At 41.6% G+C, this 252,127-nt stretch overlaps 5 protein-coding genes and 1 non-coding gene across 22 annotated transcripts; 4 read left to right on the plus strand and 2 right to left on the minus strand.

The window, feature by feature from the left end:
• Positions 1-20,206: 20,206 nt before the first annotated feature.
• Positions 20,207-61,903, plus strand: Slc35d1 (solute carrier family 35 member D1). Its single transcript, XM_085686335.2, has 12 exons — positions 20,207-20,901; positions 21,493-21,526; positions 21,628-21,714; positions 22,375-22,442; positions 24,279-24,350; positions 25,176-25,244; positions 27,679-27,781; positions 31,949-32,041; positions 44,477-44,544; positions 45,781-45,859; positions 48,287-48,369; positions 59,537-61,903. The coding sequence occupies exons 1-12, from the start codon at positions 20,699-20,701 to the stop codon at positions 59,643-59,645; spliced, it is 1,068 nt and encodes a 355-aa protein (XP_085542461.2). The 5' UTR covers positions 20,207-20,698; the 3' UTR covers positions 59,646-61,903.
• An 8,580-nt stretch (positions 61,904-70,483) lies between these two features.
• Mier1 (MIER1 transcriptional regulator) lies at positions 70,484-123,356 on the minus strand. Of its 10 annotated transcripts, XM_048453217.3 has the most exons (16): positions 123,231-123,306; positions 122,102-122,202; positions 119,520-119,593; positions 109,696-109,720; positions 109,530-109,566; positions 105,283-105,428; positions 93,511-93,672; positions 92,774-92,906; positions 91,391-91,455; positions 88,870-88,942; positions 84,768-84,919; positions 84,010-84,091; positions 82,492-82,586; positions 79,123-79,250; positions 74,774-74,913; positions 70,484-73,898 (listed from the first exon to the last, which is right to left on the minus strand). In XM_048453217.3, exons 1-16 carry the CDS (start codon positions 123,289-123,291, stop codon positions 73,570-73,572), a joined length of 1,803 nt encoding a protein of 600 aa, XP_048309174.1. In that variant the 5' UTR covers positions 123,292-123,306; the 3' UTR covers positions 70,484-73,569. The 10 variants fall into 10 exon arrangements, with proteins under 10 accessions (XP_048309174.1, XP_048309170.1, XP_048309168.1 ...); XM_048453213.3 differs by lacking the exons at positions 109,530-109,566; positions 123,231-123,306 and adding an exon at positions 122,669-122,685 and having other exon boundaries at positions 119,520-119,596; XM_048453211.3 differs by lacking the exons at positions 109,530-109,566; positions 119,520-119,593 and having other exon boundaries at positions 123,231-123,356.
• Positions 123,357-123,401: 45 nt separating this feature from the next.
• On the plus strand, positions 123,402-198,213 carry Dnai4 (dynein axonemal intermediate chain 4). 5 transcript variants are annotated; one of them, XM_048453206.3, is made up of 17 exons: positions 123,402-123,637; positions 146,239-146,416; positions 153,755-153,939; positions 155,393-155,505; positions 156,839-156,995; positions 159,192-159,331; positions 165,357-165,485; positions 172,439-172,633; positions 177,616-177,839; positions 180,152-180,238; positions 181,797-181,948; positions 183,675-183,832; positions 184,150-184,271; positions 189,934-190,032; positions 190,505-190,731; positions 192,245-192,401; positions 196,952-198,213. In XM_048453206.3, exons 1-17 carry the CDS (start codon positions 123,591-123,593, stop codon positions 197,000-197,002), a joined length of 2,421 nt encoding a protein of 806 aa, XP_048309163.3. In that variant the 5' UTR covers positions 123,402-123,590; the 3' UTR covers positions 197,003-198,213. The 5 variants fall into 5 exon arrangements, with proteins under 5 accessions (XP_048309163.3, XP_048309166.3, XP_048309165.3 ...); XM_048453209.3 differs by having other exon boundaries at positions 192,315-192,401; XM_048453208.3 differs by lacking the exon at positions 189,934-190,032.
• Positions 198,214-211,475: 13,262 nt separating this feature from the next.
• Positions 211,476-214,831, plus strand: Insl5 (insulin like 5). The gene is made up of 2 exons (XM_048453491.3): positions 211,476-211,720; positions 214,337-214,831. Exons 1-2 carry the CDS (start codon positions 211,531-211,533, stop codon positions 214,567-214,569), a joined length of 423 nt encoding a protein of 140 aa, XP_048309448.2. The 5' UTR covers positions 211,476-211,530; the 3' UTR covers positions 214,570-214,831.
• A 2,147-nt stretch (positions 214,832-216,978) lies between these two features.
• On the plus strand, positions 216,979-217,086 carry LOC148122739 (U6 spliceosomal RNA). Its single transcript, XR_015737607.1, has one exon. It is a non-coding gene; the product is annotated as a U6 spliceosomal RNA (small nuclear RNA).
• A 10,583-nt stretch (positions 217,087-227,669) lies between these two features.
• Dynlt5 (dynein light chain Tctex-type family member 5) lies at positions 227,670-251,766 on the minus strand. 4 transcript variants are annotated; one of them, XM_048453205.3, is made up of 5 exons: positions 251,523-251,766; positions 249,579-249,716; positions 237,393-237,484; positions 229,942-230,066; positions 227,670-228,112 (listed from the first exon to the last, which is right to left on the minus strand). In XM_048453205.3, the coding sequence occupies exons 1-5, from the start codon at positions 251,720-251,722 to the stop codon at positions 227,909-227,911; spliced, it is 759 nt and encodes a 252-aa protein (XP_048309162.2). In that variant the 5' UTR covers positions 251,723-251,766; the 3' UTR covers positions 227,670-227,908. The 4 variants fall into 4 exon arrangements, with proteins under 4 accessions (XP_048309162.2, XP_048309160.3, XP_048309159.3 ...); XM_048453203.3 differs by lacking the exons at positions 249,579-249,716; positions 251,523-251,766 and adding exons at positions 241,727-241,844; positions 243,860-244,089; XM_048453202.3 differs by lacking the exons at positions 249,579-249,716; positions 251,523-251,766 and adding exons at positions 241,727-242,002; positions 243,860-244,088.
• Between the last annotated feature and the right edge of the window lie 361 nt (positions 251,767-252,127).

A 252,127-nucleotide genomic window follows, 5' to 3' on the forward strand; every position in this document is an offset into this window, starting at 1 on the left:
TCTTTCTTACCCAACCCAGGACCACCTGCCCAGGGTTGTCACAATTCACCATGGGCTGGGCCCTCCCATGTCACTCATCAATCAAGAAAACTGGCCCCATAGACTTGCCTAGAGGGCAACTTAAGGGAGGCATTTTCTCAGTTGAAGTTCCTCTTGCCTAGTGACCTTGGCTTGTGTATGGTTTGCAAACTTAGCTAAACAGGACAATGACTAAGAACAAGTTATGGAAAAGTTTATTTGGGCTTATTGGCTCCAGAGGGCTAAGAGTCCATCGCAGCATGAAGCCATGACAGCAAGTGGCAGGCATGGAGGTAGGAACAGGAAGCTGAGAACTCAGACCTTTAACCACTACAAGCAGGAAGCTGAGAGAGCAAACTAGAAACAGGCAAGGCCTTTTACTGTTCAAACCTATCCCCATTGACATATTTCCCCCAATAAGGGGGAACAAGGTCACAACGCCTAAGCCTCCTCAATCAAAGGCACTGACTGTGGAGCGAATGTTCAAATGCCCAAGACTAAGGGAGGCACCTCCTAGTCAAACACCTACGCAAGTAGTGAGTAGAAGGCCAGTCCAGAATACACCAGAAGAGACCCTCTAACATCCCTGCCCTCTAAAAGAAAAATCCTTAAACACAAGTGATGGAGGAGGGTCATCGGTCTATGTGTTACTCTCATTGGTTAATTAATAAAGAAAACTGCTTGGCCTGATAGGTCAGAATATAGGTAGGCAGGGAAGACAGAACAGGATGCTGGGAGGAAGAAGGCAATGAGGCAGACGCTATAGCTCTCCTCTCCAAGATGGACGCAGGTTAAAATCCTTCCTGGTAAGTCATCACCTCGTGGTGCTACACACATTAATAGAAATGGATTAATCAAGATGTGAGAGTTAGCCAATAAGAGGCTACAGATAATGGACCAGGCAGTGTTTAAATTAATACAGTTTCTGTGTAATTATTTCGGGTAAAGCTAGCCGGGCAGGCGGTGGGAAGCGGCTCGCCATTCCTTCTACACATAAGAATGACATTTTTGCATGTACGTGGATGTACTCCTTTAATCCTAGCCCTTGGTAGGCTAAGGCAGGATCATCATGAGTTCAAACCCCGTCTGGGCTACAGAGTAAGATCAGAACTCAAAAACTGTTGCAGGTTGTTTACACTGTAAAGATGTCTCTCTGCCTAAGGCGCCTTCTGATTGGTTTAATAAAGAGCTAAATGACCAATAGCTTGGCAGAAAAAATAGGCTGGACTTCCAGGCAGAGAGGGGAAAAACTGGGAGGGGAAATCTAGGCATATGACCTTGTCAGAAGACTCAGAGCAAGTTGGGTGTGCTGTACTAAGAAGAGGTAACTGAGTCATGTGGCAGAACATAGATTAAAAAAATATGAGTTAATTAAGAGCTAGTTGGAAAAAAGTCTTGATCTTAGGGTCAACCTTTCATAATAATAAGTCTCAGAGACATTATTTGCTGACTGGTGGTTCAAAGATAGTTCAACAAGAAAACTTGATACAAAAACACAAAACAAAAAAACAAAAAAAATGCAAACATATATTTACTCGAGGACTCAGTTAAAGCAGCTTCCTATCTGGGAGCACTGGGTACTGAGAAGGTGGAACTTAAATCCTACACCATTCTCTTCTGTGTTCATTTGAAATCTGTCATCTTTTAAGTCAAGAGCTGCAGGGGATGTCAGGCAACATGGTCAAAGTCAGACTTGGCTTTCTGTTCTCATGCTAAGATCTGAACATGGCCTGCAAGGGCAGCCTGCAGTGAAGGTGATAGTATGGGCTGCCTGGTGTTGGGCTGCCTGGTGCTGTGAGTCACTCTCATGGAAGCTGCATTCATTTCCATAGAAAAAAAATCCTGATCTCATTGAGTCCTAGTAGAACTTAAAGGGAATACTAAACCTATAACAAAAATTTCCTTCAGAAACCTCATCAGTGGACTTATTTGCTTATTTCTTTTCTTTATTTTAAATGTATTATTATGGCTATTATTACTATTACGTGTGTGTGTGTGTGTGTGTGTGTGTGTGTGTGTGTGTTTTCTTGAGTGCCTGTGTGGTACGTACATGCTGTGGAGTATGTGTAGAGAACAGAGGACAAATTTCTGAGGTCTGTTATCTCTTCCCACTTTAACTTGCCTTCTGGGGATCAGACTCAGGTAAGTAGGGTAGTGTGACTAGATTTTACCTGCTCAACCATCTCGCCAGTCCCAGCTTACTTCTTTTAATTAAACAAGCAAGAGACTGTTAGCCTCAGGCTTTCTTCATAGTTTTAGTTCCTACCTAATAAATGATAGGTTGGCTTAGTATATAAATAAACCACAGCCTACTTGAGAAATAAAATGTGTCCGAGTTTTAGTCAATCATAAACAGCCAAATTTAAACAATCACAAATATACAACTTACAGTAACATACCCAAATCAGGCAAAGACCCCATAACACCATGGCCCCCAAAGTCAGATGCCTACTTATAGCCAATCATGTGGACTCTCTACCTCATGTCTTCATCCTATAATAATCCACTGCTCACAGTGCCAAGTAAAACTACCTGAGCCTTTTCTGGCTCTGAGAGCTGCCAAATTCATGAGTTACCATATGGTCAAAGAAGCTAAGTTAAATCCAATTTGTCTACACTTTTTCTAACATTTCTGCACCTCCAGCTAGCAGTAGGTAAGACCTTCATCTTATTCACCTACATACCTGTGGTCACTAAGGACTATGACAAGGAGACCTAGGTTCCCCTAAATCACCTAAGAAAATAACGTTCCATCTAGACACATCATGGTCTTGGCTTAGGTTAAGTAAAATAATGATCAGATTATGTTTTCAGTTTTCTGGATGTAAAATTTATACAATTGCCCAACACAGCCTAAGAAAAACAAAAAAAGACACAGAATTGAAACAACCTTTTAAAAGTGGAAGGGAACTTTCCTGCGGACACAAATCCCTTGGGTAGGAGGCAGTGATGAGGATAGTCCTGACTATCCATGTATTAATTATGTTGTCACAGCTGTGACGAAAATATCTGAGATGATGTGTGATTCCCCTCTGTATGCTGTGATTACCATTGATTAATAAACAGCTTTGGACCTATAGCAGGGCAGAACACAGGTAGGTAGGGAAAACTAAACTGAATGCTGGGAGAAAGGAGATGGAGTAAGAGAAGCCGTGGAACCACCAGAGGGGAAAAACAGGAGCTGCCAGCTAGAACCTTGCTGGTAGGCCACGAGCCTCGTGGATGAATATAAAATAATGGAAATGGGTTAAATTAAGAAATAAGAGCTAGCAAATAAGAAATTAGAGCTAAGAGGCCAAGCAGTGATTTAATTAGTACAGTTTCTGTATGGTTATTTTGGGAGTTTGGGTGGCCAGGAAACAAACAAACAGCCTCATACAACAAACAAATTGGTGTCCAATGTGGATAATAGTCTTGAAAAAAGGCTAAACAAAGGAGATTAGATTCAGAGTTCTTGTTTTGAAAAAAAATGGGGGGCTTACTGTGGGACAATGATCTTGTATTGTTTTAATAAAATGCTGATTGGTCAGTAACCAGGCAGGAAATATAGGTGGGGCTACCAGGCAGAAAGTAGAGGCAGGGCACAAGAACAGGAGAATTCTGAGAAGAGGAAAGGGTCAGTTTGAAGTTGTCACCCAGACACAGAGGAAGCAAGATGAGAATACCTCACTGATAAAAGGTACCAAGCCACATGGCTAACACAGACAAAAATTATGGGTTAAGATGTAAGATATAAAAGTGAATAAGAAGCCTGAGCTAATAGGCCAACCAGTTTATAATTAATGTAGCCCTCTGTGTGTTTCTTTGGGACTGAACAGTTCTGGGACCAGGCGGGACAGAAATCTCAGTCAACAATGAGAGAACAGTTTGAAGGGGGGGAAATTTATTTTAACGTGTGGTTTCAGAGGACTCTTCAAGGTCACTTGGCCTCATGCTGTTGAGCAGGAGTGTATGGCAAAGAAACCAAAAGTAGAAGTTTGGGATAAGATAAGGTCCCAAGGACCCATCTCTCTGACCTAATTTTTCCAAATAGGCTTCATCTCATAAAGTTTTTACAACCTCTTTCACTAGTTAGGGGGCAAGTCTTTAAAACATTAACCTGTTGAGGACATTTAATATGCAAACTGTAAGATATCATAAACAATGATTGCACAAAAAGGTGAAGAAATTTTCTTCTTTATTTTGTTACAGAGACACTCTGTTGTAGCATCCATGGTCTCCTGCCTGACCCAGATTTCTCTCCACTGGAGTCTAAAAGCTTGAAGAGTACAGAAATTAACTCTTTCCTTCCTTCCTTCCTACCTTCCTTCCTTCCTTCCTTCCTTCCTTCCTTCCTTCCTTCCTTCCTTCCTTCCTCCTTCATTTTCCTTTTTTCCTCCTTCCTTCTCTTCTGGCTCCTCTCCCTCCCTTTCTTCATTCCTTTCTTACTCCCCAACCCCCATCCTTTTCTTTTACCACAGTCTCATGAAGCTCAGGTAAGCCTGGAACTTACAGTGCAGCTGAGGATGACTCTATTCTCCTGCATCCCACTTCTTAAATGCTGGGATTACAGGCATGTACCGCCATGTCTTGCTTTAGCTTACATTGCTTGATTGGGCAAAACTAATTTCATAGAAAAAAGCAGAATCAGTTCGTGGTGGCACATATACCTGTAATCCCAGCACTTAGAGGCAGAGACAAGGAGGATCAGGAGACTGAGGCAGCCTAGCCTATAAAACAAGTGCAAATCCAACTTGGGATATATGAGACCTGTCTCAGAAACAGACAAGCAAATCAAATTAAGCAAATATAAAAATTTAGAAAACTATAAGCATTAGAGAGCATATTCTTTTTCTTTGTCCCAATTCAAAGGAAGCAGAAGGCCTTGGTAAACCTGTACATTCTATAGATTTAACTGTTCTGCAGATGTATAATCCAATTTGAAAACATGGTAGCAGAGCAGACCCCATTTCTCTCCCAAACCTATCTACACCATACTACCCAAACAGCTCAATCTATTATGACTGTCGCCAATCTACTTCCTATCTTATTTTCTAGCCCTTCCAAGCCTCAAACTAGGGTCCTTAGGAAACAGAACCAGTAGAATGTCCATAGTTATAAGGGGATTTATTAGCCAGTTAACAAAATCAAAAACTGAAGATGACCACAGTGACCACCCCCAGCCTAGAGAAGTAGAAAATTTGGTGACTGCTCACTCCAAGAAGCTGGAAGCCTCAAAAGAAAGATCAATAATACAGTGCCAGTTTAAGAACAAAGGCCTTATAGCAGAGGCCCATTGGTACAGTTTTGTGTTGAAGGTTGAAGAATCTGGTATGTGATGTCCACACTTACCAGCAGCATAAAGTATTTCTGCTCAAATAAGGCCTCTAATGTATGTACTAACGAACGTCTCTCTTCTACATATTCATCCTGAGTTCCCAGAATGTTGGATGCTGCTACCCATGGTCAGGAGGGGTTTCTCCACTCAACCTATTGATCCATATGTCTATCATCTTTGCAGACAACCTAACGGACACATCAGGAGGATGTTTCACCAACTTTCCCATCATCACTGCATTCGGTCAGCAACCGATATTAAATATCATCACAAGCTGTAGCACATAGCTTCCAAAACGTTTTCTTCAAAGGCTTCTTATCAAAGGTTCTGACTCTACCATATGACATTTCAGATTTAAATAGTCATTCTGGGGGCTCTGGGTTTAAGGCCCACTCAATAACCTCACTCAATTACCCTGTTGGTAATATCCTATAGCATAATGCCAATGCGTTTGGGGTATCAGGCAGTGTTAAGTGAAACCCCCTATGACTGTATAGCTGCAGGAAATGCTCCCTGCCTAAATGTGGAAGTCCCATGAGAGCAGACATGTCATCTGTCTTCTCTGACCTTTTGAGCCCCACTCACATGCAACTCAGATCCCATGCCTTTCTTGAGAATATCACATAGCTACATCTTAAGTGACATTTCACCATCTTTATTATGCAGCAAATAAGAGACCTAGAAAATTTCTTCCAGTTGCATTGAGACCTTTAGCATATGCAAGTTAAGTCTCCACCTGGGCCTAATTTGCTCTTTTTCTTGGAGCCTATAACCATGGAGTACATTTAATTTTTATTATTATTTTATGTACATTTTGCTTGCATACACACACACACACACACACACACACACACACACACACACACACACGTACATCACATACAGAGATCAAAAGAGAACACTGTTTGCCTAGAACTGGAGTTAGGGATGTATGTGAACCACCATGTAGGTGCTGGGAATTGAACCTGGGTCCTCTGTAAGAGCAACAGTGCTCCTCTCCACTAAACCATCTCTCCAGACCAAGCAGGTACATTTTTTTTAAAAGGTAACTTTATTGATTCTGACACATTTCATCCCAGAACACTATGTTAAGATGGAAATTCTTTCCAGTGAGCATTAACCACCTCCCTTCACTAAAGGTAAGGTGATGCATTTCCCTTTCCTGAGTTAATCTTCTTTTTTCTCACCTCTGTCACTCCTATATAAACAAGAGCCCATACACTCATGGAGAGTGTAGTTTTTTGTGGAACTACATAGCCTCTGTATTTGGAAAGAATGGTCAATCTGGCCTTTTCACAGAGTGGAGAAGTGTGCAGCACGACTCATCCAGCAGAGACTGGAGCACATCTGGAATAGTGCAGCGACTGTGCCCAAAGATCCCGTCTCACGTCCAGGCCTTTGCATCAGTGAAACACTTGTCAGGAAATGGATAGGACAATCAAGTGTCATCTGAGGCTACTGTACAGAGAAACTACATGGCATAATATGCCCCAGAGCTAGCAACCAGGCCACCATAACAGACATTCAGGACTGAAAGGAAGGGGAAATTTGGGAAAAAACATATATAGATGAGTTTATATTGACATAGAGACATGTCAAGGAGGAAGCTAGGCTAGCAAGTACCCGAGCCTCAGTTTCCTCTTGCCTCTTCGATCCTATAGTGCTCTCTTCCTGGTGGCTAATGTCAACCATCAATAGCAAGGTCTGAAGCAGCACTGGGACTGTAGCTTGGCTAGAGCACCTCTGCCCATGCAATTTGAGGAGGGAGTTATTGTCTGGTCTGTGCATCTGTAGGACCAACCCTGGGAAAGGGAGACAAGCTAAAAAGGGAGACAGAGTCTTTCTCTTAAAAAAGGTTTATTTTTATTATGTGTATACATATATCTCGTGTGTGTGTGAGAGTGTGTGTGTGTGTGTGTGTGTGTGTCCTCAGAGGTCTAAAAGGGAGTTATAGCCTCTGAAGCTGGAGTTACAGGTAGTTGTGAGCTGCCAGATGTAGGTGCTGGGAATTGAACTTAGGTCTTCAACAAGAGCTAGAAATGTTCTAAAACTCTGGGCTATCTCTTCAGGAAAGGAGTAGAGTAAGGGAGGGGACAAGAGAGGGAGAGAGAAGAAAAGGAGAAGAAGAAGAAGGAGGAGGAAGAGGAGGAGGAGAAGGAGGAGTAGGAACAGGAGGAACAGGAGAAGGAGGAGGAGGAGGAAGAGAAGGAGAAGGAGGAGCGAGAGAGAGGTCTTGAATTTTGTTTTCTAGGTGTCTGCCTTCAAAGAAATCCCAATCCTGGGTTAAGAGAGCTCATTTGTGTGATCAAGCTCCCAGGGCACAGAACAGGCTGCTGGGTAGCATCTAGGATCAAAGAGAAGACGGTCTGCACAAACTCGGGAATTCCTCATTATCACATGGTATAAACACCTCTCTCCCACTAATCCCACTTGTTCCTCTGTAGTTGCTCCAGAAAGCAAAACTTGACCAAGTTAGAATTCTTCTGAGTACAATGTACAAAGAGTTAAAACAAACAAATAAGCAAATAAACAACAACAAAAATCCCACAGTTCTCCAGGGAAACTGGTAGCTCTTCCTCCTCTCCTCCAAATCTAATTCCAGTCTCCCCCAGCACTGTAGCTGAACCACCTGCTTCTTCTCCATTCTCTGGGTCTCCAGTCAAACTGCCCCAGCCTTTGTCTCAGGCACCAATTCCACAGTCATTCCCTGGGAACTCCCTGGCCAAACCAGCCAAGGAAGTAGGTAGGTGATCTTCAGATCTTAACTCTCCCTCCTCTCCTCCTAATCCAATCCTCCTCCATGCACACACCTTCCCCTCCTTCTCATCCCCAGCTCTGTAGCAGGACACCTGCTGTGGCCTCTCTTCCCTCTCTGCCCCCATTTTCAGGCCACTAAGCAGACTCTGGAGGTGGCACATCCTGCTTTCCCCACTCCTGGGGATCCTTTCAGTCTTCTAACCCCTTCCAGTTCATCCCCATTCCTAAGTGTCAGCCCCCAATACCTAGAAACACATTCTAACCATGCCTGCCAGGATCTCAGAAGCATTCTATACTAGGCAACACACAGCCACCACATTCTCCTAAGAAACAGAGAGAGCAACAGAAAGCACCTAGAATTACAATCATTCCAAATCCAGATATCTAGATGTCAGCATAAAAACACAAACAATAGGACAATATGTCTCCACTAGCGCTCAGCAACCCTGCTTCAGCTGGCCCTGAGAAATGAAGATAAGGACTTCAAAATAGCCTTTATGGATATAATAGAGGTCCTTATACAGGAAATTAATACACACATTAAAGAAACCGATGAAAGAGAAAAAGGAGAAGAAACTTAGGTAAAAGGCAAAGAAAATATTTTCAACAACAAAATCATTGAAGAAAATGTTTTTATCCTAAAGAATGAGGTAACTTTCATGGTTACAAAAAGCATACAAAACACCAAATAGACTTGACCAGAAAAGAAACACCTCATGGCACATAATAATAATAAAAAAAACCTCAATGTTTAGAACAAAAAATATTAAAAGCTGCAAGGGGAAAAGACCAAGGAACATACAAAGACAGACCTATTAAAATAACATCTGACTTTTCAATGGAGACTCTAAAAACCATAAGGGCCTGCACAGATGTGCTGCAGACTCTAAGAGACCACAAATGCCAGCCTAGACTACTATATCCAGCAAAACTTTCAATCACCATAAATAGAGAAAACAAAATATTCCATTATAAAACCAGATTTAAGCAGCATCTATCTACAAATCCTGCCCTACAAAAGGTGCTAGAAAGAAAATTTAAATGGAAAAGATTAACCACACCCAAGAAAACACAAGGAATAAATGATATCCAACCAATAAATCAAAAGAGGGGGAAAAAGCCTTACTTCACAACAAGAAGATAATGGGACTCAACAAACTCTGCTCACAGATGCCTCTCAACATCAAAGTTTTCTTTTCTAAGTACATTTTAAAAATTTTTTAAATATTTATTTATTTATTATGTATACAATATTTTGTCTGTGTGTCTGCCTGCAGGCCAGAAGAGGGCATCCGATCACATTTCAGATGGTTGTAAGCCACCATGTGGTTGCTGGGAATTGAACTCAGGACCTTTGGAAGAGCAGCCAGTGCTCTTAACCACTGAGCCATCTCTCCAGCCCCCTTAAAATTGTTTTTATTGAGCTTTATATTTTTCTCTGTTCCCCCTCCTCTTCCTCTCTCCTCATCTTCTACCCTCTCCCATGGTTCCTATGCTCACAATTTATTCAAAAGATCTTGTTTTTCTCTACTTCCCATGTAGATTAGATCTATGTATGTCTCTCTTAGGGTCCTCATTGTTGTCTAGGTTCTCTGGGATTATGAATTGTAGGCTGATTTTTCTTTGCTTTATGCATAAAAGCCACTTATGAGTGAGTACATATGATAATTGTCCTTCTGGGTCTGGGTTATCTCACTCAATATGATGTTTTCTAGCTCCATCCATTTGCCTGCAAATTTCAAGATGTCATTTTTTTTTTTCTGCTGTGTAGTACTCTACTGTGTAAATGTATCACATTTTCCTTATCCATTCTTTGGTCGAGGGGCATTTAGGTTGTTTCCAGGTTCTGGCTATGACAAACAATGCTGCTTTGAACATAGTTGAGCACATGTCCTTGTGGTATGATTGAGCATCTTTTGGGTATATACCCAAAAGTGGTATTATTGCTGGGTCTTCAGGAAGGTTGTTTCCTTATTTTTTTGAGACATTGCCTCGCTGATTTCCAAAGCAGCTGTACTAGTTTGCACTCCCACCAGCAATGCAGGAGTGTTCCCTTTAGCCCACATCCTCTCCAGCATAAGTTGTCATCAGTGTTTTTGATCTTGGCCATTCTTACAGGTGTTAAGATGGAATCTCAGAGTTGTTTTGATTTGCATTTCTCTGATGGCTAAGGATGGTGAGCATTTCCTTAAGTGTCTTACAGCCATTTTAGATTCCTCTGTTGAGAGTTTAGAGGGAGATTTGAATACACAGACTGAGTAACCAATAGGTATCCAGATCAAAAATAAAGTCAGAAGACACAAAAAAGATATGAATTAAATCATTTGAAAATTTATGTGGAACTTGCTAATCAATAATTACAAAACACATATATTTTTAAATTGCATTTTAAATGTTTCCTGTGAGTGTTGTTTTGATTTGCATTTCTCTGATGGCTAACGATGTTGAACATTTCCTTAGGTGTCTTTCAGCCATTTTAGATTCACCTGTTGAGAATTTTTTAGGTACCTCATTTTTTAAAATGGACTATTTGTTCTTTTGATGACCAATTTCTTGAGTTCTTTGTATATTTGGAGATCAGTCCTCTGTTCAATATGGGGTTGGTAAAGATCTTTTCCCATTCTGTAGGCTGCCATTTTGTCTTGTTGACCATGTCCTTTGCTTTACAGAAGCTTCTCAGTTTCAGGAGGTCTCATTTATTAATTGTTTCTCTCAGTGTCTGTGCTGCTAGGGTTATATTTAGGAAGTAGTCTCCACTGCCAAGGCAATCAAGTGTGTTTTCCTCTTTTTCGTCTTTGAGGTTCAATGTGGTTGACTTTATGTTGAGGTCTTTGATTCATTTAGACTTGAGCTTTGTGCATGGTAATAGATATGGATTTACTTTCATTCGTTTACAGGTTGATATCCAGGTATGCCAGCACCATTTGTTGAATATTTTTTCTTTCTTTCATTTTATATTTTTTGCTTCTTTGTCAAAAATCAGGTGTTCGTGGGTGTGTGGATTGATATCTGAGTCTTTGATGCGGTTCCATTAGTCCTCCTGTCTGTTTTTATGACTTCAAACTCTACTACAGAGCTACCGTACTGAAACATCAATGTTTTCAATTACCCAATAAAATGACTAACAGAATGGATTAGAAAATAGGTTCTATCCTTCTGCTTTGTCTAAGAAGCACACCTTAGCATCAAGAATATTCATCACCTTAGGGAAAAGGATGGAAAAAGATATGCCAAGGAAATAGATCAGAGAATCAAGATGGTGTGGCCATTTTAATATCTGACAAAATAGATGTCATAGGACACGACATGTTCATCCATGGAGTGATCCACCAAGAAGACACTGCAATTCCTAACATCCGTGCCCCAAACACAGTGGCACCCTAGCTCATAAAGAAACACTACTACAGCTTAAATCACTTATTGACCCTCATACACTGACAGTGGGAGAGTTCAATATCCAACTCTTGCTTTGAAAGAATGGCCTCGAAAGTGAGGGGCACTATTAGGAAGAAGGGCTTTGTTGGCTTTGTTAGAGTAGGTATGGTCTTATTGGAGGAGGTGTGTCACTGTGGAGTCAGGCTTTGAGGTCTCATATATGCTCAAAGGCATCACCCAGTATTTCAGTCTATTTCCTGTTGCCTCCTGATCAAGATGCCTGTCTATACATTGACTTGCTCCTGTCATTAGTGATAATGGACTAAACCTCTGAAACTACAGCTGCTACCTCAACAAAATGTTTTCCTTTCTGAGAGCTGTCATGGTCATGGTGTGTCTTCATAGTAATAGAAACCCTAAACTTAGACACTACCAAAAGCAATCTACAGATTCAATTCAATCCCTATTAAAATTCCAACATAATTCTTCATAGATCTTGAAAGAACAATTGTCAGCTTCATATAGAAACAGGAAAAAAGGACCTTAAAAAACAAACAAACAAGTTAGCTAAAACCATCCTGAATAATATAAAAACTGCTAGAGAAATCACCATCCCCCCATCTCAAATTGTACTACAAAACTATAGTATTAAAAAGAGACTTGCTGATCAATGGAATAAAATTGAAGTCTTATTCATTAGTTCACATACATATAGACACCTGATATTTTATGAAGAAGCCAGAAATATACACTAGAAAAAAGCATCTTCAACAAATGGTGCTGGTCAAACTGGATATCTGCATGTTGAAGAATGCAAATACATGTATATTTATCACCCTACACAAAACTCAACTCCAAATATTCACAGAACTCAGCAAGGGTCCAGATACACTGAATCCGATGAAGAGAAGTTGGGGGATAATCTTGATTTCATTGTCATAAAGACTTTCTGAACACAATACCAATAGTATGGGTACTAAGAACATCAATAAATGGAATGTTATAAAACTGAAAAGCTTCCGTAAGGCAAAGACCACCTTCATTTGGACAAAGTGACATCCTACAGAATGGGAAAGAGTTTTTACCAAGTACCCATTTGATAGAGGGCTAATAGCCAAAATATATAAAGAACTACAAAAACAGAACATCAAAAAGAAAGAAAGAAAGAAAGAAAGAAAGAAAGAAAGAAAGAAAGAAAGAAAGAAAGAAAAAAAACCCAAATAACCTAATTGAAACATGGAGTACAGATCTAAACAAAAACCTCAAAGGAGGAAACTCAAATGGCTAAGAAACACTCAAAGAAACGCTCATCATCCTTAGTCATCAGGGAAATGCAAATCAAAACCACTTTCAGCTTTCATCTTACACCAGTCTGAATAGTCAAGATCAGTGAAACAAATGACAGCTCATTCTGAGATATGGAGTAAGAGAAATACCCACCCATGTCTGCGAGGGAGTGCAAACTTATACAGTTGCTATGGAAATCAGTGTAGCAGTTCCTCAGGAAGACAACAATGGATCTATCTCAACATCCAGTTATACCACTCTTAAGCATATATCCAAAGGAAGTTCATCTGACAACAGAGACACTTGCTCAACAATGTTTATTGCTGCTCTATTCATGGTAACCAGAAATTGGAAATAATCTAAATGTCTGTCAACAGATGAATAGATAAAGAAAATGTGGTACATTTACACAATGGAATATTAGACAACTGTTAAAGAATGAAATCATGAATTTTTCAGGTAAATGGATGGAACTAGAAAAAAACATCCTAAGTGAGGTAATCCAGACCCAGAAAAACAAGTATAATATGCATTTGCCTATATGTAGATATTACGTGTTAGTATTATGTCATTACTAAGCAAGCTACAACTCTTGCACAGGATTAGGTTAGGGATCAGAGGCGAGGAATGGAATGCCCTAATATGGGGAAACAGAATAGATATTTACTGATGGATGATGCATGGGAGACAGACTAGAGAACCAAATAGAGAGGGAATAAAGATTGAAAAAGGAAATATTGGAGGGACAGCAAAAAACCAAGGGTCATTTGAGGGAGCATATGGAAACCTAATACAGTAGAAGCTTTTTAGTGTGTGTGTGTGTGTGTGTGTGTGTGTGTGTGTGTGTGTGTATGTGTTAATCCAAATGAAATAGTCAAATAATGGGTGAGGCAGAGCCCCCAACTAGACATCTTTCCTCTCATCACTAAATGAAGCTTCTTCCAGCATCAAGAATGGGAACATCTAATCAAATTATTAGCTAAAGGGGTCCCAAACAACTCAGGCTGATGTCAAGGCTATAGGGTATTCTCCACAACCTTATAGTAAAGCCGTATTGCTGAAGACATCACCTACATAACTCATTGAACACAAAGAAATTAAGCTGGTGCCTAACTTGAGCCTTCAATCCTACTGAATAGTGTTCATGGTACTTAAAAGTACTCTACTGACTACCAAGTGAGAAAAGTAAACACTAACTCAGCTACCAACCCTTCCATCCACAATGGTGACCTGTTTTCAAGATGCACAGTTGCAATAGTGGCACAAAGCTTATGGGAGTAACCAACCAACATCTCATTTGACTTAAGGCCCACTTCATGAGATGGAACCTGTACCTAATTCTGCCCAGGCAGCCAAGAACCTGAGACCAGGTACTCTAGGGACCTAGGAGAAAACCAAAGACTACTGCTCTGCTGAAGGAACGCAGAAATAGAGTGACTCCTAAGGACATTCTGCCATACTCAGAGATCAGTGCCTTGCTTAGCCATCATCAGAGAAACTTCTTCCTGAAGTAAATACAAATACAGAGACCCACAGCCAGAAAATAAGCAGAGAACGAGAGGCCTTGGGATAGTCTGCCCTAAATGCAATGCCTCCATCATATATATCCCCTCAGCTCTCAGGGGAGTCTTCAGAAGAGGAGAATGAAAGAGTGTAAGAGCCAGAAAGGAAGGAAGACACCAAGGAAGCAAGGCCTTCTAGACACTGCATGGCCGAGGCACATCAGAGACTGTGGGAGCACGCACAGGGCCTACAAGGGTCTGCACCAGATAGGGTTCTGGAGTTGAAGGGAGAAGTGGGCATACATCCCCAATCCATAAATTATCTCTGGTTGATTCCCAATTACAAACAAAAAATTAATTTTGCTCCCACGGAGGTCTCTGGCTGGGGCCCAGTCCTGTAGCAGTCTCTGACTCAGACCTGCTCCTTTGGCGGTTGCTCCTTTGTACCTGCTCACCTAGAAAACATCATAGTGAGTGAGATAATCCAGACTCAGAAAGAAAAATATCATATGTACTCACTCATAAGTGGCTTTTATACATAAAGCAAAGAAAAAACAGCCTACAATCCACAATCCCAGAGAACCTAGACAACAAAGAGGACCCTGGATACCTGCCTACTATCTACATGAGAAGTAGAAAAAGACAAGATCTCCTGAGTAAATAGGGAGCATGGGGACCACAGTAGAGTGTTGAAGGGGAGGGGAATGGAAGAGAGGAGAGCAAAGAAAAATTTATTGCTCAATAAAAACAATTTTAGAAAAATTTAAAAAAAGAAAAATTAGTTTTCTCCAATGGAGTTTCACTGGGGAAATAAACCATCCAAGGGCAGGCCATATCCCAGAAGTAGATGGCTGGTGCGGGAGAATTGTCTGTATTCTGTCAATCATGTTTTAAATAAACGTTGATTGGCCAGGCAGGAAGTATAGGCGGGTCAACCAGACAGGAAATAGAGACAGGGCGATGAAAACAGGAGAATTCTGGGAATATGGAAGCCCATTCCTAGCAGTCCTGCCCAGATCACAGAAGAAGCAAGATATGACCTGCCCCACTGTAAAAGGTACCGAGCCATGTTGATAACATAGATAAGAATAATGGGTTAACATAAGCTACAAGAGCTAATAAGAAGCCTGAGCTAATGGGCCAACAGTTTATTATTAATATAGAATCTCTGAGTGACTTTCTTTGGGGCCAAATGGCTGTGGGACCTGGTGGGAGGACAGAAACTCTAACAAGAAGGCCCTCATGTTACAGATGGCCAACAAAACGAACTAAGCAACATATTTAGAGGTTCTTGTTGTCGAATGTTGAATCAGTGCTTTAAACACACACACACATACACAAACCAAGCCAAAACCAAAACCAAAAATCTTATAGTTCATATATATAGTCTCTGGTTTTAGGTTTTTATGAGATTCCTATGTGTGCAAATGTGTGTCTCTGCATCTATATGTGTTTCTTGTGCTTTTTTTTTTTGGCTCTTTTTCTTCTGTTTTGTCCTATTCTGATTTGTTTTGTTTTAGCTTATTATTATTCCTTAGATGCCTGTTTGTTTTCTAAGGCAGAAAGTGTGTGGCTCTGGATGAAAGGGAGGTGCAGAGGAAGTAGGAGGAGTAGGGGGAGGGGTAGCGGTCATCAAAATATATTGTATGAAAAAAATCCATTTTCAATAAAGGAAAAAACGGCTGGAGAGATGGCTCAGCGGTTAAGAGCACTGACTGATCTTCCAGAGGACCTGGGTTCAATTCCCAGCAACCACATGGTGGCTCATGACCATCTATAATGAGATCTGGTGCCCTTTTCTGGCCTGAAGGCATACATGCAGGCAGAACACTATAATAAATAAATAAATAAATAAATAAATAAAAAATAAAGGAAAAAAACAAAATTATTCTATTAGTTTTGTTTAACCCACCTTTGAATAAAGAGAGCTGCTGGAATTAGTTTGAAAGAGAATATGAACACTGACTTATAAAGATAGTCCAAAGAACACTGAACTGAGCATGTTAACAAAAGTCAGGGAAGACCCTGTTATGTTTTCTACCCAGGAAAATCAATATCTCTATAAGTGAATTTCTTTTGTTTTATCACTAGTTTTCTACAAGCTAAACTCCTCTGAACACTCCAAGGTGCTCTTTCCTACTGGTTTCATGTGTCCAGTCTTTATCCGGTAGTCGGTTTACTCCATGGAAAGGACACACACGAATCACCTCTCTTTTCTAAGCCTTGGTCATGTTTTGCTTCTGCTTTGTTCAGTTTTTCACGTCTCTCTCTGCCTGGAGGCCTTTCAGATACCTAAAGACCAGCAACAGCTCATTTTTCTCCTGGAGTCAGGTGTTCAGATCGGCTTCAGGTGTGGTAGGAACAGGAGGCTTTTTATTTCAGTCACAAAGGGGAGAATTAAACTTGGGTATCCTTAAAGCCTGGGGGACAATATTTACCGTAAATCCTATTTACTGCCTAAGTCACTCCGAAGAAAACCTTTATTGTGAATTTTCTCTGCTAAGAAGAAGGGAAGGTGGGGCAATACACATATACATGTACAACTATAGCAATGAGCTGGCAAGAATAAAAACGGGGGTGGGGGGAGGCACTCAGACAAGGAGTATGCAAGGGTAGGTTCTGGTGCAGCCCTGTGTCAACATTACTCTAGACATAAGTTCATCTGACCCAACTAGTACACTTTTGTATGATCCTTACGTTTAGAATCAGAATATGGATAGAGATTTTTTTCAGGCACGAGCTATCTGCGTTTAGTGGCTCTAATTGGTATCTGGTGACTCTGAACCAGCTCTGCTTTATTACCAGTACTGCTCAGCCTATGAGCTCAAAGGATGTGCTGGACAGACCTGGACCAAGCATCCACAGAGTCACAGCAGGCTTGGGAACCCATGGACTTAGTGACATACCCTCCCAGCCAATGATTTCCTGCTGATAGGAGGTTTCACCCTGCCTACTCCAGATCCCCATGGGGAGTCATTAAGCTCACTGCCCCCAGCCTAGCCAGACAAGGGAAATACAGAACATGCCACACTTTTCCTGTGCTTGTCGACACTCTCAATTTTAAAAGCATTGTTCAAATAGCAAATCTATATGAAGTTTGCTTCCTGACTTTAAGGTAGGCTGTTCCAGCATGTCACTGACGTGAGCTCAGAGCAAAACCAGAAACTGGTAAGACAGATGTGACCATGAAAATCAGGCCTAAAAAGGGACTGGAGAGAGATGGCCCAGGCTTAGCAGCATTTGGTGCTCTTTTAGAGGATTTGAGTTTGATTTCCAGAACCCACATAGTGGCTCACAACCCTCTGCAACTCCAGGCCCAGGGGATCCCTTCTCTGGCCTCCCAGGACACCACGCATGCACATGGTGTGCAGACATACATGCAGCCAAGCACACATAAAGGAATAAATAAAGTTTTAATAAAAGAGGCCTAAATATAGGAAGAGTCAAGGAAAGGAGGAAGTGTGGGGAAAACACATGAATTACACTTAGAAAATATGGAATTGGTTTTCTTTGATGGAGAAACAGCATGGCTGACAGCAATGTTTTCATTTTGACTACAGAGATCTGGGGCTGGGGAGATGGCCCATCTGTTAAGAACACTTGTTGCTTTTGCAGAGAACTGGATTATGGCTTCCAGAACTCACATCAGGGGGTTTGTAACTACTTGTAACTCCAGCACCGTGGGTGTCTGCATACACGTGCTCATACACATAAACACATGCATATGCATGAGTAGAAATAAATTTTAAATAGCAATAATTACAAAGATTTTTCTGGTAGTAATTCAACCCAGAAAGGTCTAAAACTTATCAAACCACAAATTGATCTTTGGAAATAGAGCAGATTCGTGTCTCAATGAACGGACTCAGCGTAGCCTTTACAATCGCGTCGAACTTCTTTACACATCACAGCATTGAGAGATTACTATATCCAATGTACAAATCCCCATATGTGCTTCTGTAATTAATTACTGAAGTGAAGAAACAGGTATGAATACTTAAAATTCCCCAAATCACCCAAATTCTAATTACACATGCTTATAGGAAAGCTTCCCTGACTATGGCCACACTGTACCTCCCTGAGCACCAAGTGAGACTGTCTCACTCCCTGGACACCATGACCTTTGACAGAAGGCCCATTGCAGCTTAGTCATTAGCAGGAGTGAGAAAACCCAGGTCAGACCTTGGACTGCGAGAGGCCTTAATAAATATTTGATTTTTGTAAATATGATTAGGCAGAGGAAGACACTGCTGCCTAGCTCCATACTTTTAGATTTATTTTCATTTTGAGTAATTGCAATATGTGGAAACAACCGCCAATATCACTGAATCAGGAAGTCAGGCCGTTAGAAGATTAGGTCACTGAAGGTTCTGCCCCCAGGAGTGCATAGCTTTCACTCGCCTTTGTTCTTCTGTCTCTGTGCTCAGAGCTTTTCACCTTAGGGGACCGATCTGCGTTGAAGGGACCATCTTAGAACCAGAGAGCGCAGCTTAACAGACACAGCTGGCGGGTCGGTGCTTTGATTTTGGGTTTCTTATCCTCCAAAACCGTCAGGAACGTTTGTTCTCTGTAAAGGGCCGAGGCCCAGGTAATACGTTGTGGTAGATGGGCAGAGTAAGACATCCTCTAAAAGTTGTATATGGCATGGGAAGGGCACAGAGCGAGAGGAAGGACATGTCGGACCTTTGGAGACAGGCTACCCAGAGAACAGGTAACGTTTTGCCCAAATACAGAAGGAAAAGTAAGACTCCAGGAGACAAGCTAGGGGCATTAAAAACGGAAGTGAAGAAAGAGGCGTGAGCCGCAGCTCAGGAAAGGGGGAAAGCGGCGCCTCTGGAGGTGTGGGCAGAATCTGCTGCCAAGAGTTAAGAACACCACGCTGGCTGCCAGCATTTCCAGTGCTGATGGGCATTACAGTGTGGACACACCTTGAACATATTATGTAACTGGCATAAGCCAGTCATGAAAGGAAAAATAGATGAGGTTGCATAAATAGTCAAATCCATAGAGACTGAGAGCAAAATGCAGGTTACTTGGTTTTGACGGGGAGGGTGGAGAATGAGCAATGATTAGTTTACCAGACAAGTTTCCATCTGAGATGGCGACCAGTCTAGGGAGGGTGCCTGGTGACGGTTGCACACCCAAGGATTAAAATGATTAACTGTTGTTTTTAGCCACAGTTTTGTTTTTTTTTAAAAAAAAAAAAAAGAAGAAGAAAGAAAAGAAAAAAGAAAAGAAACTTGAAATGATAAAGAATTTGAGGAGATAATTTAAAAACTTTCTTTCTAATCACTAAATGTAAGGAAGTAATTTCCTTGCTCAAACTGGTATTCTTTGGTTCTGTGATGGCGCCCTGCGAAGAAAACAGTAGGGGTTTAGGGAAGCAGTGAGAGGAAGGAGCAGAGAGATCATCTAATGGCCCAAGAGCACAAGGGATGATTTAAAGAGTCCTTCAACAGGAGCAAACCTTTTAGGCTCCAAGCAACTTTCATTTTTTTCTTTAAACCGGTCCAGGAGTGGCTTATTGCGGCACTTCCCCTTCCACCCACCCACGTCTTTCTTTTTGGCTATATCAACTCACACAAACAACAACAAAAAAAGAATTTACTCCTTTATCTGCAAAGAAGGGTTCTGTGCGAGACGTCTCAGGTTTTGCAGAAAGTGTCAGAAGTGTGAGAAGTCTCAGGAATCAAATCTTTGTTTACTGTTGAACCACATTTGATATTTTTTGTGAACTTCGACCGCCTGCAGGAGAGATCAAAAAGCGCAATCAAAATAGGTGTGGATGCAACCGGGCATCACTTCACATGTTAAGAGAGAGGGGAGCGACCTCTCGGCCTGCATGCAGCCTCGCCTCCCGCGCAGCCGCTGGCTCCCCGCAGGGGGACCCAGCGTTCAGTCGTGCGCAGGCGCAGCACTGTGCTCCGCCGCCCCGGGCTCAGTGGTCCCCCGAGTGGTGTCCCGGCTGCTCCCGGAGCCCCTGCCCGGTCCCCAGCTCCCATCCAGTACCAGCCTGGCGAGCCAGGCGCGGCCCTTCCCTGACCCCGGGAGGTATCATGCCAGGGCAAAGTCCCCAAGGGTGTGAACCCCAGTGTCCCAACCCCTGGGCGGGGACGGGCGGCGGCAGTGCGGGGAGCTGTGGCCAGCACAACCCGTGCAGCCCTGCCGCGAGCCGCCGGCTCCCCCGGGCACCTCCGCCGCCACGCTAGGCCCGCACCGAGGGGTCTCCGCGCTCTCAGGGTTCCCGCCCCGCATCCTGGGCCAGGCCCGCTCCCGAGGCCCGCGCTCCTCCGCGTCCCGCACCGCCAGACCCGCGTTCCTCCGCGCCCCGCGCCGCCAGGCCCGCGCTCCTCCGCACCGCCAGGGCCCAGACCCCCCGCCGCCCAGCCGGCCCGAGAGCTCGCAGGCCCGCGCCGCCGCCGCCTCTGCCGCAGCCGCCGCCATGGCGGAAGTCCACAGACGTCAGCATGCTCCGGTTAAAGGAGAAGCCCCCGCGAAATCCTCCACACACAGAGATGAGGAGGAGCTGGGGATGGCGCCGGCCGAAACGCTGACGGTGTTCCTGAAGCTGCTGGCCGCCGGCTTCTACGGCGTGAGCTCCTTCCTCATCGTGGTGGTCAACAAGAGCGTGCTCACCAACTACAGGTGGCCGGGCTGGCGGGCAGCGACTGAGGCGCGGCGGGCGGGCGGGCGGGCGGGCGGGCGGGGACGGCGGTTCGAGCCCAACCGGGGATGCCCTCGGCCGCGCTCCTCCTCCGCGGCGGCGGGCAGGGTGGGGGACACAGCGAGATCGGTGTCCAAGACCGGCGACCCGCGCGGCTGACAGCCTGGGGACCAGCGCGGCCGCACACCCACGCGCCCGCCGTCGCCACTGTCACTGGGACTCCGGGGCAGAAGTTTGTGTGTGTGTGTGTGTGTGTGTGTGTGTGTGTGTGTGTGTGTGTGTTCCCCTAGATTATACTTAAAAGATTTAAAACCGTTGACGAGATCTCTGCGTTAACTTTCTGGAAGAATCCGTTGCAGGAAGCCAAGGGAAATTGTAAAACGGGACAAGATGAGACAAGTGGCCGCCCTAGGCTACAAAATCTATTTTTTTTTTTAATTTGGATGAAGGGCAGGCATTGGTGTGGGTTGAATCAAAATGCATTTTAAGGTTGTCAGTGTGAAAGTTGAATTCGCTGTGCCTTGAGGGGCTTTCTGGCCGCTTTTAACCCCTTTTCTGTACCCTTTTTGTAGATTTCCGTCCTCGCTATGTGTTGGACTTGGCCAGGTTAGTTGGAATCTTGGGCATTCCGTGGTCTGTGTTGTCAGAACTTCTGTGTGCGTCTTTATATGCAGAACAGTGCATCTGTGTGTGTTCTCTGTTTGCAGATGGTGGCCACGGTAGCCGTTCTCTGGGTGGGAAAGGCACTCAGGGTAGTGAAGTTTCCCGACTTTGACAGAAATGTACCTCGAAAGGTAAAAGGGAGAAAGAAGGAATACTTTATTTTATAAAAAGGAGCCATTCTGTGGCTTAAGGGGAAAAAGAAAAACCAGCGCCTTGCATATTTAAAAAACCGCAGTCTAGCCCCAGCCCTGGTCCACGAGTGCATCTAGCAAAGCTAAAGAATATAGGTAACGGTGCATGCTGGACCAGTGCTACCCTCTCATGAGAACGAAGATGAAAAAGCCTTCTGTTTTGATCTATCCACTTTAGCCACGATGCTCTTATTATTACTTTATTTTCCCCCTTGGAGGAGGGATGTTTTTGTACCCCTCTTTATGCTTCTGCGAGACTCCATGTGAAACCTAAATGCTTTCTCTCGTTCCCTGAACACTGGAGTCTTAGATGCATACACTGTCATATTTTGGAGCAAGTGATGTTTCTGCCTCACGTGGTGATCATGTTTCTGTGTCCTTTCTTCCTGCCATCTCCCTCTCCCTTCTGTGGGCAGTGTTGTGTATCAAAGGGTAGTTGATGCTGTTTGGGTGTTTTGTGGGGGTCAACACTGTGTATGAGACCTAACCATGTTTCGAGTGGAAAGAATTTAACTGTCTAAACAGAACCGGTCTGTTTGAAAGGATTTTTGTTGTCGCTGCCTTTATTATTGAGATTTGTTACCCTTTTCACTTTTCCAGACGTTTCCACTACCTCTACTATATTTTGGGAACCAAATCACCGGACTGTTCAGCACAAAGAAACTGAAGTATGGATAACTTTATTTTTTCTAGCGAGGTTAAAATAATATAATCTTAAAGTTAAACACCAACGTCCTATGAATGTGTCATGATTGTTGCGGGGAGACAGCATAAACACCAGGAAGCCTCTGCCATCAGATAATGAAGTTTGAATCCAAAGTTTTAGTTTCAGAGCTGTTTATTTGAAGTTAAGGAACGAATTTTGTTTTGTTTGCCTTCTCACTTTTATGTTAGAAGTGCTCAAATATTGTCAGTGACGCAGTAGATTTTTTTATTTTTGCAGAACTGCCATGGACAAAGATTTGTGCCAGACTTACAGGATTTTATTATCTATTTATTTCCCAGATAGGATCTTGCTCTGTAGCCATGGATGACCCGGCACACACCATGACACACAAACTGACCTTGAACTTGCGGTCTTCCTCTTGTCTCGGCCTCCAGCATGCTGCCCTCATGTGTGGTTTAGGATTTCACTTCTATAACACAGTTCATAAACACTGTGTATTTTAGATGTATTACACACAGCAACTCAGATGATGGACATAAGAATTTCCACAGGTTTCCTTTTCACACACAGTGGCTAAAGTCAGACGGAATTTTGACATAAACATGATTATTAGGTCAACTGTGACTGTGTAGCCGGAGAGCCGTTCACTTCTAAAAAGAAGCAATAGCTCTGTTCCACAGCAATGCTGCACATCCCCCCCAACCTCCTTGTTCTTGGCTTCTGACTTTGCGGTGGTGGTGGTAGTGGTGGTGGTGGTGGTAGTGGTGGTGGTGTGTGTTAAAATACATGGGGGAAATAGTTTTGCATGAACTGAATGGAGCCCTAACTTAATAAAAGATTATACATAGTATGGAGCGGGGCTGGAGAGATGGCTCAGTGGTTGTGAACATTGACGACTCCTCCAGAGGACCCAGCTTCAGTTCCCAGCATTCACCAGGCAGCCCCCACGAGATCCGCCACTCTCTGCTCACCTCTTCAAACACCTTCATTGGCATGCACATACCCACACATGTGTGTGTAAAATCAGAAATAAAATCTTAGCACAGACACAGTATAGCGATCTAGGAGGATCAGTGCCTAAGAAGTTTTGTAGTCTCCTTTTTGGTTTTTTTTTTAAACCAAGAACCCTGAGACAAAATGACCAGAATATCTCTGGGGGGCGTTCCTAGGAAGTCAGATTTGTCACGGGAAGGGAATCCTTTTCCATCTCATTACCGACTTAGAAGGAAATACAGGCCTACAGCAGGGTGCTGCTTATATAAAATTTGCTTTAAAAAAAAACAAAACAAAACAAAACATTGTCATCCATCCATGCATTCACACTCTGCCTTTGATTGGCAGAGAAGCGAAAAGCGTTTTAGAGTGAGATATGCTCAGAAATGCTTATATTGTAAGAGGCTGCATGTTTGATTAATGCAAGCACACTGCTCTAGGAATTTAGAGGAGTGTCCATAAAAACAGTATGGTTTTCATAGACATTTTCTTAGTGATCTGGAGAGTAAGAAGGGAAGTTAGCTCAGTGAAGAAGAAATAAACAGAAAAAAATATTAAAGATTAATGTGCCTGGAGTCGGGCTATTTGCATAATTATCAGAGTGAAACTTGAAAGCCTGTGTTATTAGCCTGTGATAATAGATGCCTGGTTTTACCATTTTGTAGTTAATGTTTTAAAGGCTTTTAAATAAAAGAATACTTCTCCAGGCAAAAAAGGTCAATCAGCAGGGAGCTTGCGTACAGTCAGAAAGATCAGCGTCACTTAGAACTACTGATTCGTAGAATTGTGGTTTACAGTTGCACTCTTGTAAGCCTTATTTTACCTGCTTGCTTTTCTTCTGCAGCTTGCCCATGTTTACAGTTCTGAGACGGTTCTCCATTCTGTTTACAATGTTTGCTGAGGGAGCTCTGCTCAAGTAAGCTGTATTTGTATTACTTTGTCCTTGTTCCTAAGACTGATACCGTTATTTCCGTGTGTGTGTGTTTGTGTGGATGTACGCCTGTGTGTGTTTGTATGGATGTACGCCTGTGCGTGTTTGTGTGGATGTACGCCTGTGTGTGGTTGTCGGAGGCCAGGTGGAAGTGTTGAGTTCCCCATAGCTGAAGTTATAGGCATTTGTGAGCAGCCTGATGTGGGTGCTAGGAATTTTAACTCCTGAGCCGTATCTCCAGCCATATATATTCCTCAAACTCACAAAGATTTGCCTGACTCTGCCCCCTGAGTGCTGGAATTAAAGTCGTGTACCACCATCTGGCTACTATAAGTATTGAAAACTTAAACAGTCTCATTACCTTGCTATCAAATTAATGTAGTTGGAAAGGTAACAGACCGCAGTTAGAAAACTCCCAAACATGGGATATGCTGTCTAGAATTCTTGTGTCTGTTGCTGCCATTGGGTAAAACCAAGTTTGAATCCTAGGTCTAGGTTTTAAGTAATGTTCCTGTCTTAGCTACTTTTACTGCAAATGTGTGTGACTTCTTTCTACTTAAAGAAACTTTGACATAAAAATCCCAACTCAGTGATAATAAGCAAATGGTAAGAATACGAGAGAACTGGGTATAGTTTTTTTCTATAACAAAAGGAGTTTTCTCCCATCTTTTAAATACCTAGTTTCTTGGAAATATTCAGAATGTGAATGTGATTGTATTTGTCTTTTTGTATTTGTCTGTTTTGTCACTGATGTAAAATGAGTCTACATGGATAAAGTCACATGTCTGTATATTTTAAATTGTTTTGTAGGAAGACTTTCTCTTGGGGTGTTAAGATGACTGTATTTGCAATGATTATCGGAGCCTTTGTAGCTGCCAGGTAAGAGGTGGGCCTTTAGAGCCTATGTTTTAATTATTGATAGTTACTAATATTATATCTTAAGCATCTTTGAAAGCTACTCAAAAGCCTTCCGCTGTTAAATTATTTATTTATTTATTTATTTATTGTGTATGCAATATTCTGTCTGTGTGTATGATGCCTGCAGGCCAGAAGAGGGCATCAAACCCCATTACAGATGGTTGTGAGCCACCATGAGATTGCTGGGAATTGAACTCAGTACCTTTGAAAGAGCAGGCAATGCTGTTAACCTCTGAGCCATCTCTCCAGCCCCACTGTTAAATTTTTTGTGCTGTGTTAGATTAAAGCTAGAGAAATGGTGATTTGGGGGATTTCTAAAGTCAATTTATATAATTTAGGATTGGATGTTGTCTTCTGCTTGCTGAGCACATACACACGCCACACAGTATATTGACACACAGTTATGTATTCTTTTCTGTTCTGAGGGCTCTGATTTTCCTGTTTTGTAGTTGAAGGATCTCTTCTGTAACTCTCAAGGATTATAGCTAGTAAGCAGCAGGGCCAGAAACCATGTCTGTCTAAATCAGTCTGTGATTTTAGACCATGTTAGCCCTTTCCCTTTGAATATCTACCCTTCTGTCAAATGAGGCGAAGGGCAATGAATCTTTTTCCTTTGTGGAAAAGGAATAGAAGCGTTGCTTCATGTGGTCTTTCCAAAGACATATTATACATGTCATGACGTGGACACCGTATCATACTGCTGAAGCTTTCCACAGATTTAAAAAAGTTTTCGTTTTAAAATAAACAAAGGAAGACACAAGGAAAAGATACACTTCTAAGGTGAGAAAAATATGAAAGAGCTCAATTTGATGGTTACATATTATATACATATGCAGGCAGGCAGGAGGGAAGGCATGTAGGCATGGAAAAAAATAGATGTGCACCGAAAGACTGAAAACTGAAGGTGCCTAGGTGTTCAGCTTAGGGGTGTGTAGGGAGATTTGCTAATACTACAAACTTGCTTTCCTTTGGAGCCCTCTGTTCTTCATCTCTTAACTACACGTCCAGCATGTGCCTGGGTCGGGGGGTAAGTGTGTGTAGGGGATGTAGACATCAGGTTCTATGCTGCATTCACTCTCCAAGCAAAATCTCACTCTTTTTTTAAAATAAAAATTGATCGCGTTTTATTTATTTTGTGTGTGTGAACAGATGCCACAGGGTGCACGTGCGGAGGTCAGAGGACAGCTTGTGGCACTTGGTTCTTTCCTTTCACCATGTGGGTTTTGGGGATAGGACTCAGATTATCAGGGTTGGTGACAAGTACCTGTACCAGATGAGCCATCTTGTTGTCCCCTGAAATTCCATTCTTAGGAAAAAAAAAAAAAGATATTGATTACTGGAATTTAGAGCTAGCTCCTTTTCCCTCTGTGTTGCCTTGCCTCCTGTGAGAAAAGTTCAATAATAACCACCTACCTATCTTCTTAGAGGAGCTGTAAGCTCTGTGTACTCAAAAGTATTTCCCCGACGCCAGTGAGAACAAAATTGTACTAAACATTCGGACCTCCTTGCATCGCCCTTTGCCCTGATGTTGCCGTGGCCTTGAGGGCTCCTTTACTAGTTAGGCCACAAGTATGTAGTGTCTTGACAGAGCCATAGAGGGCATTAGAATCCACTGCAGGTATACTGCCAGATTTCCGTTTATGGTTTATATTTACTGAGTTCTTGTGGTAAGCACTCTACTAAGGTGTAGGAGCTTTGTTCCCTTGATCTCACCATTGGCATCCTGTCACTTCACTGAGCAATTATTTAAGCACTTCAGTTCTTAGTACTTGCTTATCCACTCTTGTGGTTTGATATCAGAACTATTATCCATGTTCCAGAAATTCCACCCCGTGACAAGCTAGTCCTGTCTTTTATGGGAATCTATGAGAAAAAAAGAAAAAAACCACGACCCGTTCACAGCCCCGTCCTTTGACGTCCTGTCTTTGAAACCAATGCTTTCTGCTTTTATAGATTAGGTCATGATGTTTGGTTGCTTCTTGTCTGACCTTAGAGCAGTTTACAGTGAACCAAAATGATTAGTACTTGTGCATGTGAAGTTTGTGTTGAGGCAGGGTCTTAAATGTGCCGTTCAGGTTGTCCTGGATCTCGAGTTATAACCCACACTGACCTTAGCTTGTTTTACTTCTGCTTCAGCCTCCTAAGTGCTGTTTTGACAGATGTGTGCCACCACGGCTGGCTCTGTGATTGGCTCTTTGTGGTGACCTGTGTAAGCATGGATGTTTCTCATAAAACTGCCAAATGGGGCCACGTCTTAGGAAATGCTGGTAGCTGATAAAAAGCATAAGGTCTGCCTACACAAGAATGTGTTCCTGCGAGCACTGTAGCCCAGACCTGTTTGAAATGCACTGCATATTTTTAAAGGTGATCTTAAAGTGTTGCTTATGTTCTGCAGCTCTGACTTGGCGTTTGATCTGGAAGGATATGTTTTCATTTTGATCAATGATGTCCTGACAGCAGCAAATGGTGCATATGTGAAACAGAAGTTAGATTCGAAAGTGAGTAGTACTCTACAGCTTCTTCATTGGATGTTCGCTGGTGGTGGGAAAAGTATGGATTAAAGAAACATACTTAGGAGGGCTGGGGAAAGGCACAGGAGCTCTCTGAAGGTAAATGTGTTCATGATAATATAATAAGGTATATGTTCATCCTAATATAATAAATTTGTGTTTGCCAGGCACTGTGGCACATGCCTGGAATCTCAGCATTCAGGAAACTGAGGCAGGTGGATAGCCCCATGTTCAAAGCCTGCCTAGGCTGCAGAATGACACCAGCCTAGGCTACAGAGTGAAACACTATCTCTAAAAGAAAAAAAAAATGATGATGAAATCTCTTTAAATTAAATTAGGTTGTAATGCTGGCTTTTCTAGAAGGAAGTGTATGAGAATATCAACTTAGAATGAGATAGGAGAAATAAGAAATTCCACAGAGAAAAATATATTCATGATTGTGGTTGTATTTTAGAAGACTTGGTGAGGGACCCAAGAGAAATAGAGGGGAGTGTGAGCACCTATGGAGGAAGGGAGTGCTGGGAAAGGTTAGGGAACAAGGATGCCTTTGAACGCTAGGGAGACCTGGGCTTGCTCTCAGAGAGCACTGCATTCCTGGCCCATACCTCAGGTGTGTACTCTCCACTTTCTGTCTTACATTGGTAGTGTGCACACAGGGGCTTTGCACAGTACTGCCTGTTTGGTCACTGTCTACTTTATATACAGACACATCCAGCTGTGGTTCTATATCACCCCCAGAAAGGCAAGTATTAGAACCCTGTTTTGTATGCTACATTGTAGGGTTAAGTTACTGTAAGAAAACAGCTATCTGGATTTCGGCTTTCTTTGTCATAGAGTTGTCCTTCATTTCCTAGTGGGCCTTATGAGGACTCCCATTGATATGCCTCTCAGATGTCACCCTTGTTTTTCCGAGCAGCTGATACGTGTTCATCTCATAACTGAATCTTGCAATCTATGTGTGTTCCTGCTTATATTTTATCTTAGTAAGACAGTCTCATCCACTTGCCTCCTTGTCTGCTCTCTTCTGTGTATAGTATTTCTGAGAATTACTTCAAGTACTTTTTGGAGCTCAGATGGCAAGCAGAAACAAATGTCCCACCTGCTAACTCTGAATACAAAATTCTACATCAGGGCCTGCAAGAGTACCCCTAAGTTCTTCCCAGTGGTAAAGGGTTACCTCGCCTGTTCCATGGTGATCTGCATTCATTAGTCCAGTGCCACCCTTTGCCACACCTTCTGCATATTCTAGACAGCTGGAGCCTTGTGTTTGGATTATCTCTAGAAAAAAAATTGGTTCTAGGAATGCCTTGCCTATAATCCCTTTTCAGATGATCTGGTTTACCACAATTAAAACATCTAACATTTTGACCTTAAAATTTTTAGAAATCATTTCTCCTTTCCAAGTATCATCATAAGTGTGAGATCCAATATCAGTTATATTTTTAATCTATTGGTGCTGATCTTGCCTTTAATGTCCTAATCACCCTTTTGTATTCTGAGTTAGCATTTTCAAAAGGCAAAGATTCAATTACTATTCGTCTAACTTCTGGATCTTATAGTCTACTTATAGCTGAAGTCAACTGTAAAAAAATCAGTGAAGGCTTCTTTGGAGCCTTGTATAATTTTAGTAAATGACTCAGTACTCTTTCCTGATTCTTCAACCCTGTCCTAAGTATTTAAAGCTCTTATATGGCATAGAACCAAGGTGTGATCATCAAATGTAATACGTCTTTGCAAATCAGCATGCTAGCACTCACTGAGAAACTGGTCTTGGGAAAGCTCAATACCTGTAGCCCTACTTCTTTGTACTAGGATTCTAGGTTCATCTCTCCACCATGTTTTCCATTGTAACTGAGGACCAGCTTCCTATATTGCTGTAGCTAAATTTTTCCAGTTTTATGGAATAACTCTGTTCTAAGTTGCCCAGGAATTTAATATCTGCTTCCCAAAAAAGTGAATGTATACCATACGAAACCATTGCTTCCTTAAATCTCTTTAAATCTAACATTTGTACATGATCCCAGTTAACTTCTGAATAGCCTTGGGGTGATGATTATTCTTGAATGGTAACCAGGTAAATTAAACTTATTTTCTGATAACCTTGGGTGGCTACTCTTCAGTTTTATAATGCAGTGGTGAGGTAGGTTCTTCTCTAAATTCCTCTGTCATGTGAATATCTTTCTTAGTTTCATTAGTAGGTCTTTATAGTGATTGCATCTTAATAGTCAATTTTTTAAAGCATAAAACATGAATTACCAGACTGATAATGGTTATAACTGCCATTGTGTCAATCCCAGCTACATTGATTTTTTCCCTCATTTTTCCATTTTTAAACCATTCATTGTGGAACCATACAGAGACCTAACTCCCTGCATCATAATTTTGCTCCCCATATTTATTTATTCATTTATTTTGATTTTTCAAGACAGGGCTTCTCTGTGTAACAGCCCTAACTGTCCTAGAACTCGCTCTGTAAACCAGACTGGACTTGAACTCACAGAGATCTGCCTGCCTTTCTTCCCAAGTGCTGGGATTAAAGGTGTGCCCCTCCCCTGCCCAGCTCTATTCTTAATATGGGTAAAAACTCTTAACAAAAAACAAAAAACAAACAAACAAAAAATCCAAACTCATTTCCCCCTCAAAAGTTCTCAGACGTTTCATTTGCTGACAAGAAGAGGAAAGCGTGAGACTGGTAGTCACTGTACCGCACAGCTGGGCAGAGAACACAGGTGGTGTAATGCCTGACCAAGGGCAGCTTCCGCTGCTTGTGTGTAGGTACTGTGGGCTGAGACTGTGTGGCGGTGGCAGCAGCAGTAAAATCTTGAGTGGGTTTCAAGGCTGTCAACCTGGTGTGGCAGTGATCTAAGGAAGGGGTTCAGGAGAAGCCTGCAACCTACAGGGGGTGGAGGTGAGCTACCTGAAAAGCGGATACAAGGGGACATGCAGAAGAATCCTGAATGACAGAGACTGGCGGCAGTGGGTGACTAACTCCGGTGGTGATTCGGGCCAGGAACGGGTGGCAGCTGGAGGCTACTATAGAGTGGCTACAACAGGTAGACCTCAGACTCGCACACAGGGCCTGAGGGAAAGGGAGGGACAGCCAGCTGTAGTCACTCTGCCAGCAAAACTGGTGGCGAGCTGCTGCCTCATGATCTCATGCCCTGCGTTGGACTCCAGTTGAAGTTTTTATCTAATTATTCTTTATCAATAAAAATTTAGCAGTTAGATATAGGGGTAAGAACCTGAATGTTCCGAGAAGTGGTGAAGCGATCATTGACTTCCTCCCTCTCTCCTTCCACTATCTAAAAGAGTCTAGGATCTTTCTAAGCCCCAACCTACCACTTCCTGTGTCTCTAGGTCCTCTGAGAAACCTCTTTGGCTAATTTTGGTCAGCGAGTAGCTAGTTCCACCTTCTGATTCAAACTAAACTTTAATGGCAGTCTCAGGAATGTGATCAAAATATCCCACAACAGATATATGAGATTTATGAGACTCTGTCTCAAAAAACAAAAAACCCTTATGGAGTCTGACTGTGTTAGCAGCTTTGTAACCCCAGCACTTGGAAGGCTGATCTAAGACAATTGTGAGTTCAAGGCTGTCCTGTACAGTGGAGTGGCATCTGATACACTTGCAGTGTCTTAAGGGAGAATGACATTCAGAATCGTCAGAATGTGAAGGGAGCCATGAGGGAGTGGGTATTTGTATCTTGTCACTTGTCAGGTATATTGTTGGTGCACCTGTATTTGTGCATCCTGGACACCCTCTGATCCAGGCTAGTTCACGTTCTGGGTCATGGGCTCCTGTTGTGGAAGGCTGTATAGTCTCACTGTTGAACTTTTCTTGGTACTACACAAAGAGGCACAGCTTTTCAGTGACTTGTCCGTTATTTGGTTTAACCTAGGGTCAGTATAGTCACATGGGTTTTAGTAAATCAGAACTATAACTTCGAGACTGCTTGTAATCATGGGCCAGCCAGCTTGAGTCCTATGACAGTAAGACCTGGGTCAGGTTTGAATGTGATTATTCAAATTAAGATGCTTTTTAACTTTAAAAACCATCCAACATAATATACATGTGTAACTGGATTAGTAGTCTATGTGTGTAAAGATACCTAACTGCTGGAACCAACTGAATAACTGACTGTTTACTACCTAGGAGCTGGGGAAGTACGGTCTGCTCTATTACAATGCGCTGTTCATGATCCTTCCCACCCTGGCCATTGCCTATTTCACAGGAGATGTACAAAAGGTAGGACTTTGTAATTACGGGCTATTTATTTACGGTTTATGATCAAAAGATAAACTTTTGGGTTGTTAGAAAGAGATGTGCTTATTAAGTGACCACAAACTGAGAATTTACCCTGTAGATCTCTAGTGTACTGATATCATGCTAGCCTGCCTTCTTGGCATAAACATTTTAAATATTAAGATGGCTCAGAATAGGTCTCTGTGCCAGGACAGAGAAAGAAAAGTTTGCATGAAAAACATTGTTGATTAATTGATTTTGTACATGTATAACATGTTTTGATCATATACACCTTTCCATTATCCTCTATTATTCCCTCTCCCATACCTGCCTAACCCCTTCTTTTGAACCCCTGCTTGTGTGTGTGTGTGTGTGTGTGTGTATTTGTTCATGTTCCATTGAGAATAATTAGGTGTTCTTGTAGGAACATGGGTTAGGGGTTATTTATTGGGTAATTACTCTATGGCTACACTTCTGAAGAAAATGCCTTCCTTCCTGTAGCTCTTAACTACGGGTTCTCAGGAAGAGGTGAGACTTTGTCAACTCCTCCCTCATTCATGATGGACTGTTGAAGGGCCTGCTTATGTGCAGATTGGAATAGGTAGCCACAGCTGCTGTGCTGATTGTCACAATGGCCATATGTCTAGAAGAGCTTCACAGCATTCCTCCCCACCCTCTAGCTCTTAGATTTTATCTACCCCTCCTTCATGCTATTTCCTGAGACTTGGAGGGAGGAATGTTTACATTTTCATTAATCTGTAAAATAGGAATGAATGCAAACTGTCCCTGAAAAATAAAATGTTCTGAAGTATTAAATTTCTTTGAGAGTCAAGAGTTCTGTTTCTTTGACAGGAATTTTTCTTGCTTAAATCCTACCTTGGTTTCCCATCGCCATTAGGAGGTACTTGATATTGCATGGTGCCATGACCAGATAAAGAGCAACTCATATAATAGTTTACCAATTTTATGCAAAATGTGCTTAAATAAACCCCAAATAGAATAACAAAATCAATCCTAGAGAGTTTTTCTGTAGAATATGCACATATGTATAGAAAAACTGTTATTATATTGTTAGAAATCACAAAATTTTGCAAACCAAATGGAAATGCAAAATTCTGCCAATAATATCTGTCCCAGAATTCTGTTTCTTGAACCTCGGCTTCAGAATAAATATGTTGGCTATGCTTTCTTCGAGCATCAGACCATGTATCAATGGAAACTTGAACAGAAGATTGTGAAATACTACTCATAAATTCTTGAAGCTGAGACAGAATTTTGGTACCTATGAAACTTTTTTTAAAGAGCAATCTTTTAAAGAGCTGTATATGAATAGATGTTTTAATGAGCTGTGGCCTGGCTACTGGCAAGCCTAAACATGGTGGCAGAGTAGAAATTGCTGTTGCTTTGACTAATGGTGTTAAATAACTATTCTGTGGCTTTGAAAAAAAATGGGATGAGAAACGAACATTTCCTGAATCCTTATTATGTACTGGTCACTTACATGAACTATAGTCCAACTTTCTTAATAGCTGTAGAAAGCTTAGATTATCCCAGTTTTGTTAATGTGAAAAGAAGTTCAGGACATTAAAAAAAAACTTGCCTAAAGTCACACTGTTGACATTTAAGTTCTTTCTGAAGGCCTGGTCTATAAAGGTCTGCTTCCTTCTAGCAGGCTCTGAAGCAGATTTAGAACAAAGATGATGGGTGCTCAGGACAGGACAGATGGTGCCAGTCTCAAGGCCAGTGTGTACTTGAGACAGCTGTAAGGATTAACATGCTTGTGTACTCTAAGGACTTAGCAAAGATGTGATTTCCACGAGGTGTTGACAAACACCTTGTAGCTATTAGGAGCTATTAGTCAAAGGAGGTATATCTTCATTCCAAAATGATGACAATTTGTATAGAGGTCATGACATAATTTCTGTGTGTTCCAAAGTTCAGTAGCACTTTAAGTCCAGGACTCAGGAGGCAGAGGCAGACAAATCTCTGAGTTCGAGATCAGCCTGGTCTATAGAGCCAGTTCCAGGACAGCTGGTCCTATACAGAGAAACTCTGTCTCTATAACAAGGAAAAACCAAACAAACAAACAAACAAAACAAAACAAAACAAAAAAAACAGAAACAAAGAAACACATAAATCAAGGTTCAGTAGTGTGCATGAAATTTGAATGTTCTAATATGGCTAAGCATGTTTACTTGTAAGATGAACAGTCACCTTACCATCTACAGGAGGACTCGATCTGTTTTTCTCTCCTCTCCTGTCTTAGTCAGGGCAGTACATTCTTTTTTCTGTTTTATTTTTCTAATGACTCTGTCAAATACAGATCAGAGCACATATATTAGAACACTGATTTTGATGAGCATCATTTCACCTCAAGATTTTCAAATTGTGATGATAAAGTTGAGTGTAAAGGTGAAACCCACTGCTTTGCAGTTAGACCTTTGTGTTTTGCATTTCGTGTTTGTTTAGTTTCACTTTTACTATTAATTAATACAGCTCTCATGAAACATTTGTTGGAGTATAGACACTGGGCATGCTGTTTTCTGTACAACCCTCTGCTTTCCAGCTATTCTTGTTCCGATATTGTCATATAGTTAAGCGTTACATGTCTCATTGTGTTGGACTCAGATAGCAAGAGAGAAGAGGATGGACTCAGTGATGTCCTTACCTTTGAAGAGCATGTACTCCTTCTGGGGAGCAGACCCACTCACAGCAGAACTATACACTGGTATAGGTTCTCGGGGAGCAGCGTGGGGAGGATTCTTGGGATGGAAGTAGGTTAATCCTGTCTTTTTGTTAGGGTTAAGGGTAGATTGTTCCATGCACAGTCAGCTATAAATAAAAGACGAACATGGATGGTGCAAGTAATGGTGTTGTGGTGTGAATTAAATTTGAAGCTTAGGACATCATCCTAACTTTGAGTTCTTACATTCCCATGTATCTTTGAGACAAGTCACTATATCATTTTTTTTTCTGAGCATCTTTCCTCTGTTAAAAGAGTTCTGTGTCAATGTCTCTTGAAACATGTAAGAAATCTAGCTTAGGATTTACCACACAGGAAAGGTATCTGGTATGAATCTGAGGTGGTATAGGATCTAGAACCAATGTGTGTGGCTGTCAGAAAGTCTCGTTTGTGTTCAGATGTGAGCTGAATAGCAGTATGTACTACTCAGGTAAAGCTAGTTCTTAGCCTTCCTCCCTCAACAGCCACCTCCTCTTATCTTGATATGCAGGCCTAGATGACCTAGAACTCGTGCCTCTGCCTCCTAAGTACTGGGGTTATGGGTGTGTGAAACCACACCTGCCTAGTTCTTGGTTGTCTTACCCACCAAATGCAACAGGAAATGCTCACCTGCTTGGAGACTTATTTTAGAGACATGATCAGAGCAGTAACTTAGAACAGATTGGTAGGCAGAGCCAAGATGATAAGGCATCCTGAGGACCCAAAGTATACTACAAGACATTGACTGTCATGTTGTTCATCACATTTGTCTGAAGCCTTGTTTAAGGGAGTCCACAATAAAGTCTGGGATATATGGCAGATTTTAGGTGTTTAGTAAGTTGGGCTTATTTTTAGCTTGTTTCTTTTGTGGGTGTACTTTCCATATGTGTGTGTGAATAAGTGTGTGTGTGTGTGTGTGTGTGTGTGTGTGTGTGTGTGTATTCATGCTTATGACACTTTATCTTTAAGGCTGTTTGCAAATGAACTGTTGAAGCCTTCTTCTGACTAGAAACCATACTTTACCTGTAGGATATGATGCATTGTACCTGACAGGATGCTTCATAAATAAGTTTCCTTGATCCTTGTTATGTACCCTGAGGAGGGTTGTTATCCAGTTTGCAGAAGTTAGGGGAATTCTCAAGGATGCACAGTGGTGGTGTTTAGAATAGAACCTCTCTGATGCCTGCCGTGCTCTGGCTTCTGTGCCTGACTGCGTGTGACTCTCCCAGCCATCTGCTGCACCTGATGTATTTCTGTTCCGTTTGGAACTTCCACGAGGACCTTCTTACAGGACAGTGCAAGAAGCAGTTCAGTGCTGGTGACAGTAACACTGGAGCAGAGTCCACACCATGTCGTCCCCTTACTTGTTCACAGCCATAGTGTTTCTCTTCCATGACGATTAAGTGCTCATGTGTTGTGAAAAGAAAGACCATGTGCCTGCCTGAGTGGACGCTGATTCCGGTAGGTGAAACATCTGGTACAGAGTCACGTGGGAAGAGCTGTGAAGAGAAACCTATCAAAGAGAGATGAGGGGGCCATGCTATTTTGAAAATGGTGGCTAGGGAAAATAATTTCGTAAGGCTCACCTGAGCAGACTCTTAAATAAATGAACTGAGAAATAGTTTATATGTCTCTAGAGAGTAACCTTGGCAGAAGCAAAAGCAGGTTTAGAGCTGTGAGGACCTTAGCACTGTCTGAAGTAGTAAAAGTCAGGAAAAGTAAGGGAGCCCTTACTGAGGTGGCGGGGCGGGGGGGGGACACCTGAAGGTGCATTCCAGGTAGAACTCACCGTGAACCCGGGCTGGCTGCAGGAGCAGATCCATAGTCAGAAGATGGACAGAGACCTGGGGAAACTCTACTTTTCCTGAACAAGGAAACCAGGGCCAAAGAGAACCCGTCTCTCTGTTCCAAGACCAGTCAGTGCCCTCACAGAGAAATGTGAGGACTGACAGCCTCTGGCCCCATTGTTTTTCATTGCTTGACTTTGAGTCCCCTCTGTGCTCTCCCTCTGCCTTGTCGCAAGGGAAATGAGTTAGGCAGATAAAACACTCTCTAGGTAGGACCCTTTCTGGAGCAAAAGACACACTGATGTGGACACTAGGCTCGTGTTAACTAGTGTGAGCCCAGTGTCTGAGATAGTCAGGACTGTTAACTGCTCTCACCATTAGACTCCAGAGCCACACAGTACAGGGTTGGTCACATTTTCTTCAGCCATTTAAATAAAGAAACGCAGGAAAAATAGAAACCAATAAAGTAACCAAAAACTTGTGATGTGTGTGTGTGTGTGTGTGTGTGTGAGAACAGGGTAAGTATATTTTTTCTATTGTGGAACCATGCAGAAGTACTTTAAAAATATACTTTATAAATTGAACTGTAAAAAAAAAACATGTATTCTGTGATGCATTTTAAATTTAAAAATAATTAGGGCAGGTAGAACAAACCAAATTATTCTTATTACTCAATAATAAGATCAGGAAGCGAAGTCCAATCAGGCAGGGAGACTTGCTTTTCTTACCAGGAATCTAGGGAGAGGGCTCTGGAAGGCCAGTTCCCATAGAGACAGGAGTGGACACAACCCATGATACTGCAGGCATGGAATTTAAGTAAGAATTGTAGGCTCAGACACCCATATAAATTACAAGACAGAATCCAACCAAAAACTCATCCAAGGGAACACATAGTTGTACAAGGCTATGTGTTCCTCCCCTTTCTCCCTCCTTCTCCTTTCTTATTTGCAAAATCTTGGGGTACTAGAAAGGAAAGGATCGATATACTTAGATTTAGAAAAGATGCATCTTACAAAATACTCTTAAAGCACAAAACAACAACAAAAAAACAAAACATAGTCAGTCTTGGTTTTTACCTGTAGTCTCAGAACTTGGGAGGCTGAGACAGGAGGATGGGGCTGAGTTTATGGCCAGCCTTGCCAGCAGTGTGAGACTGTCTCAGAACCAGCCAACTAGTCAATAATCAACCAACCAAATTCCCCAAAGACTAGCCTCTGTGGAAGCAGGAGTACCAGGAGTTCAAGATCATCCTTGGCCACACAGTGAATTTAAGACTAGCCTGGACTATATGAGACCCTTTGTGTTATACAGAAATCACCTTCCTGTTTATTAAAAAATAAATCGCTATCATTTGACTAGCGATTTTATAAAGCATCAGGATAGATGTGTCTACGCTCCGAGTGTCAGGATAGAAGTGGTTATGCTCTGAGCCGCTGCCTCCCAAAGGGAATGCTGCAGCACAAAGCCAGCATTGAGAACGGCAAGTGCTGGGCTTGGCTTGCTGGCAGCACTCTCAGCTGGATGTTCTCAGGTACCTGTGGAAGAACAGACCCCTGCTGTGGCCTCACAAGGCACTTGTAACCATGCATTGCATGGTGTCCACTGCCGTAGCCCGTGTGTTGTATGGTGTCCACTGCCGTAGCCCGTGTGTTGTATGGTGTCCACTGCCGTAGCCCGTGTGTTGTATGGTGTCCACTGCCGTAGCCCGTGTGTTGTATGGTGTCCACTGCCGTAGCCCGTGTGTTGTATGGTGTCCACTGCCGTAGCCTGTGTATTGTATGGTGTCTTCATTGTGTTGTTGCTTGAGTGCTGCTCAGAGGAGTTGAAGGAAAGTTGCTGTCCAGGTCTAAGTAATTACTAACCATTACTTCCATTACTTCATCAATAAGTAATGAAGCCTTCTAGGATCCTCACTTATCCTATTTGAATTACTGAACTTTTCAGGCTCTCTCTGTGGACCAAAGAGGTTGATTTTTGTTTTTTGGTTTTTTTTTTTTTTTTTTTTTTTGAGATCCTGTAGTATTTTCTCTCGTAGAGACAAATCTTTTATTTCTAGGCTTTGATGTTCTCCTTGTAAAACAAATGCGTTGGATCAGAGATTCTTCACATACGTATGGGTGTGTCTTTCTCAGCTTGCATGTTCTCTACCTATTCTTGTCTTGGTGGCTGTGCTTTTTAAAAATAGGAGCCGTGACTCAGTAGGTGAGGTGGGTCGAGTTTTCCTACCACACATAAGTATACAGGTGTTAGAGCCCGAGGGCAGGCTCCATTTCCCATCTAAGGCAGGAGAAGAGGGAGGGAGCTTGTGGCAGATGGTCGAGTGTGGTGTGGAGTAGGTGGGTAGCCAGGACACCACCCTTGGCCTCACTTTCCTAAGACAGGGAGAGAACTGTGGAGATCATTTGCACTGCCATTATCCTTTGTCTTGACAAGGTTCCTGGCAGTTTACTTCTGGGTAAGGACTCAAGCTTTTTTCTTCGTAGTTTTCAAAGGGACATGGTATCATGCTCACAATTCTTGCTTAAATACATGATGCTTATTTATATGTTCTGTTTGCTCTGTGACAGTTTTATACTGCACACAGTGTATGTTGATCGTGTCTATCCTCTGCTCCCCTCCCTCTCCGTGAATGGCTCCTTAGCATGTCCTCTTTCCACTGCCCCTACCCCTTTAAATCAGTGCTCTGCTCTTGTTGGTGTCACCTTGTGCAGACCGTCATATCGCGGTGAGCTCGTCAGTGCAGCCTTCACAGATGCTTGGCTTTTCCCCAACAGTTTAATTAACCTAACAAACCAAAGTTATCAAGTATTTTTATTTAACTAGAAATTATTCAAACCAAGTGTACCTGATTTCCAGAAGTGCCCAGTATGTTTGCCCTTTGCCTTTTGATATATAGGGAAAGGGGCCATAATTAGGTAATAAAGATGGCGAACTTCCAAGATGGCTGGCTTCTTCCTCTCCAAGATGGCTGACCTGGCAGCATAAAACAAAGTCCCGTCTGGCTTTTTTTTTTCTCTACCAGTCTGGCCCTCTGGTGATGGACAGTTGAACCATTTAAGTCTGGATCCGGCCATGTTTCTGCCAAAGCTGTGGGCCTGTCAGTCACCCTGCCTTTGTTCAAACTGACCAACCCTAAACCAATGAAAAAAGACAGCTCAAAGAGCCTTAAAAACTCCAGTCTCAAGATGGATCTCCCTGTTTTGTAGAGGGTCTTTCTCTCTGTGAGCTTTGCTGTGTTCCCTCCACCTCACAAAGCCTTCTTCACCCACTGATGCTGTCTGCTGCAGCTGAGGTTTCTCCCACTGCTACTTGCTACACTTGAAGGTTTTGTTTTGTTTGTTTGTTTTGTTTTTCACCTTTTAATTCTTTAATTGGCAGAGAAAATGAGCCTGATCAAGACCCTAGACTGTAACACATCCCAGTAGAAAAGCTCAATCAGGACTCCAGCTGCCTGCCCCAGCCTCCCCGGTCAGTTTCTGCTGGGTGTTTGTACACCCTCAATGTGATGCTGTCACTTGTGTTTCTGCTGGGTGTTTGTTTCTGCTGGACATTGTACACATCTGATTCAGTGTTTTGCTTTCTTAGCTTCTTCTCTCTGCGACCCACTATTTATCCTTCTCCTTTTGCTTGCTGTACTTTATAAACGCACTCATTCAAAACTAAAAGCACTGCTGTGACAGCTAGTCTCCAGACAGTATGGAGCAAACACTAACTGCACTCCATCCTCATTCAGAAACTCTGTTTTCTTTTCTCTTGTTTATAGGATCTTTATCTAGATGGAGGTCCCTAAGGCTGGAATTTCTCAGGTCACTTGTGCTGACTCTCCCCCACTGTCCTCACATATACCACTAGGAGAGCAGCCTATCCTTTTCTTCCCCTTGCTCTATCTAGCAACTCTTACCAGAACAACAAGCTAAAACTGTTCAGGCTGGAGTGTACCTCAGTGGAGAAGCACTTGTCTAGTAACCATGCGATCCCGGGCTCAATCCCCAGTCCCGCCCCCTTCTTACTCTGCAATTATCTTTGGAAAAGTCATGTGACTTCTGTGTGCCTCCACTGTACTACCAAGGTAGAAAAGGTCCACTCCAGCTGCCTTTTGAGAGGTCGTACGGAGAGAATGAAACAGAAGACTTTAAACCAGCAGGAAATGCAGAGTAGCCCTTTAAGGCTTGCTTCTTCCCTTTCCAGTCTCTTAGCGCTTCCCTGGCGTTCTTTCTTGCTCAGTGTAGGTGGGATGACCAGGCTATAGGGCAGGACACACACCTCTGCAGGATAGCTGTGTGCTTGACCTTGCTGAGTTTGGTGCATAGTTAAGACGTGTAATAAGGAGTAGCTTTTACTGCTTTTCTTATTTTGATGCCCTCTTGTGGCACAGAAGCAGCCGGTGTGTGTTGTAGGCTCTGGTGGGATCATATTTATCCTACAGCTGTGTTTTCAAGTGCCTGCTGCTTGCGTCGTTAGAGCCAAAAATCTATTCCTGTGCTAAAGTCAGAATCCAGTAGGCTGACTTTCTCCAGAGGCGAGCCAAATACGTAGGGAAGGAGGCAGAGATCCCAGAAGAATTGTGTGTCTCCTTTTGAATATTCATTACTGGAATAAAATCTAGTGTTCCATAAAAAGAGAGTCTTAAAGCTTAGACTATGCAACCTCAGGCCTATATATTAGCTCTCTGACCTGCTGTTAGTCAAGTGTTGTCTTCTGGGAATAATAAGACCTTGATTTTCTATCTCACATAATTATTGTGGGATTTAAATAGCATGATTTGTGCTGAAGCACTCCCACCTTCATAAATATCAGCCAGTGGCTGGATTGGTTTGCTTTCATCAATGGCAAACATGGATAAACCACCCTTAGCATACTGCCCCAAGGTGTCAGAAGTGCACAGCCACAGATAGGAAGGGACGGACTCAGGAACATGATGCCAGTTATTTTCTCACTGACAGGTGGCTCCTGTGCTCGTGTGGGACTTGTGTATAATTAAGGGCATTTACTAAGACTGTACCTAAAAGCTTGTAGAACTCAGTCATTGAAAGACAAGATTTTGAAGGGGCGGAGAGATGAATTAGAGGGTAAAAGTACTTGCCAACAAGCCTGATGACCTGAGTTGGATCTTTGGAATCAACATAGTGGAAGTAAAAAACCAACTTTTCTAAAGTTTTCTCTGACCCCCAACACATGGCATGCACATTCTCTTCCCCCAAATAAGTAAATTTAATTTATGGACAAGCTGGGGAGATGGCTCAGTGGGTAAGAATGTGTGTTCTGCAAGCATGAGAACCTGAGTTTGGATCCCCAACATCCAGATTAAAAAAAAAAAAAAGCAAAACAAAACAAAAAGACCAGGGAAGGCTATGTATATGATAGCCCCAGCATTAGCGAATGGAGACAGGTGTAATTCACTGACTAGGCAGCCTAGGCAAAATGGAGCGTCCATGGCTCAGTGAGAGACCCTGTTTCAGAGCAATTAGATAGGGAATGAGAGTGTGGCATCTGAGGACTTGGTCTGGCCTCTGCATGGTTGCATGCACACATACAGCCTTGTACAACTATACACTCAGGTATGTATGTCTCACAAAAATCTGGGCAGATGTTTCATAAAAGAAGTATTAATATTATGTAAGCACATGAAAATACTCACTTGTTAGTCAATAGAGAAATACAGAATGAGATTACAGGAGACCACTTACTGCTTGGTAGATCGACTCAAAATAGTTCTAAGTGGGTCAGAATGCAGAGCAGCGAGAACCTCAAATGGTGCTAGTGAGAACCTAAAATTGTGTAGCTAATGTGGTGTCCCGCGCTACCGTCTCGCCCGCAAGAACGACGCGGGACACTTAGGATTCTTCTGCAGTAAAGCTTTATGCGTCTTGAGAGGGAGAGCATAAGCTTACATGGCGGAGACCCCGAATGAGGGGAACCCAGCCCTTATAAAGGAAACAGTCCTCGCTTCTGACGTGTCACTCTTGGATTGGTCCGCTGCCCATTATCCCAGATGATGCCTCGGGAGTAGGCAGGGACGCAGCGGTAGAGAGTTACCAAGCACGTGCGCTGGGATTAAAGGCCTGTGCTACATCACCTTGAACTCACAGAGATCTGCCTGTCTCTGCTTCCCAGGCATAGGGGCCAAAGGCGTGTACTACCACGCCTTGAGGTCACAGAGGTCAATCTGCCTCTGCCGCCCAGGCATCAGGACTAAAGGCGTGTACCGCCACACCTTGGGGTCAGAGGTCAATCTCTACCTTTGTTCCTAGAAGCAATGGAGAAAGTGGTCCGGCCCTCCACAATATGGAACATAGTTTGGCAGTTTCTTATAAAATAAAGATAAGCTCATTAAAAGAACCATCAATCTCACGTTCCAGGTTTTATATAAGATAAATGAAAATGTGGCCACAAGTGTTGTTCAGAGATTCAACTTTATTTTTAAGAATAAATTATGTGGGAACAATGCCAAAGGAAGTCTGTTGAGTAGTGACTCTGCAGACCGTGTACAGACTCAGAGCAGGATGCTGTCATGGCTGATTGTACAAGTGAGTGCATGACAGTGTTCGCAGGACCCAGATGACAGTGGTATGACAAAGCAAGGAGGAAGACTCAGAAGAGCTTATTCTACGTAATTGCTCTACCTGAAGTTGTTGGACAGCAAGGCTGTCCTAGTAGTATTGAACTCCAGCCAGAAGATGGCATTGGATTGCTGGGGTCTAGAGTTACAGATGGTTATGGGCTGCCTTGGAGATGCTGGGAATCAGAACCGGCATGAGATTATTGGGGGAGATTTCCATTTCTTTGGACCCTTTGTTTCAATCATCTGATAGTCAGGTTGAGAGTGTCGTCATTTCTGCCAGGCATGTTCTGCTAGAGAAACACTTCAGAGGTCTCCAGCCCTGTTCTACTGGAGAAAAACTTCAGGGGTCTCTAGCCCTGTTCTACTGGAGAAGTACTTCCGGGGTCTTCAGGGCTAGAATAAGGGAGGTATTCGACTATGACGAGCAGGGGCGTTTGGGTTGGGTGTAGTGTTGTCCTTATCTTGACTGTAATAATGATTATGCACTTTATATTTGTTGATTATTATTTTTATTATTACTTCAAGTTGGTGTTTTTATTTTTATAAGATATACCTCCAAAAGAAAAATCATGAATCAGCTGAATTACAGCTGAGCTAGGAATATGATTAGGTGAAAAGTGGGCCTTCCGATGGCAACTCATCCCTGAGGACACGGTGCAGAAAGACAGCTGAGGGATAGGACCACGGAGGGGAGGAAGTCCTGAGGCACTACTGAACTGCCTCATCAGCGCTGCCACATGAAGGAGCCTTGAGTTTAGCCTGCTCACTGAACAAGACTCGGTGTGGACGGAGAGGGCATTCCAGGCCCAGACTCACCAAGATGAAACTCCATCTTGTGTTTTGTGAACAGGAAGGGCCTCGTTTTGTGGGAACCAGAAACTGGGGTTTAGTTGGATTCAGGAAGCGTTGAAGCTGAACGGGTTGGCGGAGAGATAAAAGGTGAAATGTTTTTCACCTTGACTTATCCCTCCTCTGGTGGAAGATGATCCTGTCTTCTTTTTTGGGTTCTTTACATTTTGTCTTAAAACAAACAAGCACCAAACCCAACAGTGTTCTTAACCTTTGATTCACCTCTCCAGTCTACCTGGAGAGTTCCGCTTCATATTCCTTGCCATTTTTTAAGAAATAACTGACCAAGTTCCATTTGTCTTACCCATGTACTCATGGGTGTGGGACCATCTACTGAGGACCATTCCCTTTAGAAATAAACGGCCTTTCCTTCCCCTAATATTTGAACCTCCTGGGTACCACTCTGAGTATTTGGAGTGATGTAGCAGGGAGGTGACAGGTGAACAGAAGGACTCCAGCGATGACAGAGCTGTTGGGAAGGCCTCTTCTATAATCCAGTGCTTCATTGTGTGTTGCAGGCGATGGAGTTTGAGGGCTGGACAGACACCTTGTTCCTTCTGCAGTTCACCCTCTCCTGTGTCATGGGGTAAGCCTTTATACATTCCTAGCGGATCATTTCCTCGAGAAGCAGGCTTCAGGAAGTTGTTTAAGTTCTTTTCCCTTGTTTCTGAGTGTCTTGTTCAGTTTCCTGAGTGTGTCACCTTCTAGGTCTGGGAATATGCTGAACTGATCCCAAGTCACACATAGATGGATGGAGAAATGAAATGTATATTTTTCCACCATCCCACTGTCTGATAACAACTATTATATTTCCACCTGCATAGTTTCATTTTCCTCAACATTGACGTCTCATGGAAATCATTGTCCCTCACCTATAGTAAGAAGACTCAGAGTTTAAGTTTGCATGGTTAGTAGTTGACAGTGGTGGCATTTAGATTTAGGGCTACCCGACTTCTGTGTGGAAGGGAAGAGGGTCTCTGCATCTTCCAGGTGTGTTCTCCTTAGCTGGCCGATTTGGTTGTACCTCCTGCCTGGACATCCACACAGTGACAGTGTTCCGAAGTCTCAGTGATCTGGGCGCTACAAATTCTGTCGGGTATTTGTCCACCAGACCTGCCACTCCTCTTAAATTCTTCCACTGTTGAGAAACTATCTTGCCTTCATCCTTGTCCTAGGGTCATTTTATCCTAGTGGCAAGTACCCAGCTGGCAAAGGCCTCTGAGCGTGAGCATCCTGTGTGGCTTGTATGAGTTAGCAGGAAAGATATTCTCTAAGGAATCCTGGTCACTGTAAACGAGATGGGCATGGTATTGGTAGCAGGAAGAACACCATGTCAGAAAATAGACTCGTGTTTATCATGAGTGCAGTTTCAAAGATCTGAAGCTGCGGCGAATGAGGCACAGAGAGGTCTCTATTGCTCAGAGCCCGCATGGCTGGCGCTGGGAGGCTCTCCTGGTGAAGGATTATGGGACAGTAAACTCTAGCCTGGGAGGGATTCTAGCCTGGGAGGGATTCTAGCCTGGGAAGGATTGTGGGACAACAAACTCCAGTCTGGGAAGGATTATGGGAAAACAAACTCTGGCCTGGGAAGGAATGTAGGACAGCATGCTATAGCCTGGGAAGGATTCTAGTCTGGGAAGGATTATGGGACAGCAAACTCTAGCCTGGGAGGGATTATGGGAAAGCAAACTCTAGCCTGTGAAGGATTGTGGGAAAGCAAACTCTAGCCTGTGAGAGATTGTGGGAAAGCAAGCTCTCGCCTGTGAGGGATTGTGGGAAAGCAAGCTCTAGCCTGTAACAGACCTTTTCTTCTCCGCCCTAGGTTTATCTTGATGTATTCTATAGTGCTCTGCACGCAGTATAATTCTGCTCTTACCACAACAATAGTTGGCTGCATTAAGGTGAGATGAAATAACAATACTGTTTCTTTTTGGAATCTGCTTTATTTAAAAATGTTCCTCTAACTTAAAACTCTGGGGGCAGTGGGATGGCTTAGTTGGTAAAGATGTTTGCCACTGAACAGCCTGGGTACAATCTCCAAAACCCACGTGGTGGAAGGTGAAAACTGAGTCTTGTGTTGTCCTCTATCTACATTCTGTGAGATGAATGCTTCCCAAAATAAAGAAGCAAAAACTGTTTTGAATTGTTTTAAATTATAATTTGGCTATGCGGCCAACAAGATGGCTCAGTAGGTAAAAGTGCTTGCTGTGTGAGCCTGATGACCTGAGATGGCTTCTTAGAATTCATGTCAGAGTGGAAGGAGAGAACTGACTCCACGAAACTGGCCTCTAACTGCATGCGTCCGAGCCCTATCATGTATACAATAATAATAAAGTAAAGTTAGAGAGACTCTAGCAGTAACCTTAAGTCTCATAGCTTTATGATTCCTGTGTGCCAACTTACTAGCTTGGCACTTTGTGGTGGTAATTTCTAAACTAGTTCATAAGAACTTAAGAACGGCATAGCCTTTACTTGGAGATGGCTTAGCTCTGGGGAGTGTAGGAAAGGGAGACACATTAGTTATTGCAGAAGAAGAAAGAGCAGTAGACAGCTTCCTGCCAGAGTGGGAGCCCTAGCCCTTCTGTACCAGTGAGAGCTGTGCTTCTAGCCTCGCTTTGGGAGGTGAAGCCTGCCAGAAGCAAATCCAGGGGCGTTTCCTTTGTCTGAGCCAGCCCTCAAATGGCCTGCTTTTAAAAGTTGTGCCTGGCATTTCCAGTGCTGCCTTTCCTCCCGTTCCCTTTTATTAGAGAAGTATCATTCGTCTTCAAGCCGAAAGCCAAACTAACTATAGTATTGAGCTAATGCTCGTCGAAACCTGGGACCTCTTTTATCAGACTTAGTGATTCTAGTTCTTCAGTTTTAGGAACGCTCCAGATGCCTGGATTCCTCCGCCATCAGAATGTGGGCTTGCTTTCTGGAAGAGTATACCAAGGGAGGGGATCTGTGATCATTTTGGAAAAGGAAGGCAATTGCCACTCCGATGCCCTTGTCAGTCAGCAGTGAGGGAAGGGAATGCAGAGGGGGAGGGCTTAGCTATCTTTAGATTTCTCTCTGCGCCCTCAATGGAATGGGCATTGACCTTTAGAGAAACTGCAGTGGTTAAAACTCCTGAACATCTCGAGCTCCCCATCTTGGAATCAGAGTTTGACTTGATTGGTTCTGAATGCCCTCCCAAAGAACATTTCCTTATAAAGACAATTTTAAAGTTGGGTTTAATGTATTTTGTACCCACCCCCATGCTGGGGATCAAACTGGCTCTCCCACCGAGCTTCACCTTCCACTCCTAGCCTTGAACACACAGCCTCCATTTTGTCTCACAGGCTTATCTAAGAGAGTCCAGGCACTAAGAATGTGACATCTATAGCTCGTGGCACTTTACTCACTAAGAAGGGGAGGAGGTGGGGAAATAGGGATTGACTTACTCCATGAAAGGAAGGAGAGATTAGGGAGCATCAAATAATTAATTAAGGACCCAAAGCATATTTGTACTTGGAAGTCAGAGAAGGGAATTAAAAATAATTCTTTGCCTTTTATTTTTAAGTATTTTGAAATTAAAGTATATCATTTTCACATTTTCCTTTCTTCTCTAGACTCCTTCCATCTACCTTGCATCCTATCAAACTAATAGAATAATGACTCTATTATTCTATTATTAATATATTAATATTAATATATATATATATAAATATATATATATAAATACAATCTTATCAGTCTACTTAATATTTTATATATATATATATATATATGTCCCAGGACTGACTACTTGATATTAGTTAACAAATTGGTGGATTCATCCCTGGGGAATATTATTGCCTTTAGTTCTTTGTCTGGGGCGCAGGGGTGGTGAGATTTTCCTTCTCTCAAGTGGACTTTAAATTCAATTAGCAGCGGCCTGACCTTACTTCATGTGTATTTGTGTGTGTGTTTAAGGTATTAAGGAAAAGTCCTCCAAAGACATTCTGTGTTGGTCAAGTCTCCATCTTCCTTTTTATTTTTAAAAGAAGGAAAATCCTTGCAGTTAAGCAACCTTCTTTACTCTCCCCTCACAAGTCAAAATAGTTAGCCTAACGGGAGAAAACAATCATGTTGGTCACACCAGGAGGCAGAGCAAGTTTGATGATGTGTAGTGTTCTCCATGTTGTGAGTGTTGATCCTTTGGAGAAACAGCTGGGGAGAGGCTGGTGTTAGAGACCCCTTACCCCGCTCCTGCTGCACACAGAGGTAGACCTGTGTTGGTGCTGTGTGTTATACATTTTGTGCTTGAATCACATGTAGATTTCAAAAGCTCAGTTAGACTTACACAATATATTACTATTTTCTTTTAGAATATATTAATAACTTATATTGGAATGGTCTTTGGTGGAGATTATATTTTCACGTGGACAAATTTTATTGGCCTAAATATCAGGTAAGTAAAAATACTGAACTAATGTAAGTACAGTGACAATTGGGATTTAGGTCCTCAGTTGGTGTCACAGTATAGAATTGGGTTATTTATTCAATTATAAATATGTCTGCTTATAAAATAAATTTATAGAATGCCTGCAATGTGGTAAATATATTTTAATTTCTCTAGCTAACATTTTAAAGAAACAGAAGGAAATGGTTCCATATTCAATGTGTAAGATTTAGAGTTGAACTTCTTCCCTGCATCCAAAAGTTGTTATTTGCTTATTGAACTTTATCAGGTAATGTTCTCAAGAAATTCATGGCTAAAACCCACCAGTTCTATTACAGTTGTGAGTATTTGATCATAGGTATGTCATTACTTTAAAAAAAATATATTAATTTTGAGGGCCTGGAGAGGTGGCTCAGCAGTGAAGAGCACTGGCTCAATTGGACCCAGGTTCAATTTCCAGCACCCACATGACAGCTCACACCATCTATAACTCTACTTCCTGGAGATCTGATGTCCTCTTCTGGACTCCACAGGCATAAGACAAGCACATGGTGTATGGACACAGGCAAAACAATCACACCCATAAGTAATAAAAGGTGTTTTAAAATATATTTTGTTATTTGACAATTTCATACACATATTCTGATTTCTCTGTCCTCATTCCCTCTCTTATGAACTCCATTTCTTATCAACTGCCCCTCATCACTGCTGTTCCCTTTCCCTGATCTTTTGTTGTTGTTGTTGTTGTTTTGTGACCTAATTTAACCAGTGCCATTTCTGTGGTCATTGGATTGGAGCTGTCCGTAGGAGCCTGGTTGTCTGTCAACAGGCACACAAATGAAGGCAGTGCTTACCCGCTCCCAATAGCAAACAGTTCAGCAGTGAAGGGTGGGGCCCCCTGAACTTCATCCTCGTCTGACTATTGATGGCCCCATTCTTGTCCAGACCCAGTGCAGCATTCATAGCTGGGCGTGAGTTCATGATTGCAGTGGCTGTGCCTTGTCCGGGAGAGATTACATTTTTCAGCCTCTTTACCTTCCTGCTTTCATTCTTTCCTCCCTTTCTTCTGCAGTGTTCCCTGAGCCTTTGAGGGAGTCATATAAATATCTTACTTAGAGTTTGGCCTCGTCAGTCAGCTGTTCTCATCATGTTTTACAGACACGAGTCTCTACTTCACTATTGTTCACTGGTCTCTGATCAAGGCATAATGTTTATAAGTATAAAGGTAAAGATTTAGAAGGCAGCTTGAAGCTACGTTCATTTGTTAAACAACAGTTTTCAGAACCCCCATCCCCCATGACTTTCCTTGCCATGAGTTTTTGACCAGGTTTACAATACCAGCATGGATTCCCTCCTATGGAGTGAGTCTCAGATCCAACCAGAGAGGGCAGTTCTAACGGCAGTGCCACTACCCGTTCTAGCAGTAGTGCCATGATTGCACAAGTGGACGCATCTCTCTGGGCAGGTTGGTCTAGGAGACTGTACGTGTCACAGCTGGGTAAGATCACTGGTGCCTTTTCTCCCCCAACAGCCTTATACACAGTCCCTTCTAGGACTGTGGAAGCTGCCTACCAGAGAGGACTCTTTCTGCTCAGTTTCTGCTAGATTTATGTGTATTCTGCATCCAGGGTATCTAGTATCTTCAGCAATAGATCTTATTGTTTAGTTCTGGTGGACAACTAAGAGAGATAGCAAGGGCTTGTATTATTTTTGGGTCCTCTGGGTCTTCCACATCCAGCTGGTTTAAAGAGACATCCCATACCTGACACTAGAGTTTTTGTTTAATAACTCTTGGCTTCTGGGAACAGCTTTTTCCAGTCATACAGAAAATCTCCCTTCAAAGTCTGTCTTGTAATAAGTACGTTTTTAGATTTGGTTACAAGATAGTAAGTTTCCATATAGGTTTTTCATACACCCTTCATCTTGGTTCTTCACACACCTTCCTTGTGTAAGCTTTTCCAGAACCACTGTTCCCACCCTCTGCTCTTACATTACCCCTTCCCTCACTCAAGGCTCCTCTCTCCGAGTGACCTCTTTCCACAGACACTCCAAGGTGAACACAAAATTAGAGATTCGAAGTTAAAATCCACATGTGAAGAAGAATATGCAGCATTTGGTTTTCTGTGCCTGCTTGCAACACTTAATGTATTTTTTTTTCATTTTCATCTATTTAACTGCACATTTCGTGACATCATTCTTCTTTACAACTGAACAAAACTCCACTATGTGTCTGTATCACATTTTCATCATTCAGTCGTCAGCTGGTAGACATCTGACCCGATTCCAGAACTTAGCCATTGTGAATGAGCAGCAGTGAGGACGGATGAGCAGGTGTCTCTGTAGTAGACATCTGACCCGATTCCAAAACTTAGCCATTGTGAATGAGCAGCAGTGAGCACAGATGAGCAGGTGTCTCTGCAGTAGACATCTGACCCGATTCCAGAACTTAGCCGTTGTGAACAGAGCAGCAGTGAGCACAGATGAGCAGGTGTCTCTGTAGCAGTATGTAGTCCTTCCAGCATCTGCGCAGGGACAGCTGAGTCATGCGACAGATCTGGCTGTAGCTCTTGGAGGCCTGTGCACACTGATTTCCATAGTGTATCGGCCTGCCACCAGCACCGTACCTTCTCATTTTGTTTGCCACCGTCAGTGAAGGCTTGACTGACGCTGTGTCAAAACTTTCTTTTAGTTCTAGGATTTGAATTTTGTGGTCGTAAGTATTATTTATATGCTATAAATTATCCAGCTTATTTCTGGGCCAGACCTCTGTCCTGCTGTTGGTCTTGTCTCCTTAGTGGCCACTTCTACCTGACTTATTCCAGACCCAGGGAGGGAGGAAGGGAGGAGGGGAAAGCTGGGCCTGGCATGGGCTTTGAAACCTCACAGCCCACCTCCAGCATCGTACCTTCTCCAACAAGGACACACCTACTCCAAGGAGAGCACGTCTTCTAGTCCTTCCTAGGATTCTAGCTAGGAACCAAGCATTCAGGTAGCTGAACCCATGTGGCCATTCATTCAAACCAGCACTCCAACGTTTCCTGGAGGTTGCTTCTTAAAGGGGTGTGGAGTTAGAGTGGATGACGGCTTTTGTTTGTCTCTGAGTTGTTAGTACTTCTGAGTTCCAGTGTTCTTGTGTGCTAGAGATAAAACTAACTTACTGTTGAGTTAGAGTGACAGAACCCAATAAGATTCAAATCTGGGCATCTCAACTCCTGTTCCAATGTTACTTTCATTACAGCTTTTAGCAAGGCAAGGAATATGCTTAGGTTTTTCTTTTTTACTTTTTCTTTAAGAATGAAATTGTCTTTATTATTTCTAGGGCTATATTTTGGTTACTGTTCTCTTTGACTTGTTAGTATGCAAAGACAGAAGTTGTGAATATTGACTTTTTAATGTAAAAGCCAAACTACAGGAACTATTGAGTAGATTTCACTTGTTTAGAAGCGATTTCAGTTCCCCTTAACAGACTGCACTTTAAAGAAATCCACTGGCTGAACTGTATTTCTGAAGAATGTATGTTTGATTAAGTCTGAACAAATCTGGCTCCCTGTACTCTGCTTCATTTCTTAGTTGTAGGAAAGGCTTGAGAGTCAGATGGTGTCTCGCAGCCGTGATGTAGGGTTAGTGGGATGAAGGCAGGAGGAACAGGAACTCAGCCTATGCTACACAGCAAGTGGCCACCAGCCTTAGCCACATGAAACCTTATTTCAAATCCCTACTCCAAAAGAAGGTTGAATGTCCCCATCTCTGGCCTGGTTCAAGTGCAGGAAGCATGGGGCATGCTTCGTAGCCTTCCAGGTACCGTTCAGCTTTGATCCTATGACTCAAGGAGGTGTTATGTTTTCAGCAGAGTACAGTTGAGAGGCTGTCTGGATCTTCTCTAAATGCTTTTTTCCAGCATCCCATTCCTCAGTCTTCAGCCAAGGCCTCCTCCCAAAAGAGAAGCACCAGGCAGGGTAGGGAAGGAGTAGTGAACACAGAGCTTGCTCCTGTGCATCCATACATCCATCAGAGTCTGGGCTCTGGCCCCACGGCTCAGGCCTGAAGAAGGTTGCCTTCCCGAGTAATGACACCATAATCTTATAGCCAGGACGGCTAGAATTCCTCAGCTCTCCGGAATGCATCTTTTTCTGTCATTAAAAATTAACGTGATTAAATAATTAAATATAATAATTTATTCTTTCCAGTGTGGAGTGCCATCAGTTTTGACAAATGCATTTAATCTGTTACCCCTTTGTATCTGATTACTTCTATCCGCCCGCAGATTCTGACAGAGATCTTTCTATCCATAGAGCTTCCAGAATGCTGCATGAATGATGTATGTTGTATTTCACTTTCAAGTCTGGCTCTCTCACATGGTTTCCAGCTGTTTTTGCATGCATCAACACCTCATATACTGCTGAGCACACTGTTGGATGGATATATTTCCATCTTTCAACATTTGAAAGCAGTCTGGCCGTTTCCAGTTAAAGCTATTATACGATTATGGATTATCTTCCATATAAATACTTGCTTAGAAGTCTGTGTATGAACATAGGTTTTCATTGCAGTGGGATAAATACTTTGATTCCCTGGGTTGTATTAGTAACACGTTTAACTTTAATAAGAAACTGCAGGCTAGGGTGTGATTCAATGCTAGAGTGTGTGCCTAACATATGGGATTTTCTGGAGAGAGAGAGAGAGAGAATATTACCATCCTTCTTTTCCCTCCTGACGTGACGTCGGGACTACTTTGCATAGCCACCAGCGGTGTGTGCAGTTTTGGTCCTCCTCCTCATGGCCTTGCGAGCTGCCTTCTCACTGTGCTGTCAGCCCCTCATCCAGCTCTATCTTGCAGTTTCTCTGTGATTTGTTTCTCCCAGGGTTAATTATTTGAGCATCTCTTTGGTGCTGACGTGCCATCAGCCTGTTTTCTTTAATGCACTGACAAGCCAGACATTTGCCCATCTGAAACACTAGGGCCCTTTTTTTCTCATGAGTTTAGAGTTCTGGAAATATAGCATATTCTAACTTGGGACTTACCTTTTTATTAATAGTATGTTTTGAAGAACAAAATTTTTAGATTTTGATGCAGAACAAGTTAGTGATGTTTTCTTCTGTGTGTGGTGCTTTCATTGCTGAATCTGAGAAGTCTTTTCCTGACTCAAGTCTAGAAAGGTTTTTTTCTTGTGTTCCAGGTGGCTTTGTTTCAGGCTTCATAATTGCTCAGGAAGCCTTTTTTTCAATTCATTTTTATTTATAATAAAGTCTGGAATAAGGTGCTTTTTAATGTGTACTATAAACATACATATTCAATTGCTTCCATGCTTTTAATTAAAAATAAAGTCCTTTCAATCATTTGCTTACATTCTCATAAAACTATTTTATAGGTGTTTTTTTGTTTGTTTGTTTGGTTGGTTTGTTTGGGATTTTTTTTCTTCATTGTTTCAGCTCTATAAGGGAGGCTGAGAAAGGAACCTGAATGCATTTTGAAGACAGGTACTGAGCCTGTTTCTTTGTACCATGGATTCTACTGTAGCACAGTGAGTCCCCTCATAGAAGAGGGGTCTAGAGTGAGCCCGTGGCGTGCAAGTGAGTCACAGCTCGAGGGCTGGAGTCCAGAGTCTTCAGTTACAAGTTCCGTGAATGAACGAATAAGCTAGTGTAGCCTCATGGGTCACATGTGTATTTTTTTTGCTACTTAGATTACCAGCTTTTGAGGGCAGAAAATTGCTTATCTTAATTTTGTCATCCATTTTGTTCCTAACCCATAAGAGGCATCCAACAACAAAACATCGCCAGTGTTTTCATGCTTGGTTTGTGCAGCTGTGCGAGGCCCTCTCCTTTGTCATGGCTCCTGTGAGGTCCCATTTCATAGAGAAACTAAGGATTTTGCCCCTAGTTGTCTAGATGCTGAGTGCCTGGCTGTAGTTCATCTTCCATTCTGTGTTTTTAACCTCAGTACTGTTTATTTAGTAATAGTCAATAGATAAATATATTAATTCTGTTTTCATAATATGTATCTTGGTAATGTAAACCTGGAACCTTTCGCAGAGGTTTAAAAGCCATTTTCTATGGCCCGTGTAGCCAGACTAGACTCTGCGGACTCTGTGATACAGTGTGGTCAGCTGTGGAACTGCCTCCCAGGACATGGCTCCACTAACTTTGCCCAGCACCTGAATCTGTCATGTTCTCATTTGGACCCTTTGCTTCTTTCCTTAAAATTGCGTGTGGTTTTTTAGAGCCAGGGTGTTTCTCCTGAGTGTTTCCCCTTTGCTTCTTTCCTTAAAATTGTGTGTGGTTTTTTAGTGCCAGGGTGTTTCTCCTGAGTGTTTCCCGTCTTAAAGATCTGTCTGGTCCAGTCTTCTGAAGTACAAGTCTGAGCTTCCCTTTATTTGGTGGCTCTCATTTGGAGAAAGACAAAGACATATTTGTATTCCTTTAGTGACTGCTGAGGTCACACCTGCCAGGCTCTTTATGGATATATACATACATACACACACACACACACACACACACACACACACACACACAGTTTCTCATTAGTGTAGCTAGGACTTTTGAACAAATTGCAGAGAAGCCAGCTAGCTCTGATGATATCTCCGTGGGAAGAGGGAAGAGCAGGACTGAAATGTAGCAAAGTCCTATGTTCTGCTGCTGCTGCTGCTACCAGTTACCTACTGTTCTCTCTTCAGGACCTTAGCGTCTCATTTTTAAAATGTGGACTTTCCCTTTAAGTTGTCTGTACCATTTGCTCTGGCTCCTTGGCGGCTTTAATCAGCCTGGTGTCTCCTGTGACGGAGGTCACTTTGTAGAAGACTTGGAAATTTGAAGAAGTTTCCCACAGGTTTGGAAAACTCATCAACTTGCTCTCCTAGTTTAGTGGGAATCTACTCAGTTTTAAATTTTGTTGAAGAGAGAGGAAAGGAGGGAGTCAGATACGAGAGAGAAAGTGACAGAAATGCTAAGTCCTAAGTGTCAAGGATACTTAAGCAAACAGCAGAAACGAACACTTGCTCTCTTAGAAACCTCTTCCTAGTCGACACCCAGGAGTGGTAGGACGTGCCAAACAGGCGCTCAGGCTGGCCTCCTTTGCGCTTACCTGTTCTCTCAGAACCCAAGGATACACAAGTAGCCTCACCGGAATTCTGATCTGGAAAAAGTGTTTGTCTAGCATGTTAGTAAAGCAAGCGATATCCTTGTCAAGGGTTTGGGGATCTTGTTTTGTTTTGTTTTTTTTTCTTCTAAATTTATTCCTGGGCAGTCTCCCAAATCTCCTAGGCAGATGGGATGGTTCATAGCCTAGCCAGACTCTTCTGTGACTAATACATTTCTATTTTTGAAGTGTGTGCGAAGACCAACACTTATTTTGGTATAGGTAGGACATAAACAGATACCTGGGAGGCAGCAGCTCGCTTTGCGTTCTGCTCTCCTCGCTCACCTTCTGTCTGCTATTGAATTGTCCTTGTTCTTTCAGCTCCGCTGGCAGGTAAGGTAGCCGGGGCTGTTGGATCCGTTTGATCCTTAGAGTAAATAAAGCAGGTGCTCACAAGGCCAAACCAGAGAGGAGTTTCCTCTTCAGGGTGTCTAATCTGGCCAGGAAGATAGATTTATTTATAAACAAACATGTGCTCAGAGCTGGCTGAGGCAGCTGAGCTAGAGCTTCTGGAATGAACCGGAAGCCTTGTCTTTCTGGAATTTTCCTTGTAGTAGAGATGCTTGCTCTGCTAGCTAGAGAGAAAGTCACGGGAAGAACGAGACAGGGAAAAGCTGACTAGGAAGGGTTGTGGCTGCATTTCATGTTCAGACTGGGAATGGAGGGAGTGAGCCCCCAACTTTAGAAAGAAGAGCAAGCAAACTGACCTGAAATTTTCCAGAGCGGGGCCTCCACACACATCAGGGATGAGCAGTGAAGGGGACGGCACTCAGCTAGCGAAAGGAGTGGACTCAGAGGACGGTTTGGTCAGTGCAAAATTATTTTGGGAAAAGGGAAGGATGTTGGTGGAATTTGAGTGTAATATCGTGTGACTTAGTTTTTTGTTCTGTTTCATTTTTGTTTTTGCTCTGGGGGAGCTGAGAGTGGTCTTGCTTCTGTGGGAGGACCACACCTGGAGTCAGCTGTTTGTCAGGGACTGTACTTGTTCGGAAATAGCAGAAATCAAATTCTCGAGTCATAGGTTTTAAGTGGATTGGCATATTTGCCTTACAGAATGCAAAGCTGTCTGCCTAGACTTACACACACTAAATGTCCGTGGTAAACAACATGAAGGCAGCAGTGACTGTAGGATTCTGGTCTCCTGCCATGGGATTGCTGCACTGATGGAGTTTATAGACTGAGTATCTGATTGTTGTAAGATAGTGAACATGGCTGTAACTGTGTGTCTTGGAGGTAACTTTTCTTTTTTTAAAAAAATATGTATTTATTTTATATGTGTGTATGTCTGTGTCTGGGTGTATGCATGTATACCATGTATGTGCAGGAGCCTGTGAGGTCAAAAGAGGCACTGGATCCCCTGGAACTGTTATAGACAGTTATGAGCCACCACGTGGGTAGTGGGAACAGAGCTCAGCTCTTCAAAAAGAGGAGTAAATGCTCTTAACCACTGAACCATCTCTCTAGCCCCTTTTGTTGTTTTATGACAGAATCTAATTTATCCCAGATGGGCCTCCAGCTGATTGAAGTGAACTTGAAGTTCAGACCCTCCCGTTTCTGGCTTTGCAGTGTGGGGAGCTGCAGGCCTGTGTGCTTTTACTCACTACTCAGACTATGCGCATCTACTGTCCCACTGTAGAGGGTTCTGGAGACCAAGCCTCTGATGGGCGAGGCTGGCTGGCTACCTGCTGAGCTCCACTCCCAGCATGCGGTAAATCTAGAAACCGCTGGCTGTGTGATCAGAGGTATTTCAGCCCGGCTGCTACCATTTCAGATTTCCACAGGGTCACACTTGGGAGAGGTGGGTGTGCAGTTTCAGGCCAGACTGCAGTAACCTGACTAGACCCCTCTGTCTGTAGGAAAGTATGGCTGCTGCTTCTCCTGCTGCTCCTCCTCTTCCTCCTCCTCCTGTTCCTCCCTCACACCCATCATCATCCTCCTCCCCCAACTGTGTCTATCACAGCAGGTCTCTGGATTAGTAATACTTGGATCTTTAATATTTATGTTCACATTTTTAGAAAGGCTTGTATAATGACTGGTTCTTAGTTTTAATATGCATATACATGTTTTTGGTAGATATTTAGTTCCATGAATTGGCATTTCTGTAAATAAAGTACTTGGTGATAATCAAATCAGAGTGGAAGACCTGAAGGCTCCCTTGGACAGGCTGCAGCAATTTCCCTTTGTCCCTTGCTGTGGACTGCACACTGTGCCCCCCAATGTTCGTGTTCTAGTTCTGACTCCCAAGGTCAGGGGTTTAGGAATAAAGCTTTGGGAGAGAGGGTGGTAGAGTTTGAAGATGAAGCTTTCTTGAGATTGGTGTCCTAGCAAAGAGGGGGACCCCTCCTGCCTCCTTCATTCAAGGACCCAGTAAGAAGGCTCACATACACCTTCCACCTCTGCTCTGCACTGCCCAGCTCCAGAACTGAGAGAAGCAGATATCTGTTGTGCATATGCTGTCTGGTTTACAGTATTTTGTAGTGTCATGAATAGGCTAAGGTACTTATGACTCTACCTCTCCTCTGTATCAGGATCAGTAGGAAAGTAGGAGAACAGGAGTATCCCCTCTTGACTACTGTGTTATAGTGCTCTTTCTGTGTGTGCGCATGCGTGCGTGCGTGCACAAACATGTGTATTAACATGGATTTTATTTTTATTTTTATTTGTAGTGGGATTAAGCACAAAGCCTTCCTTATGCTGGGCAAGCACTCTGCCACTGAGCTACAGTCCCAGCTCATAATTATATTCTCAGTGATGTAATCTCATTTAATCTTCCAAATAAGCCTGGATGCACAGTGGCTGCCTCCTTTTCCTCCCACTTTTCTTCTTCTTCTTCTTCTTCTTCTTCTTCTTCTTCTTCTTCTTCTTCTTCTTCTTCTTCTTCCTCTTCCTCTTCCTCTTCCTCTTCCTCCTCCTCCTCCTCCTCCTCCTCCTCCTCCTCTTCTTCTCTTCCTGCTCCTTCTCCTCCTCTTCCTCTTCTTCTTCTTCTTTGTGGTTTTTCAAGACAGGGTTTCTCTGTGTAACAACCCTGGCTGTCCTGGAACTTGTTTTGTATACCAGACTGGGCTAGAACTGATGGAGCTCCACCTGCCTCTGCCTCCCGAGCGCATAGGAGGTGGTGGCACACACCATTAATCCCAGCACTCGGGAGGTGGTCCACAGGAATTGTGCTAGGGAGGTTAGACTAAAGGAAGCTGATATAGTGTGGATGGAGGGAGGGCTCACAGTGGGTAGTGATGTATTAGCTCCTAACTTCAGTTCCTTCCTCATGGGAGCCCGAGGCTGGCAGTTTTCACCCTTCACAGCTGGGCTGGGCCTGTGACATCAAAGCCCAGAGGAAAACAGAATGAGTTTTAAGTGAGCAACATGCCAATGAGCCTTGTGGCCAGGATGAAGATGGGGGCCAGATCCAGGGCAGGATAATTTTAAGGGTAGAGTCCAGCCCAGGCTCTCAGCTGACTCTCAGCCAGGCTCTCAGGTGACCCAGTGGAATGAGTACTGGCAGCCTCAAGTGAAGAGTCAGACAGGCGTGCTGTTTGTGACCCCCTCCAGCTTACAGCTTAGTTTTAGAGGCGGGAAGGTGTGAAGTCCCCCTGGAGAAACAACAGAGCTCACTGTCTCCATGGACACACTCTGGTGTGTGGGACATGAGCAGGTGACGCATGCTAGTAACCAGCTGCCATAGGCCACGAGTTCGCTTCTAACTAGAGAGGAGCCACCTAGCATCCTAGCAGCCCGCTGCAGCCACAGGGAATGATCCTGGTCAGTCTCCCAGAGTACAAACTGCAGCACATGTCCATAGTGCTGTATTCATATAGAGTGACCAACATTTAATGTTTTGTGCATTTCTTCTCATTTAAGATGTCATTGCCTGCTTCATTTCATAGCATTTTAATGGGTGTGTAGTATTCCATTGTGTGGATTTATATAGAATTTCTCACGGCAGAGCATTTAACTTTTAATCAGACTTTTCCCCATTACAGGGGACACGACTCAGCCCTCCCATCTCCTTTCCCCATCTCATGATGACTGTCTGTCTTGCAGTATTGCTGGAAGCCTGGTGTACTCTTACATCACTTTCACAGAGGAGCAGATGAGCAAACAGTCAGAGACCAGTAACAAGATGGACACCAAGGGGAAAGGAGCCGTATGACCTGACGGCCCCCGCTCGTGTACTCTGAAGACACTGAGGCGTCCTGACTGGGGAGTAATATTCCTTTGCAATTGTATGACCCTAGGATTGATTGTTGACTTTGAAAATTTATTGACTGTATGTGAACTATGTTTAAATTAATTTATAGCAGACTGGAAAATGTGCTGGGTGGGTTTAATTTATTTTTCTTCTCTCTGACAGTGAAGCATCAAGTGTTTTGATATCTACCCTGTAGCTTGCCATCCAGGTGACCCTGGCAGGATATAAAATGTGTTCCAGCGAGAGCTGCCTTCCAGTGGGCTGTCTCTGGGGGCAGTTTAGCTGGAAATGCAACAGAGGATCTGAACTTCTTTCTTTCTTTTTTAATTGCATTATGTTCATAGTGTCACTACGTTTGCCAAAGGTGACAACTTTGGCACTAGAAATCCCACGAGGCTTTTCTGAACTGTTTTGCTTCCCTGGATTGTGTGGGGTGAGCAGAGTGTGCCTTGGAATGTCTGGTTCCTCTTTGTTCAGTAGAGACAAGCAAGGGGTGGAGGAAGCCAGTTGTTACTCAGTTCTTCACTCAACAGTGATGCATTGCGCATACCTGTTGGGCACTGTACTGAGTGTAGGGATGCAGAGATGATCTGGTGGCAGCGAGAAAAGCTCGCTCCTGCCATAAACTGAATGTAAGATGGAGAACTTGGCTCTCTGTCCAGCTTGAAAACTCCGGGACTGTGCGCTGGTCACTTCAGCCCTCCGGAACTGCAGGCCTGTGACGTTAGAAGTACCGGCCCTGCCTACTCCCCAGAGAACCCGGAGCCCCGGGGAGACGCTGAAGAGCTGTAGTCTGTAATTTTTGTGCCTCATTGGGGAATAAGAGAGTTGTGATTCCCCCCCCCCATTTAAAAATTTTATTTGTAGGCTCCACCTTGAATATACATTATATAAAAAAGCACATTTGCAAGTTTTCTGCAGCCTTGTATCCAGAATCTGTGAGAGGTTTTGGTCAGTAAAGCTGAGGCAGGGTCTCCACAGAGTGCTAGTGGTTCTCTCTCTTGGCCGGTTCACAGGCACACCGAGGGCTGCAGGCTGGCTCTTCTGGGGAGGGAAGGGTTAGTGAGCAGCATGTGGACACGTAAGCAGGATATAGTCTGGGACTCCCAAGTCTTCATCCAGAGGTCTGACCTTAGCTGAAAGGACACAACGAGAGAATGCAGTGATTTGTAGGTGAAGCCTCTGTCTGCAGTTTTGGAGAGATGCTCATTTTAGGTCTACCCTGAAAGAACAGTGTTTCCATTTCAGAGGACTTGGTCCTTGGATCATCTTCTAGCTCAGATGAACCATGCAGCTCCCAGAACTGCCTACCCTGAGCCCCTCCCCTGACCTGGATGCTCTTCTTCCAGCACCTGTGCGATGCTGGTTGTGCCCATGAACAGGCTGTAGTGGAGTTTCCCTTCCCTGGGGAGACATGCTGAGAGTGAGTGCAGGTGCCACTCCACCCATTCCGTACGCACACAGCAGACACAGGTCCGGCATCCCTTCGGGGACGACTGCCTTCATTCAGGGCCAGCAGCTTGCATAGCCTGTGTGCCGCCTTGCCTCCGGATGCCTAGGTGACAGTCTCAGTCCTCTATCCTTTTGAAAACACAAAACAAAAATGCTCTCCATATAATTACAGCCACTGTGATTCTGCTTTTTAAGAAGAAAAGTATTTTCATATTCTGATGGCAAATTTGAAAAACCAAGAACTGTTTTCTATCTCAGTGGGAGGTAGTTGCATTTCAGAATGGAGGTTCAGTGAAGACTCAGCTGTCGCCCTAAGGTAGCTCCCAGGCCTTCCTCCCTCGCCTCAGAACGAAACACACTGGACTGCTTCCTCGACCTCGGGCAGCTGTTGGAGGTCCTTGTTGCCGTCACTCTTCCTGTTGGCGTCTCACCTTGTGGAGTGATGAGAAACTCTGGTGTTGTGTGTTTTAAACTTTATTTTGAAAATATTTTTAAAGAAGAAATCTACTGGTTAGATTTTACTGTCTCACAGAAATGTTTGTAGAGTATTTGTTCACAGAAATTCTTTTCTTGGGCTGATGACTCACTTGCCCCAGATGTCCGCCTTTCACAATGTTTCTTCAATATAGATTTTATTTACCAATTTACTTAGTGTTTTTAAAAGGTACTGAGCATTGAGGTATGTAAATCAGGTGACATAAACATGAAAAAAATCATGTGCCTAAATATTTTTTTAATGATGTCAAATAAATACTTTTTCTGGAAAATATGTATTAGAATTCCTTCCGGCGTCAAGAGCAGTCGAGAGCTAGGTGTCTGCTGACACTTAGGAGGGTGACGTGCGGGTGCTTGCGGTCAGATGTGGGGGTGCTGTTTGGTGTCAACACCTCGCAAAAATAGTGCCTGTGATGATTACATAGTCAGTGCCTTTGACATGCCTGTGATGAGCTGGAAGGAGAAAAGTGCTAACCTGTCTCCAGGATGTTTGACCTGCTTGATGAGTTGGGGTTTTTTTTGTTTTTGTTTGTTTGTTTGTTTTTGGTTGTTTGTGTGTGTGTGTGTGTGTTGAGTACTTTTACTAGGTAATAATCCCTGAGTGAAATGCACTTAGTAGGACAGCCACTTTGGTACAGCAGACTCAACAGAGACAGAAGTACATTAAGGTATGTAGAGGCCGGTGCACACTGAGGTATGTTTTAAGAAGGTACCATCGTAACTTACTGCAGGTCTGCAGAGCCTGTCCACCTTGCTGTGCAGTCGTCCCCAGGTTCTCACTAAACCGAAGCTGTGCGCATTGGCCAGATGCCTCCATTTCCCCTTCTTCTCGTCTCTGATGGCCCCAGTTCTTTGTGTTTATCCAAGTTTGACTAGGCTACTACAAGAGGGATTGCAGTCTTTGTCCTTGGGACCTGGTTTATTTCACACGGTGTGTCCTCTGCACTGCACATCGGGCTCTCCTTGAAGGGTGCTGCTGCTCTGGTGTGCACACAAGCACAGATGATGGGTGGGTCCTGTGGGCGGGGCTCTTCGTGTATCGTCAATATTCTGATTTCAGTCTTTTGAATATTGTCCTAGTCTGCTTGCTACAGCTGAGAGTCACTTGAGAGGGAAACCTTGATTCAGGGATTATCAGCAAGTCTCAAGGGTTCCCAAAGAGGACCCCATCCATCCATCATCCATCCATGAAGCCATATCATCAGGGGTTATCAGCACATGTCAGGGGTTCCCAAAGCCTGCTTTCTTAAAGGACCCAGGCCCATCTGCCAAAAGTTGGCACAACCCACAGTATCTGGACCCTCCCACATCAATCATTAATCAAGAAAAAGTTCCACAGACGGCCTGACAGGCCAGTGTGTTAGAGGTATTTTCTCACTCGAGTTTCCCTCTTTCCAGAAGACTTTAGCTTATGTCAAGTTGGAAAAAAAAATACACAGCACAGTACCCTTAGGATAGTGGTATTTGAAACTAATTCTTAAAATTACATGTATTGGTTTGTGTGTTTGTGCATGTGTATGTGTGCCATGGTCTGGAGGTGAGAGGAAAACTTGCAACAACTGGTCCACTCCTCCCAGCACCGGGCACTGGCGATCACACTAAGTTCTCAGGGTTGACTGTAAGTGCTCTTACCCTCTCAGCCATCTCTCCAGCTTTGACCTGCTTTTTTAAAACTAGAATTTGGGAAAACGCCAGAGGAGATAGCTCTCTAGAATCCCGGGGCTTCTGTATAGGTTTAGAAGAAAGTGGCCCCCAAAGGGAGTGGCACTATTGGAAAGTGTGGCCTTGTTGGAGTAGGTGTGGTCTTGTTGGAGGAAGTGTGTCACTGTGGAGGTGGGCTTTGGCGCTCTCATGTATGCTCAAGATACCACCCATAGTCTCAGACAACTTCCTGTTTGCCTGAAAGATATAGAACTAACTCTCAGCTACTTCTCCAGCACCATGTCTGTCTGCTTGCTGTCATGTCCCACCATGATGATAATGGACTGAACCTCTAAACTGTAAGCGAGCCACCCTAGTTAAATGTTTTTCTTTATAAGAGTTGCCATGGTCATGGTGTCTCTTCACAGCAATAGGAACCCTAACTAAGGCAGTCTCTGTACTTAATATCTTGTCTGGAACATGTCTTCCTTTGGTACTATAGCATGCGATGTCATCCCCGTGCTTTCCTTACCAGCGTGTGTGTGTGTGTGTGTGTGTGTGTGTGCGAGACTGTGTCAGGGGATGACTCAGATAAAGAGAAAGTAACTGAGAACACGTGAGGAGGCTCTTGATACTCAGTTCTATATCACTGTCTTCAATCATATTTAAGTTTTATGAAGGCAGAGATTTTGGTCTGTTTAGTTCCCAGCCTATGCCAGGCACACTCTAAGCACACGATAAATATTCATTGAGCGAATGATTCTAGATAGTGATCACTTCCAATTTTAACTTTTAGTTTTGAAAGAAAAATTAATTGTTAGTGCATGTTTTGGGAAGTCGACATCAGCTGCAGCATTTGCATCAGCTGCAAGACTCAGGTGACAAATCCCAGGGTCTGTGAGAGGTGACGGTGGACACAGTCCACACAGTCATAGCCTGGCGGTGGGACATTGAAATCAAAAGTCATCTGCAGGAAGACGTGGCCTGATGGCTGGCCAAGCTACCCGAGGGTAGCTAGCACTGCAGCTTTCGAGGACCTGGGGAGGGGCAGACGAACTTAAGGGGACAAACTGAGAAAGTCAGTGTTCGTGTGAGAACAGACAGGCTGAAGCCAGTGTGAAGGCACCCGACGAAGAAAAGGTGGATTTTTGTAGAATTCACTGGTGATGATGAAGCCTGCTTCAACAAACTGTGAGGCTATGGTAAAGTAGCCTGGAACAAGGCATGCGTGATGCCCAAGTGTGTGACTGAGGTCTGGAGGATTTCCCTGTGGGAAATCACACCCTTTTCCTACTGCTCAGCTCTTTGACTAACTAGAGTGTTCTGGAAGACACAGCATCCGATTCCCAATTCCAGCCTGGCTAATAGTTTTACTGTTCACGTCCCACTGCAAATGCTGTCCCCCAGTCGTCTTTCACCCCTGGGAGCCATTCTTGATTTGCTAGGTCAAGGTTCACATCCCTGCTCCGTGCAGGCTTCCACTGGCTTCCATCTTGGTTTTCCAGAAATTCCCCTTTTCGAAAACTCACACGTAGAGCTGGCAGGTAGACCGTCTGTACACATCTGTCCTCTGATGAATAGCTTCCCTGAACATAAAATGCGCCTGACGGGGAAGCAAAGATCTGACTTCTCAAGGTGCCTGTTTCCCCATGTGGAAACTGGGCAGAGATGCCAAGCCCGGTTTATTGTGAGTGTGGCACAATGCCCCAGAAGCCACAGCTCAGAGTGATCAGAATTATCTGCAGTGGGCTTCTCTACTGGCGATCCTTACCATGATTTGCACTGTCTCCAAAGGGCTCAAAAGGAAGCCACACCCTATGATTATTAGCCTGTTTACCCAGGAATACAACAGGCCAAAGGGTAGCTAACAGATACCTGAGACTCTGGCCTCCGAGGTTTACTAGGCCTGTCATAAACCCATATAAACTATCAAGTGTTGTGAATGGGAAGGACAGAGGTGATGCTTTTCTCTGTCTCACCTGGTCCCGCTTTCTTTCTGGGACCAGTTTCTTTCCCTCCCGCCGGCCCCCGCAGCTGCTTATAAAATAATTATTTAGAGGCTTAATATTAATATTAATTATAATTGTTTGGCTGATGGCTGCTTATTACTGGCTAGCTCTTACATTTAAATCAACCCATTTCTATTAGTTTATATCTCACCACGAGGCTTGTGGCTTGTTACCTCACCCCTTGCTTCTCCAGCGGCTCCTGGCCATCTCCCAGACTCCACCTTTCTTCCCCTGTATCTCTACTTAGATTTCCCACCTCAATCTATCCTGCCCTGCCATAGGCCAAAGCAGCTTTATTTATCAACCAATGAGAACACATATTCACAGCCTGCAGGGTTCCACAGCACAAAAGGGTCAAACCCTAAGCTGCTTGGTGTAAGGTTGCAGAGCCCTGGACAAGGTCCTATTTTTGCATAGTGGGCCTTAGGTTTTCCTTCCTAAATCCTAAAAAAAGGACAGGGTTGCATATAAGGCTCCAAGACTGTGGTTTTCAACACCTTTGGGGTAGCATATTAGATATACTGATTATCAGATATTTATATTGCTACTCATAACAGTAGGAAAATTGCAGTTATGAAGGAGCAACGAAATAACTTTACGGTTGGAGTCACTGTATTATAGGGTCGCATCAGGAATGTTGGGAACCACCAATCTAGGGGGTCTCTCTGAACCACGACAAGCTCTCCTTGCCCAGCACTTAGATTTTGGCTTCCTGCTGACTACAGAAGGGCCAGAGAGTGCATGACAAAGCCACCAGCTAGGTGTTTTCACATGCTTTTCTTACTTAGAAAATAAGGACAGTTGGGACCAATTACCAGGTGAGTACTAGCAAAAACCTGGAGCTAACTACAAATTCCTAATTCTGAAATCCACAGGGCTCTGAAAATCAAATTTCTAGCTCATTTGGCAACAAAATCTAGCCTGAAACTTAACTATGGGTGCATTTTAATGTGGACCTAAATGTTTTTACCATTGATTCTGTTTTCACAAATGTGCTCCCAATATTTTGAAAAATACCGTCTTCCTCTCTGGTATGCTGGCTGGAGAGTTTTAGGTAAGATCAGAAACCTGACTTTACCCAGTGAGCTCACAGCCTTGTGACATCAGTCCCAGTACAAACCATCCTTACATTACCCGGAGCCAGCTTCGGGGTCTTGCTTATCACAAGCTTACCAAAATATCCAGATCAAGAGACACCTTGAAACGTGGCTGAATTGGGATGGAAAAAGACTGGCGTTATAAATACGGCTGTCTTTGGGATAGGATTCTGAATAAAATCTGACTGTTCTCTGGTATGAACAGAAATAAAGTATGAGGTGTGTTTGAAGATAAGGGAAGGCAAGGCCAGGCTTTGAGTGGTTTTTCTCTGAGGACGGTTGGCTTTCTCTGTCCACTCCATGATCCACTCACTGAGCACATTAGCATGGCCACCAGCTGACACTGCCTCAGAAGCTTCCCCAGGTTCGAGCTACCGAGCCCCTTCTCAGCAAAAAACTGTATCTCAAGAGGAAATGAACATTGTCACAGCGTACAGTTTCTCTGGATTCAAGCCACAGATGGATTCAGGCCCTCTGTGGAGCCCATGTGACTTGGGCTATGGTGACATTCACTTCACTGCTTGTTGAATGTTTCTCCTTGCCACACCTCCCTGCAGGCCTCGGCAGAATCCTTTGTCACAGGCGCACACAAACAACAGTGAAGATGCCACCATCTTCACTGGGAGTCATTGGAGGAAACCATGAAAGCAGTGTCTCCAGCTCTTTCCAGTCATAGGCAATTCTGACAGAATTGAGCTGTTTCATTGCGTTCGGCATCTGCACAATTGTTAAGAAACTTTGCAGACATAGTTTTCTAAAATACTAGCAGCCATCTTTTAACACCCGAAGTAAGTGCAGGCAATGGAATGGATACCATATACCACAAACATCACACTCAAGAGGTTGGAAATCTCAACCACCCCAGTAGATCCCCATCACCTACAATGTATGTGTTGAGAGATTAGTAAGCTATTACAACAAATTTAAGAAGGGCTGGAGAGATGGCCCAGAGGTTAAGAGCACTGACTGCTTTCCCAAAGGTCATGAGTTCCATTCCCAGCAAGCACATGGTAGCTCAGTGCCATCTGTAATGATGCCTCTTCTTGTGTGCAGGATACATGCAGGCAGAACACTGTATACATAATATATAAATTAAAAAAAATAAATTTAAAAGGGCACACTCAGAATGACTGGCTCTTATGTTCATCGTATCAAATCCCAGCTGGACCCACGGGGAAGACAAAGAGATACTGTCAAGTCACTAGAATAAGCCCAGTCCCTGTTTCTTAGAATCTGAAGCTGTTCAAGTCAGGGCCCAGAATCCTCTCCTTCTATATGGTCCTTGTGGTATTTCAAAATCCATCTGCTTTCACAGAGGCATAAAAATCCAGTATCTTGGAATTACCTGGCACTATGGCAGAATATACTGAGTTGATTCATCCAATCAATGTTAGCAGTGATGAGAAAAAGGTTATGTTTAACCACCAAGACAAACCTCCATTAGGCCACGCTTCTCGGCTTAGCCACTGAGTGGTCCTCTGCACACACTGCTCAGCAGACAGTGCCGAACTATGCACAGCTGCTTAATACTGCCTGCTCTGAAGTAGGTATTAAAAATGAATGGTTCTGGGTAGTGATGGTCCACGCCTTTAATTCCAGCACACAGGTATGTCTCTAAATCTAAGGCCAGCCTGATCTACAGAACAAGTTCTAGGCCAGGGCTACACTGAGAAACTGGTCTCAAAATAAAAGTAGGGTAACCAAACATTTATTTCACATTTGCCAGGGTCTAACACATCTTAAATTGAAGAAAATAATTTTAGCTAGTGTTGTACACTGTGAAGGTCTGTCTCTGCTAAGGCACCTTCTGATTGGTTTGATAAAGAGCTGAATTGCCAATAGCTAAGCAGAGAGAGGATAGGTGGGACTTCTGGGCAGAGATAGGAATTCTGGGAATGAATCAGAGTGGTGGGTCTTACCAGCAAGAATTGGAAAAAGTCAAGTGTGCAGTATGTAGCAGAATGTAGAGTAATATAAACAGGTTAATTCAGGTTTTAAGAGCTAGTTGGGAACAAGCCTAAGCTAAGGCCAACCCTTCATAATTATTAAAAAAAAAATCTGTGTCATTATTCAGGACCTGGTGGTCCAAAGTAAAGTCCAGTTACACCAGATTTTTAGGGCAGTGGGTAAACTCATTTTCCCAACATTACCCCTGCTGTTCCGACGGAGTGTTTATTTTTGCCCTTGGCACTTGTCTATTTAAAGACATGCTGAATTCCTGAAACCAGGAGCCTAGTGCCTGACACAAGAGACCCAAACATTTGCAGATTAGATATATGGAAATGTAATAAAAATTAGCCATTTCCTAAATTTTTATTATGTGTACTGGTGTTTCATCTGCATGTATATTTGTGTAACATGTACCTACTGTGGTCAAGTAAGCCAGAAGAGACTGCTGGATCCCTTGAGTTCTAGAGTTACAGAAGTCACTATGTGGGTGCTGAAAACCAAACCTGGGGTCCTTTGATAAAACAGCCAGTGCTCATAATGGCTGAGCCATCTCTGTAGTCGCTACTGACATTTAAAATATGAGGAAGTCCAGTTTAGATGAAGGAAAATGGAAAAAGGTTCTAGTTTACACAGCTTTGGTGTCCCATTTAGCCCGACTTGGTACCAAACCTGCTGTGTCGGCATGCAAAGACCTTGAGCTTTGATCCAATCCCTTGGTCTTCCTAGGAGCTTGAATAACCTTTGAATCTGTTATTTCTTATTAATAAAAAAACAAAAAATTAAATATATCTATACATCCTACACTGGGGGTGTGGTAGAAGTCAATTCAGATTATAAAATGCATGGAATCAGCAGTTGCTTGGGTAGATGATCCTGTATAAGATGGATTTTTATGGTGAATTTTTCCAAGTGACCAGTATTGAGAAATAAAGAGGAAAAGAAAATCATTTCCAGAAAAAAAAAGATTAAAATCTGAAGCCACTCTTCCCATATGCTGTAGATTTTGACAATGCCACTTCAGTAACTATGGATGACATTGGGGAAGCCTGTCTGGTTGCCACTGATGACTGTCAGTCACACACGGGCACGCTGGGCAGTACAAACTGCTGCCTATGAAAGGGGACCAACATTCGGGTATTTCAAAGGACTACCTGATGTGGGATTCTCCTCTGTATGCTGTGAATATCACTGGTTAATAAAGGAAATGCGTTGGGCCTGCGCAGGGAATAGAGGTAGGCAGGGAAAACTAAAATGAATGCTGGGAGAAAGGAGGAGTCAGGGAGACTCCTGTAGCCCCTGCCAGAGACAGATGCCAGAACTTTACCCCATAAGCCACAGCCACGTGGAGATACACAGATTAATAGAGATGGGCTAAATTACGATGTAAGAGATAGCCAATAAGAAGCTAGAGCTAATGGGCCAAGTGGTGATTTAATTAATAGTTTCTGTTTGGTTATTTCTGTTCTGGGTGGCCGGGACGAACAAGCAGCCTCCTACTACAATTACCTGCCCATAAAATAGTAAGTGTTGTGACAAAACAAGTTTTATTTTGCAAAATATATGGTATAACTTCATTGAAAAAGAGAGCAACTAATTATTTTAAATTGCATAGTTCAGAGAAAAAGAAAGGATAATGGAAATCTTGGGAGTAAGGCCTTGCTGGGGAGAATAAAAGACAAAAATATAGCCTTTCCAGGTATAGTGGTACACATTTTAAATTCCATCACGCGAGACAAAAGATCAAAGCCAGTTTGGGCTACATGTCTAAGTGGCCTGGGCACACAGCCTTGATCCCAGTGCTTGGGAGGCAGAGGCAGGCAGATCTCCAAGGACAGCAGCCATGGCTATATAATAGATCGATTCAAAACAAACAAACAAACAAACAAACAAACAAACCAACAAACCCCCCCCCCAAAAAAAAAACCCAAAACTGCCTGTCTATAAAAAAAAAAAAGTTTAAAGAAGAGGCAGAAAATAATCATCCAATTTCGGGTAAGTAAAAGCAGGAACCACTGAAAATCTGTCCAGTGCACTGAGCATGGGCATGGAGGCAACAGGGGTGGTACACATCTGCACTGTGAGCACCTATAGAGACTAAAAGCCAAAATTAAAACACAATGCAACTCAACAAAACATCTACAGCACATCACACAAGTATGCTTACAAAAATACTTTAATGAGCATATCAGAATGGCAGAAGGAAATGGGGGAAGGGACATATTTTACAGTGCAAAATAATTATGCAGAAATTTAAAAACATCTAATTCATAATTTTAAATGCCTACTTAAATATTACTTCAAATGCATTTTAAAGCTCAACAGATTTTGTTGAACTGAGTTACAGATTATGAACCTTATTGAGAATACATCGTAAAATATTATATATTCCAAATAAAAATGACAGTGCTTTGCTAGGACCTAAATAACTACCAACACAGACTTTTCTTTTTGAGACAGTGTCTCAGGCAGGCCTCAAACTCACTAAGTAGTTGAGGATGGCCTTGAACATCTGAATTCTCTTGCCTCCACCTCCCAAGTGCTGGGGTTACAGGCATTCACCACCACACCCAGCTTATATGGTACTGGGGATGGAACCCAAGGCTTCATGCATGCTGGTACAAGCATTCAACCAACTGAGCGACACCCCCTGCCCATAATGAAGGCTTTTCTCATCTCAACTAAGAGTCCAAGAGTTAGGAAATATACTAAATCTTAAGCAAATCAGATTCATGATATTGTCAAGATGTTTACATAGTGCAATGACTTCTCAAGTTACAGTGGCTGCATTGACAAAGGGTGAAATCCCTGTAAAAACACAGAACAATAAAATATTTGGGAAAAGCTGAGCATCACGTATTAGTGGAATGTCTTTCATTATGTATACTTTAAAAAGAAAAGTAAGATTTTTATTAACATTTATATATCTGGCACATTTGCCATCATGCCTGAGAATTTCCTTAAAATGTTCCTGTAACAAGTTTCAACAACTCCACAACCTTGTATACCAGATGATCTTTAAAAACATGGACATGACACCTCCAATACTGCAATGATTGAGAAGCACATCACTGTTCTTTTAAAACATTCCTATAGACCATCTGTGACAAAGAGCTAGGATGGCTTGGACTCAATTAATAAAATCTGCTTTAGAAATAGATTTCTATTTTCTGGGTGTGGTGGGAAACACCTCCAATCTCAATTATTGGGGCTGAGGTAGGAGGATTGTAAGTTCCAGGTCACCCTGAGCTACACACTGAGACTCTGTCTTAAAAAAGGGGAGAAAGGAGAGAAAGAGAAAAAGAGGGAGAGGGAGAAGGAGGGACAGAGGGAGGGGAAGGGAGGGGAAAAGAGAGAGAGAAATGGGTGGGGGTGAGCAGGGAGACAGGGGCCATGGCTGTCTGCTAAAGCTACTTGACCTACTGCCATTCTGGATAAATTAATTTTTTCGGTAAAACAAATAAACGAAATCCTCATGCTTCTCAGCACTTCCACCAGAAACTGATTTATTGGGATATTTATGCAAAAACAGTAAATGCAAATTATATGATGTGTTGTCAAAGTGGCTTCCAATACTGACTGGGGGAAAGAAAAGGTTGTTCCCACTGGTGACGGGAAGCAGTCTGGACAAATATAAGAACACTCTGGGGGCTGAGGCCTGGACGGTCATTCTCAGTGCAAACCTTTACCCAAGCTGCATCAGACAACTGAGTCAGTTAAAGGACCACAGATCTGTCATTAAAAGCCTTGGCTCTTGAACTGATAGTTGGGAACAAATTGAAGCAGCATTTGGAAATGTGTCTGTGTGAGAAAAGGCAGCTAACAATCCTTTACTTAAAAAAAAAAAAAAAAAAAAAAAAAAAAAAAAAAAGACAAAAAACAGTTTAGAGATAGATTTATCAACTGTATAAAACTACATTTTAATAAGAATTTTATACTAAGAATAAAATGGCACCCATCCTTACAAGGTCAGTGCACACAGATAATCCCTTTAAAAGAAAAAAAAAATCACACAGAATAACCATTATTTTGTATCTGTTTCATTTTGGAAAAACAGTATCAAATCTGACTAACTGGTTGTAACTGGAAAGGTCTGAAAATTCTTAAAACCATTATCTTCTCATAAAAATCAATATTGCTACTTGTCAACAGCTGTAACTGGAAGTGACAATCTCATCAGCGAACCTTTCCTTTCTGTTGACGTCATGAAAACAGTGGGCAGTGCTACAGTGCGTGAGGGTAACTGCATTCAGCACGGGACATTTGCGCACTGAAGCTGACAGTCAGTCTTTGTTTTCCTTAAAAATAATCTTAAAAATTATAGTAAATGCAAACAAACTTGCAATCTGAGTATCATGCTGAACTCCAGAAGTCCCAAATTATTTGTCCATAAGTAGAAGTTTGAAAAAAAAATAAGTTCATAATTCTTTATGAATGCTTTTACCACCTGGATAAGAAACATGACTTGTTAACTACACACACTTAAAAATTCATTAGAAAAATCTTAGCAAAATAAAATGAAAGCTGACAGACTCAGAATATCAGTTCCTCTCATAAAAGTTTACCAACTGTACAAGTTAAGAAAATTATACAAGCTTTTTGTATTAAGAAAGGACAGCTCAGTCAAGACATATGTACTGTAAAAATCTTTCAAAGGCTACAAAGAATCTGGAAAAATACAGAATGTATTTCTTAAGCCCAGATAAGAATATGGAAAGACATCATTGATGTCAACAATTTTACAAATACAAACCTGACTTGGTTTATTTTTAAACTTCTACATATAAAAATCATGCTAGCATAACCTTCAGGATTCATGAGGGTTTCCTTAGTTCAATTTGGATGGAGAGAAAAATGTCTGCTGTAAAGACATTTCTAGATAGTCAAAATATTGGTGTTGAGCAGAAACACAAACTTGATTTTTTTCTCCCACTATTCTTCCTCATAAAAAAAAGGAAAAATTACCTTTTAGTCAAATTTATGATTAGTATCTCAAGTGAGAAGGTACAGGTAAGCCTTTGGGTCATTCAAAGTTACCAATGTTTTATATCCTTAAAGGTGAAGTCAAGAACTTGCAAAAAAGGTGGAATTATGAATCCTATTTCTTAAAGTTAGGACTCAATTCAAATGTCAAGATTTAACCAACTGCTTCAAGGAAATCAGCTTTCTAAAGGTCACCCACCAACCCTGAAAATTGTAGTCACACCAGAATTAACTGCAAAGAAAGTATCAAAGACCTAGGACTTAGTCGTTTGTGTTTTCATGTTCCTCAAATTTTCCATGCAAAACTGCTTCTTGGAAAAACTCAGATGAACCCGGACTTTCCTTCCCATTGCTGCTTATCCGTCGCCTTTTGGCAGGTCTCTCATTTTTTTCATCAAAATCATTTTCATTTCTTGCAGTCATATGGGCAAGTTTTGGGTCAGTGGTCAGGTTATCTGCTTCATAACCATTAGTGTCCATATCTGTATGAAGTGGTTTCTTATTTCCACCTGTTGGTCCATTAGCATGCAAGCCTTCAACTTTTACTTCTTCTTTGTTTAGTATTTCACCTGGTCCATTAGATGACACACCTATATCCGGACAAAAAAGATAAACTCATCAACTAGTCTAAAATAGCTGCTACATGAATGATTTCACCAAGGAACAAAGAAAGCATCAAATGTAAATAGACTCACGGTGAAGTGTGGCTTTACTGTTTACCAGCGGACACTAACCAAGTCTTCACAGGCTACACCTTAGTTTCCTTACATATCATGAGATCCAAAGCAAGTCTACGTTATATAGCTGATGGGAAGTTGAACTAAATGGATTTTAGGGACAAAGACCAGAATCTGATGTATATCAAAAGCATAATAGGGCTGGAGAGATGGCTCAGCAGTCAAGAATGCTTGATGTGATTAGAGGAGGACCTGGGTTCAGTTCCCAGAATCCATATGGAGGCTCACAACCACCTATAAATCTCAGGAGACCTAACTCCCTCTTCTCAGCCTCCTCAGGTCTCAAACACAGGGCACACAGACATATATGCATACAAATCACACACACACTTAAGTGAAAAAAATATATTATTACATACTTTTTGTTTTGGAACAGCTCATGTTACAAGTTCCCAAACTATCTGAAAAGTGTTTCTGATGAAAAGTACCTGAGTTTATATAAAAGTTAAAGCAGTACTTACACCTAGGCATTATCCCATTCAGGTAAGGAGATGCTATTGAACATAAATTTACTGAAAGCAATGGTCCCTGTGTAGCTCGTTTCATGAATTTCAGTTTATGACGTCACTAATAACTCTTTCCAATTACTCTACAGTGTATGTTTGATGTATGTGCACCGATGTTTCACACTGTGTATACCTGCAGCCTTTAGAGTTTATAGCAAATTCCCTTGACCATTCCAAAGGTCCTTCACTATGAAGAACTGGATATACTTCTTAGGTGCTTACCATTCTGATTACTATTGCTGATAGTGCCATCTTCTTTCTCCGACTGGCTGTTACTACTATTGGAGGCAGTAGGGGGAGGAGACGGTGCCCGGCTAGAAGCAGCACTTTCACTTTCATCCAAAAGACGATCCATGTAATCCCTTAAGATTAAGTTAAATAACACAACAATTATTTCGTTAAATAAAATGGTGATGATCGAAATTACCTGAAGTTAAATATACATTCCACTATTAACACATATGTTCTGACTGTCACTTACTCTCATGACAATGCCATACTACTGTACCAGGATCCAAACAATGACTGTGGAAGCTTCTTTTGCCATGAATTTGTAGGGAGGTATATTAAGGTGCTAAGCTAAGGAAATGTAAAGTCCATGGCAAGCTTTAAGACTTTCTTTTTTTTGGCTTAAGATTTTCAAATGAGCAGAGACGGGCTCAACACGACCTAACTAAAGCTGGAGTGCATGTAAGCAAAGAGGCGAGGATGATGTCATCAGGGGTACAGGGTGATTTCTGAACTGGTTTCTAGAATGGTTTTCAGATTCTTAAAAGCAACCCCTGAAAATGCAACTGAGACCTAACATAAAGGATGATCCACTGTATAGCTCAGCTTTCTGCCAAATTTGTACCATAAGGAGTTAAGCCCTGGACATATTTGCTGGTATCAGCATCTTGCTATAGACAGACTTATTTACAACTTTATTACTACTTCCTGAACTACAGTTGAGGATCATTGACACTGGGCTGAGGTTAGATGATTTGGGCTAAATATTTGTCTGAGGGTAGTTATTTTACAATGAAATACAGATCCAGATCCCAGGTGTCCTATCTATACACATGGTTATTGTATTAAGCCATGAAATGGGCAGACTGTGTGTGGCCTGTGGGTTGGCTGCTGTTTCTGTAAAGTCCAACTGCAACATGGTCATACACCTGTAACTCCAGGACTGCACAGCAGAGATGCTGGATCCCTGCAGCTCACTACCAAGTCAGATAGTCATGGCAAGTCTTGGGTTCCAAGAAAAGTCCCTGCCTAAAAAAAACTGGGTACTTCCTAAAGAACAAAACCTGAGGTTGTCCTTTGTTGCAAACACAAAACAAATACATATCACAGAAACATACTGTGACCAGAAAATAATCAACATAACATTCTTGGCATTATAAATGTAATGACTTTTAGAATCTTCCTGTTCTATGCTCTACACTGTCATTAGAAAGCAACTGAAAAGCCAATCTGAAGTACACATTAATAGAAACAGGGAAGATGACTACAAAAGGGACTTCAGAGGCTACAGCAAAAGAACAGACACTGCAGAAGGGATTATTAGAAACAGAGTTTAGTGGGAATGAACACTGGAGGATGTTAAAAAGCCATTCAAAAGAAAGCTAGAGGGGGCTGGAGAGATGGCTCTCTCCATTAAGAGCATTGCCTGCTCTTCCAAAGGTCCTGAGTTCAATTCCCAGCAACCACATGGTGGCTCACAACCATCTGTAATGGGGTCTGGTGCCCTCTTCTGGCCTGCAGGCATACACACAGACAGAATATTGTATACATAATAAATAAATAAATATAAAAAAAAAGAAAGCTAGATGAAAAGCCATCAAATTCAAAAATGTTCAATTTTTGAGTATGGCAATGATACTATGAAAAATAATAATCACCATATTTATTTTATATTAATGAAATCCCAAAATCTTAGAAAGGAAGTCAGGTAGACAAATCAGAAAATTACTGGAGTTCAGGTTAACTGGACTTTTAAGTACTATTCAGAACAGCAATATCTCCTATTTGAATGTGGCTCTCAATCCCTCCTGGTGGTAACTAGGGTCCCCTGTAGTGGAGCTCTCAGAGGCTGTGGGCAGGAAGGGGAACAATGGAAAGTAACAAAACAGGAAACATTAGGCCTCTTAAATGATGCACTTAGTCTAATGTGGACCTAAGACAAGGTAGAAAAATATTCAGTGTTTAAGGCAGTGGTTCTCAACCTGTGGGCTACGACCCCTGGGGGAGGGGGGAAGGGTGCTGAACAACCCTTTCATAAATAAGGGTTGTTCTAAGACCATTGGAAAACACGGATATTTACGTAACGATTCCTAACAGTTGCAAAGTTACAGTTATGAAGTAGCAATGAAAATATTTTTTATGGTTGTGATTACCACAACATGAAGAAGTATGTTAAAAGGTCCCAGCATTAGGAAGATTGAGAAACCACTGCTTTAAGGAAATACATATGTTTTATACAACCACTTAAGATAGAACCATTAGTAGAAAATGCAAGCAGGTCAGAAATATTTCTCACAGTTCTTTACTTTTCAATTTTTATCATTCATTTTGAAAGATAGTATCTTGCTATGCAGCTTCAGCTGGCCTGAAACTGTACAGCAGACTAGATTCAAACTCATGGCTAGCCTCCCATCTTTGCTTCCTAAATGCTGAGATTACAGATGTGAGATACTACACCTAGCTGGCCACTGTTTTTTATAGAAGGTATAATACACCTATATAGAAAATGCATTTTTTTAAAGAAAAAAATAATGGAAGATTAGGCAGACAGGCAGACAAAGTTCAAAGAAGCACAAAGGAATAAAAGTAAATCCCACAAAACTATGCTAATGGTCCCAAGGGAAAAACATTTGTGGCTACATTCAATTCTGATATGGGACTGGTATAACTCATACCAAGGCTCCAAAGCTACAGAGAAACCCTGTCTCGAAAAATCAAAAAAACAAACAAACAAACAAAACTGTGGGTTACATTAACTAAGACTTGTCCACCTACAGAAAACTTAACCTCAGGAGAAATTAAGATGTTAAACACCTACCTTCAAAAACTACAAGGGACTATTAGAGAACTGTCACTGCCTACCCTACTGCACTGGACATCTCAGAGCCAATTGAGCCAAGCCCTCATCTTAGGCCTCTGCTAAGGCTTTCTGAAAAAGAAGGCTGGATGAGCTGGAGTCTGCCCTACCACAGCAAGTGCTGTGTATTCTTACGCTAATAACGATATCTCCATCAGACCCAAACATTGTTTCTGAAATGAAATAGTGGTACTATTCAAATGCTTGAACAATACCACTAAATAATCCAGAAAAAAATAATAAATTTAGTAAGGGGTTAAACTTATAAGCAAAGATAATTTGTAATTACAAAGTTTGTAATGCTCCTTTATATGAAATTCCATTCTCATGATCACCATCTCTGAGTAAGTGAGGAACAGGAGGTGTAAGGAGTTTACGGTCTTGAGACAAAGGTGGAGCATCCTCACTGACTCCCTTGCTCAGGAGTAGTGTTGGAGATGAACCCATCTGAGTGAGGGCCTTCATTCAGCATGCACTCTAACACTCAGCTCTAAGCCCAGCCCTCCCTTAAACATTTTTAGCTATTTTGCTTTGGGTTTTAGAATGCCTGGTCTGAGGAAGTACTCAGTAAAGACATCTACCTACAAATGACTGTAACAAAGAAACATGACGGCCTAGGAGTTTAAAAACATAATCAGACATATGCAACAAGTACATCTTTGTAAAGCAGCCTGAAGACATCTTTACTAGCGCACACTGATCTCATCACCTCAGCTTGAATGCAGCTAAGAAGATTTCATGTGTCAGGACTGTATCTAAGCAGGTAAGACACATCATGCAAAGTGTGAGCAGAGCTACCACAATGTTTCAATCAGAGCACTAGAGTTCCGCATTACTTCTGTAATATGTCATATTAAATTCAGGACAGCTAGGAAGTTATGATTAACAAACAAGCAGATACAATTTAACCTGGTGATATTTCAGTGCCCTTCCTCCACTCTTAAGAACATCCACATTCAAATCTTGTTTTAGTTCCAAAGATCAAAACAGATTGCACAAGGGAAAATTTAATTTCCCTTCCTTTTTAATGACCCTCTACTGGTTATATAGCCCAACAGTTTTCACAAGTTTGTCTTGGTCCTACTTTTACTGTTTTCAAAGGTTAAACTAAGTCAGTTGTGGCTGTGGTACACACATAACAATCCAAGCACTTGGAGGCTGACAAAATTGCTAAGAATGAGGCCATCCAGAACCACATAGCAAGATTCTGCCTCAAAGAAAAAGAAAAATGATTAAAATTAAATGTAATATCAACACACTGTCCTTTCCCATTTTCAGACTACCTAATGAAAATCCACAGTCTAAACCTTGGTTTAAAGCTTGCTGTGTTAACATATATAGTGGCTTACATTTTTATAAGCTAACAAAGTCTGCATGTCTTACATGTCAAGAGACAATGTTTTGAAAGGAATAAAAACTATATTCTGAAGAACTAGAAAATTCAAAATTCTTTTAAGAAAAATCCAAGAAAGTTTAGAAAACTCACGTTACACCAGGATGAAGATTATATTTCTTTTTTCCAAACCTTGTTTGCTGAGCAAAGAAATCATAGCGCTCAGACTTTTTCCACATGTAATAGAATGCTACACATTCACCAACTGATCTTGTTCGTACCTGTAAGAAACAAACACTTGTTTCTTAGGATAGTCTCCTTAACAGGGCCTCTTCAAGAAAAACTTCTCAAGTCTGTACTGGATAGTTTTACATCAACTTGACACAAGCTAGTCACTGGGAAGAGAAAACGCCTCCATCAGACTAGCCTACTGACCAGTCTGTGCGATATGTTCTTGACTGATATAAATGGTGTCAACCCTGGGCAGGTGGTTCTGAGTTATCTAAGAAAGCAAACTGGGCAAGCCATGAAGAATAAGACAACAAGCAGTGTTCTTTCACGGGTGCTGCTGTAGTTCCTGCCTTGACTTCTTCAGTGACGATGAGGTACTGTGATGGGAAGGTGTAAGTCAAATAAACCAGTGTTTTACCATAGCAACAGGAACTCTAAGACAGACTGGTAAAAAAAAAAAAGAAGCTACTCCTTAGTTAATATACATGACAAATGAACATGATGTATTATGCATGAAATACGAATATAACTATGTTGAAAACTATTCTTTCTAAATCTACTGAGAAAAATACCACATCAATAACTATATGATAATTATCATTCTGTTTTTTTAGTTGGAGGATACCACCTTTCTAATATTTTACAATAAAACAAGTATTTCTCTACTGCAAATAGGAGTGACAATTAGGTTAAAACGAATCCAAAGAACAAATGCTTTTTACTCATAGACTATCTAGAGAATATAAATTTAAAATTTTTAATAAATAATTTATCACAATGAAGCATGAAATCAGATCTGAATCTGGTAGAAAAATCAATTCAAAATGAATCAAAGGCCTTACTATAAAATCTGAACCTCTGAAACTGCCAGAGGTTAAAAAGAAAAAGCCCATAGGCAGCTTCTGAATGCATAGGTGCAGGTGAAGACCTTCCATAAAGGGCTCTACCAATATAAGAAACAAATCCAAGAATTGAAAAATGGGACTGCTTGAAACTAAAAGCTTCTGCATTGCAAATGAAACTATCAGCAGAGTAAATAAACCACTTGCAAAATGAGAGAAAATTTTTGCCATCTATTTATCTGAAGTGGATTAAATATATAGATTATATAATGAACTCTAAAATGGCCAATAAACACCAAATACTCAGTACTGTACCAGATTTGAAAATATAAGGTCCAGCTCATCACATTCATGAAAAGTAATGTTCATGAGTTTTTATATTTATGCTGAGACTTTATTGTAATCTCCCTACAAAGGTACCTCATTTTTTTCTTATGTAAAATGGTGGGTTACTATTTAAAATCCTATAAGAATTCTGTTGTTAAAAAAAAAAAACCCACCAGGTGTGGTAGCACACACCTCAATTCTAGCACTTGGGAAGCAGAGACAGGCAGATATGGGAGTTTGAAGTCAACCTGGTCTACATAGTAAGTTCCAAGATTGAATTTGGAAAAATTGAAATGAAATTTATGCTCTGGCAATGCTAAAGCATGCATGGGCAGCCTGTATATGGCAGTTCTGTTGAACTTGTCCATATTGGATTTCATGGTCCAACTTGATGATGACAATTGACCAGGTCTCTTCCTCAAGAGAACACCGTATCTAATTACAGATGGCTGTGAGTTGCTAGTGTGGTTGCTAGTAAATTGAACTCAGGACCTTTGGAAAAACAGGCAATGCTCTTAACTGCTGAGCCATCTCTCCAGCCCAAGACAGTCAGAGCTAAATAGTGCGACTCTATGTCAAAACAATCAGAACAAAAACCCAAAGGCTGGCAGTATGTCTCAGGTAAAGGTACTTGCTGAGGACACTAACCACTACACAAAGTTGTCCTCTGACTAGCGCATGTGCACTGTGGCACTCACATGCCCCCTCCCACACTCATGAATAAGTATAATTTAAAAAACACTTGAAAAGAATTAAATGCTCAAGTCTGAAAGTTATTATTTAGTTCTTCAGAATATATACTGTATGACTGATATTTATAGGACAGCAAACCATCACCTAAGGCTATTGTGATAGATACCTCTGAAAAACATCATTTAAGAATATGATTTAAGATCATTTAGGACTTAGGTAACCATAAAAAAAATATTTTAATCAAAGGCAGTAAGATGGTTCAGAAGGCTAAGGTGCTTGCCTGACAGTCAGAGTTCAATTCCAATGCACTATGGGGGAGAGTGACAGGGAAACTGACTCTAAAAGGCGAGACCAGATCCAGAGCTGCCCTTTAACATGCACACTACAGCACACTCATACACATCACACCATTATTTTCACTGTAAATTTGATGTTAAGAATATTTTCAGATTTAAAAAATTTTAAAGAGGTATTTGCAATGGATAGCTGCAGGAAGGCAAAATGTTTCCTTCAATGGAGCAACAGGTTCTATTAACCACACTCAGAGGCAGCCCACAGTCGGTAGCGGTCAGCTAAGACAAACTGAGACTCCATGGGTGCTGTGTTTGCACCACTGGCATGCGTGTGCATGCACTTAAAGAGAGGGAAGAACATAAAATTGGTTGGGTAGGATTTGGGAAGACTTAGAGGAGGGGACAGAATATGATAAAAATATATTGTATAAAATTCTCCAAGAATGAATAAAAACACATTGTTTAAAAAATATATAATCCTTTCCCAGGAGTCCACAAGGCTGACCCCAGCTAAGACTCCTGGCAGCAGTGGAGAGGGAGCCTGCACTGGCCTTCCCTGTAGTCAGAGGGTGACTTCCCTAACTGTCCTCATAGAACCTCCACCCAGTAACTGATGGAAGCACATGCAGAGATCCACATCCAAGCACTGGGCTGAGGTCCTCGAGTGCAGTTGAAGAGAGGAAGGATCACATGAGCAAAGGGAGTTCAGACTCTGGATTGACAGCTAGGAAATCTGCATGGGATCCTCTAAATCTAGGTGAGAGTTACTGTGGTTTGGGCAGTCTGTGGGGTCCCTGGCAGTGGGACGAGGACCGATCCTTAATGGTGGAGATACCATGCTCAGCCTTGATTCAGGAGGAGGGGTACTTGGTTTGCCAGATTTTGCTGACTCCCCAAGGAGGCCTTACCCATTTTGAGGAGTGAATGTGGGGTGGAATGGGGAGAAAGAAAGTGGGAAGAGGTGAAGGAGAGAGAACTGGAGCTGGTATGCAAAACAAAAAAAAAATTTTTTTTTAATTAGAAAAAAAGAAAAATCACCTGGCAAATATGTCAGGCAGTCTATGTATGTTTATTCTAAGTAGTTGTAAACCAAAAGATTACAATTTTACAAAAACTCTAAATAAATTATTACTTACTTTATTAGCCTGGATCAGGTGAAAATCTTTTCCATAGGCCTTAAGTCCTTGTTCAAAATTTCTACATTCTTCCTCTGTCCACACAGATAATTCCTCTGACAAAATGAGGAGATAAAAGCAAACTATTAAATATACAATAAAGAAATTGAAATAAAAAAAAATGTGGGCTGGAGAGATGGCTCAGAGTTTAAAAAGCTCTGGCTATTCTTCCAGAGGTCCTGAGTTCAATTCCCAGCAACCATATGGGTGCCTCCCAAGTACCTATGATGAGATCTTGTGCCCTCTTCTGGCATACAGGCATGCATGCAGACAGAACACTGTATATGTAATAAATGGATAAATCTTTTAAAAAAAATGTAACTTTCTGGAAAAAAAATTTAACTTACCCTTGAGTGCTAATGTTGGTCACTGCAAAAGATAGTGTTAAAAATTCCCGATTGATAAAAATTGGTCCCTAACTCTCTAATCTCAAATTTGGACCACTTACTGCTTCTTTGCTGGGGAGACAAGGTCTTGCTATAGTTCCAGCCAGGCTTCCAACTTGTAATGCTTCTACTATGAGCCACTTCTCAGCTCTGCTCAGTTCTCGGTCCAACTGTCAATAGCCACCTTTGCATGCCTTCAGCTTCTTCTTTCTTACTTTGGATTCTGCCCCCTATCTCATCCTCTTTCCTCGTTTACTCATCAGCAAAAATATTTTGTTCTCCAAAGTTTCCCCTCAAATTCTCACCTTAATTAGATTATATCCAGCTACAATAGGCCTTAACAATATCCTCTAATTCTCCTCTGAAGATCAGCAACTATTTTTCAGCCTCCCCACCAGACTCCCAAGACCATGATGACTGAGACTCACGTGGATAGGTACTCGGAGATAAAGAACCCTCAGACTGACGCCAAGTACACAAATGACCCACCACTGTCCTACCTATAGATACACATAGTACTTTCTGTACTTTCAAATTTAGAGTGTATCAGGAAAAACTCGGGTTTCAACTACAGCTTTATTATTTATGAATTACACCTGCCTCAGCCACATTATAGTGTTTTGTGTATGGGTTATGTGCACTACAGCATGTGTGGGGAGGCCAGGGAACAACTTTATGGAATTGGTTCTTTCCTTCTACCCCTACATGGTTTCCAGCTATCAAACTTAGGTTGTTCAGTTTTAGTGACAACCACTTTGCCCATTGAGCCACCTCACCAGCAGTCTCACAATTTTAAAGTTAGGCAGTTTAAGTGTTATTTTACATAGCTCATAGGATTATTATGAAGCTCAAAGAAGAAAATCTTTAAATATATTTTGAAACTATAAGGCATAAATTTTAGACTTTCACTTAAATGCCCTAATTTTGTATAATACAACAATCTTAATCCCATTCCCTGTAACAACTTGAGTGACATTTATACGCTGCAATATCTACTGAAAGGCTTTAATTATTAAGCTGAAGACATATTTAGGTAAAGCTTAAATTTAAAATTTCAGCCAAGTCATGAAACCAAAGTCTAGCATATGCTTACCTCGAGCTGCTTTGACATTAAATCTCAATCTTCTCAATGCTTCTTCTGTATCAAAACTGCATTTAACCAATTCATATAAAGCCTAGAAAAGAAAAGGTTTCTATGTAAGACTCACAGACTACCAACAGTTCAGCCTGATGCTCATTTAAAAGAGCATATTTTTCTGAATCATCTGTTTATTTCTATGCTTTCTGGTTCAATTTTAGTGAAAGCAACATACAGAGCACCAAGGAAAAAAAGATGAGTTCAATCCTAACCTTCTATGCCTCTCACCATGTACAACATAGGTTATGTAACCTGGTGACCAGAGTATTCCAGCATATGAATAAATCTCATAAAATATCATTTTGTTAAAGCTGTAATTCTTTGTAGCCTTCTGAGAGTCCCAATATAATTTTAAACAAATTGAGAAAGAAAAACAATGACAAGGTTCTATAAAATGCTGTTATAAAAGATTCAAAGTAGGTATTAGCCTGACCATATCACAATGGAATTATCTGTGATGAAGGTGCAAACTTCAACACAAATGTGGAGTCTCATGGAGATAGAATAGAAAACAAAAAGCACTACGAAAAGTACACATAAATTTCTCTTTACTGGGGCAGAAACTACACCAGTGATGTAAGCTGATCAACAGGAGGCCTTGTGCTGATTCCAATTTACAGAAGAGGAGTTCAGGTAGACAGAGCAACTACACTGAGCAATGGAGGACTGTCATTTATGAGGAAAACCCAAGCAGTTGTTCCTGACAACTGTACCTGTTCGTTGTCTTTTATGTGAGATCCTTCAGGAATTGCTTCTACACCTTTCTCATCACCTGTTCTTCTAGATGCATCCTTAAGAAATACAATCACTTTATCTTCTGGTAAATATTCTGGGTCCCACAGAAGCTGATCATCGTTTTCATATACTAAAGCCATAAACAAAACATTAATCAAAACTGCCAAAAAGACATTATTTGTATAGAGACATAATAGTAAACAAGTAATTCAAGTGTTTTTAAACTACATTTGTTTTCTCTTATATGTTGTATATGTGCCACATCACACATGTGGAGGTCAGAGGACCACTTATAGGAGTCAGCTCTTCTTTCTTTCTTTTTTTGAGATAGGGTTTCTCTGTATAGCCTTGGTTATCCTGGAACTGCTCTATACGCCACTGGCTTCAAACTCAAGAGATTCACCTGCCTCCAGAGAACTGGGATGGAGAATGTGTGCAGCTACCACCACCTGTCGGGAGTCAGTTTTTAACATGTAAACACCAGGGATCAAACTAAGGTCCTCAGGCTTGGACCTCTGTTCTCGTGTCTTCTTATGTGCTTTTTCTTATGTGCCTGCACATGTGCTACAATCATTTTCACATAAGTCACAAGCTTTGAAAAGTTTAAGTTTCAACATAATTTCCAATGTAATAAGAATAGTCTAAATCCCACCAAATTTTTTAAAAAAAGGAATATGACCTTAAGACAGTGTCTTATGAGAGTTCAAATGACAATGAAACCCCATAAAACCAAGAAGCAACAGGCTCAAAGTGCCAGAAATGTGATAGTTCAGGAGCCATGACAAGTGCCCGGTTACATCCCAGGGTGACCAGGGTTGAAAAAAAGCCTGTTGGGTCTACTTACAAGGACATGAAGATGTAAGGACTGCAGCTGAGGCTGGGAAGGTTAGTGGGAAGTGAAATAAAGCAAAAGCTCTTGACAAGTTTGGATGGAAGGTGGAGAGGTATGACAGGAGGCAGTGAGGACATCCAGCTGAACAAAGTTAGTAAGGCCTCAAAAGACTTAAACTTTAATAAAAAGGAAATCACTTGATGACTTTCAAAATTCCTTGTATTGAGAAAAGGAGTAGCAGTTACTTAACAATCTCCTGTCTATTAGGTAATGCATAACTGTCTTCACATAAATTACTTTCTTCCTCCATCCATACACATGTACTTTTAAAAACTTCCTACCTTTTCCTGGTTCTCACAATATATACTCTTCTATGAAATATATCTCAAAGGACAATATGTAGAAAAATAGCCTTCTGCCATTCTTTATTCTGTCAGCATAAACACCTGAACTGAAATGCTGATGCCCTTGCTAAGTGAATTTGGACATAGTTCCCTGCTCAGGCTGTTCTGTGAAGGGAACCAATTCCTCACTCCTAAGTTTTAAAGATGTCTCAGAGGAAATGAAGGGGTGTGTCTCTGAATCCCAGCATTCTCCATACCTCATTTAAACCTACGGGATAGCGCAAATTAGCCACAAGACATTTCTGGAATCACTGACAATATTCTGCAAATCCTCAAACTGGGTAGAGGACCATCACCAGGTGGCGCCAAATGACAAAGTCAGTCTCCTTAAGGATGAACAGATAGTTTTAATTCTGTCAGGGACCTCAGAATAACACTGCATTTTAGACAATTACAGTACAGTCAGAACAGGGTGAGAGCAACAGAGGTCTCTCTAATGACACTGCACAGACAACACGCACACAAATGTAAACTAGCAGGAGTTCACTAGTGTATGAGCAAAGGGTGGAGGAGGAAAGCGTATGGCATCTTATCAAAGACAGACTCAGCAGTCATTAAATGAGACCCCAGATTGCTACTTCACCCCAGATGAATCTGATGAGGCTGGTCAGCGGGCCATACTTAACTAGGTACTCATACTGCAATAGACTAAGAAAAATTCAGAGGAACCAAATCGAACGTGTTACATAAACAAGAAAAACCATCAAAACCATCTCACATAATCTATTATATATAGTTGGCAAGGGCTATATACAAGAATTAGGAGAGGGCTAGGTATTGTGATTTGAGGAAAAAACAAATATTTGACACAAGACGCTGAGAGCTACAGTTATAATGCCACAAACCTCTGTAATCTAGAAAAATAGTTTCTAATGAATAAATGTATACTTATATATTGCCAATTTTATTCCATTTTTAATGTCTAAGAAAGAATGTGATTGGCTTAGTATATCTTAGTTATGAAAAGTTATGACATCAGCAGTGTCAAACAACCCTGGAGCTCACCACAGACACTGACATATTTTCAAAACATCACATTCACATAGCCTTCTATCACACAGCTGAGCATTCCTAATCAGAAAAACAAGTATTCTGGATAAAGGCTATTCAACCTGTCCTAAAGGCAGACTACATCTGCGCACTTCCCCATTTTTGTCACATCAGAACTAAAGCCAGGTGCTGTAACAGTATGCCTATAATCTTAGGCATTAGGAAACAAACAGCAGGGTTGCCTGATCCCAGGAGTTTGAGAATACCTAGAAACAGTAAGACTCTGCCTAAAACAAACAAACAACAACAACATCAATAAAACCCAAACCCAAACTTGTGAACACTAGTGAACACTAACCTGGGAGGTGGGGGGCAGGGAGCTCAAACCCTGCAGCACGAATAATAAAATCCCAGAGACAGATATTGGAGTTCAAGCTGAAGAAGTAAAGTAGCCAAGCCACTAGAGAGAGCTTACCTCTACCAAAGGTCAGACAAAAGGGTGATTCTGCAATGTTCTCCACTCCATACTCCACTGTGTTCCTATCTCTTCCCCTTTATATTCTCATTTCCGCCCAGCCACATTGCTCCTGTCTCCAACTCCCTGGTGCTGGGATTAAAGGCCTGTGATTCCAAGTGCTGGGACCAACTTTGTGTGAGCTGTTTCTTTTAGACAGCTTCAATCTTGTATAGCCCAGGGTGTTCTTGAACTCTTCCTCTGTCTCCTCCTGAGTCCTAAGATTAAAGGTGTGTGCTACCATTCTCTGGCTTACTAGTAGGGCTGCTTTGCCCTCTGGTTTTCAGACAAGCTTTATTTATTAAACACAATAATACACCACTATAAAAGCCAAGTTGGGCTATAGAGTGCAAGACCCAACCTCAAAGCAAACTCTAAAAACAAAAAAATAAATGTTCTGTGACCTTTTAACAAAAGGATGCTTTTTATCTGGCCAACACCTGTTCAGAAACAGCCTTTTGCTGGACCCTGGGCTCAGCTGGCAGAGTACTTTCCTAGTATGATGAAGCCCTGGGCTGGATCCTCAATAGTACATAAAACAAGGGAATGGAGGCACAGGCCTATAATTACTTCTATAGAGTATGGTATGCAAATTATATCTCATTAAAGCTGTATATTGATAACCACTTACTGAAAACCAAAGCCAAAATTCTCATATGGTCTGAAGAGGACAGACACTAATGCCACTAACAAATAAATTATGAGCTAAGGCAAAGATAAGTTTCCACCTATATCTCTGAAAAGTGTTATTTTTCTGGCCAGGCACGTGACTCAAGCTGAGTCAATAGGGGCTTAATTCCAAAACTTGCTGGAGCTCCAAAAGACAATGAGGTCTTCATTTCTGCTTGTTCTCTAGTTACAGGACTGTGTGAAGTTTAAGACAAGAGCTTCCAGTAGTCATTTTAGGGAGGACCAATCACTGTGCTTTTTCTACAGTGACCAGCTCTGACGGATGTGCTTCTCTTATTAGGGTTATTTAGTAGGTTGCAGTGTCTTTACCTTATCTTATATGTAAATTAACAGGCCAGAGCTTGTGGATACCTGCTGCACAAGCCTGAGAACACGGGTTTAGACCCCCAGCACCCTGTGTGAAGTCCAGAGTAGCAGTGAGCATCTGTAATCCAGGCACTAGGAAGAATATAAAGATGCCCACTGGCCAGCCAATCTAGCCAGACAGACCCTGTGTCTTAAGGTAAAAAGCTAACAGAGCAAGGAGCTCAAAAATGATCTCTGGCCTCCACATGAAACAGGTGAGTGTACCTAGACACGAACATACACCACCGCTCCAAAATCAGTTCATCACATCAAAAGCTCAGGTATGTAACATTACTATAACTCACCTTTTTCATTTTCTTTGTATCTACAAACGCCAACTGGAATCTCAGCTTGAAACATGGAGCCCACCATGATTTCCTATTTTAAACATAACAAAAAGATCTAGTGATACACATCTTATGTTCATGTCTAGCTTCACTATCTTCTTGGGTAAACTCACTCTGCTCTCTGTCATAAAACCAATTACCTACCTCATGGCAGAATTGTGAGGATGAATGAGTTAATAATAGCTAGGAGCTTACATAGGACTGGATGGGAAATATTAATAATAATGGATGAGATGTAATATAAACAATATATACAAGATTTGGAAAAAATTAGTTAACAATGAGTTTTGATTGGCTAGTTAAAATAATAAAAATAAAATCCTAAAAACCAGAAAATCAACTTTTGATGTTTTTAGAGTATCTACACTTCTGATTCTTTGCAATGGCAGCATTAGCACCACTAGAGAAATTGTTAGAAATTGAACAACTTTAGGTCCCAACTTATACTTACTGAGTGGAAACTCTAGTGACAGAGCTCAGTGCTTAGCAAAGGCAATCCTAACTCACAATGAAGTCTGAGAAACAAAGCCTTAAGAAAAGGGGGGAAAACATACAAGGTCTATAAAAACTGTGTCAGGAACTAAGTGGACTCACTTCTAAACCAAGTCTTTTTTCTTGAGGTTAGTGCCTGACTTTCTTTAATGCAAAATAAAAAAGACCCCTTCCCCCCAAAAGGCATGAAACTGTCTCTTGAGAAAGGCAACTGGAGATCCCCACTGAGATTTCACATGAAATGTGGACCATCACAGATGGATCTGATATCTTCAAGAGAAAACACGGACATTAAAGGTATAAACATGCAGCCAAGCAGTGTGGTAAACGCCTTTAATCCCAGCTCTCAGAAGGCAGAGGCAGGAGGATCCCTCTGAGTTCAAGGCCAGTGTGGTCTAGAACAGTTAGGGCCACAGAGAGAAACCCTATCTCGAAAAAACAAAAACAAACACCCACCCCCTAAAGGTAGGAACACGCTACAGGAAGTTTAGGTGACGTGGGGTTTGAAAGCTTCCTCTCTACTGCTAGTAACTTCTTTGTTCTATGTTATTCTACTTATTATTGCTTCATGGACATGCTCAACCCAATAAAGCCACTGTTCCACCACCGGGAAAAACTAGACTTTCTCATGGTCAATTTTCAAAAAGATCATCACAACTTCTTTAGCATTGTTCAGCATTTTCTTAATAGTGTCCACTACAGAATACCTCTGCTGCCAATCCCTATGCCTCTTTTCACTTTATTCACTCACCTCTCACCTTCATCCCAGAATGGATAATGACTCCCTATAGATTCATACATGACATTCCCCCTTCAGTTAATCATCTACACTACACACTCTGTCCAGATGGGAAAGAATTGCATACAATAGGGAAGAGGGTAAAGAAGGTAATGGCTCAATCTCTGATGACTCATTCCTGTAGTGAAATTTCATTTGTATTTTAAAAAAATAGTACTTATCTAAAGGTCAGAAAAGCAAAAAAGCCAGTCACTGGCTCTTAGCTCTACCTTAGTCCAAAATGGCGATCCTGCTTCCAGGAATCTCAGAATGAGACTGACTGAGAGCTGTCTCCTCCTATTTTATAGTCCTCTCTAGTGCTGGTATTAAAGGCGAGTGCCAACTGGTATTCAAGGCAAACTAGTGAGGCTACAGGGATTAAAGGTGTGTGTCAGCACCGCCTGGCCTGTAAGGCCGACAAAAGCGGCTGTTTTACTTCAGGAAAGCTTTATTTATTTATCAAAATACAAATGAAATATCACTACATATTCCAGTTCCTCCTTCTATAAGGAAACAACAATCTCCTGAAGGTAGTCAAAGTTGATTTTTGTGGCTACTATGTTCCAACAAGAACAAATATACATGCAGACAAAACACCCATACGCATGAAATAATGCAAACAAAACCCAGGAAAAGAAGAAGAAGAAAAAAAACCTCAGAGGGTGTTATTTTTTTAATGAGGAAAGATCAGATAATCATCTCTCACTAAGGAAAACATCCTCCTACAGAAATGATTTGCTTTAACACAGTGTGTACTATGATTTTTTAAGAGGTTCAACTCCTATGCAATAGCATAAAATTAAACCCTATAAAATTTAACTGTGTGGTTAATTAAATAATGCTATGTAACATTTTAAGGAAAAAGAACCTAATGTTGCAAGTTTATCTTAAAACTAATTCTATGTTTGTAGAGCAGCCCAACCTAGACCATCAACATTTATTACTTTAGGACTAGAAGATTAGAAGTTTGGATTTCTAATATTAGTTTGAGTATCAATACACTCAGTAAAGTCCCATTCTACCCACACTATCATTTTATGAAAAGATAAGGTATATTTGCTAGTTGGATATATGAATAGAGAGCACAAACAAATATTTACAAAATGCTTAACCATCACAAAAAAGGCTAATACACTGACTTTTTCAATACAAATGATTGATTACAAAATATTTTTTGCTTTTCAAATACTATAAGTTTTGGAAAAATACCTTTTTCCAGTCTTCTGATGGAATATAATCTTCATCTTCTTCAGATTCTTCTTCTATTTCACTATCTACAATACATAAAAGAATGATACTATAAAAGGGACTATCCTATTCATATCTATACATCGTATTTTTATACATACCATCAAATATTTAGATATGCCAAAAAGTCTGCCGATTTTGCATATTTTTCATATTTAAAATTAAATAATGAACACAATATTTAAAACAAGACACTAACAACAAAAAAAATCCCCAAATAAAAGAAAAACTGAATCTCCTTGTCAACTTTCTTCTCAGAAAATGATTTTGTAAGGACACAACTACTTCAGGATTAGTGTCAACATCATCTTTACTAAGGTCTAGTTACAAAGTAAGTTACACGATTAGCAACTTTTCACATAGAAGACAAAGATTCAGAAAAAGCAATGCTGTTCAAACAGTTTTCCTTATAAAACTGGGAAATTTGGAGCAAAACTGTAGGGGAAGAATAAGCAGGCTGGGTACATTTTGAAAACCTTTACTCGCCCCAATTTTTACTTTACTCACACCAGGCAAGCCGCTGCTTGGTTATGCTCACTGAAACGAGGATGATTTATAGGGCTTGGGAGACTGCTTCCCTAACATGCATTAAGCACTGTGTCCAACCCCCAGCACTGCACGAGGAGAGGAATAGTGGCACAAGCCTATAAACCCAGCATTTGCAGGATAGACATTAAGACTAGAAATTCAAGGTCATCCTCAGCTACATAAGGAGTCTACCAGAGTTTGATTCTCAGAAACCATAATAATTTGGAAGGAGAAAGTTGACCCTTGTTGTTCTCTAACCTGCACATGACATCCCCCCACAGTGGAAACCGGTGAACTATATTAGCATGTGTTCACACCCCAAGAATTGACCACCGTTTTTACACCCAGGAGAAAAAAGATTAGAGAAGACAACACTACAAATATATAGCTATGTACTGCCTGATGTCATCTTTGGTCAACAGACTCAATTCATTTATGATGGTGGCCCTGCCATCTTGAGGTGCTGTGTCCACATTAGTCACATAACCAAAAAACTTGATAACCTATTTCTCAGAACGTATCCCTGTTGCTGAGTGACAACACATGAGTATACATCAACGATGGTTCAGAATCAAACAAAAACTTCAAGACTACACAAAATAAAAGGAACACACCCATGTTCAGGCTGTGTATAAAGCAGTCAATGCTGTGATACGTGCATTATGAACAGGGCCTTCATTTTGATACTCTAGTAACTCCTAACAAAATCCATTTGCCTTTGAAAGCAATTTCAGAATAAGTGAATTCAAGTATCAATAAAACCATATTAGAATTTTAGGTATTGTACTTTTTAACTATACCAATGATAATACATACTTGTATCAAAATATTTACATCGACGTGGGCGAATTATTTCCTGAGCATCTTGGGAAGTAGCAGACTGTGAGGGATCATCATTGGAAGACTGAGTTTCATCCTCCTGACCCGATGAATCCTTTGTATTCTCCTCCTATAAAATCAGAAATGTATTTACGATATGAACAATGTTATTGTAGGCCAATAGTCAAATTGTGTTTTAGAGGTAACTATAAGATCATAATATACCCACCAAACACAATATGACTTCCTGGGTTAGCACTTGGAACTAGGGTAAAACCTTAGAACTGAAGTCCCAGTCACTTAGAGTTTAGCTAAGGGTACTTAGCAGTGCGAGTTTTGGTAAAGGAATTGAGTTACACTGAGTGTAAAATTAAGAAAGCAGTGTGGTCCTCTGGTATCTAAAATAATTTTTAAAAATGAATACAGAACTGCAAAGCAATCTATATTATTTAAAAGTAACAACATTTTTTCAAGTTTGTACAATTTAGAAAAAGGTAAAAGAAATTTAGAATGACATAGATCAGAATTATCTCACTGGAGTGAATTACAAGGGATTTTCAATTTTCATATCACACATCTCTATATTTTTATTTTTGAAATTTAATCTTACCGTACAACTTACATTTAGAGCTTAATACTTACTATCTATGGTTTCACAAATACAACAGGGATTTTGGACCAAAAATGTTTCACAAATAAGATAAAAAAAAAAGAAACAATGAACAAGCACTAACTTTATTTTCCCCACTACAGCCACTGTTGTCATCATTATCAGCATCTTCATCATCTTCACCTTCCTCCTCCTCTTCCTCTTCCTCCTCATCTTCTTCAGGTAAGCGAACAGTGCTGTCATAACCATAGAGGCTGAGAAGCTCGTGGATTGGCATGTCGCCTTCCTGAGTACACCAAAAGAAATCAATTTTTGAAATCAATGATTTCATATTTTTCATGTTTTAATCCACAAATCTGTAAACTGACACTTCCCTTTTCTTTGCAGCATTGTGTGGTTTTGTGTCTAATATGTTTAGCATTTTCAAACTATGAGAACTGACTTTTATTCCTATAAACTGACCAACTTTAACTTGTTCATATATTTAATAGTCTGAAATCAACCACAATTTTTGCAATAATTCAGTCTACATACCACAGTTAGCCTTTATATATGGATTATTACAAACAGTACCCTAAATAATTTGAGGCAAAGAGAATAATTAGAAAAAAAATTAAATAAATGAACAAAAAAGGCGAGAATAATTAGAAAACGGCATGTCATCTAATTAAAAAAACCCAGAAAGGGAGATTAAATTCCCTACTCAGACAATTCACACTGCAGGAACAACAGCAATTACATAAAGAATGATACTAGATTACAAAGTCATCTATATTTTTCTAAAGTAATCTTCAATTTACATATAAAATAACATTTGCATTGATTGTCTACGGGACTATTGCATTAATAATCCCATCACACAGATGAGGAACATGGGCAGACATTAAAGAATTTTCTTTTTTAAAATTATACAAGTTACACTATAATACAGTCAGATTTTCATCATCTGAATCTAAAGGTCAATGATTTTATTAGTGTATAAGGCTTTAGCCAAACCTTCAAGTCCTCCAAAAGGCATATCCACTATGAATAAAATGAAGAAACAGTCTTACTTGGAAAAATAAAATCCATTTTCTGCAGAAGGCAACCACTAATCAAGTGATGTCAAGCATCAGAAATAATGAAATTCTGATATATAAAAAATCAAAGTTTAACCCAATTTATCTCAACATATTATACATACAAACACAAGTTTACATACATGTTCTGAGGAAAAACATGTCAATTCAGAATCTACAAAAATGGTGCTCTTTAAATAGAACAATGTATTTTATTGTTTCCCATCATTATGTGCTATACTGATCAACAGAAGTCTAGCTCACATATCAAACATATTTTTGCAGAGGTGACATATACAATGGAATGTATAATGTAAGTTGATATCACAAAGTTTATCTCCCCTCTCTAAGAATCAATGTGGGTAGCTCACAAATGACTATAACTCCATTTCCAGGGGATGTGACACCTCTGCCCTTCTTGGGCACCTGCACCCATGGGCACACACCCAAAAGACACACATATGCACACACACATAAATACCTCATAGAAAGAAAATAACACTTGATACTTGTACTACACATTGTCAATCAACTTGTGGCCCTACTTTGGAAGAGAGTTCAATTCTGAAGGGTCCAGTAATCTGTAGACTCTATAGTTTGACAAACAATGGCTACATCCAGCAAGGCATCACCATGTTAGCTGAGACACTTAATTGACAGCCATGCTGTGTTATTTTTAAAGTATAACCAAAACCATACTTGAGGTATTAAAAGAACTGGTCATTGGAAATCTGAAGTGTACCAAGGACACTGAAATTTAAGACTAAGAATCAGTACTCAAAAAGAACAGAACTTCAATACCAAGACCCAGAAACAATAAGGACAGAAAATGGGCTATTTCCACACACAGTAGCCTCCCCACAGCATCTCCTGGTGGTCAAGCATCTGAGCTGGGTGCTTTTGATTTCATGTTCTCTAAGAGTGAGAGCATTCAGAAACACACAATCTCCTCACATCTTTAACAATATCAGATGGTGATATCTGCTACTTTTATTTTCATATTACGGAAGCAAAGCAGAGGCACAGCACGTGCTGTTTTAAAAACTCTGACCCCTGGACCTCCTAATTCTAGCTCGTGTAATTTTCCTTAAACCCAATGGGCATACCAAATAAGAAGTAGGTTTAGCAACAGGAGTTAATGAGTAAGGGCTACTAAAGTTATGAGTCAAAATGAAAAAAAAAAAACACAACCCACTAACATGGCAGTTTGCAACTATCGTTCTTATCAGCTGGGAGAACTCAGCTTGCTTCAGTTTTAGTTCATTTCTTGGAATAACAGATGAGTGTTAAGTGGCACTTTAACAGAGTTCATTTAAATGGCTATACTCTATTTTGAAATCATTTTCTGACTAGATCACAGTACTCTGTCCACTCTACAACATATTGAACAACAGTTTAGACTGTTGATCTGTCTTATTTATTAGGTCAGCTTGAAGAATAGGATGCTGGTCTTATCCTAGTCTGTCTCTGGCCTAATGTCTTAGATAAGGGATCTCTAATATGTACTTTTTTTTTTTTTTTTTTTTTTTTTTGAGGTAGGGTTTCTTTGTGTAGCCCTGGCTGTTCTGGAACTCACTCTGTAGACCAGATTGGCCTCAAACTCAGATCTGCCTGCCTCTGTCTCCTGAGTGCTGAGATCAAAGGTGTGCGCCACCACTGCCAGGCTTCTAATCTGCAATTTTAAAAAAATTTCAAAAAATGTTCTTACATTAGTATGAGATAATCTCAAAGGACACTATTTCATGGGTGTATGATAAGATATTAGCAAATCATCCTTTTCAATGGGAGAAAATAAAGCTCGAACACTATTTTAAAAATCTTTCACTACCATGACAAGAAGCTCAGTTAGCTTACAGAAGGTTAGATGACAGCAACTGTATAAAAAGGAATTTCACTTGGAAAAAACAGAGTGGTTAAAACATGGACTGTTTTTCCTCATGTAACACAGATAAGAAGTGCAAGTCACTTCATAAAATATTATTTCTCAAAAATCCAGTAATACTTCCAACACCAGAAAGGGCAGAGACGATATAAAGGGGCTTCCTCAATACCTCACAAACAGACTCCACTAGAAGAACCAGTGATAAAACTAGCACACAGAGAAAGTCAGCCACTGAAGCCAAATGATAAATGGTTAAGAAAAAAAATTGCAGACCCTCCTGATAAAAGCAGACAAACTTTCTACAGTAAGTGAAGACTACTCTCCCCACCAATATTTCAAAAAGATGTAAGCTATGGAAAGATCAGTAACAGATTAACCAGACATAGTGGGCATTCTGTTTTTTGTTTTTACACTTAATTTCTGCTAACTAAATTTCTTAAATGACTATCTCTGATATCTTGTGTGTGTCCATGCACACGTGGGCGCATCAGGGGACATTCCTAACAACAGATTGGTAGACATCATCTGTGTGTGGGGGCGGGGGTGAGAGTGATGTGTGGTGCATGAAGCATCCAGAGGCCAGAGGACTTTGGGTGGTCCTACTCTATCAGGATATTATTATACTAGGGTCTATCAGTCACCCATATCAGTAACACGACATTATCATGGTCTATGTTCTACCAGGTATTAAGGGACCTCCTTCAACCTATTCCTGACACTCCAGCTAAGCAGTGGTTGGTTTTTTACATGGGTGCAGGGATACAAACTAAGATCCTTATGCTTACACAGTAAGTGCACCCCTAACACTGTACTATCCCTCAGGCCAATGACATTTTTAGAAGGACTGAGAAGTTTACAGATTTGCTAGGTTTCTGGGTCTAAGTTAACAGGAAACAGGAGTCTCTGGCCATAGGTAATGCTCTCATCTCCTTACCCCACAAGAACAAAACAGAAAGCTCAAAGTGCTGTCTACAATCTCCTTGGTCTACAACAGAAATACCTCATTAGTACCAGGCAGACATGAATAAAAACACTCAGCTTCCTGTAGCATGAATAATAAAAACCCAGAGTCAGATAAACGGGTTCATCCCGAAAACCAGAAAGCAAAGCAGTGAAGTCACCAGAGAAGTCTCACCTCTACCAAGGCTGCGTGACCACAGACTAAATAAACTAAGCAGACTAAGCCTCTCTCCTCACATTTTATATTCTCTCTAGTGCTGGGATTAAAGGAGTAAACCACCACGACCTGGATTTGTTTCTGCATTGATCTTGTGTGGCCCAGGGTGGCCTTGAACTCACAGAGATTCACCTGCCTCTGTCTCCCAAATCCTGGGATTCAAGGTGTGTGCCACCACTGCCTGGCCCTACTGGCTTAGCTTTGCCCTTCTGATCTTTAGGCAAGCTTTCTTTATTAAAACAAAAATGTAATAAATAAAAGTTTCTCAATTTGTTTCTAGTATTTCGTCAGAATCAGCTAAAAAAAAATGCAGGGAGTATTTCACATAATGTAGGAATAAGCATGATGAGAAGTTGATTTGAAAAAGGAAGCCCTATCATTTTAAAACTCAGAAATTAAAACTGGGCAGTGGTGGAGCACGCCTTTAGTCCCAGCACTCCTGAGGCAGAGGTAGGCGGATTTCTGTGAGCTTGAGGCCAGCATGGATACAAGAGTTAGTTCCAGGAGAGCTTCAGAGTTGTTACACAGAGAAACCCTATCTTGAAAAACCAAAATCAGAAATTAAGGTATCATTTGAGCCTCAAATCATAGATATTTTCCTGCTCTTAATCACATGCTAGGCACAATACTCTGTGAATTCACTGACTATGTTAATTCCAGATACAGTTCTGTCTTTGCACTCTCAGAGATTCTAATGCTTTCAACAATAGTGATTTCAGAGAAAAAGCCTAAAGGATGATTAAAACTTGGCCAGTAGACATAAGTGAACGAGGGTCTATCAGTCACCTAGTCTAGAGAAGAGAACATTTTTCTAGTTTCATTAACAAAGTCTATATTCTACCAGGTATTAAGGGATCATTCAACTAACACTGAAACATCGTAATGAAATAGCTGTATTTTACCCTCCATCTTGGAGTAAGGATATAGAAAAAGTGGCGCCCAGACGTGGATAACTGAATCCACATAAAGCTTGAGAAAGCTTGGGAAAAAATAGAGTAAAGCATGTTTTCTTGGTAGCAGCAATTTCTCGGGTCTGCTCTGCTTGCTAGAGGCAAGCAAATGCTCTCATCTAAGAGAGGCTTCCTGACTCAGCTTTAGCTGCAAAACCTTGCAGCTCTTTTAAGAGGTCCTGCCGCGAAGCACTTAAACGGTGTTGATGAAAAGCTGAATGCATGCTTTTCGGTTTTAAGCTGTAGCAGGAAAAAAGCTGTGCTGTTTTAAAATGCTGGTTTTCTGGGCTGTCCTGCCAGGGCAAACTCTGACTCTTTCAGGCAGACAGTCTGACTGAGAGTGGTCTGTGAGCAAAATGCTGCAGCTTGCTTGCTAGCAAGGACCTTGAAACGCCATAAAGTTGTGGCAGTGAACACAGCTGTGGCTGGTATCTCAGCTATGAGTCTGGAAAGCTAAGGAATAAACTGGATCTAGCTGTCAAAGCCACGGCTTTCCATATTGCTTTGTAAATTAAAGGCTCATGCGGTCAGAAAAAGAGAGATAAACAGTAAAGAGAGATTCAAAGATGAAGAAAACCTCTAAATGGTTTACAGTGTTAAAAATATATGCAGGCTAAAAGGTTAAAGTCATTAAAAATAAAAAAGAAAGGGAGATATAGGGTGTGGTGGTACACACCTTTAATCCCAATGCCTGGGAGGCAGAGGCATGTTGACCTCTGTGACTTTAAGGGACAGAGGTAGTTAACCTCTGTGACTTCAAGGTGTGGTAGCACACACCTTTAATCCCAATACCTGGGAGGCAGAGACAGACAGATCTCTGAGTTCAAGGTTTGGTAGTACACACCTTTAATCCTAGCACTGGGGAAGCAGAGACACGTGGATCTCTGTGAGTTCAAGGTGTGGTAGCAAACACCTTTGAGCCCAGCACTGGGGAGGCAGAGACAGGAGGATCTCTGTGAGTTCAAAGACAGCCTGGTCTACAGTGTTATTCCAGGACAAAGATATACAGAGAACCTGTCTTAAAAAGTAAAAGTAAAAATAAAAGAAATAGAGGTTAAAATAAAGCCACATAAAGATGGAAAATGCACAGAGAATCTTGATACTGTATGTTATTATGCTCTCTTTAAATTGTTTGATTGTTGAGGAAGGAGCAACAGCTGCTAAAAGACTTTTGTTTATAAATGCTGCTGAACTAACCCAAAATAGGTATTTTGAAAATACCTTGGCTTCAAAACTGAAGTCAAAAGGTATGTTACTTTGGAGAAGAGATTTTGCTTTTGTTTCCACAGAAAACGAGAGACTCTGGATTTATTCAGAGTTAAGAATAATCACCTTTGACCAAGGGAGGCCACCTGAGAAATCTCCAACAGGAACAGATGGCCCAGATGACAGAGGTCTACATCCAGAACAGGTTCAAGACTGCTGCCTGAGATGATCGAGACTCACAGGATACTCCAGTCATGACTTGATTATAACTCTAAATTTTCTTTAGGTCCCCTTAAGACTATCAGCGCCCCCAACCAGCAGGAAGTAGCCTGAAATACTACGCCCACATTCCCAACAAATGGATTATGGGTATTTTCCTTTGTTTAAAAAAAAAAAAGAGAGGGAAATGGTGCGGGAGAATTATCTGTATTCTGTCAATCATATTTTAATAAAACGCTGATTGGCCAGGCAGGCAGTATAGGCGGGAAAGCCAGACAGGAAGTAGGGGTGGAGCAAAGAGACTGGGAGTATTCTGGAAGTAGAAGCTCTCTCTCAGCCACTCCTGCACAGACCACCGAAGAGGCAACATGTAACTTGCCCAGCTGAAAAAGGTACGGAGCCATTATGGCTAACATAGATGAGAATAATGGGTTAATATAAGTTATAAGAGTTAGCAAGAAGCCTGACCTAATGAGCCAATCAGTGTATAACCTTAGGGAGTCTTGTGTGTGATTTTCTTTGTTGCTTGCCGGCTGTTGGGGTACTGGGAGGGACAGAAACCCCAACAAGCCAGCCTTCATACTACAAAAAAGGACAGAAGCAAAAGCTATGGGGCATATAGCACATGCTCACAGCTGTGCTTCAGCTTTGAGAACTGCAGGAATGATACAACTAAGATTTATTTAGTAGTTTAACATGTGCCAGACATTGTGCCAAGTGCTTGACATTATTTTTCTAAGGACGGAAGTTTAACAATGTTAATCAAGTTATATGCTTATGGGATAGTGAAGTTACACTAAGAACCCAGGTTACCTAACTCACTGGCTTGCTTATTTAATCACATATACTTTCTTCCTTAAAATCTGACTCAGGTTAAATATTCACCATCCTGATGCAAAATGAGATAAGGGCTGAGAAGATAAGACTAAGAGGGATAAAGACACAAGGTGAATAAAAACAGGCACATTATAATGTGCTTTAGGAAGTAAGATGCATAAACACGATAATAAAAAGTGGGGCAGTCATATCTGTGTAAGCTAACTGGACACTGGCTGAACTTTAAAAGAAGGGGTTATTTAAAAGACAAACAAGAGCTGGAGAGATGGTTCAGTGGTTAAGAATACTTGCTGTTCTTGCAGAAGAGCAGGATTTGGTTCCCAACACCCACACAGAGGCTCACAACTGTCTGTAACTGCAGTTCCACAGGATCTGACACCCTTTTCTGGCCTCCCTCCATAGATACCAGGCACACATGGTATAAAGACACATGTGCAGGCAAAATACCAAGACACAATTAAAGACAAATACTGTCTCTGGATTAAAGTCAAGAGAGGAAGATATAAAGTCATCAAACACTGACACACAATAGTATAAGATCAGAGTAGCACCAACATTCTGGTTGCAGAAGAGATGACTCATCTCTCATGAATGTGGCAGATACAAGCTTTCACAGCAGAGCCATTTGGTGGATGGCTTATTCTTCACATCATCTACTGTACTAAAATGACTTAGCAATACAGGCTCATGAAGAGAGGAGGTTAAGTCCTCAGGGACCACATCTAGATTAAAGACAGTTCCTAAGGTAACAAATCACTTAGGGGCTAGTCATTGACTAGAAGACAAACTACAAAGAAATAAAGTCAGTAAACTTCTTTTACAACTTCCATCTTGGGGTTCATTTTATATTTATAATTCAGCCTATGCATACCATCAGGTCCCAAAGAAATTCAGGACAAATGGCTAACTGTGGTGCCTATTAGCATACAAAGTACTTCTCATTCCCCACCCTACCTTAAAGCCCCTTCAAGCCTGAGGGTTGCTTTCCTTTCCCCCAGCTTGTGATAACCCAGACATCTCAGTCAAGTACTCTCTTGGTCCTCTTCTCTTGGCTCCTGGTCCTTTTTAGCCCTTCTCTCCTTTCCTCTCTCACATCTCCCCTTCTCTCTCCTCTCATGGACAGGTCTCTTCTGCTGGCCATGCTCATGTTCAGCTTGGACTCTTCCAGATGCCTCTGGCTGTTCTCTCTCTCATATTTACAATAAAAACTATCTCCTCAACGATACCTAGAAGTGGTCATGTTGTCATTTTTAATCATGTATACTGCAAAAAAACCCTCAATCCGTCATACATTTTTTTCTAGAAAGAGAATTCAGAGAAGTGACAAAAATAAGAAACTGGGAAACAGCTTTTACAAAAAAGTAAGGATATGACCCAAGAGGTCAGTGTAGGCTTTCTCACGAGCCGCCTGAATCCCTAGACCTAGGTTGTAGTGCTATACTGGGAATGTGTTCAGTACTTTACAGTGTGTATTAAGAATAGATATTACTAATAAGAGTCTTTTTCTTCTACAATGCATTTAAATATATATAGATGTAGTTGATTCTAATGTTTCTTCTGAGTGTAGTGGTACAATTGTGCCCATGGTTGGTCTTGTGAGTTTTAACAGAGCACTGGAAAAGGGTTAGATTTCAGTACTGGTAATTCACAGCAAACACATAACTTCATGAACTGTGTGCATGACTTTAACATTCCTATTAGTATTCCACAGTAAATTCTAATTAATTCATCTAACTGTACCAAAGTATTTAAATGTAAGATTTGTATGGGGTTGGAAAGATAGCTCAGTGGTTAAGAGCACTGATGTTCTCCCAAAAAAACCAGGTTCCAGGTTCAATTCCCAGCATCCACAAGGCTCACAACTGTAAATCCAGTTCTGGGGAGGGGGGGAAGGGGAAGGGAAGGGAGACGGAGAGAAAGAGAGAAAGGAGAAAGGAAGGGAGGGATGGGGAGAGGGGGGAAAGGAGAAGAGGGAGAGAAAAAGAGACAGAGAAAGAGAGAGAGAGAGAGAGAGAGAGAGAGAGAGAATGATAATATGGCAATAGCGGCACATATTAAAGCCCGCAGCAATAAAAAGTTTACAATTCAAGTTGAATAAAATTAAAACTACTTTCAAAGTATTCTAATATTTAAATATTTATCTTTGACCTAATTCAGTTGACTTTGATCTGAAAGAACTCAGAGGTTAGAGTGAAATGCATTTGTTAAATTTATTACTAATTTATGATTGTCCACAATTACATAAAAACAAACAAGACAGATTTCATACAATGAAAAGCTCCAAATGAAAAGCACTACCCCGAACATCACCACTGTCTTGCCTCTTTAAAGCAGATGAGCAATCAGTAAGTTAAACTGGTTTTGGTTTATACCTATAAAGTTTTCAGGTTCCAAAAGTTCTAGATATGGAGATACTGAAGCCCAAGACTTTGATCTATGTGGAAAGTCAGAGGAGATGCTGGGCGGGTATAAGACTGCTTGAGACGAAAACATACAGCATGAGTTCCACTCTTTTCTTCCTTTCTCGAACCTCTGTAACTTTCAATTACCAATCCCTAATGAAAAATAAGCAATGACTGACTAATGACTGACTAGCTTCTTACTTCCAAAGACTGTTTCTGACCCCAAGTACAACAAGGGCTTTTTCTTTTTTTGAAAGGCTGTTAAAACCAAAATACAATATCACTGCCTAAATAAATTCTCAAAAAGAAAAAAAAATATCAGTTCTCTGGTCAAAGTTAAAAAAAAAATTGCTAAGGCACTGTGGATAATGCTAGTTTTAGTAGTTAAGCGATCCCAAACAGGACCCAAGCAATACTGAACTAAATAGTATAAGGACTCCTTTCAAATCCCCAACTAAATTCTGAAACACAGATAATTACTATAAAAGAATAATAACATTTATTTTCTCTATGAACACCAGCACTGTGTCTGTTTTATATTTCGTTTATCATGGAGCTAATTAGGTCATAGACATAAATTTTATTAGAGAATACCAGATCCCTTTAAGAAATTAATGAGTGTTATAGGTATTATTACATATACATACATACAAATGCACATGCACTGTGATAGGGAAATAAAACTAAACCATACCGAATTGGATATAGCATTTTTATTTTTTAAAAACGAATTAGCATATATAAATGGCAACACTAAATCCAAAGAAGGCAGCAGCAAATCCCAGATTGTCAAATACACCTCAAAACAGGAACAAACTAGCTAATCCAAGAACAAAGGCAGTTGGTAAGGCACAGTGTCTAACAGGGTTTTTGTGGTAAATGGAAAAGGTCCTATCAAGCAGTTAGCCTTGCAGCAAGATTAAAGAGTCTAGATTTCTTTAGGAGTTATATAGGAGGTTGAAATAAAAGGGTTTGGACTTTAGAATGGTCATTATAGATGCTGCATGGAAATATATCAGAAGAAATATAGTAAAACATGAAGCGGGGGAAACCAATTAGGAAGTGGTCATAGTAGTCTAGAATAGAAAAGACGACTTACTGAGGTAGATATGGAACAAGAACTGGTTAGAGATATTTCAGTGGAGAGCAATAGCAGGCTTATGTAGAAACTCAATGTTTGTAACACAGTAACACTCTCCCTGGTTCAGACTTAGGTAACAATGTAAGTAACTTAAAGTGACAATTTTTATAAACAGAGAAGAAACATGTAAGGAAGGAATGTTAAGTATTGTATTGTATTGAATCTATGAGTGTTCACAATTTTAGAGATAGTTGCCAAAATGTTTAAGGAAAACATCAAGTTGGAGAATGAGATGGAAGAGATCAATCAGAAATATGAACTAAAAAAAACTGAACAGAGACCCTGAACAGATTAGAACACACAGCTTGGCAGTTTTCAGAGTTGGTAGGCAGATGGTTCAGCCCTGCGTAGTGAAGATACAGACTGGGAGCCCCCTCTGGGAAACTGGCTTCACTCATTATGTCTAGAGCACATTCTGATGTAGCTGACCTTTATAGTAAGCAAGAACGGAACAGGAGGTCTGGCAGCAATAACCAAAAAGTACAAACACTTAAAAGTTTAGGTAAACAAGAATGTGCAGAGGACACTGAAGATAAAAGGAATACAGAGAAAAGTAGATTGTGGATAGAGAATGGTAAGCTCTGTTTAATACCAATGAAAAAAGTTCCCAAGAACAAGAAGGTACACTGAGTCTAGAAAGGTCAAAGGTAACCCTGATAGCAAGATGCACACACAATCTAGAACTTTAATCACAAAGAAGAAAACAATGATATTTAAGACAATCGGGCTTTGAAGAGGGTAAATAAAGATGCAGTAACTAGGGGGGGTGGAGGTGGGGGGTTTCCCCAAGAGAAAATTTAGAATCTTTTCATGTCCCATTTCTGAAAGATAAGATGTTTTTACCAAAAATTACTACTGAATTCCATTATTTTACACAATAATCTGTTTAGCCTCAATTTCAAATGTTATATATCCCACCTATGGTTTGGGTAATTAAATTTTCCAGCAATAACAGAGCACCAAAGTCTCCAGTGTCCCCCTCTCCACATGCTACACCACTTCACCTCTAGTATAGGTCAATTACCCTTGTAAGATCCTCTATTTCAGAACTGAAGTTTGTCTCTCCTTCCATCATTTCTTCTTCTTCTAATGTGCGCTCATCATCAAAATCATGAACCAGCATGTCAGCTGATGGATCAAACTCATGGTCCTCTGATGTTGCTGAGCCTCCTATAAAGAACATTTCCAGACGTATGGTAAACCAAATTAAGTGCATCTTACCAATATTATTTTAGTACATATGCATTTTTTATTTGAGGCTGAATGTATGTTAAAAAGGACCAGGAAAAAGATAGACACAATAAATGTTTTGCTTTAAAAAATTACTATCTTTACTCAACCCCACTCCCAAAGCTCTTGCAAGGAACTACTGTTTGCCAAGGCTCACTCCTATATGATCAGTTATACTGTGAAATGGGGGCAGAATATCTGTAACTTAAAAATTTTGCTGTAATCTTCTGAACAGGAAACTCAAGTTATAAAGAAAAAAGAGCTCTGTCAAGTAAAAGTGGTCTCTTTTTTTGTGGAGGGGGGAAAAACAACTTTTAAGCACCCAATTAATGCTTGAGAGTCTCTCTGGTACCTGATAGTCTGAACAGTCACATACCAGAGTGATTTTTTTAGGTCAATGACAGGCTGTATATATTACAGAGGCTAAACCATACAGGCATGTGGTCAGAGGTATGCTTTATGATACTTGCTCAGCCACCTGAATTTATCAGAATGTATGCTTGCTGTTAAACAACACTCGCCCATCTAGTAAAAATATATGTGTACTATCGGCACTACTTTGAAAACATATTCTAATACCCAAGCAATTATCTTCAACTTATGTAGCTAATCTGAAATAGCTCAGGGGTAATAGGAGTAAAATTTATTAAGAAGATATATAAATTTTTTTATCAAAGGCAATACAAGAAACTCAAAGGAATTGATGTATCCTAATCAATATTTAGCCTTGGTTGGGGGGATATCACTAGATTCAATAGGGTTACCAATAAACAAACTGCAAAAGCTAGGAATGTGGGTGTTCTGTAGATATTTCTCACGTTTTGATTACTGCTAAACCAACAACATTTCAGTTTGTAAAAGCACTGCTTACTTATAGACAAGTATGTCATTTAACATTGAAAAAACTACTTTTTTAATCAGTTTATTGTTAAGGGTTGCATTAACAATCCCCTTATTTCAAACTATGTAAGAGAATCAATAAGTAAAATTAAGAAACCAGGGCATACCGATGGTTCAGATTCTTTAGTCAATTCCCACAATATTCAGAAGAACCCCCCCTTAAATATGTGCAAACTAATAAGCTCGATCATTTGTCAAACATTATTTCAATCCTCAAGCAGTAGTATGAAGTATTAGCACTCCATTAAAAGGGGGGGGGGGAGAGAAAGAATCAAGGCTTAGGAACGTAAGTAGCACTTCTAAATACAGCAAAGATGGAACGGAGTCCTAGCTGTAATTTCAAGTCTTGTGTTCCAAACTTCTTAAAAGTCCTCTAGTATCTTGTCTCAAAGAACACTTATGGAGAGCCTGAGTTTACTAAAATATGTGACCTGCAAGCCCTGATAGGTGGCAAAAACACCTGAAAGACAAAATTCTTTTTGAGAAGTATTTGAAAATGATTTTAAATAAATATAAACACCAAATCTAATTTTATTTTATACTAGATTTTAGTGAAAATGAGTAATAATAATTATGCAAGTTTCAAAATGATTTATATAAAAAATAGAAAAGCATCCTCTCTTAATTTCTTACAACAGACTATCGTAATTTACTGCTGTTACAGTAGCAGTTGAACTACTGGGCAGGAGGGTTTCCATGAGGACACAGAAAAGGACCATTAACTTGGATTTTTAGTTTTATCATCCCTTCAGTTTCCTGAAACTTTTCTTATGAGACACTTAACAGTCAACAATGAAGTAGTCTCACAGACTATGCTACACTTTTACTGATGTTTGCAGACAGAAAGACTCAAAGCAAAAATAGAAACAAAAATCCTGTATTACTGGCGTTAGAGAAAGGACTCAGGGTTAAGAGGACGAGTTACTCCTGCAGACGAGGTGGGTTCGGTTTCTAACACTCACCTGGTAGCGCCCAACCACCTTTAACTTAAGTTCTAGGGGATTCTTCTTCTGAGCTCCACAAGCTGCAAGCATGGGCACAGTATATACATACACACAAGCAAAACATCCATCCATACAAAAAGATTTTATCACCATCCCTCTCTTTGGACATTATTAAACCTAACATAGTTCTTATTGAGTATAGGCACCGCCAAAAATAATTCTGCTAAATTGTAACTACTCATCGTTATACTCCTATCCACTTACTTACACACTTCCAAAGTCACTGTACACAGTGCCAAATCATGAACGTCATATTACTTACCCGAGATCTTTTCGTTTTTGGCTATCATTTGCAGACAGTTCTACCTTAAGATCTGTCATCTCATTCCCCCACTACATTAAATGCCAAAGTGTAAATGAGTTGCTCTTCTAATTCCAACTCCTTTTCCACATATAAACTTGCAATTTCAACTATTTTCTTGCCTTAAACTGGTGTTTGTTTTGTATGGGTTCTTACTACCTTATTTGCAAAAGGAGCAAAAACCATCACATTACTGTCCGCCAGATTGCAGACCCATTATTAGGATCCTTTCCTGGAGGGGAAGCTCAATAACAAGTACATCTTTTTGTTTTGTAAAAGTTAAGTATCATGCTAGGGAGTTAAGATAATCACTACTCTGTCATCTACTTTTGGATTATCTTTTTAAAGGAACAAACATAACTTTAGGCTACAATGTATCATGTATACCTAGTTAATCACTTAAAAAACCTCCCTCTCTTACAATTCTCACATGTAACGGTTTTGTACTGTGCCTGCACATTGGATGATGCTGATTGAGTCTATAGATGAGTCATTTAGCAAAGTTATGTGACTATGACTGCTAGCACTAACTCCCAAGTACAGATGCTATGAAGAGCAGCCTTTGACAGTTAAACAGTATTTTTTACATGAGTCCTCTATCCATAATTCTATCAACTTTAGTAACTCTCTATAACTCTGTGTAGCAACAAATGCTCCTTCTGCCAAAGGCCCTGAGATTTACATACTTATTGATGAATGGCTTGAAAGAAACTCTAAAGTAGAGTGAATCTGCAACCTTACATGCATAAACACAAGGAATCCATTTTCTTTTTTCTGAAAACTTATTTCTGAAGTTTTGAAAGAAAAAAATACTGAAAATATTTCTATACCCTATAAACAATACAGTGATTACACTTTTCTGATCTCATGTTACTTCTAACTCCTACCATCCCGAACTCATTTATAAGCCACAAAGTTAAAAGAAAAAAGTTACAAAGATCAATATACTTATGCATACTGGAAAAAGAAGACAAACTCTCTTTAATTGCTAAAAACAACTGTAAAGTCAATACTCAAGTTATTCAGTACTTTAATCCAACCTCCAGAACATAACAAGTTATGTCCATGGAAAGCTTCCTGGATTTTTAAAAAAGACTATTCATGTTAATCACACACAAAAAAAATTTACAATACAAGCTAGGTGGTGGTGGCACACACATTTAACCAGCACTCGGGAAGCAGAGGCAGGTGGATCCCTGGCCAGTGTGGTCTACAAAGCAAGTTCCAAGACAAGTAGGGCTGCACAGAGAAACCCTTTCCAAGAGGGTGTGTATGTGGGGGAGAGAACCATCCCACAAAAGAACGAAACCCCCCCAAAATAAAATTACAATATAAATGCCAATAGTTTCAATAAGCAAAATTCAGCAATGCGATGCTAAACTTTGCTAAATATTCAATGTGTGAGATATTTTTCAAACAAAACAAAGCGTAGAGGACTCCCAAGGAACAAAAAATTATGTGCAATATTGAAGATAGAATATAAAAATCCAGGATGAACAGTTAAGAGTATATACAACCTATCCTACTCAAATCTACAAATAAATTCCTTTTGTTTCTGATGCCTACTCCCCTGCTGAATGGTTGGCTTATTTTACTATGTCCTTCACTGGTAAATACATTAAAATTTTTTTGTCAAATAAAATGTTCTGAGTATCTGTAAGCTGACTCGTTTTCAAAAGCATTACTTCATATTCATTTTTAATTAAACAATAATTTTAAGCTATAAGAAATACGTAAAGCAATTGAAAAGAGTGGAAGAGAAAGAAGAGGAGAGAGGGACAAAGAGAAGAGGAGAGAAGAAAGCCTAGACAGAAGAGGGACTTGCAGCAGCCTCACCTGGACTTTCAAGGGCAGTCAAACATTTCATCCATTTCTTTTTCCCCAGAAAATAGAAGCATTCAGAAGAAAAGCAAGTCAGATGCCAGTCTAGCTCCTCTAGCATTTATGCCGACTAATAGGACAAATAGTCAGACAGGATTATAAAAACACAAAAAATACTTACCTGGACTTGAAGACTCAACAGATGGCTAAAGGGAAAAGAAAATAAATTAACATTTTGTGTAATGTACCTTCATAAGCATTTTAAGAAGCATTCAATGACTAGTGACACCAAAAACTTACAATAAGTTTTAATGTCTAACACAAACCAAAATTTTCATATAATCTTTCCCTTCCATTATGCTAAAGCCCAAAGAAAAACCTAAAACACTCTTGGATTTAGAAGCAAAACTAGTAATATAAAATTAATTCTGATTTTAAAAATAAATACAGTCCTTAAAAACATAGACAAGTTAAGAGGTATGGTTTTAGATCTTAAAATCTTCAGAAATAGTTTTTATCCTACTTATATTGAAAGTACCATACACAAAATTTGTTATCAGTGGTTTCTAAAGCCCCAAAACAAAACAAAAACCAAACTGTGAAACAAGGGATAGAAACAATTACATTCCCCCAACCACAATACTAGGGACTGAACCCAGAGCTTCAAACAAGCACACGCTAGGCAAGTAGTCTACCAACAGCTATATCCCCCACCTTACCCTCTAGAAAAACAAGACCTTTCTAAAATTCAGGATGGCTTTGATTCATCATCTCCTGCCTCAGCATCCCAACCAAGTGCAGAACTTACAGGTATCACGGTACCACTCATTAACAACCATAAATGGAAAAATATAAAGATAAAATTGGTAGCAACTACTTTTACTAATATTGCCACTTGACAGTGTGGTTGTTTTATCTCAATTCAGCTAATTTACAATTATAACAAGTCATCTTCAAACATAAATTCCTTCTAGACAAATTCAACAACTTGGGAGAACTTAAATGCCAGTTCAGCCAGAGCTACCCACGGATGTTCTGAGAAGGAAAAAAAAAAATCACTGGCAAAAGAGCATACTCTAAGATTATTTCTTCTGCTAAACACAACAGGGCCAAGAGGTAAGGCAAAAAAAAAAAAAACCCAAAAAACCAAAACAAAACAAAAAACAAAACATGGGGAAATGTGGTTGATTTTCAAAGCCATGGGCTCTAAGACAGAGCTCTCCACCACTCTGAAACCTGCCTACGCCGTGGTAGTACTGTTCTCAGTGCCGCATTCCAGACTCTAGTAATGGCCTATGTTGGCTTCTTCTGAAGCACATTTTTTCAGTGGTCCAACTTCTACCTCTAAACTTGAGTAAGAGAGCAGTTCATCCCTTCACCACCAAAAAAAAAAAAAAAAAAGGCCGAGTCAGGAGATGCCATGTAGCCACTGGAGGAGGAAGAAGCCCTAGCACCAGTACCAAGGTAAACTACGAGCCTTGCGGTAAAATACAAAAAGACAGAAATGGGTTCACTTATATGAGAGCTAGCTAGCAACTAGCCTAAGTGATTAGCCAAGCAGTGTTTTAATTAATACAATTTCTGTGTGATTATTTCAGGTCTGGGTAGCCAGGAATGAACAAGCAGCCTCCGATTACACATAGTATTATGTATTTTCTATACCATACCACCATTATTTTAAAGTTACCATGCCAGAACAGTTAATAGAATTGTTTAGTTGGTTTCTCTGATGAGAAGTGGGACAGCAGGATGCCATGGAAATAGAATCATAAAAAGGGCAGAACACACAGTTCTGACGTGAAATGGGTGTAGGTAGACACTAAAGCTATTATCCAGCAAATCACATTTTAAAATCGTAATCCCAACTGTAAGTCTAACCTTTGGACTTGAATTACATCATTCAATGACTTCATTTGTTACCAAGTTGATAAGTACTACAGACAAGCTTCACCATACTCCTTTTCCTTTTTAAGTAAATGTCTAAAGCAAACATACATGGCATAAACAACAACCACAATTTCTTATGGATTAGGACTCAAAGAAAAACAGCTCCTGAACATAATATATTTTTTTTTAACATTACAATGTTTCAGTCTTCTGAGTAAAAAAGAAAATGTTTTCTCAAAGTATGTTGGCACACTTTTAATCCTAGTACTCGGGAGGCAGGCAGAGCTTAGTGAGTCTAAGGCTGGTCTGGTCTACAGAGTGAGTGTTAGACCAGCCAGAAATACATAGTTAAGACCCTGCGTTTAAAAAAAAAGGGGAGGGGGTAATCTTTTGACTGAAAATAACTACTACTGGACATGAACAAGTTTAAAGGCATTAGCTATTATCAATAATAGGATACTGAATATGGAAGCTGTGTACTTCAGTTTATGACAGGCCTTTCACCAGCAGTAAATAACAATATCACACTGATGAGTATTAGTAGCAAATAGTTGCCAGCTTGAAGTTCTAAAAAGGCCCCAAATACTTTCTATTCCTTAAGAAGCCTGTGTTTAGAGGACTGGCAGCATTGTTAAACAGAGAGTACTCCCCTGAACACATTGCTTAATGTTCAAAGAGAGCTAATATTCTGTTAGACATGTTGGACTAGATGGAAGGTAACATTCACAAGCTGGAGAGGGACAGGACATGCTAAGTGTCTATATTTTTAGTGGTTTATGTCACAAATAAAATTTTATCAGTTTAGGAGGAAAGGATGAGATTAGTTTATTGTAACTTAATTGCATCTAATCAAATCAAGATTAACCATTGAAAACAAGCATTTTAAAAGTTCTTACTATGACCACTACTTTTATTCAAATGACAAAAACAATTCAAGATCAAGTTGTGTTTAATATCACAATACAGGAGTATCAATATAGAATTAAAGCATTTTTATAAACATACAAGAACACAATTTATATTTACAGTGCTACAATTCTCAAATGAAGTTACTTTATTTTAATCATATATGTAGTATCAACACCTAGTCTTTCCACTTGTTTCACACAATAGCAAACTCTGGAAAGATGAAGGTTTCATGGTGTGATGAAGGCAGCTGAGGCTCTCAGTCAAGGTTCCACTACACCTCACACCGCTAAGACAAAGTCAAACCTCTCTTCCTTTCTTCCTTGCTACTCTCTATTCCTAAAATCTTTCTTACCAACTCAGAGCAAGCTTCAAATATAAAAACAAACTGATTATTTATCTTGTTGAACAGTTATGCTTCTTTAGGAACTAGTCTTGACTTAACAATCTATTCCAAAGGAGCTTGGATGTTTTACCTTTTAATATTACAGCCAGTTAGAAAAAAAGGAGAAAGGTAAAACAAAACTACAAGTAAATTAGGTATTTATTTTTGAACAATATCTATTTTTTATGAACATAATCAGAAAAAAATTAAAGGAATAAAATACTCTTAAAATACTCACAGTATTGTTAAAAATATGAATGACTTCAACCATTCAGATCTTTAAGCAACATCAACATAGCCTACTATTACACATATAGGTATATATCAATATGTGTGTGTATTATTTATTATTATAGCTTGTTTAAAGAGAAGAGTTGGGTGGAAATTTTAGAAATAATACATGCTTCTTCCAAGAAACATAACACCACAAGTCTATAACATAATGATGGTTTTCTGTATTGCTGGAATTTTCAATTGTTCTCACATATTACTAATTTTTTTAAGAGAGAAAAATGAGGATCATAAATCTCTTAATTTCTTTAAAAAATAAAGCCAAAACAAAACACTAGTGCTGTTTAAAACTAGCACTAGGAAGATAGAGGAAGGCAGATCTATGGACCTGAGTTCAAGGCCAGCTGGTCTGCAGACCGAATTCCAGGACAGCCAGGGCTACAAAAAAAAAAAGGAAAAAGAAAAGAAAACAAAAAGCAAAACAAAAAGCCTACTGTGTGTTTTTGGTTTTTTTTTTTTTTACTATTTAATTATAATCTTTAAAGTTAGTTTGATTTTTGGTATATACATGTTATGTGGGAAAGAAAACTAACTAGGCAGGGGATAAAGGAAAAAACAGGCTGAAGTGAAAGCAGCTGTTAAACTGCTCCTGTACGCCACCCCACTCAGAGCTGCTAAGTTGCTGTTCTAACCTCAGTGCCTCAACTGTCTTCAATTCTTGTTAGCACTTCTCTAAAACAGAAAACCCTAATTTGTGAGAGTCAAAGACAAACTCTAGGGAAAAAAACAAACTAGAATACTACTATTTTTTTTTACAAAAATTAATGTGTTCAACGTATTTACTAGATCTTCAGTTAAAAAGAAATGACTTTCTCACTCAAACCAATTCTATCACCATTTCTTATGTGTTGCCATTACTTTCTTAGGAGGACTGAAGATAAAACAGATTCATGAAGGAATAGATGCACAGGCTGAGCTGGAGTTGGGGAAGTCTTTTCCAGGATGCATATGCACACTGCGGGCACACCATGTCTAAGGCTACCCATTCCACCCTCTCCCATACACATGTGCATCAGTTAAAACCCGTCTTTACTCTCAGAAACGCTGTTAGTCTCCAGACTGCCTGGAGTTGAAATTAGGAAATTTACTACAGCAGCACTATTTCCCAAGGTAGAATGGCATTATGGAAGACAAGCACCAGGAACGCACAAGTCTGGGTTTGGGACCTGACTGAGCTACACAGGCTAATTATGTTACGTAGGACAAAGTGCATAAATGGTGATCAGTTTCATTTTCTCTATAGTGAAAAGCCTTAAATTTCTTTAAGTTCCTTTAAAACCTAGGCTTACTTTCATTACAAATTATCCAAAATGCCGTTAAAAGATGGGCAAGCTTAATATTGTCTTCTGATTTAATTTTTTTTAAAACTATGACTATAGGAAAAGGCAAGCTCAATGACATAAAGCTGTTTTAGAAACACACACACACACACACACACACACACACACACACACACACTTTAATAACTACATAGCCATAGAAAAATCCAAGCAGCGGTTTAGTCTCTGGTATGAATTCTGAGGTCATTTGTTAATCCTTTAAAAACATGAGATTTGTTCTGAACATCAAGCAAGAAATTTTTACATGGCTGTTTATTTCTATGAAGGCAGACTATGGCAGTGTCTGCATCTAAATGATAAGGGAAATAGATCAGTTTCACCAACATTAGTTTAAATGAACTCACATCTATTATTCCCCCACCTAGGTTATCAAGTGTGTTGACTTAGTCCACACAAATGAAATATTTCAAGACTTTCATGCAGCACTGGAGTTCCCGACTATTCTGGACAGCTTTGAGAAATAAATAATAAGCAAAGAAAATAAAACTCATCACCACTATAGAGAACTGTTTACAGTTTTAATTCACTGCTGTTAGGAGAAACTAACACTGAAGAGAAACAACACAATCCAAATTCTTTAAAAACAAACCACAAATCAAATCCAAGCAATCACAAATAATGCTAACCAAGGACTACGTTTTTAAAAAGAGAAATGGATGGATATAATAGTAAATAAATGTATTATTATTGAAAATATTTAAACTAATACATTAAGCAAGTCTATTTAAATATTTTGTTATAGAAGAAAGGCTCTGGTGAAAAAAAATAGATCTTAAATTGTACTGTGGCTGTTTTTCCCTCTTAAGAATCCCTGTATGGTCAGGCAGTGATGACCTTTAATCTCAACACTTGGGAGGCAGAGACAGACGGATCTCTGTGAGTTTGAGGCCAGTCTGGTCTACAGAGGGAATTTCAGGACAGGCTCCAAAGCTATAGAGAAACCCTGCATGGAAAAATGGGGGGGGGGGGGTCTGCATGTTTACATGCTCTGAAATAAATGACAAAATTCTTTGTTCACAAAGGTCCCTGAACCACATTCCTTATAAAGCCCTAAGGATCAACTAACTATTCCTTCCTCTTATTTTTTTTTTCTCTCACTGACTTTATAGACCTGTGACTACTCTGTAATTTCCTTCCTTTTAGTGTAAGAGGAGAGCCTCCTTTAGTAAGCCCATGTAAGGAATCACAAGAAATGATAGACACTGGGAGATATTACTGAAAAGAACTAAGAAGGAGAAGATATACTAATCCTTCTGTGTGCACGAAATACATTTTAACATGACCACAACGGAAGAACCACTAAACATATACTTCCTATTATAAACTCAGAGATGGCCAGATCAGTATATAAAAAAACCAATTATTACATATTACAATCATGTTTAATGCCACTTACAGTTACAAATCAAGTATTTTTCTAGAAAAAATGTCAAGATCATTCTCTGATGTAGAAAAGAACAACGTAAATCTACAAGCAGAATGCTTAAATTTTTGTGTGGAGCTATGCTTCTTCAATAAGCTTCAATTCCCCCATAATTACCAAGTCAATGCATACTGTCCTCAGTTTTTCTTATTCAAAACCACTGCAGTTCAGAATGTAATTTATTTACTGCATATATCCCAAAAAAAACCCTATTAAGTCTATACAGAAGTAAGTAAAAAACATTTTAAACCAAATTTCTTTTCCAAAATTAACTGTTCTTAACAAAAACCCAATTATTAAAAAATTAAGACAAGGAAAATTATAAATGTGTCACTTCACCTATTTTAGGGTATTTTCAGTGACACATAAAGTTCCTACATTCCTTTAAGTTCATGAGACCCTTGGGTTCTAGCCTACACAACAAAGAGAACCTATAAACACTCAAAGCCTATAAAAAGATATTCCAGTTCACTAAACAAATACATCGAGAACAAAAGTCAAGTTCTAGAAATTGAACCATCCATGTGTTCCTGCAAATCCTAAGAATTCCATCTCCACAGGATGAAATACCTAAGAGTGGCTTCAACTAACAAACAAGAAATAGCCAGTTTAAGCATAGCTCTGCCCTTTCATTTCTAAAACAAAAAACGCTAATGTAACAAAATAACGTTCTCACTGGGCAGGAAGTCAACTGACGGTTCAGTATTTTTGTACACAACACAAACTTTGGGCCCTGCAGTACGGCGGTTATGTCTCTGCTGTGCACATCTAGTGGGTTTCAGCAGAGGGAAATCCAGCGAAGGTCATCTGACAAGATGCTTGACAAACCAGCTACACAGTCTACCTCCTTGGAGCGCACAAGTCAGACCCCACTAGGAGGGAAGTCCAGGAACAGGCTCAGGCTAGTGGATCAAACCCAGGGACATTTAAGTGAAATGAAATTACTGTGGTCACTAAATTCATGTTTTGCAACCCTTTTTACTATGAACAGGTAAAGAAATGAAAACAGACATAATGCATTCTTGCTGTAAGTCAGTAAAATTAAGTATTTTCAATAAGGGCAGCAAGCACTCCTACTACTGTAAAAATCTCTTCTTTAAGCCTGGTGATGAGGCACACCCTTTTAGAGGTAGGTGGATCTCTGTGAGTTCGAGGTCAGCCTGGTCTACAGAGTGAGTTCCAGGACAGTCAGGGCTGTTACACAGAGAGAAACCCCGTCTCGAAAAACAAAAAACAAAAACAAAAACAAAAAAAAAGGAAAAAAATTCTTCTTTCTTCATAAAGGCAATTCTATAATAGAAGCACAAGTTAACACCCTAAAAACGATTCCAGGTACAGGAAAGGTCTACCATCTTATGTTTCTCTATTTTAAAATTTAAGGATATTATGTATTAACAAGTAATCACTAGCCACTTCATTTAGCAATTGAAGGAGTTGAACACTGAGAGCTATTTTCTAGTGCCTTTGACATAAAAATATGGAAATGTTTGGCAATTGTTTTGCCTTATTAATCAAGTAGTTACCCGATTTGCTTCAATAGAGATCCAAAAAAGACCAAAAATAGCAATGTGAACCGGAGCTATAAATAATAACGATAGTCACAGATAAAAACTAAACAAGGCAAACTAGACAACGGATGTTTAAAGGCTTAAAACCATACACGAGGTTAAAATTTCCTATAGCACATTCGAAGGCCTAATTACTCCTAAACAAACTTGTTTGCCTACCAATCTGAGCGCGAACCGAGGGAACTTGTTTACCAGAAATGAAGCGAAGGCTGGGAAGGGATGTGGCTCAGTGTTAGAGCTTTTGCTTGTCTGCTTAGCACAAGACCCTTGGGTTCTACCCTATAGCAAATCGGGGGGGGGGGGGGGGACAAGAGAAACAAGAAAAGCTTCCTCCAAGAAAAGAAAAATGATGGGTAAATAATAGGCAGTTTTGAAACTTTGATTTGGAAGTTTTTTTTTCTTTTCCTTAAAAAACAAAACCAAACAGCCCCGAAGGGAGGGCGGAAAAGAAACTTGGAGGTTCTGCCTGGGGGCAAAACCCCTAGTTTGAAGCAGGATAGGGCCTACTGGGTTAAATTCTCCTGCTCACCTAATGCTACATCAACCGAAGGCGGCGGGTCAGCTTGTTCTCCCCCCACCCAGACCGCAGGTCAGCAGCGCGGGCCACGGGCGGGCGGGAGCAGCGCCGTCTAGGCTCGGAGGAAATAAAGTTCGCGGGAGCAGGCTGGAGTCCGCGAGCTGCACGGGCGGGTCGGCCGGCGAAGTTGCGCCACGGGTGGCTTCCGGACGGGCGCCCTCACCCGCTCCTCACGCAGCAGCCGCCTCCCGACTGCCCTAAGTCCGACGGAGCCTCCCCGCCCAACTAAGTTCTGTGGAGCCCAGGCGGGAGGCCCGGCCGGACAACAGGTGGGCAGCGGCGCCACAGGCCCGGCCCGGGCAGGCCCGCGCCTCCCGCCCGCAGCCCTCCGTCGAGACCCCGTCGGGGAGGGGCGCTCGTTCTTACCTCCGCCATGTTGGCCGCGCCACCGGGTCACATCGCCGCGGCGGGTCGCGGCCAGAACCCGGATGTGCGCCTGGGTCGCAGGGCTCCCGCCGCTGTCTCCGCCGCCGCCTCGGCGGGAACGCGCAGGAGCCGCCCGAGCGCGCCACCACACCCCGCTCCGCCCCCTCGCGGCGCCCCGCTCGGCGGGACGGGAGGGGAGAGGCCGGCGGAGGCGCGCCAAGCAGGGAGCGCGCGGCCCCGCGGCCGCCGTCCCCGGGGAGCGCGCGAGAGGCGGACCCGAGAGCAGCCACTCCGGGGTACCCGGGCAGAGCACGCGAGGTCCGGGAGAGGGCCCGCCGGGCACTCTTGCAGTACGCGAAAAATACCTCCTATTCTACCGTCAGTCACTTCCGAAGTGTGTTAGCTAAAAACATTTGTTCCCAGAGACAACAGCTGTGTCACGAAGCGCGCTCTGACAAATACTTCTCTTGGTTATTCCCGACAAGAAAACCCCTGTTGCCCAAACTGGCAGAATGCAAAGATGAAGAGCAGAGGTACAGTACGCATCCTCCAACCTCACATTTTCCTCACGTTTTGCGATGCCACAGCAACACAGCTCTACATCAAATGAATTTTTGCACAACTACACGAAAGTTTCAAATGTAAAGTAATGAAAAGCTGCTCTTCGATGGCTATGTCTATTTGACTGCATGGAGACACAACTTAATTACTTGCAATATCTAAAATACCTGCAAGCAAAAAGTTCGTTTTAATGCACTGGCCTAGGGTTGCTAACCGGCCCTGAGGTCCATAGTGATAATGGCCAGGGCCAATGATTTATTCCAATTTCCTAAAGTAAATGCTGACTAAAATAGATTTAAGGCCGATATTAAAATGGGCAGTAAGATATTTTACTAAACCAGAAGTTTAAAAGCTTTTTTCAGAAGACCAGCTTTTTTCATACACAATTAAGAATTCTTAATGAAGCTTCAAAATGACTACCAAAATCAGTTAAATGATACTCATTACCTCTAAGTAATACACCATGATTAACAATAAATGTGTACACACATAACTTTCTTAAGCTTCATACTTAAATGCAATATAGGGATGCTGATTTCTTAAATTATTTCTATTTCCTTAAAATTCTAGATTCCACCAAGTCTTGTCCCATTTCTAAACACTGCCCACGAACCTGCAAGTCTGAAGCCCAATAACAATTTGTGCATGAATCAACTGCATTTATAGGTATATGAAGTAGCTGCTAAGCGAAAGGACATTACCTTGTAATTTGACAGGAAAAGAATCCAGAGACAGTCTGTAAACCAATTAAACATAAACATCTGATGCACATTTTCTACTGAAAGAAAAGCAAGGGAAAGAAGAGAAAGGAAAACTTTAAGGTTCCCAAATCTACAAACAATTCTTACCATTAACTGCTCTGTACAGTAATTTCATTTTATTATAAAGATCATAAGCTTCCTCCCCCCACAAATTCCTGGAGGGAAATAAATATTTTAGCAAGGTGATTATATATATGTATATATGTATACATTGTTTTATTAAATTCTTTGAACTTTTTTAAAATGTCAGTTCCTATCCAAATAGTTCTCACTAATGAAAAACGCTAAAGGCAAAGACCAATGAACATGTGTGGGCTGGAGGTGGGCACAGGTAAAAAGAATAAAGGTCTTAGAGGCAGCTATACCGCGGTGATAAAGGAGGGCTGTGCACTAAAATATGACAGGCTAATACACATGGATTTTAGCTGGCCACTAAAAGGAAAACTGGACTGTTGTTGCTATTTAATACAAAGGCATAACTTGCTTTCATTCACTGAGTCTTTGACTCTTCAGTTAAAATATCAATCAACAAAAATCTGAACGGTGGTAAAGAACAGACTCAGATTCCTTAAGCTATGGAGCGAGTCCTCAAAGTCAGAAAATCAAGTCTGCAACATTCTGAATAGGCGCTTATCTTACTGTTAATAGCCTTTAAGTTAACTGATATTGCCAATCAATATTATTAACTTTAAATGGCATTATCTTTTTTTGAGGCTTGGCATATCTTTATTAAGGTGACATTAAAAGGAAACATTTCATACAAAACACCAGGGGGAAAAATCACTTTAAAAATTCTAAATAGTTAGTTAAAGCTAAGTTTGAAGGTAGATAGTAACATAGCCTCTACCATAGATAAGAAAATGGCATTATCTTTTGTGAGGGAAAATTCCCTCTACAAATTTCCTCTTGGAAACTGGAGTGTAGTGTTTTCTAGACATTCTGGAGATACGGAGAAATGGCTCTAATACCGTAGGTCATACACAACACATTATCACTGCACTCAGTAACCTTGCCTGTGTTTACAGACTTTCAGAGGGTCACTGTACCTCTTGAAGAGGTTGCTCCTTTCAGAAACAGTCCAAATGCTTGACTGACTCTTCCCTGTCTGAAAGGCCAGAAGCTGCTCCCTTGCTATCACCCATCACCCGTAGTTCTTCAACACTCTATAAACCCAAAAAACCTCTTCTTTGTACTCAATGCAAACCCTCAATTTATACTTGGGCTAACAAAAACATGTATCTGAAAGCAGGACATGACAGAGTAAAATGCATAAGAAAATTCACCAATAACTGTTAGAAATCCATATTGAACTGTTTAATGTAAAAAATAATGTAGTTGATTCCAACTCTTATGCAAAGTTTTTGTATTCTATCTGAAACAGAAAACACCATATAAGGCCTACATAAACCTACAAAGTCTCCTTCATTTGACGAAAATTAGCATGAATTTTTATCACATTAAGCTACTCACAACTATTCTATCCGGTAACATCTCTTTTTAATGCCAATTACTGCATTCTTCATGCAAAAGTTAAATGAGGGTTAGGGATATAGCTCAGTGATAAAATACTTGCCTAGCATGTGAGGACCTGGGTTCAAGCTCAAAATCTTTAAGATAAAGTTATTAAACAACAAAAATAGCTGTGAGAGGCATATGTATGAGTGCATGCATGCTGCACAGGCATGCATGATTTCACAAACACGCACACACTCTCCAGAGATATGTAGTTGCTAATCAATATACTTAGGTTCCTAATTATACTTCAATCAGTCCCTCAGTCAACAAAATCTACTTTGGCAACTTACAATTACCTAAGATTGTATAACCTTGTATTCAGCACCAACACCTGACTCAAAAACTAGTACTATTTCTGCTATGTAGGCACATCTGTTTGTGCAATTCGAAAGTAACTCTCAGAGCACACCAAGAAAATATCTGTAACAATTCTGAGACAGATGACCATAGCATAACCTACGATCTTAAAATGTTCAAAGTCCACAAGTCCTCTTTGGAGACTATTTCCTAAAACTTTTATCTGGGAATGATAGCCTCCACAGTACAGGTGATGACAAACTACCTACAAGCAAAACTTGTCTCGAGTGACATCTGAGCCAGATTGGCTCTTTCTTGACTTTAGTAGGCTGAATGCAGGTTGCCGAGCACAGCAGCACAGCACAGCTGGAGGCTCCACAACTATGCAACCGTAATTATCTTTTCGTTAGTTCTCTTATGAATGCCATCCTAAAATGCATAAAAAATTTGGCTCTTCAAAGAATACTTTCGGTTCCTTTCATATTTTTTCCCTACAGTTTCATTCAGTGGCCCCATTTTATCTTTATGTTGCAAACTTGTGTTTATAATTCTTAATGCTGCTGATGTTAGTTTTATCTCACCCCGAAGTCTTGAAAGGGTTGGCCATTAGCAGTCCTACAACACCCGAACAGACAGTAATCATAATGTTCCTATTACATGAGGGAGTTCCCTTTTGCCCTCCCTTCGTCTCCAATTGTGCCCCTGCCTACCAGCATCACATCCGTCTTGTCTGCATTGAACCTCAACCAGTTGGTTCTTAACCACGTCCGAAACTCAGCCAGGCACTGGGAGAATCGAGCCACCACACCATCTGGATTAAAGGAAAGAAAGCCTCAGTTGGGACGAGAGAGAAACAGTGTTACCACAAGCTCACCCCGTCTCACATTTTCAAAAGGATGCCTGATAACCAGGTCAACCTGGTTGTACCAAAAAGAAACACAAATAATTGAGTCCTGCAATTTGTAACCAATGCCAAAGATTAAAAAAGAGACCAATAATCAGGTTTCCGTATTTCACCCAAGATGTAAGAAAGGTTTAGTCAATTTCGGGTCATCTCAGTTAAGCGGCCTCAGAAGCCGAGCAATCTTAAAATTGCATAAAATCTTCTGCAAAATTACAGACATTGAGGAGATTTAATACAAGAAAACTGAAGCCCGGGAAGGAGGGAGTGACTTGCCCAAGGTCACACAGCAAGCAAGGACCAGAGATGGGCACCAGGCCAGGAGCCTCTACATCACAAACTAGAAGAATAAGGCCATTAGCGAGGAGATAGGCACCATGGGCGGTTCGTTCCCTGCAATGCCATCTCCGTGTCTCTCGCCCACCGGCTCCCTCCGACAATGGCAGGTTGACCCAGGTCGAGCCCACCACCTCAGGGGATGCTCTGCCAGAGAGCCCTCAACTGGCTGGGACAGCTGGGCAAAATCAGAGGCACAGAGGTGGAGCCACGGGGGAGTGGCTAGGAAGCCACACCCCTGCCGCGGAGCGAGGGCCGACCGAAAAGGGCGGAAGCTGGCCTGCCCGCCCGGCGAACTCACTCCGCAGCGTAGTCCCGGCGTGCCGCGGAAGCAGCGAAGGTATGCGCCGCTGCCACCGCGAGGGCCCAAAGACCTGGCGGGGGAGAGGCGGCAGCTGCGCGTGCGCACGGGGCGGCAGTGCCTCCGAGCTGCCAGCCCGCCCCGCAGACGCTCGGGCAGCCCCGCCCCGGAAGTCAAGGGTCTTCCGGGCGGCGCTCTGCCGTGGGGGAGGGGAAGCAGAGGAAAGGGGACTGCGGACGCCTCTGGAGCTTCGGTTCCCGATGGAAGGATGGGGAGGATGGTTTGTGGAGGCTGCACTTACAGCCACCGCCGGTACCGCCGCCTCCGCTGCTGCCGCCGCCGCCTGGAGACGCCCCATCCATCCGCCTGCAGCCGGGAGACTCACAGCCTGGGAGGGGCCTAGGGCCTGGGCCGCCCGCCTCCTCCGAGTCGTCGCCCGAGCTTCCTCCAGCTCCACCAACCCTCTGCCCTCCCCTCCGCCTCCGCCCTCCTCCTCCACCTCGAGCGGCCAGCCAACCGCGCGGCCGCTTCTTAAGCCGGGCTCCTCGGTCGCCATGACGCCCGGCAAACATTCCCAAGCCACTGACGCGGGCGGTTGGGGTCCGGGCACAGCAGAACCGCTAGGGAAGGGGCGCCGAGCCCTAGTCTGCGGGTCGCCACCATGTTCGGCTCTCCGACGACCACCCGCAAGCAGACCAACTTTGCCATGTAAGTTCCGCACTAGATCCGTGGTCCATTCTTCCAGATCCCAGAGGCAGCCCCTCGGTTTGGAAAGGAGTTCCCAACGCATTCGATCTCGCGGAGCCCCCAGGCGGCTCCGGCTCCTTTGGCCTCGTTCGGTCTTCATAGAAGCCCCTTGGCGGTGCTCGACGCCTGCCTCCTTTGCTTCCAAGTGCTTTTGCTTGTAGTCTTTCCTTTGATCTTTCAACTTCAAGCCTTCTTGCTGTCCTCGTGCTCCTTGGTTTCTCTGAGCAACCAAAGCTAATTTAAATATGTTTGCTAGCCGAGGATTTTTTTTTCATCTCCTGTCAGCTTGTCTTAAGACAACCGCTTACAACATTCTGCTAAGCCAGAAGAAAAGCACAGAGGCGGACTCCTGTGACGTAGAGCTTGAAAGTGCTTCCTCGACTGTCCTCTAAAATGTTCCCCAGTTCATGGTCTCACATTTCAGTCATTGTGCCATCTTCTCAAACCAACCACATCTTTTCTTCAGTGCTCTGCCCAGTTAATCGTTTGTTATTTGAACTTACTGAAAGTTCCTGGGAGAGAGCCTTGTGTTCGCCCTGATTGTAGTACTCCGCCTTTATGCCATCCTTCCCCTTCACTAAAATGTTGTCTGATAGCCCACGACAGTCAGTTTACACTTTTGTGATGAACTGATCCATCACCAGCTCTGATCTAAGTGACCACTTACTGAGTTTGAAATGCTTCAGTTTAGCTTCTGAAACACCACTGATTCCCCACTCTTCGTCAGGTTCGTGGCTGGCTTTCTGCTTTTGTCTTTATGTATGTGTGTCTGTTTTGTGTATATTGAGAGATACGGGCTCACTGTGTAGCCCTGGCTGGCACGAAACTGGACTGAAAAGGGCTGGGATTAAAGGCTTATAGTTTGCCAATCTACCCATCTGCCCCTTACCTAAATAGATGTTGTGGGGTCAGATTGTTCTCCTCCTTGTTGCCCTGTGCCTTTCAAAGTCATGTGTACTCACGACTCTCAAGTTTTCAACTCCCTTCAAGATCTCTCAAGAAAACTGACAAATGAAGCACCTACACTTAGAAATGAATCGACTGCTCAAAATTCCTCTTCCATGTTGCGTTTAATTCCTCTTTGTTTCGAGTGTACAGTCATTCCCGTTTGAGTGAAGTGCAGCCCTTGTAGTTCCTCATACTGCTGTGGAATGAGGGCCATTTTACTTTTTGAAGTAGCTGTGCTACCTAAACCTAACACTTTCCTCCACATCATTTCTACGCTGGAATAGCTGACGACCAACAGCCTCCGTGTGGTAGTCATTGTACATCCGCTTAGAACTTCCCCCGACTCTTCCCTTTCCCTCCGAGTAAGTGCTCCTGTTCTTCCAAGCCTCCACAGGATCTGGCTTTGGATTCTGCCACTCCAGTATTACAGTAACACCCCCCCCCATCCCCACACACACCACGAACATTTTATTCCCATTTCTGGCCCAGGGAATTAGCTGTTCTTTGAAAGTTTATGTCAAATAATCTCAGGATTCACTCGTTTTCTGTCAGATGTCTCCATAGTAAAATAATACTTTATTTCCCAGGATCAACCTCCCCCTGCTATGTTTCATAAAAAGTTTATCCCCATGGGTGTAAAGATTTTTATTTTTTTGCGCTGCTGTAGACTTTTATTACCTAGAATGAAGAATGTCTTTAACACACGTTTGTTAACTGAACAAATGAGTAAAGGCATACACTACTGGGTTTTCTTGCTCAGTTTCTTTTTTGACTTTAAAGAGACGTTAAAGTGAAATTAAATTAAGTTATGTAACTTAAAATGATATAACTCTTGTTAATTCAAAACAAACATAAAAACAACCGTGACTTTTCATTTCAAAGGGGATAAAAAATGGTTTATTTTGGAACTTAATGTTGGGAGCTGTGAGCCCCCCAGATCCTGAATTTCTGGTAAACAACTTGTAATGCTTGCAGCTGCTCTGAGCACGAGACTCTCAGGAGTTCCTGATGGCAGAGGAATGGTTTCTGGTGCGTTTGGCTGGGGCGTGGCTATCAGTTAAGGATCCCTATATAAGCTGCTCTGGGACACAATAAAGGTGACATTCTTGGGGCATTCCTATTTCAAGGATGACCCGTGTCTCTGTGTCTGTGAGTCTTTGTGTGTTTCAATCTCCAGCCCCTTGCCCGGTTCACGAACTGTATGGTAGTGCTTAGAACTCAGATAGGCATGGTGTGCTACAACTTATTATGAGTGACTATGGCCCAGGAACACACATTTAGGTTTTCCCAAATACCATGCTCCAATGTGAATGTCTCATGAAATTTTATACTTGCAGCAAAATCATAAATCAATGTCCCTTCCATATACATTGGTGGAAACGTCAGGTGATAGGTTTCAGCAAAGTGGGAAATATCTATTCTAAGCCTCGGATGCCATCTGATAACATTCTGAAGGCCTTTTGGTTGGTGGAAACCAGTAGTCTGTTAATACTGTCCAAAGAGTAAGAGTTTCACTTGGTAATTGGAAGGATATTAGGTCAGACAGAGGCAGGCAAGAAAAAGCAATTCGGGGGCTAACCACAGCAAGGTAAGTTGTAGTCAGACTCTGGACCTGCAACATTCCAGCCTCTCCATTACCACTGAGGTTTAATGTGCTAATTAGCTTGTGTACAGTGGTCAGTGTAAGGTGTGGCTTGTTCTCAGGAACATTAGTGGCTGAATGTTGGAAAATTTCTAGGGAATTTAAGTAGTGGCATTCATAATAGATGATTTGTTAAAGATGGGATAGGATTCGAGATGTGAGCTGCTGCCACTTTTTGAGATAGCCATACATGTTACATGATTAAAACAAAGTTTCAAACTTAGTTTTTGCTGTAATTCATTATTTCTCATCTTTTTTAAAGAATTCAAATCGTATAAAATATCTCTTGAAGAATTTACCAATTTTTCACTTTCTCACTTGATTTTCCAATTTTGCAATCTTCCCATTAGCCTCACAGATCTGGAGAAATCACCCATTGTGCTAAAAATAACCTTTTCCTCTACCCAGTTGTTTTATTCTAATTCTTTATGTGTTCTAATTTTGTTATTTAATTTATTCTTTGAGTATTCACCTGTTTACTGTTATAATTTAAAAAGATAGGCAGGAGTATGGCATAGAGCGGACATGAGATTACCCTGCAGAATGAACTCTGTTAGATCCTCACTACTATCGAGTTTGCTGGGAGTCTGTGGGAGGGGACTTGATTAGACCTCTTAGCGGGAGAATGTTAGAGGACCTAGAGCACCATACAGGTAGGCAGCATAATGGGACCTTGAAGGAGAGATGGAGAGAGTTTTCCCTTCAGAATCCCTAAAAGGACCTTTAGAAGAGATGGTTTTCATGTTTAAAATAATATGAGTCCTGAAGAAAATAGCCATCTGTAACATGAGGGCCGGCTTGTTGGGGTTTCTGTCCCGCCAGGTACCCCACAGCCCGCAAGCCCCAAAGAAAATTGCACACAGGACTCCATAAGATTATAAACTGATTGGCCCATTAGGTCAGGTTTCTTATTAGTCCTTGTAACTTATATTAATCCATTATCATTATCTATGTTAGCCACACGGCTCAGTACCTTTTCCAGTGTGACAGCTCACATGTTGCCTCTTTGGTGGTGTGGACAGGAATGGCAGAGGGAGCTTCCTGCTTCCCAGAGTATTCCTGTCCTCATCGCCCCGCCTCTACTTCCTGTCTGGTTGACCCACCTATACTTCCTTCCTGGCCAATCAGCATTTTATTAAAATATGATTGACAGAATACAGACAATTCTCCCGTATCATTTCCTTCTTTTTTTTTTTTTAACAAAGGAAAATATCCATAGTCCATTTGTTGGGAATGTGGGCGTAGTATTTCAGGCTACTTCCTGCTGGTTGGGGGCACTGGTAATCTTATGGAGACCTAAAGAAAATTTAGAGTTATAATCAAGTCCTGACTGGAGTATCCTGTGAGTCTTGATCATCTCAGGCAACAGTCTTGAATCTGTTCTGGATGTAGAACTCAGACATCTGGGCCATCTGTTCCTACCGGAGATTTCTCGGGTGGTCTCTCTTGGTCAAACTGGATTTTTCTTAACTCAGAATGAATCCACAGCCTCTCATTTTCTGTGGAAACAAAAGCAAAATCTCTTCTCCAAAGTAACATACCTTTTGACTTCAGTTTTGAAGCCAAGGTATTTTCAAAATACCTATCTTGGATTAATTCAGCAACATTTATAAGCAAATATCTTTTAGCAGCTGTTGCTCCTTGCTCAGCATTCAAACAATTTAAAGAGAGCATAATAGGATACAGTATCAAGATTCTCTGTATATTTTCCATCTTTACGTGGCTTTATTTCAACATCTATTTCTTTTATTTTTACTTTTAACTTTTGGCTTTTTGAGACAGGTTCTCTGTAACTCTGTAGACCAGGCTGTCCTTGAACTCACAGAGCTCTGTGCTGGGATTAAAGGTGTATACTACCACACCTTGAACTCAGAGATCTGTCTGTCTCTGCCTCCCAGGCATTGGGTTTAAAGGTGTGTGCTACCACACCTTGAAGTCACAGAGGTCAACATACCTCTGCCTCCCAGGCATTGGGATTAAAGGTGTGTACCATCACACCCTATTTCTCCCTTTCTTTCTTTTTTATTTTTAATGACTTTAACCTTTAGCCTGCATATATTTTTAACACACTGTAAACCATTTAGAGGTTTTCTTCCTCTTTGAATCTCTCTTTACTGTATACCTCTCTTTTTCTGACCTCATGAATCTTTAATTTGCTAAGCAATATGGACAGCCGTGGCTTTGACCGCTGGATATAGCCCATTCCTTAGCTTTCCAGCCTCATTGGCAGAGGTACCGGCTGTAGCCACGTTTATCTCCACAACTTTGTGGCGTTTCAAGGTCCTTGCCAGCAAACAAGCTGCAGCTTGCTTGAAAGAGTCAGAGTTTGTCCTGGTAGGACAGCCCAGAAAGCCAGCTTTTTAAAACAGCAGCACAGTTTTTTTCCTGCTACAGCTGAAAGCTGAAAAGCATGCATTCAGTTTTTCACCAACACCGTTTAAGTGTTTCGTGGCAGTACCTCTTAATGAGCTACAGAGTTTTGCAGCTAAAGCTGAGTCAGGAATCCCCTCTTAGATGAGAGCATTTGCTTGCTTCTAGCAAGCAAAGCAGACCCGAGAAATTGCTGCCACCAAAAAAACATGCTTTATTCTTTCCCAAGCTTTCTCAGGCTTTCTGTGGATTCAGTTATCCACGTGGGCGCCATCTGTAGCAAGGAGCTGCAGGCTGCTTTTCGTCCCGCCCAGCTCCTGGCCGCCTGACTAGCTTTGCCCCCGAAATAATTACATGGAAACTGTATTCTTTTAAACAGTGCCTGGCCCATTATCTCTAGAGAGTTAGTTACTGGCTAACACTCATTTCTTGATTAACCCATTTCTAATAATCTGTGTAGCATCATGAGGTGGTGGCTTCCCGGAAAAGATTCAGCTCGTCTGACCTGGTGGCTGACTCCATGGCGTCTGCCTCATTGCCCTCTTCCCAGCATTCTATTCTGTTTACTCCGCCTACCTAATTTTCTGTCCTATCAAAGGGCCAAGGCAGTCTCTTTATTAACCAGTGAAAATAACACATAACAGAAGGCCCACCTACATCAGCCATCAAATCCCCAGGGCAGTGGGGTCCCTGATTCTCATGGGTTCCCAGTTGGGTAGACAGGCCCCATATGGAGGTATCTGCCTTGGTCTGGCCTATATGCTGCAGATACAGCACTAGGTAGGACCATAAACTTACCCTACAGCAGCAAGACCACAGTGCTGCAGGCTTTATTATTCTACTGAGGGTCCCAGAGAGAGGACTGCTGGGGAGGGAGACTGCTCAGATGGTCACAACAGGAGCCTGTCACTTCTTTGTCCTAACCTGTAGAACGCTGGGGAAACCTGCTCTTCATTTCTATCCTGGAGGGGCAACTAGAGGATCTCTGGTCTAACGCGTTACTCGTCTGCTCTTGCGTGTTAGCCACTTGTTCCATTAGCACCCCGAGTGTTTATTTCAAATTCATAGTTTTGACAATTCCAAAATACCTGCCATATCTGAGTCTGTTTCTGTGTTTTGACTCTTCACACGTACTATTGCCTTTCAAATATGTCCTACATATTTTGTGTTGTTGAGAGTGAGTGGTATCATATTGAATTTGTACAATTAGTAATTAAGCTGTATTTACTCTTTGCTGAAGGTGCCAAATGATTAAGGCTTGGGTGTCCTCTAGTGTCCTAGTTTTGATCTAGAGTGTGTGTGTGTTTTAGGTTTACCTCAGAGTCTTCCTGAATTGTGAGCTTCACAGTTATTTTATACTTGATTATGTTACAGAAGCCCTCCTGTTGTGTAAGATGTCCTGGGGAGAGACTGCTTATGGAGTTTGGTCTCCTACTGAGCTCTTGTCCTTGAAGTCCCTCCACTTGTCAAATGCTGGAATTGCAAGTGTGCACCACCATGTTTGTTTCTCAGCCCCTTTCCCCACATTTGGTGAGACAAGATGGCAAAGCAGGGCCAGAATTAGGTTACTTCCTCTTCCTGTGTCTGTTAGGCCTTGGTAGACTCAAATTGCTTCCTTCAGTTCTGGTAACATGGAACTCTGTAAGGATACGTGCCTGCTAAGAACAGGGTTTCCCGGGTGTTTTAAGAACATTACTTTTCACTGGGTTTATGGAGGTCAAATGAAAGTGAGCTGGCTCCCAGAGGTTTTATCCTTTAAGCTGAAGTCTGTGCTTATTCTTCAGTAACCAGCCAATGTCATTTACGTTTTCTGACCTCCGATCGGCTCCAGTGTCAGTTCTCTTCAACTGTGACCTCTTTCTCTGCATTTCCAGTTTCCAGGGCACTTGTTAGCCCTGTGATCTCCATTGTCTGATGGAACTGAAAAGAAAGGGTAGTTTCAGTCTTTCTGTGAGATGAGAAATTATGACTTTCAAGGTCTTTACATGTTGGAGTGGAAACCGGAAGTAAGTCTATTCGTTCTTTAGTTTTTGTCTTCATTGTGGTGTAGAAACCACCAAAGGCTCTACAACCAGTGTCTCAGTGCAGAAAGCGCTAAAAACTTGGGGCAGGTAGCCTAATTGGTGAAGTACTTGCTTAGTGTTCGTGAGATCCTGGCCCTGGTCCCCAGCACCACATAAACCAGGCATAATGATGCTCACTAGTAATTCCAGCACTTGGGAGCTAAATGCAGGAAGCTTTGAGGGTCATCCTCATCTTTATGGGGAGTTTGAGGCCAGCTAAGACTGGAGATTTTGGCTTTTCTTTTTAATGTTATGGCTTTTTTTTTTTAATTTTTAAAAAATTTTTAATTAAATTTTTTTTAAAGTCACACTTGCTAGGCATTGTGCCATATACCTTTAATCCCAGCATTTGAGAGATAAGTGGATCTTTGAAAACTTAAGCCCAGCCTTGTCTACACAGTGAGTTTCAGAATAGCCAGAGCTACATTGTGATTCCCTCCCTGTCTCAAAAAAAAAAAAAAAAAAGGGAAGAAAGAAAGAAAAAAATTAGGTAAAATCACAAATTTGGTGTGGTTTCTAAATTTTCTTTACCCTGAACCTCACTGGTCACTTGGAATCTGTGGGTGTTTACCTAAAATGGCATCTCTGTGCACATCTGTCACTGGTCACTTAGCATCACTGCCTTTCTTTCCCTTTGAAATCCACATTACCACATTACTCTGCTTTCTTCAACTATTGGCAGGTCGCCCCACCAGGCAGCTGCCACCTGTAACACCTAAACTCCTTATTCTGCTTTAGAAGTAAAAACTGTAGTCCAAGAGTGGTATTGCTGGTCTTGAGGTAAATTGATACCCAATTTTCTGAGAAAATTGATTTTCAAAGTGACTGTACAAGTTTGCATTCTCACAGCAGTGGAGGAGTGGTCCCCTTACTCTGCATCCTCTCTAGCATAAGTTGTCATCAGTGTTTTTTATCTTGACCATTCTGATAGGTGTAAGATGGAATCTCAGAGTTGATTTGATTTGCATTTCTCCCATGACTAAGGATGTTGAACATTTTCTTAAATGTTTTTTGGTCATTTGATATTATTTCTCTGTTGAGAAGTCTCTGTTTAGCTTTCCACCTAATTTTTTATTGGATTATTTGGTATTTTGATGTATAGTTTCTTGAGTCCGTTGTATAATATGGAGATCAGTCCTCTGACAGGTGTGGAGTTGGGGAAGATCTTTTTTTATTTTTACATTTTTTTTTTATTGCACACATGTGTTTAATTTAGTTCTCCCAGCAGGTAAAACAGGCATTTTCCCAACCCTCTTAACCACCTGTCCCACTAAGTGTCTGATCTGCTTATGAACTTAGTGATAGCCCCTAACCCAGGGAGGGCTGCGGAGGCCACGCCCACACCACACCCTAGCATAAACTGGGCTGCTCCAGACAAAGAAGGCCCTGCAAACCAGTCACTGCTTCCGTTTTATTTAGAAAGGATGTGTCCCGAGGGTCTCTTGAATGCATTCATTTGCCTCAGGGCATCTTGAGGTATCAAGAATTCCAGTCTTCCACGATCTTCAAATGGCCACTCTCTACTCTGGGCCCTGTAGTCTTATGTGCATGCCCACACTATCATTTGATTTCTTCTTCAACACAACCTCTTCTGCCCGCCTCTGGCTGAAGAACGCCAGGGCCAAGGTAAGCATGCCATTGAGTCCGATAATGTGCTTGCTCAGGTCCAGGTACCTCAGCTTCTTGTGCTTACAGAGCATGGATGCCAGAGCATGGCATGAGGCAGAGGTGAACCAACAGTGTTCCGGCTCCAGAACCAGCAAGCTGCAGTCGGCACCTACCAGAGAGCTACAGAGTAGGATGACCCCGCCATCCATCCGCCTATTGAAACTCAGGACCAGACTTTGCAGGCTTTGATTGTTCTTGAAAGATGACATCATATATTTACAGCATGCTGAAGTCAAAGAACACTGTCTCAGCACCAGTCTTGCAAAGGACACATGAAATGTCCCAGAGCACTCCAGATATGCTTGAGCCTTCTCTGCCAGGCTCAGGTGGGTCAGCATCTTACTGTGCCTCAGAGAGGAGGCGATTTCTTCTCAGGAGGCCTCAGCGAGGTTACAATTCTCCAGCATCAGTTCCCTGAGGTAAATCAGCAGCAGGTACTTCACCCCAAAAATATCTGGGGAGCTTGCTCTCAGTAACAGAGTCTTCAGGTTCATGTTCTTTGAAGACTGCTGGTAAGCTGAATCCAGTCTCTAAAGGTGGCCTCACAGGTCTTTAACTGTAACCTTTGCACTTTACACTGGGGCTTCTTCAGGGTGGTGGCGACTCCTGTATGAACGGGGCCTACACGATGCTGTCACCGTCAGCACCTTCAGATCTTTATTTGCTTCAAACACGGAGTAGGTATCTTGTCACCAGCTGAAGGCGATCTTATTCTCTCTCAGCTGAGTGCCCTGGAAATGATCTGCTGAGTCGGGCGAAAGCTCCTGGTGGAAGGCTCTCCACAGAGTCAGTTCTACTTTCTCCAAACCTTGACAGCACCTAAGGCAAAACGCAGACAGCTGAAGGTCCTTCAGGCTCCTGAGTTTCAAAGAGACTTTCTGGTAGCTTTCCTGGTCACTGCAGACAAAGCTCTTCTCCACGGTTTTGGTCAGGCAAGGGAAGAGCTGTGAGTAGTCAGAGCATCCATAGTCATTCTAATGGGTTATCCTGCTCATGGCTTCAATTTGTTACCCAAGGCTATTCTGCACTTGACGGACCTCATCACGATACCAGCACATGCTTCATTTAAAAGACCAAATAAGAAAAGCCCCATCTGTGTCTCACAGCTTTCTCTTGCTCTCAACATTGCGATCAGATCCTGGATGTTCACTTGGCTCAGTGGGTGATAATATACAATTCTTTCGGGGGAAAGGAGAACATAAAACAGGGCACCAAAAAACTCCTGGAAGCTAAACAAGGCAAACACGTAACGGTCTCCTTGGTCTTCTAGCTTTCGAAGAATGTTCACTTGAAGAAAAGTGTCTATGGTGACCTCATCCACCTTGACATGCTGAACGTCCGTCTTATCAAACACACTCTTCAGGTCCCATACACCCTGGGCAGCCAGACGGCACACACCTTCCAATTGCTTTTGGTAATTATTGCTGGAAAGTGTCTTACATATGGTTGGGAACAGTGTAGCCAGATACAACAGTGTACACAGTGTACACAGATGTGGCATTTGAACAAGCCTTTGTGAGATTTGCCATTTTCTGCATTAGTTTTCTTAGACAATGGCACACTATCCAGCACACCACAGGCACCCAACACATGGACAAGAGAATGGTGTTTTTCATGGCAAAATCCACAACTTGATTCCTTATCATTTTGCCTCTGAAATACGACCTGATATAGTCGAGTGTTTCAGTCCTCATAAATCCAGTCAGGGTGACATGGGAGGGGCGCTTGACTAAGAGTTCAACTCCTCTCCAGGAGGTTGGTCTCACCATGATCAGGAGTGTGGCTTCTGGAAGCGTCCTTTTGCTTAACAAACTCCTCAGGAGAACAGACCTAGGCAACTTCTGATTCCAGTCTTCCACCAGGTCAGCTGATATTGTGATGAGGGAAAATGTGAGCTCAAAGCCATCCAACAGGAGCAGAAGTTGATCTGGTCTGGATAGAATCTTAGATACAAGAGCCTGAGATACAAGATACAAGATACAAGCTCTTGGCCCTCAATCAGCCCTGAGAAGCTGTACTCTCCCACCCAGTTCAGTTCCCGGCAGTGGAAACAGAAAGCATACTTGAGTTTGTGCACATTGAACTCGTTGTGCGCCCACATCAGCCTCATCTTTCTGGCCAGCATTATTTTTCCAATACCAGGAATTCCATGGATGACCACTATCTTAGGCTGTCTCCCCTGGGGACTCCTGGGTAGAAAGACATGGCAAGATTGCCTCGTGGTTTCTCACATTGATGTGTTTCCAGGCCAGACGGTGCTGTCCCACACAGGGAGGCTCTTTTCCATCAGGTGCTGTCTGTACTCCCCATATTTTACCACATTCTTCTTTCGCCAGACTCAGCGGTGGCTTCCTTAGATGGAAGTCCTTTGGTTCCAAGGTAGGAAGAATGTCCTTTAACTCTTTCAGTAGCAGGGAACAAATTCTCTGGTTCATTTTCTGTAGGATTTCATGAGCCACATTCCAGGCCAGTGCTCCAGGAAGGGATTCTACTAGGAAATGAACCATCTCTGCCCAGTTGGCTCTGCTCAGCTGCTGCCAGGTGATGCTGAGAGAGTCCAGCAGGAACTTCTTATCCATCAACAGCTTCTTGAAGATTTGTAGCTTCGTCTTACTTAAATAACTCGTGTACACCATGACCCCATTATCACATGGGGAGGCAAGGGAGTGAGTGTGTGTCCAAGTTTGGGTAGAAGTAAGATCACTAGAGTTGGAAGGGGTGTTGAGGCCTAGGCGGGATCTGTGATTTACCTCACTCATCCTCATGCAAGGTGAACACTTCTCTGTCAGTGAAAGATACAACTGAGCAGGAGAGAACAAACAAGACCCCTGAAATGGAAGAGACTTCTAGGCTCCTTCTAGCAAAACACATCTTCCTAAGCAGATAGAACAAACATTTCTTGGCTCCTTCCCAATCCCTTACAGACTCTGATCTTTTCCCATTCTGTAGGCTGCCGTTTTGTCTTTTTGGTATATACCAAAGAATGTATACTCACACCACAAGGACATTTGCTCAGCTATGTTCATAGTAGCATTATTCATAGTAGCCAGAGCCTAGAAACAACCTAGCTGCCCCTCAACCGAAGAATGGATGCTCAGTGGTTAAAAAAAAAAAAAACAAAAAAACAATGGCATCTTGAAATTTGCGGGCAAATGGGCAGTACTAGAAAAAGCCATCCTGAGTGAGGGAAACCAGACCCAGAAAGACAAAAATATGTACTCACTCTTAAGTAACTAATAGACATAAAGCAAAGGACAACCAGCCCACAGGCCATAATCCCAGAGAATCTAGGTAGCAAAGAGGAGCCTAAGACAGACATGGATTTGCCTAGGAAGGGGGGAAAAAAAGACAAGAATTCCTGAGTAAATTGGGACCGTGAAGGGCAAGGGGGAAGCTGAGAGGGTAGGGAGGAGGGTGAAAGGGGAATGGAGAAAAATGTATGGCACATCCTATCCAAACAATTAAAATGGGAAGGATTTAATAAAAAATAAAGAAGTTAAAGCTACTCACTCTAGTTCTGTGAAGTATATATCTTAACTCAGTTTCCACAGAGGGAAAGACTTGGTTCAATTGATAAGTACCTACTAGCTATGGGATTAGTTTGGCATTTTTCTAATACAGCTTCATATATGTGTCTTGGAGTTTTAGTAAGAATTGAGTTACAAAATAATAGATATAAAGTTTTTGAGTTTATAAGCATCACTCAAGTCCTATCAACTCTGTCAGTCACTTTGAGAGTCACCAAATTTGTATATGTGTATGTTTGCATTTATGGTGTGTACAAGAATACTTGAATTCTTCTCCAATAAATGTTTTTATTCTTTAAGAAATTGGAGTGTATTTGATCACACCTCAACTCTTCTCATTCCCAGTTCAGCCTCCCTGTTCCCCTCAACTTTATGTCCTTTTAGTTTTTAGCTTAATAACCTGGTAATTTGTACTGTTCATACATTTCTGGATTTGGGGTCATCCACAGATTACAATTGGTATAGGAGCCACATACTTAAAGAAAACCCACTCTCATGCATATACAAATGAAGTCAGCTGTCCATAGCATCTCAGCTAGACTGTTGACTAGTTTGCTTTTTTTCAAGCAGCTATAGCTGCTCTAAGTTTATGAGTGCAGCAATCCTGTGATGTTCAGAAGGCACCATTTTGCTCCTGTCTCCCCTGTCTCTGGCTCTTACAGTCTTTCCACTTCCAATTGAGTCTCTGAGTCTTGGGGATGCTATGTGGTACAGATATCCAATTTTTGGCCGAACACTTGACAGTCACTTAATCTCTGCACTTGGACCAATTGTGAATTAACTGCCCTCCATTGCATGAAGAAACATCTCTGATGAAGTCTGAGGACATCACTTACCTTGGTTCAGGCCTGGTCCTTCCCATCACTTACATCCCAGTTCAACTATTAATGGAAGGCACGAGGAAGCAATCATAACAAAAACATGATAATGAGAGGACATATCCTTGTGGTAACTTCATTAAAACTGAAGTTATTTTCATCATTTAAGACTGTCAAGGAACTGGTGGTGGTGGCACACTCTCTTAATCCCAGCACTCAGTAGGCAGATGAATCTCTGAGTTCGAGGTCAGCCTGATCTACAGCGTGTGTTCTAGGATAGCTAAGGCTACACAGAGAGACCTTATCTCAATAAATAAATAAAGCGAAAGAAAGAAAAAGCGAAGACTGGAGAGATGGCTCAGAGGTTAAGAGCCTGCTCTTCCAAAGGTCCTGAGTTCAATTTCCAGCAATCACGTGGTGGCTCACAACCATCTGTATGGGGTCTGGTGCCCTCTTCTGGCCTGCAGGCATACACAAAGACAGAATATTGTATACATAATAAGTAAATAAATAAATAGAAAAGCGAGATAGACTATCAAGCAAGATATTGACCATCTTAAACATTTACTAAAAGATTTATTCATAAAAGGATTTTAAAAATATAGAAAGTGGGGCTGGAGAGATGACTCAGAAGAGTTCATGTTACTCCTACAGTGGACCCGGGCTCAGTTCCCAGCACCCACCTGGTGGCTCACAGCCATCCATCAGAGACTGATATGCTCTTGATCTTTCTTCTCATCTCTGTGAGTAGAAGGCACACATGAGGTACACATATATACATGGAGCCCCACACTCATAAAATAAATCTTAGAGAGAGAGAGAGAGAGAGAGAGAGAGAGAGAGAGAGAGAGAGAGCACTTCAAAATATGGGCCTGTATGTGTGCTGCTGGCCTGATGAGCTGAGTTCATTCCCAGGGACCCTATGTGATAGAAGGAAAACCAGCTGCGGTAAGTTGTCCTCTGGTCTCTGCAGGCAGGCCATGGTGTGCATATACACACACAATAAATAATTTCTTAATGAGGGAAATTGTCGCTTATTTGAAATACTCATTTGTTAATGCACCCAAAAGTGAGTATCACCCTGTTTTTCTGAGGTCCATGTAGATGTATGCCCAGAAGTTTGATATGAGAAGTACAGATTTAATTCCTAAAGCATGAAGTACCTGGTAGTCTTTTTCTCCAAGCAGAGTGGAATCTTAGATCTTTCCATGATAAAGTCATCTGCTTTTCTTCATCTTGGGAAAAATTCTTAGAACCATTTTTTAAAATTTTTTTTTAGTTGCCATATTTCCAAATCTCTTTTAACAGCACGTTAATCCTTTTATAGAAATAGTTCATATAGTTTTTACTTAATTTTTCATAGGACATAAGTACTTACTTTATAATGACAAAATGGATGTTTTCCAGAACGGACAGATCTTGGATGAGAGCCAAAGCTTTAGTTAATTTGAAGAATTAGTGTCATTCGTTTACTTAATAGACAAAATTTTATAAATAGATTAAAATATTGGTTTATTGAATTGAATTCCATGATCACTATGTAATTTAGCAGGACTCCCTCAAGAGGGACTGATTCTTTTAAAAAGAATTACCCTTACTGTTAAGGCAATGCCTATACAGCAAGTGAAAGCCTTACCCAATGGGAAAACAAAAATAGATCTAATCACAAATTTTAAGTGTCTCTTAGTAAAAGGAAAATAAAAATCATTTCTGCTCTAAATCTGTTCTTCTGAGATCATGACTAAGACAGTGCTTAAGAAACTTAATGTAGCAGAGCCAATCGTGTGGCCATTTATTGTCCTTTAACTGTAACAGCTTAGTTATAAGTGTGTTCATTTTCTATGAACCTTTCTGTAACCCACTAGTGCTCTGGGGCTGTCCCATTCACATTCTGAAATACCATCACTGTAAGACAAAATCATCACTCAGTACTTTCTCACAGGAAAGCATTTTTCCTCTGTCTTTCGCCTTAATCAAAAAATAAGGCTAAATTAAGGCTACTGACTTACCTGATTTCTCTGTCTTATTTCGTTTAAGGTAAATGTATTTAATGCGACAAGGGGGCTTGACACAGACTCCGTTCAGGGCTGCAGACATGATTCTTGTGCCAACAAATTTGCCCATTTTTTTTAAAGGTTTAAATCCTGGTGTAGCAGATACTTAGAAACTTTTTGTTTAAAATTGTTTACGTTTTATTTGGACTCATAAGACAACCAGAACAAGTTAAGTTTGGGACATTTTCCCTTACTTTCCAGCTAGCTGTATGCCTGCTACTTAGGGAGAGCTGAAAGCAGAGGGAGAGAGAAGCCATCCTCCTGTGCTATGAGTAGCAAGTCTCAAGTCTTTTTTAAGGCTATTATCCCTTTCAACAGCTGGGCAACCAAACTTGACAGGAAAATCAGAATGTCCCAACTAGGGCTGTTCAATTTTACACCTTAGCATAACCATCTTGGTTAAATCTCCTTTTTTGATCCTTGCCTTTACCCTAACTGCGGTCATGCCATGAACAGAAAGGCATTTGAGCTTATTTTAGCAGCTATAATTTATTTAAAAAATTGGAAGCTAATTGCGATCAAGTAAACGATAAGGACAATAAGCACACATAAGTAGCACATACATAATCGTACATAAATATGGATTTGAAAACCAGATCTTACGGCTTTCATTTAGATCAGCAGTTCTCAAACTGTGGGTTGTGACTTCTTTGAGGGTTGAACAACCCTTTCACAGGGGTCACATATCAGATATCCTGCATGTCCTATATTTGCATTATGATTTATAATCACAGATTACAGTTATGAAGTAGCAATGAAAATAATTTTATGGTTGGGGTCACCACAACATAAGAAACTGTATTCAAGAGTCACAGCATTAGGAAGGCTGAGAACTGCTGATTTGGATAATCATTTGTAATTCTTGGGGGCCTGGGGACTAACCATGAGTATTTCTCCCATAGTATTAAGTGATTATTAATTTCAAATCTGTACTTCTAAAAAGTGTGATTCCTAGTGTAAAGATGACAGCTGGGTTCTTCCAAACAAGAATGTGGCCTAATTATCAACAGAGTTTTAAAGCAGGTACCAGCACCTTGTTTATCAGATTACTTAGGCGGTCAGGGATTCAGCTCAATAGCAAGTCCAAGGCACTGGATTCTGTCCTCAGCTTATCAGTGGGCAAAAGGAGTACTTCTTTTCCCTTTAGCTCAAATTGCACAAAAAACCTTGAAAAAAATGTACATTGTGGATGTCACTGTTTGTTGCGACTATATCTCTAATTCACTATGAGAATTAGAGATTTAAAGATTTAAATTCATTTACTGTGTATAACAGCTTTCAAAAACTTTATAATTTGTATATTGATAATATTTCTGAAGAATTAAGCCATAGTATTTACCTAATTAAAAAGACTTTAAGATACATCACTTAGATACCCAAAGTATGTTTTAATATATAGTGATTTTGTGTCCTATTGTTTTTTACATTACCCATGATTATTACACAGATCAAATCCTTTCTCCTTTAGAACCTGTTTTGGAAAGAAATCTATTGAAGTCTGTATCTTAACATTAAAATATGTAGCTTAATGAAACTTATTTTAATATTCCAATGAATACTGTTTAAAATAAACAAAGGATTTTAAAGGCTTTTGAATCACTTAATAGACCCAAAAATACCATCTTAATAGATTTTAAGAAGTTCAGAGAACCCATGTTTATAAAGCAGTGTGTTTTTTATCCAGCCTTTTGATATATCACCAAAACACATTTACAAGTATACACATGTGGATTTTAGTTGAACATGATAAAAAAAATTCAGTGTGTATAAAATGTATAAAAATTTCAAGTGGCTACAGGTTTTGTTACTTCTTTGGGACATAAACATGTTGAAACAATTATAATCACAAATGACAAAATTTCATGAAATCTGGGTGAACCTAGTAAAAAGAAGGGAAGTTATATCTCCAGCTCCTTGATATGTAAGGAACTTAGTAGCCAAAACTGGAAGATGGAGTTTGTTGTTTGTTGCAAGGAGAGGGCTGCTTGTTCGTCCCGGCCGCCCAGCTAGCTTAGCCCCGAAATAACCATACAGAAACTGTATTAATTAAATCACTGCTTGGCCTATTAGCTCTAGTTTCTTGTTGGCTAATTCTTACATCTTAATTTAACCCATTTCTATTAATCTCTATATCACCACATGGCAGTGGCTTACCAGGAAAGGTTCAGCATGTCTGACTCTGGCGGCTCCATGGTGTTCCTCTGACTCTGCTTTCTTCCTCCCAGAATTATGGTCCATCTTCCCTGCCTACCTAAGTTCTCCCCTTATCAGGCCAAGGCAGTTTCTTTCTTTATTAACGAATACAAGCAACACATAGAAAGAATGACCGCCTACACCAGTTGTGTACCCTTAAGGCAATATCTTTTCTAATGTCAGGTGCCAAATAGCAGAAGGTGGAGGTGTGTCCGCACATGGGAAACCACCTTTCTTAGTGTAACTTTGGGCTAAAGCTGTTTAGTCTGAGTTTATAGTGAGGCTAAACTATATTCTGATGCTTGCTTATGTATCTGAAAAAGGGAAGGAAAGAAAAGAAATCTATGGGTCAAGTACTGTGCCCCGCCCAGTGCCCATCTGGAACATACTCTCTTTCTAGACCAGTCAAGTACTGTTTCCCAGCCAGTGCCCATCTGGTAGGTACATGCTCTCTTTCTAGATGAGGCAAGTTGACATGAAAGCCTGAAACTCCTTTTACCCAGTGGAAAAACAGCAATGGTTGGGAGAGGACAGAAAAGATGAAGCCGATGGCCATACTGATAAAAGTTGAACTGTTCTTTACGATTCTGACTTAGACGAGAAATCTAAAAGAGTAATAGGTAGGGGGAAAAAATGGAAGGGCCTAGTGATCGGGGGCCTGGAGATTGAACAGTAGGAAACTGTGATGTCTCATACACCTGTTTGAACAGTTAAAACTTTTTGATTTTGATATTTTGAGACAGGGCACATGTAGTCCAGGCTAATCTTGAACTCGCCAGCTTGCTATTCCTCTATTCTTCCTGCCTTCTCTTTTCAGGTTCTGGTCAACCATTGGGTAGTACAAGGTATATACTAAAAAGTCTTAGAGTCAGTAGTTTGAGAGAATATATTATTGTAATTCAGGTTGTCTCTATGCAGTAGGAGAACATGAGGCTGAATTATGGAACATGTAAAAGGAATAAAGAAGTGGACAGGGTTGGAAAAAGAACTTAGTGGTAGGGCATTTGATAGGGGGTGAGGCTCTGCTTTCAAACCCTAGCACTACAAAAAGTCTAACCCATCAATATTTTAGGAAATCAGGCTATAAAATGAAAAAAGGCTGTAGTAGGCAGAGGTCATCATCGTTAAAGGGAAATATTTTAAGTATAGGAGAAACCACAGCAGAGTTATATTCATGGCAGAATAAGATAGAGGAGTCTTAAGACTTGCTGAAAATCAGTTCCTGAAAAACAGTGCTAGATTCTAGAATATGGATAAAATTTAGTTTCAGATGGAACAGCAACAACTTTCCAAACATTTATTTTGTGCTCGTGTGTGTGCATGTATGTGTGCGCATAAGCAAGTGTACATGTGTGTGCTTGTGGCTCTCTCCTTTAAATCCAAGCATGTGGTCAAAAGAAAAATTCAGTTTCTGTCTCATATCAGAAGAGCCACCTGGTATGAGACAGAAGAAAACCAAAAATCTGGGGACTGTTGTTGTCAATACTCTCTTATCTTCCCCTCCCCCACAAATTTCTGCTTCTCCCAGTGCCTATTTTCATCTCTTTGTTACCTTTCTTAAGATGAGTAAATATCAAAAGTTTTAACTTTCCATTTTAATATTAATAATGTTTAAATTCTCCACAGTGAACAATAAATTTTCTTACAGTAATCTCTGAAGTATCCAGAAAGAAGATTGGGCCCTACAACAACGATTCTCCCTGGTTCCTACGATGCCATTGGCCTGATAAACGCCGCTCAAAGATTGGTTTTGGGTTACAAACTGCTCAAGATGATTCCAACTTGCCTAGCTGAGATGGTGCACCTTCTTACAACACTCTGGCTAGAACTTCAAATAAGAACTTAAAAAAAAAAAAACCCTACCGACTACTCAGAGACTGTTTACAGTTGTTACAGACAGTACTCTTGAGACTTTACATTCATTTTAGCTTTCACAGGATCCCATAGAAATGCCATCGCCTCCCTCCCCCGACAGCTGGAAGTAATTCTACAAAACAACGTCCCTCTCCCAACAGATTTTGTCTTCTTAGGGTTATGAATAACTGTCATCTGTTAGGGGTTAGTATAGGGTTGGAGGTTGAATATGAAGTTTAGGCTCAGATGTGTCTTTTTGGAAAAGAAAAATAGAGGAATGGATGGGATGGGATATAGGTAGATTAATGTACCTACTTGTGAATTATTATAGACAATTTACATTGGTATAGATTCTTGTATATTGATACATATGTAAAATTATCTTTTATTTTTGTCTAAGACAATTTGTATATTGATACAAATTCAAATTGTATTTGTTGCATTGTGTATGTTCCTATTTCTCTTTACAATATTTGTACACAGATGTAAACTTATTTTGTCATTTTCTACCTCTGCTTAATATATTTTGTATATTGATGCAATTTAAGGATATCTTTGTCATATTGCACTATACATTTTTACTTCCGATGAAGATATTTTTATATTTATACAATCTCGAGGTCATTGTCCTCATGCTGCACACCTGCTTAAAGATTGTTTACATTCTTATATAAAGCCCAAGTCTTTCAGATACACAGGTTATTTAAGAATTACAGATTAATAGTCACCCATGTTTGTCATCCTTTAAGTTATGTTAGTCAGATTCTCTGGATGCTCAGAGATGTACTCTGCATAAATACGCAATCTTAAAATACATCAAAGAACTGTTGAATACGGCATTTAAATAACTCAGGATTCCGTTGACATGAGACACAATTGCTCCTGGCAGCACGGACCTATTCCCGAGAGAATGTTGGACACCACAGACACTCCACTGGAGTTTGTTTTCTTCTTGGCAGTGCCGGCCTTTGGGCAAAGGACTGCCCTTGCCTCGACTGCTGACAGTATGCATGCTTTCCAAATGGCACAAGCAGAATACCCCAGCAAAGTGACTGCTGAAACTTTCCAAGACAGGGCAGAGCAGTCTTGAAATTTCCTGTTTCTGAAAATGGTCTGTCAGATACTCTAGGCCTTAGCTGAAGTTGGTTGCCCCAATGTTGAAAATGAGACTTTGAGTGACTGTCCAGGTGTCCAGCTGCTTCTGTCATTTCTTGCACCTTTTGGAAGTTGCTTGCTCGCACTTCTGCTTACTCAGGTATATTATTTTTCTTCTCAGGTCTTTGATGGGGTTGAAGACTAGACAGTCACAGCTACTTTCCTCTCATAACTTAGATAAGACATTTTAAGTTCCAGACTTAGAGTCCCCAGGATAGGACATCTACTGAGATAATCTGTTATTTGCTAATTTCCTTAGACTGGACATTTAGCATGTGTTTCTTGCTTGATGTTGTTCATGTTGGTTATAGTTCTATTTTTGTGTAAGTTTTTGCTTTTTCTTCCTCCCGGACAATACATAATATTTGTTATTATTGTATATACCTTTTTATTATGTTTAGAACCCTCTTATTTAGACAAAAGGGGGAACTGTTGTGGGAACCCACTCAGCCAATTAACTTTTGGGGGACTCTGGCTCTTTGGGCATGGTCTAAGGTGCTACATGTCTACTGATAAGATGCAAAAGAAAGCATGTTCAGTCTCTTGCTCTGGCTCTTGCTTAACATGAGGGGAGACCCAGGATGTTGGAGAGACAGCGCAGAATCAGGGATGGCATCTGCCCTTTTCTGTATTGTGAGTTCGTCCTTTTCCATTGCAGACACTTAATAAATCAGTTTTATTGAACTCAGTGTGATGAAATAGTATGTTCCTGTGAATGTCGGAAGAGGAGAGCATTGGGTTTCCTTGAACTAGAGTTATAGGTAGTTATGAACTACCTTGTGGGTGCTAGGAACTGAGTTCTGGTCCTTCAAGAACAGTAAGTGCTCTTAGCCACTAAGCCATCTCTCCAGCCTCCATAGAATGGCAACTGTTGTGGAAAGGGAAAATGTGTAAGGATGAATTCAGAGGAGTCTATGGGAAACAAGAGAATTCTTTAAAGATAGTAGAGATGTTACAAAGCAGTTTTTATAGGACTTGTATTTTTATTTCTGATTTTGGTGGTAAAGTTCTTCCTTTCGAAGGAAAGGAAGGCATCCAGGGTAGGGCACTCAAATGAATACAAATTCAAATATTTATTCAATGCATATAACAGGCCAGTGTGCTAGGCACTGGGGATATAATGGAGGAGATAAAATTCCCACGCTGAATATGCTTGTGCTCTGTGGAAGAGTGCAAAACAGCATCTAAACCCAAACAGTGTTGGGTGGTATGAAAAGAAGTAAAGCAGGAAAACTACATCACTGTCCAGTTTTGCTTTTTTTTTTTTTTAAAAAAAAGCCAAAATTGCTTCCTTTGAAAGTATTTACTTTTTAGAATCTAATTAAATATCATAGAAACTTTCAATACAAAGAGTTAGAATGGTAAAGCATAGAGGTTGGGCCTAACTTGGGAATCTGTGAACTAAATCCAGTAGCACGATAATACAGTCCTTAAATATTTTACTCTAATTTCCTAGTTTAAAATTGTGTAATTTGTTCAAAAAGAAATGGGGTACCTCCCCCCTGCTTTATTGCTCATGTTTAACTTTGCCTGCTTCCCTGCACTGTACGCCACTGTACACTGACAGGCATTTTGGCAGGTACTTCCCAAGCTAAATTTGTGAAGTCCTCATAATGACCTGTGGACCCTGTTTTATGAACAAGAAAACTAAGACCCAGAGAAGAAGTCAGTATGGCTTTTGCATCTTTCCGTTTGAATCAAATCTCCTATCTCATGCTTTCCTTTAAGCCTCTCCATCTTTATATAATTTTTAAAATGTGTTTTCATTTTTATTGTGTGTGAGTGTGAATTGGCACATAAATGAGAGTGACCATACATGTGGGGGTCAGAGGACAGCTTTGGGGACTTGGCTGTCTCTAGTCTTGACTTGGAGGTGGATTCTCTAACTGTTCCTGCTGCACCACCTACTCTAGGTTAGCTGGCGAGATTCCGAATGGCACTTCTGTCTCCATATCTAACTCTTTACATGGGCTTCGGGGATTGAACTCATGTCACCAGGCTTGTGCCACAGTCACCTTTACCCACAGAAGCATCCTAATGGCCCTATGTCTTTTTACATAAAGTGGTGTTAGTTCTAACCCTGTAGAGTAGCTTCAGAAATGACTGTACACGTAAACTCTAGAAATGTGCTGACAGAAGAGGTGTCAGGTAGCAATTGCTGCGTGGTACTTGTTTGGCTTCTTTGTACTTCTAAATGAAAGTCTACTTTTGCTCTAATTTGAATTTTCTTTTCAATTCTGGGTCCTCTGTCTTTTGTTTTCCTTGTCCAGGAGCCCCAGCGCACAAACAAGGAAGTCTATTAGCTTTGGTAGCCCGTCAAAAGCAAATTTAGGGAAAGGATATGCTGGCGCCACCCAAAGCAGAATGGGCATGTCGAGAACTATGGTTTCTGTTCCTGAGATAAAGCCAGCAGAAAAGTTGACTATTTCTGGCACTAAGACAATACAGGTAACTTTCCTTTGTCCAAAGTATTTTTGCTGCGCTTAATTATTTAATTTGTGGGTACACGTGTGTGAGCATGTATGTACACCCTGGCACATGTGTGGAGGTCTGAAGACAACTCGGAAGAGCTGTTTCTCCCACTTTGTGGGTCCTTGAGACCAAACTCAGATCATCAGACTCGGTGGCAAACACCCTTATCCCCAGGGACATCCTGCTGGCCCCACAGGTGACTTTTCTTTTTGAATTCTGAGTTTTGTGGGCTTTTAAAAAGGTTTCTTTATTTAAAGTTATGTGTGTGGAGGTATGTACACATGAGTGTAGGTACCTCCCAAAGAGGGCATCGCATTTTCAGGAGCTAAAATTATGGGCAGTTGTGAGCTGCCTGATGTGGGTTCTGGGGACTAAATTCTGGAACAGTAGTACATGCTCTTAACTTCTCTGAGCCAGCTGTCCAGCCCCTGAGTTTATTTCTAAATAACTCTGTAATCTCCCTCCTCTTGGCAGCTGTCAAGAGTTACAGCTTGACTGGACTGTTGTTTTTCTCTCAAACACCAGTAAAATTGTTCTTGAGTTCCAGTGTGTGCCCGGGTGAATGTGTGATGGTCAGAGGACAACCCAGAGTTGGCTCCCCTCTTCCAAAAAAAAAAAAAAAAATGTTGTGGCTCAGCTGCTCCACATGTGCAAATGCCTGAGAATGTATCGGAAGACACCTCTACACAAATGTTTGCTGAAGCGTATTCACTGAGCCAAAACCTGGAAGCAGTTCATCGTGTTTATTAAAAGTAAAACTGATAAAATACCGTGTAATAGTTGAGTGCATTACTTTATCACCACAGTAAATGAATGAACAACTTTACACAGCTACACTTGGGAAAATAAAAACATTGCCAGACAAAGGGTGTCAGCTATAATGCAATATATGACTGTAACATTTCAAAAATAAAGGGAGTCTCCTTAACCCACATGAGAAATACTAAGTGTTTTCAAAAATCTGGAGAAATTAGACCTTTTGTCTCTGCTGATGGAACCACATCAAAGCTCATCTTAAAAGTGAGCATGCACATCCTCTATACCCAGAGTTCCAACAAAGATTCATAAAGGTCAACGTATCATTTGCAATGATATTTATAGCAACACTGTTTGATGGCTTTTACTTACTGCATGTGTGTGTGCATATGTGAGCCAGGGCACACACAATGAAGGACAGCTTGCCAGGGTCTATTCTCCTCTTCTACCGTGTGGATCCTCAGGGTCCACTCCAGAGCATCAGCATGACAAAGAGTATCTGTACCCACTACACTGTTTCACTAGTCCAGAGCACTATTTAAAGGCCAAAACTGCTGGGCAGTGGTGGCGCACACCTTTAATTTCAGCACTTGGGAGGCAGAGACAGGCAGAGCTCTTTGAGATTCAGACTGACTTAGTCTACAGAAGAGTGGGTTCCAGGACAACCAGGCCTACACAGAGAAAACCTGTCTCAAAAAAAAAGAAAAAGAAAGAAAGAAAGAAAGATAGAGAAAGAAAAAAAAGAAAGAGAGAGAGAGAGCGCAAACTGGAAAATACACAAATGCCTGTGATAGATAAATAAAACATGATATAGTCATACAGTGGAATACTATGTAATAATGAAATGAATGATCTGTGGCTGTAGTCAGTAATGCAAATGAATCTTACTTGCATAATAGTGAACAAAAAAAACCAGTATTAAAGATGATTTTTTTTTATACAACTTCATCAAAGTAAAGCTTACAGGCTAAGCTAGTATGTGATGTCAAAGTAAGTAATTACTACTTTGGATGGAAGATACTAGTTCTCCTGAAAGAAACTTCTGGTAAATTTCTGTCCTAAATCTGTTGAATTTTTGTATTGAATACAACAGTGCTGTTTGGCTAGAGAATTCACTAGGTTGTAAAATCCATGCATACTTTGTGTATATTTTATGGAAATAAAAATAAACTATTAAAGATACTTAACAGAGCTATGAACAGGAAGAAGGAAATGGATTGTGAATGTGAATTAATTAGTTATTGTCTGTGAAAAGAAAGGAGTAGCTGGGGGGCAGTGGCTACCAGTGTTTTACTTTTTTTTAATCACATTTTTATATTTTTCTATAACTATAAAATCAAATTTTATAATTGAAGGGAATAAAAGAGACCAAAATATATAATAAATAAATTAGTAAATATTAGTAGAAGACTGTTAGAATATTTAAAGTATCTTTTGCTTGACTATTTCAGTAAATCAACAGGATGCATGCACACTTAAAATCATTAGCCATCGACTATACCAGTGACAAGCAAACTGAAAAAAATGGGAAACAATGCCATTCACAATAGCTTCCCCAAAGTGCCTAAGCAACAGAGATCGCAGTCAAAGCAATCCGGAGCAGAAGTAACACTGCTGAAAGTATGACCACACCCAAGAGCCCTAGCGCTATGGACAGCATGGCACTAGCACAAAACAGATGCCTGGGTCACTGCAGTAAAATAAAGGACACAAGCACAGGATCATACCACCATAGTCACCTAATTTTGACAACAAAAGAATAAAACAAAATCATCCTGGACAAAACTCAATCCCAAATGGATTAATGAGTTCAACATGAAACCTGAAACTCTGAAACTGTAGGGGGAAAGAGTACGAAGTTTCCCTCAAGATACAGGCATAGGTAAGGATGTTCTGGATAGGGTTACAATTACTCAAGAAATGGGGCCAATAATCAAAAATGGAATCTCATTATGTCCAGCAAAGGAGGCTGTCAAAGCGAATGAAGAGGCAGCTATAAAATGGGAGAAAAATCTTTGGCAAATATACATCTAACAGAAGGTCACTATCCAGCATGTGTAAAGAACTCACAAAATCAGTTACCAAGAAAACAACCCAATCTAAAAGTTAGGGGTGGGTGTATGGAACTCAACAGGGACATTTTAGTCGGGAGATTTGAATTGCTGTTTCAGTCTCACTAGTTTTCACTGATCTGTTTAACTTGTTGGTCTCTTGTCTTAGATTCGTAAGTCGTGTGCATCTACAAACTCATTCATTTCTTTCTGATTTTCCTATTTAGTGGACAAGGTGTTTTCAAGCTAAAACATGATTCTGCTTCGAATTTCATTGGTATCTATTGTAATTGCTCCCTTTCATCTCTACTTTTGTTTGGGTTTCTCTCTTTCTTTTGATTAGTTTAGCTGAGGATTTGACAAATCTTCTTCATCATTTCAAAGAACCAGTACTTTCTCTGTTTATTTTGGAGAACACCTGTCAGTTGGTGAGAGCGGGGTATTGAAGTCACCCATGGCTCTTGTACCAGGATTAGCTGTGGCTTTGTATTGACTAGTTTTTGTTTTATGAAAATGGGTGCCTGTAGGCCAAAGCCACTTGTTTGTTTCCGGCTACCCAGACCACAAAATAATCACTCAGAAGCTTTATTATTTGCAATACTGTTTGGCCAATAGCTTAAGCATATTGCTAGCTAACTCTTACATCTAGAATGAACCCATTTCCATTATTTTATATTTTACCATGAGGGTCATGGCCTGCATGCAAGGTTCCAGCTGGCAGCTCACTTCTTTTCCCTCTGGCAGCTCCATGGCATCTCTGACTCTGCTTACTCCCCCCTCCTCTATCTGCTTGGAGCTCCCGCCTTGCCCTATTCTGCTATTCTACTGGCTGAAACAGATTTACTCATTAACCAATAAAAGCAACACATAGAATGACTTCCCAAACTAGGTGCCCCTGTGTTCAGGGGGTCTATGTTTAGAATTATAATGGCCTCCTGGTGGCTTGTTCCCTTAGTTAGTACACAGTGGCCGCTTATATGCCCTCTAAGAAATTTGGGTTTGAAATGTTTCAGAACAGCAACATTTATTTGTTTCCTAGGTTCATGTTCTTTCAACACCTTCTCCCTTCCTTTCATCCTAAGGTAGGTCTTTGTGTGTGTGTGTGTGTGTGTGTGTGGTTAGGTGAATTATTGGAGGCAACAAATGCACAGTTGCTGCTCTTTGAGCCAGTCTGCTAGTCTGTGTCATCTGATTGGAGGAATTGAAGTCATTAATAGTCAGTTACTATTGAAAGATGTACAGTCTTCCTGTCATTTTGTTAATTGCATAATGTTTAGGTCTCCCTGTGTTGCCCCCTCCTTAAGTATTATTCTAGCGTGGTTTATTTTTTTCCCCTGTGGCCTTGTTGATGGATTTGTTTCTCTCTTCAGTCCAAAGGATTCCTTCATGTATTATTATTAGTAGTATTAGTATTATTTGACTTTTCTAGATAAGATTTCTCTGTGTACTCCTGGCTGTCCTGGAACTCACTCTGTAGACCAGGCTGGCCTCACAGAGATCCATCTGCCTCTGTGAAGGGTGGGATTAACGAGAAGTGCCGCCATTGCCTGGGACTACGTGTATTTTTGTAGAACTGTCATGGTGATCATAAATTCCTTAAATCTGCTTTGTTTTTATGGGAAGTTTTCATCTTTTCCCTTCAATTATGTTAGTGTTTGCTGCAGTGGTTCTCAGCCTTCCTAGTGCCGGGGCCTTTAGCTCAGTTCCTCAGGTTGTGGTGACCCCAGCCTTAAAATTATTTGTGTTGCTACTTCATATTTACAATTTTATTACTGTTATAAATTGTAATGCAAATATTTGATATACAGGATATCTGCTCTGTGACCCCTGTGAAAGGGTCATTTGACCCCCAAAGGGGTTGCAACCCACAGATTGAGAACCACTGCTTTTCTTGGATATTTTCTGATTCAGAACTTGTAGTTAATCCTTCTCTGTCCTTCTGGCCTTTAATTTTTAGTGGAATGGGCTGTTGTCACTCTGATGAGTCTGCCCTAGTGTGTGACTGGGAGTTTCTCTCTTGCCGCTTTTAATGTACCTTCAGTGCCTGCCTTCCATATACTTTTGTGTATTTAGTGTTTTAATTATGATGTGATGAGGGGAGACTCTGAAATGTTTTGTCTGTTTGGTGACTTCGCCTCCAGTGTCTGTGTTGGCATCCCCTTGACTGAAGTGCTTCTGTTGATCCTTTAAAAAGTGTTTCCTGTGATTTTGGAACTAGATTCTTTTTCTTCTGTGCCTGCCATCCATGCATTTGCTGTTTCTGACTGTCCCGTATCTCAGAATTCTCACTATTGGGTCTTGGCTCCCGATTGATCCATCCCTCTAGTTCCATCAGTTCAAGGTTAGCTGCACTGTCATCTCCTTGTTCATTTTATTGGTGAGCCTTCCAACAGACTTTTTCATCTGTCTTACATTTTTCATTTCCACAATTTTAGATTGGTTTCGTCTCAGTATTTCCAGCTCTTGTTGAAGTCCTAGTTCATCTTTTGCAGCACCTTCCTTATTTCATCTATCTGTTTATGCTCTCAATCAGGAACTTATTTCCTTATTTGAGCATATGTATGTGATAGTGTGTGGGAGTGTGTAGTTCAGCAAATAGTTCCTTGGCCTTGGAGCTGAGTGTTTGGTATAAAGCACTGTATTATTCCCTGACTAGACTATTAGCTGCAAGAACAATCACAGCTGCGTGATCATCCCACATTGCTAATATCATACTAGCCAGTTAGTCACAGTGGTACCTTTGACTTCAATAATCATTGGAGGATAAATAATCAAGGATAATATGACATATACTCAGGATTAAATATTATCGGGTTTGGAAAAGAAAAATCAGAACGAGCTAGGCAAAGTAATTAGAAGACGAAGCTGAGAGATTATTATGGTCCACAGATTTTAGACATTGCTAAGTTGTGGAGGGCTATAATTAGGAAGTAAAAGGGAAGAGGATAGGGTGAGAGGAGGAGAAGGAAGGGTATATTCAGTGTCCTGGAGAGCATAGTAAAGAATGCATTAGAGTGATGGAGAGAAGGTGGAGGAAGGGTATATTCAGTGTCCTGAAGAGCATAGTAAAGAATGCATTAGAGTGATGGAGAGAAGGAGGAGGAAGGGTATATTCAGTGTCCTGGAGAGCATAATAAAGAATGTCTTAGAGTAAGGTGGATGGAAACATCAACAATAATCCTAAGACCTGAGCAATATACAAACAAAAGCAAAACCATCAGGAGACTTATATACATGAGACTGGAAGAAAACTAATTAAAAATAGGAAATAAAAAGTTTAATATTTAGTTACTTGTCTCTTGCTTTGATAAAACACCATGACCAAGGCAACTTATGAGAAAAACCTCTATTTAGGTTTACTATTTCAAAGGGTTAGAGTCCATAGTGGTAGAGTGAAGGAATAGCTTAGAGCTCACATCTTGATCCACAACCATGAGACAAAGAGCAAGTACTTACCAGGAATCACGGGAGTATTTTAAAATCTTAACTCTATGCCCAGTGACACACCTCCTCCAACAGGGCCACACCTCCTAATCCTTCCCAACAGTTCCACCAACTGGGAACCATGTATTCAAACCTGAGCCTCTTGGGGCCATTCTCATTCAGACTCCACAGTACCTGTGGAGTGAATTGCTGGCACAGCTGTGCTGAGCTGAGGTTCTCAGGTCCCTCTTGCTTTAGCGGGCTCCCCTTGATACCATGCTAAAAAAAGTTTTTTTCAAGCCTATACTTATGATATTATATCAACCAAAATATTAACAATATGAATAAAATATTCTATTTTTCTGATTGCTGTGTATTATCATTAGAGTATAGTATTGCTTTTTTAAAACTTACTATAAAAAAGTTTTCTGTAGCTGGGCATGGTGGCATACACCTTTAATCCCAGCACTCAGGAGGTAGAGACAGGTGGATCCCTGAGTTCAAGGCCAGTCCAGTCTAGAGGGCAAGTTTCGGGGCACCCAAGACTACACAGAGAAGCTGTCTTGAAAAACCAAAAATAAACTTATTAAATAAGTAATTAAAAAGTCTTCCTGTCACACCACCAGCTTCTATATGCTTCTTGTCACATTTGATTACATCAAGAAGCCATGGCCAGCCTGGAACCGCAAGAGCTAGTTCTAGGGCAGGTTCCCAAAGCTACAGAAAAACTCTGTCTTGAAAAACAAGCAAACAAACAAACAAACAAAAACAAAAAACAAATAAAAGAAGCCATATCAAGTGACTGGCCATACCATCCAACTTTCTATAAGTGTACTATATAATGATTAGTTACAGAGATCAGTTACCATTTTCACATCATATCTCTGTATTTATTGCTTGTATGTAGGTACATGAGTAAGACTGTTTTTATTTTGCCTAATTAAACTTCAAGCATAAAAATTTGTATTATTCAACTTTTCATGTTCATCTTGTTCTAAGAACATTATTATACTTAATATTTTTCTGCTATACGTATCTCTGTTTTCTTATCTGGATATTCAGTTTAAATAACCATTTTCTACAGGTGTTTGATGCAAGAGGCGTTGATGTTACTCCCCGACCTCTCTACCATCCAGATCCGCACCTGGGAACAGCAAAGCCCAACAAACTCTTGATGTCACAAGAAGGATCACTTGCATCAGATTTTATTTCTTCATACAGTCTGTATCAAAATACAGTTAACCCTAGTATGTTGGGGCAGTTCACAAGGTGAAGTATCCTGGCCCCAGTTCTTTTGATTTCATGTATGTTGTTGTTCTGTTTATATTGCATACGTACAGAATATATGTTTCCAGTTTTCTGACTTCAATCAATAAGTCCTAGTGTTCTAGCTTTTATGTTTTAATTATATTCATGTCCGGAGCTTGACTGAAGATTTCCCACAAATTCTAAAACATTGTGAAACGTGTGTAGATGTTTGCCTGAGATTGTCCAAGGTTTCCGAAAGAAAGGACTAGCTTCACAGTTGGCCACAAATCGCAATTAGATATTTTGGCCCAGTTTCTTTAGGGTTTTATTGCTGCCATCTGAAATACAGTGTAGTCACACACACACTGCTCTAGAGCCTGCACTCAATTCACACACCAACCACGTAGAACGCAGATCAGAAACAAGGGCTCTTCCAGTAAGGTTGACCCCTTTGTAAACAATTGAAAGCCTAAATGTAAGATGTTACAGAATAATGTTATGATCGTTTGTTTAAAATTTGTTTTTGAGTTCTGTCCATTTCCTGCTGTTAAGTATACATGCCATGTGAACGCTTTCCCTGTGGAGATGTAACACACATCCACTCATCCCAGAAAGGAAACTCATGACTGACCAAACAAATGATTGCACGAAAGCCCAGCGTGGTGGAACGTGAGTCTTTATTGGTATTACTAACAGGAGTCAGGAACTGGGATGACTCAGGGAGACTCTGTGTCTCAGAAAAGCAGATCCCACGTGGTAACCGAAAGCCACACCCCCGAACTCTGTGCAGCCTATAGGCAGCCCCACAACCCCACAGTTTCTCCCCCCCCACCATGGTTCAGTCACTCAGTCTCCTCCCCAACGCTTCTTTACTCCTTTATGCTGGGAAGGGACCTTTAAGACTCTTCCAAGTTACTGTATTTTCCAGACATGACCTTTTTTAAAACCTCCCTGGTCGGAAGGCTTCCATTTGTACAGTGTAGCTGTGTCTCAGGTTACCTTTCCAGAGGAGGAAAGCACTCTACAGTGTAGCTGTGTCTTGTTACCTTTCAAGAGGACTTTTGTAAAATTGAACTTTTGAGTCGAGTTATGAGGAATGTGCAGAAGCAAAGAGAAGAATATTCTTGGTTGAGGCCCTAAACAGACTCCTAGGATGGAGGTGCTTAAATACCCAGCAACAAAATGATGAAAAGAGACAGTGAAAATGGAGTCTGAGAGGAAGCTATATTTTAGATAGTCATTCAAAATATACATTGGGAACACTGATGTCCTCGGTGTAGATCTGATATGTTATTCTAAAATATACTTTCACTTTTTAAAGGACATGAAAAATCAACTGAAGATTTAAATGATATTATGATTTATGTTGCTTATATGACTAGTATGTTTGACTTGTCCATCTGTTGATATAGTCTAATTTACACTTCCAGTTTCTCTTAAGGACAGTGACCAAATGTGTTAATAACTTTCAAAGGTCAGTCATGGGGAGCAGCTCGGTGTCGAAGTCAAGTGTGTCCACAACTGAATCAATGACAGAGGACCTAGATGAACCAGCTTACAAGAGGGACAGACTGGCTAGTTTTACAGGTAATAAAAATAATTTTCTTTCAATCTTACAGCTTTAATGTATTTTCAATGGTTTAACTCCCCACACGGAAATTGTCCTTGTAATGTTTGTGAAACCTAGATTATTTTGGCACATTTGGTACCATTTTAAGATTAATTCCTAATTGTGACTGAGAGTAGATAAAAAGCAACTGAGGACCTATCTCAGTGGGGGACCATTTGCCTACATCAAAGACCCTGAGTTTAGTCCTTAGCAATACTTCCTTTCCTCTGTGTGTGTGTGTGTGTGTGTGTGTGTGTGTGTGTGAGAGAGAGAGAGAGAGAGAGAGAGAGAGAGAGAGAGAAAGACTCCCTTTTTTTCTGTACATGTAGATATAAGTCTGAGTCCAGCCTGGGCTATATATTGAGATCCTGTCTCAAGTCCCCAAACCTATTGAACCCTGACTTATATGCCGCATTAAGGTTGTTTCTCACCGATAACCCATTCCTAGCCCTTGAATATAACCCTTTCTCAGCTCTGAAATTCTGTCCTTAGTGAAATTATCCTAGAGTATTGAGCCTCTCACTATTCGAAAGATTTGACCCATCTTTTAAAAACATATTATTTATTTGTGTGAAAATTGGGACCATTTTACACCTGTAATCAACCAAACCCGTTGAAGAGTCTTTTATCCCCTGTTGAAGATGATTAGAGGAGACCTATTAAAAAGCAAAACAAAACAAGAACAAACAAACAAAATAAGTAGTAAGGTTGCTGAGGCCTCAAAGGGTCAGGTGACTTTCCCCATACGCATGCCCCCATCTTCTTTCTCAGTAGTACCAACAGCTACTTTAAAATCCCTGGTAACAGTACAGGATAATTGTAACAGGATTGCCCATGGGACCGTGACCAGAGGTGTGAGACAAGGCTGGGATTAATGCCTGTAGCAGCAGAACAGAACTGACTTCTCTAATTGCTTTCACAGAAGTTAAATAGACTGCTGCATAAAGACACTTGCTGTGTGTGTCATCATTGCGTCTTAGTGACCAGGAAGTGAGAACATGTTGTGTATGTTGTCATTGTGTCTTAGTGACCAGGCAGTGTGCACATGCTGTGTGTGTTGTCATTGTGTCTTAGTGAGCGGTATGTTGTCATTGTGTCTTAGTGACCAGGAAGTGAGAATATGTTGTGTATGTTGTCATTGTGTCTTAGTGACCGGGCAGTGTGCACATGTTGTGTGTGTTGTCGTTGCATCTTAGTGAGTAGGCAGTGTGCACACTTGCCATGTGTGTGTGTGTGATCATTGTGTCTTAGCGATTAGGAAGTGTGCACACAAGCAGTTCCAGGGTGATCTTACTATGGCGTGTATTTTAGACGTGCGAGTTCTGAGAACCACACCTGAAACATCTTTAACAAAGGAAGATCTGGAGAAGAACATAGAGATCATTCTCACGGAGACGAAAACACTGAAATTTTTTGACCTGCCAACAGTCATATACTCAGTAGAATCCGAAGAAGCGGAGAAAATAGTGTATGTATAGCTCCATTGTCTATGTTGCTTCTATATAGTTCAGACGCTGAATAAGAGGTTCTTGTTCTTTTGAAGAGTCCCTGGAGATTTCTAGAAATGTGCCCTTGAAATTACACATATACTCTATGATCTTATATGGACATGTTTATATCACATGACATTTTTCTATAGGAAAAGCCCTTATCTTTAGCATAGCCTGTGTATTTATGTGAACTTTTGAAGAAGAAAGGGAAATGGTCAGCAGGTCCAAAGTTCTAGTTACCAGGACCAAGTCCTAGAACCCTGTCACAGCTATATGATCATAGTCAATGTATGCTGCAGGATAGCTAGAAGAGAGAATGTTGGGCTCAGCACGAAGAATAAATGTTTGAGGTAGAAGATATGATCCTTCCTGTGATTTAATAAAAACAGTATGTGCACATATACAAAGCATGAGGGCCTAAATTAGGGTCCCAAGTGCCCACGTAAGAGACCTGTGTGGTTGGTGTGGGGAAGGAGCAGTGGTGGGGGGAGTGGAGACAGAAGGATTACAGGGATTTGCTGGCTGCTGGTCCAACTCCAGGGTCAGTGAGACTTTATCTCAAGGGATTAAAAGAGCAACAGGACACTTGACATTCTCCTCTGATCTCCATGTACAGGCACCCACACATACATGTGCATATATCACACATTCATTTACATAACGGACACACATATAACAATAATAAGTGAATTAAAAATGATTCCCTCAGGTTGAATTTGATAAAAATATACCAAAGCAATAAAAAGACAAGTCATTATTAAAGGATAAGCAACAGATCCTGAATTCAGACCCTGAGGGTGTTTGAGCTATGGTATGATTAGATACAAAATATGAAGTCGTTGTGAAGTGTTTCAGCAATTAAGGTGGTTAAAACATTCACATTAAGCTCTGATTGACATATTTAGATAAGAACTTTATTGTCAAAAAGCAAACATTGGTTTAAATGTAATTGAGTAAAGATTAAATGACTGAAAAAATAGGTCTGAATAACTACAGGAAATAAAATGTAAAGAGATTATAAAAATAATGTTTTAGCTTGTCAGTGTTTCAGACATGTACACCACAAATCACAGAGGACCAGAGTTGGGAGGCTTTCCTGAGCCACTAACAGACTCTTGTGTAGAACAAAAATGGAATCAACTGAAATATCCGCAGGGCATTGTGCTGACCTCCTGAAAAACAGATGTGACGAGGAGAGGATTTTTTCAAGGTTTATCTTTATTTAAGTGTGTGTATGTGAGAGAGAGAAGGGGGAGAGAGGGAGTGAGAGAGGGAGAGAGAGAGAAAGAGAGAGAGAGAGAGAGAGAGAGAGAGAGAGAGAGAGAGAGAGAGAGATCTGTTATGTGTGTAGGTGCTAGGAGAGGCCAGAAGAGGGCATCACATTTTCTAGATCTGAAGTTACATGTAGTTCCAAGCTTCCCAGTATGGATCCTGGGAGCTCAATTCCCGGCCATCTGGAGGAACAGTAGATACTCTTAACTACTGAGGCAGACAGAATACTTAGGAAAAGATCACTTCATAATAAAGGGAGGGGCATAATCATTTTAAATTAAAATTTCAAAGTAGAATTACACTAAATTCTTCAACTACACTGAAATGAAAAATGAGTCATCCTAACTAAGACATTCTTATATACACTGGGAGATTAGAAATATTTCCTAGATTAATAAAATTAAAATGTAAATTTAAAAATAGTTATAACTAGACTGAGCAGTGGTGGCCTCATATCTTTTATCCCAGAACTGGGAAGGCAAAAGCAAATGAATCTCTGTGAGTTCAAGGTCAGCCTTGATATCTTGGATATCTGGGGTTACACAGAGAAACGCTGTCTCAGAAAAATAAAAATTTAAAAACACTCACAAATAACCAGTTATGAACACAGCATGCGCCTAATGCTGCAACAGTAATACTTTGAAGGAGTTTGTCCTATTAAAGTCCCTAAATTCTCTGAACATTAGTAAACTCTGTCGATAGTGTGGATGCTGGGAAGCCCAGCGCGAAACAGCCCTTCGGTGGTGAGGTAGTGAAATATTTTTCTAAGGAGATGTTAGCGTTCACTTGACACTTGTTACCGTCTGTGCTAATGAAAGCGCTCGACAACATGCAATGGGGAAAGGTAGTGATGTATGTTCATGATGTTTTTAATTCATCAGTTACTTTTTGCTTCTTTGCAGACAGAAAAATAAGAAGTATGAAGAACTTTGTAGAAATAGATTAGGCAATGACCTGTATGTCGAACGGATGATGCAAACGTTTAATGGTGCACCAAAGAATAAGGAGGTCCAGTGTGAAAAGATCATAATGGAAGACAAAGGTAATTTGCCTTATTCCTGGTTGGCAAACCATTGCTATATTTTGATATCTGTTCCTGGACTCTGTCAGTCAACACATGTTAAACTATATAAAAAAATGGAAATTGATTTGCCTAGATCTCAGTACTAGTTATTGTTAATTTCTAATGTTCAGAATTTGACAAGGTGACAGGAAATAATGAGATAAAGTATCTGAGTAACATAATTGTTGAGACTGATTTTTATTCACCTTTTATCAGAACTCTGCGCTCTTCAATTATTTATACAATTTATAGAAAATGATTTTATAATATGGTTTACTACCAGTACATACATCTGTATAGTCCACACAGTTCTTCCCTTCTTCCCATCATAAGTGGTTTAATGACCACCATATCGCCGTAAAGTGGGTCTGAATCATAGTCTCCATTTCATTGCTGGGGAATCAACACAGAAGAGTCACCTCAGTTGGTGACACACACAGGTCTTAGAACCCGTGCTCTGAAAAATTCTCCTTACTACCTCTCACTGTTTACAAATTAACGTTTCTGAGGATACTCCAGAAGCGGAAGCCAATGGGCTGTGGTCAGAGGACAAACGGGGAGAAAGAGCATGCATAATCTGATTGTAGTTATTACTGAACATAGCTGGGAACTAGTTTCTTCCTAAAGATTGAAAATGCAAACCTCTAGCAAAAACAAGTGTAGTTTTGTTTTGTTGTAAAGGATCGTTCATGTGTCTTCTAGGTGGGGCATTTATTGCTCACCCCTGATACTTCCTTTTATGTGAAAGAGGAAGAACAAATGCTCCAGTCTCCTTTAGCTTTCCCTCATTCCTTCCTCAGAGCAGAGGTGTGGCTTGCCTGGGTGAAGTGCGAGTGTACCTTGGTGTCCTGCTGGTGTTCCTTCCCTGGTAGCCTGATGACAGGAAGCACAAATTCTTATTAGCATGAAACCCCGGATTTAATCCACAGCACCGCGTAAGTGAAGTGTGATGCTGCATTCCTGTAAGGTCTCAGTTCTCAGGAGGGGCCAGCAGGAGGATCAAGAGTTCAGGGTCATCCTCATTGGGAATAACAATGGAAATGAGAATGCGCACTATAGTTTGCAACAGAACAGTTAGGAAAGAAGATGCGGTAATAATTCTTGATGATAGATCGTTGCAAAAGATTCAGTCTGAGGAGCAGAAAGGAAGAACATGATGCTAAGGAAAGCCATGAGACAGTAAGCACACATATGTGGATGTCATGGGACTGTGAGAAGGGTACCAGGAGCAGAGGAACATGTCTCTCTAAACATGCTAAGGGTCTGCTCTGAGAAGAACTCCGAAAAGAGATCCACACAAAGACACACACATAGTCAGTCAGAACACAGAGTGAGAATCTTGAAAGTCACAATAGAAAAATGATTTATCACACATGGTCTGATTTTCAATACTAAGTTTTGCACTGGAAACCATGGAGGGCAGACGTTAGCACCGTGACATTTAAAGTTCAGAAGCAAAAGAAGTGCTGTCGAATAAAAATGCCAAGTCCTTTAGAAGTGAAGAAATTAAGATACTTCTGAGTCTCCAAAAGCTAACAGAATTTATTGATGGTGGAATTGCTTTAAATGAATGCTAATTAGAGCCCTTTAGGCAGAAAAAGGAGGACAGGAGACTGTAACCTGAAGATGCGTGCAAAAAAACTGAATAGCAGTACAAAGAGCATACAGACAAGGGCAGCAGACAGTAGCTTTTGTTTTCAATTGCCTGGTTTTTGCAGTAGAGTTTAAAAGAGATGCAGAGGGTCTGGAGAGGTGGCTCAGGGGTCAAGAGCACTGGATGCTCTTCCAGATGTGGGTTCCATTCCCAGCACCCACATAGTGGCTTACACCCATCTGTAACTCCAGCTCCAGGGCATCCAACACTTTCTTTTGGCATTTGTGGGCACTTCATACATAGACACACACAGACAAAACATTCATGACATAAAAATAAATATTAAAAAATGTAAAGATATTAATAAAGCAGTGTTTAGGTTGCTAATGGACTTACAATATGCAAAGAATATAATCCTCAAAAACAAAGTGGTGGAGCAGAATTGTATAAAAAGGAAAGTTTTAATATGCAATTTACAAAGTTATTAAATTAAGAATAGGTTTAATTTTCAAAATTTGGTTGTAATCCTTAAATGGTGCCAACATACAAAAAAATGATGACAACAAAAATATACACCCTACAAGTTAGGGAAGGGAAGATAAGAATGGAATAGAAATGAGACACTGTCAAAAGATCAATTATACACTGAATAGTCACTGAGGAGTTCAGAAACAAGGTATAGAGAATACAAATATCAATATGTTTTTTAAAAACCAACAATTCCACATTAGTAATTACTTTAAATATAAATTAATTATGCTGTACAATTAAAAAAGATTGGCTGAATATAAGATCTCTGTGAGAGGCTTGACTGAATGGCTAAGTATGCACAAAAGTGAAAACTGAAACAGCTCTACTGATCAGATGAGGACTTCAGGAAATCCTCATAAGTACCAAAGAACACTGCGTATTAATCAATGGCTCAACCCATAAGGAAAGCTTAACAGTTGTGAACATAAGATGAGAGATCTAAATAAGCAGCAAGAGTGGGCTCAGTTGAGGCGAGCATTAGTCCCGCAGTAATGGTTCAACATGCCTTTCCAGGAATGAGCGGAAGAGCCAGACAGATGCGTAGGCCAAGTAGGGAGGTTGGGCTGTAGTTCCATGGTAGAGTCTTGCATAGCACGTGTGAGGGCTGTGCATCGCATCCACAGGACAAGAAACCAACTTGACATAACAAAAATATGCACAATATTCTATCCCAAATGAAAAATTCGTGAATCTGTTTTGAAAAATGAAAACCCAATGTACCAAAATGTATGGAATGTTTCAAAGCACTGCTTAAAGAGGAACAGCCAGACAATTCAGAAAGAAGTAAGAGCTCAAATTAATAAGCTAATCTTACAGCTCAGGATACTGAAGAAGTTTGAATCCAATACTAGCAGAAGGACAGAAGTAATAGAATGAGCAAAATAGAGAAAAGTGAACTAGATAAAGACCAGAAGCTGGTGCTTTGGAAACATGAATGAAATCAGCCAGCTTGCTGGACTGATTACTGAAAAAGAGGAGATTCGGTTACCAAAGTGCCAGGCGTGACTGTGGATCCTCAAACAGTGCTGTGATAGAATATTGTAAACTATGGTACGCCAGCATAGACAGCTTAATGAAATGGAAGAATTCCTGTACAGGCGCAAGTGTTAATAGAAAATCTGAATAGATCTACAAAAAACAAAGTGATCTAGCAATCCTAAGCCTTTCCTCAGAGAGAACACCAGGGTCAAAGTTTCCTCAGGTGAATTCTAACAGTTTTTTTTAATAGAAGACTTGATGCTAATCTTCCATCTTCCCTTCCAAAAAAATGGTTTTGAATATACCGCCCCCCCCCACCGCATAGTACTAACAAGCTCAATCCAACCTTGCATGAAGTGGGCTGTACATTATGATCAAGTGACATTTAGCCCAGTGACTCAATGATAACTCAACACGTTACAATCAGTCAATGTAGTATACCACACTAAGAGACGAAAGGGAAAAATAACCACTCTCACTACCAGGCTTCTGCTATGTGACTTTTTTCTTAAACCAGAGAAAGAACCTTGCTCTGTTGCCTAGGCTGTTGAATTTGTTGCGTAGCTCAAGCTAGCCTCAGGCTCTGGTATATCGCACAGGGCGGTCTCTTTCTCATGGTCCTTCTGCCTCTGCCTCTGCGGGCTGGGATTGGAGGTGTGCATCAGCAATTCCATCTGCCTTTCCTGTTCTTCGTGCAATTCTTGAGCCTCTTTATAAGATGTTGTCTTGAGTAATTTGAGGATGCTGTGAATTACCCCTTCGTCTCCTTACTAACTTACTCCACCCTTTGTGCAAATGGAGGAATTTCAGTTAAATTTTCACTCTGTGGCCCCTTTTCCAGGGAAAAAGAAGGGACTCGTTTGGAAGGAAAGGTCAGGAGACGGAGTTAATGCTTAGCTGCTTCTGGGTGTGCTGTTGGGTCTGCTCAGTTTCAGACAGTGTGCATTCTGGTCTTACTCCTTTGGAAGAGGCTCTGCTTCTCTGGCTGTACCAGGACTCACAAGCATTGCATATACTGCACTTGGAAGGGAAGAATTAGCAAATCCACTAGGTTGCAGATTTGTTTTGTTTTGGTTTGTATTTGTTCTGTTTTTAGAGACAGGATTTCTCTGTGTAGCTTTGGAGCCTGTCCTGGAACTTAGTCTGTAGACCAGGCTGGCCTCAAACTCACCAAGTTTCTCCTGCCTCTGCCTTTCAAGTTCTGGGTTTAAAGGCATATGCTACCGCCTCCTGGCTCAGATTTTTTTTTAAAATAACATAATTCTTTATTGATTCCTTGGGAATTTAACATCATGCACCCAAATCCCGTTCATCTTCTACTCCCTCCATATCCACCCCTCACCCTGCATCATCTCTCCTCAAAAGAAGCACCCATCCACCCCTATTAATTAAAAACAAAAAAAAATCCCACCTCGCTCCTCCCTTCTTTCCCACCTCTCCAGCACCTCTGCATTCATCCTAGTGGCATGGGGAGTTGTGGTGTGCCATGCATTATACCCTTTTGCCCAATCAGCTCCATCCACAAATGATTGTTGCAATGGGTTGTTGGTTAGATTCAAGGCCTCTGGTTCCTGGTACACCATCAATACTGGACCTTCACCGAAACTCCTCTATCCTGCTGTTACCCGAAGACATAAAGATCCTGGAGCTACAGTTATGCAAAACCAATCCCTTCGTGTGCTCCAGGAGGTCATAGATGGGGTAGATGTTCAGGATGGGCCATCCGAAGGCCCAGGATGTGAGCCTAGGTGGTGGCTAAGCTCCTCAGGATGCTGGAACCAACCCCCTCAGGCAAGGAGCGGAGCCAGCGCTCACACACCTGCCCACATACACATCAACATGCACACACATGTACTTACACATTAAAAACAACCCACTTTTGGCATGGTAATGGGTCCTTGTAACTCTAGCACTGTAAAGGCAAAAATGAGAGGATGGAGAAATCAGTTATCTTTGTCCACACAGCTAATCTGAGATCAGCCTCTCTACATAGCATCCTACCTCAAAAACAAAACTTCCCCTTCCTCCTATTTTCCCTTCTGCCTCCCCTCCTCCTTCTTCTCTTCTTCCTTTTTGTTGAGAGCCTCGGTTTTATATTGTATGGTTCTAGTAGAAATGGCTACATTTACTAGGCCCAGATCCTATCTTGAGTTTTAAAGGAAAGGTTCTTTACTAAAACATCATTCTTAAAAACAAAAATAAACTCCACACCATTAACAGAAAGTTAGTAGTGTCAGCGGTAGGAATACAGTACCCAGCGATAATATATTGCTACAAAAGCAGTTAATTGGTAGCAAAAGGGGATGGGGGCTTTTGAAATTATTATTTGAAGATAAATGATGCTTTCAGTTTGTATTTGGTCACCATTGCTATATTTGATGATTTGAATAAGTGTAATTAAGGTTTGTGACAATGTCATCGTCCTAACAAGTACAATGTTTTTACCTAAAGAGTTGTGTAGGGAACTTTACTAAGTAAAAGGAATGAGATGCTTCCCACAAGCAGATCTGTAAAATATAAGCTGTTGTGTGTCAGTCACTAGCAAAAACATTGTCTGGGTGTTGCCCAGCTCCATATCCCACGACAGCCTTGTAGTGACAGGCTGATGAGGTGATTCTTCTTCAGCCTGGGTAGGAAAGTTGGAGAAACAGAGGTCAGATGAGAATAAGGGTAACTTGGGCTATCCCTAAAACATGAAGGCATATCTAGAAGCTAATAGTGAGGTGGCTCAGGATCCCCCAAGGTGTCCTCATGAACTATTTCTGTTATTTTCCTGCCAACGTCGTTAAAATTAACGTGATTTTAATAGAAAATAATTTTATATTTTTCCATGACCAGTTACATACAAAGCTGTAATATTAGCATTTGTTTTGAAATCCTTTCGCCTTTTCTGTCGTCCAGGCATAATGGCCACCGCCTGGGACTTGTACGATTCTTTCAACACTCCCGAAGCTTTGATATCAGCAAAACCATCTGCGGCTGTAAGTAAAGGAAGTTTACTTGCTAAAGACCGGGACGAGAATCTCCAAGGTAAGTACATGGGCAGAGGTGAGGTGCTGCAGGGTTTGCAGGCTGTCCCCACACAGCACCTTCCCTTCTGTGCTGCAGTTCCCAGTTTCCTGTGCACAGAACGTGGAAAGTACAGCTTTTCTCAGGGATTCTGCCGGTGCTTTCAGTTTCCTGGATTCCAAGCATGAAATTAAGGTTTTTTTTATTTGTTTGTTTTGTTTTGTTTTTGTTTTTGTTTTTGTCTTGGATGCCTGTCAGGAGTTTGAGGTTGTTTCAGTCAGGGGTCTGTAACTTTCTATGTGCCCTAGGCCGACCTCCAATTCACAGAGATCCTCCCTCCTCTGGGATTAAAGGCATTTGCCGCCATGCCAGGCCTTGTTTTTAAGTTTTTCTCTAGTGCATTTTTTTCTTTCTCTCTCTTTCTAAACTTTTTTTTCACATATATGTATATGTGCACATTTGTGAGTGTGCAAGTTTATATGTATGTGTGCATTACACCAGTGTGAGCAGCACTCAGAAGACAAACTTGGGTGTGTGTGGTCCTTACCTTCCAGCCTGTTTGAGACAGTCTTGTTATTGCTTCCTGCTGGACACTCAGGCTAGCTGCCTTTAAGTTAGAATATTTAGAACATTGCATCTTCCATTATTTGTTTTCTGGTTTTGTTTCATTTTATTTACTGATTGATTTTTACTATCTTTTTGTTGTTATTCCTTTTTTAGTTACCTTTTAGCTTACATCTGTGTGCCCGTCTGCTCTTTGGCTTATCTCTGTGTTTCTGTTCAGTTGGTTACTTGGCTGCATATGGCATTACATACGCACAACTTACCAAATTCCACTGGTGTCAACATGTTACCTGTTTGACTTCTGTGTTTGGTGGTTGGTTTTGGTTTTCTTGAGGCAAGGTTTTATTATGTGCCCTGGCCTGCCTGGAACCTGTGAACACTAAGCTGGCCTGGAACTTGCTCTTATCTCCCTGCGTTTGCCTCCTGAGCCTGGGATTGTGGGCATGAGCACATCTTCTTTGGCTTATAATGTTTGCCTTGTATATTTCTTCTAGATATCAAGAAAGACATTTAGATATTTAGAACTTCATAAGACAATGTAATTAATTCTTTAATCACAAATATCTCAGAAGAAATAAAATTTATTTGTGTGCAATGTGAGGGCCTGCTTGTTGCCCCAGCCACCTGGCTAGCTTAGCCCCGAAATAATCACACAGAGAGTCTACATTAGGTTATAAACTGATTGGCCCGTTAGCTCAGGCTTTGTATTAGCTCTTATAATGTATGCCAGCCCATTATTCTTGTCTATGTTAGCCACATGGCTCAGTACCTTTTTCAGCGGGTCACATCCTGCTACTTCAGTGGTCTGGGCAGGACTGGGGTGAGATGGGCTTCCTCCTTCCCAGTATTCTCCTGTTCTCATTGCCCCATCATTACTTCCTGTCTGGTTGTCCCACCTATACTTCCTGCCTGGCCAATCAAAGTGTATTTAAAACTTGATTGACAGAATACAGACAATTCTCCTGTACCATTTGTGTTACACACTTTGTGTGTTTATGTGTATTATATATGCTCAATTGTGCATGTATATACTCATGTATACATGTAGAGATCAAAGGACAACGGAAGTTGTCATTCTTCAAGTGCTATCCACTTTATTTTTGAGCCAGAGTTTCCTACTGGTCTTGGACCCAACAATTTGGCTCCACTGTCTTGCCCAGTAATCTGTAGGAACCCGTCTCTCCTGAATTAGGAGTGAGAACCACTGTAGCCAGCTGCTGCTGCTGTTGCTGCTGCTTCCTTAGGCAAGGTCTCACTGTGTAACCCTAGCTGAACTGGAACTTACTATGTAGACCATGCTGGTCTCAGAGACCCACCTGACTCTGTTTCCTGAGTGCAGGGACTCAAGATGTGTGCCAAGGGCCCTGCCTGTCCCCAGCTTATTCACACTGAGCGCAAGCTCTCATGCCTGTGGGGCAGCACTTTACTCACTGGGCCTTCATCGTCTCCTGGTTTTTATTGGATGTTTTTACTACAGAATTCTGTGTGAATAGTTCTTTTCATCCATCATTCAGAGAACATATGCAAATTCTTCTGCAATCTCTTGTTTCTAATGAAAAGTGTGTTCATACGCAAATAAATTTCTTCCTATAAATATCTTCCCCGTCACTGCTCTCAGCATTTTTTATCTTCCTGTTTTATTTTTTTATTTTTGTCTTCTGTTTTCAGTAGTATAAATATGGTAAGTCTTTGGTGGCTATCTTTAGATTTCCTCTTCAGGGCTCACTCAGTTTCTTCACTCTGTTTTTGTTCTTTGCACAGTTCTATGTATTTTCAGTGTTGTTTTCAGGCACTTTTTCATGGGACAATTTTCTCTCTTTCTGAAATAATAATCACCTGAATATTATAATTTCACAGGGTCCCAAGGCTTTATTCATTATGTTTTTCAGAGTAGTTTTATTTTATGTTTTTTATGTTTATTCTCCTAAGTTTGAACATTATTTTTATTTAAAACAATGTGTATGTATGGCGGTGGGGCCTGTGTACATGAGTGCTGAGTAGGAGGAGGCCAGAAGAGGACATCAGCTTCCCTCAAGTTAGAGTTGCAGGCCAGATGTGGGAGCTGGGAATTGTGCTTGGTCTTTTATAAGAACAGTATGTATTCTTAACCACTGAGCCATCTTGTCACATTTTTTTTTTAAGGTCGTTTTTTTGCTTTATTAAATGAGCTGGATGTGGTGGCACACACCTTTAATCCCAGCACTCAGTGACAGAGCCAGTCATATCTCTGTGAGTTCGAGCCCAGGCTGGTCTACATAATGAGTTTGAGGAAGCCAAGATTATACAGAGAGAGACCCTGTCTCAAAAAAAAAAAATACCCCATTACTAAAGTTGGTTGCTCATTATTCTTGCTTTGAGTTCACTGATACATTTTTCTTTTTCCTTTTGATCCTGTTATTTTACCCGTTAATTGAAATTTTAAATTCTGAGTATGTTTTTCAATCTTGTAACCCCTTTCATTTTTTTTTTCTTTTTTCATTTAGGTGTTCTATTTCTTTGATAATACTTTTTATTTGTTCCAAGGATGTTTATAAAAAGCATTTTTACGGCTGGAGAGATGGCTCAACAGTTAAGAACACTGACTGCTCTCCCAGAGGACCCGGGTTCAATGCCCAGCACCCACATGGCAGCTCACAACTGTCTGAAGATCCAGTTCCAGGGGAATCTGACACCTTCATACCAATGCACATAAGATAAAGTTAAATAAACTATAAGAAATATTTTAAAAAGCATTTTTATAGTGATCTATGTAACTTCTTTGTTAGATAATTCTTCTATCTCTCTTAGCTTGCTGTTTGTGTTACTGATTGTCATCGTTTCAATTCAAGTTGAGATTTTCTTTGATCTTGGTACAGGGAGTGATTTTCATTTGAAATCTAGATGTAAAGCTTTCATTTTACTAGGCTTCAACAGGGAGTTATCCAGGGAGTGGGAGTCTTTGTCTCAGGACTGCCGGTTGGTGGCAGGATAGAGACTATGGCAGTTATTGCTAAATGGTCATAAAAATTCTGATTCCTGACTCTGTCAGCTTCAGTGGGGAGATAGAAAAACCTGTTAATGCCTGGTGTCTGATAAATCCCGGGCTCCCCAGCTGTTCGTGTCTGGTATTCTTCTATGTGGTAGAGGTGAATGTTCTGGTCCTCTACTATAGCTTCTCTGATACTACTCATGATGTCAAGGCCTCATTTGGGGAGGATAGAAGCCAGGCTGTCCCTTGGCCTTTGTGCTTCCCCCCAGTTCCATTTTTTTTTTAAGAAAAGGTTTCTCTGTAGCTTTGGTGCCTGTCCGAGAACTAGCTCTTGTAGACCAGGCTGGCCTTGAACTCCCAGAGATCTGCCTGCCTCTGCCTCCTGGGATTAAAGGTGTGCACCACCACCCGGCGTTCAAACAGCTTTGTTAAAGCTGCTCCTTGACCCTCTGAACAGGGAGAGCAGGCTTTCTGTGGGCACTTCTCTTTGTGTTCAGTGTGTTCCCAAGCTGCTGTCTTTGTTTGTGGTGTGTCTTGAATGTCTGCATCAACACTGTGCCTTTCTTTGGGTTTCAAGGACCCCAACTAATCTTACTTCTTTTCTCCTCTCCAGGGTTCTTTCTGTTTGTCTTTTGTATATTTTCTTCTCCCTGTTTTTTTCCCCAGAACTGATGGATCAGTTACTTTTCTGTTGCTATGATAAAACACCAGGACCACCTTGTTCATGTACATATAAAATAAAGCATTTAATTGGGCTTTTGGTTTTACGGGGCTAGAATCCTTGATGGCAGAGCAAAGTCATTGCGGTAGGAAGAGTTGAGAGTTCACATCTTGATCCACAAGCAGGAGTCAGAGAGGGCATACTGATAATGTCACCATTCTTTTGAAGCCTCTCCCCCATCCCTCTTCCCCCTACACTGACAAACATCCTCCAACAAAGGCCACAACTCTCAATTCTTCCCAAACAGTTCCACCATCCAGAGACCAAGTATTCAAACATATGAACTCATAGGGACTGTTCTCTCTCCAATCATCACAATCTAGAGATAAAGATAGGGATAGGACTTATTAGATTGACTTACAGGGTGTGGTCCATCAATAGTCTCATACTGGAAAGACTGAGACCGCTTTATTCATTCAGTCTCGGAGGCTGCATGTCCAGACAGTCCTAATCTGGTGCTGGAGGAGGCCTGCTGATCTCCAGTTTACATTGGTACCACAAAGAAGTTGGTTCTAATGTCATGAAGAAATGCCAGAGCTGCAGGGTGGATGAGTGTGCCAACAAGAACGGGGGCAAGTAGGCCAAAAAAAGGAAAGTTCCCTTCTTTAATGTCCTTTTATGTGGGCTGCCACCAGAAGGTGCCACTCACATTTGGGGTGGGTCTTCCTGCTTCAGATAATCTGACTGAGAACTTCACAGAAATGCCCTGCAGCGTATGTTTTTGTTGACGCCAAATTCAGTCAGTTCAGCAACCAAGATTAGCCTCCACAGTCCCCCAAATCTGTGAATATACTACCTTTCAACGCAGGAAAGTTTTTTTGGACATGATTACAGATTTATCTTCACATGGGGAGATTATCCTTCATAATTTGTTTGCCCAATATAAACACATAGTACTAAAAGGGCCAGAATCTAAGCTGTAGCATGAATTCTAGTTGGTCTTTATACTAAAAAACAAGAGTCAGGGGTTAATGCTGAAGATCAGGGAAGCAAAGCAGTCAGCCACTAGAGAGTCCTTTTACTTCTACCAATGGTCAGAACGAAGGGGCATTCCTGAGACTGCATCTCCAGGCTGCATCTGTCTCCACCAAACCTCAGGCTGTACTGAGCTCCTGTCTTCTGCCTTATATTCCTCTCTCCACCCAGCCACATCACTCCTGTCTCCACCTCTCTAGTGCTGGGATTACCTTTGTGTGAGCTCTGTTTCCCTTTCAAACAGATTCAATCTTGGGTCGCCAGGGTGGCCTTGAACGAAGAGAGATCCCTCCGCCTCTGTCTCCCTAGTGCTGGGATTAAAGGTGTGTGCCGCCACTCCCTGTCCTTCAGTGGATTAGCTCTGTTCTCCAATCTCAGGCAAGCTTTATTTGTTAAAGCTCAAACAAAATATCACTACATGTAGTCAACTGTCAATTGAGAGCATGTATAATAACAGAAGAAGGTCTGAGAGGCACAATGTTGCTGTCATTGAAGACTGAGCAAATGTTTGGGGTAACTCTTAAAAAGATAGAGAAGCCAGGAAAACAATTTCTCTAGAGCCTCTAAAAAAGAATATGATCTCATCAACTTGTTTTTAGTTCAATGACACAATATCCTCTAACAAAGAATTTTCAGATAATCAAATTGCATTCTTTAAGCCATGTGGTTTTGATAACTGCCACAAAACTAATAGAGAATTAGAACAGTATTCACACAAAAATAGTCAAGTCTGACCTTTGTCTGAAGATTGATAATCATTTTCTTTCAGTGTGAACCATCAAGTAGAGAGAATGACTGTTGTGATTTGAGTGTGTCCCCAAAGTTCACCTGCTGGGAATCTTATTCAGAGATGTCTATGTTCATGTTGCCTGCTAGTGAACTTTGGGGGAGATAGCAGCGTTAGATGGCATCATGGGAATAGGACCCCCACTTCTGATCACTGCTTTTATAAGAAAATGCCTCGTGCTTTCCATTTCTGGTCATGTGATGCTTTCTGTCACTCAGGGGATGGCCAGGAGGCCCTCACCAACGGTAGCTTCTTGGCTTTCATATGTCAAGCCTTTGGAACTGTAAAGAACACATTTCTTGTCTTTATAAATTACCTAATATGTAGTGATTTTTTTGGGGGGGTGCATGTTCATAAATGTTCACGGATATGAGTGTGCATGTTCATGAGTACACATGTACATGTACATGCATGTGTGTGCAAGTTACAGGCTAACCTCCACCTTGGTTTCTGAGACAGAGTTTCTCACTAGGCCCTGGGATTTAACTACTAGGCAAGACTGTCTGACTAGTGAATCCTGGGTACCTGTCTCTACCTATCCAGTGCTGGGGGTCCAACTACTACACCCCACTTTTAACATGGGTCCTGGGGATTGAACTCAAGTCTGCTTGCTACACAGCAAGCTCTTTACCAACTGAGCCCTCTCTCCAGTTCCTTAAGCTCTAGTGTTCTGATAAATTACCAGAAAATGGACTAACATGCATGCACGTTACCTCAAGGTTAATATTGCTTACCCTCTGAAAAACAATGTGTCTTTTGATGGATAAGAGTTCCACAATGAGTTAAATGCACACATTGCACTTTCTTTGTGCATGAAAGATTCAAGAAATGACTATTGAAGGGGTTGGAAATGGAAAGAAGACAGAAATTATAAGATATAATTTAAAAAATCTTTAAAATACATGAACCACCTACAACTGCGTGGGTCTTTTGTAAATGAGTTGTATTTCTATTTACAGATAGTGAAACTAGCTCCCTAATGGATATAGAAAATGTAATCCTGGCTAAAGTTCATGAAGATGAAGAAGACCATTCAGAGGCCATATTAAAATCTGCGAAGCTTCAGCAAGATTTATTTTTCATGGAAAGGGTTTTAATGGAAAATGTATTTCAGCAGAAGCTTGCAGCCTATCGTCAACTCCCTGTTTTAAAAGGTACTTTTTAAAAAGTAATCATGATCGCACAAACTCAAATAATTAAAAAAATTAATTGTCCCAAAACGTATTTCTAAGTGTAATTTCCACGCTAGCTATCACTTATTAACAAAAGTGTTTATGTAATTTTAGCTATTTATTAACTGCCTATTGTTCTTGTGAGTAGCACCAAAGTCCAGACTAGGGAATTCACAGAAGGGTTGTCCCTCAAATTTAAAACTTCAAAAACATCTTTGTCCTTAGCTTCTCCTTGTTCCTGCATCAAATTAGGCACTTTTTTTTTATAGTGTTTTTTATGTTTGGTCTCCCTTTGCCCTGCTATTAACTCTCAGGTTTTGACTGTTTTAGCTCCACTCTCTAATATTAGCGACAGGGACATTCATCCCATTCTCACCACTACAAATCCCCTGTAATATGTTCACAGAATATTTGATTTTGGCTATTTACAAATTTATTTTCAGTTTTCTACTTTCTGGGGCTGGAACCCAGGTCCTTGTATAGGTTCTGCCTCTGAGCTATACTTCCAGTCCCCTGAGTAGTTTTTTGTTGTTGTTGGTTTTGTTTTTGTTTTTCCGGGGATGAATTCAGCTTTTCAGCACATGAATGAAGTGAAATTTATAAAAGTTGTGTAGTGAGTCGTTTGATTCCAAGTTTAATTCTCTCCACTATCTTGCCCTATCTTGCAGATTTATTCTAAACCCCTCATGGCCATTGAAGGCTCTGAATGTTCAGAGCCTTCCCATTGCTTCGGGTCAGCTACATGTCAGAGCATACTGTTCCAGATATCTGTAGACTGGGCAGAGACTGCCACTGTATTGTTTGCAGGTGCTTTGAAATTCAGAGACAGCTGAAATCCGTCTGAGCATCTGTTCCTTTCAATACAACGTCTTTTCCTCTTGTCCTACTTTTCATGAACTCATCTTGATCCTCAAATCAAAGTTAGTCTCCCATGTGATTCTATCAACAATTAGAATACAAAATGATATGTGTGGCAGATGGTTATGAACTTTTTGCCTGGAGAAAGCTAGGATAATATTTAAGACTATGATCCTTTTCATGTAAAGTTGCTATTTTAAAATTTGCATTGTGTATATTGTTCTAGTCTATATGTAAAGAGTTGGATAATTGCAACTTAAAGCACTGTACATATTGACATTTGCAAAGCTAAACTGTTAGTATATTACTTGGTTACTGCTTAAAATAACAGAAATACTTCAGTGGTTAAGATTTATAGAAAGTGGCACGTCTATACTTTATGTTTTTAACATACTTAGAAAACTAAGAAAGTTATGTAACTAATGCCCTGATCAGCATAGAGAATATTCCCAGGCACCATCAAGATCACCATGTGATGGTTGCATGTACACTTTGCCCACCGCCAGGCAGCAGTTGCCTTTCTCTGCAACTGTGAGCGAGCTTTCCCAGCTGTGCTATGCCATGGAAGTGCATCCACAGGAGAAGTGTTGGGTTTTGAGCCAGTGAGATGACTCAGCAGGTAAAGGCACTAGCCTTCGAACCTGAGTTTTTGTGAAAATTCCTAGCACTGGGTCATTGAGTAGATGTGTGTTTAGCTTAATTTTAAGAACTGTGAAATATTTTCCCAAAGAGTGATACTGTCTTCCATTTCCATGATCAGTATATGAGTCCCAGTTTCTCCAAATGTAATTACTAATACTGGCAATACTTTTTAAAAATGCTATATTAACATATATTATAAATAACAGGTTTCATTACATTTTACAAATGTATTTTTATCATATTTACCTCCATTACTCTCTCATGTCCCATACCCATTGATTACTTTCCTCTTCCCAAATAGCAGTTGTCTGTTACAAGGAGGAGGAAGTCATGAGGTCCCACTCCTTCATGGGGATCTATAGGCAATTAATAGTTTCTAGGGAGTTAGAGGCATTATCTTCATTGATATAGCCACTGGTAAACTGAACGTACTCCTGCAAACAATACTTTGCCCATATAAGTAATTTTAATTAAACTCATTGGTATACACACACACACACACACACACACACAGAGAGAGAGAGAGAGAGAGAGAGAGAGAGAGAGAGAAATTGGGGAGGGGAAGAGCTACAATCCTTTTAATGTTGTCCGAGTGATTAGTAATGCTGAATGTTTATTGCTTATGGTTAATTTTGGTATTTGTGTACTTTTCATTTAGTGTTCCACTAGGTCTTTTGCATATACTAAAATTTAGTTCTCTTATTTAAGGTGTGTGTGTGTGTGTGTGTCTGTTTGTGTGTGTGTGTGTGTGTGTGTGTGTGTGTGTGTATACATGATATGATATGGCAGGGGGTGTGCCAAGGTACACATGTGAAGGTCAGAGGACAGTTTTGTGGGGTCAGCTTCTCTCACTGACCTTGGAAATCAGACTTAAGTTTTCTGATTGGTGGCAACCTTTACCCTCTGAGCCATCTTGCTGTCCCTGATGGTGTTATATGCTAAGTACTTGAACTAACTGCTAGAGATCTCAGAGACAGATGTAGTTAGTCAAGTGAGCTTTGGCAAAAGGCAATCCAACAGAAAAAGGCAGCTTTTTTTCGCAAATGAAGTTAGAATATCTACATAAAAAAGTAAGTCTAGCCATAGACCTTAAAATTCATAAGAAAATAGCTGAAATATATTATAGACTCCAATATAAACTGCAAAGTTCTTAGACAATAACACAGGTGAAACAATAGCCTTGGGTGTTAAATGTTGTTTAAAGTAAAACTCCCCAAACACAGTGGATCCAAAAAAAAAAAATTGATGAGCTGTAATTCCTTAGTACAGGCACTACTGAGAATAAAAGGACAAATCACTGGAGAGAATATCCAGATTATTATTTATAGAAGACATACCTGATAAACAATTGATAACTAAAATGTCCAAATATGTCTTAAGGCGTAGCATCCAAGAAACAACTTGTTGGGTATTGTGCCACGTGCCTATAATCCCAGAACTCGGGAGGTGTAGTCCAGAGGATCAGGAGTTCAAGCCTAGACTGGGCTATAGAGAGCCAGTCTGAAACAACAGCAATGAATCACCAATACCCCATACTCATAACTTAAAGACGAGAAGCAGCTTTATGCAGTGCACATCTGCCCCAGCACTCTCCAGGCTGATTCAGTGTCTGGGACTGGAGACCACTGGCTGCGTTTCCAAAGTACCCAGGTTTGATCCCATTCCCAGTACCCACATGGTAGCTCACAACTGTCTGTAACTCCAATCCAACCAAATCTGATGCCTTCTTCCACCATCACCACGCACACATGAGATGCCCACACATACAGGCAGGCAAAACACCCATGAACATAATAATAGAATAATAAAACAAGCTTAAACAAAAACAAACAAACAAAAAGGAGTTTAAAGCCTGCCTTGTCTATATGGCAAAGTCCTGTCTCAAAATCAGTATAAGGTGTGAAGAGAGGTCTCACCAAGGACAATATCCAGATGAGAAACAATATCACTGGGGAATTATAAATGTAAAAGCCCATGGGACAGGTAAAACGACATACCTGTTAGGATGGCCGGATCCCAAACACATGGTAATACCACATTCTGGTGAAGATGAGGGACAAGAGCTTATTTGTGACTAACTGGAAGACTGATAGTCATAAAACTAAGCACAGTCTTACTGTATCGTCTACCAACTGCATCTTGCTAGGTACTCAGATGAGCAGAAAATGAATACCCACACTCATCACAAAGTCCTCTTCCATACAGTGTTTATGGGAACCTTTTTCATAATTCTTCAAACTTGAAAGCAAGCAAGATTTCCATGACTAAGTAAATGGCTGGATTGAGGTACAGACATTGCTCAGTGCGGAGTCATTGAGTCTTGGGCGGACATGGAAGAAGCCTATATGCATGTTACTTTGTAAACAAACCCAGTTTGAAAATGCCACAAGCTGTGATTCCAACCGTAAGACATCTATGTAGAGAATGGGAAGAGCAGTGATTGCCAGGGTTGAGGGTGCATCCAGGGATAAACAATCTGAGCATGGGCTTTTCAGGACAGTGAGGCTATTGTGAACAATACTGTAATGGTAGTACATGTCAGTCATTTTTCTCAAAACCCATAGACTCTACTACACAGGAGTGAATTATTATGCAAATTTTGGATGATAATGACAGCAAACCAAAGGCAACAACACATTCGTCAAGAGATATAGATTAGCAAGCGCTACTGCCAAGGACTTTAAATAAGGAGGCAGATGGGCTCCCAGGACATTTTTCATTTCCCTCATATATTTGGCTTATTTAGAAAGAAGATGGATCTTGGAGAAAAGCAGTGAATTATTATAAATAGTAATATTACAAAATATTATAATTATTATAAATTATTATAAAGGTGGTGATTTAAATTTCAGTGTTGTGTTGGTTATAACTCCATACCAGGATTACTTGTCTAGTTGCATAACAAAATACCCGAGACAGGCACCTTAAGGAAGAAGGGATTTGCTCTCTGCCTTATCACCTTGAGACTCAACCAGAAGTTCCTCTGTTTTTGGATAGGCTGGCCAGCCAGTGAGCTTCTAGGATCTGCGTATCTCTGCCCCACAATCCTAGGGTTATGAGCATGTGTGACTATGTTCAGCTTTTTTCTGGCATTCTGGAAATTCACACTTGGGTCCTTATGATTGCAGAACGAGCACTCTTACCCACTAAGCCATCTCCCCAGACTTGAGCTGTGTACTTTCCAAGGTAAAGTTGTTGGCCCCTTCCTAACAAAAAAAAGCACGAAGCTTGCTTTACGTTTTCAAGGTAGCAGCATTTTGATGTGCTGCTGTGGCCCCTTTCTCCGAGGGACCAGAAAGTCTGCTCTCAGAATGCTTCAGTCGCTCTGACTTACCATTCAGGTGCCCTGTCCCTTTGCTGTGTATTCCAGCAGATCTGGTGGTACTGTAAGGATCAGTGACGGGGAAGCTACTCAGCTTTTTTGGTATAGAGAGCAATGCTGTCTCTGTTTGATTTAACTTTAGAACGTGAACCTGGAGAGGTGGAAGAAGTTAAGGAAGAAGAAAATCTCCAGGAAGCAGCGGAGGAGAGTAACGAGGATGAAGAAGAAACGGAAATGGATCTGGAACTAGAGATAGCCACAGAGCAGTCAACAATACCAGCCAATCTGGAGCGGCTCTGGTCTTTCACCTGTGATTTAACTAAAGGCCTTAATGTGAGCAGCCTTTCCTGGAATAAAGCAAATCCAGTAAGTCCCCAGATGCTCTAACAGTTACAGCCTAGTGTTTAAAGGACAATCTTTTGTAAATTTTCATTTGTGTTTGTGTGTGTGTATGTGTGTGTGTGTCTAGCTGGCCAGGGAATCTCCAAATGATGGTACTGTCTCCACCTCTGGAATGTGAGTCATTGCATCTCTCTTCGAAGGGTGCAGGGGGAGGTCTGGGCCCTCAGGTCATCATCATGTGCAGCAGACACTTCTCTCTCTGAGCCTTCTTGCTGGTCCTCACTGGCAAATTCTAGAATGAAGGGTTGTTGCTTGTTTCTTTGTTTTTATTCAGCCACGGGCAAAGAATTTAGCCTGGCTATAACATCTCTTTTTAAAATGTCTCTGAATGAAGTTTATGTTTAAAAAAGGAGAAAATGCAAATAGTTATTTTTCTACTTACATATAAAAACATTACCATTTTTATCTTATTTTGTTTTTTGAGATAGGGTTTTTCTGTAGTTTTGAAGCCTGTCCTGGAATTAGATCTTGTCGACCAGGCTGGCCTCGAACTCACAGAGATCCACCTTCCTCTGCCTTCCTAGTTCTGGGATTAAAGGTGTGCGCCACTACTGCTCAGTTTACCATCTTTATTTTAAGAGTGTGCTTTGCTACAGTACCCTCCAAGTCCATGTCAGATGGTGTGACATATACTAGAAAATACTGTGTGGTTGACTTATTTTAACCTGTACCAAAATTTGTATACCTACATTTTTCATCTCCTCAAGCAGTCATGTTTGGAAGGGTGTGCTTAAAACAGTGACCATGCCAATATATAAAAATGGGATTACTCAGCAACACTGTTATTAATACTGTTAAAATCATGGAGCACTTCATGTTTGCCAGGAACTGTTTAAAGTTTTTTTTAAAATATTTTATATTTATCTTTTAAATTATGTGTATATGTGTTTATGTGTGAATGTGTTCACTTGAATGCAGTGCCCTAAGAAGCCAAAGGCAAACCGATCCCCTGGAGCTGGAGTTAGAGGTGTTTGTGAGCACAGTGTGGGTGCTGGGGTCTGAACTCTGGAAGAGCACTCCATGCTCATAAATGCGATCTCTAGCCTTGTACTAACTTGCTTGTTTGAGTAAGATCCTCCACTATGTTGATAGGGAGCTAGAGGCACAGAGACAATACTTTCTCTAACCCCACCCAAACAGGAAACGAAGTAGCCAGAATTCAGACGCAGACTGCGGGCAGGGTTCCCAAAGCAATCTTGAGGCAGACAAGCTAGATTCTAAACCTGTGGGTCGCCACCCCCCAAAAACCATCGGAAAACACATATTTACATTACATTTCTTAGCAATCGCAAAATTCCAGATATGAAGTAGCAACAAAAGTATATTTTGTGGTTGGGATCACTGCAGCAGGAGGAACTGTACTAGAGGGTCACAGTATTAGGAAGGGTGAGAACCACTGAGCTAGGGATTGGTTTCTTTGTTTTTAAAGGCAGATGTTTACAGAGTAACAAATCTGATGTTCTCCCAGGTTTTATAAAATGCTTCTGAAGATATTCTCCAACTAATAATTCCAAATATAACTTCAGGAGTGAATGGTTGTTTTCTCACTCTTTTGGCTCTTTGCTCTTTTGTTCTTTGGGGGGCCCACTACCGAGCTCCCAAATAAATCACATACAGAAGCTTATTCTTACTTATGAATACCCGGCCTTAGCTTGGCTTGTTTCTAACCAGCTTTCTTGAATTTAAACTATCCCATCTACCTTTTGCCTCTGGACTTTTCCTTTTTTTATTTCTGTAATCTTACTTTCACTTTTATTCAGTGGCTGGCTGGGTAGCTGGGTGACTGGCTCCTTCTTTTCTCGCTCCTTGATCTTCTCATGCTTTCCAATCCCTCTTTTTCTCCTATTTATTCTCTTTGCCTGTCAGCCCCGCCTATCCTTTCTCCTGCCTTGCTATTGGCCATTTAGCTCTTTAGTAGACCAAGTAGGTGTTTTAGACAGGCACAGTAACACAGTTTCACAGAGCTAAACAAATGTAACATATAAGAATGCAACACATTTTTGCATCATTAAACAAATGATCCACAGCATAAACAAATGTAACACATCTTAAAATAATATTCTACAACATATATTTTTGGAGTAGATACTTAGTGTAGTTTGAACTCAGAGCATTGCACACACTAAGCAAGCACTCTACCACTGAGCTGCAGTCCTAACCCCACATTCCCAGCCCTAGCCCTCTATTTTACCAGTATTTTTAAATAGTTCATTTTCTTTATACATTTGTTACTATTTCCTGCCATCCCTTTAAGTGTCTTTTTTTCTGGTTTTCAGGACCTTTTGGCTGTTGGCTATGGGAACTTTGGATTTAAAGAGCAAAAAAGAGGAATGGCTTGCTGTTGGTCAATAAAGAATCCCATGGTAACCCAAACAGGAATAAGAATATTTTTATCTCATTAAATATTGACAGGGTTTTGTACATTGTAGGCCTGTGTGTAGTAATTCAGCAAAGTTCAGACTATTTTCTCAGTCAAGACTTTCCATTTTCTTGTGTGTGTTCACATGCATAAGAGCTCAGGTGTGTAGGTGTGCATGCACGTGTGCGTGTGTGTGTGTGTGTGTGTGTGTGTGTGTGTAGGTTAGAGCACACAGCCCTAGAGATTGTTACTTCAGTCCCATCCACCTTCTGTTTGTGAGTCAGAGGTTCTCACTGACTTGAAACTCATCTAGTAGATGAGACAGGCTGACCAGCTAGCCTGTGATTCCCTCGTCTTTGCTGGAATTAAAAGCACATGCCTCCAGAACCCAGTTTCTCCATGGCTTCTGGAACTGGAATTCAGACTTGAAAGACTTTCTCAACAGAGCCACCTCCTGGTCCTCATTGTTCCCATAGCTTAAATCCATAATAAGCCCAATTTGTTTTTGTTTTTACATGGGGTGAAGGGAAATCATTTATGGCTTCACATAATACATTCCCAGCATCTTTTATTTACCGTGTTATTACAGGTAAGTATAGAGTAGTCTGTACCTGAAGACCCTTGTAAAACAAAACATGTAACCAAGGGGGCCAATAATAGGAATAGAACCCTCCACTCAGCTCTTAGAAAAAGAGCTAGTAATCTGAGAAATAATCATGTTTTCTCAGAAAAATCGATTAAATCTCAGAGTCAAGCCAATGGGCAATCCTATCAGTCAATCTAGATATCTAGCTACCCAGATTTCTAGCTTAGTAACAGTATGAGTTTTATAAGGAGAAGAATGACAGTGACAATAGACTTTTAACTAAATCGCCCTGCTCCATCTGTTGCTGTATATCTTTCATTTCATTTAACTCAGAAGTAAAATGTGAAGCTGCAAACGTGGAGAGTAAAGGAGCATCCGCAGTGATTAAAGTTATTGTGAGTAGCCGTGGTTCATCGGGCTGCTGGGTTAACACACAGAGAAATAAGCTGCCATAATATGGGAGGATTGGCAGAATCGTCATCAAGAATTTGTCTCCTTTTCACATAGGGATTAGACAGAGGAAAGGATTGAGGTCAGCCATGACAGAGTTGTAAAAAGAAGTAGCCTAGAGAGTTTGGGAAGATTTTTTTTTTCTATTTGCTTTATAGAAATCACGAAACAATCCAGGTTTCTAAAGCAAACGGCGGAAGATGCATGATATGTTTGCAGCTCATTGTGTGTTTCTATTGGGAGTGAAGTATGTGCTGGTCACACTCATCCTTGATGGGGGAGTACCAAAATGTGACAACTTATGCAGAAGTCCAGAATGCATTTATAAAGCCATTGAGGACTAAGGCTTTATAGTAAGTTAAGGAAATAACTGTTCCAAGATTTGTTTTCATGTTTGGAGTAACTGAAGGGAGACTAACTTCTCACACTCCCCACCAGCACAAGATATCCTCAGCCGCCATCACATGCTACCTTACTGTGATCTGTAAGAATGCCCCAAATGTAAAGAGACCATTTCTCCCTACAGTGGCCAGAGCGCATTTATCAGAGTCCATATGGAGTCACGTCTGTGGACTTTTCCATTGGCTCACCTAATCTGCTAGCAGTTGGCTACCACAATGGCACGATTGCGATTTATAACGTGCAGAGCAGCAGCAACACTCCAGTTCTGGACAGCAGGTGAGAGCCCACCAGCCAGATGAGCAAACGCAGGAGGCGTGCTTCTTCTCTTCCCCAGGAACGTTTATGAGAGCGAATGGTTTTACTTTGAAGTGAATATTCTGTTCTTTCTGAGACGATAATACCATTGTTTTCAAAATGCCTGATGCTTCCTCCTGTTGTCTCCAGCTGGAGTCTGTCGCCCTGACTGCCTCCCTCATCCTCTTCTCTGCCTGCCTTACCAACACATTTATCTTGGCTTAGTGGTTTACGGATATTCTTAAACGATTGCTTTGATATTATCTCCTCTGAGAAACTTCATTCTCTTCTCGTGCATACCCCACACGCCTTAATCTTAATGCTTATTGTGCCTCACAAACTGTTTGTTGGTGAGGAGACGGACTGGTAGATCTTTCTGAGCTCCTGTGTCATCTCGGGGGGGGGGGGTTGCTTTCCTCTGTATTCTCACTATGTCGTGACATACTTAGCATGTGCCAGCAGTGCATGTTTGAGAAGGAATGAACGAGTTAATGGGTGATAAGAAGAATACAGGCAGGTTAAAAAAAGAGAGATAGTTTTAAACGAGTTAGGTGGTTGTTGTTTTGTTTTTGTTTTTGTTTTGTTTTGTTTTCTTTAGACCAAATTTCAGAGCGGCTAAGATGTGGTATATTGTTTGTAGCAGAGTTAGAATAAGCTTAGCTGGGAGTAGCTGTAGTCGTTAAGGCAGAGGTTCTTACTACTGCAATTACTTGCATAGGTTTGCCAGCATGGATCCTGCTACTTGTTTCTAGGAAAAGGGCCCATATTTGTTTAACCAAATCTTCAAAGCTATCTTTTACAGTAAGTTCAAAGCTATTTATTGTATTGGAAAGTTTATATAAAATAGTCAAGGGAATAAATAATAGGAATAGAGCTCTCTATTCATCAGATAGAAAAGGTCAGTAATCTGAGAAATAATTTCTATTTTTTTTTAAAAAAGTTAAATCTCAGAAGCAAACCAGTGGGTAATCCTAAAAGTATAGGGAGAAGAATGAAATGTAGCAGGGATTGTCTATTTGAATAACAGTCCAAAGACTAATTGATTTGAATAATGGAAAAGAAACTATAAAAATAAAGTTACTTACTCAACATGTCTAAAGAGTGAATATATAAAACAAAGAATATAGATCCTAAGAAGAAAATGTTTTCTTTTATATTTCTTTTTATTTAAAAAAAGGCAATACAATTATAGGTCAGCAAAAATTTCCTTTTGAAAGACATAAGAATCACCTTGTAAAATATTAAAGTAAAGTGATTAACTATTTAGAAGTTTGGTTCCTAAGTACACGAATAAGGAAATAACTAAATAAATAAATTAAAAAAATAAAATAAAAGGAGCCAATGAGATGGCTCTGCGGTTAAAGACATTTTTCACTGAACGTGATGACCTGAGATGGATTTCATCCCTGTGACTCCTGTCATGGAAGAGAGAGTGGATTCTAGTACTATTGTCTGACCCCTGCACATGTGCCCTGGGCTACATGCAACACACCCCAGCCCCACCCGGGCACATGCAACACACCCCAGCCCCACCCCAGCCTCACAGGATGAATACAAATGCAAAATAATTGAAGTATGGGTTTGAACAACAGAAGAGTCCTTACAGGAGTAGAAGAACGATCATTTGGGGGGTTGTTCTTATCACTTATATGCCAAGGCCTTCCAACTTACTTAGATGATTTGTATTTGGCATTTTTGCTTGTTTTAGTGAGTCACCTCAGAAACATCTGGGACCTGTTTGGCAAGTGCAGTGGATAGAGCAAGAAAGAGGAACCACGGGGGATGACAAGAGAGAAATCTTGGTGTCGATATCAGCTGACGGAAGGGTCTCCAAGTGGATTATTCGAAAAGGACTGGATTGTCATGGTAAGAACCAGAGGAGAGCCCATCTTCTCAGATGCTGAACTAACGGTTCCAGATGAGAAGCCTTTCTGTGTGAAAGGTGAGAGTTTGGCTTGGTCGGTAGGAGGAAAACCTGGAGCTGGTCATTGCTGTCAGAGCATCCAGATTTGTTTTGTCCCAATTTTTAATCTCACCATATGCATACAGCTGTTTTTCAAAAGAGACAGACGTGATGCTAAGTGTGCTTTCTCGCGCAGTTAAATAGCAAACTGTGCATGTATTCATATCCATGTATATGTGTACACACACAAACATATGCGCACACATTTCTTTCCACACAGATTTGATGCGGCTGAGGCGAACTACTGCTGCGAGCAACAAAAAGGGAGGGGAGAAGGAAAAGAAGGGCGAGGCTCTGATCTCTCGACAGGCTCCCGGGATGTGCTTCGCTTTCCACCCCAAGGTGAGTTAGTTTCAACCTACTTTCTACCATTATCTGTTATAGTTTCCAAATACTGAGGTGCAGTTTGTGAATTGTACACATGTACACGCACGCGCACACGCACACGTGTAGATGTGTAGATATGGCTGCCGATGTGAGGCAGAGTGGGAGAGAAGAGCTGTGGCAGAACTGATTCTCTTTACAGCCGCAGGCCTAATACGCATGCCTCTGCTCGCTCTCCTGGCCACTCGGCTACGCTCTTGTACTTACGTAAATTAACTCTAGAATACGCTGCTCAGAATACGCCGCTCTACATTTTAAGGTGAGTTAGCTCTCAGGATGGGGATTATGAAGACCCCTTGAGTTCAGATTTCCCAAGACCTTGATGACATCGGAGCAGTTAATGAGATTTCGCTCTTCTAGAGGAACTTGGGGATCAGAAGACTCAAACACTATGGCAGACCTTTAAGAAAACGAGTCCTATATGTTTATCGTCTGTTTAGTAATACTACCTACCTGCCTCATTCGAATGAAACCTTGTGGGCCAGAGAAATGGCTCCGGAGGTAAAAGTGCTTACCCTGCCTCTGTCTCCCCACTCCTTAAAAAAAAAAAACACAACAACAACAACAAAAACAACAACAACAAAAAAAACAAAACAAAACAAAAATAAAACCTAACATCTCTGCAGAGGAATGGTCATTGAATTTGCCTTTATTACAACTTCAAATAAAACATTCTATTTGCCACCATGTATGAAAAATTAATAAATCATTGCACTTGAAAAAAAACTGTATAAAATAGCATGTGTCTGTAAACCCAACACTCCTGCAGTAAAATGGGAAGTAGAGGCTTAGAATCAGCCAGAAACTCATGGGCCAGCTGGCTTAGGGCCAATGTCTAGCAGAAGCAAAGGTGACTTTTCCTCTATGAAGTGGAACAAGAGTACTCCTCTGACCTCCACACAAGATTTTGATGTAATTTATGGTAATACCATTTTTCTATTTTCTGTGTAATTCGTTTCCACTTTGATCTTAGTATTTCCCTTCTTCCGTTTATATTGGTTTTAAAAGCCTCTTGCCTTACTGACTTTTAATAATGTAAATAATTGATTTGTGACTGCCCTTTTTTTGCCATATACAAATTCTAAAATTAACATTTTTTTCTGTTTTTTTTTTTAAGACAGGCTTTCTCTGTGTAGCTGTGGAACCTGTCCTGGAACTCTCTCTGTAGACCAGGCTGGCCTCGAACTCACAGAGATCCTCCCACCTGTGCCTCCTGAGTGATGGGATTAAAAGTTTGTTCTACTACTGCCCTACTTAAATGAACATTTTCAATGATCATAAAATAAACTTTGTTTTGACATTTTCATATATATATATACATATATTCATATATATATGTATATATATACATATATTCCCCTCATATCCATCCCTACTGCACCTATGTACCCATTTTCTTTCATTGGTCTGCTTCTGTCCATCACGCTTCTGTTTTCCTGTCGTAGGTATGTGCACATTTCTATGTGTGGGAGGAGAGGTGGAGACAGAGTTTCAGGTAGCTCAGGCTGGTCTTTATCAACTTCTTACAGGTTTTTTAGGTTTTTGGTTTTTTGAACCTGTTTTCTGTTACCTGATGGTCCTCTGGATTTCACTGGAAACTGTTGTATGGTCTCTCTTTTTTTTAATCTCCATTTTTTTGACTTCTCTGTCTTTCTTTTGGTTAATTTTATAGGGGATTTGTCAAAATCATTTTTCAAAGAACCAACCCTTTGAATGACATTGTTCCCCCAACTTCTTCCTAAGCATCTTTGTTACCCATATGTAGGAAGGCTGCTGAGTTTTCTGTTAACTTTCTAGAGTGCCACTTCCTGAAAGTGTGTCTAAGATCTAAGGGCTTCCAGTAATGTCTTTATAAATGATATGTATAGAATTATATCATCTGCAAATAAGGATGCTTTGACTTTCTCATATACAATTTGTATTACTTTTATTTTTGTGTCTTGTCTTGTTACCCAAGCTAAGAAATTGTGGGCACCCTTGCTTGTTCCTGATTTGGGTGGAAATGCTTTGTGTTTCTCCACATATAGTAATCTTTATCTATCTATCTATCTATCTATCTATCTATCTATCTATCTATCTATTTAGATAGATAGATATATTAATTTTTAATTTTGTTTTTAATGAAAATTGTCTCCTTAAGGCCCTCCCTTTGCAGCTATGTAGCTTTTTACTACCGAAGAGTTCCATTGGTCCTCTTAGGACAGTTCATAGAAGCATAACTATGGACTTGAATTGCATTGAAGTCTTTCTCTCTCTCTTTTTTTTTGATTTTATTGTGCTCTACATTTTTCTCTGCTTCCTGCCTCTCTCTTCCCCTTCAACCCTCTCCCACAGTCCCCATGCTCCCAATTTACTCAGGAGATCTTGTCTTTTTCTACTTCCCATGTAGATTAGATCTATGTAAGTCTCTCTTATTGTCCTCATTGTTGTCTAAGTTCTCTGAGATTGTGGTTTGTAGGCTGATTTTTCTTTGCTTTATGTTTAAAAACCACCTATGAGTGAGTACATGTGATAATTGTCTTTCTGTGTCTGGGTTACCTCACTCAAAATAATGTTTTCAAGTCTCCATCCATTTGCCTGCAAAATTCAAGATATTTTTATTTTTTTCTGCTGTGTAGTACCCCATTGTGTAAATGTACCACATTTTCCTTATCTATTCTTTGCTCAGGGGGCATTTAGGTTGTTTCCAGTTCTAGCTATGAACATAGTTGACTACATGTCCTTGTGACACGATTGAGCATCCTTTGGATATATACCCAAAAGTGGTATTATTGGATCTTGAGGAAGGTTTCCTAGTTTTCTGAGAAATCGCCACACTGACATCCAAAGGGGTTGCACCAGCTTGCATTCCCACCAGCAATGCAGAAGTGTTCCCTTTTCCCCACACCTCTCCAGCATAAGTTGTCATCAGTGTTTTTGATCTTGGCCATTCTTCCAGGTGTAAGATGGAATCTCAGAGTTGTTTTGATTTGCATTTCTCTGATGGCTAAGGATGCTGAGCATTTCCTTAAGTGTCTTTCAGCCATTTTAGATTCCTCTGTTGAGAGTTCTCTGCTTAGGTTTGTACTCCATTTTTTTTTATTGAATTATTTGTTCTTTTGATTACCTATCTCTTGAGCTCTTTGTGTATTTTGGAGATCAGACCTCTGTCTGATGTGAGGTTGGTGAAGATCTTTTCCCATGACAAATGTGCCTTCTGTTCTTACCCCCTTTGGGGTTTGCATCAACAAGTTACTGGATTTTGTCTAAAAGCCTTTCTATATATATGGAAATAATAATGTTGTTTCTGTTCTAAAGTTCATTTATGTGATATATTTCACTTTTGAATGGCTTGTTGAACCATATCTATATCTCTGAAACGAAGCCAACTTGATCATAAACACTTTGATGTGTTTAGTTCAGTTTGCAGATATCCTACTAAGAGTTTTGTGTAGTGGTATTTTGTTTATGTTTTAACAATAAAGCTTGCCTGAAGATCAGAGTGCAGAGCTAAACCACTAGAGGCATGGAATGGTGGCGCACACCTTTAATCCCAGGACTTGGGAGACAGAGGCAGATGAATTTCTGTTAGTTTAAGGCCACCCTGGGCTACACAAGATTGAATCTGTCTAAAAGAAACAGAGCTCACGCAAAGGTGATCCCAGCACTTGGGATCCCATGCCTTTAATTCCAGCAATAGTGAGGTAGAGACAGGAGGGATATGGCTGGTGAGATGGGAATATAAGGCAGAAGGAGGCAGAAAGTCAGTGCAGTGTGAGGTTTGGTGGAGACAGACAGAGTCTGGAGATGCAGTCTGAGGACAGGATGGGCAGGGGTAAAAGAACCCTAGTGGCTGCTCTCTCTGCTTCTCTGATCTTTAGCATTAACCCCTACGTCTAAATCTAGGTTTTTATTATTAAGACCAACTAGAAATAATGCTACAATTTTGTATCTATGTTTATCAGGAAAACAGATCTGTAATTTTCTTTTTCTGTTGTGTCTATCTGCTTTTGGTATCAAGGTAATACTGGCTTCATAAAAAAATTTGGCTCATTATATGTTTTCCTATTTTACCAAATAGTGCAAGAAATATTGGTTCTACTTGTTGAAAAGTGTGGTAGAATTCAGCAGTGAATCCATCTGAATCTGGTCTTTTTATAGTTGAGAGATTTGTTTTTCACTACTGCTTCAGTTTTGTTACTTGTTATAGATTCATCTAAATTGTTAATCTCATCTTGGTTGATTTTATGTATATAGAAATCCATTCATTTCTTCAGATATTCCAATTTAGTGAAGGGTCTTTTAAGGTCTTTTAAGGTCTGCCGTGTTGGTTCTTCAAATTTTGCTGGTACATGTTGTCTCCGTTTTCAAATCTGTTTTTACTAATTAGCATCTTCTGATTCTTTTTATTGTGGATGTTACTTTTCTCATTGTTGTGATAAAAACACCTGAAAAAAGGCAACTCAAAGAGTGAAGGAATTCAGTCCATCATGGTGGGGGAAGTCAGTGCAATCTGGCATCCAAAAACATAGAGGGAATGAAAGCTAGTTAACATTCACTTAACATCCTTGTTTTCCTTTATTCCGGGACCTCAGCCCATGGGATGCTGCTCACAGTTTTTGTTGGGGCTCCTTCCTAAGTTAATGTAATTTAGACCACTCTTCATAGACACTTTAAAGGATAACTTGGATGATTTATTATTTAATTTTTCTCATCACCATGACCCAACGCCTCACATAAACACCTTAAGTGCAGAGAGACAATTCTGCTCACAGTTTCATGGTAGGAAAGACATGACGTCATCCAGACTAGTCGAAGTTCCTGTCATGGCGGAGGGGCATGGAACATTGTTTACGTCTCAATGGATCATGAAAACAGAGCTCTTTGGCCTGACATGGGTGTGTGATTACAACTCAGAGCCCAACTCCCCATGACTTACTCCTTCAGCAAGTCTCACCGTCATAAAGCTCCCACAAACACCCAAACCAGCCAGGGAACCAAATGTTCCACTCTATGAACCTTTGGAGGCAATTTCATATTCATAACAGCTGCTTATAGTAGCTGTGCTGTTCCACAGTTACCTAATTTAGGCCCCGAGAAACATCATCATGTTTTCCCTGCCTTTACAGTTTCTGCTGGGAAGTGTGATGTTACTATGACCTGTTGTCATTTCCATGCATTTGGCATTTTTCTTTTTGCGGTTTTGAAATGTCCTGTGAAAAGATTGCTTACTGGTCATGTCTATTTAGGGGTTTAAATACCTCTTGTAGTTGAATGCCCATTTTCCATCTTGGGAAACTTACTGTCTTTGAAGAAACGTTTTTTTATACGTTTGGTGTTTTTTGTTTGTTCATACAAACCCTTTACTCATTCTAGAGCCCATTGCATATGGTACAAATACCTTGGATGTGGCTTTTCTTTTCATCTTATATCGACTATTTTGCAAACACATGTTCTCTCACCTTATAAGCTAACATTTTTGTACTTATACAAAATCCCCCTACTTTGAGGTAGTCATTGTAAAATCATAAGGACAAAAATTTTATATCTGAGATAGTATTTCTTTTGGTTATTGAGTGGGCTTACTACATGTTAAATTGGCTGATTTTCTATTTAATGTCTGACATGCCTTGTGTTATAGGACACAAATATGTATCTGGCTGGAACAGAAGAAGGCCTTATTCACAAGTGTTCCTGTTCATACAATGAGCAATACCTAGAGACATATAGAGGACATAAGGTCAGCTTAATTCTTGTAGATTTGGGAACTGTATCTCCTGGTATTTTTGAAAGGCACCTATGATGTGTTTAACAGATGCAATAAGTTTACAACTGCGGGTTAGTTGCCCCTTGACTTAGTGCATGTGTGGATCCCAATGAAACATTGTGTCTTGCTCATATTGAATCCTCTGCTTCTTTATGATCATACATCCAACTTCTTTGTTTTCCATTACATTATCTGATGTCCTTTCAGAAGGCTATAATACCTGTTAATATTTACTCTCCTATTTCTCAAGTGTATTTTTATATAGAATAATTAAAGGAAGGAAGACCAGATCGACAGCCTTGCTTTCAGCTAAAGCATTTCCTCTGTAGTGCTCAGCGGTGTGCTTAGCTTCCAGAGATCCTAATTAGCTTCTAAGCTACTGGCCAGGTTAAAACTATGAGATTTAAATATTCTTTTCCTACGCATGATGTTTTGGCATTCCCAGGGTCCAGTGTATAAAGTCGTGTGGAACCCCTTCTGCCCTGATGTCTTCTTGAGCTGCTCTGCAGACTGGGGTGTCGTGATCTGGCGTCAGGAGACTCTCAAGCCATTTTTGAGTTTTTACCCAACTACTTACGTCGTTTATGATGTCGCCTGGTCTCCAAAATCCGCTTATATTTTTGCTGCTGCAAATGAGAGCAGAGTAGAAATTTGGGACCTTCAAGTCAGCACGTGAGTATGGAAAGGTCGTGTTCTCAGTGGTGTCTCCAGCAACACAAACAGTTCAAATCAAAATATCTCTCTTGTAGCTCCGCCACCAGGTAGAGCATGCTGTGGCTCAAACAGTGCCTGTCACAACTCAGCTGTGATATTATAGGGTGATTTACCTCTTGAATAAATAACATATATAATAGAGTGACTATTTAAATGTTCCATTCCTTGATTTTCATTTTCCTAGTAAAAAGTATAGTTTCCAGGGTAATGCTTCTCTGGAAACAGAGGAAACTGCCTTTCCTTTCTGAAGAACACAGGTCGGTTGTTTTCATGACCGAGACTATAAGAACCATGCCTGTTGAAGGTAGCCTTATGCTTCAACAGTTCATGTAGAACCAAATTTTCTTCCACAAAGAGGTAATTATGGTGGCCTGTGATAGGGCCGTGCCTGCTAAGGCATTTCACAGGCAGGACTGCTTCACAGTCTTTTCTCATTAAGGCCTTCGATTTGATGAAGCATACCTATAATGTGGAAGGAAGGGAGTTTTGTTTAAATTCTAATTGTAATGTTAGTCACAGCTGAGAGCTCACACACACACACACACACACACACACACACAGAGTCGGAGAGAAAGAGAGAGAGAGACAGAGACAGACAGACACAGAGACAGAGAAAACGAAAACTTTGAGTGATGCCGGATGAGTGTTCAACCAAAAAACTGTATATGGTCCATAGTATAACTAAGCTGACACACACATAACTAGCACAGAAACTTGTTTGTCTGTTCACATTTAAGTTAGGTGTAGTGATATTTTGTTTGTAATCTAACAAGGAAAGCTTGCCTGAAAATAAGAGTGCAGAGCTAAGCGACTAGTTAACCATAGAGGCCAGGCAGTGGTGGCACATACTTTCAATCCCAGCACTCAGGAGACAGAGGCAGATGGAGCTCTGTGAGCTCAGGGTCACCCTGGGATACACGAAACTGATCCAGTCTAAAAGAGAAACAGAGACAGGCAGTGGTGGCTCACACCTTTAATTCCAATACTCGGGAGTTCCATGCATTTAATCCCAGCACTAGGGGGCTGGAGTCAGGAAGGGGTATGCCTGAGCGGAGAGAAGAATCTAAGGTGGGAGGAGACAGGAGCTCAGTGCAGTCTGAGGTCTCCTAGAGACAGGATCACCCCTTCCAGTCTGAGCATTGGTAGAATTAAAAACTCTCTAGTGGCTGGCTACTCTGCTTCTCCAGTCTTCAGCATTAACCTCTATATCTGATTCTGGATTTTTATTTCTTAAGACCAATTAAAATTTGTGCTACAGTTATGAATTAAATTTTCCTGGTTGTAATTTGCTTGTTTTAGGAGTGAAGTTTTTGATTAGGAGCAAATGTTATTCTGAATTTGGGAACACTTTAGGAGATTTTTGGTTTGTTACATCATATTTTTTAAAAAATCAAACTTCCGTCAGTTTGTATCTTTTAAAAGACCATTTTCATGTGACACATAAATTTTCAGATAAACTATTTCATTACAGTTTGGACCCTCTGATTGTGAATGTTGCTAACCCTGGAATCAAGTTCACAACCCTTCTCTTTGCCAAGCAGACAGATTGCCTTCTCGTGGGAGACAGCGATGGGCAGGTTGCAGTCTATGAACTGAGAAATATGCCTGCTGCTTTGGACAATGGCCGGGTAAGACTTGGACGCAAAACTTTTAGGTCCTGTTGTGACTCTGTTGTATTGTAACTTTGTAGCATGTCACGGATGTACATTTAGTAAGTGACAGATAGGAGGTGTGTGGTAAGGAGGGGTCCCAAGTGTCTGCTTGTACTGCACATGGTGTCCAAGCTTGTCCCCAGTCAGTCCCAGTTCCTTAGTTACAGATGATAAATAGCGAGGCTATATGGCCCCACAGATGACCTTACATACCGTCTGCAGGAGCGTGATGTCACGCCTACTGGGTAACCAGGGCTTGGCCAGTGGGTGAGGCTGAAATAAGTGCCTTCAGAGATTGTCTACTGTTCTTGAAGTGAGAATCGGTTTCCGGTGCTTCACCCTATGTGGCTATTCAAATGTGGGCACTATGCTGCCAAATTTTAACAAAAAAGCTCAGTATCCTCAATGCACGTTATTTTCATGATAAATTTTCAGTTTTTCTTTGTTTTATTTTTGTTATTTCAAATAATAATCTGGTAAATATCCTAATATGAGAATGTCAAAAGGTTTAGTGCTATTTCTGTGAGCATAACCTACCTACCCCTCCTTCATAGTTTTGGAAAGCAGTTATAGCCCCAGTAATAAATGAAGTAATTCTTACCAAGGTATTATATCAAGTGACAACAAAATTTTTCTCTATTAGTTTCAACCAAAAGTGTGTCAGACGTTTAGAGGGCTCTTGGTTTCATTTATAGGAAAGATGTGTACCAGTTTTTCTTTCTTTCTTTCTTTCTTTCTTTCTTTCTTTCTTTCTTTCTTCCTTCTTTCCTTCCTTCCTTCCTTTCTCTCTCTCTCTCTTTTCTTTCTTTCTTTTCTTTTTTCTTTCTTTTTTTTAAGATGAGAGAGCTCAACCCAATCATAGCATGCTGGGAGTTTTATTTAGTTTTCACATTCAATACAAATTAGCATTTACAAGTTTTATCCAAATGCTTTTTTTTTTCCCAGCAAGAAGTGGGTTTTAGTCTAGATTTCGTAGCAAATGTTTTGGAAGAACCACATGAATCCATAAGCCATTGTTCCCCTGGAGATTTCTATGTGAAGCCCTTGGGGGCACAGATACTGAAATCACTTCATGAAAGCAGTTGACATTTGTAAAGTCCTTCTAAAAACCACCAGGAATGACAACAGAAAATAGGGAGAGGTGGAAGGAGACCCTTTCTTTAAGTCAATTCTTTTTGTTCCTAATTAAATTTGTTGGGGCTGAGGGTGTAACTGAGCAGTACTTTGTTTAGCACATGTGAATTCCTGTCTTCCATTTCCAGTACTAGAGGGGAAAAATAGATCTGAATCCAAAAAGCCACTATCAAAACTAATAGAGCTGGTGTTAATATTAGTAAACAGGTTGATAAGACTTTTTTCAAAATAAAATGCTTAAACATTACATAAATCAGCTTTCTTTTTTATTGAACTATATATTTTTCTCCCTTCCTTCCCTTTCTCCCTCCTTCCCTTCTGTTCTCTCCCATGATCCCCATGGCTCCCAATTTACTCAGGAGATCTTGTCTTTTTCTACTTCCCATGTAGATTAGATCCATGCATGTCTCTCTTAGAGTCCTCTTGGTTGTCTAGGTTCTCTGGGACTGTGAATTATAGGCTGGTTTTCTTTGTTTTATGTCTAAAAGGCATTTATGAGTGAGTACATATGGTATTTGTCTTTCTGGGTTTGGGCTACCTCACTCAATATGGTGTTTTCTAGATCCATCCATTTACCTGCAAATTTCAAGATGTCATTATTTTTTCCCCACTGTGTAGTACTCCATTGTGTAAATGGTGCGCCAGATGTTTAAGGCTGCTCCTGGGAAGTGACTCATAAGGATAGGAAGGGGACAAAAAGAACTTAAAAGCTGCCAAGGTAGCTCAGCAGATCAAAGTGTTTGTTGTGCAAGCTGGCGACCTGAGTTCAATTCCTTTAGTCCATGTAAAGTTGGAAGGGGCGTGGTGGGGATGAGGACTGGCTCCACACAGGCAGCATGACATTGCACCGACACACTCATTTACTTTTACTTTTGTAGGAACATTCTGGTGTGAGAGGTCCTTCTGTCTATGTGTTGCTTTTATTGGTTAATGAATCAAGAACTGTTTTGAGCCTATTGCAGGGAAGAACAGAATTAGGCAGGGAAATCTAGGCTGTATTCTTGGAGAAGAAGGGCAGAGTCAGAGAGAAGCCATGAAACCGCCAGAGACAGATGCTCGGAACTTTGCTGGTAAGCCATAGCCACGTGGTGATACACAGATGACTAGAAATGGGTAATTAATATGTAAGAGTCAACCAATAAGAAGCTAGAGCTAATGGACCAAGCAGTGATTTAATTAATACAGTTTCTGTGTGATTATTTTGGGGCTAAGCTAGCCGAGTAGCTGGGAACCAACAAGCGGCCTTCCTGTTACAACATTGTTTCTCTTATTAAAAAAAATAAACAAGATAAAGAGGCCTTTGTTGATTTTGTGTGTGTGTGTTACATGTATGTGTCATCATGCATACCTCTATGTTTGTGCAGACACTTGGGGAGGACATTAGATGCCCTATTACCTGAGAGATTCACTCTCACTGAAGCTGATCTAGATTAGCAATAAGCCGCTCCCACTGATCCTTCCGTCTCCACCCACCCACAGTGCTGAGGTTGCAGGCATTCAGAGGACAACACCCAGCCTCTTATGAGGTTCTAGGGATTTGAACTCAGGTTCCCATGATTGCATAACAAATGCTCTTCCCCTCTGAGCCATCTCTCCAGTCCATATTTGTTGATTTAGGTGGATATGTATTTTGCAAACAAAGAAAGCTACCATGCAGCCCTTGTGTGTAGTGTGCTAGAAAAGAGTTCAATGAATTGGTACAGGTTTTTAGACCACATGTTCTTTCTCTCATTGCCAGTTACTGTTTGTGACCTTCCAGTAGAAGGAGTTTGATTTTGAGGTTCTGAGAGTTTTAAGTGGAATGATTTCTGACATTTTGGTGTTTACTGGAGGAGTCCAGGGGCAATAGTCATCAGATAACACATGGCAAAAGGTTGGCTCCAGCCCTGGCCCAGCAAAGGGACTCTGGTTAGGGCAATGTAAACAAATGCCATGACTCACCTCTTGAGAACTGAAAAACTAAAGTAAGTATAGTCAGGATGTTAAGAGAATAGAGAAATATTTATCAGCCACGGCAAGCAAGGAAAACACAGGAATTATTGCCAAAGCAATGCTTGTCTTGCTTAATGACTAACAGAAATCCCAGGTTCCTGTGTGACATGAGCATGGGACCTGGTCCAGGCTCGCAATTATAACTCTGTAGTATAGCTAACTATTGACAGCCTGTTCCATCCCTTATCTTTCATGATCATGGAAGCACCAACACTTCTCTTGATGTGATAAAGGTCAACCACTAGGCATTTAAGTTTTGCTTTGAAGAGTTATGGTTTATATATATAGTCTTTAAAAGGTGGGATGTTAAAATGGAGCTTAAAAACATAGATGTGTAATATAATAGAGTACTGTTGAAAGATACTGAAGGCACTCTTGGATTGATAAGATACCTACTGAGTGCACCATGTGACAGGGCCTGTCTCAGGCACCAAGGATACATCACAGAGCAAGCTGCAGGACTGATCGCTTTCATTAACCCAAGTAAGAGACAGAAGCAGGAAGAACAGCTTTGGGAAGCACATTAAGGTTAGAAATGGCCAGTCGTTATGTTGTTACATTGGAGGCTGTAAGAAATGGCCAGGCGTTATTTTGTTGCGTTTCGTGCTGTAAGAAATGGCCAGGTGTTCATTGTTACATTGGATGATGTAAGAAATGGCCAGGTGTTACATTGTTGCATTGCATGCTATAGGAAATGGCCAGGTGTTATGTTGTTACATTGGACTTGGATGCTGTAGGTTGAGGAAGCACTAAAAGCAGTGAGTGTGGTGCAGGACAGGGGACTGGAACTGACTTCTGAGATACAGGGGCTCCTTGGTCTTTAGAGTTTAGATGCGGTTGGCATTCCCATCTCCCATAATCTTCCGATGCCGATCTTCTCAGGCTCCTTTTTCCCTTGTGGCAGAGGGAACTTGGTTCTTTGGTCTTCTCATCTTTCACTCTAAATTCTTGTGTTCTTCCCCCTCATCTTTGGTTTTTATCCTTTTATATGTAGTCATCTTGCGATTTTTAGTACAAACTCACATGAAAATCAAGAAGCCAGTCTCTAAGACAACCATTGACAGGCCAGGAAAGAACGAGGAATGCAGGTGAGCAAGCTCAGGCTTAGGCACGAAGGCAAACAGGAGGCGCTAACACTGCCCTTCCATCAAATCCTTGTAAAATTGTTTGTGAAACTTCATTAAATGAGCCTTTACTGGGAAAGCAGGTATATGCCAGGAAGCAAGTGTCATTATTTAAACCTTCCCTGTTTGTTCCTCTTTTCCAGTCTCACTGGATGCCCATTAAATGTGTATATATCTAACTTTCAAATTTCAAATGGCATTTTAAAAACAGATTTACTGTTCAGATTGAATTTTACTGTATTGTAATTATGGATTTTTCTTTTCTTTTCTTTTCAGGGAGATGTGATAAACGTTCTGCTTGGGTCCAAGACAAACCAAGCAGGATAATCCATCATTTGGATTTTGTTGCATTTTGTTCTTGCTTTAGGAAAAGGGAATAACATTATATACCATAAGATTTTTAGTTTTAAGAGAGCAATATGGGGTCTATACCTTCCATTTAAATTAATTTAGCTTCTATTTCAGAAATGTGATTAGTTTATAATATAAATAAGTTTAAGATTTTTGTTGGGAATTTTTAATTCTCTAAAGATATTTCTGCTACACTTCTTGGTCATATTTGAAGTATCTATTAGCAAATTCAAATACCTGTAAAATGTCCAAATAGCTTACAAAGTGATTTCTTTAAAAAGCTTAGCTATTTTTAGAATTACTTAATCTTCAGTCATTAGAAGATAAAATTCCAGCAACTATCAAACCTGCTTCCCAAGCTCTGCTTTTGGGATTTACAGCCACACGGCCACTTCGATGAACACGGTGAATTCTCACACCTGACTTGGAACATCATTGCTGTCCTCCTAAATCTGTGCCCTGAAACTAGAGAGCTTTGTCAGACCACTTGACAAGCTATGAGATGGAACAGCAAATATCAGCATCCCATTGTCCAACTCGCCAGCATCCTACTCTGTCAGAGGGAAGCACTCATCTGAAATACGTCTTTACCTTCCTCTGAAAGCCCTGAATCAGCTGCAGTGAAGTTTCAGCCCAGACTTGCATTGCCTCTGCAAGAAAACAGAAGGTCTCTGACCTATATATTGTGTCAGGGAGTTTTCTAAAGAGGTCTAGAGAGAGATTGGGTAGAAAGGGTAGAGAACTCCTACACCCGTCCACTGACACACACTGCACAGACTGCCAAGAGGTGGTCCATGTGGGTCCTTAACAAGTAAATATTCAGGTATTAACTGAGGCCATAGGGCATGGCAGCCTGCTCTGTAAAGTGTTGTGAGTGGAGAAAGGAGACGAGGTTTGTGAAGCTCACAGAGACTCTGGAGGTCATGAATGTCTATGCTTGCGATAAGAGTCCGTATCAGCGAGAAGTACTGACGACAAGCAGCCATCGCCTCGCCGTCTCCATAGTTTGGGAACCATGCATTAAATAAAAGCAAGGAGGTTTTCAGGTGGCTCTTGAGTTTAGGTCAGGTCATAAAAATGAGATGGTTTTCTGCTGGTCTAAGTCATTGTGGCTGTCTTTCTGGAAGATTAAACTGTGTTACTTTGAGTAAGAAAAAAAGAATAAAAACTTGATTTAGCTGAAAAAATGTATTCCTTTTTATTGTAATGGTTTCTAAAATTTTATATTTTTTCTCTTGTTTAATAAAACCTGGCTGAAAAAATAAAGACGTCATTTTGGACACTGAAGAACTGACCTAAGGAACTGGACCTACTCTGCTTCACCTTCTCCCCTCTATCACGTGGGCTGAAATGATGCTTTCACATCTGTAGATTAGGGGTGACTTTTGACTCTCCTTTGTATTAGGGAATTTCTCCACCTGTTTTCTAGGCCAACTTCACTTCCCTATAGTAGACTCCACCGCATGAGAATTGTGCCCATGTACTTGTCTTTTCCATGCACACGTGTGTGCAGCTGGGAACAGAGAGGGTGGTGGCCGTGCTAACCTTAGCACTAGCACTCACCGCTTGGGCGGGTCGTTTCCCATGAGGCAGCTCTCATGCAGACCCTACAGTTATCTGAGTCTCCTGCTAAGCCAGCTGTGCTTCCCGCTGATCTAGGAAAGGACAGTTGTGTTCCCAGCTGTGTGACTGTGCATCAGATTTAACGTTCATTTGCTTCACTTCTAAGCAATTACTTAGAGTTACAAATGAGAAATTAGAACACTTAGTATTTGCCACTTTGTCCCAAGAGTTTGTTTCAAAGAAAATCTTGAATTTTACAGTAAATCCATTTAGTTCTCAATATGATAGTAATAGTGCATACTGAAGTTCTTTATTGTTCACAAAACACATTCACATACATTATCTCAGCTTATTTATCTTAACAAACTTGAAATAAGTAGAGCCAATTGTTATGACACAAGTATCTGTTTCCCAGAGGACTGTTTGAGGCTTGAAGAAGGAAGACAGTAAATCAGACCATTCACTGGCAACTTGAAATGATTGAACTCAGACAGGTTTGCTTGTCTTTGTTTTGATTTAGTTTGTTGTTCTGAGCAGCCATTATGATGAGCAAATATATGATGGAGTATGAGAGAGGGGGGGCAGAATGGTTCATGTCCTATGGAGAGAAGCAGATCCAAGGAGGGGAAGGCAGTGAGGAATGGCCTGCTTGCCACCCAGGGCCATGGTGGCCTTAGGTCCTGGACTGCTGCCAAGGCCCATGTCTGGGTCCCTGGCCCCACCACAGCTAGGGTCTTCAATGTCTGATGTGCACGGCTCTGGTTACCATTGAAGGCAGTGCAGAGGACCAGAGTCTGGCCTGACACCTGGGCTTGTGTTGGTGCCTAAGGATCTTGCTGTTGCCAGCACCATACAAATTGAGTGGGCCTACACTGGCGCCTGGGGCTGGGGGTCACATCTAGTGGGTTCTCCCACTGCAGCCAGGGTCTGTGTTGAGGTCTGTGCCTCCTGGTACCATCAAAGGCTGTGCGACTGCATAGGGTTTAGGAGGCCCTCTGGGGCCATACTGGAGTCTGGGAACCATGCTGCAACTGGGACCGTGCTAATCTACCTGGGGCCAGGGTGACACCTAGGCCTAAGCTGCTGCTGCTGGCCGTATTTGGGGTGGTCAAGCTGTAACTGGGGTCTGTGTTGATGTCTGTTTCCCGAGTTACCACAGGGGCCCATGTGAACTATGTGTTGCCATATGTGGGCTGTGCTGAGCTGACTCCACCCTGGCCCTAGGATAACAGACAGTGACCACATCACACAAGAGTGGGTTCACCCCTAATAGGAGAGCTGTACTTCCCCAACTTGGGAGAGCTGGCTCTGACCCTCACCTGAGGGGGGTAGTCCCAGCAGCCCAGTCAGACCAACTCAGCTACCTCCCAGACAGACATCCAGGGCTTTGAGTTGGAATTCCCCATCACCTAGCCCGTATATGACCTGCTGGAGCGTGTGAAAGAACTGGTCCTGTGGAACCATGGCCACAGGACCTCCATGACTTGGGGCAAGAGCAGGATATCCCACAGGAACCAGTATTGATGGTGTAGTAGAAACCAGAGGCCTTTAACCTGACCAACAACACATAAAGCAACAGACATTTGTAAGTAAAGCTGTTTGGACAAAAGGGTCTACTACATGATACACAGCAGCTCCCAATGACAAATGAAGGGGTGATGGAGAGGGAGGAAAGATGGAGAAGTGAAATGGTTTTTTTGTTAGTTAGTTTGTGTAAAGGGAGACCACTCTTGTTTCCCGTCTTCCCTGACCTGAATAATCACACAGAAACTATATTAAATACAACATTGTTTGGCTGATGACCCAGGCATAGTTCTAGCTAGCTCTTCATCTTAAATTAAATGCTTTCTATTAATCAGTGTATTGCCACAAGGCTGTGGCTTACCTGGTAAGATTCTGGCTTATTTCTTCTTTGGCAGCTACAAGGTGTCTGCCTGGCTCTGCCTTCTTTCTCCCTGCATTCAATTTAGTTTTTCCACCTACCTATAGTCTGCCCTACCATAAGCCAAAGGAGCTTCTTCATTAACCAATAGTAATAAAATATATTCATAGCATACAGAGGGGAATCCCACATCAAGTTTGTTTATCTTTGGTTTTTTATTTTAAATTAATATTTTTATCTTATTTTTTTATTTTTCCCTTGGTAGGTAGACACTACAAGGGTGAAGGATAGATATGGAGGGACTGGGAAATGAGTGGAGTTGGGGTACATGATGTGAAATTCCCATAGAATCAATAAAAATGCACTTAAAAAGAGAAAAGAAAACCATTCTTCGTTCAACTAGTGATATTCAGAAGCATTCTTAGCTCCACTGCGGAGCCCTGTACTGATGATGGAAGGATCTTGACACAGAAAAGTATTGCAGTCATATCTAGGGAAGGGCAAGCAAATTATGCTAACATTAACTTGGTTCATACACGTTTAGTGTGACCTGGGACATATTTGAAATCTTGTTGTAGATTATTATTTTAATTATGTAAAGATGTTTTGCATTTGTTTATGCTGCATTTATTTAACGATGTAAAGATGTGTATGTAATTATGTAAAGATGTGTTACATCTGTTTCACCTTGCCTGCCTAAGGCACCTGATTGGTCTAATGAAAAGCTGGATAGTCAATAGCGAGGCAGGAGAGGGATAGGTAGGGCTGCTAGGAAGAGAGAATAAATAGGAGGAAAAATCTAGGGTCAGAAGAAAGAAAGGAAGAATGAGTGAAGGAGAGAACAAGGAACGCACCCAGGGCAAGAAGCCAGGCAGTTTCCAGACTGACAGACATAGAGATGCAGTGAAAGTAAGATATGCAGAAAGAAAATGTAAAAAGTCCTGAGGCAAAATGTAGATAAAGAGAAACAGGTTAATTTAAGTTAAAAGAGCTAAACTAAAGTCAAGCATTCAAAACTAATAATTCTCCATGTCAGGATTGGGGGCTGGTTGGTGACCCAAAAGTAAAAGCCTGCTACAAAATATAGAAAATAACATTATATTTCTTAGATAACTAAGTTTCTTCTTAAAATTTTTTTTGCATTTGTTTTTGTTGTGTGGTGTGCAGTGGGCAGGGTACTTTATGTAAAGACGAGAAGACAGTTTACCCAAATTAGTTCTTTCCTTTCATGGGTACATAACTGTATTTCTAAACTGGGATTCATGCCTGCTATGGTAAAAGTTTGGCAAGATCAGTTGCTTAGTGCCTCCTTCCCTGCTAGACCATAAGCTTCTTGAAGAGAAGGACTGTGTGCTGGGCTTACCACGCTACCCCTTCTGTTGGGAATGTGAGAAATACCTTTTGAATATAAGGATGGAGAAATATAACTTCCTTCTTGCAGATCCTTATCACAATACAGTTCAAAAGCTTGAATTTCCTCAGAACCCTAAGAAAATACTTTGGGATCAGAGTTGATAAAACATTTGACCTGTATAATTTATAGAGAACATAGAGTCAATCTGGAACATTCATGAACATAGCTGCAGCTTCTTCCATTTCATTACAATAAAATCCACTTCCCCCATTCAATAAAAAGTAATAACAAATCCATGGTCACTTTTTGGGGGGGTTTCTTTCTTTCTTTCTTTCTTTCTTTCTTTTTTTTGATGAAGACTGCCATTACTTTGTGTGATTGTGTTCCCACCAGCAATTGGAGAAACAAAGTTTATCTAATATAATATATCTAATTTACATTAATGCAATGTAAATCCAAGGAGAAGGATGCAAGACTTGTTCTGATCACTCAGAGCCTGAGAACATTTTTAGCCTTTGTGGTCTGCTGTGCTTGCTTCTGCAGCAGATACTTGCTCTCCTGGTGACCTCAGAGACTTCTCCCCGTAACATTTAGGCTTTGTGATCTATTTGTTCAGGACTTTGTTTCAAGTTTCCTCGAAACTTGTAGACCACTTACTAGCATATTAGCTTTTATGGGGCAAACTCATTGGGTAGTAAAACTAAAAGGCTGACATTTGTATGAGGCCAGTTCCTAGACTGAATAGAAAATGCAGTGTGTCCACTAAGCCTGACATTTAAAACATTGTTATGAATCTTAGAAAAATGACAGTTTCTTTTTTAAAATTGGAAAAAAATGTTGCAATAAGGCCACTTGTTTGTTTCCCGACTGCTCAGCCCCAAAATAATCTCACAGAAACCATATTATTTGTAATACTGTTTAGCCAATAGCCTAAGCATATTTCTGGCTAATGCATATCCTAAAGTAACTCATTTCTATTAAACTGTGTATTGCCATGTGGCTGTGGCTTACTGCCTAAAGTTCTGGCGTCCATCTCTGGTGGGGCTACATGGCTTCTCTATGACTCTGCCCTTCTTTTTCCCAGCGTTCAGTTTAGTTTTCCCTGCCTAGCTCTGTTCCCCTATAGCTCTGCTATAGGCCCAAAGCAGTTCCTTTATTAACCAATGGTATTCACAGCATACAGAGGGGAATCCCACATCACCTCCCCTTTTTTTGTCTAAATAAAAAGGAAGGTTTTAACTTTAACATAGTAAAATTACATATAACAAAACATATCAAGCAAGAATTACAGTTACAATATTTATATCTACTTTATTTTTTATCATAACTAAGGAACACTATAACTATAAAATTTTTAACTCCATCAAAGACTCCAGAAGGATATAATGTTACCTAAGTAAACAGGAAGTACATTGTAAGCAATTTCCAAAACTCTAGAATTTACAGAGACATCTCACTGCCTGGACAGTCACCCAAAGTTCTTCTGTACTGTTGGAGCATCCATATTTTTATTTGCCATTTTAAAATATAAATAACAAAACTTTTATAGTACACATGTGTATGGGTGTGCATGCTACAGCATACATGCAAAGTCACAGGACAACTTTTGAGGGTTCTCTCCTTCTATCATGTTGATTCCCATGATCAAACTCAGGTCATCAGTCTCAGTAGCAGGCCTGTTTACTAACCAAGTCATCTCCCTGACCCTCTTTTGACCATTTTATAATCAGATTATCTTATTATTGTTTATTATTTTATACTATTTTTTTTCTGTGTTGTGCTACTGAATTGCACATCATTTGCTCTTTTCAATGCCTTCTAATAAGACAGTAGTTCTCAACTTGTGGGTCATGACCATTTTTCTAAACCTCTACCTCCAAAAATATTTACATTGCAATTCATAACTCGTAGCAAAATTACAATTATGAAGTAGAAACAAAAAATATTTTAATGGTTAAGATTATCATAACATAAGGATGTAGGCAGAAGTTTCTGTCCTGCCAGCTGCTCCCAAGTAACCAGATAGAGATTTATATTAATTATAAATGCTCGGCCAATAGCTCAGGCTTTTCACTAGCTAACTCTTATATTTTAAATTCACCCATATTTCTTATCTACGCTTTACCACATGGCTTGGTACCTTTTCTCAGTAAGGCATGCCGATCTTGCCTCTCTCTGCATCTGTTCACAACTTCCAGACTCTTCCCTTCTTCTTCTCAGAGTCCCCTTACTTTGGCTTTCTTGCCTAACCGCTACCTGTCCAGCTATTGGCCAGTCAGCTTCTTTATTAAACCAATTCCAGTGATATATATTCACACAGTGTAAAGGAATATTCCACATAAGGCACTGTATTAAAGGGTTGCAGCATTAGGAAGGTTGAGAACCACTGAAATCAGGCATTTAAAATCACTAAATGAACTGTAAGAAAGTTTATAACACTGTGCAAAATGTTGTCTATATAAACTCATTTCAAAATCCTTCCTGTAGGTATTTATAGAGGAGAAACAGTTAATCACATTTGAAGGATAAAGGAAGTTTCAGTATGGGGGAAAGTCTGGGAAGGAAAGGAGACACTGGAAGTTCACAGTCTGGGAAGTGTTTGCTTTATTTGAGACAACTGGACCTGACCTAGTAGACAGAGGCCAGATCATGATCTCTCTCTCTCTCTCTCTCTCTCTCTCTCTCTCTCTCTCTCTCTGTGTGTGTGTGTGTGTGTGTGTCCATATGTGTCTATGTGTACACATGGCATAGCATACATGCAGAGATCCGAAGAAAGTATGGAGTTCCAGTCTGTGCCTTCCACCTTGTTGCTTGGTGCTCCATACAGCTTCACGCTGTTTTTGGACATTTGAATGGGCTCTCATGTTTGCTCTACTACCGCTGTGTGCACTGAGACATTTCTCATCCCTCTCCCTAACATGAACAATCTGGTCACGATGTGAAAACATTTTTGTTTTGTTTTGTTTTCTTAGGGGCAGTGGAAATCTATTGGGAGTGTTAAAATCGGGTAATTGCCACATGAAAGGTCATCTTGTTTACAGTCCAGAAATGAATTGATGACAGGGACAATAATGCAGAGGCCTCTGTAGGAATCCAAATCAGCTTGGGGTCAAGACTCAGAGGATGGCAAACCGCAGATGAATGATGGAGAAATTCAGAAAACAGAACTCACCGAGTAGGGACTTTGAGATTAGTGGCTGTTTGAGAGCAGAGAGTATTTCAGTCAAGAGATGGGAGGAATTAGGAGTTTAAACTACTCCCAGGTGTCAGTAGTTTTGCCATGAGAGTTCACCTAGAATTCACCAGGAGCCGTACAGAGGCCAGAGAGATGGCTCAGTGACTAACGGAGCTTTCTGCTCTCATCAAAGACCTGAGTTTGTTTCCCAGGACCTGCATTAGGCTGCTTACACATTCCAGCCCCAGGGGATTTGACATCTGCAGGCCTGACACTCACACGTACACGTAAATAAAATAAATCTTACAGAAGGGTATTAGCTAACTTTGTGTTGGAAAATGAGTAAATGGTTTGCTGAAGAATTTGTAGTGAGCACATGATTAGAAACATTATTATATGTGACCTGACCCATACCTTATCAGTGTTCTAACTAATTATCTTAGCTGACCTGGTGATATTTTCAGTTTAACGAGTTATAAAATAAAATTACAGGTTTAATACCTCGATGTGATATTCTAGCTAGAACCTATACTATCAATACCAAAACTGTAATCAGTCTAACACTGACGTCCCTGGGCTGTGGTGGGATCATCACCGTGGTAACTGCCGTCAGTCTATGCAAAGTTGTCTCTGTGTAAGGATCTGGTCAGCATTCTTTGCATTTAATCCTTACGACTCCCCTCCTGAAGTTGTGTCAGCGCTGTACCCGTGGAAAAGTGTAATTCCAAGACATTCTGTGTCGCAAGTTCTCACAGCTGCCAAGCAGCAGAACTGAGCTCCGGTAGGCCAAATCTGATGCCACAACCAGTACCTACAACTCATGTCAACCTGCCTCAGCCACCAGCTACAGAGCAGGCCACAGCCACTTGTCCGAGACAAACCGTGCAGAGGTAAACCACACATCTGATAAATTCACTGTGCAACTCTTAATTTTAATTTTAGTTTTGGTTTATGTGAGTTGTAGACCTTCCAAAGCTATCTTCTTCTAATATTATCTCATTAAAGATTAGTATTTCAAAATTCGGCTTTTGTAGGTATACAAGCATGCAGCAGTATGTAAATTCCCTCTAACTATTCTTTTGAAGTGGAAATGAATTAATGAGTTAGCATAAATAAGTCAGTTAGCACTTAGCATAATCTACCACGTTCAGCAAATAATAAATTAGCAATGCCCCTTGCGTAGGATTAGAAAATGTTAATTTTACTGGGACAGGTTTCCATAGATAGATTTTCTGTGTAAATCTCAATCTCAAAAGCATCCATACATTTGTACTGCAATTTTCCAGGCTGGTTATTAACCATAGCTCATAGGGTTTGTAGCTGATAAGGCCTCCATATAATCAACGTATTGCGTATGTGATAATTCCTCTTGTTAGGGACAAATCATTCATGAGACTGGAGAGATGGCTCAGCTATTAAGATCACTGGCTGTTCTTCCAGAGGACCAAGGTAGTGGCTGTAGGATCTGCATTCTTCTGGCCTCCTAGGACACATATGAGACACAGACATACATGCAGTTGAAACACCCACACACATAAATAAATTTTAAAACATTTTAAGTAAACTCTTTGGGTCATTATAAACATTCTTTCTATCGACAAAGATGTTGTAACTATAAGGTAGTTATATTCACCAGGATAAACCAGGTTATGCTGTTACAATTAACAATCCATAAAGCTTCATGATTTTATGTGATAAGGACATCTTTCTTGTACATATCTCAGGCTCTGTGGAGGTAGCAGGGGGCTCTCCTCTGTGTTGGACTGACTTAGCAACTAGATCTCAACAACAGGAATGTGCTGGTCATAAAGAGGAGAGGAGGAAAAGGGAAAGAAGGGGAGGGGAGGGGAGTGTGAAGAGGGGAAGGGGGAAGGGAAGGAATAGGGGAGAGGGAAGGGAGAGTGGAGGAGGGGAAGAGAGGGAAGAAGAAGAGAGTGGGGATTAGCGCAGGAGAGGGGAGGGGAGGGAAAGACAGAGCTGAAGAATCTTAGGTCTACCCATGCTTTTGTTCTATTCATTCATTCCTATCTTTCTTCCTGTCATCCAATTGATCAATTGTAAAAGAGCAGACCCTGAGGTTCCAGTTTCCTTCAAGGGTCTCTAGGACATGCGTCTTTTAAAAAAGATCTTAAGGTCATAGTCCCTTTCAGGGAGATTAATAATGCATATTGGTACAATAAGTGCTGAGAGAAAAGGTGCAGTTAGGCCACTGCTGTGGCCGGAACACTTGTACTCCTCATAAGAAAAGCCACATTTCCAAATGACAATTCTCAAGGTGTATGCTTAGGAGAAGCCTTGGGAGGGGTGAGACCACAAGGACAAAGCTCTTGTTCTTAGTAGAGACCCCAGAGAGCTGGTGTGCCCGTTCTGTTGTGTGGGGGCCCAGTGGGAAATCATTCATCCACAGCCCAGAAGAGGGACTTCCCCAATCTGACCATGCTGCTACCTGGGCCTTGTTGTTCTCAGCTTCCAGAACGACACGAAATACATTTCTATGTTTATGAACTTTCCAGCCGCTGGCGTTTTGTCACTGCAGTCTCTAGGGACTAGGGGACGTGAAAAGACAAATGCTACCAGGTGTGGAGATGCGTGTCTTTGATCCTCACACTTGGGAGGTAGAGGCAAGCAGGTTTCTCTGAGTTTGAGGCTGGGCTGGTCTACAAAGAGAGTGCCAAGACAGTTATGACTGTTTACAAAGAGGAAAAAGAATCCCTGTCTTGAAAAACAAAACAAACGACAACAAGGCAAACCAACATCAAAAGAGAGAAACGCAGAGTGAATCGAAGCACCTGCTGAAAGAGTCAACCAACAAGCAAAAAGGATTAAATGCTCCAGGAACATGATAAATAGCCAACTGACTGGTCACAAAATGGGAGATGTTTACTTCGGTGGTCCTCTCTAATCAAACCCCAAAGTACGTGGAAGGAGTGATAGTTGGACTGAAGTGAAGAATCTTGAAGGCCAAGCTGTTTAGACTAATGTTACGTAGATAATAATAAATCACAAAGATTTATAAATAACAAAAAGAGTTTGTTGATTTTATGTGTTTATTCGTAAAGGAATCATTTTATTAATTTATTCTAACATATTTATAAACTATTCTTTGATAATTTCACACATATACACAATATAGCTAAATCATATTGATCCCCTACTCCTCCTTCAACTTACAGAATCCTAACTCCATCCCACTCCCAGCTTTATGTCTCTTTTTTAAACAACTTACCAACTTACCAAGTTCTGCCCATGTCCACCTGGGCATGGGGCCCATGTGCACCTTAGTGTGGGGCCCATGTACACCTGGGTGTGGGGTTCATATACACCTGGGCATAAGGTCCATGTGCACCTGTGTGTGGGGCCCATGAGCACCTGGGCGTGGGGTCCATATACACCTGGGCGTGGGGCCCATGTGCACCTGGGTGTGGGGCCCCTGTGCACCTGGGTGTGGAGTTCATGTACACCTGGGTGTGGGGCCCATGTACACCTGGGTGTGGGGCCCATGTACACCTGGGTGTGGGGCCCATGTACACCTGGGTGTGGGGCCCATGTGCACCTGGGTGTGGGACCATTACAGGAGCATGATCATTCTAGCAGGGACCACACCATCAGTTGATACTATGTCCATTTAGCAAAATAGCAGTACATTCACCTCTAGGGCCTATGAGCACCACAGGCAGGGGCTCTTGTTCAGATTTATAGTACCCGCTGTGAACCTCTTCCTGCCAAGCAGACTCAAACCCAGTCAGAAAAGTGCTTGGTTGCCCACACAGCATCCATGCCACCATGGCACCCACGTGCATCTCTTAGCAGGTTGGCCACTACAGCTAGCAAGATTCACAGCTCAGAGAGACAGTTGCTGACTTTTCTCCCCTAGCAGGCTGCATAGCAATTTCCAGTTCCATGAGAATTAGCCAGCAGGGAGGAAGTTTCCAGGTTCTGCTAGCTTGATTTGTCCAAGTCCTGGGACTAATGTGTGTGTATCTTCAATAATATGTTACTGTCAAGTTCTGGTAGGCAACCAAAAGCAGTGGCAGCAGCCTGTATTATCTCGGGGGGTCTCTGGAGCTCCCCTTGACTGAAACCTTTAGTGGAGGGGCCCAGACCTCTCACTGGGCTTTTTCTTTGTCGACCTGTGGTCTCTAAGAGGAACAGCATCCTCCATGTTAGGGTAACTACAATTAAAGTTTTCCTATATTTCATCAACTTAAAAAATAGTAGGTTTCCATGGCTTTTTGTCAGACATCCTTAGTGTTAGTTCCTCTTCCGACCCTCTAATCCCCCCTCTCCACTTAAGCATCCCCTCCCCATCTCACTTGTATTCTACAATCTCTCCTACCTGAAAATCTCCCTCCCTTCGATGGTGAAGAATTTTTCTGGAGCAACATATCAGATAATTCCAGCGAGGCTTAGAACTTCAAGTTCAGGAGAGTCCTTAAACAATCCAACCTGAACCTCTCAACGTACAGATGGGAAGAATAAAGCAGCCAAGAGTGAGTGAACACACTGGGGGCTCGCATTGCTGTCCTGGGCTTTGTCAGTCTGTCCATGGCCAGGATGGCTAGTTTGTGTCCATTTAGCCCCAGACAGAATTCAGATCTTGGTGTCCTCTCATGCACACCACAAAGTAGGGTGACCCCTGGAAAGACCCTAAGAACTGAAGGAAAAATGGAGGCCGAGAGAGAATACTTAGAATGCAGTGGAGTAGCGGTGGTTAACTGCGGTTTCCATTAGTTTCCCAGAGTGCGTTTATATTTGGGTTAGGTGGCTGTTCTGCCTTGTTTTCTGTTGCTGTGATAGAATATTCTAACCAAGAGCAACTTGGGAAGCAAAGGGGGTGATTTCAGCTCACATTTCGACTTCCTAGTCTGCCACTGAGGGAAGTCAGTGCAGAAAATCAAAGTAGAAGCCAGAGGAGAAGCTGGGCGGGGGGGGGGGGGGGGGGGGGCACTGCTCACCAGCTTGTTCCCCGGCTCACTCCCAGGCTCACACTTAGCTAGCTGTCTTCTCGAAACCAGGACTACCTGTGTAGGGATGGTAACACTTACCATGGCTTGAACACTTCCACCTCAATCAAAAACCAAGATATTAATTTAAGAATGTCCAAAGAAGATGGAGCCAGTGAGATGCTTCAGTAGGTAAGGTACTTACAGACTGAAAATGAAGGACTGGACCCAAATTTGGTCTCCAGAAGCCACATAAAGATGGAAGGAGAGGACTGACTCCATGGAGTTGTCCTTTGACCTCCATATATGTACTGTGGCATATGTGCCTGTTCACAGATGTCATACACACACACACACACACACACACTCACACACGCGCGCGCGTGCGCGCAACAGCAATGCTAAAACTATAAAATCTTAAAAAGAGAAATGCATAAAACATTCATTCTGTGGCCATGTGTATTTCAGAGCTACTTCAAGGCACTCTTCTACTCTATCTTGATGGGCTGTTTCAAAAATCAGTGATAACTCTTTTTCTTTTAACTTAAAAGCACTTGTATTTCTGATAAGGTCTGTTTGAACCTTGGTATTAGAGTAGTAAGAACAAGTTTATCACATCTCAAGGCATCATCCCACTAACGCAGAAACATTGTTAGTCCTTTACTAAAGTCTTTGGTTTAGCAAGTCTTCACAGACAGTCTCAAGGATAAAAACTGGAACTGAGATGCTCCATCTCAGAAGGCTGTGGGCACACAGCTTAAATGAAGGCCTCAGCTGGCTTACCAAAAGAGGTATTTCATTGCTTAGCTGTCTGGGACTACAAAGTTGGCTTTATGATAATAGAAATGTATGCTGAGAGAGGCATATCCAGCCCATAGGTTAAGGACATCAAGGAACAGTCTAGCTATAGAAATTCTGAGTTCTGCAGATAAACTATCTTTCCTAGTCTATGCTGATGCTGAGGTAAGACGGCAGTGAGGAAATTGAGAACGGCTAACGTGTAAAGAGGTCACACATTAGCTCATCACCTCTGTGAGGCAGTGACATTGCCATCAGCATTTATTTTTTCTTAAAAAAAAGGGGCACTTAAATGATTTTCTTTAAACTTTAGATCTGGTGAGAAGAAAGCCAGGAATCAAACCCAGGGTATGACAGACTGCATCACCGTGTGATTTCCCACTGCATTGCCATAGAAACCACATTCACTCTCCCAAAGCCTTCATCAGATGTCAACTCCCGTGCTAGAGGGACACCACTATTGACTTTCGGAGTTTAAAGTTTGCTCTTTGTCAGTCAGTAAATGAAAGTGGGCCCTGAAACTTATACCTTCCTGCTTCTCAACGCCTGGTATTTCCACAGCAACTCCCAAGAAGATGCAGCAATACCAAGTGAGGTGTTTGGATGACTGAGTACCCAGCAATAACCATAAAAGCACATCGCTAGCCCTCCATACTGTCACCTCCGTGCTTAGTAAATACTGTTAAATAAGGTCTGAGCAATCCAGCATCCAGGGGCTTAGTATAAATGGCCCAAGAGGGTGAGGTAACTTCAAACATTCACTGGGTGCTGCCGACTGCATTGATTGTTATGCTCTCTGGCAGCATGAAGGGCCCCACTCTAGCTCTGTTCCTCTTCTCCATCCTGTTGACTGCTGTGCAGGTGCGAAGCGGGGAGACTGTGAAGCTCTGCGGCCTCGACTACGTGAGAACTGTCGTCTACATCTGTGCCAGCTCTCGGTGGAGGAGGCACCTGGAGGAGGTACCCCAAACTGAGCAAGGTAATTGAGCTCACATCTCCCCCCACCAGATCTCTCTTTTTACACCCTTTCCCCAGCTATTTTAGTAGCTATTTCTCTAAGAAATACTGATCTACTTGTATATCAATGTATGTGGTTTCTCATCAAAATACACCTCTGAATTCGGCCTGGGAAAAGGTAAACACGCTACGGTTTAGAAAGTATTGCACTGCAAGCTTTTAGTCTTCTGCTTGCAATAATTTCATTGCATGGAACTTCAGCAAGTGTAGCTTCCATGAACCGAGCAGGGAAGGCTACAGAGAGGCCAGACAGATATCTGCACACAGAGGATGACGGAGCGCGGTAAGCTGGAGTTCAGGTAAGCGGAAAGGATGGAGCCCGCTCAACAGAGCACTTGTAAAGTACCAGGCGGTTTCAGGGGCAACATTCGCTCAGCTTCCCTATGAGAATCGTAAGAAGTAATGCTGCTCCTGTTTATCGTTTATCAATAAGGAAACTGTCCAGCCACTCGGCCGCGGGACCAGATAGCAAGCCAGGTCTTCCGTGTGCTTCAAGAGCCCAAGTCATCGCCATTACATACGGTGCCCCAAGTGACCAGGAGGCTTCAATGGTTACTTACATCATGGAGAAGGAGGAAGGGCCTCTGTCAAGTTTGAGAAGTGGCAGGGGGTGGGGAGCTGGGGGGATTGTGAGCAAGAGGAAATGTGTGGTCAGAATTCCCAGAGTGCCCGTCAGTCTGCTCTCCCAGCAGTGATGTGTGGGCTTCACCGAACTTTGGTTTTCCATTCAAATAACTTAGGAGATTGACTGGAATTCTTTCTGCTAATCTTGTAATGAATTATGAGGTAAAAGGCTGGAGACATGACTCAGTGTTCCATGTCAGGCAACTCACAACTGTGGCTCCTTGTCCACGACTGGGCACCAGCATTCATGTACACACACACACACACACACACACACACACACACACACACACACCACACTTACACACAAAATTAGAAATAATAAAAATTTAAAACCATAGGGTAAAATTTCCTTAAGGGTCTACTCTTCTATATTTTTAAATCGACAAAAATGGATTTATCATGTATATACCATGTTGATGCTGCACCAAGACTAGATCAGGCTAATTTGCACACACATTACCTACACTTCTGTGTGTGTGTGTGGTGAGAACACTGAAGATGTGTGCTCTTCGAAACTTCAGGAACGCTCATGTTCCATTGATCACAGCGGCCACATTGTGTCGGCGGTCTCTTGAACTTATTCTTCCTGGCTACGTGGAACTCTGCATTCCTTGGCTCCCCTCTTTCTGTCCCCGGACACCAAAGTCATCCTCAGACAGCCACTATTCTATTACCCCTCTGGCCTCGGCTTTCCAGATCTCTCTTATAAGTGAGACCATTGCTTGAATAATGGGTTTCATTGCTTTTGTTTCCTAATAAAGCCATCGGGAATTAATGACATGTAAAGGCTGAAGCCACAAGGATGGTGCTAAAGACTCCAGCTTGCCTTAAAATGACTGTGCTAAACAAGAAGCCTTTAGTGAAGGACTAACAATAGCGAATATTGTTAAATACATAGTGAAACATTAACAAATATTCCTGTTTATTGGGATGATTCCTCAAGATGTGATAAACTTGTTCTTACCACTTTAATACCAAGGTTCAGACAGACCGGATCAGAAATATGTGTTTTTAAACTTTATAGAGAAGGAGCTATCACTGACTTTTGAAGCAGCACATCAAGATATAGTAGATATAGTATAAAAATGTTTTAAAGTGGCTCTGAAATACACAGGGCCGTGGAATGAATATTTTATACGTTTCTCTTTTCTAGATTTTATTTTTTAGTATTGTTATGTGAGTGCATGTGTCTGTGTGTATCTATGACATCTGTGAACAGGCACATATACCACAGTACATATATGGTGGTCAGAGGACAACTTTGTAGAATCAGTTTTGTCCTTTTATCTATATGTGGATGCTGGGGATCAAATTTGGGTCCAGGCCTTCAGTGTTGGGCTGCAAGCACCCTTACCCACTCAAGCATCTCACTGAAGCATCTCACTCATCTTTGGAAGTCACTGAAATCATAGCACTCAAACCTTCCACAGGTCTCCATCGTGTTTCCCTCACACTAGTTATCTGATCAATTTCTAGTTGGCCAACGAACATTCACTCATGTGGTTTTCGTTCAGTGCCTCCCAGTGTTGCTCCATTGAGTCTGAACTAGATTAAAAGCCAGAGGGACTTGAGGACAGACATTGGGAACAACATTTAGATTTAACAATGCCCATGTTTCACTATCAGATATGGAGTGGAAATCCCATTGATCAGCCCTGCAAGGCTTACCCAGGGTTTTTGTTACTGTTGTTGTTCCGCTCCTAGCTAATTAATGACATCTCCTCTGGCTAGTTAGATAGCTTATTGTTAATTATAACTAGTATCTTTGGAAACTGCTGGTCATGGAGCAGAGGTGGCTGGCAGCAGTTACTGCTAACCAACTGACACTGATGCCTATCAACCTCTGTAAAATAAAGAGCATTCACAAGCCAGCTCTTTCTGAAGTGCAGGTCTTCAGTGCTTTAATTGTCAGGATTCTTTAAGGTAGTATGGTGCCTTTCTTTTCTTATAGCTGAGCTAAGAAGCCACTTCCAGCTCCCAGACAGACAGGAGACATCCAAGGAAACTCTTGAGCACAACCTTCCCAAGATGGATTTCTCAGGCCAGGAGCTTGTTCAAGATCCACAGGCGCCCGTGGAAAGGCTTTGGCAGTTGAAGAAGTACTCGGTGATGTCCAAACGAGATCTGCAAGCTCTATGCTGCACGGAAGGCTGCTCCATGACCGAGCTCAGTACACTTTGTTAGGAAATGCCCATACCCACGGACGAGCTTCAGCATGTATCTAGTTGGCATCCTACCACTGAGTCCCAGTTTCTATCAATACAGCCATGGTTTAGGGGGTAGATAATCCTTTTCTAAAAGGTCTGTCTATTATGGCTTAAAGCCAAGAGATATCTCTCTTCTCCCTTTGCCAAAGTCAATCCACTCTTCTTTCTGAGTTCTAATTTCTGCTTTGAAATTTCCAGTGCTTTGCAAGCCTGCAATAAAATGCATGAATTAAAATTCACTGTGATGCCTTTCCCTTCCAAGATTGTGATAGCCACACACCCTGCCCATCAACACCTGAGGCAGCTGGGAGAGCTGACCCCAAGGTCATAAGGGCAGGAGTGGCTCCTGCCCACCACCAACAGCTGCAGCACTTGGGAGGGCAGACCCTGCACCTCACCTGGGCAGCACAACAGAGTCAACTCCAGTTGGTGGAGGTGTGGGGGAGCCAGCCCTGAAGCTGTGAACATAGGAGATCCGTCCCATTACTCATCTGTCCTGTGGTGGCATGGATGGGGAAGAGATGCCCTCCTCACTCTGCCCATCAAAGCCTGAGGCAGGTGGGAGAGCTGACTCTGTCCCTCATCAGCTGCAGCACTCCGCAGAGTGGCCCCGGTGCCATGCCTGGGCAACAGAGTAGAGCTTGCCTCCTCAGTCACCAGGCAAGCATGCACCGCACAGACATACACGAAGGAAGAACATATGTACACACAAACAGATCTTTCAAACCAAATGAAAGTAAAAGCCATGTGCCACTAAAATTAATGGTGATGCTCCCTTGCAATCTTACCTTCTTTAGCATCTGAGCCATGAAGGCCCAGGAACTGGAGTTACAAATGGTTGTTAACCACCATGTGGATTCTGGGAAACAGACTGCTGAGCCATCTGTCCAGCCCCAATCTAGCCAGCTCTTACTAAAGGGGATCCAAAGCCTTGCCTTCCAGTGATGGGTAAGATGGGTGATACATTTTGCTGTCTCCTAGGTAGAAACTATGCGTCTCATAAGCATGGGTGAAGCCGTGGAAGATTGATCATCCTTCTGAAGCTCCTCCCAGAGATTTCTGGGATCACAGCTCTTAGTGGTATCTGTGGCAGGAAAGCAGAGCAGAGAGCAGGGCTGAAGATGATCACATGAAAGAGATGAATGATCAGGAAAAAAAGGGTGTCTGAGCAATGTTCTCCTTGTAGCCTAGGCTACCTTTATTTTGCCCCTGTCTTGCAGAGATAAAAGCACTTTCCATTCTTACCCTAGCACTTGAGAAATCAAGTCCTAGCTGGTGAAGCCACTGTTACGCAATTGGCTCTCTTCCTAGATAAAAGGAGAAAGTGGGGCTACCCCCAAAACGTTTTCATCTCTCACGCTGGTTGCCGACTCTGCTGGGTTGTAATAATGGAATCAGTTCAGCCTAATGCTGCTCTTATTGATACTGCCTGTGAATGGTGTGAGCTACCTGTTGGGCGTTCGCTGTGTGTGGTCCTGAAACATGACCCTCACACATCAGCTGCAGGTAACCTGTAAGGAGCGGATGGTACTCCATTGTCATCGTTCACACGAGACGTGTGTCTAAATCTGCACAGCTAGGTGGGTGGACGGTGTTTCCAGACATGCAGCAAACTGCTTAGTGTGGATCAAGGCAACTGTCTCACCAAGCTTGCTAATGTTCAAAATTCCTATTACCATTAGGCAGTCCTAGCTTTTTCAAAGGCAGTTTTACAAGGTAGTAAGTTAGGTATCAGCAGGTAAGGAGACTTTTGGAGATGGTGACTTTCCTCTTGACAAGAAGCTTGTAAAACCAAAATGAAATTTCAATAGTCTGTTAATTGATCAAAAGAATGGGATCTGAATCATAGTTCCCATCCTTGTTGGAGATGTCAATCTGAACCATCTGGAGGAACTTTCACTGAGACCTTCCTAAATCTTTGAAGCATATGATCGAGGGACTGGAGAGACAGGTCAGTGGTTAAGAATACTTGTAACATGAGGGGCCTGCTTGTTGGGGTTTCTGTCCCGCCCAGTACCCCACAACCGGTAAACCCCAAAGAAAAATCACACACAGGACTCCATAAGATTATAAACTGATTGGCCCATTAGGTCAGGCTTCTTGTTAACTCTTATAACTTATGTTACCCCATTATCCTTATCTACATTAGCCACATGACTCCGTACCTTTCTCAGCTGGGCAAGTTACATGCTGCCTCTTCAGTGGTCTGCGCAGGAGTCCTGGAGGGAGCTTCCTGCTTCCCAGAATACTCCCAGTCTCTTTGCTCCACCCCTACTTCCTGTCTGGCTTTCCTGCCTATACTGCCTGCCTGGCCAATCAGCGTTTTATTAAAATATGACTGACAGAATACAGAAAATTCTCCCGCATCAAATACTGGATGTCAAGAGTGCTTGCTTCGATAGCACATGTACTAAAATTGGAAACGATACAGAGAAGATTAACATGGCCCCTGCACACAAATGACACACAAATTCGTGAAGTGCTCCCTATTTTTTGATCCTAGAGAAGCTAAATAAGAAGGTGAACCCAAAGAAAAACATATATTTATCCTCCTGAATATTGAAAGTAGACAAGATCAAGAGCATGGGGTGGGTGGGAAGGGTTGGGGGGAAGGGGAGATGAGATGGGGAGAGTGAAAGGAGAGGGGGAAGTTTGGGGAGAGCTTGGGGAAATGGGATGGTTGGGATGGAAGAAGGGTGGATATGGAAGAAGGGAAGAAGATATCTTAACTAAGGGAGCTATTTTAGGGTTGGCAAGAGACTTGGCTCTAGAGAGGTTCCCAGGTGTCCGGGGAATTTCCTCAGCTAGGTCCTTGGGCAGCTGAGGAGAAGGTGCCTGAACTGGCCTTCTCCCATAGCCACACTGATGAATATCTTGCATATCACCATAGAACCTTCATCTGGTGATGGATGGAGATAGAGACAGAGACCCACATTGGAGCACTGGACTGAGCTCCCAACGCCCAGATGAAGAGCAGAAGGAGGCAGAACATGAGCAAGGAAGTCAGGACCGCGAGGGGTGCATCTGCCCACTAAGACGGTGGGACTGATCTAATGGGAGCTCACCAAGGCCAGCTGGACTGGGACTGATGGGGCATGTGATCAAACTGAACTCTCTGAATGTCACTGACAATGAGGGTGAACTGAGAAGCCAATGATAATGACACCGGGTTTTGATTCTACTGCATGTACTAGCTTTTTGGGAGCCTAGTCTGTTTGGATGCATACCTTCCTAGACCTGGATGGAGCGGAGAGGGCCTTGGATTTCCCACAGGGCAGTGCACCCTGACTTCTCTTAGGACTGGAGAGGGAGGGGGAGGAGAAGTGGGGGCAGTGGGAGAGAAATGGGGGGATGGGAGGAGGCAGAAATTTTTAATAAATTAAAAAAAAGAAAAAAAATGAATACTGACTGTTCTTCAAGAGGTCCTAGATTCAATTCCTGCACCCACATGGCAGCTCACAACCATCTGTAACTCCAGTTCTATGGGATCCAATGCTCTCTTCTGGCCTCTGTGGGCATCAGGCATGTGCATGATACACAGACATACATGCAGGCTGACACTTAGGCACATTAAATAAAAGCAAATCTCAAGAATATAGTCTACAAGGTGTTTCCTTAAAGAATATGAATACAGTTATCATTTCAAAAGAAAGCGAATCCAAACAACCCTGTCAATCACCTGGATAGGCAAAGTCCCTAAGGAGAAGTTGCTTTGGCTAGAGGCTTTATAAGCAGTATAAAGCCTTCCTGAAATATAAGTCAGACTGATTTACTCTATCAGGCATAAATTTCCTCCTCTGAAGTGGGCCTTAAATCTCCTCAGAAAGCTGTTAGTTACTTCCATTACACAGCTTGCCAGTCAGCCATTATTATAGGCCACAGAAGCCTTAGCTGGGTAAGACTATTGATTAATCTCCCCCTCCCCCACACCCAGCACCTTCTGGGGCCCTGAAAGCTGAGACCAGAGAGCATGCTGTCTTTGGCAATAGAGCCTTACTCTTCAGTTTGGGTGGGTCACTGTATTAGTTGCTTTTCTACTGTTGCGATTAAAAAAAGATAAATAAAACCCATGACAAAGGCATCTTAAAGAAGAGAGCATTTCCTTGGGCCTCTGCTTCCAGAGAGCTAAGAGGCCTACGGCACACATCGCGGCAGTAGATGGCAGTCACGATGGCAGAAACAGCTCTGAGCTCACTTCTTGAGCCCCAAACAGAAAGCTGAGAGCGAACTGGGAACAATGTCAGGTTTCTGATGCCTCAAAGCCCATTCCTAGTAACATACCCTCCTCCAGCCGCGCTGCCCCTTCCAAACAGCACTACCTGGGACCAAGGGTTCAAACGCCCAAGACTAGGGGAGACATCTCATTCAGAACCCTACAGCAACTAACATCAATGGCTACAGTCCCTATTGTTTTGGGTGGTCTCTGGGACAGTCCCCCACCCCAAGCAGCAACTCAAAGGAAATAGCCTACACCTGACACTGGGCTTTTTATTTGGAACCTATAGCTTCTGAGAGGAGCATTTTCTCCTGTGTAGGGTGAATCGAACTTGATATATATTTAAAACACATATGCACACGCACAAACACACACGTATTAAGGAAGCTAATAAAACATTTCTATACATCTTTTCAAAAGTACTCACTGTTAGTTATTCCTCTCTCTACCCATTATTCTATCTGGCCAAGAACTGGTGGCAAGGGTGCGCATAGGCTGTAGAGGTGAACCTACCACCATTATCTTGCTAAATGGACATACAGTCAAGCAATCTTCTAAGTATCTACATACACATAGGAAAATGCTGCTCATAGTACTTACCAGAGGAGCATCTTTGAGCACTGGGTGGCGGCTACCTCAGACACAATGGTAAACATGCACAGAGTAAGCCCTCAGAGTTCTCCGCTATCTAAATCCTATCCCCTCTCTCCCAGGCTCAGAAACACCACTGTGGAAGACTATAAACGCTAAAGGAGCAAAACAGTGTTTTCTGGACGTGTCAGAACCATTGCATTCACAGAACCTTGTACAAAACCAAGCCAGGGGCTGGAGAGATGGCTCAGTGGTTAAGAGCATTGCCTGCTCTTCCAAAGGTCCTGAGTTCAATTCCCAGCAACCACATGGTGGCTCACAACCATCTGTAATGAGGTCTGGTGCCCTCTTCTGGCCTTCAGGCATACACCCAGAAAGAATATTGTATACACAATAAATAAATAAATATTAAAAAAAACAAGCCAGCCAGCGTTCCAGCATGGATGGGGGAAGGGACTTGGGAGGCTCCATCCCTAGCTGAGAAGCTACTGATAGTTGAGGGATGTTAGGGGAGGGACAATCCATTTTCTTTATGGCAGTGGTCTCTGAAGGGTTGACCATGCTCCCGTGGAGGCCTGCATACTCATGTGCATACGGACGGTGCATTAGATTCAGCGGGTTATTAAAAAAAAAGAGGAACAAGGACGTGAAGTTAGAAAGGAGCACATGATGGGAGGGGCGGAGTCCAGGAGGAGCTCAAGTAGGAAGTGGTAGAGGGTGAATGAGATCAAAGTATAAATAAAAATAATGCATTTTTAAAACTAAATTTAGGTGTTACAGAATATTTAACTGTGCAAAGATGTGTGCATTTGTCTAGTTGTGTAAAGATGCGTTGCTGTATTACTTCGCCTACTTAAGGCACCTGATTGGTCTACTAAAAATCTGAATGACCAATAGCAAGGGAGGTGGTATAGGTGGGACTTCCAGGCAGGGAGAGTAAGTAGGAGGAGGAATTTAGGCTTGAAATGAAGAAAGTAAGGGAGATGACAGCGAGATGCCAGGGACCAGGCAGCCAGACATGGAGGAAGCAGCAAAGGAGGACACACAGAATGAAAGAAAGGTAAAAAGCCCTTTCGACGTGAATGAATAGAAACAGGTGAAATGAAGCTAGAAGAGCCAGTGAGACAAGACCATCCCTAATAAGTCCGAACATCCATAATAAGTCTCCATGTTTTTACTCGGTTGGAGGCCCAAAGAAAATTCCAACCACATACAGGCCTGCACAGTTGCATCCTGTCTGGAGAGAAGATATTTTAAAGAGCAATTATCTGTTCCCACCCTGGCTAGCAGAGGCTTGAAACAATGGATGCCAAAGAATTACCATCTCTCCCCGAAGGTTTGCTGAAGGAAGGGTTTGTCTCTCGTCCATTGTCGGAGGGGACGCTGTCCTCCTAGGAAGGCAGCACAGTTTTGACAGATCAAGGCTCAGCTGATTGGCCAGCCTGCTTCATATGCATCCCTCTATTCCTCCCTTTTAACACTGAACCTTAAGTACCCCCAGATGGACTTGGGGGTCGCTGGATGCCTCCATTTGTCCTCTTCCCAACGTGGCCACACCGAGCACATCTCCTTACCCTGTTTTTACAGTCACTTGTCTCTTTAATTGGTATATTGGATATTGGGAGTGGGGGGAGGTCGAGCCCAGCCCTTGGGGGCTGTCCAAGCATATGCTTTGACCCTGACCACATTGGGAACATGGTAATACCTTTAGAAAGAATTATTCTCCCTCTCCTAGAAACTATTAATTGCCAATATTACTGCCCACATACCGTGTTCATGCAGTCCTTTTGTTTGGTTTGAGCTTTTGAAGTCTTGGGCACGGTCTGTCAAGTGCTGTGAGTTCACACATGCATCTGCCTTGCTGTGTCCTGAGAGCTCTCTTTCCTTACAGTCATTTACTCCTCTGCCTTGGGCCCTCTTTCCACCCCTTCTTCTACAACGACCCCCGAGCCATAGGAGGAGATGTGATTGTCAGGAGCCACTGTCACCTTTATGGGGTGACATTCCAGGATAGGGGCGTGAGGATTAGAAGGGTTAGGTAGGAGGAACAGAGATAAGAAAGGATCACAGAAACAGGCTAGGATCGGGAGGACCACTCAGTCTCCTGCTTTCTGAGTTCTCCCATGTTTAATTTGTCATACATTTTTATACTCCAGTACAAAAGGGGTGGGGAGGTAGAAGATGCTTTAACATGATATAAGGGACAACTAGAACAGTTATTTGCCTCAATACTTTGAGACTTCAATCCATTAATTCATGACAAAAACATTCTGTTGTTTAGGCAGTGAACCCACCCTAAGATCTAGTATCCTGAAGACAGCCTCTCCCTAGGTCAAACTTCCTAATTCAAAAGAAGGAACAGAAGTGTGCTTGAATTCTCTGACCTTTGGTCAAGGTGGAGAGGATACACCTCTATGGGACATTTTAGTGTCTAAAGCACCAAATCACCACACCCTAGGTCACGATGTGCAGTCAGGGTTGTTGTCTACAACTATGAGCAAGCTCAAACTCTATAACCTTCAGAAAGGCTGAATTGGCTCACATTTTTGGGCCTCCAAATATGACATAGATGTTCCATTAATGACGGAGCATTTCAAAGTCTGTCATTCTCCGCACCTTGACCAGTTGTGCGTCTCTGTAATAACTGTCATCTACTGCACAAGTTTCTTTGGTGGGGATTGAGAGACGCACTGATCTATCTATTGGTATAATGATAAGTCATTAGGAATCAACACACACACACACACACACACACACACACACACAATGAATATCCTTGGATGAATCTGATCTCAGACTGAGTTAGCCCCATCATAAGGACTAGGAAATGTTTCCATCTTAAATCCTAACCTCTACTTCATTAAGTGAATGGATCCTTATGGGTTTTTCATTTGTGCTTGTACACGGAGAGGCAAGCAAGCTCTTTGGCTATGTTTTGAGATCATTTTAAATCTATATTATCAAAGTAAAGTGAACTAAAGAGAATGTATTTGCGTAATTAGTTGACAAATACACTTTATCTTTTCTTTAGTTTCAAAATGATTTATCTCATATAAATTTATAAAGTGATTTCCCAACATCCACTAAGCAAAATCAGACTGATTATGTAGTTGGATTGTCCTCTGTTGTCATTTGTTGGAAACATCATCTGTTGATTCAAATTATCTCAGGTGCAAAGGGAAGCCTGGGTCTTCCCATACTAATTATACTGGTTTCTTGCCTTGGTAGGTAGTGAAATCAGTTGGTGGTAGATGGAAAATCCCAGGCTTCAAGTTAGAGCCTGCATTTAAAGGAATAATAAGTATAGCACAGTTGAGATGCCAAGGAGAGAAGCTGAAAGCTACTGCAGACTTGAGAGAGATTATCAGCATACTTAGGTCTCAATTCACCCTCTGGAGGGCTGTGCTCATTTATGAATGAACTCACAAATCCAAATGGGATTGAGGGCAGCAAGGAGGGGGCAGCCCTCAGCATCACTGTCAGGAGCCAGGAACGGTCCTGATGCAAGCTCCAGCTGTCTGCATGGCACAAAGAAAGACCCGCAGTGGAGGCAGAAGTTGGGAACAGATAATGTCTTGAAGAACATAGCTTTGAAAACTGTCATTCAAAGGTGGTAGTTTGAAAATTTGGGAAAATGGGTATATTATAGTGATGAGAAGAAACTGCAGAAAAAATATCTGCTCAATCCCACCTTTCTTTCTTTTTCCTCTTCACAGTGTAAAGTATTAAACTCTGGGCCTTGGGCTTACTAAGCAAGTGTTCTACAGTGACTGGTGATATCCCAGCCCTTGGTGCTTTGAGACAGGGTCTATTTATGTAGCTAAAGCTAGCCTGGGACTCCAGATTCTCCAGCCTCAGTCCTAGAATACTGGGATTAGAGGGTTGTTAAGCACACCCTGATCTGCTTTAGCAAACACGTATTGTAACAATTAGAGGCCGAGAGGAAGCTTCTTTCATAAGGCAGATTTTTTTTATTTGTTTAATTATTACTATCACTATTATTGTTATGATGATGATGATGATGATGATGATGATGATGATGTTACTACTACTACTACTACTCAGGGTCTCACATAGCCCAGTTGGTTTCCATTTCTGGTATAGCTGAGGCTGGTCTTGAATTCCCAATTCTTCTGCCTCTACCTCCCAAATGTTGGGATTACAGTTGTGCCCTATGACACTAAACTATCTTGACTATCTTTTTTTTTCCAAAAATTAAAAAAAATGTTTTATGTATTTTGTCTGCATGTGTGTCTGTGCACCATGGGTGCCTGGTGCCCAAGGGTACCAGAAGGCGGCACTGGATCCCTGAGAACTGTGGTTATAGACAGCTGTTTTCTGCCATGGGTGCGCTGGGAATCAAACTCAGTTCATCTGGAGTGTAGGGTAGGCTACACTCTTAACCACTGAGCTATGTCTTCAGCTCTGGGTTGGCTGTTTTACATATACTGTCTGTCCAGTCTTCATGAGAACACAATCATGGCCTATTTTACTTTTCGGGAAACAGGCTGAAGGTATTAGGTGCTTGCCAACAGTTTGGTGCCTAACTGTTAAGGGTTAGAAGTCATAGATCTTCAAATCTATGCTTGAAAAGGAGAGGTGGGGCAGGGAGGGGGGAGGGAAGGAGGGAGAGAGGGAAAGGGAGAGGGAGAAAGAGAACTGTCTCTTCCCCTAAACTACATTACATGGCCCCTCAGCAGACAGGACTTTGAAAGCACCGAGATGCCACGCAGGTGAAGCGGTCTGCACATCCGGCTTGGGAGAGCACTTTCAGCGCTCGTGAAAGCCCCAGACTGGTGGGTGACAACCAGACTGCTGACTGTGAGAACTTCAGAGAGACTCAGGAAGAAGAAAATGAAAGAACTGTTTGATGTCGAGTTTTCTTACCTATTTTTTATAGCTCCCAGAAAGACAGGTCAATTGATGCTCCCAAGAGGGAAAGTGCTCATTCGTTAAGGTTGTTAAGTTATAAATGTCTGATTTATTGACATTTAAAAAAATGTATTGACTTCCATACACTAATTCTCCAGACTTAAAAAATGAATTCACTGATTTCATTTTTAGTGAAAAATGAAACCTTTTCATTTAGTGTTTCATTTCTGAACCGACGAGCTGTTGGACTCTGACCTCCTACTATGTTCTGAATATGTTGTCTCTCACTTCCCACTGTGTGCTTTCTGAGGTCTCCCAATTAGCTGTGACTGCAGTCAACAAGACACACTGAGATGTTAGCTTATTTTTTAAGAGAAACTTTATGTTTCCTGGTTTTTGACAACAGAGGGATAATATAGAAAATTTTATGAAGAAAAAAGAACGAGAGAGAGAGAGAGAGAGAGAGAGAGAGAGAGAGAGAGAGAGAAGGAAGGACTGAAAGAAAGGAAGGAGGAAGGCAGGAAGGCAGCATATAACTGATAGAACCCTATTGGTTTGGGGCGGTGGTTTCTGGCTGAGTTTCTAGAGCCGGTTATTGGCTGTTTAGTACTGATTATACTTGCTGGCTGATGTATATTTTATAAGGCAGAAGGGAGAAGTAAGCTCTCATTTTGGATGGCTGCCAAGTCTAAATCTCTTCCCTTGACGTCCTGGTTCGGCTTCCAGCTGCCTGTGACCAAAATGTCCCATGATGAACTTAACCTAGCTTAACTTAACCTAACTTAACTCAGTGTTTTACTTCTCCACCTCTTTCCCCTGATGTCTTATTCCTGCGGACAGGACCATGCATTCTGCTTCAGGCGCTCAGACTTTCTGCTGTGACCACAAGCACTTCTCTTAGACATTAAACTGTGAGCCGTTCAGGAAGCATGCACTTAATTTTACAAAACCCTGTGCCTGCCGTGGCACTGGCATTGTCATTACTGCATCCAGGAAATACTGCTGCTTTGTAAAACTGGTAATGTGTTTAAGGTGCCTGGGACAATTGAGTTAAGACCTAAGCCATCCAGGCACCCAGAACTTGAAACCTCAACCACTCTGTGCATTGCTTTAGCCTCCTTTTGCCTAATCATGTAGACCCTGTTCCTGCAATGTCCCATATGACATAGCTTCCTAATGCTACACACTTAGAGAAAAGCTGCTATGGCTCCTCATGGTCCGAGTGTCCTTCCTTACCAGATAGCTGCCATGCACCCTGCAATCTTTGTGTGACCTCTTATCCCTTGTAAATTTTTTCCTCAAGCCTTCCATCTTTGGAAATTCTCCTCGTCTCCATCACAGTCTGGAGGAAGCCATCATTTCCTTTCACAATGCCTTCCCTAATTAGGTTCCTTCATTGGGTCCAGAAGTTCTGGAACTTTCTTGTGAGAACATGTTGTAACCACGCCGTAATCTTCCTGTCTCCACTTCTGGAGTTCTGGGGCTACAGATGCATCTTGTTGTCATGTTGTAGGCCTCTAGTCCTCCAGGGTTGAGTCGTGCATGGCTGTTTTCTGCACAGTTGGGAGTTGGGTAGCACAGTGCACAGGAGTCTTGCTTATAGGTAAAGAATAAGATGTCGTTGTTAGGTGGTCTGGGCACTCTGTATCTTCAAGCAGGTGAGGAAAGAGACAAGACTGTAAAAACTGGACACTAGTCGAAAGATTAACAGAGTGGTCCAGGAGGGGGTGTGGATGGAAGGAGAGGGATGGAGAAGGACCCGGGGGAAGGCGAGAGCTGTATTTGCTGAAAAGAAGACAGGGTGTCCTGCCGTGAGTGAGTTGGAAGGCCGACATGCACAGAGGGGAAGCTTGGCTGTTTCAAAATAAAACGACTTCTTCAAACTTACAGTGGTGTTTCTTTGAAATGTTCCCATCTCGAGGCTTTGTGTGCTGCCGTGACCGTTAAAGGCCATCGTTGCCCGACCTCAGTTACAGCGCCATCGCTACCCGACCTCAGTTACAGCACACGACCAGGGGTCTGCAAACCACCTGTTCCGTTTTTTTAACGGCCTTTGTAGTTTAAGGTTTTAGTTGCCTAAACAACCTGGAATGGGCGGTGAGAAATGATTCTAATAACTAGAAATTAGAACCCTGAGAGGAAGTCCTGTTGGCAGCAGACTTTCTCGATGGCAAAGCTGTTTCTTCATTTGACTCATGCGTACCAAGCTGCTGTGTGATTTCATGGCCTTTGACTGAGAAAGAAACATAATCAAATCCAGATTCCAAACTGGTGTTTGCAGACAGGCAAGTCCTGGGGGTCATTATTCTCCATAGACACCCCCCCCAAAAAAAAAAGCATTATCAGAACAAGCCTAGGAATGCATTTTAAAGCTACATTTGGTTTTAGGGAAAAAGAAGATATCAAAACATGTTCAATGGTGAAGCACTGACTGGGTTTTCTGTTCGTTAAAATCTTTCTGATACGAATTACACGTAATTTCCCCCTTAAGAGTGCAACACTGCGAATTGTCTCCATATGTGAGCAATTTGTGTTTGACCTTTAATGAATGTCCTCTAGGCGGATGACTTGCCATCCCGGAGCAAGGCCACAGCATCATTTCATATGCATGCAAAGACTTGAAAGCTCCATAAAAATAAACGATCCGTGCTACAAGAGGCATTAGCTGGCCTAAGAGCTATTTCAGCCCCGTAAACTTCAATGCCCATACATTCAGAAACCTCCCCGGCTCACTTTAGTGCTAGATTCATAGGAACAAAATGGCAAACGCACATGGTTTAGTTGTTAAGCCGCCAGCGTTGAGTTCTGGGTAAAGCTTAGGCCAGAAAAAGGTACTCAGAGTCACATGCACAGTGTGTATTTAAAGGTAGTGTCCCTTTCCAATGCATGATCTTAGGGACTGCAGACACATTTACTATTAAGCATCATGTATATTTAATAGCATAATGTCTACTTTAGTCTCCTTAAAAGCCTGTATTCACTTTATAGTTTCCATTATCGAAGAGCCTATGTTCAGTTCTCCTGCAATTTTGTGAAGTGCAGGCAACCCACAAGAGCGTCTAGATTTAGTTTGTGGCCCCATGGGACTATGGTAATTATTATGAAATCATTAATTCTTCCTCGGCACTTTCAACTGTCAGGTACATGTCACAGTAATTGCAGTTAATGAACGCTGCTCAATTTATTAAATGCAAAATGAAAACCAGTATTATTTCATATGCAGTACTGAAGTATATTAACATTTATCATTTTTTGTGTGCCATATTAAATTATCCTGTCCTATATGATATATACCCAGAACGTCACCATATATTTCTAGAAATTTATCCAACAAGCTATCTAGGGGATTCTATCTCTCCAGCTAAAAGAGAAATCAAAAGAATTAGTACCCAAAGTAATATTTAGTCAACATCCATGTTTATGTGACCCACACTCAACTGCGTTTTTGGAGAAACAAGGTTCTTTCTTGGGCTGCCCTCCCCTCCACCAGTTCTCGCTGGAGTGATGGAGGCTTCCAGTTGTTCCAGCTGTTCATCTTGTTTCCTTCTCACAAATGTTGCTAGTAGAACTTCCGTGAAGAGAGACTGACAGCCTGCTTCATGATTGGAAAACACCGGGAATGTAAGCCTCATGTCGGTCACTCAAAGTAAACCGCATAGACATTTGCCAGAGCAAAGAGAGTAGAATTTCTGAGGGCGTAGGACGACACGGTATCGCTTTTAGGATTCCAGAGGCATCTGCTGCCAATAAGGATGCTCTGACCATCTCGTTGTCCTATGTAAACGGTCACAATTAGTTTATACCGGGGAATCATCAGTTCTTTGACCTTGGCTTTAATAACCTAGAAATTTAAAAAAAAAAGAAAGAAAAAGGAAAAAAAGAAAGAAAAAAGGGGGTGTTTAGTCACATAAACTTTCAAAATTGTTCAACATAAAAGGATAATTTGGGAAGGAGGGAGGGGACCAAGAGGAGGGAGGCAGGGAGGGTGGGGGCACAGTGGGAGAGGGGAGTGTGATGAGACACATGTGTGAAAAAGTCATGATGAGCCTCATCACTTTGTAGGTAGGCTAACTTTAAAAATATGAAAGAAAAATTGTTTAAAGCAAACAGCATGGTGCATTGTAGATACTTTCAATATCTCACAGAACCGTAAGTTAACTTCCTTTCAAGTACTGTCCTCGTGGAACCAGGAAGCCAGAAACAAAATGACAACATTAGCCATAAGCTGACATTTTCTAAGATACACAGGAAGCTGGTCATCCGTTGGACTGAATTCAAGAGACTGTCACACCTTATGAAAATCTAGACTAAAAGATGGTTTCCCTTTAAAGAACGTTGTAACCAGGGTTACTTTGTGTTTTCAAATCTAATGAGGGAAACATACTGTGAACTCCCCTGCCACATAATTGAATTGAGTATTTATTGGAGAGTTTGTTAGAAAAACTGAAGCAGAAGAAGCTGTCATAAAATGCACTGTAGTTGATAAAAATAGAAATATATTTAAAGACCACAATATGTATAATTGATAGCATTCAAAGAAGTTGCTGTGGCAACGAGATACTGTTGTAAAAATGTTGTGTATTTTCCAAAAATAAGTGCTAAAAGCGAAACGGTTTTTGGTTGAGGTGGTGGCTCAATGGGAAAGCACTTGTGCAAGTGTAAGGACCCGAGTTCAAGTCCCCAAGACCCAAGCAAAATTCCGGGATGGCAGTGGGCATTGAGGATTACAGCAGACCTACAGGGACATGGGGCAGAGACAGGACCATCCTGGCTGACTCGCCTTATGCTGTGCTGAACAACAAAAAGACCCTTTCTCCAACTAGGTGGAAAGTGAAGACTTACACCCAAGATTGTCCTCTGAGCTCTCCGTGTGCTGTGGCACGTCCATGCCCAAAGTCACACACGCAAGCATGCACACATACCATACATACACATCATACAAACATACAGGATGATTTGTTTAGGTGGCGTGGAGCTGGAGAGATGGCTCGGCAGTTAAGAGCACTTTCTGCTCTCGCAGTTTGGTTCTCAGCACTCATACTAGGCAGCTATGACTGCTTGTAGCTTCAACTCTAGGAGGTCTGAAGCCCTCTTCTGGCCCTTCAGCCTTTGCACACACCTCTCTCTCTCTCTCTCTCTCTCTCTCTCTCTCTCTCTGTCTCTCTCACACACACACACACACAAATAAGTTAAAATATATTTTTTTAAAAAAAAAACAAATGAGGGGGCTGGAGAGATGGCTCAGTGGTTAAGAGCATTGCCTGCTCTTCCAAAGGTCCTGAGTTCAATTCCCAGTCAACCACATGGTGGTTCACACCATCTGTAATGAGGCCTGGAGCCCTCTTCAGGCATACATGTAGAGAAACTATTGTATACATAATAAATAAATAAATATTAATAAAATAAATTAATAAAAACCAAGTGAAACAGTTTTGTACAACAATAAATTTGCTACAAATTACATACATAATGATGGTTTTAGACAAAAGCTTACCATATACACATGTACCTATACACCTATGTAGTATATGATCTAATACCTATTTTCATAAAATCGAAGTATACCATTTGACTGATCTCAAAAACCAATCCCTCAGCACAAAGAAGAAAGTGGACTGCCTTTCAGCAAATATTGTGGTTTTAGCGAACGCTGGACAAATTGCACTGTACCTCAGAAACTGTCTTAGTCATCTCTCTGCAGAACTCTGGGTCATACTCTGCTTCTTGTAGATAGGCAGTTAGTACATCTTTCAAAATGCGATTGACAGTGGCCACAGGAAAATGCCTGGTGGGACCTGGAAATACACGTGGAATTTCTTTAGAAGTCATTTCTGACAATATCCATCTCCCTTATAGGTTCACAAAAGAATACTGAAACATGAAGGCCTTTAGTGACCTGGGTGAAGTCCAGCTAAGGAAGTTAGAGGTCTGAATTCAGGTCATACTCTTCTGAGAGAATGAGGGGGTGGCGAGCTCTGAATTCACCAGGCCACCTAAGCAGTGCAGTGAGTTCTTTTGCGCCTCGCTCCGCAAGTTCTTCCTCATCAGTTGCCAGTGCTGGTGGCTGCTTACTTCAAAGCCTTCACACCTTCTACCCGGCCCCTCAGTGTTTACACCCCACATCACTCTGGTCCATCATCTGCAGCCAGAGAACTTGCTTGGAAAAACCCAGATCTTAAAATGACATTTTCCATATGGGGTCTACAGTTGTGTGCCTACTGGTCCTGTGCCCTTGTTCCAGCCCCCATAGCTTCCCATGTGCATCCTGCTTCCGCCTGGTGTGCTCCATCTGTCATGGAGAGATGTTCATGTGTCTTTACCCTTCTCTACTCTTCCAAATGGACCACCATTCCCCATCTGCTCCGTTAAGAAATAGCTAGTGTCTCACCCGAGGCACCAAACATTTGTCATTTATTCCACACACACGGGTCCCCTGGATCCTAATCTACCTGAAAGCAGGTAAGGCATACTTGCAATTCTCTCTAAGGGAAACAGAGGCCAGATCGGGGCCAGGGAGATAGCTTAGAAGGTGTGGTGCTTGTGGACAAGTCTGATGGTTTGAGTTTAATCTCTGAGACCCACAAGGTGGAAAGAAAGAATCTACTTCCAGATGTCTGCTGACCTCCACGTGACTACCTGCCACACAGTTGTGTGTTTGTGTCAACAAATGTATACACAGGAGTCGATGTAATTAAAATAATAAACTGTTCAAAAATTTAAAAGAAATGTAAGCAAGACAGGGTTTATCCCCCGAGAGTCTAATTCAATGCTTAGGGATAATGCTTGGTTTTAGTGGACTTAAATAATAATCACTGCACAAATAGAGGTTACTTTTTGTTGATCACATTCTCTGTGTCGGGGACTGTGACAAGCATGGGTTTACTTTATGATATCTTTCAGAGATCTTTGAAGGGACTCTCACAGTTATATTTGTCCGACAGATGGGAAAATGGAGGTGGAAGTCCAGAATCCCAGAGTAACAGAACTAGGAATGGATGCTCAGATTTATTGGGATTTAAAATTTATATTCACAACCACATATCAGCCATATTCGGATCAAAGCTTCAGATAAGTGAGCTTCACCCTGGTATTCCAGGAACTAGGTACATCATCCTTCTGGTTTCTGCCCAGACAACTACGTGGCAGACACACGTGCTCTGGCCTGGTAGGTAGAGGCTGGATTATTGTTGAATTAATAAGGAGGAAGAGTTTGAATCAAGAACGCCATCCAATCCTCTTTTAGTAGTTAACATTATCTGTTAGTATTTATTCATGTTCCTATGGCAGGTAGAGGCTGAGGGGAAAAGGTACACCAGAGTTAGGACAATTCCAAGCGAATTTAATGAAGGTCCTCTTCTGGGATATCTGAGAGAGGCAGGGAAGTCACAAGCAATAGGGTCATTCCCCTCCTCCAGTGGAAGCATGCCACCCCAGGCCTGCTTCCAGAAGGGAGCTCAGATTAGATCCCGCAAGGGTTGCATGGAAATAACTCCCTTAAGAGCACTACATCCCTTGGCTGAGAGATGTGACCAGTCTGAGAGGAGGCCATGGCGCGGCACCAGGGAGGTAAATCCCCAGGTCTCATACCGCTTTCATCCCTCCTGAAGGTTCCTTGGCTTTACTCAAGAGAAGTCTCTGGCTATTACTGTAGTCCTGTGAGGTCAGTCTCCCGAGGATCATTAAAGAGAATGTTTATTCTGATGATATAAGAATTGTTTAGTTCAATTTAAATCAGGGTAGGAAAGTCAGACATGATGGTGCATGCCTATAATCTAAGCACTGGAGAGGTGGAGACAGGCAGGGTTAGGATTTCAGGACAGTCTTGGAGGCATAATGAATGTGAGACCAGTCTGGGCTGTGTGAGACTCTGTCAAAGAAAGAAAGAAAGAGGGCTGGAGAGATGGCTCAGAGGTTAAGAGCATTGTCTGCTCTTCCAAAGGTCCCGAGTTCAATTCCCGGTAACCACATGGTAGCTCACAACCATCTGTAATGAGGTCTGGTGCCCTCTTCTGGCCTGCAGACAGACTATTGTATACATAATAAAAAAATAAATATTTAAAAAAAAAGAAAGGAGGGAGGGAGGGAAAGAGGAAGGAAGGAGGGAAGGAAAAGAAATCATGTGGGGAACAGTAAAGGAAAAGGAAATGTGATACAAAGACTCCAACAGCTAAAATATCTGTTCAGCAGAAATCTCAATCAGTTACCAACCAGCGAATGACTGGTCCTGCTCCTGATTGTGGGGGCCAGAGATTGAGTATCAGAGACAAATTCCGCTACAGCAAGCTTCTATGTGCCCTAAGGTCTTCTGTATGTCACCTTCCTGTGGGTTTTGTATAGGAATTTTATTGTGTTCCTACTTTTAACTGAGGATCTACGGGCAGTTGATATCTTCGGGGGAGGGACAGCCTATTTTCTCTAAGGGAATTTCACTGTACTCCACGGAATGGTCTCACACCCAGGAGTATATATGGACAGGACATATTGGTGTCAGTGGGTTATTGGTGGTGGGGGTTGATCTGGGAGGAGGTTAGGGGAAAGAGTTGGCAGTTAAGCTGATCAAAATACAAAGATTGATAAAATTCTTGAAGAATTAATAAAATATCTTTAAAAAGATTTCTACCTTCATACTCATGAGTGATATCAAATTTGAAGGTGACTTTTCATTCTAATATCATAAATATTTAAAAATTGTGCCATGCCAGGCAGTGGTGGCACACGCCTTTAATCCCAGCACCTAGGAGGCAGAGGCAGGTGGGTCTCTGTGAGTTCGTGGCCAGTCTGATCTACAAGAGCTAGTTCCAGGATAGGCACCACAGCTACACAGAGGAACTTTGTCTCAAAAAAAAAACAAACACAAAACAAAAACAAAAAAGCAAACAAAGAAAGAAAAGAATTGTGTCACTAATCTGCACTAAATTAAATAGATTATGTCGTTCAGAGAGATACCCCATCTTTTTTCATCCCCACTCCGACCACCAAGCACTCTTACCATACGACCTTGACCAGTATTATTCCCAGGGAACCTGCTCTGCCTTGTATTAACCTACCTGACCTCATTGCTGCATTCAGAAAATAGAAAATTCTTCTAGTGCAGATATATTGGTCAGCACAGCGCTCCCCCATCTCACCCATGGAAGCAGCATCCGCCCCTCTAAATGGATGCTCTCCTCCTTGTAGTCATGGAGTCGGAGGCTCTGTCACTTCCACCTAGGGACCCAAGTACAGAGCATAGGTGATTGGCTCAGGGGTGACAAAGCTGTAGGCCTGGCCAAAGCACTTTCTTAAACGTTTTATTTCATGGCAGAAGTAGGCGTAAAAGCAAACCAGCCTCCTGCTTGTAGCAAAGTGGTGGTTTCTAACCTTTAGGAACTGCCACAGGGCACGTTTCCTCCAGGCTGGAAGGAAGGCAACAGTGGGAGAAGTAAGTTGGCACGCATCAGCCAAAGAAAGAGGATCTGCAATACATGGAGCCCAGTTCCTAGCAGCTCCCAGGGGCTGCTGTACCAAGTCCTTACTGAGCACTGCACATCCTTTTGGCTCACAAACACGATTCCACCTTTAAAACAATTTTTCTACACAGTAACGAAAACGCATTCTTTATAACCTAATGGTATTTTCCCTTTCCATCCAGAATCCTGTCACTGTGCTCAGATGGAGCCCCTGACCCTCAAAGGGACAGAGAAAGACAAGCGCCCCAAGCTACTTTCAGTGAGAACGAATGCAATCAACAAACCCTGTCCTCTTCATTTTGAGGCATTTTTTTCCCCTTGAGGAAAAGGTTTTAGATTTCAAAAGATCTGAAAAAAGAGAACATAACTTAAAAAACAAAAAACAAACAAAAACTAGATTCAAGGGAGAATAACGAAAGCAAGAAATTGTGCCACAACTTCCCCCAACTGGGATAACAGGAATTACTCTGGGTTTGGCCTAGTGGCACAAGTCTGTCATCCTATACTTGGAAGGTGCAGGCTGGAGGATCAGGACTTCGAGGTGCCCTTAGTAATGCAGAAAGTGTGAGGCCAGCCTGAGCTATCTGAGACCAAAACAAAACCAAGAGCTACTTTACATTATCTTGTGCTAGGACTTAAGAAGATAAAATAGATTTCAAATAGCTAGGACAGGGCGTACCAAGTCATAAAGCACTCCTTGGATAGTGATTGAGGTTGTTGTTTCCTAAAGGAAGGGTGAAAGAGGATTTGTCAGGGCGGGAAGGCTGGAAGATGGCAGAGGATATAAGTAGACGGCTTGATGACCCTACACAGGAAGGACCCTGAGAGATCAACAGGTTATTGCAAAGAAAACTTGGTACCAGAGACAGAGTTTGAGACCCTCACAGAAACTGAGCCCAAGAGTCTTTCTCTCTCCCTCCCTCTCTCTGTCCCTCATTCTCACCCGCCTCCTCCTTCCCCCACCAATCAATATTTTCCATTATGTTGGCTTCGTTGGCTGTCTTTGTGTGTGGTGGAAAAATTGGCTACTGTGGCAGGTACTCTTCACTGCCAACTTTCCTGGGTTTGGGCTCACCCGGTAAGCGCATCTCTAGGCATGTCTCTGAAGGTGTTCCTGGAGGAGGTGAGCAGAGGAAAGAAGATGGCCAGCTGAATGAATGACGCCACCCCGCCACCCCATTGGCTACTGTCCCAGACTTAATAAAAAGGGGAACAGTAAAAATCCACCAGAGCACCCGTAGTTACCTCTTTTTCTACCTGATCTGCCCAGATGTGAGCAAGCAGACCCCTACTGCTGCGCCTTCCTCACCATGAACGAGCCAAACAAACCCTTTCTTCCTTACGTTGTTTTCGTCCAGTATATTGTCATAAAAAATAAACTGAAAGCTCTTCATTGTGATACTCATAGTCACCATCTCAAAAAATCTGCTACCTACTTTTAACCTGAGAACCTGCAAAAGCCGTGTACAAAACCTAGTCCATAATTTCTGGGAGTCATACTGAATCAAACAAGAGGTCTTGGTGCTTAGTTTTCCCTGGGAAGGCCCTAGCCATCCATTTTAGCAACAGTTACAGTGAATGGGAAGCAACACACAGACAGCGCCCCCACTGATTCTCACAGCATCCCTAAGATCTGCAGACCATCTTGTTATTGACGCACAAAGCAGCCAAGAGTCCAGAATGTTCTGCTTAACTATCACCTTCCTGGGCATCCTTGAAACCTGCGTTCAGGCTCAGGTCGGACGCCGCAGCCTGTGATTTCCTTCCACCCTCTCCTCTCTGCGGTTAGGGAGCAAAGGTAAGTGGTGCTTTCTCTAAGAAGCACAGCTTCCCTTCCCTAGTCTTTTTCCCCCCATGGACTATATTCATGGTTCACTTCATTTACGACAGCTGTAATCATTTTGATAAAAGGACAAACACACCGTAACCTAAGATGTGTTTAGATGACGCGGGCATGCTAGCGGTGGCGGTGAGCGCATAGCCACGGAGCCATCTCTCCAGCCTCGACGGTAAAAGTCTTCTGTTCTAGATTAAATCATTGCTTTTCAGAGCAGCCAGTCAGCTCTATTAACAATTAAACTGTATTTCCAATTGTTCTTGCTTTTGGGTTTATTTTGCCTGTGAAACGTACTAGTGGGCCTTTAGTAAGGATTAACTATTAACTTGATGGAGTTCTGGCCAGAAGAGTGGGGGTAAAGCCAGTTGGTCACTTTTATCGGAAGGTCAGCACTTCTGAAACTTTTGTTTGCCTAAAGAGTATAGAAACAAACAAACAAAATCAAAGAAACAGAGACGTTGGCATTTAAACTTCTTTACCTTGTTGCAAAGGCATTCCAGACCTGTCTTCAGAACACTGTGACTCAAAATCACAGATTGCCAATGATTAAGAACCTCTGGTTCATAAACCAGATGATGGTGGCACACACCTTTAATTCCAACACTCAGGAGGCAGAGATACGGATCCCTGAGTTTGAGGACACCCTGGTCTATAGAGCAAGTTCCAGGACAGCCAGAGATACACAGAGAAAACCCATCTCATAAAACAAAACAAAAACAAACAAACGCTCCCTAAAACAAAACAAAAGATCGAAACTTTGGTTGCAAGTTGGAGAAAACTTGACCCAAACTCAGGTTGCTGACTGAAAGGGTTAAAGGCCAGCATTTGGAGTTAGGTTCACCACTAAAGTGAACTGGATTGTAGGAACATTTACTGTTCACCGCGAGCAGTGTGAAATCCTACCAGACTAATGCTGGGGCCTGCAGAATTGGAGTGGGGGTGTCAGTCAGCCAGCACAACGACATTCCCATCGTGTAAATGCATCTAAAGTTACAGTGTGTTTGTCCTCCTTTTGTCTACGTAATTACAGCTTCTCAAAATGAAGTGTGGCTGAGGAGAGGGAGGGAAGGGCGGCTAGGTTACTTACCCCAATAGTGTTGGGACCATTGAATAGAACTGGCTAGCAGGCCTAGCCGGGGAGAGTAATGGGTTATAATTTTCCTGGGGCTAACAGGCCACAGGTGGAATTACCCTGCCCACAGAGTCCTTCTTTGCTCCTTGGTAATTCTCTATGGAATTTATGTAGGGCGGCAATTATAGGTGAATTCAGATAATCACAGGCAGGCACACCCTTAAAGCAAACAAGTAGGTCTGTGAAGAAATGGGGAGTGGGAAAGGACACTTGGTGGGGACTCCACCTGGGAGCACAGGGCAGCTGTGACAGTCTGAGTTTTCAAAGACCCCAGACCTCAACGGCAGTAGATAAACATCTCCGTCAACAGGGGACCATAGTCATCTGCCTCTGCACAGTCAACAACATTGGTTGGTTTTGAAGGATCAACATCAACGTACATCACTTTCACACACCCATGCGTGTTCCTTCTGGAAATACTCAGTGAGCTTGAACTGAATCATATATTATTCTATTATATACACTGACGGTATTCAGAGATTCATTTGAGGTTTAGGAAAACCCCGCTTTCTGTTTTCCATTCTTTTTTTTAATCTTAAAGGAAGTAAGTGTTGCTTCGATTTTGGGAAGCAAGACTGTAACTCTAACGTACCACCAACTCTCTCAAATTAAGGTCACTTATCTAGGCCTGAAGACCTATACCGGGCTCCGGCTAAAGTAGCACAGGTCACTGAATTAGAAGTTTAGCACGTGGGCAGCACACCTAGCTGGTAGGTGTTTTCCATGCGAACTGTAAGGCCAGAGGCTTCATCACGTGGGCTGGGCTCATCTACGTGAGACACAGTGCTGACGGAACTGAAAGCAAAGGAGAAGACATTAGTAATTAGCATCATTTCAATGTTCACAAGACGTAATATTGCTTTAAGGGAGGATGCTTCCGTATACAAAATTGGCTGAAAGTTCCCAGTAAACCCTACAGAAATAGCCCGATGACGTATTTAAAGTCGGAAACACGTTAGAGATGGGAACACTGAAATGTAGAGAAGTTACTGGGAAGGAATCTCAGCGTCGTGGTGGAAGTCCCGAGCAGCTGCTCCTGGGGCTGATCCGCATCTTTGGAGTAAGCGAAGTGAGTGTTCCAAAAGCTATCGCCAGTGGAGTCCCTAACAAAGACTCAAAAGCCTACGCCACAGTAAACACAGCTCACAAATGGCACTTAGGGGTGTAAAAAGCAGCTTACGGTGTTGGGAAACAAATCCGTACAGACAAAGCGTATTATTATACAAAGCTCATTGTGAGAAGTTCCACCAAATCCCTTCAGAATAAGAAAGAAACGGGAAACTCATCTCTCTATATGGTGAGAGAAACCACAAGGCACCCAAACTGTAAGAGTCCGTCAATGCCAGCCGCCTTTTCAGTGTGAAGAATTGATCTCCAAGGCAATTCGAGCTGGCCCAGGTGCTGAATGAGAAACCCAAGCAAGGAGGAGCCCCCAATGGGCCCCTGGCACCGTGTAATTCAACCTAACTCAGAGAAAACCAAGTGGGACTAACGAACCGACAGCGCTCTACCCCAAATTCTCTCCATCTGTGAGGACGGAGGTTAGGACAGATGCCATTTCAAAGGCAATGATATGCCCCTTCTGCTGCTCTACCCCTTACTCGGTGTGCGTGTGTGCAGGTGCGCGTGTATGCTCGTATCTGTGGGTGTGATTGTGTGTTCAAAGTGACTGTTTCTCCGAGTAAAGGCTACATTTTAGCTCTCATTGAAAAAGAAAGAGTTATTCGCATTTTGTTTGTTTTTTGAGATAGAGTCTCACCTGGTGCGGGAGAATTGTCTGTAAGTAGCCTGACCTAATGGGCCAATTAGCATTATAACTTACAGAGATCTGTGTGTGATTTTTCTCTGGGACTAAACAGCTGGGGGGCCAGGCAGGACAGGAAAACCCCCAACAAACAGGCCCCCTCATGTTACACTCACCAAGTAGCCCTGGCCGGCCTTGAACTATGTAGACTAGGCTGGTCTTAAGCTCACAGAGAGCCACCTGCCTCTGCCTTCTGGGTGTTAGGGTTAAAAGCATGCAAACACCATGCCCAGCTTATTTGATTTTAATTATTGGGTTTTTCTTTTTCTGCCTGTGAGAAGTTTAAAATGCTTAGTTTGCAGATGTTCGGAATTTGCAGATTAGTGGAATCTATGAACTGACATTTCAAAGAAGTCACACTTAGTTTATTTTGAAAAATCGTTCAGTTACAGTACGGTTTATGGGACAAATTAAAGCTCACTTACAAAGTCCAAGAACATGATGACATTTTGGCTGCTTTTGTCACAATGCATCTTTGTGGTGGCAATCCTGTTTTCTTCCTTCTAACACCTGCTTTTTTTTGTTTTTCTGCAGCCGTTTAAAGTAGCAACCAACCTGTTAGGCCATTGTGGTTACAGGTGTTGTGGGCAGGACCAAAGATGACAGGCAGCCTCTGCCTGAGAAACACACCGCTGTGGCATAAGCTTTGGATTTGGTAATAAGTCTGCGTGCCCAGTATTATGCATGCTGCTTTCAGTCTGGCAACACAACCCCTATCAGCGATTTCATTTCCTCTTTCGGTGTCCTTTGATACTGTGAAGAGGTCCCCATTCTGGCCATTTTAGAGAGAAAAGAAGGGAGGCCGAGGGCTTACTGTCAACGTGTAGAAAAGGCAGACGTCAATTTCAAACCTTCCATTTATCGTCCAGTATAAAAGTCTAATGTGTGATTACCCCAGGCAGAACGACAAAGGGGCGGGAACTACTGGGGCTAATCAATGGCTGCAGTTCAGGTATATGTGTGTGCACAGCACGCAGGAAGCCTTGGCTAAGGCCGCCTCTGTCTTCTTCAGGTGTCACACTGAAGATTCCCAGGAGACAGAGCTGACACACAGCTCAAATTAGTTGGGTTTAAAATTCAAAAGGAACCATCATCCTCATCATTGTTTGGCTCCCTGTTACTAAAGACTAGTCGGCTGTGCACTTTATATTACTGCTATGAAGATGGTGTCTACTGGGCAGCGTACGAAACCCAAGGGTTGAAGTCTGCTGTATAGTTTGGAAGCTTTGCAGCCTGGTCTGTTTTTGAATTATTGAAGATGGTTTTTGTTTGTTTTGAATGTGTGTGTGCATGTGTGTGTGTATGTGTGTGTGTACACAGAAGCATGTAGAAGCCTGAGGTGAGCATCTGGTGTCTCCCTTGATCCTCTCCGCCTTACTTACTGAGGCAGGCTCTCTTGCTGAACCCTGAGCTCCCTGATTCATCTAGTTTGGCTAGGTAGCTTGCTGTGGGGGTCTCCTGTCTTTGTCCACCCTGCCAGTAGCCTGCTATTACAAGGTAGTCCTTATGTCCACTTGGCTTTTATGGGTTCTGGGAATCCAAACCCCAGTCCTCATGCACGTGTGGTGAGGGCTCTACCTGCTGAGCTTTTCCCAAGCCCCCAGGGTCTTTGTCTGCACAGTCATCATGTAAATACTGTATGTACATTGTAAAACATGGAAAACGGGAGAGTAAAATTTCATGTTACTAACGCCAGTGCTTGGATAAACACTTATGTTAAAAAAATGTCCTTGGGTATATGATGTTACATATGCGATCTTTCTTTTCCTTCCTTCTTTCTTTCTTTCTTTCTTTCTTTCTTTCTTTCTTTCTTTCTTTCTTCCTTCCTTCCTTCCTTCCTTCCTTCCTCCCTCCCTCCCTTCCTCTTTCTTTCTTTCTTTCTTTCTTTCTTTCTTTCTTTCTTTCTTTCTTTCCTTTTTTGCTTGAAACTGTATTCTAGAACATTTCCATCCTCAGCAGCAAATATGCAGTCATATTTTAAATATCAGCTTAATATACAAACATTTTGCTTAGCCATTACTTCTCCAGGCCATTTAAGTTGCTCCCAATATTTCATTACTGTAAGGAATCTATAATTACCAAGTGGCAGGGACTGCCATTTTCTTTTCAGCATTGTTCTTCTCCTTTCTTGGTACCAGAGCCCTAAACTGTGGGAAGATTTCTGTCTAAGTGAAAAGCAAATCCTCACTCCCTTTCTGTGCGGCTGGGGTTCTGTGGCTTGTGAACCACTGTGAAGCAACCGTAACTGTCTGGATAGAAATTTGAGAAAGATTTCTCAAAACAAAACAACATCAAAACTCCAAATCAACACATTTTGAGTTAACCAATAGGAGTCTATCTTCAATTTTTCTTGTTACTAAATTGTGTTTGATGGTAGGGTCATGGCAGCTTCTTGACCTTGTAGATTGTGGATCAGAGCAATGGGAGCCTGGATCTCTAAACTGCCCCACTGGGCTTATTTTCTATAGAAAAACATGTCCGTTTAGTTTGTTAGGACACTGCTTTGTATTCGTTTTTAAACAAATTACCAGAGACATTAGATATAACAGATACAGTCTCGTGTTGAACAGAGTCTATTGGTGCACAAGACAGGAAGCTGTGTGAAAGAGAACTTGCAGTCATTTTTGCTAAGGTCAGAAGGTCTTGAGAAAACTATAGGTGTTTTACTGGAAGCCTGGATACCTTGGCTACACAGGGGAAAAGGTTTGGGGAACCCATTGCTTTCTACATCTTCAGACTGACCATGTCTCCAGTGGACTATACTTTCGTGAAGCATTTTAAGAAACTTTATTATTATTTGAAAGTATGTGAATGTGTCTCTGTGCATGTGTGTGTCTATGTGTGTGTGTGTATGTCTGTGTGCGTGGTCTGTGCATCTGTGTGTGTGTGTGTGTCTGTGTCTGTGTGCATGGTCTGTGCATCTGTATGTGTGTGTGTGTGTGTGGGGGGCTCTTCTGGTAGACCAGTACATGATCTTAACCCCTGAGCCATTTCTCCAGCCTGAATTTTTACTTTTGGACACTGTTTATATATTTGTTTGTTTTCCAGTATGAAGGTTTATGAGGATTGTAGTGGTTTGGATGAGAATGTCCCTTGTAGCCTCAGGCATGTAAACTCTTGGTCCCCAGTTGGTGGCCAGTACTGTTCTGGAAAAGTTTAGGAGATACAGCCGTGGTAGAGAAAGTATTGTCACTGGTGATGGACTCTGTGAACTCAAGGCCACACATACTCACGCTTTGTCCTCTCTGTTTTGTCCTTGTGGTTCACGAGGTGACCTCTCAGCACTCTGCTCTAGCCGCCAGGCCTCCTGCTTCCTGCTATGCCTTTCTGCCATGATGGGCACTTATTCCTCTGGAACCATAAGCTCAAATAAACCCTTCCTTCTATCAGAGGCCTTGATAATGGGGTTTCTCAGATCAACAAATAGGATAGGAGGCAGGGCCTCTCTGAAGCTAAGTTAGTACTTTACGCATCATAAAGAATCAAGGTCTGATAGTTTGTACATCAGCCTGTGATGGGTTGGAAATGGAGAAAGGAAAGAGAACGAGGAAAATGTTAAAATAATATATTAGGCACTTGAGTGGAGACTTGAGGAGGAGAATAAGATATCAACAATGCTTGCAGGGAGAGCAAGAACCATTAAACATGGGGCTGGAGAGATGCTCAGTGGTTAAGAACACTGACCACTCTTCCAGAGGACCCAGCTTCAATTTGCAACCCCCACATGGCAGCTCACAACTGTCTGTAACTCTGACACCCTCACACAGACATAATGCAGGCAAAACACCTATGCAAATAAAATAAAATAAAATAAATAAATCATTAAAAAAATTAAACTAGAATGTGAGCTAGGTATGTTTTTCTTTTCTTTTCTCTCTCTCTTTCTTTCTTTCTTTCTTTGTTTGTTTGTTTCTTTCTTTCTTTTTGTTTTTGTGGGAGGATTGTTTTGTCTGGGTGTATGTCTGTGAGCCATATGTGTTCTTGCTGCCCACAGAGGCCAGCAGAGAGTGTTGGGTCACTTGGGACTGGAGGTACAGACTGTAACTGTGAGCCACCATATGGGTACTAGAAATCAAACCTGGTCCTTTGAAAGAGCAGCCCCTGGTTCTTGCCCACCAGATCATCTTCCAGCCCCGTGGTAAGGTTTTAGAAATCAAAGAACTCCTATATTTTAAAAGCAAGGAGCTGTCAATGTCCAGAACACCAGCTTCCACACGAGGAAGTATTCTGTGTTGATCGACACCTCCGCTCAGGCTACTTGAACTGCTAAAGACAATCACGTGACTTGCTCATTAGTGCACTTAAGTTTCAGTAGGCAGTGGAAACACAATAACTATATGGACTACATGTCCCAGTGCTACACGTGGATGAGGTCCAGTTCTGTGATTCAAATTGCCCATGATAATCCTTCCTGACATACAGTTTCATTGCCAAGAGAATGCTATAGTCAATTTTATCTTATTAACAATAAATTAATTGAGACAGGATCTTGCTATGATTGGCTTGGGATTTGCTAGGTGGACTAGATTGGCCTCCAACTCTCTGTGATCCTCACATCTTTGGTCCTCAAGTTCTGGCATCAGGCATGTGCTGAAAATCTGATCTAAAAGCTGAAATTTCTGGCAGGAAAAGAGAAAGGATGTTTACCTTTGCATCAAAACCACAAAGGCATTTTTTTAAAAAATGAAAATGTGTAAATTTTATGTAAAAATCTAGTCAGTGCTTGGAAGTGCATGTGATACCTTGAAGGACAGAATTATAGTCGGGTTTCCTGAAGTAAGAGCTGCAGTTGAGAACAAGTATAAGCTCCTGGGTTTTTACTGGCGAGAACCCATGCCCCTCAACTGCGCCTTCAGAAAGGGTGGGAGCTTGTCATTAAAGTCATGTGCTGCCCCCCAGTGGAAAGACTTCGCAGTGCACAGAGAACAGAAGGCTATAGGTTCTGTATGCTTTTTAAAAGCCTTTTAACAGGTATTTAGTGCTACAATGTGTCAGAGTCAAGAGCCATGATAAAACAAAAGGAAGACTCCTGTGTTCTAGAAACATGATGTACAGAGTAATGTAAAGTACACACAGAAACTTCTTCACTGGGGACTAAGAGTCTTTTTTTTTTTTCTTTTCTGATTATGTTTAAGACCCAAAGCAGGCCAATTCTTTTTCTAGCAATAAATGGTGTTTCTTGTTCGGAAACATTAATTTTGTGGTATTTTATCCCATTTAGTCCATCTTTATAGAAAGAGAAAGGTTATAGTGGAAACAGAAGTTGGAATTTTTCATAAATTAGAGAAATAAGAGAACAGCAGGGGTACAGTCTCATGGGACGTATTTTTCAAGGAGTGGTTTTGAAGGACAAAGACTACACCTACCTCCCGTGCAAAGCCTAGCCCTGGCCAGATGGAAGGAAATCTAGAGAGGTGACGGACAGGACAGAACCACCATGAGTGTGGGCGAAAGGCTAGGGCCGGATCCTGAAGCTGTGGGCCAGTGCTCATCTGAGAGGAAGGGAGGTGAATAGATGATGGAGTTCTCCTGCAGGCCCTGGATGCGGCATAGTTTCAAAGTCACGCTGCAATCATGAGCCAGCAGTGGTTCTGGGAGCCACCTCACTGTGAAGTCATCAATGAGGGGTGTGGCCATCACAGATGTCCCATGCAGAGGACACAATTGCTCTCCTCTCTTCTCAGTCTTCTTTCTTTCCTCTCCCTCCTTTTTCATCTTTGGAAGAGATGCAAACCTATTTTAAGAAGGAGGCTAAACTAAAGCTTGCTTTGTACTAAGCACTCAGAGAAACACTTTCTATAAGTTGTAAATTCATCTTACAAGTCACCCTGGGCTTAAGGCATGCACAGACTCGTGAGTCCAGTTTGTTTGGAAGCAAAAGGACATACTTGCCCAAGAACTCACATAATACAATAATAATGTTCATGCACTGATCAAAATAGCTACTGAATGACAGTTTTGTGCCCAGGTCTGTCTTTGAGATGTCCTACTGGGAGATACAAAAGGCAACCAAGCTTCTTGTGTCTATAGAACTTACATTTTATTATTTTACTTTATTATCGTTGCCCATATGATGTGTGTGCTGAATAGCCAGATCCATTTTTATTCTCACTGGCCTCAGCATTGTCTGGTGTCCTCTCTCTCAGTGTTTTGCTATCAGGACAGGTGCAGAAGGGCACCTTGTTCTCAGTTACACATCTCTGGTTTCCATGTGCTTTGGGCATCTCTTCCTGCTCTCCTTGTGCTCTTTGGGTTTTCCTCTGAACACCGCCGTGTCCTTTGACTCTGTTTAAAACTGGCTTCCTTTTTTATTGTTAGCACACAACTCTATATAAACCAACTCTAACAGGCTACTACTCTGTTACTATAGAGTTTGTTAAAATATGACATTGTGTTGAAGTTCTATTTATGAGAAACATTTTAGTTTTCCTGTGGTTTACGTATTTTTGCTGGGATTTCCTTTAAGATAATTTTCTACTAGGTTAGGAAGTGGAGAACTAGAATCCAAACACTCAGGAGGCTGAAGTGGATTGGGGATTCCAGGAAGCACGGGTGTGGGGGGGGGGGGGAGGGCAGGGGAATGGGCGTCCTTCCAGAACAGAGAGGTTCTCCTAGGCTTTCTTATGTGTGCTTTATAGCTTTCCTTTCTCCACCTTCCATCTGGAGTACATCTGTGTAAGTGGTACAAGGTACCAGATCAGCTTCATCTCCCTCCTTGCAGTGAGAGAGTCTTCTCCTAAAACAATGTCAGACACAAGAACCCAACCCCTCCAACATCCAAGGCCATGGTGATGCACGCCTCTTCTCTCAAAGCTAAGAAGGCAGAGAGATGTGAGGATCACCGCAAATATGAGGTCAGCCTGGTCCAAATAGCGCCTTACAGGCTAGCCTGCCTTAAATCTTCTATCGTTTCCCCATTTATAAATTGGGGTCAAATAGGATCTTCTCTGTTTAATCCATGGTTTCCCACCAAAGGCACAGGGAGGCCGTTGTGTTTCACTGAGAAACATGGCATTCCAGCTTCTCCAAGTCTCCCTTTCTCTGGGGTGAAGCTGTTTCTCAGCTTGATGCAGAAGGCGTTATGCCACACACTCCCCCTTTGGTTTTCTATCTTCCAGCGTTTTCCCTCAGGGGGAAAAAAAGATAGCCTGACCTCACTTCTGATGTGAAGGTTCATGGGTTGTAATCGTAGAATAAATTCATTCCATGTAAAATTACTTGCTCACTGTCTGCCCAAGGAGGCTCCTACAAAGCCCACGGGGGCCATGCTTTCCAATTTGTACTTTCACAGAAATACCTAGCTGCTATGGAGCCATTCCCACGTGATTCTCAGCTCACTGGAAAGGCAAAGGTCTCTCTGTTCGATCCCTTTGCTACTTATCTATGCCTGATGTGTGTGGTACAATAGCGGACATGTGCTAGAGGCTCCCTGTATCTTGGATAAATAACTGAAGGAAGTCAGTGCAGTGTGGCTGACCTGCTATGCTAGATACCATCAATGCATTTGGGGGGAGACTGTGGGAGCCACACAGTTTTTGTTCCATGAATCATGGGAACTGAGGTTTGAGGCGAGAGAAAAACTCTGGAGTTTCCAACATTCATCCAAGCCTACAGTAGAACTACCGGCTTCTGAACAAGGATACCTGGATAGCATATCACACTAGCTACAGAAGGTAACTTGACCACAGGGTTTCCATTTTCACCGTAGGGATAGGAGATGAGAACACACGCTCAAACGCTGTGCACTGTCTGCTGGAGGGTGAGTCTCCAGCGAGTAAACCACATTGTGAATGTCTGCCTGGACTTAGGAGTAGGAAACGCAAGGTTCTGATGAACAAAGGGGACCGGGGCATTCATGTAAATTACGCACCGATTACCACTTTCTGCGCAATGAATATATTTGGCTAATCAACATCTTTTTGCTATTTGCTAGCTCTGTGGTTTTAGAGTCTCAACTTACTTGAGCCGCCGTTTCTTTATCTGAAAAAGGGGATGGTGCCCGCACCTGTTTAGTAGAGGAGACATTGACAAACCTTTCTGGAAGAGGCCAAAGAGTGGGAACTTTGGGGTTTGTGGGCCTTAAGCTTTGTGTAGCTGTGCCTTGTCTCTGTTGTTGTGGTCCCTAAGCCGCTGGAGACACTGCATTGAGGAGGCAAGCCATGATCTAAAAACTGGATTTTTGGAACCTGGAATTTGGGTTTCTATCAATATTTGCATGCCACAAAACTGTGCCCCTTTAGATTTTGATTTTAACTATGGAATAAGCACTCCTAGCTAGGAAACCATACCCAGCCTTGTTTCAGACTGCACTTGGTCCTTGGCCATTGCTTTCCAGCCTGTGATAAAGCTTCCTGGAAGCAGACCTGGGGCTGATGATAAGGGCTCGATAAATGTTTGCTGGTATTTCTCTTCTTATAAATTGTCTACACAAAGAGCCAAGTTCAGATTTCCCAATAGGGTGGATGACAGCTGTTCATGGAAAGTCACATGCCAGCATGTGTTTTAGGGGGGTAGAAAGAGGGGCCCCAGCTTATGTATTTAATCAGCTTCCTGAAGAGGAGGAAAGAAAAGGAAAGAAGGCAGAAAGAAGAAGAGCATTTCATACAAGGAGTGGGGTTCCAGCCAGCAGTGGCTGGAGCCGGATAGAGCCCTGAAGGAGAGCAGGGTATGGCCAGAGGGCAACATGCAGGCCGGAGCGGGGATGATGGTGTTGTGAGAACTGGCAGGCATCTGTGGCCCCTTGAGACATACTCTGGCTTTGGGACTGCATCCTTGACCCGAGGGTCTCAGATACTTAACAGAAATATATCAAGAATGAGGGAGGCCAAATAGGATCAATGCAGGAGACTAAATGAGATGATGTTCAGGTCCTGAGCGCCCTTCAGGAGATGATTATAATACTGACATTTAGACTTTGAAAAAATGGTTTCAAAATAATTTTCAAGAAAAAGGTGTATCATTTTCAGACTCATTGTTAGTGTCAAATCATGTCTCTACATGAGGGCCTGTAACATGAGGGGCCGGCTTGTTGGGATTTCCGTCCTGCCCGGTACCCCAACAGCCGGCAAATCCCAAAGAGAAATTACACACAGGACTCCATAAAGTTATAAACTGATTGGCTCATTAGGTCAGGCTTCTTGTTAACTCTTATAACATATATTACCCCATTATCCTTATCTATGTTAGCCACATGGGCTCAGTACCTTTCTCAGTGTGACAGCTTACATGTTGCCTCTTCGGTGGTCTGCACAGGAGTGGCTAGGGAGGTTCTGCTTCCAGAATACTCCCAGTCTCTTTGCTCCACCCCTACTTCCTGTCTGGCTTTCCTGCCTATACTGCCTGCCTGGCCAATCAGCGTTTTATTAAAATATGATTGACAGAATACAGATAATTCTCCCACACCAAGGGCCACTAAGATTTCATAATCTTTCTACCAGCTGAAGACTCGTATGAAAGAGAATCACCAATATCATAAGAACTGTGGTTTGTAAAGAGCAAACCAGGGCAATGAGTTGGCTCGGTGACTAAATGCCCTTAGCGATATATATGATGACCCGAGCGGGGTTCCAAAACACTTATGGTGGAAGGAGAGAATGACATCTTGAATGCTGTCCCTTGACTACCATGTACATGTCATGGTATGCCAACTCCCTGCTCCCAAGTAAATAATTATCAACAAGTCTCTTTAGACAACTTTCAGTGTATGAGGGAGAGCGAATTTGGTCTTTGAAAAAGGTTACGCTTTTAAAGCCATCCTATCAAATTCATAAGTAGTCTTGATAAACAAGCAAACTGCATATAGGTGGCAATTATTTTTAAGCATATTTAAAAAAGAGCATGCGACTGCCTTGGTGACTTGGGTCTGTAGCACCAACAGCTTGGGTGATGGAGCAGGGAATGGAATATTTAAAGCCTACTGTTGGAACAGAGAGAACCTACGGCCATTCTGGACAACTTAGCAACCCTGTCTCACACTAAAGCATAAAAGAGGACTGGGGTGTAGCTCAGTGGCAGTACGCTTACCTAGTGTGCAAGAGACCCTGGGGCTAATCACCAGTGCCCGGCCCTCAGTTGACAGAGAGTGTTCACGGGAGAATGCTGGCACAGCTGAGGATCAGAAGCAGGAACTGATCCCTGCAGCGCCCGCCCCTCCTTCTGACTCAGGCTGGGGTTGCGCTTCTGTTTTCCTCAGCTTTCCGTATGCGAAAGAGGGAGATTGTATTTGCAGCCTACGAACGTGTAGGCCTGAAAGGGGAATGGTAAATAACTATGGGTGTAAATGGAATCACTCTGGCGACCAAGAGCTTCAGTTTCCACAACCCGCATTCATTCTGGTCTGTTCTGAAAAGCGTTAGTGCTTCCCAGCCATGGCGTTAACATGGGGTGTCCTGGAAGTTGATTGACCACAGTCTCAGGTAATCTGTTTCATCTCCTTGCCAGTAGTGGTCAAAATGGAATGCCTTGGGAATATTCAAGATGGATTCATTTTTTTTAGGAATGCAAATGCTACAAAAGAGCCAAAAGGTATTTATGACCTTTAGCTCACTAACTATACTGTTGAAAACCAAGTAGAGAATTATTATACAGTGCAAAAAGAAAAAGGAAACAATTTGAAAATGTTTAATAGCTGGAGAATGATTACCTGATCCTGATCACAAATTCATAAAATATTATGTAGCCATTTAGGAGGATGTGGACAAAGACTGAAAACAGTACAACGTTTATATTAAATAGTTGCTTTGTATAGGTACCTACAACTACAAGATGAGCAAACTGTGAAGTTTTATAACCTTGAGGGGAATTTAAGGGACTTGTAAGGCCAGCTGGAGCTGGTCTGCAGCATAGGTGGGTTTTTTTTGTTTTGGTTTGTTTTTTGCAAGGCAAGAGGCAGTTTTCAAAGCCGTAAACGTGCTGCTAGGATCAATGTAAGCCTCCTCGCCCATCTTAAATATGGCCCCAAAGACCAAGGGAGCACTGTGCTTGTCTATCCCCTCCCCAACTCACCCACTTCCATTCCTAGGAACATGTTTTGCCTGTTGGTAAACATTATTTGGAGTCGGAGGCACTAGACACCCAGGTACTCACTGTTTAGAGCGCCAACGACCTTCCTTCTGTTGGGACTCATGATTACTCGGGGAGCACACACTCCCTCTTTTCTTCAGTGCAAGAAACAGTTTCTCTTTAGCCAAGGCTGACATCACAGCACACTCTAAGAAAAAAATACTGTGGGAAAAAAAACAAAAGAAAGATATGAAAATCGTTTAGTTTCTGTAGTTCAACAGCATCCCAGATGGAGGACCCAGCTGCATTCCAGGTGGAGGACCCAGCTGCATCCCAGGTGGAGGACCCAGCTGCATCCCAGGTGGAGGACCCAGCTGCTGGTGTGACCCTTTCGAATGGGGACGGATGTTTTCTGAGAGCAGGAATCTGCAGTGTAGGTGACTCTGTTGTGTCTATACAACTGGGAATAGGATATTTTTTAAGCCACAGTATACCTAATTCACACAAACAGACATTACTCTGTAGTCAAAGTGAATAACTGATGTATAGAGAGAAAGTCACCGTGGAAAGATGGGTGTCTGTAGAAAGATGCTGTCCTGTCCCCCACGTCAATATTTTTACTATTGCTCTGCATCTAATCTTGATACACGTTTCTGAGTTAAGTTTGCCATTTTGGCTGTGGAGGGAAACGTGGTGCCCAGGTGTGTGCTTGGATGAAGTAGACAAACTGGAGAGGTGTCACTGGGAGAACCCAGTTCTACAGAGAGTTGAGTGTAGGCTCCCAGTTTGCTGTAAAACCTGGTCAGACCCCTCAGTGTAAAACCTCAACTTAAAAAAAAAAAAGTCTTAACAGACGGAGCTATGAGATCAATCATGGGTCTAAAGCAGTCTCAGAAAGGAACCAGAGGTGAGTTCGCACTGCGTTTTGGTAGCTGAGTCTCTGATGGTCAGAATTCTTCTTATTTCCTCATCAAAAAGCCAAAGCCTCAGGGTGTCTTCATGCATGTGCGCACTAATGAAGGCGGACACACAAGACTTGGCCTTGTTGTTTTGTGGGAGTTTTTCTAGAAATCATAAGAAGTGCCGAGCGGTGGTGGCACACACCTTTAATCTTAGTACTCCGGAAGTAGAGACAAATGGATCTCTGTTTGAGGTCAGCCTGGTCTGCAGCGGGAGTTCCAGGATAGGCAGCAAAGCTACAGAGAAACCCTGTCTTGAAAAACAAACAAACAAACAAACAAAAGAAATCATAGGAAGAAATTCTCTAAAAACGATCCGGTTTAGGGGGCTGGAGAGATGGCTCAGTGGTTAAGAGCACTGGCTGCTCTTCCAAAAGTCCTGAGTTCAATTCCCTGCAACCACATGGTGGCTCACAACCATCTGTAATGAGATCTGGTGCCCTCTTCAGGCCTGCAGGCATATGTGCAGGCAGAATACTGTGTATACAAAGTAAGTAAACAAATCTTTAAAAAAAATTTAAAAAAAAGATCCGATTTACTGTAATTTTGGAGAGAGAAAAAAAGTTTGCCTTACGCCATGAATATGCCGTCTATCTCATAAATATTCATAAACTTTAAATTCCACTACGAAGGAAGAGTCCGCTGCGCGGCTCCCACCCCTTGAACAACCTGTGCCCGTCTCTCTTTGAAGTATTTGCTTTGCTTAAAACGTGACTCCACTGATTCTTCCCTTCCAGAAGAATTAAGAACTGCACTCCTAACGTGAGTTAGGTGCCTCCCACGCTTGCTAATTCCGGAGAATTAGCTAGTCTCAACTCTGCTGGCAGGCACGCCCTCTCTAGAGAGACCCCATATGGAACTGAGAACTATCAGCGATGCAGCGAGTAGGGGAGACGGCTGACGACCAGCGCTTGGTAGATAAGTTGAGCATCACCCTTTGAAGGCCAGACTTGGGATCACTTTTTCTGGTTTTGTGGAGCTGGGTGCAGAGATCGCCGTTATCCCACATAAGCCGCTCCCTTCCCAGCCTCCTTTCCCGAACCCTCTGCCCACAAGCACCTGCACTGACCTGCTGTGCGCTGAGTGGCAGGACGGACCACCTGTACTTGGGAACGTCCTCAGTGGAGCTGCAGAAGACGGGCTGCTGCTTGGTCTTGCAGTTCTCGTGGGAGCCCAGGCCGTCTCCAGGGTGACCTCCTCAAACACTGCCCAGGCCGCCCCTCCCCGGCTCGGTGGGCCTTTGAGCCGCTCTTGACTTAGGCATCCCATTATCACTGCCTCCCGGAGCCTTCCCAGCCCCGCCTTGTGGGATTGCCACGATCTGACTGTGAAGCTGCGTCCCCGGATGTCAGGGGGGCGCCAATGGGAAATACCAAAGTTTTCCCGGACATAACATCGAGACATGAAGATACTTCTCACCCCCTCTCTCCCGGCTGCTGACAGATGCTGTGCAGCGGCTCACTTTTATTTCGTTGCCCCAGCAACTACGCCATGAAATGACTGCTCTCTCTGTACAGAATTAGCGAACCAAAAACTGATGTTAATCGGCACACCTGGGTTGTAAGGGAGCATAGGGTCTTTAAACCCTGCTGTTACAGGAGCAGGCTGCGCTCTCACACTTCCTCCGTGGACAAGGAACTACTAAAGCTTAAGACGAGACTCGTGAAGCTGAGG

The sequence above is a fragment of the Myodes glareolus genome, chromosome 3 (assembly GCF_982192425.1).
Source record: "Myodes glareolus chromosome 3, mMyoGla1.1, whole genome shotgun sequence".
Lineage (NCBI taxonomy): Eukaryota > Metazoa > Chordata > Mammalia > Rodentia > Cricetidae > Myodes > Myodes glareolus.

Bases quoted from the DNA above. Each gene is read 5' to 3' on its own strand.
- Dnai4 (XM_048453206.3), top strand. From the start codon at position 123,591: ATGTTCGGCTCTCCGACGACCACCCGCAAGCAGACCAACTTTGCCAT. The intron at 146,417-153,754 runs GTAACTTTCCTT...CATTTTCTACAG, and splicing joins CTGGCACTAAGACAATACAG to GTGTTTGATGCAAGAGGCGT. The intron at 177,840-180,151 runs GTAAGTCCCCAG...TCTGGTTTTCAG, and splicing joins CCTGGAATAAAGCAAATCCA to GACCTTTTGGCTGTTGGCTA.
- Mier1 (XM_048453217.3), bottom strand. From the start codon at position 123,291: ATGGATGGGGCGTCTCCAGGCGGCGGCGGCAGCAGCGGAGGCGGCGGT. The intron at 93,673-105,282 runs GTAATTGACCTA...TGGTGTACTCAG, and splicing joins AAATAGAGGATCTTACAAGG to GAAGGCGACATGCCAATCCA. The intron at 91,456-92,773 runs GTATGTATTATC...TATGTATTGTAG, and splicing joins ATGTAAATATTTTGATACAA to ATAGTGAAATAGAAGAAGAA.
- Slc35d1 (XM_085686335.2), top strand. From the start codon at position 20,699: ATGGCGGAAGTCCACAGACGTCAGCATGCTCCGGTTAAAGGAGAAGCC. The intron at 24,351-25,175 runs GTAAGCTGTATT...ATTGTTTTGTAG, and splicing joins GCTGAGGGAGCTCTGCTCAA to GAAGACTTTCTCTTGGGGTG. The intron at 45,860-48,286 runs GTGAGATGAAAT...ATTTTCTTTTAG, and splicing joins CAATAGTTGGCTGCATTAAG to AATATATTAATAACTTATAT.
- Dynlt5 (XM_048453205.3), bottom strand. From the start codon at position 251,722: ATGGGATGCCTAAGTCAAGAGCGGCTCAAAGGCCCACCGAGCCGGGGA. The intron at 249,717-251,522 runs GTCAGTGCAGGT...TTTTTCCCACAG, and splicing joins TGCCACTCAGCGCACAGCAG to TATTTTTTTCTTAGAGTGTG. The intron at 230,067-237,392 runs GTGTGCTGCCCA...GTGTATTTCCAG, and splicing joins GGAAAACACCTACCAGCTAG to GTCCCACCAGGCATTTTCCT.
- Insl5 (XM_048453491.3), top strand. From the start codon at position 211,531: ATGCTCTCTGGCAGCATGAAGGGCCCCACTCTAGCTCTGTTCCTCTTC. The intron at 211,721-214,336 runs GTAATTGAGCTC...CTTTTCTTATAG, and splicing joins GGTACCCCAAACTGAGCAAG to CTGAGCTAAGAAGCCACTTC.